Source organism: Adiantum capillus-veneris, chromosome 7 (assembly GCF_014529385.1).
Source record: "Adiantum capillus-veneris isolate H3 chromosome 7, ASM1452938v2, whole genome shotgun sequence".
NCBI lineage: Eukaryota > Viridiplantae > Streptophyta > Polypodiopsida > Polypodiales > Pteridaceae > Adiantum > Adiantum capillus-veneris.
In genome coordinates, this window is record NC_140937.1 from 152,730,732 (window position 1) to 153,019,089 (window position 288,358).

Here is a 288,358-nt window from a genome sequence, read left to right on the forward strand (position 1 = left end):
TCAGTAGTCAACCCATCCCAACCAGGGGATCTTTCTTTGCCTAAAGCAAGCAGCACAAGGGAGCATTTATCCTCGGTGAGCGTCTTCTCCAGGAGGTTGGCTTTAGAGAGGGAAATTTTTCTTTTGACGCTCCCAAGAAGAGTTTCTCTGGAGGCATCTCTCTTAGGGGAGCGAGCCTCGGGCTGACCTATGATCTGTTGCAAGTGGTCGAGCATTAATGCAGCCATTTCATCAGGATTTTCAATATCATTTCCATCCGTATTTGTGAGAGAGTGGACTAGGCCCCGATTTCTTTTAACTTTGAGGGCTCTAAAGAAGTGAGTACGATTAGCCTCCTCCGACTGGAGGAAGGTTTTTCTGGTCTTCTTCACCTCCTCCAGTTGAAGATCGATTAATTTTGCTTTAGCTTCTAGCCATCTTCTATGCTTTGTCTCTGAAGTGAAACCTTCCTATTTTTTGGTGGTTAAGATTTCAAAATTTACTACAAGCTGATTGAGTTGCTCCTCTTGTTTTTTCCTTCTTTAGGGACCTACATTTTTTATGCCTTTTTGGATACTCATGGAAAAAATATCCCAGGCCCTAGGCCTTCCTAATTCCACATCTTTCCGTAGCTTTCCCATAGCTTTGAGGGCTAGGCTTCTGAAGAGAGGGTCTTTGAGTAGGTAGGCCCCTGTTGACATTAGCTTTTTAGAACCTTGAGGGCAATGATCCGCTCCTTTGTTTTTTCTCAATTTTATGCTTAACGAAAGGTGATTTAATAAGCATTGTGACGTTATCACCTTCATTTCCAAGCATGAAGGTAACCAATTAGCTTTATGAGAGCAGTAGCACCGGTCCAATCGAGAATCCATATTGGCATATTGTAAGCTAGTGTATGTGAACCTCGGCGTCGGCGTGCTGCTCCATGGGCCTAACTCCCACATGGGCACCAATGCCCACTTCTCACAAAGGCTTAGCCATTTGGATTGTTCAAAACCAGCTAACATGTTCGATGTGTGAGTTCTGTCCCTTCGTTTCTCCACCATATTGAAATCACCTACCAAGAGCCATTCTCCTTCAACATGGATATCTTTTAGGTGCTCCCACAGTTCGGCCCTATCTTTGCTACACAGGGCCCATACACGTTGATTATAGTGACAATTTGATCAACCATTTGATCTTGATTCCCAAAGCCCTCCCTGAGGGATGATTGAAGACTACCTTAGGCTCAAGATCCCTGTCCACAATAGAAAGGACTCCACTGAATCCATCGGCTGCCTCTCCATATAAGGCCAATTTCTTACCAAATGCTTGATTTCTTTTGTAAATGGCATTTAGGTTGTGCTCCTGGATAGCCCAGAAGTTGATCCCCTTACTTCTTCTGACTTCTTCACAAAAAAGTGAGCTCTTCTTTTGGGTTTTAACCCCCTTCACGTTCTAGGAATTGTAGATCAATTCTTCCATTTATTGACATAGGGGTACGAACTCCTCAACTTCAAGGCACTCATCTTCAATGCCCTCTTTCCTGCTATTCTCTTCTCTCAGCTCAATCCCATGCCCCTCAGTGACCTTGAAGTTCTCAGGGTTATCATCCTGAAGAATCTCAAAGATGTTATCTATAGGAAGGGGGTTTGGGAGTGCCCAGTGGGGCTTCTTTCAGCTATCCAACTGCACGTGCTTGGGATTTGAAACGCTTGCAAGAAATGTTGGACACTTGGTGCCATCCTTCTTCTTGCTTTCTAAATGTGGGAGACAAAACAATCTTCTGTACCAGTGGGGATGACGGTTTTCTCTGTGCAGTGGACATGAAACAATAATTGGGGGTGGCCTTATTGTTGCTAGAGTGGGCCTTGGTGGGTATCTCTTCATTCCCTTTGGTAGCTAGGTCGGAGGTCGGCTGCTTATTTTCCTGCGTCTTCATTGCACCTTCCTGTGAAGTCTTTTCTTCAGTTTCCGTATGTCTCGCAACAGAATCGATTTTGTCACTCGTGACATGGCGTGGGATCGTTGTTGTAGCGGCGGCAGGACACGCCTTAGCAAAATGTCCAAATTTGTTACACTTGAAACATGCCCCAAAGAAGGTGCCAAAGTTCAACAAAATGACCTTAAGACCAGCCCCCACATTTACTACAAGATTCTTGGGCTGGGCCTTTCTGAGATCCCATCATATACACACCTTATTGGCTGCAGTGCCCACTGCTCTATTCAATGGTACAAAGAGAGGGGTCCCTAGGGTTGCTGCAAGCTCTTTTAAATTGCTTCTTAGCCATATTGGGAGGTTCACAAAATCTACCCATACTGGGCACATATCTTGAAACGCATCAAGAGACTCAAAAGATGGATGCCAAGGAAGCATGGATACAGGAGCTGGCTCTTGGTCAAGACCTTCGCAACAGCTGCTTCATCACGCTAAATTTCACACAGAAAAAACCTTTTACCAAGTAATGAGCATTTAGCACAGAACCTCCCTGATTTAATACATAGGGATTGTGGAGCCAATTGATAAGTTCAACTCTAACCGGCACCCTGCCCATGAATCCAAAGACCAATGTGGATTTAGCTAGTTCAGCACGCTATTTCTTAATTAGAGCAGGAGAAACGGCAATGGTGAGTCCATCCTCCAGTTCCACACTTTGTGGGAGTGCTTTTTTAAAGGCTTGATAAGCTTTGTCCCCCTTGCAGACATCCTGAAATTCGGTAGGTGTCCCTGCTTCTTCCATCAACCTTTTGTTAAGAGAAAGCGCACTCAGAATCTCGGCCAGTTCTTTTTCAATCTGGGACTTTCGCCCTTTAAGTTCCTCCTTACTTAGCCCCGAAATCCCATTCAGGCCGCCCCCCGTGATTTTTGGGCTACTATCTCCCCCACCCGGGCCACCCTCAATTTGTGTCCGAGCCTTTAGTTTTACCATCCTCTCGGCTTCCCATTACCACATCCGTAGGAAGCTTTATCCATGTTCTCTACTTGTTTTTTTTCTTCTTCTTTTTTCTCTCTCTCTCTCTTTTTTTTTAAATGATGAATCGCAATCCACGATCTTAAAAGGGAGAAGTTACAAAGTCAAGGGGACCGCTGCAGCCTAAGGCTTATGCAAGTCGATCATGATCCGAAGTGATACGGATCGTGATCAACAAACGAGCTGAGGTACTGTGAGACGTGGGGCAAGCACAGGCCAGCCTTCTATCACCCGCGTGCACGTTTGCATGCAACAGAGCATAATAAAAAAAAGTCCGCAATGGATCGCGATTGATCCCGGAAGTGGATCATGATCGGTGGAGTGTTGCAGCGATCTGTGCAAGCACCTCAAGAGGAGAGAGATTCGAGCAGTCACAACCGGCAGCTGCTCAACAGCCCACGTACCTCTTGAGGACTCTCAAAACAATGGTGTCGTACCTGGAACTGTAGCCAGTGACATCATCAGCAAAAAACTCTAGCCTAACTGCACCGACAACCCCCGCCGCTCGAATAATGCAGCTAGGACTCGCCACAGCACGGAACCCTCCTGCGCTCTCAGGACCCCATGGCTTCATTCATTCTGCGCTCAGGACTGCATCGCCACCTCTCAGTAAGACCCATCTTTGTACCATAAGATTTTTAAGGTAGATAAATGCAATATGAGCTAGTACTAGGAGCTTTGCATGAAGTTAAGACCAAGTAGGCACCCCCAATATCAAAAAAAATAAACTCTTTCAAAACATTTCAAATGTATGAGTGAAGGGTAAGTATAGGAAACAAAAAGCCTTATGAAACTGAAAAGTCGTAGGAAATGAAAAGCCCATTAAAGGAAATGAAAAACCCAGTATGTCCCTCTAATCTTGGAAAGTCCCTCTAATCTTGAAAAGTCAAAAGACATTTCATCTTCATATTTAAAAAAAAAAAAGGTCAAGTGCATTTTTTCTTCGTTATCTTTTTTTTAGCATTTTCGTCTCTCTAATATTTTCTTGCACTATGTAGGTAGAGTTTTCTTGCGCTATGTAAGGTTGTGAAATCATATAGGTAAAACTCCTCTATGTAAGTTTACTGTAATCCCACCATTACACTAAACTTACATTAAACCTAAGTTTTTTTATTTTTTAAAAATCTTTGAGTTTTTGACCTTTTAATTTTTTTGAAGCTGTTAGGAATATCATTAAGATCAAGTACATGTAAGAGGTAAAGAAGCTTAAAATGATTTTTGGGGAACGCAATATCCATATGATGTGTATCGTATGAGGTTGAATGATCAAACCATCGAGTACTAGATTTATAAGATGTCATGGGATATAGGAACTTAGATTAGTTTGTCTATGTTCCAAATAGTCCCAGAGTAGTACTGGATAAATCCCTTGGTTCTTTAGGTCTGCCATGAATTTTTGAAGGGCATAACTGTATTTGAGCTAGTACTAGGGGGTTTGCCTGACCTGAAGACCAAGAATGTAAAAGAGGTAAGAGAAATATTTTGGGAACACATTGTCCAAATGATTAGGAATCTACCAAACTACATGATTAAACTATAGAATACAAAATTCCTAAACTGCCATGGGATCCAAAAACTTGCATGCACACTTGATAAATGGTAGGTATGTCATAGTATAGCTTTGTTGTTGCTTAGGAGAGAGCCATCGATTCTTTAGTTAACCCATAGATATGAGTGTTAGAAGAACCCTTGCCACTATCCAAAACGTTCACCTTTGTCCAAGTGTTGCACCCTTTTTGACCATTATGCACTCTCCTAAAACTGATCCATTTAGGTTTTCCAAGAAACTCCAACTTTCTACTTGAATGGAAGACAAGAAGCTTTTGCTCATAAATGACCAAAGTTGGTGATCCGCCCCTACAACTTCTACTTTTGCTTGTCTTACTGGTAGTAAGGGGAGCCCTTTTTCGACTTTAGCAACCATGAGTAGTGTCACTCATAGTGCACACTGATAGCTAAAAATCCTTATCGCCTTTAAGAGTGGTCAAGTATTTGTTGAAGATAGTGATCGAGGATGGTATGACTAGTATAGTTGATGAAGAGATTTTGTTTCTCTAAGATAAGACAACTTAGATCCAATAGAAGCAAAGGCAACAAGTTCTTCAAGTTGAATTTCTCCAATAATAGGAGTCTTTGCTAAAGCAGGTGTTTGATAGCAAGATTTCCATTGGGTATGCTTTTTTCGATGGCAACGAACACGCTAGCCCCATGATTAAAAGAAAATATGTGGGTAAGAGATCCATTGAGAGAGAATTTTCTTGCAAGCATCATCTTCCATAATATAGGTGCATACATATTGCATGGTATATCTCCACGATTATCCAAGCCATTAGGTCAAACCAAATTTTGTTGTCAAAAAGTAGTTGTGATAGATTACAAGAATTTCGAGGTTTAGTCTTTTTTTTTGTGTGTTTTGCATTTTTGTGAGTGTCGGTCTTTCTTTTTAATTTAAGAAATATAGCCCCTATTTACCCTATCCATTACGAGCTCCCTATTGGTGAGAGTCATCAGTCAATACTTTCATCCAATCGCTAGATTAAATTTCTCCAAAGATAGAAAAAATTGTAGCTTTTTATCAGATGCCAAAACTAAAATTTCAACTGGTCATAGCAAATTGCTTCATTATTGCACTCAAACACGGATCTAGATTGTCAAAAAGAAATAAAGATAAAAAAATCTTGAAGTATCCAATGAAGATAAATACAAGGGTATTTTTGAAAATTTTCAAATTTGAGGGGTATTTCTAGAATTTCCACAAATTAGTGGGATATTTTGGCCTTTTTTTGTTCTCAAAGTATCTAGCATCTTGGAAGATTCTCTCTAATGGAGAGGGCACCTGGAAAGGAAAAAGAGAGACATAGAGACTTTCCTTTCCACTTTCCCCTTTTCAATTAGATGAACTTGAGCATCTCCTCTGATTCCTAGAAAAAGAAATGGAATAATCGTTTGAAGGACATAGTTGATCATCATCCAACCCATAAGGTGTTGAGGCTATGTGCTAAAGCCCCACCAAGTGCCTCTATATTGCTATTTTCACCCCTGGCTAAGAAAACATCAGCTACAATCTTTTGTTGGTTTTTTTTTCTTTTTTTTTGGTTTTTGGGGGGGGGGGGGGGGGGGGGGGGGGGGGGGCGGTGTTTCCTTGTGCAAAAATTGTGTGTTCTTGTATTAAGCTATTATACAATATGGCACAGAATAGACACTCTATTCAAAAGACTACTAGCTCCCTATAACACAAAAAACATGTAAAATATCCTCATATACATAATTCTATACGATTTATGTAGTATTGATGTCATCACATCCACCAAGAGGAATGCTTGTTGAGGGGGGCGAACCAATGATCCTGAGCAGTAGCGTGCGGTAGATGACCTTGGTTTGCCGTTTAAGAAATGGCTACTCTTGGGCCAACGCTAGGCTTTCCACTCAAAATTGGATTCATAGAGAGGCCTCAAGAGATTTTTCAGCCTTGTATAGCTTTGCTGACCATCAATCTTTCAGTGCCATTGAGGTGATACTGGATAGCCAGAAGGTCTATCTCTTCCCAGCTCTTGCTTCTTGTCCTAGAAATGGGGCAGCTTTTGGGGTCCTTTGTTATTAACCTTTTTGGGAATCTCTCTCCAAAAAGGGTTCAATAGTATGCCATTAGCTTTAGAGATCCAAGGGGACCAATGTGTTCTCGAGTTCTAGAAATATATGGTTATCTCTCCCCACTCCAATGCCGAGCTATTGCTCTATTACATTTATGTGCCAGCTCACCCATTATGCCAGCAAGTCTTTGACTGGACCACCGAGGGGCTAGAAGTTTGTTGTGAACCTCTATCCCTTTCCATTGGCCACCTTTAGAGCAAATCTTTGCCTTGTCCATCATATCCTTTGTCAAAATAGCCCATGCTTGGCCTTCTTTTGCAAATGTGACCTAAAATTTGGCACATTGGGCCTCAGATGAATAACTGCGTTGAGTATCCCAATACCGCCTTGCTCCATTGGCCTAGCGTCTGACTCCCATTTTTCCCATTGCCACAACATTGAGTCTTTGGTGTTATTTTTCCATAGGAACCTTTTCATCGGTTTCAAAAACTCTTTCTAGTTACATTTGGCTATTTTGAGGAGCATCGTGGGGCCTCGTCACTATCTTACACGGGGTCAATTAAGGGGGATCTAAGGCCCAAATTTGGGGATACGAAGCGGTTTTGCTCTCACCCAATCCGAACAAGTGGGGAACTAGGGGTGAACTAGGGGCTTAACTAAGGGTGAACTTGGGGTGATCTCGATGCCAAAATGGCACCCCGAGTTCACCCCGAGTTCGGTCTTGGGTCAAACACCTAAGAACTCTCGGTTGCCACATGAATGCCCTACCACCACGCTAGCACGTGTCGTTGCCCATGTTGGCATGGCACATCCTTCTATTATGGCGATTAGGGGATGTGAACCAATGTCGAATAGTAACAGGGAAAGCGGGCAACCCTATTTGATTGATTTTTTTACTTCAAAGACACCCACAATTCTATTATTAAACAATAGTTTTGAATGGCTCCCAGCTCCACGAGTATGAACCAACCTACAAAGCCATGGTCCAAAACCCAATGATTTCATGACTCCTTCTATGAAGGACCAATGAATTTGGTCATATGCTTTGTCAAGTTGTAGGATAATACATTCTTAATTGGTGAAGTTTGCGTACTCGATTCCGACCATAGCTACCAAAATGTTGTCATAGATTAACCTACCTTTGATGAATTCGTGTTGACGAGGTGATAGCTTTATCTAGGAGGGGAAAGAGCCTAAGGGCGATCGCTTTGGGAATTATTTTAAAATCTATCAACATCATTGTGATGGGCCGTGAGTTTTTCACTTGGGAGTAGCACACTTGCTTAGGAATAGGTTTAACATGACATGTTCTAATGTTTGTATCAAGAACTCTGTCAAGGAGGGTTTGACTGGCCATGCTAATAGGAGCCTTTAGATCCTCCCGAAACTCTATAAATAACTCAGTCGTCAAACCATTCTATCTTGAGGACTTCTCCTTGAATGGAAATGCGCATTATACGAGCCTTCATATCCTCCAAGAACTCTATGATGAACTCAGTCGTCAAACCATTCTATCTTGGGGACTCCTCCTTACCTAATGAATGTAGCGCAAGCGAGCATTCATTCTTGGAAAAGGCCTTCTCAAACAGGTTCCCTTCTGCTTGTGACAATGTTGACACGAATGAGAAGAGATGCTCTGGCTTCATCCACTTCTCTAACAGAGACTTTGATCGACCTATGATATGCCTCAAGTGATCGAGCATCAACTTAGCCATAACATCAAGGTCTTGTACAAAATTGCCCTCGTCATACATAAGTGATTGGATGGTTCTCTGACTACTATTAACTTTAAGTGCCTTGAAAAAGAACGTTTGATTTGTAGGCTCAAATTGCAAGTAGATTTCTCTAGATAATAATCTTGCCTTCCTTATCTCTTTGAGCTGCAGTTCAGCTAGGTCTACTTTTGCTTAGCACAAGTAACCATACTTAACACGAACCAATGCACTATTGTTGGCCAAAGATGAACAAGTTATAGGAATCATAATCATCACACTTGTAGACAACTATGTGCATTGTGTATGCAATCTTGCTACAAAAGATGATGATTGGTAAATTCTAGAAAAGAGCTTTAATGCTCAAGCAAAAAGGATCAAACTTGGACTAAAAATGCACATGTACAAAAAAAGAATGAAAGAAAAGATTTAACCAATCTCATCAATAGGATTGAAAGCACCATCACTCAATTGGAAGACATTCAAATGAAGTGATAGAAGAAAATGAAGCTAATGCCTCAAAAGCTTTGCTTGATAGTTGTACCCACATATCTATTGTTTTGCAAGAGAAAGATCCAACACATCCTCGCAAGATGTCAATGATGAAGAAGAAATAATGTAGAGCTCTCACAAGCTCAAGGAACAAACTTATGCAACCTCTTTATCAAATCATGCACCACGTACCAATGTACCTAGAACATCATCCAATACAAAGTAATGCTATGATTGCGGGAAGGTATGTCACATTGCAATGGATTGCTTCATTACCAATACCTATACTCATTGGTAAGAGGAGCAATCATCCACCTTCAAGCTACTACTATAAAGACAAAAAGAGCAACGCTGTCACCACCACCACCACCAACAACAACAACAACAACAACACGTAGAGATTAATTAAGTAAAGATGACAAAAGGTCAAACTAAACAATGCTTTTCTTAAGCCTCATTGTTTCATTTGACATATTTTTGCGAACGGCTAAACACTATCGAGAGGCCTCAAGTATATTGTGATTTAATCATGAAGCTTAAGAATGACCTACCACCACCCTAGCACGTGTTGCTGCCCATGTTGGCATGGCACATCCTTCCATTATGGTGATTAGGGGGAGATTAGGGATGTGAACCGATGTCAAATAGTAACGGGGAAAGCGGACAACCTTATTTGATTGATCTTTTACCTTCAAAGACACCCACAATTCTATTATTGAAAAGTAGTTTTGAATGGCTCCCAGCTCCATGGGTATGAACCAACCTACAAAGCCATGGTCCAAAACCCAATGATTTCATGACTCCTTCTATGAAGGACCAAACAATTTGGTCATCTACTTTGTCAAGGTCAAGTAGTAGGATAATACATTCTTAATTAGTGAAGTTTGCGTACTCGATGCCGACCATAGCTGCCAAAATGTTGTCATAGATTAACCTACCTTTGATAAATTTGTGTTAGCTTTATCTAGGAGGGGAGAGAGCCTAAGGGCGATTGCTTTGGAAATTATTTTATAGACTACCAACATCATTGTGATGGGCCGCCAATGTTTCAATTGGGAGCAGCACACTTACTTAGGAATATGATTAATATGACCCCTTTTAATGTTTGTCCCAAGCACTCCGTCAATGAGGGCTTGGTTGGACATGCTAATAGGAGCCTTCAGATCCTCCCCAAACTCTATAAAGAACTCAGTCGTCAAACCAAACTATCATGGGGACTTCTCCTCGGCTAGCCATGCACATAATACGAGCCTTCAGATCCTCCCAGAACTGTATGAAGAACTCAATCGTCAAACCATTCCATCTTGGGGACTTCTTCTTGCCTAATGAATGTAGTGCAAGCGAGCATTTATTCTCGGCAAAGGCCTTCTGAAACAAGTTCCATTCTGACAGTGCTCTTTTGACACTAATGAGAACAGATGCTCTGGCTTCATCCACTTCTCTAACCGCAACTTTGATTGACCTATGATATGGCTCAAGTGATCGAGCATCAATTTAGCCATAACACCAAGGTCCTGTACAACATTCCCCTCGTCACACATAACTGATTGGATGGTTCTCTAACTCCTCTTGAGTGCCTTGAAAAGCACGCTTGATTTGTAGGCTCAAATTGCAAGTAGATTTCTGTAGATAATAATCTTGCCTTCCTTATCTTTTCGAGTTGTAGTAGTTCAGCTAGGTCTGCTTTTGCTTAGCACAAGTAAACCATACTTAACACAAACTAACGCACAAGTCTTGGCCAAAGATGAACAAACTCTAGGAATCATAATCATCACACTCGTTGACAACTATATGCATTATATATGCGATCTTACTACAATAGATGATGATTGGTAAATTCTAGAAAAGAGCTTTAGTGCTCAAGAAAAAGTAATCAAACTTGGACTAAAAATGCACATATACAAAACAAGAATGAAGGCAAAGATTTAACCAATCTCATCAATAGGATTGAAAGCACCATCACTCAATTGGAAGACACTCAAATGAAGTGATAGAAGAAGATGAAGCTAACATCTCAAAAGCTTTGCTTGATAGTTGTATTGACATATCTATTGTTTTGCAAGAGAAAGAGCCAACACATCCTCGCAAGATGTCAATGATTCTCCACAAGAAAAAGAAGAAGAAGAAGAAGAAGAAAGAATTTAGAGCTCTCATAAGTTCAAGGAAACAAACTTATTCAACCTCTTTATCAAATCATGCACCAGGTACCAATGCACCTACATCATCATCCAATACAAAGTAATGTTACGATTGTGAGAAGGTGTGTCACATTGCAAAGGATTGATTCACCACCAATAGCTATACTCAATGGTAAGAGGAGCAATCATCCACCTTCAAGCTACTACTATAAAGACAAAGGGAGCAACGCCGTCACCACCACCACCACCACCACCACCACCACCAACAACAACATGTAGACATTAATTAAATAAAGATTACAAAAGGTCAAAATAAACAATGCTTGTCTTAAGCTTCATCATTCACTTGACATATTTTTGCAAACAACTAAACATTGTTGAGGGTAGGCCTCACGTATATTGTGATATAATCATGAAGCTTAACGAATGGCTACAAAGGGACCCTTGGATACTTCACCATTTGCCTAATTTGTGACACATGCAAAATGTGCTTGAAATGTCCTATCAAAATCAAGTTACCAATACACTCTATACAACCATGCACGCCTCTTAATGTGTTAGTATGCAACTAGCCCTTTGGATGAGGATGAGGATGAGAGAGAGAGAGAGAGAGAGAGAGAGAGAGAGAGAGAGCCTTAGCACATGAAGGCTTCGGCCAACCAATTTAGCACCATAGACGTTGGCTGATATTAGTTGATTGAAGCTTGTGGTTTTTAGCACATGGAGAACGCCACTCGTGAATTGCTACACATGATTTGTCTAGACATAAATGGCAAAGCACAAAGTGCACAACGCATCAACAAGCCTCGTCACTATCTTACACAGGGTCAATCAGGGGGGATCTAAGGCCCAAATTTGGGGATGCGAGGCGGCCTTGATCTCAACTATTTGATCGAGTGGTGAACTTAGAAGTGAACTAAGGGTGAACTAGGGGTGATCTCGGGGCAAAAATGGCACCCGAGTTCACTCCTAGTTCACGTGCCTCTGGGGCCTCGTCGGTATCTTACACGACGCGGTCAATTGGGGGGAATCTAAGGCCCAAATTTGAGAATGCAAACTGTCTGATTGACTGCTGAACTAGGGGTGAATTAAGGGTGAACTAGGGGTGATCTCGGGGCAAAAATGGTGCCCGGAGTTCACCCCTATTTCACCTGCATTGTGGGGTGTGGGTCGAAGCCAAGACCTCTCGGTTGCCACATGAATACCTTTCCACCACACTAGTGCGTGTCGCTGCCCAAGTTGGCATGGCACATGATCACACCTTAGTTTACCCGCCCCTAGTTCACCCATCCCTACTTCACTCCTAGTTCACTAGATGATACAATAGTTGAGATTAAAGCCGCCTCACCCCCCTTCGCCCCAAAATGTTAGCCCTAGATCCCTTCTGGACCATATGTCCGTGCTATATAGTGACGACGGTGAACTCGGGGTGCCATTTTTTCCCGGAGATCACCCTTAGTTCACCCTGAGTTCACCACTTGATCGGATTGCTGAGATCAAAGCAGCTTCACATCCCCTAATTTGGGCCTTAGATCCCCCCCTAATTGACCCCGTGTAAGATAATGAACTCGAGGTGAACTAGAAGTGAACTTGAGGTGAACTAAGGGTGAACTCAGGGTGCCATTTTTGCCCCAAGATCACCCCTAGCTCACCCCTAGTTCACCTCGAGTCCGCCCCCTAGTTCACCCGGAGTTTACCGCTTGATCGGACGGTTGAGATCAAAGCAGCTTCACATCCCCAAATTTGGGCCTTAGATTCCCCCTGATTGACCTCGGGTAAGATAGTGAAAAAGGCAAATTCACCCCTAGTTCACCTGCCTCGTGGGGTGTGCGTCGATCCTCTCGGTTGCCACACAAATGCCCTACCACCAAGCTAGCATGTTTCGCTGCCCATGTTGGCATGGCACATGATCACACCCTAGTCTACTTGCCCCTAGTTCACCCTTAGTTCACCCATCCCTCGTTGACCCTAGTTCACCCCTAGTTTGCCCCTAGTTCACTAGATGATCCGACGACTGAGATTAAAGTTGCCTCACCCCCCTCCCCCTAAATTTTTGCCCTAGATCGCCTCTGAACCATATGTCCGTGCCATATAGTGACGAGGCTCTGGTAGGGCATTCGTGTGGCAATCAAGAGGTCTTGGTTTCGAACCACACCCCTTGAGGCAAGTGAACTAGGGGTGCCATTTTTGCCCCAAGTTCACTCTTAGTTCACCCCCTAGTTCACCACTCTATCCGACGACTGAGATCAAAGCTGCTTCCCATCCCCAAATTTGGGCCTTTGATCCCCCCTGATAGACCCTCGCACTGATTGACACCTCCTTTTGGAGGTGGGATCAACGGTGGAGGATGCATGGTGAATCTACATCGTTGATGTCTACTATGAATCTAATTGGAATCCTTGGAGAATAATGCAATCCAGAATTCAATTTGTTGAGCTAAACGCATCGCCTCCAATATTGGCAGATTGCGTGAGGTGCGCAGTTCACGTAGTTGTGTGGCAGTTCACAAGGCAAGTGATCACTGCGTGTAGCCATGGCGAGAGAGAAAAGCTATAGGGGGGAGAGAGAGAGAGAGAGAGAGAGAGAGAGAGAGTGTGGATACTACAAAATAACCCTATGCTTGCTTGATTGTATATCTTTGTAAAACAAAACTTACAATATATAGCAATACTTGCCATGCAAACTAAAAAGTAATTGAAGCTTCATTTGCATGCTCTAGGCGGTGTTCCCACGGGCTTGAAAACCCAACAATCCCCCCCTCAAGCCCGAACTAGAAAGACCACTCTCATGATACTACCTCGAGTTTTCCATATACTCGACAATTGTGAGTTTTAGGTTCCTTTACAACCAAGGATTTCTGGTGTATCCATAACCCGGTGCTATGATAGTAAAACCCTCCCTTGAACTTATACGGTGTAGGTCAAAAAATTAGCTACCAATAGATGGATTTTTTGGTTCACTTCCAAACCTTGGGTTTAAGGTGTACCCAATAACCTCACAAGAAGCGGGACAAAAAATGGGCTGAGAACAAATGTGTTTGGAAGGTCTTACCACTCATGTGTGGCAGTGTCTATAGCCCATACAATTTATTTTGACTAAAAAAACCATGAAAAGAGTTGAACTTAAAAGCTTCATTGTCAGCAGAATATATTGGCGATTTGGTGTCTCCTCAATCATGTGAATTTGATTTTTACCCTTTTGAAAGCATTTATTTGAAGGATGATTTGTTTTACCACAGTGAACACAAGGATTCTTCTTGAAACAGTCTTTTGTCTGATAATTATTGCGCCCACAAATGGCACAAGATGTGTTACCAACAATAGATGGTCAAGATGAAGCTAAGGTAGAAGGACAATTAGTGACTGCATAAGCACTGGAATTATCAGAAGAACTGATGGAGGATACTGCATTGGAGACTGTATATGCACTAGGAATAATAGGAGAATTGGTATGGGGTACCCTTCGTTCTTCTTCTTGCAATAAATTGATAATACCATCCAAGGAGGGTAGCGGATCTTTCTCCTTTAAAAAAATAACAATCTGATGGAATTTATCAGGCAAACTTTTTAACGAAACGGCTATGAGATCTTCTTCTAGTATTTGGGCTTTGACATAAACAAGTTGAGTTTTAATGCTCTTCAGCCGGTTAACTAAAGATGTAATATTTTCATCAGCACACATAGCAAGAGAGTACAACTCCATCTTTAGACTCATCATTGAATACTTAGCTTTAGCACCAAAACCTTCTCTGGTTGTATCCAGGCAGCGCTAGCACATTGCATGTCATCCAAATAATGAATAAATCATCTTCGAGAGATGTCAGAATAATACCTAAATGCTTGCTTGTCCTTGCGTTGCTGCTCGACAGATAACGCTTGTAGAACAATTGGAGATGGATTCGATAAGCACGTAATTCCATGGTTATTTTGTATCTGCTTCATTATGTTAAAAATTCAAATTTGCTCTTCTACTTAGACGTTAGTTGTACTCAATAGAGACGTCCAAGTGGGAAGGACTCCAGACAATGTGAGGTATCACTCGATTCTAGTAACGAGGACTCTGTAAGATCAACACCGGTACGGGCATATGGTTGTATTATTTTGTCAAGTCTTTTGTCGTTTGAAAAATGTACAAAGTCTCTTGAACGTTCATGTATTGTAGAAGAGACTTTAAACCACTGATGATCAAGGTCCTCTGTTGCGCCAACGAAAATTCGTGGCAAAAAGGCTTTTCTTGAAGGATCTCCCATATCCTCTCCTATGAGTATGCTTCCCAAGGTAATTGCAAAATATGCCACATGCCTTGTCTCTACATGCATTGTGTGTTTTTATGGCCATTTGCCTAAGATTTCCTTGAGAATTGTTTGTGCATTTGTTTTGGTTAGTTCCGTTTTCATGTGCAACATACCTCTCCGCACTTGGTTTAGCGCTCGTTTAGCGACTCACAACAACTACCAAAATCTTCTCTTCCCCTCACATTGTTGGTGACAAATAAATATGTCCACATGGATGTCAAAACATCCACAAGTACAAGAGGAGAGCTCCAATTGAAGGAAAGGTTAGTGGTTTTATTTCAATCCCACATCAATGTACACAACGAAGAATGACATATTGCCAAACATTTAATGTGGCTTTAAAGGCTTATATTCTCATTTTAAATTTGAATCTGGAGGCAGCATTCAATTTATTTTAGAGCACAAGAATCTGATCATGGATGTAGACCTTGTGCTAGTGGACGTCATAAGCAAGGAAAATGCTTCCACTCAGACCATGACATTATTTTGCATGAAAGCATCTTGTTCTCTTTCCTTGACATTGTCTACATATGTTCTGAGTAAAACAGCTTGCAGTTTTAACTTGATAGGTGGTTGGAAAACACTCTCACAGGACGTGCTTGATATTGTGTGCTTCATTGACAGTTGTGGTTTGACTTTTGGAAATCGGAGATGTCCCAAAATGCTAAGAAGCTGCAAATCTATTTCAGTGGTGTGGATGCCAGCAACCATCTTTTTTTTGTTCTTCCCAATTGTGGACAGGTACTTGTGTCATGCAGGCATTCTTAATGCAGCTTGTGCATGTTCATCATTAATGTTATTGTCGTAGGGGTCATTGGTGCACTTTTGTATTGTACAATAACGCAATCAAGAAGATAGCAAAGCTTCCTTGGGAGAACCATGGCCTCATGTACCTTAATTCCTTGACATCAGATGAGTCAAAGAATATTTTCCTTTTGTGTATCGGTAATCCCTAATTTTGTATGGAAAGAACATCACGTACGTGTTAATTTATGGAATGATAGCCTTTAGAGTGTGTGTTTTTTTGTAGGGCATTGAAATTAATGGCTTCAAATAACACGGATTCATCTTTGAAGGAGTTCATGGTTACACCTAGAGATGAATTGGATGTTGGCGAGTGTCCTTGGGTATGACTAGTAATAAGCATCATAGTCGTGTTTCTCTGCCATACTCGTTGGATCTTTTGGAATTCTAGGTCCCTCTACAACCTAATGCAGTCGACTAATGCTTTTACGTCATGACATACATAAAGTGTCTTACTGAAGATGCTCATGGAAAACGGTCCAAGTCATTTGTGAGTTCAAAGGCCAACAATTCACAAGCATTTTAGTGTTTCTCCGTGTGCACTCAATTCATTAATCATTTTGTTTGGATGTCCAATTTTTACCTACGGTACTCTTGGTGCAGTTGACAAAGACATGGTTCAAGAAAGACTAGGTGCAAGCGTTAAAGGAAGACTTGAAGGCTTGGACTAAGAAGTGCATCAGTGGGACTATGGCATAACAAGTTCAATTGAGAAATATAGCTCTACCATTCTGTAACCTAACATTTTGCCCTCAGGCAACAATGTAATATTGTCGATTGTTGATGAGGCAAGCCGCTTCAATGACATGATGTACATTTCATTTTACATTTTTCTATTTAAATTTCAATGCATCACCTTATGTCTTTGTTGTTCACTAATAATATGTTGTTGTTGATGTCAATTTGGTTCATAGAGTATATGTGTGCCAGTGCAAACTTGCTGCGAACTGTGTGTAAACTTAGGTGTGAGATGTGTGTGAACTATGTTGGTAGCTCTATGAAACTTTCCAGAGAGAAAAATTTATGGAACCCTTTGTCTCATAAACTATAGAGATTTGTGAACTTAGTGTGAACTTGGGGTGAATTCTGTGTGAACTTAGGTGTGATATGTGTGTGAACTATGCTGGTAGCTTTGTGAAACTTTCCAAATAGCAAAATGTGTGGAACCCTTGATCTTATAAACTTTAAAAGCTTTGTGAGCTTAGTGTGAACTTGTTGTGATCTGGATGTGATCACCATTGTGAACATTGCATAAACTATAAAAGAAAGAATTAGAGAACTTGACAACAACTGAGGACCAAATTTATGTGGAGTCGGTCCCCCTCCAATAGGCTTTTGTATTATAGATTCTCCCATAAAGAGAGACTTGACACAATACATTCTTTGGTTTCCTTGAGATATAGGTGATGCAATGAAGATGGAAAACTTCATGCATCACAAGCATAACATAACCTTTGTAAAAGCATAAACCATTCCCAGCCTCAGTCCCAAGGCCTCAAACACCTTCAAAGGTGGAGAGAGCTAGCGAGAAATGAGGGTAGGGAAGAGGAAGAACAAACATTCATATGAGAAAGAAATAGTTACTCACTTATCATCACTCTTCTTGCTTAGCATAGCATAATAGCATAGTAATGAAGATGGAGAAGATGGAAAGCTTAAGCATTGAAGCATGGCTCTTGGTTGGATTTGCATTCCATAGCCAAGAGTGTTGGTGTAGGCTCTCAACTTCTTAACAAGCTTGGAGAAGGAGATGTAGTTCTTTCACTTTGCCAAGTGAGAATGATCATGTGAGTGTGTGTGAGAGAGTATACCCCCCAAGTACACCCCCAGCTTGCTTTGGTCGACCCCCCCTTCTAGCGCATGCTTGCATTTGATTGGACTCCTACAAGCCTAGCCAATCACATATATAGTGCATAACAAGCAACCATGCTAGCATTATGACAAGTGTCCTCGTTTCCTCTTTGAAAGAGAGGACTTGATAAATACATAAACAATTAATTAAATTAGCTAAAAGATTGTTGGATCCCTTTAGAGGCCAACCAGTAGGCTTTAGGCACCTTATGAAGACAACATGGAGAGGAGCTTGACATGTGTCCTTGTTGCCTCTTTAGAGTAGGCTTGCCTTGTGTGAGGGTGTGTGTGTTCTCTCTCATGCTCCTACAAGTAGCACTTGCCCCCATGTGTAGGGATCCTTGTTAACTTTTGGAACACCTTAAGCCCTTTCGAGCATGCATACTACTTACCCCATGTGTAGAGATCCTTGTTGACTTTTGGAATACCTTAAGCCCCTTCCGAGCATGCATACTACTTAAATTTGTGCACAAGAAAAAAAGAATTAGTCTTATGAGACAAAAAAATTTATCATTCAAAAGAAGCATGTACATTTGCTTACTCTAATGTAGCATTGTAAGCATTCACAAGGTTCATACTATCCTTAAGTTGTATTCCTTGCATCCATCTAGCATATTTAAAAGGATAATTTTTTAATTTAATAAGATATCATCGGATAATCTTACCATGTCGTAGCACCTTGTTTTCATGCCGAAGGATAGCTTTGGGTTGTAGCACCTCTTCTTGATCTTCGATCTATGGTGGTTCTTCAATAATTGGTTCTCTTGGTGGCTCTCCTTTGTAGGGCTTAAGTAGGCTCACATGAAAAGAATTGTGTATGAGCCAATGGTTGGAAACTTGAGTTGATAAGCCATGTCATTGGTTGGCTTCCAGATTTGAAAAGGACCATAGTATGTTTTTGCTAGTTTAGCATAAAACTTTTGATGGCCCGTAGGATTTTTGCCCATCGTTTGCCTTAATCAAGCCTTGGGAAACTTGAGTAAGACCCAATCATTTTCTTTGAATGTTAAGACCCTTCCGAGCTTATCAACAGCAGCCTTTTGCCTTTGTTGAGATATGGATATAGCCTCCTTAATCTTTTGGAAAGATTCTTGTAGGTCACAACTATACTCTTCAGCAAACGAAGATCTTCCCATGTACTTTAAGTAGCAAGCGACTTTTAGGTCTTCCCTCTATGATCTCAAAAGGTGCATTTCTTGTAGTAGTATGGAAAATATTATTGTACGCGTACTCTACCAAGAGTAAGTACTTCTCCCATTGTGAACGTTGATCTACTTATGTAACATAAGTCTTTAGTAAATCGAGAATCGTAAGATTGGCTATCTCACTTTGGCATCCATTTGTGGGTGATAGACTGAAGAGAAATTCAATCTTATACTTAGATTTTCAAAGTAACTTTTCCATAAATTACTGGTCATTCTAGGATCTCTATCTGACACGATGGATGTTGGCAATCCATGGTGTTTGAAAATCTGGGATAGGAAGAGGGTTGCCATTTGGTGTGCCTTAATAGTCTCTTTGACAGGAATAAAGTGTACTTGCTTGTTGAACATATCTACTATTGTCCATATTCTCGTATTTCCATGGATAGACTTGGATAATCCAAAGATAAAATCCATAAATATACTCTCCCATGGTGAATTAGGGATTGGCAATAGCTGAAGTAATCCAGGTTGTTTCCCTCTATTATACTTGGTCTTCTGGCATACCGCACATTTTGAAACATGCTCTTGTATGTCTACTTTCATGGTATGACAATAGAAGTGCGTCTGTGCTCCTTGAAGAGTATGTTGACTGCAAAAATCTGATATGATTGCTTCTTTGCCGCCTCTTGAAGCACCTATCAAATGTTTGCGAAGGTTGTATTTTGGGTGAGATGCAGCATTCAAAGTTTCCAAAGGATGGTTCAATTAGGGCCACATGCAGCTTGCAGCTTGTGCATATTGATATTTATGGGCCCATGCAAACTGCGTCCTTGGGCAATTATCTTTACTTCTTCGTGACTTTCATTGATGATTACTCCAGGCATGCATGGGTATTTCCGCTTAAAGCGAAGTCCGAAGTTTTTATGTGCTTCAAACAATTTCTGGCTATGGCTGAAAATGTTTTGAAATGTGTTGTGGGCACCCTCCGTTCCGATGGAGGGGGGGAGTATATGTCTCATGATTTAATGCATTTTTGGCTAGTTGAGGGATAAAACACCAATGTGCAGTGCCTTATACGCCTAAGCAAAATGGTGTTGCTGAGAGGAAAAACAGGTCACTTACGGAAATGCCATGATGTAGGGTCAAAAGTCAAGCTTTTTCGCATTCGTTTTGGCTTGAGGCCATCATCTGTGCCACTTATGTACCAAATAGGTGTCCTACGAAAGCTTTGCAGTCTATTACTCCATATGAAGCATGACATGATAGAAAGGCTTCTATTGAGGACATGCGTATTTTTGGTTGTTTGACATATGCTTTGGTGCCACAAACAGAGAGCAGAAATTGGATGATAAGGCTGTCAAATGTATTTTTGTTGGTTGTAGTGCTTAAAGCAAAGGTTACGGGTTGTACCATCCACAAACAAAGCGTATTTTGGTTTCACGTGATGTGTTTGTGGAAGATTCTGTTCAAACCTTGTTGTTATGTACTAGAGACAGTAATGTAAGCTCACAGGACATTTATGACACTCTGTTGCCTCTTTTCAGTGGTAGAAGTTCGAATGTAAATTCCAATGAGACAAATGTACAACCTATGGGGGTTTATGAAAATATTACAGAACAGCCTAATACTTATGCATATGTACATGATGTACTTGATGAGAAAAGGGCTGAAAATGAGCAAGCTACAGGTATGCCAAAATGGTTGATGCATACATTGTGTGACAATAAATTGAATGTACCTTTGTCTAGTCGTACTTGTTCAAGTTCTCGCCATGCATCTTATGCATCAGATTGTTATGCTTTGGCTGTGTCTAGTCTACATGATGTTGAGGAACCTTCGTCTTCTAATGAAGCACAAAACTCAGAAAATTGGATGGCTACCATGCAATCAGAATATCATGCACTTATAGAAAATGACGCATGGACTTTATGTGATTTTCCTCCTGGAAAAAAGGCCATTGCTACAAAGTGGGTTTACAAGTTGAAACGCAAGCCGGATGATGAGACTGATCGCTATAAGGTTCGACTTGTGGCAATGGGTTGTGCACAACAAAAAGGCATAGATTATGAAGAGACTTTTTCTTCCACGTGTCGTATGACTACTGTGCGTTTTCTATGTGCATTGGAAGCTCATTTTGGTTGGGATGTACATCAATCAGACATTGTTACTGCTTTCTCGAATGGTGACATATTTGAGGAAGTTTATGTAACGCAGCCTCACAATTTTGTCAAGAAAGGCCAAGAGGATAAGGTGTGCAAATGTAACAAAGCTTTGTATGGGTTAAAGCAATCTCCTCGTGATTGGTATGAGAAGGCTGACACTCATTTAGTCAAACGAGGCTGTCGTAACAGTCCAACACAAAGCACATTGTATATAAAGCGTGAGGGTGATGTACTTCTCACTGTGATTCTTTATGTAGAGCTTTTGCTGATAACTGGACCAAATGAGAGGGGGATGTTACATCATTACGTTGGATATCCAGTTTAAGCAGTGTGATGGTGGTATTGCCTTGTGTCAAAAAAGTTACATAGAGACATTGAGGATTGCAAACCTATTGCCACTCCCATGGAAACACGTTTGAAATTGAGTCTTCATGATGCTGGTGATTCTGCAAATGTCACTCTTTACCGATGTTGGATGTCTCATTTATGTATGCAACATGAGGCCGGATATTCAATTTGCAATCTCACAGGTCAACAGATTTATGCATAACCCAGGGTCTAAGCATTAGCAAGCTGTCAAGAGAATTTTCCGCTACTTGAGTGGTACTTTACATCTTGTCTTGTTTTATCCCAAGGGAGATCATTGCCGCCAGTCTTACATGCTTTTTTGGACTCCAATTAGGCCGGTTATTTTGACACGGAATGTCCACAAGTGGTTTTTGTTTCATGCTTGGCAATTCAGGTATATCATGGTTGAGCAAGAAGCAACCTACTGTGGCCACTTCTAGTTGTGAGACTATGCAGGGCACTCTTCACAGCTACGGTTGAGTGTGTATGGCTCAGACGCCTTATGGCTGATTTGGGTGTTGGACAGGACACTGCCAACACTATCTACATTGATAATCAGAGTGCATTGGCAGTTCCAAGGAACCCAGTTTTTCATGCTCGCACAAAGCACATTGAGGTGCATTACCACCGTCAAGGAGAGACTCTCAACAAGAGAGATCAGCTTGGCTTATGTGCCAACACATGACAACCTTGCAGATCTTTTCACAAAGGCATTGTCTCGTGAGGAATTCGAAGCTTTCTGCAAAGCTTTGAGCTTACTCCCCTTTGTGGACTGATCATGTCCTCAAGGCATGGCACTTCCCTCTCTCATTCATCGCATCACTCCAGGAGGCATTTGTTACCATATACATATAGTAGTGATGTGTGTAACCACACTGGGGACCGCCGGGGCAATTTTTTTCCGTCACTAGGAGGTTTTTTCCCCCATGCATTGTATATACACCCATCATACTAGGGCTATCTCATCTTTCCATTGCACTCAGAGTAAAACACTCTGTTGTGTGCCTTGAGCTTCCTTTGTCTTCTCCAAGCTGTGTGTGTTTTCCTACAACCCTAATTCTAACAAGTATGCTCACCAACAATGTGAACAATATGAAAAAAAATTACGAAAGAAAATTTACCCACCTCATTTGTTTGTCGGAAAGCTTGATTTGCGTCATGAAATACTTGAGACTTTGCGTCCATTCGCAAAATAAATGGAGTCCCCAATAGATAGTACTTCCATGTGTCTAGGGCAAGTAGAACAACTCAAAGCTCCTTTTTGTATATGCCCAAGACCGTTTATCGGCAATGAGTCTTCGGCTTTCATATGCTATGGCATGCTCTTCTTGAACCAAGACTGCTTCAAGGCAATCACCACAAGCATCAAATTGGACCTCAAATGGTTTTGAGAGATCCGGAAGCATAAGCACTGGCTGGTGGAAGGTAAGTATCTCTTTGAGCTTGTCAAAATCATTTTGCTCTTTAGCAATATGTAAGTACTTTATGTTTTTCTTTGTTGAGTCATGTAAAGGTCCTGCTATTTGAGAGAATTTTGCTATGAAACGTCTATAGTATGTACACATCCCAATAAAGCTTCGTAGCTTATGTAGATTCTTTGAATTAGGCCATTCCTTTATTACCATTAACTTAGATAGACCTATACGGATACCATCCTGAGAGATAATATGACCCAAGTATCCAATCTCTTGAAGGAAAAATTCACTCTTCTTGTGATTGATAAAAAGCTTGTTCTCCCTCAAGGCTTGAAAAATTACCTGGAGATATTACATATGCTCCTCCAAGAACTTGGAATAGATGGAGTAACCTAGGGTCGGAGTACCCAAGAACGCACGAGCTATTGTCCACATGTAAGCCACCACTTTATTGCAAAGCGCTGCAGTATTGTTAGCCTCATCATCCAAGATGCATAACACATCCTTAAGCCGTCAACAATTGGGTCAACAATTGCGTGCTGACTTCTAGCCATCCTTCATAATAGGTTTAGGAGCCTCTGTATACCTCACCCTCCCCTTAGCATGTGTACTTCCTTCGAGTAAATAGCAATGGCAAATGCTAATGGCATTCCAACCGGTAGGAATTGGATGATATTAAAACTATGGCCTTTCTCGAGCTAATTCTTGACATAAAGCATGTATGTATAAGCTTCACATATATAGGACATCGATGGACATGACAAAGCCCTGATAGTAGCAAGTGAAACTTCATGTGTACATAGCCACACACATGGCAGATGCATCCACTTTGCCTTCTCAAGTGTCCAAGCTACATGGCAGACACTATTTAAGTATTCTTAGGATCGTCCTCCCACGCATATTCATATACCTGCTGTTGAATACATGCTCTACTTCCAAGCATACACAATGCATAAGAAATCCACAACATATACACATGCTTTGCAGCGGTTTTATCCCTTATTCTGACTACCCATGCAAAAGATGAAATCATTTGTGTCACATTCATTTTATGCGAGTTGCAACATCACCCAAATAATATGACTATGGCAATGCTCTATTGCTTGGATCAATTCCCTTTAGGGAGTTAAGAGATATATATGATTAACATGGAGTTGAGAGAGAGAATTACAGGATTGCAACCGCTTTAGAACTGTGGGCCCATAAATATGAATGACAATTGACAATGTGGTAATGCCATCATAAGATGGACATTACAGGGGGGGCTGCCTCGGAAGGTAATCCCTCGCTACATAAATAGTACAAGCTTACATTGTCTCACAATTAATGAAAGACTCTTCTTGTACAAGCAATGTGGGGCACCATCAATGAAAATCTGAAGAGTCCCCGCCCCCACAGCAATCTGCACCTCAGAAAATGGGTAAGGTTCTGTTATTGCAATAGAGCCCAGCATCCAATTGCAACCTGTGACCGCCAAGAAGCCAAAAACAGAATGGCTGAAAAAAGAAGGCTATAAAATTATGCTAATGCCGCTGCATCTCCTTGAAAGTGGCTGCTGCTGATGGAGAAAGCCTTGTAAGAAAGCGGAACACCTGAAAAGCACACAGTATATCAGCTCCAACCCCAGAGAGACAGATAAAAATACAAACAAAACCATGATCCATCCCAGGATGTCATTGAGTACTTGTGTACAAGGTTTTCTGCTTACTGCTTCCTCTGATGATTCCCCTCATTACTGGTTCCTAAGTTTTAATCAGGTGAATTTTCCTCCTTTTTTTGGAGAGAGAGAGATAGATAGATAGATAGATAGATAGATTGAATTATCGTCCACGGAGGTCATATATGACCTATGGGACCAGAAACAAAACAGTACAAAGGATCTGTCTGATACATATCAGTTAAGGACTGAGGGTCCATCGAGTGGTGTGAAAAAAAGATAAGGTGGGATGGGAGATGGACAAAAACCTAAGATGAGATAGGTGAGGAGGGGGGAGCTGGTTTGGGAGTTCGAAACTCTTGGATGATGGCTTTACCTCCTCGGTACACTGCCCATTTCCCTGCTGTGCGTGCTTCGCGCATCTTTTGGAGTTCGGCCTTCTTCTCTTTGAGTTGGGTGGGTGTGTGATCTTCAGCAAACCAAATTTTTGTGTCCTTGAGAAGCTTCGATTGCTCAAGGAGCTTGACTCGATCCGCTTTGGTCTTGAAGGTAAGAATTGCATGGTTGGTGCGATGCTCGTGAGCGAGAGTGGTGATTGTCGATGGATCCCATTGTATCATGGGGGTTGTTGTTTGGATGCGAGCAAAAGACTCGTGGAACTTGGGGTTCTCCTTTCCTTGCCAATCGCTCGGGAGCCCGCCAATGCGAACATTGAGAGCAATGGCCTCTTGTCGTTGTTGTTCGCGTAGCGTAGACGCCACACGGTCTTCTACTTTGCGGAGGATGACATCTTGCACTTTAGTCTTGACCTTCTCGGTGAGTGTAATTTCTGCCTCCATATTGAGCTTGATTTCCTTTTGTTCCATCTTCCCCTTGTTGGAGTTCTCCGCTGTGGTGAGGCGAGACTCAATGGCTGTGAGTCTTTCCTTCAGAGCGTCGTTTTCCTTGCGAAGTTTTTTGACTTCATGTTGAAGCCGGGCTATACTATGCACTTGTGGGGGTGTTGCCATGACACCGGCGAATGTGAGCTTCCCGCGAGATGAAGCCCGAGTGGCCATGGTGGGCACTCAATCCAGGAAGCAAATTCAAAATGAAGGCTTGGGCTTCGTTTAATTAAAAGCTGCCTGTGTGTGGAGAGAGAGAGAGAGAGAGCTGCACGCAACCTCGTAGCCTCAGCTTGCAGCTCCCACTACATAGTTGCTCCTCTCCTGCTACCGGCCCGGCTTGCTGCCACTGCTGCCATCTCCCATAGGTCAGCTACTCGCACGGCGCTCTGCCCTGTTTAGCTGCGGTGTCGCAAAGAAATAACATGGCATACTGATGACAAGTGATGATGTGGCATCCTATGCGGCCTTGCAAAACGTGCCGCAATTTATGGATGCTGACGTGGCAGTTTGACCACACGTCTGGGAGTTGCGTTTGGGCGCCAACTTTATCTGATGCCTTTCAAGCTAGGGCCTTTATATATGAGCCTTGCGGGAGGCTTATGGCATTCTTGCAGTTGCAGATTGCAGAGAGCTCTTCACCCTTTGTATGTACATAATCTGAAAACTCATCTACATATATCCCAAAGAGAGTCGAAGATAGGGGACAACCCAGCTTCACCCCAATGGTGGAGTGAACCATGTCGAACATGCCCTGAGTAGTGCGTACCTGTCCTACCACTGTCCTGTATAAAGCTAAGAACCCCCAGATCAGCTCTGTGGGCACCCCCACGTCTTGCAATCTGCATATGAGTCTAGCTCGTGGCACTGTATCAAAGGCATTGCGGAAATCCACAAAGCTACAATATATCCTCCTACCATTGTGTCTACCCTCCTCAATAATTGCCCTGAGTGTCAAAATCTGGTCAAGAGTGGAGAAACCTCTCCTGAACCCTGTCTGTCCTGCTGCCCGTATGCCCTCTCTCTTTGCCCATCCACTCAACTCATGCTCAAGAATTGATGCATATAGCCTAGCCAGAGTGTGACCAACCATGATGGTTCCGTAATTCTCGGGAAGCATAGGATCTCCCGACTTGAAGATAGGCACAATAGTGGACATACTCCAAAGTCTCAAGGAAACCCTCATACATGGCTCTATTAAACATCATAGCAAGAGGATCTACAAGCATCTCTGGCATGGATAAAGTGCTCTGCTACCAGACCATCATGATCCTATGCTCTTCCTGTCTTCATCTTGTCAATGGCTTTCCTTCCCTCTCAGCAGTGAAGAAAGTACATGTTTCTGGGCATGCCTCTAGAGGGTCAAGCAAAGGTGGTTGCCCCGATGTATAGAGAGATGTAGCATATTCCCCCCATGTAGTGATGGCTGGTGGTGGAGAGTGCTCATTGAAAAGCCTCCATGCCTCACTAGAGTCATGATTCATAAACAGTTGATATAGATCGCGCTCTAATTGAGACAGGTAAGCCCTCTTCTTTCGTCGCACTAGGCAGCGGAAGATAATAAGTGACTGTTTATGTGTAGTAGTACCCATGAGTTCCTCTCTCTGTAATCTTATCCTCGTCTCTGTACACTCCCGATCATACCAACTCCTCATCATACCAGTTGTTCTGAGGCATTCTCCCAGATCGTCTGCGTGTAGGCTGGCTGTGGGGATATGACTCTGATGCTGCATCATGGAGCGTCTTTGTCAGAATCTGGGTGAGCTCATCTAGTGGTCGTCTTGGCTCCTGAGTGCATAGCTGCCTGTATATCTCATCAATGTACATGTGATCCATCTTCCTCGTGAAGGTATACGGAGTATGTGTGGAGGCCTCTCCCAATGGAGCTGTGTTGAACTGAAACGATAGAGTGAAAGACAAGATAGCATGATTGACTGATATCCCAACCAGCCTAGTTCTCACCATGAAATCCTTAGAGGAAGGAATCAATCCTCGCAGAGCCATAACATAATCCACCGTACTAGCGCAAAAAAAGGGGGAGGGGGGTCACAACATGATGATGTGGCATATTGTATGGACCCACAAAATGCGCCGCGATTTACGGGTGTTGGCATTGCGGTTTGTTGGTTGCAACTCTAGGAGTTGCGTTTGGGCGCCAGGTTTTTGTATTTGAGCTTTTCATGTCAAGGGCCTTTAAATATGATTCTTGGAGGGAGGCTTCTAGCATTCTTACAGTTGCAAATTGCAAAGAGCTCTATTCTTAGTAGTTGTACCTTTTGAAAATTAATATTAAAGAAATACCGGAAAAGAAGTTAGAGTTTTGGGACCAAAGCATGGAACTCCACCACTCTGTCTTTTGTGTGAAATGAATCTCTCTCTCTCTCTCTCTCTAAAGTTTAAACTATGAATAATCAATTACCATACTAACCTCTTCTATGTGTGATTGAAATAGGTCGGAGTATTGGAAAGTTATGGTGCAGCGGATAGGAGAGTACGGCACCGGCTATGTGCCGCCATCCTCAGAGGCTCTCCGAACCACTTTGCTCGATCAAGAGAACGTGATCGTGGAGCAAGCAACACTCAATATTCAACGGCTTTGGGCAAAACATGGTGTTTCCCTCATTGCCGACGGGTGGAGAGATACAAGGAAGAGATCTATCCATGGCCTTGTCGCATACTCGAGTGGAGAGATGTACTTTGTACACACTCTCATGATGACATTGAGAGTGGCAAGTCCGCCGATGTCCTCTTTGCAAAGTGGATGGCCGCCATAGAAACGATCGGTGAGCAACACGTGGTGGCCTTTGCCACAGATGGGAAGGCATCAAACAGGGTAGCAACAGCTATTGTAGAGAGCCACTATCCGCATGTGACAATGTGCTTTTACATGGCACACTGCTTGAACAACCTTCTAAAAGACATCGAAAAGCTAGAATGGATCGCTCCAGTCATTGCTGATGCAGTGAAGATTGTTACTTGCATCAACAAACACAACTTGGTTCGGAGCGAGTACCTCAAGAGGTCATGTGGCAAAGTGCTTCTAAAGTATTCAGCCACCCGCTTTGCATTCAACTTTCTTCTTGTGCGCAGGCTGTCTGAATGTCAAAATGCGGTCCGAGAGGTCTTCATCAGTGATTGGTTCATCACCTCCCCCTATGGAAAGACAATTGCAAGAAATTTGTGCAAGGAGAAGGCAGAGGATCTTGAGTTCTGGAAGGAGCTCAAGAGTCTAGATGCACAGGTAAAACCAGTGGCCTTGCTTCGAGTTCTGGATGGCATTGACCCTTGCATTGGCAAGGTTTATGAGGCAATGGACCGCATGATCGAGCAGCTTGCATGGCTTGAGTCGAAAGCAGAGCGATATGAGGAGATCCATGCGCTTTGCAGCTCAATGTGGAATTCAGATGCCTCTCCTTTACACGGGAGAGTGTACATGGTGGATCCAAAGTTCCAAGGTGCAGGACAAGAGACAGATAGAAAAGTCATTAACCAATTTACAGAGATCTTAAACAAGATGGTTCTAGACAGAGATGGGGGACACATTGTCAGAAATCAGTTGGGACAGTACAGAGAGATGTGGGGGTCATTTGGCAGTCCAGATGCTCAGATTGATCGCATAAAGATAGGTTCGATGCTATAGTGGGAGGACTATGGTTATGATGGCCTTGAGCTTCAGAGATTGGTGATCCGTATTCTCAGCCAGTGAGTTAGTACCTCATGCTTGGAGCAATTGTGGAATACCTTTAGCCACATTGCTTCTCAAAAGAGGAATTGGCTTGGAGTGGAAAAGGCAAATGATCTTATCTCTGTCAGCGCAAATTTGAAAATACTATGCAAGAGTGCAGGTAAACAGACAGATCTTTTTCCACAGTGGGAGATGGAGCAAGAGGCTCCTCAAGTAGGTGAAGATACAAAGGCACCAACACATGGTACTTCATCCATGGCTGAGGTCGAGCCGGGCCTAGAGCTCGATGATGAGGAATGGGAGGAAGTGCATGACGTACAGCCGGCTACTACGAATTGGGAGGCTTCTCATGCTACTGGCTCTTGAGTCTTGAGGCTCGAGAGTTGAGACTTTTAGACTTCCATAACCCATTATCCTTACCTTTTGGTATTGCCGCGTTCCCTCTTTGTTGCTTCTTTATGCCATATGGTATATGTCACCTTTGGTCTTTTTGTAGTGTGGTTTGAACTTTGCCCCCCTTATAGTCTCATTATGCCATATGGTATATATCACCTTTGGTTTTTTTGTAGCGCCTTGGCGGGCCTTGTTAGCGAAAATTAAGCGCAAAGTGTATTTTGCTCAATGTTATGGCTCAACTTTCAAGTCTTATCTCTGGCTTCTACTCTGCAATTATTTAAGAGCTCTAATCTGTAATTGCAGGTGTTATTGTGTATGGGCATTGTGTATGTACCATGACCACGGCGCCGCAGATCACATTCGAGTCATAACAAGGTTCAATTGTCTTCAAATTGTGTCTTTTGTGGGTATTAGAGTCAAAAGGACTCTAGTACTACTTGTATTCAAACACATAACGCTAAAAATTGTATTATTTGGGTGTTTTTTAAGCCACCTGTTCCGCGTCGTTTCCGTTCCCTGTTCCACAGGGAGGCCCGTCATCGTTCCCGTTCCACGTTCCGAGTAACTATGGATACGACTCTTGAGGGTCCAACTCTCTCCAAGACTCTATGTCTAGGTGCTCTGTAGAGAAGTGACCCTCTGGGCACTCATAAACTTACAAGGTGCCCAAAAGCACTTGCTACCAAAAGCTACGTTGAAACTCACCAAAAAGCTGCTAGCACAATTTACAGAAATCAGCACATGCCACGTAAGCACTACAGCGCAAATCGCGGAAGTCCATACAGCATTGCCACGTCAGTAGTCCATATGCCTATGCCACATGAGCAGTTAGCGCGTTTTATGGAAGTCATGTCCAGACGTCAAGCTTTTGATATTTTGGGTCTAGGCCCCTTGGCCGGTGCTGTACAAGTTGGGTGTCACTAGGATTTTAAACATCTCTCATTCTTTAGGCCCCTCAGCCATTCTTTCTCGATTCAGATTTTCCTCTATTCTTCGGTTTCACTTTCTCTTGTTCACTCAGCCATTTTTTTGTGCTCAGACATGCTATCAGATTCACCAGTTTGTAACAGATGGGTCTCATAGGTCATTTTGGCCTTTTGAAGACGTTAATATATCATTTCATTTCATTTCTTCTAGTTGGGCACGCACGCCATCACTTTGTGACATTCCCCTCTATTAAAAATATTGTAATCACCCTTGATTATGCATGCAAAAACAGCCAAAGGATAGAAACTTTCTTCAATAGACATTGACCCTATGTACTCATGCACCAAACTACACCAATCCAGCACTTCTACAAAGACATCGGTCACTGACCAAACACATTTCTCTCGAGGGTCTCAATCATGATCATTGTAACTTGTTTAGCAGTCACATCCACACAGCGCTTATCTTTCCTCGGATGTCTTGATCTACTAAAATTTTGTTATTATTAGATTCATATCCTTTCTTTTCATAATTCAACCAAGCAAAACCATGCCCATGACCATCCCTACAAGACGGTACATCCAGATAGGATGCAATTCATAAAATCATACATTTAGTTCTGACTCAACACCGTGCTTCGATCATTCAATCTAGCCATCTCGTTCCATCCAGAACTCTTAATGCACTTACACCAATATCTAGTCATCTCATCCAGATAGACATCTTGATGCAGTAGAATCACATTCAATTCACATTCACTTAGTCATCACATCCAGATCTCATTGATCTCTATCAGATGTCTAGATGCAATACATTCAAATCATTCATCAGACAAAATGCTGCACACATTTCATCTTTTCTCTACATGTCTCTAACAATCCACAAAATATTGTCAACCAAAATCTCAAAGAGAAATTAGTGATTTTATTTAAGTTAGGCAATCTCTGACAACGGTGTGGAGTGGCTCCCCTCTTGTGCAATCCGCACTGCACCAGATTCAACCTGCAGCTTCATCGGTAACTTTTGGCACAAACACTGCTAATAACCTAAAAGCTTCAAGGTACAATGTTCTTCTCCTCCATCCACTTTGCTTAAGGGCCAAAAAGTACCACCATTACCCAAAAAAAGACGTAGAAAAGGACATAGCACTAGGGACCAGAAGATGGGTTGGTCCCCCCGTTGAAGGATATTTTTCTTATTATTTATGAATGGTTACAAGCACATAAACCCAAAACAGCTTACACTCCTCCTATATCGGATACTATTCTCATGCATAAAAGTGCATAAATTTGTAAGCCTACTGGTTGAAATTCATCATATCTGTAGCCGTGAATGGTTGTTTCTGATTCTTACTGGATCTTTCAGCACGGGAGAAGTTTCTGCTGCTATCTACTTGCGTAGGTGGTACCCTCACAACTGTTTTGTGGCTGAAAACTATCTTTGGGCGTCGTCAAAATGCTGCAATTCGGTGTGAACACCCAACACTGTGCTTGTTTGAGTGCGTCTTCTCCCCGGAGGAACGCACACAAGCTCTGTGGTCTACCTTGCACCTTCGTCCGAGATATGTAGGCTCTGCACTGCTCTCACAAGGGCTCTAAGCAAGAGATCGCTAGAGAGAGAGAGAGAGAGAGAGAGAGAGAGAGAGAGAGAGAGAGAGAGAGAGAGAGAGAGAGAGAGGGCTGAACTAAGTACTGAGAGGGAGAGAGCTCTCTGTGTCTAGAAACTACTGCAGAGCAGCCTCTTGAGGTAGCGCTAGCCCTCCTTTATAGTCTTGCAGGGAGATTCGCCATCTGGCGCTGCATGAGAGTGGAGAGACAGAGAGATTGAAAAACTTCCCACGTTGGTCTTCTAGATTTTCCACGCTACTTGTTGAGTTTTTAATGTTTATTAACTTTGGCCGCGTTCAAACCAGTTGGCCAATTTCAATATCTTTTCCAACTCAGTCTCTTGGTTCCCGCCAGGTCGTATTTCCACTGTGTCCGGCCGGCCACTTCGTTGGCGGCCCCCACAAAAACTATTAAATATAGCTTTTCTGAGCAAACTGGTGACACCATCTTATTCATGTGCTTGTTCTGAACTATTTTGCACTGCGTCCGGAAACTGTTCTACTTATCATATTATCTGGACATGGATAAATTTCTAGATGGTGCATTGCACCGGTACATTTATCCGTTCATAAATAGGTACCAATAAATTCATCAATTCATATATCCATTCTGTGTGCACAAAAATCATTTTCATTCACTGTAGCCGTGGCTAAAAATATTGCCATGGGTACTAGGAAATTAAACAAAAGGGGCAAACTAGACACATGGCAGTAGGAGAGCAACCTCCAAGCCAACACACACACTCTAGAAGCTCTTTCCAAGAGGGGGCCCCCAAAATAGAGTGGAGGCTGATTTTACTCATTGTGAACTACAGTGTGTGTGAGATAGTGGGTGCAAGTGACCATAGTTTTAATGGAAAGCTTGCCTTCTCACTAGTGTCATGTAGCGGGACGAATTTCTCTCGTGCATATCTCTTTTCCGTTTGCACATATTGTAAGGCCCCACTAGTTGGGCTTCTCAGTTGACCATGTACAGTTTGTGGGGGTTTATGCTCGTTTGCCAAGGCAAGAGCCTTCTAAACAAGACTTTAACAAGTACCGGATTAGCTAATTGCTTATCCCCCACAAGTATGCACAATTCCATCGCAAAGGATTGCGAAAACAGAGGGTTTTCTCGCATGCAAACTCATCCGATTCAAAGGAGAGCTGTCCCCTCGCCTCCTGGAGCATCTGAGACATGCATAGGCGTGTTCGTTCCGCTCAAAACGATCCAAAACAGAAAATTACAGCCTGATGTGTTTTTCTGTAGGTTTAGGGTTTCGCATCTAAACTGCAGAAATCATCGGGGGAGCCTCGAGAAAGCCTTGGGATGCGCGTACAGGGTTTTGGACACCTAACAGTGGCAAAACAGAGAATTACAGCACGCTGAAATTGACCTGAAGATCACCGGAAAGCATCCAAAATGCAAGGGTAAGTGTCCTTGACGTGTAATTTTGACCTACAGGGGTTTTGGCGCCAGCTTGGTGAGAGTTTGATCTAAGTGTTCAGATCGTCCATTATCAATAGAATAAAGAAATACCGAAAGGAGCACCCGTCTTTGGGGCCTACAGGGTGTCAGTCTTCGCGTGCGCAGTGACAATCTAGTCACTGGATGCATCTGTGCTCTCTTTTCCTTTCACTGCTCTGTGTAAAGTTAACGGGTAATTGAATAAGTACCGCCCTCTACTATGTAGAGGCCGGTTATAGCTCTCATCTCTAGAAGATGGCCGCCCCTCTTAACTTCTAAAACTGTTGTGTTGCATTCATTTCCTATGTGTTGCTAAATGGACTATTTTCTTCTTTTTTTTAGTAATTTCTTTTTATTTGAATTAGAATATTTAAATGTATGCACTTGACTTGTAAGGTTAGGAATTGTAGATCTACGAGAATTATTAAAAGCCATCGGGAAGAGACAACTCTGATGAGTCATATGATGGCTGACATTAAGCATCGTGAAGGGGTTGTACGGTTAGTTCGGTAGGAGAGACCGGAATCCTTCTCTAGGAAGGGCCAGAGAATGAGCCCTAACCTCATATATAAAGGCACCAAGCCCCAAAAGCAGTTTACAGTAAAAAGCCTTCAAACTCAAAAGCATCTGGTCCAAAAGCAAAGCCAAAAAGGTGCGAGCGTAAATCACGGAAATCCGTACAGCCTGCCACGTCATCATGCTAGCGCAATTTTTGAAAATCTGTCACGTCATCAATTTGCGCAAGTCTCTTTATGTGTGTGTGAGAGACTCTTGCTGTATTTTAATCCTTTGTCACTTGGGGCCCCATCGGACAGGGTCCCCATAAGTTAGTAGGACTTCTTCTTCTTCTCTTACTTGTTCTTCTTAGGGTTTAGGCCCCTCGGCCGGCATCTGCAAGTTGGCTCCATTCTTTAGGGCTTTGACACGTCAATAATTTGTTACATCTCCCCTTCTTGAAAGAGAGTAATTGTCCGCAATTACAGCATATCTACAAAACAACTTAGCTTAAAAATTTCCGAGGGTCATTCCGAGGGACATTCCATAGGACAATCAGTTTGCTCTTGGCTCTTTTGATCAAGGAGTAGGCTTCTCCTTTCGTCCAGATCGGAACTCTTGATATTCCGGCGTGGTAAAATTAGCCATCACACCCAGACCGTAATGCTCTTCCACGAGTGTCTTGATGCACTAAAAGTACATACACATGCAATCTCATCCAATTAGGAATATTTAGTGGTTGGCACAACACAATGCAACACAAATGCTCACATATGCATGTTACAAGACATAGAAACATAAAGCCGACAATAAACACTCCCCCCGCAAATAACCATCCAGGTCCGGGCCATGAGTTGTTCAACGACTCCCTCATCACTCCTCCCGCAAATAACCTAAAAAGGTCCGGGCCATGAGATATAGAGGCCTTTTACAACCAAACGCCCCCCAGACCGCAACCTGCATCGTTTGGAGGTGCTGAGAGTAACCACTGCTCAGACTTCTTAATACTCGCATAACCATCCAGTCTGGGCCGGGCGTCACAACAACAATTATTTTACAAGCACACAACGAAATACTCCTCAGACATCCCGTTTGCGTCATTCGGAGGTTCAAAAAATAGCAAAACAACATTTCTCACTACTCCACCCGAGAGTAAACTCGGCAATCATTGAAACCAGTATCACAACCAACAATTCAAATCGGCACCAAGATAGGTCCAAAACAAATACCATCCATTGCAAACAAATTCCAAACAGGATCACCAAACAAGTCCTCAAACAATTTTCAAACTTATAAGCAATCTCGACACAGTCGAGCTCGAAAAGTCGATTGACTTTCCAACCTAAAACCTGCACCAAAAATTTAGGGTTAGGTCAATTCCATAGGGTCGTAGCCGAGCACAACATGGTCCATCAGCTCTTGGACAAACAGTGTTTCTTTGGCGGCGATAGTAGTCCCAAGATAGCAATCGCACTGGACCTCCCAAGGTCATCTGATCGTGAAGAAACATCTACTGGAAGATGTCGAGAAACTTCAAGTTATAATCTGCTAGGGTTTCCATGGCAAGCATTTCAGAATACCCCACTCTGCCAGAAGTTGCACTCCGAAGGAAATGTCAGAAACCATATAACTTCGGGCAAAATTTTTTCTTGAAAGCTTGCCAAGTACTTGTAGTATGCTTGGCAGAGTTGCACTCCGAAGGAAGATGTCAGAAACTATATAACTTCGGGCAAAATTTTTTCTTGAAAGCTTGCCAAGTACTTGTAGTTTTTACTTTTTACTGTTTTGGGCTAGAGCCGGTAAGCCAGCAAGGAGCTGCCTTTGCTTCGCGTGCGCGCAAACGAGTCAAAGACAAATTACCTTGCGGACTTGCCGACAAAGGGAAAAGCGCTTCCATGCCGTATCGTGGCATGTCAACGGGGAATGGAAGCAAGTTTCCCCCTCGGGGGAGTAAAAAGTCTTTTCATGCCATGTTAGTCAGTCCATGTTCCCTTGTTAGTCACGCCACCCGAGGGTAACGTCGGGAAATCACCAAACGAATTCAATGATGCATTTAAGGACCAAGGCTGAGAGAGAGGGACAAACCCTTGTAACTCACAGACCGTATTGAATCTTGCCCAGGTACTCCAGGATTTTCGCCTGGTAGAAAAAGGCCCCCGTCCAGCGGATGTCTGGTAGGACTGCCATACCCAAGGTGGGCGTCGGCTCAAAGGAGGCATCCCGATCCGGCCAACCATGGTCACCAAGGCCCGCTCGGAAAGCCCCAGGACCATGTTAGACGGGACCGCACCGTACGCAATAACTACAAGCCCTACGAGCTTTCAACACCCTCACGGGCCAGAGCATTGTAGTATCGCGGTACGGCCCCGCAGAGGAATGCTGCAACGTTATCCGCATAGGCACTCCTCAGCTGCGGTCCACGACGACCATTATGGGCCCCACGGGGGACAACCCATCCTGGCAATCGCTTTCCGCTAATCTCCCCTCCCAGGAGTAACACTTCGGTATCTTCACCGCTCGGATTGTTTAACAGCCGTCTAGCATGTTCCAAACAGGGTCGTATTGAGCTTCTGAGATTGTCCAGCTCAGGGCACTGTACCAACAAGTGCGTAAGTGACCTTGAGCCTTCTTCCATTCCGCATAACGGGCAAGTCCTCGACTGTGCCCGTTCAATCTTATCCTTAAGCCTTAAGCCATCCACTCTTGCTAGTAACAAGACTTTCTCCTCCATCCCACCGGGGTTCTTCCCAATGCTCTGCCTGTAAAGGTATCCACGCGTGTCCTCATACTTCCTCTCGGTATAAGGATCAAGGGAGACACATTGATGTGAGTGTTCCCAGAGCTTCCAGCTTTCCTGCCTTGCAGTTTCGACAGAAGCGCCGTTGATATACCTCTGCCCCCAAAACTTTGTCCTTTTACACCAGGTCCACTTCTTGAATTGGTTCCATTCTGGTATATTATTAACCAAATCTGCAATCCAAGTCTTTAGACCTGCGTACTTGGTAAAAGCTCGTACCCTCTGTCCTGCACAGTAAGCTGGTACGGGGGGGAGCCCTAACTCCCGGTGAAGAGTTGCTGCTGCCACAGAACTCGACTTCGCGGCCTTACCGACTACCCACCTCATTCCAGTTGCTATAAGCGTCTCTAATGGGTTCAACTTCCTCATGTCATGTGAGCCCATAATCTCCGCTCCATAAGTCGCCACTGGGAAGACGCACGCCTTGAGAAAGGCCAACCTTGACCACATCGGAATTTTCTTAGAGCATAGAAGGTGTTTATGAGCATATAAGGACTTACGTGCGCTCTCAATCCTATCTTTAAGGATAGTGTCGATCGAGACTTCGCTGTCTATTAAGATGCCCAAGTATCTATATTCCGAAGCTACCTGAATCTCCTCAGGTCCGATGTGGGGTTTGAAGGCAATAAGTTCCTCAAGGTCCCCGTTGAACACGGTCGCCTGGCATTTCTTTATGCCGAACTTCATCCCCCACTTCTCCGCCCAACTATGCAATCTATCTAAACTAGCCTGTAACTCCTCCTTAGACTCCGCAAATAAAACTAAATCATCTGCAAAAAGCAGGCCTTGGATCTTCAGGAGTAGGCCTGGAATAGCCACCCCAAGGTCAGTCGCACTCTCATCCAAGATGTCATTAATGAATATGTTAAAGAGAGTAGGCGACGCGGGAGACCCTTGACGCACGCCACGGGCGATTTGGACCTTGGAGGATTGGTACAAGGCTCGAAAGAAATTCAAGCAACGACCTCCTATCCCTATGGCTTCCATCTTTAAAAAGAGCGCCTCGTGTGGCACTGTATCGTACGCCTTTTCAAAGTCAATATATGCCGCAAACGTCGGTTTCTTAACAACCTTTCGTCTGAGCACAATCTCTTTCAAGGCAATCACTTGTGCCACACACTCCTCCTGAGTCCGAAATCCGGCTTGACCACGCAAGAAGAAGTTTCTTTCCTCAAGTTTCACTGAGATCCTATTGATCACAAGTGAGGTCAAGAGCTTCAGAGAGATTGGAATCAGAGAAATCCCTCTGTAGTTGTCCGGATTAGAAAGATCACCCTTCTTCGGGATATACACCACTACCGAGGTAGATGATGCCTCCGGCAACTTCCCTGAATCAAACCAAGTACATAGCAGTTTGAAGACTGCTCTTCCCATGTCTGTATTTGGTTTAAATCGATCTGATCTAGTTCCCTTGTCTTGCATAAGGATCTTGAAAAATTCAGGGGGAATGCCATCTATCCCAGCTGCTTTATGCCGCTTGATCTTGCGGCATACCTCTCTAACTTCAGTCCATTTAATAGAGTCATTGATGTCCTCTATTCTAGGCCAAAGTCGCACAGCATGATTTTGCCAGTGTTCTGGGTCCTTGCTGTGTCCGGAGGGATCGGCGAAGACACGAGAAGCATGATCCTTCCAAATGTCTCGGATCTTCTCTTCGTCCGCCTGCAGCTCGCCGTTCTGGTCTCTTAGGGGTTGAGCGGGCCCTCCTTTTCTGCTCCCCCCTAGAACAGCTTTCATATGCTTCCACCAAGCATACCATTCCTTGCGTCTTGCCAATTCGACGCTCTTGAGCATGAATCGTTTGAGAGCCTCTCTCTCGCTTCTCTTCGTTTCAGCTCGCGCCTCTTTTCGGCATTCAACAAACTTCCTCCACGCCCTATCTTCCCTAGAGGAATCACTCTCTGCATCCCGCAGAGACTTCCACGCTTCCCGTCTTCGGTTGATGGATCTCCGGGCTCTCGGGTCTAGCCTAAAGCCTCTATTAGGCCTCTTGGGGGGCCTTGCGGAGAACGCACCAACATCTCGAGAGACTCTTTCAGCTGCCTCCTCAAAGCTCTTCGACTGACGGTTCACCGCCGTACTTGTAGTATGCTGCTTGGTAGCTATCAACATTTGCATGGCACTACCTCTGAGAAAAACAGTGACTCGAAACAAATCTTGGATCCTTCTTTTGCAAGCGATCTTAATGGCTTATGCCTTGTAAGACATGGGCGGTGAAGACAGGAGCGCGGCCGATGCGAGATGAAGTAAGGGTGGGAGTGGCTAATAAGTCCGGGTTGGGGGGCGAAAATACCTCGAATAAATTTCCAATAGTCTCTGGTTTGCTCTGTCTTCTCTTTTGTGGGACCGGTATGCTTTCAGAAAAGCACACACCTGATGCTCTGATACCACTGTCACAAGACGGGCACCACGTGCCAATAGAAGAGAACAGACTGAACAGACTTTTAGCACTTCAATACAACTGAATTGAGAGAGAGAGAGAGAGAGAGAGAGAGAGAGAGAGAGAGACGACAAGGAGTGGCGGAATTCCACCCCAGAGAGTATTGGCCCCAAACCTTGGCGCCCCTTTCGGTATTTCTTTATATTGCATCAACACATTACAAGCCGGTACTCCAAACTCTGCACCTTCTTCACGAAGCATGCCAGAGAATGAGCCCTAACCTCATATTTAAAGGCCTTGGGCCCCAAAAGCAGTTTACAGTAAAAAAGCCTTCAAACTCAAAAGCATCTGGTCCAAAAGCAAAGCCAAAAAGCTGTCAACGTAAATCACGGAAATCCATACAGCATACCACGTCATCATGCCAGCGCAATTTTTGAAAATCTGCCACGTCATCCGTTTACGCAAGTCTCTTTTGTGTGTGTGAGAGAGTCCTCCTTTATTTTAATCCTCTATGTCACTTGGGGCCCCATCGGACAGGGTCCCCATAAGTTGGTAGGACTTCTTCTTCTTCTGTTACTTGTTCTTCTTAGGGTTTAGGCCCCTCGACCGGCATCTGCAAGTTGGCTCCATTCTTTAGGGCTTTGACACGTATTCAGTTTGTTTTCAAGCATCGGAAAGGGAATATTAAGTTTGTTTGGTAGGAAACCCAAACTGGAAAAAGAAATACCCGTAAGGACACAAGCACAAGAATAAAGATGGGTTCTAAGAAGCTTTTTACCAAAAGCGAAACATTCACAGGGTTGGCAGATGCTGTCCCGTGAATAATCTGTGTTTGCATAGCATATGTGCATGTGTACAGCATCTGGGGACGCCTGGAATGTGTTCATGTAGCACCAATTTTCCACTCATTGAGTATTTTTAGGTTTTGACTAGAAATGTTCATCCGTGCCTTGAGAAAGTCGTGTTTGAAGTGTCTATTGGGCCCATGTCCAGGCTGGGCGAGCAAGCCGTACAGCTACATCCTCTATCCAGGAGTCCTCATAAACATATACATAGCAGGGAGCACTCTGCATGTTGGCAATAAAATGTACCACAATGTGTCTACATCCTGTTGTATCTGGTGGTGACACAGAGAACTTGGCCAATGGCTGCATAGTCTATATCAAATATCTCACCCCCAAGTCTCACGTGTGGTGAGAGCTTGAGAGCTTGAACCTGAAGCCAGTCCATCACTGTATCTATCACACTTTTTAGAACAAGTGACCGACTACCCACTTAATAAGTTAGTTGTCACAAAGTGATGATGTGGTTGCCTGCTCTGCAGAAACCCTTACGTTAATTCTGCCCTAACTCTAACCCTAAAAATCTAAATCCTCATTTTGCCCTAACACCCTAACCCTAACTTTGTCCTAACCCTAACCTGTTGATTGGCTGCGGTGACACTGCTGAGGTGGCAGCCCGCGTTTTGTGGCGCAGATTGCGCTGGCAGCTTTTGACAGCTTTTGGCATTGCTTTTTTCTATGCTTTGTGGAGAGAGAGAGAGAGAGAGAGAGAGAGAGAGAGAGAGAGAGAGAGAGAGAGAGAGAGAGAGAAGTCTCTTGCTTTATTTTTAGCGAGAGAGAGAGAAAGCCTCTTTGCTCTATTTTAGAGAGAGAGAGAGAGAGAGAGAGAGAGAGAGAGAGAGAGAGAGAGAGAGAGAGAGATTATTGCTTTTTTTTTACAAGCTTTTGAGCTTTTGATTTTCAGCTTATGGAACTCTGCTTTTGGCAACCCTTGTACTCTTCAAATAAGTGGGTAGGCCACTCACAACTCAGAGCATCTGGATGCAGAGTCTAAGTGTGAGCGCATGCCCGCACTCTTGTACTTTGAACTCAGATTAATACAAAAAGAAATACTGAAAGGGGCGCCAGTCCTTGGGGCCAATATCTCTAGGCACGGAATTCCGTCGGGCTAGTGTTGAATCAAGTGTGAATTGTGAACTGTTTTGAAGTGGTTATTTGGTGTTGTCGCGGTAGATTCTTGACTTGGAGTGTCCAAGTCTGTTACTGTGGTATCAGAGCACAGCCGATTTCTCTTCTACCGGAAATCCGATCCCACATTTTTATTATTTTTCCGCGGCACCTATGGCTTCACGCAAGGATCAGTCCACTCCCTCTGCATCCGGAGATGCGGCAAGGGATCACAACGAAGATTCCAGCAAGGAGCATGGCCTGCCTCGGCCTACTCAGGCGGAGCGTCGGGAGATGGAGCGTCGTCAATAGATCGGCGATGCAACAGAGATGATGCTCAATTTTGCAAAGGAGCAAAATTTGCAAAATATATAAGTGAGACTTCTTTTCAGGAAGTGCATGCGCAGTGGCAGAAAACCACACCACCACCCCCAAAACCCGCTCTCAAGAAACCTTCTGCTCACAAGAAATATTCAGAGAAGGAATTAGAAAAGGTGGTTGATGCACGAATTTCTCAGCTTTTCGACGCGCAAAACAAAGCCGAAAAGCACGGCAAAAAGCAAAAGAAAGGCACTGACTTCCCGGGCTATTCGGGTCGTCAGTCGACATTTGAAAAGGCAAAGAAACAAAAGAACGTGTTCGATTTGCAGAAGTACCCAGTTCTTCTTCTTCTTCTTCTTCTTCTTCTTACATGAGCGAAGAAGACCGCAAAGGCAAAAAGCAAAGCAAGGAACAACGCTTCGAAAAGGGCAAGAAAAAGGCAAAGAAGTCTAAATCTCGCCCACTGAGTGATAGTTCTACAGAGGACTCGTCTACAGACAATTCAGACTCTGACGACAACAACTTTTATGCAAAGAAGAAGAATTTTTTATAAAGCCAACCAATATGACTTTCTCGAAGATAAGAGTAAGAAGGTCTGAGAGTTTAAGGAATGTGGACAGTCAATTAAATTTGACACGTTTTCGGATATAGAGATGCTTCGAAGGCTGTCTTTTGTACAGCAGTTTGAAATAGCTTTCACGGGAGGACGCTACTCAGAGCACTCTAAGATTCGGAGAGCTGCCTCTTACTTTTAAGGGGAATGCTCGCACTTGGTGGTCCACGCTTCTTTTAAACAAGACTACGCCAGTTAAATGGTTGAAAATTAAGAAGCTTTTTATTTCTTCTTGGCTGACTCAAGAGTATGAACACGATATACGAGCTGCTTGGAACCATCTTCGGATGACCAAGAAAGATACAGTGGACGCTTATTGCGAGAGATTGAACGACAGAAAAAGGCAGTGGATCGCCATCCTCGCAATTTGAAATTGAAGGAGGATGATTGGGTACTCTTACGTTTTGAGAAGGCACGCCTGAGAAAGAAGAAGGGCAAAGAGAGGCTTTTTCCAAAGCTTAGTATGCGATACTACCGACCTTTCCAGATCTCTGAAAAGATCAATGATGTCTCCTTTTGACTGAAACTGCTTGACAATTAAAGGATTCACAATGCATTCCATGTGAGTCTCTTGAAACCTTTTAAAGGTGATGTGCTTGATGAGCAACCTGAAGTGGAAGAAAACGAGGAGATCCTTGTTTCTGAACAAATTTTGGCACAGAAGGACACAAAGAATAAAGGTAAAGTCCGAAGGCAATTCTTGGTTAAGTTCAAGAACTATCTTGCATTGGATGCGAAGTGGATGGAGGAGGAGGACTTAGCAGATACTCCTCAAATTGTGAAACTTTACCTCGAAGTTTTTGGTTTAGCATAGTCTATTTCAAATGGAACCGAGAATTCGGCTTGGCCAGACATCTGGTGCAGTGAGATGCACAACAAGGGAGTTACTCCGCTCCTTTGTCAACAGATGCCTTGATTTTAGAATACTAGAGTCACTAATGTCTTTTTGAGCTTTAGGGATACTGAGAGCTGACAGTATTCTGCTGTATGACTTTATGAAATGGAATTCCTGAATATGAAACTGATTTCTTCTTGACTTGTTTTTAAGTGCAGGAACTGATAGACGAAATGACTGCAGCATTTTGATCTGATCTCGAATAGACATGGTTGCAATAGGGGTTAGTCAATCGGACATCTATGAGGTCCCGACTGGATCTAGATGCGATTGCTAGCTACATTGCCGATAAATCATGGTCTAAGATCCAAATGAATGATGAATATCATGTGATGTCCTGTGATGTCGTGTGATGTGAATGCCGATTTGTACATGTGCTTGATGTGTGTTCCTAGTACATGGTGCTAATAGTCAGTGTCTGCTAAGACCGTTTATGACCTCTATCTGTTTTGTAGGCGTAATCGAGGGCGATTACAATGCTTTCAAGAGGGGGGTATGTCACAAAGTGATGGCATGGATGCCCGCTCTGCGAAAACCCTAACCCTAACGATTAAAATCTGAAACCCTAATTCTACCCTAATGCTAACCCTAGCCCTAGCTCTGCCCTAACCCTAACCTGTTGATTAGCTGGCGGTGACACTGTTGGCGTGGCAGCTCGCGTTTTACGGCGCAGATTGCGTTGGCAGCTTTTGACACCTTTTGGCATTGCTTTTTCCTACGCTTTGGAGAGAGAGAGAGAGAGAGAGAGAGAGAGAGAGAGAGAGAGAGAGAAAGGTCTCTTGCTTTATTTTTAGCGAGCGAGAGAGACAGAGAGAGAGAGAGAGAGAGCCTCTTTGCTCTATTTTAGCAAGAGAGAGAGAGAGAGAGAGAGAGAGAGAGAGATATTACTACTTTATTTTTACAAGCATTTAAGCTTTTGATTTTCAGCTTTTGGGGCTCTGCTTTTGGCAACCCTTGTACTCTTTAAACAAGTGGGTAGGCCACTCACAACTCAGAGTAGCTGGACGCAGAGTCTGAGTGTGAGCACCTGCACGCACTCTTGTACTTTGAACTCAGATTAATACAAAAAGAAATACCGAAAGGGGCGCCAGTCTTTGGGGCCAATATCTCTAGGCACGGAACTCCGCCGGGCGAGTGTTGAATCTATTGTGAACTGTGAACTGTTTTCAAGTGGTTATTTGGTGCTGTCGCGGTAGATTCTTGACTTGGAGTGTCCAAGTCTGTTACATGAGCCAGCCCACTTAAAATAAAGCAAGGCCTATTACAAGAAAAAAAGAAAAAAAAAGCTAACGCTGGCATGTACGGCAAATAACACTAGCAGCTCTCTATCTATCTATCTATCTATCTATCTGCCGCTAGCTTTTCTCTCTCTTGCCTTTGTGCTTGCGCCCTAAGCCTAGCTTATTCTGTGAGTAGCCCTCAATTATTCCAGCCAGCCCCTAAGGCCTATAAAAAGGCAGCCAAGTTCCCTTTTGCACACACACACAAAAGCCACTGCTGGGAACTGGGAGGAGACTACCGTCGGGAATTTGCAAGTGCTCACGTGAAGACAGCGTACGTAGGTCGTTTTCGGTGCAAGGAACGACAGGTAAAGCTTGTGAATATGCTCTACAAGTTGTTGCTTTGTGTGTTTGCTTTTTGCAAACACACGCGGAGGAGAAGAAGCGGAAAGGCCTCAACCTACGGAGGAGAAGAAGCGGAAAGGCCTCAACCTACGCTTGGGAATGCCGGGAACGGAATTTGGAACTTGCCTCCGGAGCCTCGGCTCTAAGTACACGCGGGAATAGGAATTGAGAGTTCGCCTCTCGGAAATTTCCCTCACAGGAAGGAACGACCATTGAGTCGAAGATCTAGAACGGAGGGGTTTCTCCGCTTCTTGTGCTTGTAGAAAGATTCTCCCTAATAAAGACTCTCTTTGGGACCAGCCCATCTTCTGGTCCCAAATACTATGTCGATCTTCTCCTTCAACTCTTCAAGTTGAAAGTCTATTTATTGACAGCTTGTTCATTATTCATGTACGCTCCCGTTTGTGGCAGTGGTATCAGAGCTCAGATTTCTCAATCTCTTTGCAAAGGAGGACGATTCTGAGAAGGAACGGGAAGAACCATGACGAGCCAAGGAAGAAACGCTGAAGATGAACTTCAACAAGTGCGAGCTGAATTTGCGGAATTGCAGGAGCTTATTTCGTTGCTGGTTGTCCAAAAGGTTTTGGATTGGATCAAGAAGCCGCAATGAGCAGATGCCAATGGGCGTCAAGAAAATCCTGTTGGTGGAAGCAACCCACAGGAGGATGGTGCGGAAAAAAGTACCGAAGCGCACAAGGGATCTCTGGATCACGACAAACGGCCTTCCAAGAGCAAGGGCCAAGCAAAAACACAGGACGAAGAGATATTTCCAAGGCATTGTCTTTCATCAGGCAATTTGAAATTTCTTTTTCCAGCAAGAACTTCATCGAAAAATCCAAGTTGCATCATGTTGGGATGCATCTCAAGGAGACAGCAAGCAACTTGTGGTTAGCCAAAACTCTAGAACGTACACAAGCTAGAATGTGGGCTCAATTTAAAGCTGAATTTTAACAACAATTTCTTTCGCCCAACTTTGAGAAGGACATTCGGAAGGAATGGAACTGGCTTGCTCGAAGGAACATGAGAAAGTCATGGCTTATGTTGACAAGTTTTGGTCGGTTCTTCTAAAAGTTACACCTTTCATTAAGATTTCCGACGAGGAAAAGATGCGAAAGATCAAAGCAGGCCTTCAACCACAGCTTCGGAAGAGCATGAAGGTGCCATGTACACGACACCCTTCAGCGGATGATGAAGTCGGCAATCATTGCCGAGAATCTACATTCCACTGGTACCCCAAAACGGATGGAACATAGCATGTACCGTGCAAGGCAAAGAGCGGTTTATGATGACCATGGCAAGCAAGGTAAAAAGCGTCCCCCAGAGGACCCGGATCAACCTAAGAAGCGAGAGGGTATCGGAAAACGGCTCAAGTATCTCATGCCGAACCAAGTACAGACCTCCAAAGAGCAAGAAAGTTAGGAGGGTCGTGAATAATACGACCCTCAATCGTCATACAACTTCATCTCACTTGAAACTGCAGAATGCTTGGTGAAACCAGCTCGTAGGGCGATAGACTTTGGCTTTCACCCGAAACTTTACTTTAGACTTTAGGACACACAGAAACTTACAAGTAAGACATGTGACGGGAATTAACACTTCAACATACACGGCTTGGGAGGTAGAGTGCTACCAAGCAGAGGCCGACACCTATTGGCCCCAAAGCCTGGCGCCCCTTTCGGTATTTCTTTATTATAATTCAAGAGGGAATAATACCTGTGATCTCCTACGAGCTGCCCCGCATAATCTGGGCTGAAAATGACCTGATCTGGCCCGATTTCGGCAACATAACTATACTAGGATGCTTCACAGACAATACCCCCACACAATAGGTGGCTTTCCCGACGCATACGGACACTTTGCAAAACCTGGCGAGAATCTGCAGCAAGTTGAATGCTCTGTTTTCTGCCCTGAAAATGCGCCAAAACACTTGCACAACGGTCGCGATCGCCACACTCAAACTGGGAGTCTGCTAGTATAGGACCTAAGAAGAAGCCATTCTCTCTCTCTCTCTCTCTCTCTCTCTCTCTCTCTCTCTCTCTCTCTCTCTCTCTCTCTCTCTCTCTCTCTCTCTCTCTCTCTCTCTCTCTCTCTCTCTCTCTCTCTCTCTCTCTCTCTCTCTCTCTCTCTCTCTCTTTGGCTGAAGGCGAGCAGATGGTGTAGTGGGGAGGGAGGCGAAGCATCCTGAGAAGGGGGGGAGGAGCACATGCAGGGGCTCTCCCCGCACATGCTTTTCTAGCTTCAAAGTAGAGATTTTCTTCGGTGACTACAACCCCAGCGGATTGGAGGAGGTGAGCTCGGCCGTCAGCTGCAGGGGGCAACTCCCTGAAGGGTTTGGAGCCGCCACAACGGAGATAGTTATCAGCAAGCTCGAACACTTCTTCTGCCTATGGCACCGCACGCTCCAATAGCTCCCTGGTCTGCTGCTGCAACCATTCCGCGCCAGCGCAGAATGGTTGCAGTAGCAAACCAGTGAAAGGGAAAGTTACCAAAATACCCCTTTAAGTTGCCCTCAAATTTCAAAAGTCCCCAAAGTACCCCCGATCTTTTGTCCTAAATTCCAAAAATGTACTTTAGATTTTTCAAAATTCCCAAAATACACGCGGTTATGAGATTAAATTTCTCCAAAGAGAAAAAAAATGAAGCTTTTCATAAGAAGACTGATTGTATATCAATACAAGAACTTCTGTTGTGCATCTGGGGCGCTGATCGACTGGAGAAAGACAATGGCTTTCTCGGTTGGTAGTGCTCCTATACCCGATTGGATGCCAGGTGAGGGTTTCAGGTGGATTCCCCCAAGGATTGCAGTTCGATACTTGGGCTGTCAGGTTGGTTTGGACTTGTCTCCCGAGCAACAGATTGCTCCCCTCCTCCTCTCTATCAAGAGGAAGTTGTTGCTTTGGAGCTCCACACGACTTTCTTTGGCAAGCAAAGTTGTAGTAGCCAACCAGGTGTTGTTGGCTACAATGTGGTACATCACTTCTTGTTGGATCTTCTCGAGTTCTTGTATCAGCCAGGTAGAGAGGCTGATCAGGAATTTCCTTTGGTCAGGGTGTGACACTTAGATAGCCCGGGCCAAAGTGGCTTGGCAGGTCATCACGCTTCCTTGTTCTCAGAGAGGGCTTGGGATCATAGACCCAGCACAGCATAGCAAAGCCCTTCTTGGGAAGTTCATCGTCAGAGGACTTCTTCCAGGTGAGGAGCCCTGGAAGGAGTTCTTGCTACAGCGGCTTCGTGCTAGGGTGCCTCAGGCTGGAGGCCCCTGGCGACCTTCGACCAAATGGACCTTCAAGAGATGCGCAAAGTTGGCTTGAGTAGGAGACTGGAGGACCGCTTCGCTGTGAGTTTGCTTCGATGTTGGGAGCATCTGCAGCGAGGCCTGGAGCAGCGTCAACCTACTTGCACGGAGGAGCGCCTTAGACAACCCCTTGTTTGGAACCCCATGGTTAGCACTCAGAGAGGCCACTTGGTTGGTAGTCGGTCTCATGTTTCTTGGGGTCCCATGGCAACGGGTCTAGCACGCTCTTTAGGTGACTGGTTACAGTTTTCAGGATTGTCAGAGGAGCTGCAGGGCTTTTAGCTACAGGGCATGAGAGGGGTGTAAAGCATGTGCCAGGACATCTCGGAGGCAGTACCAGCTGAGTGGCTCACACCTCTCGAGACAGCAACGCCAAGATGGATGGGAGCCTTCACGCAACTGGAGGTTCTCATCTCAATTTGGGCTTGCTCAGAGACTGGACCCTCCCTGTTTTTCGAGTTACAGGGTGAGGGACGCTTACAACGAGTTGCAATAGAGGCCCGCAGGTGGCAGAGTGCTGTTTTCGGAGGATCCGAGTGGTGGGCATCTGTGGGAGGACTTGTGTCATTGATCCTGACCCACTAGCTCTTGAGACTAGACACTGGAGACTGTGGGCTTGGGAGAGCTGTCCACTGGCACGAGTACAGTGGGATCCTAGAGAGTGGCTTTGGAGGTACCCTTTCTCTTATGTAGACCACCCAGGTGTCCCTTTCTTTCAGTACACTGTTCGACTGGACGTCACATACTGGCATCACAGAGAGAGGCTCGCCCTGTTGCAGCTCCTTATTGGCAGGAGAAGGATCTCACAGCTGAGTTCTTGGCAACTTTTTGGGAGAGGTTGTGGGACTCCACACAGCCGAGGCGAGTCACTTTGTTTTAGTGGCTGGTCGCACACAGAGCTATAGCAGTTGGGAGCTGGCTTGTACATAGCGGTCTCTCGGCCGCATGTGCAGCTTGTGACCATCTTGTGGAGAGTCAACGTCACTGTCTTTGGGAATGTTTTTTGGCACAGCAAGTGTGGCTTCATGTTCTTCGGCTGATGCCTCCTCTTTCCACGGCTCGGCAGTACACTTGGGGGCAGCTACTTGGTCCACCCTCACGAGCACAGCACTTCAGTTTGAGCTATCTTCCACCAGCAGGATGATAGTGATGCAGGGGGGGCGACCTACACTCCAGCCTGCCACAGAGCTTACTCCACACGAGTGGTGCAATGAGAGAGAGGAGTGTTGGAAGCTCATCAGTGGCCTGACACTCTGGTTCATCTGGCAGGCCCGTTGCTTCCGCATCTCTGAGGCTCGCCCTGTACCACCAGCACAGACTGTTCGCAATCTTTGGCTAGAGCCGATCCACACTCTCAGAGGACAGCTCGAGAGACTCGAGGGCAGCTCCGACCGCATGCGAGAGCGCAGAGAGGCCTTCCTTCGACTCTGGCGTCCTGGGCCTTTTTTCACCATGGTCCAGGGTGTACTAAGATGGCACTACCGTCCACCTTTGTGGCTTTTCCCTCCTCCCATTTCTTGATTTAGCCTCATTGTACATATGCTGTTTTTTCATTGGGAGAGTCTCCCCATCATGGTTGTTGTAGCCCTCTCTTGAAGAGGTGGTTGTAGCCCTATGGGCAGTTTCATTAACTAATAGAAGGATCTGTTTCTTGGAAAAAAAAAAAGATGCTAAAACTAGAATTTGAGTTGGTTATGTAGGCTCTGGAGACGAATTGCTTCATTGTTTTTTGAACATAATTGCCCTTTTTGTGAGGTAATTTGTGACAAACTCCATGCTAAGCACTCAAAAACGGATCTCAATTGTCAAAAAGGAATAAAGATTAGAAAATCTTGAAGAATCCAACCAAAATAGATACAAGGGTATTTTGGGAATTTCTAAAATATGAGGGGTATTTTGAGGATTTCCACAAATTAGAGGGATACTTTGATAATTTTCCCTTGAAAAAAATAGCAAAATCAGTTGGATTCCAAGCTTTTGTGAATGATTTATATTTTGTTGTCGTTTGTCTCACTCACACTTACAATTGCTGCGTTTTGCCCATTTGCTGCTTCCTGCCCATAGGATCACACCTACACAATCCGGCTCTTGCTAAATATCAGACTCTCAAGGATATGGAAGCCTTGAGAGCATGCCATGTAGCCGCGGGGACAACCTACTTAGTAGAATAACGAGTCAGCAGTTCGTTCCACCAAACATGTTTGAACATAGGCTACAAATGAGCACGAACTCTGTTTAACACAGCTCGGGATCCGAACTAGGGCGGGCTACGAATGAGCACGAACTCTATTCGACACAAGTCAGGATTTGAACCAACACTCTCGATTCATTCCAACATGGTATACCCCATAGCGCTAATGACATTCGATATTTATCCCAAGTCACAAACGACAATACTGTGACAGATTGGAGGGACATTGGATTGTATCCATAGACGTCGGCATGTAGAAGAAATAGTTCTATTGTACCTCTGTTTTGTTGTTGTTTACCTATTGGTGCAAAAGATCTCGCAAGCTTTGGAGGTTGTAAATCACCAAATTCTGAGCTAGGACTAAAAGATTCTTTCAATCTTGCATGGATATCCTAGGATTAGATGATTCTCTAGTTGTGCCATGGCCTTGGGTGTTTTTAACAGTGAGAGCACTCATAGTAAAGAAGCTTTTAAGGAATTGTTGCTTCATGACTTTATCTCTGCATCCAGCAGGTAAATGCAACTCAGACTTGAGCCTTTCCTGTGTAGAAGAACTTGCATTTCGCTCTGGGTCGTATCGTTTTTGTCTACTGATCTCACAATAGACTCGTTAGGCAAGATTGCTTGTGCCTCAGGTACTCAATTTTTGTATTGGTTCTAAAATCTCATTTTTTGTCGATTGAGTGTTAGATTTGTGTAGTGAAAGTAATGTGCATGACATAATTTTTTTCTTTCACCATTGTTGACATTATTTTTTTCTTTCAGCATTTCTGAGAGGAGGTATGCCACATGGATTCAAGTATGAAGAGATTGCTTGTGCCTCGGGTATTCAATTTTCATATTGGTTCTAAAATCTCATTTTTTGTCAATTGAGTGTTAGATTTGTGTAGTGAAAGTAATGTGCATGACATAAATTTTTTATTTCACCATTGTTGCTATTGTATCAATTTGCTCGAATTTGTCTTCGCTCAATTTTTTTTGCTCGGTGATTAGAAACCCCTGTTTGTCCCAGATTTGGACACACGGCCTACGGACAAGTTAAGAGAGCAATTTTATGCTCTCAGGAAAAACATAAGAAAGCTGCGGACAAGCACAAAAGGAATCTTGACTTAACAGCCGGTCAATTAGTCTTACTCAAGTTTGAGAAGGCAAGACTAAAGAAACAAGCGACTCATCAAGGGAAAGTGGTAAAACTTTCCAATCGTTATTACGGGCCATTTAAGATAATTGACCAAGTAATGATGTGAGGTTCCCATTAGATTTACCATTTAATTGGAAGATCCACAATGCTTTCCATGTTAGTTTACTCCGGCCATATGTGGGACCGCCTCCAAGTCAGCCTAATGTTGAGGAACCTCTTGAGGTTGAGGGAACGGAAGAAATACTCCAACCAGAGCTAATCATTCATCATCAGGAGCAGCCACTCAAGTCCGGGAAGATTACACAGAAGTATTTGGTAAAGTTTGAGAATTATTCTACCTTAGACGCTCAGTGGATCACCGAGCAGGAATTAGCATCTTATCCCGAGATTCTCGAAGGATATGTACAAGCACTACAGCTGATGACAACTATTTAGAAGCCAGAGGGATGTTGCTAAATGAATTGTTTTCTTATTTTTTGAGTAATTTCTTTTTATTGAAATTAGAATATTTCAATGTGGGCACTTGAATCGTTAGGTTAGAAACTGTAGATCTACGAGCATTTTTAAAATCCATCAGGAACGGACAACTCTGATGTGTCATATGATGGGTAACATTAAGCATCGCCAAGGGGTGTACATTTAGTTTGGTAGGAGAGACCGGGAAACGGATATTCTTGATGCGTCCCGTGATGGGTGACGAGGGCATCGAAACAAGGGAATATTCCGTTGGTTTGGCAGGAAACCCGAATTGGAAAAAAGGATACGCGTAAGGACGCATAAACAAGAATAAAGATGGGTTTTAAGAGGGAAAGGCAAATGCTTTCACGCAAGGAATCTGTGTCTCCATAGCATTTGTGTGTGTGTACTGCATCCGGGGACACTTGAAATGTGTTCATGTAGCACCAATTTTCAGCTCACAAAGTATCTTAAAGTTTTGACCAGGTTCACACTTTTTAAAACAAGTGACCGGCTGCCCACTTAATAAGTTGGCAGCCCACTTAAAATAAAGCCAGGCCCATTACAAAAAAGAAAGAAAAAAAAAAAAGCTCACGTTGGCTTGTACAACAAAAAACACCAGCAGCGATCTCTCTCTCTCCTCTCTCTAAATCTCCCACCAGCTTCTCTCTCTCTCTCTCTTTCTCTCTCTCTCTCTCTCTCTCTCTCTCTCTCTCTCTCTCTCTCTCTCTCTCTCTCTCTCTCTCTCTCTCTCTCGCCTTTTTCCTTGCGCCCCAAGCCTAGCTAATTCTCCGGGTAGCCCTCAGCTATTCCAGCCAATCCCCGAGGGCCTATAAAAAGACAACCACTTTTCTCTTTTCCACACACACACACACACACATAAGCCAAAGATAGGAAGTGGGAGGAGACAGCCATCGGGAACCTGCAAGTGCTCGCGTCAAGACAGCGTACGGGTTGTTTCTTGGTGCAAAGAGCGACAGGTAAAGCTTGTGAATACACTCTACGAGTTGTTGCTTTGTGTGTTTGCTTTTTGCAAGTACTCCCTCACGGAGGAGAAGAAGTGGAAAGGCCTCGACCTACGCTTGGGAATTCCGAGACGGAATTCGGAACTTGCATGCGGAGCCTCGGCTCTAAGTACAGACGGAAAAAGTAATTGAGAGTTCGCCTCTCGGAAATTTCCCTCACGGGAAGGAACGACCATTGAGTCGAAGATCTAGAACAGAGGGGTTTCTCCGGTTCTTGTGCTTGTAAAAAGATTCTCCCTAATAAAGACTCTCTTTAAGAGGGGGAACCAGCCCATCTTTTGGTCCCAAATACTGTGTCGATCTCCTCCATCTCTTCGAGTTGAAAGTCTATTTATTGACAGCTTGTTGATTATTTGTGTGCGCTCCAGTTTGTGACACTATGTACAGTCCCACACATACCTCCGTACCCTCAATAATCCCCGTTCCAAGCTCCCATGTGTCTCAATGAGTAGTACAATGAAACCTGCCCGTGGGGCGGTAGGCGTTGGCTTTCACCCGAAATTCTTTACTTTAGACACACACATAGAGCACTTTGCAAAGGAAACCTACAACAAGAATTAACACTTGAATACACACACAGCTCGGAAGCTAGAATGCCCCGAGCAGACGCCGACAACCTGCAGGCCCCAAAATTGGCGCCCCTTTCTGTATTTCTTTATACTTTGAGAGGGTAAATTTACAAAGTAGAGTCCTGGGAATCCTTTGTCTATATCCAACTAGATACCACTTGATTTGGCCAAATTTCGGCAACATAACAGCCCCAAAACTTGCGCTAAACCAAATTCCCCTGCTCGAACTCACTTCCACTGGCATAAACCCTCTGATTCCTGCCCAAAAACAGTAAATTCAGCACGCTGTATTTACTGATTTTTGCCCTGTTTTCAGCCCCAAACAGTCCCCTGACTGTCCTCTGCCAGTGGGGCACTATTCCCAATGGTTCTAGCATCCGTATGGCTGAAAAACAGTCAATTTACAGCGCATACACAGCGCTGAAAACGCATCTGTACGATGAGGTTATGACCCTCACCGGTGCTTGCTTTGGAGTAGCAATTAGCTACCTTTGTTCCTGCTCAAGGAGGCTCTTGCCTCAGCACAAAAGCATGAAACCACACAGCTGTACAGCAATCAAATGAAGAGCCCTCTTGTGGGGCATCACATAACTGCACGTAAGGGAGAGAGAGAGAGAGCAGTGTGTAGTGTGTAGGTCATCACTCCTAGCACCACACTGTACATGAGAGGGAAAGAAAGCACTCCATAGCACTTAACCTGTGAGACAGGTTCTCAATGAAGCATCCCCCCAGCATAAATCTAGCGCCCCCTCTTCTGCCCTTAACCTGTAATGCATCTGTGAATGCAAAAAGGAGAAGATTTCCATGGCTGCCAAAGCCTGCGTATCGCTGAAAACACAGCAAAACAGCCTTGTGAACACGCATCTGATGCCTTCCAATGCTGAAAAGGAGCTCCTTGGTCCTAGGTGAAGTCATGGAAAGCTCAAAAATGGAGAGAAATGGCTGAAAATCACAATTATCAGCCTCCAAAACTGCTCCAAAAAGTCAGTTACGAGTTCTGTTCTCCCAGGCTTGGTAAATTGACCAAAAAGTGCCACTTGGCACTCATACATGTAATTTCTCCACATTGGGCTTCCTGCTTAAAAATCTCTCAACCGGTGCATCAGTTGACTTTGCAGCAGAGTAATAAAATGTTCCCCTTGTCATTCCGAAGGTAATGACGCGAACACATTTCACGACCCAAAATAGCAGTTCCCTAATATTTAGGAGATGCTTCCGTTGGGCTCCCACTGGTCATCTGACCATCTATCCTCATTGGGACCACATCCAAAAGTGCAATGTGGCCCAACTGTCGGATACTTTCTGTTGGTAGTCTCACCTTGACTTTGTGCCTTTATATTGAGTTCACTTCTATATTGAGTTCACTTCCTAGTATCCACCAACTTGCGAACTGCGATGGAGGAACCTACATGATCTTGAACTGAGCCTAGACATCCTTTTACTTCACGAGTTCCAGTGCCGACCAACTTCCTGTCTGCAGGTGAAACTACCGTTCACATTGGCCATACAATGTCCGACCATTTGCAACTTCAAAAAGAGTGTCTCAAAAATAAAACAAAAATCATTGGAAAGAAACCAACAACTAAGGTTAGCAGTTGCCACGCGCTCGTGACATACAATGTCTCCATCCTCCATTATCTCCTCATATGTCCAGAGTGAACCATTGTTGTCTTATTCCAATATATGTGTCTCTGTGTAAGCTGTCTCATAGGCAACGACTCAATGGCCTTGCCATCAATGAAACAACTCCCATAGGCCAAAAGTCCCTATTCACCGTCTATAGCTCGCTTTCCCTCTTTGTGGTCCTCTAGGGAAATGGCATGCATGACTTTCAATCTCTCTGTGTCACAAGACGGCCACCACGTGCCAATAGAAAAGAACAGACTGAACAAACTTTTATCACTTCAATAAAAACAAAGCTGAGAGAGAGAGAGAGAGAGAGAGAGAGAGAGAGACGACACGCGGCACGGAGTGGCGGAATTCCACCCTAGAGAGTATTGGCCCCAAACCTTGGCGCCCCTTTCAGCATTTCTTTATATTGCATCAACACAGTACAAGCCGGTACTCGAGACTTTGCACCTTTGTATTGAAGCATGCGAGCGAATGAGCCCTAACCTCATATTTAAAGGCCCTTGGCCTAAAAAGCAGTTTACAGTAAAAAGCCTTCAAACTTAAAAGCTTATGGTTTAAAAGCAAAGCCAAAAAGCTGCGAGTGTAAATCACGAAAATCCGTACAGCCTGCCACGTCATCATCCAGCGCAAAACGCGGATTTCTGCCACGCTGCCCCTAGGGTTAGTGATTCCAAAATTATGGTTTCAAAAGTTTTAGGGTTAGCGTTTCCAGAATTAGAGTTTGCAGGTTTTAGGGTTAGGGTTTCAACAATTACGGTTTCTGGCAAAAATTAGGGTTTCCGTTCTTTAGGCTTTCACATGTCAGCAGTTTGTTACATCTCCCCTTCTTGAAAGAGAGTAATCGTCCATGATTACAGCATATCTGCAAAACAACTCAGTTAGCTAAAAAATTTCCGAGGGTCATTCCGAGGGACAATCAATTTGCTCTTTTTATTAAGGAGTTAGCTTCTCCTTTCGGCTGTTTTGATGAAGGAGTTAGCTTCTCCTTTCGGCTGTTTTGATCAAGAAGTTAGCTTCTCCGTTCATCAAGATCGGAACTCTTGATATTCCGGTGTAGTAAAATTAGCCATCACACCCATACCGTACTGATCTTCCACGGGTGTCTTGATGCACTAAAATTACATACCCAGGCAATCTCATCCAATTAGGAATATTCAGTAGTTGACACATCACAATGCAACACAAATGCTCACATATGCATGTTACAAGACACAACAAGCAGCGCCGCTAAGCACTCCTCCGAGACAAACAGTCTGCGGTATGAAGCTACTCGACTACTCCCTCCTCACTCCCCCCACAAATAAGCTAAAAAGGTCCAGGCCATGAGCTCAGAGGACTGTACAACCAAACGCTCCCCAGACCGCAATTTGCGTCGCTCGAAGGTTCAAGCATACAACCAAACGCTCCCCAGGCATCAGCCTGCGTCATTTGGAGGTTTTCTAGCATACAACGAAACGCTCCCCAGGCATCAGCCTACGTCGTTCCGAGGTATTTCTCACTTCTCCACCAGGGAGTAAAAATCACCAATCAATGCAACCATTGTTGAAACCAGAGTCAAACATTTCAAATCCGCACCAAGACGGGTTTAAAACAGATAGCATCCATTTCAAACAAAGTTCAAACAATACTTTCTCAAACAATGATAAAGTATCTAAGTAGAAAACAACTAGAGAGGTCATTCGGGGTTTTGTTCGGACAATCGAACTTTGAGGACAACCGGCTTGCCCTTCTACATCACGGTGATGGTTCGGTTCCGAACCTGGAGGTTGCATCATTCTTGTCGTGCCAGGGCATGCCCAAGAGAACGTCGCAATTGCCCAGCTTCATAATGTGGAAATCGGCTTTTCCATGATAATCTTGTATAGTCACTTGAAGTGCACCAATGAGCGGTACCACTTTCTGAGTTTGCCACGTGGCTAGCTCAGCTTCAATTTCTCCACCCTCTGCATCATAATCAAAGTGCATCTGCTTCAAGAATTCTGGATGGATGAAGTTCTCCATAGCTCCGGGGTCAAAGAAAATAAGGGCTTTCAAGCCGTTGACTTTTCCATAAGCTCTGCATAAACTCTCGAGGTGTATACCATAAATATCGACAACTAGTCCAATAGCAGGTCTAGGCTTCTTGGCCAGAGGTGGACACGGGGATCTGTCTGTTGTGGGAGCAAAAGGTTGTACTAAGGACGTCGAGGCTCGCTCAAGACATGTATTGAACGTATGCCCTGTTTGGAAACATTCGAAGCATTGGCCTTCTTGTAACAAGGCGTCTCGTTGAAGTTGTGTCAAACGAGGCCGTTAAGGTTGGTTTTCACGGGATTCTCTAGAATTTGTTCGTTGTTGCCAGGAGTTCTGGTTAGTGGCCGAAGGTTCTTCTGTGGTAAACTCCAACTTTCCTTTCATGAGCTTGTAGCCGACCGTGGCATGGTCCATAAGCTCTTGCATAGTAGAGACTTGCTTGGAGAGACAATATTCCTGCAATGGTGATGGTAGTCCAAGGGAATGAACTTAAAGGACACCGGAAGGTACACGTTGAGAAACCTTTGGTTATAGTCGTCCATGGTTTCGGTGGCAAGCATTTTCAAGTTGCCCCACTCTGCCAAAATCCGGACTTCAAACATTGAAGTCATGTAACTACGTGCAAAAACTGTCTTGAAAGCTTGCCAGGTCCTTGGAGGATGCGGTTGTATTGCGATGAACTCCACCGTTGCATAGCATTATCATTAAGAAATCCCGCTGCTCGAGAAATCTTGGATTCTTCTGTATAGTTCCCCAAAGCATAGATGTTGTCGAATTGCTGTAGGAGCTGCAATGCTTTCTTGCGATCTTTCACCCCGAAAAAAGTGAAAAATTTGACTGTCGTGCCACCATCTTTGAAATCTTTGGGTTGGTTAGGCGCATGTCCCAGGTATGGATAATAAGGGTATCCATATGGACTCCAAACATTGTAGCTTGGTGGCGGTGGTGCTGGAGGTGGGGGCAATGGTGGTGGCAAAGGCGGTTGCACTGGATCAGGGTCAGGTGGCTGCACCATATTCCTAAAGACTCCCCCGATCGGAACAGACGACTGAGAAGGTTGCCAATTGGAAGCTCTCGTACTTTCTGGCGCCGGAGGAGGAGGTACCACCTGGGGCATCGGAGGGGGTAACATGTAGTTCAAAAATTGTTGAAAACTTTGCAACATCAAGAGATTCTACTGAGGATGCCGCGAAAGAATGTCGTGAACCTCGTTGAGCAGAAACTGCAAATATTCTGTTGAATCCATGAATTCCAAGTATTGGGTTCTTAATTGGCTTATGCCCTGTAAAACACTGCCGTGAAGACGGGAGCCCGCCCGATGCGCGATGAGGTAAGGGTGGGAGTGGCTAATGTATCCAGATTGGAGGGCGGAGATACCTCCAATAAACTTCCAATAGCTCTAATTGCTCTTTTGTAGGACGGGTATGCTTTATGGGTCCGAGTTGGAGGGCGAAGATACCTCCAATAAACTTCCAATAGCTCTGTCTGCTCTTTTGTAGGACCGGTATGCTTTCAGAAAAGCACACGCCTCATGCTCTGATACCACTGTCACAAGACGGGCACCACGTGCCAATAGAAAAGAACAGACTGAACAGACTTTTAGCACTTCAATAAAAACAGAACTGAGAGAGAGAGAGACGACACACGACACGGAGTGGCGGAATTCCACCTCAGAGAGTATTGGCCCCAAACCTTGGCACCCCTTTCGGTATTTCTTTATATTGCATCAACACAGTTCAAGCCGGTACTCAAGACTCTGCACCTTCATACTGAAGCATGCCAGAGAATGAGCCCTAACCTCATATTTAAAGGCCCTTGGCCTAAAAAGCAGTTTACAGTAAAAAGCCTTCAAACTTAAAAGCTTCTCGTTTAAAAGCAAAGCCAAAAAGTTGCCAGCGTAAATCACGGAAATCCGTACAGCTTGCCACATCATCGGCTAGTGCAAAACGCGGATTTCTGCCACACTACCCTTAGGGTTAGGGTTTCCAAAATTAGGAATTCAGCAGTTAGGGTTTCTGGTAGAAATTAGGGTTTCCATTCTTTAGGCTTTGACACGTCAGCAGTTTGTTACACTTCGTATCCGTGTGAGATCACCATCAAGGGACCCTCTTCTGCATAATCTTACTCCAAAATTGTAGGATAAGAGTCCTCTTCTTGATCGTGCCTTTGCCATCTCTCCAAGATTTGCTAAAGGAGACGGGTCCTCTTCCTTACAACCAAGCTTCTTGCATACGGTGTTCCCATCCAATTGGAGAGTGGAATCAGTCCTCCCAGGGCTGCCCGTGATGCGGATGTTGAAGCGGCGGGCGTTGCCTCATCATCTCTTTCTCCAGAGTGGTGAGGACAATTTCCCCTTTTTTTAAGTTTTTTCATACATCTTTGTGAAGGTTTTTCTTCACCACCTCAAGCCATCCATCCTTCTTGGCAGTGATCCTCTCCTCTATGCTTGCGGTGATCGTTTGGTAAGCTCTTCCTTGATAATCCATACGTCAACCTCATGGATTTCTCCTCCCCCTCTTGAAGGCCGGTCCTATAGAGAAGCCACCTCTCCTCTGAGGAGGTCAATCTTTTCTCTCACCACCTCTTTCTCTCATGTCCAATCCTCCTCTTTCTGCCACGTCTTTTTTCCTTGCTTCCATTCTTCCTCCGACGCTTTCTTCAAAGCCTCAGATCTCTCCTTTAAAGAAGGAAGAAAGAAATCGGCCTATCAGACAAATCAGGTATGCATGTGTGTATGTCCTCTGTCTATCGAAAAAGACAAAATAGTTCAAACTGATACATAATAAAAAAGAGAAGGACGTCTTGTGGGTGATGAGATCTATGGGGAGTGGGTGGAGCTCTAGTACTAGGAATATGTGCATGTCTATATGTTGAGGGTAGTGCAACCATGCAAATGCATCAATCTAGCTAGCTCCACCTGTGCTAATGAGGGGGTGTAAAATGTAGTACATGGGAGGGTCGGGAGTAAGGGCTACCCTAATGAACACCTTTGAGTAAGCCATCATCCGGGCTCGTCTCTCCTCAACAGCTCGATGTGCTAGAGTCCGGATCTACTCGATCTGTCTACAATGGAGTCGTGGAGCCTGGCCTTTGGTAGCCCACGGGCGTCGTTTGCCCCGGCTTGCCTCAGCCTACTGGAGGGTCACTCCCCTTGGAGTGGAAGGGGTGTAGCTCTTTGAAAGAAATTTGTAAGATGTGACTATCCCTCCCACACTACACACACACACCACCCCCCCCCCCCCCCTCCCCCCGTTCTCTATAGGTGGCTACAAAAGTGTCCTAGTGCCTCTGTATCATAGTTACCCGGAACGGGATTTCGGAACATGGAACGGGGAACGGCAACGGGCATGAAACACCATTCCTTGTTACGAATACTCACTTTTAAAACACGGAACGGGAAGTTGGAAGGGGAGCGGGGAACGTAGACTTGAAAATGGCTATTCCATATAACTATGCTCTGTATCTATAGCAAGTAGCACCCCAGTTGTCTCTCATCTCGAGAGTGCATGATATCTCGGAGGGTAGGCTGCCCTCTAAATAGTGGCTCGTATCACCCTCTGATATCCACATAAGCTCCTTCATCTGCAAACAAAATGCCCCTCACTCTCCACTTCCTCTCTGCATACTCTACACACTCTCCCCTCCCTGGGAATGTCATGAGGGCGCCCCACCTCGATCTCTAGTCTGTGTGATGACACTTTGAGCTCACTAATCGCCACCCGTGAGCTATGATCACTATGTTCCTCTCACTACGTGAGAGATGAAGATGAGGGGAGTTGGGGTCGTATTGCAAAGGTGGCAAACTCTCTAGGTCAAAGCCATGTGCTCCAAACCATGCTCTGATCTGTTCGTACCATACTCTATCATATCCAGCTTCTGATATCTGTATAGTTGACTCAAATGCTCGTCGTGTGACTCTCTCTCTCTCTCTCTCTCTCTCTCTCTCTCTCTCTCTCTCTCTCTCTCTCTCTCTCTCTCTCTCTCTCTCTCTCTCTCTCTCTCTCTCTGTGTGTGTGTGTGTGTGTGTGTGTGTGTGTGTGTGTGTGTGTGTGTGTGTGTGTGTGTGTGTGTGTGTGTGTGTGTGTGTGTGTGTGTGTGTGTGTGTGTGTGTGTGTGTGTGTGGATGAAGCAGACCGTCTGACATAGTGCCTCCACTACCATGGGGGGGTAGCAAGCTCTATCCTAGCACTGTGTGCTTGCCTTGAAACAGGCGAGAAATCATAAAGATCTGTGGTTTCTCAATTCGTGCCCACTGGCTATCTGTCAATCCGGGTGCCCACACTGTTGCTACATACATCAGGGTTGGAGTGACTTATGTGTCGAATAGCCACCCCTTCATGCGGGGCTCTTGAAAGTGTGTCAGATGGCATCTCTGCTCTAGCATGGCCAGTGCTGCATATCCTCTGGTGAGTCTATCAATGGCGGCTTGTGCCATGGAGAAGGGTCCCTTTCTGCTGGCGCGTGCGACTCCCACGTAGATGTAGGAGGTGACCACCTCTACTCGTCCTCCTGCTGCTGTAAATGTGGCTGCTTGTTGGACTGCTCTCAAGGTGTGGAAGATCATGATCTTGGTTTTCCCAAGATTCACTGAGAGTCCTCTATCTGTACACAACTGATCCAAAGCTCTCAGATGGCTCTGTAGGCTCTCTGTTGACTGTGAAATCAGTACAATGTCCTCTACATATAGCATAATGTGGAATGTGGTACCTACTAGGTCTGCTCTTGCCCCTCATGCTCGTAGGATGTAGTCGGAGATCTCATCGATGTAGAGTCCGAAGAGGGATGGGGGGACGGGGCATCCTTGCTTAACACCAATGGTGCTAGCAATAGACTCTGACATACCACCAGGGCAGAAGACTCTTCTAGTCACTCTCTCATAGAGGGCATAGATGGCCCATATCATCTCCGAAGGTATCCCCAAACTTTGAAGTCGTCGAAGAGCCTCTCCCGTGGGACAGTGTCAAAACGCTTTGCAGAAGTCCACAAAGCAACAGTAAAGCCTCTTCTTCCACACCTTTGCCTCATCAATGAGGCAGTGCAAAACGAAGATGTGGTTGATAGTGGAGAAGGTCCTGTTGAACCCTGCTTGGCCAGAAGCCCGTAGGCCCTCAACCTCCCCTTAAGAGCTAAGCTCAGCCTCAAGAACTGCCCCATATAGTTTGGCCATTGTATGGCCAATCATGATAGTCCTCTGATTCCCTGGGTCCAAGGTGTCTCCACACTTGTGGATCGACACAATGGTGTGCCTGGTCCACTCCTCTAGGAAGCCCTCCCCTATAGCCCGGTTGAATGCATGTGCAATCAACGGGGCTATCGTGGCGGCCACATAAATGAGGTGCTCACTCTGTAAACCTATATGATCTAATGATCGGCGGTGCTATAGTCGGTGAATGGCCTTCTTAACCATTTCCGTTGTGAAGGAGGAGCTCGTGGGTCAAGGCCCGGGAGGTTGTGGAATTGGAGGCTGATTCGGCACCTCATAGAGTTTCTCTGCATAGTCATGTCATACCTGTGGATCATCAATGGGGATAGTCGATCGTGGCTTCTAGAGGGTGCGCCATGTTGTGGCATCGTCCATGCTCATGAACAGGTGGTATAGCTATAGCTCATGTGCCTCCTCGAAAGCTCACTGCTTTCGGCGTGTGAGTGTCTTCATCTGGCGTATGGCCTCTCGATCAATGCTCTCTCCAAGAGTCCGATGTGCACGCAACCGGCAGTAGACGTCTCTGCACTTATCATCGTACCAACGGTATTGCGGCATAGTCACTTGGGGAGGAGTGGGGCATGTATGGGTGGTGTGCGGGAAAGAGCTAATGGTTGATGTCTGAAGAACAAATGTGATGTGGGAGGCAAGCATAGGTAGTGGCATAGAGCAATGGAGCAGAAGGAGTCCCTTCTCGACCTCTACCGAGTATAAGGGGGCTAGCTCATGTCTGAAATGGATTGTGGGGGGTGTGGGGTGTGGCGTCGCGGTGAAGGAGAGTCCAAGAGAGGTGTGGTAGGCTTCAATCGGTATGGGTGGGATGGTGAAAGAGCTAAGTAGGTGGGTGGCCTCTTTGGATCCCATGACGTAATTCACGGTACTCCCCCCCCCCCCCCCGTTTGCAACTCCATGTGGTATGCATGTCAGTCCTCGTGAAAGAGGCCATTGTGCCATCCCCTCATAAATAACGAGGCGGTGTTGAGAGCCTAATATGAGTAAATGAGGGCCGTACTCTGTGGTGTGAGCTGTGTTTGTTGACTCTCTCATGGAATCCTCCTCCTGTATAGCAAACAGTGCCACCCGGTCCTCTGTGTCGTATGTCTCACACAGATTCCTGCATTTTAAAGTCTCCCATAAGGAAGACTTCCCTTGGTGTAACATACTCCATAATCTTATCTAGCAGGCATGTGTATGGGGATGATCTCTCCTCTCCCTCCCCTATTGTCTCTGTGATAGCAAATCTGGAGCCTGAGGGGGTGAAGTAGCAGATGGCGATGTAGATAGTCCTTGCCTGTGATAGGTCAAAGGTAACGTGCCTGTGGGTCTCTTGCAACAATCTGTATCTTGCTCCGGAGTCCCTGTTTGAAGAGTATAGCCACCCCTCCTCACCCTCGTGTGGTGTGTTGGCAGGTGCCCTTTCGATGTGAGGACTCCCATTGAAAGCCCTCGATCTTTGGTAGACTCTGCTCTGGACTCTCATGTGTCTCTATCAAACGAATGAGGTCCCGTCCTCTCAACACCTCCTCAAGCCTCTCTAGATGTGTCCATAGATCCCCATAGCAGTTCCAAACCGCAAGGTGGATCTCTTCATGTGTCCCATAGGCCGCAAGTCCCTATGCGATGGTCTTGCCATCAATGATGACCCTACCATCTCGGTATACCGCCTTCTTCCCTTCTTTACGATCTTTCTTGACTCTAGGCATGCATGCTCGGCGGTGGTCCTGTTGCATCTTTGTGAGATCGTCGTCAAGGTAGATAGGGGGCCCCTTGAGCCCTCTCAAGAAAACCCTCTTTTGGATGAAGGATGTTCGAGACTCCTCAGAGGTGAATTGGAGGATGAGGACTCTTTTTTGTGGATCTTTGCCGGCTCTCCAAGCTTTGGAGAAGGGTAGCTCCTCGTCTTCTTTGTACCCAAGCTTCATGCATAGGGCTTTCCCATCGCTCTCGGGTGTGGACCCTTCCTCTGCTTTGATGCTAGTCACTCGTACATTGGGGCGGCGGGCTTGTCACATCTTCTCTTCCTCAATGATTGTGTGTATGATGGGCGCTTCATCGATTTGGACTTTCGCTTTTGCCTCTTTTTTTATATTCTTTGTACCCAAGCTTCATGCATAGGGCTTTCCCATCGCTCTCAGGTATGGACCCCTCCTCTTCTTTGATGCTAGTCACTCGTACATTGGGCCGGCGGGCTTGTCCCATCTTCTCTTCCTCAATGATTGTGTGTATGATGGGCGCTTCATCGATTTGGACTTTCGCTTTGGCCTCTTTTTTTATATTCTTCTTGACTACTTCAACCCATCCTTCCGTGGTAGCCTCCAATTTGTCGTCGATGCTTGCCGTGAGAGCTTTGGTAATCTCCTCCTTGAGGGCTTCCTTCGCTTCCGCTTTGATCTCTCCTCCTTCGGGGCTGAGGGATGTGATAGAAGCACGGAGGAGGTCGATTTACTTCCTTTTCTTTCTTCCATTTTTCTTTCTCCTTCTCTCTCTTCTCCTCCCACTTCTCCTTCTTCCTTCTCCTTGGTCAATCCTTCAACCTCTTTCTCAAGCTTGTATAGTCGATTAGCGAAGACAATGAGGGTATCTGCGATGTAGGAAACCTCTGGCTTGGTCACCGCCTTCTTCGCGGCCTTCTTCGGTATGTCGGCCCTTTTGGGGGGGGGGGGGGGGGGGGGGGGGGGGGGAGGGATGCAGAGCAGCGCGTGAGAACGGGCGGGGGGGCAACACACAGCGCCAGTGCAGTGTGCAGGTGGGGGCTTAGGTGCAACGCGTGAGCACAGGCGGGGAGCAGGCAGCCCAGGCACGCAGGTGGTGAGAGACCGCAACAGCAGGCGCGCACACACACAGAGAGAGAGAGAGAGAGAGAGAGAGAGAGAGAGAGAGAGAGAGAGAGAGAAATGAAATGATAAATTTATCTCTTCAAAAGGCGAAAATAACCTATGAGACCAATCTGTCACATACTGGCGAATCTGATACAATGTCTGAGTACAAAAAAGAGATACTAAATTGAATTTAGAAGTGTTACTAGCTGAACCTGTGTGGGGTATGTGTGAGCACTGATACAATGGGTGCCTAATACGAGAGAGAGAGAGAGAGAGAGAGAGAGAGAGAGAGAGAGAGAGAGAGAGACCTTTAAGTAAAAAAATTTAGACTTACCCAAAGCTTGAAGCAAGCATCTATCGTGACTGGAACAATAGCAACAAATAAGTAGATTGATGCTTTATCTGCTTCAAAACCATAGTGCTCTAACACAATTTCCACAAGTGTCTCCCAGCCAGACTCAGAGTGATACCTGGAAATGCCAAAACACCATCAGCTTGGACAAAAAGAATGATGCTCATAAGTATTCAGAATCTTCTAGTCCATTTTTCATCTAAGAATGCAGAATAAGAAGCTGATTCCTAATTCATATACCTTGGATAATACCACAAAAGGGGCATATGTCAGAAATTGTGGAATATAAAAGATGAGGTTTCTATGTATACACTGGTCAATGTTGCACAGGAAAAGTATATTTTCCTACAACCTGGAATCCATAATCTGCTATGAGCACATGAAGAGGCTACCAACAGGTCCTTCGTCCTCTTCTTCTTAGTCACAACAATCTATTAAAAACTACAGTCTAGGATAGTGAAACATGGCAACCATTAACATGCACATCAAAAAAAATCAGTGAGAAAAAGTACCCTAAAAAAATATCCGACAGTAGAATAATTATGAAGGCTTTTCCAGTATCTGAAACATTTGTAAATAGTCGATTTCCTGTTAACCGCATGACTGCTACCTGTAGAAAATGTCATCATAGAGTTGCATTACCTGCGAACAGCTCTGCATGTTTCATATGTTAACACAATGGAAGCTTATATCAAAATAGAGCACAACCTTACCCTATCTGGATTAAAGACCAAGAGTAGGAAAAATGTTAAGCCTGCTAAGATATCTGCCCATACGTTTCCAAATGCCTTCCTATTCTCTAGCCGCAGCTCATCTCTTAATTCTATGCTGAAACAAAGGCCACACCCAGCTTAAGCCATGCATTACAATGCAAACTTCACAGATGGAAAAAGCTCAGCCTTTGAAATAAAAAACGAGTGAAAGAGAAAATACTAAATAGCATACGCTTTGTCTCGAATATGCTCTAGAAGCTCTTCATCGTTCAGTGGAGGAGCTTTTCCGATTGCTGCCTCAAATCGAACTCGCTGCCGTTCCATCTTCAGAGTCTCGACCAGGTTGAGCTTTTGCGATCGTCTTAAATCAAGCATTTCAGCAGCTAATGGTACAGTCTCTACCCACCTTTTCAAAAAAATTGAGTACTTCAGTAAAACCATTAGTGAACAGTCCAAGTATTTGTTGATGATATAGCTTTATAAAGAAACAACCTTCCAAAAGCTCTCTCTCTCTCTCTCTCTCTCTCTCTCTCTCTCTCTCTCTCTCTCTCTCTCTCTCTCTCTCTCTCTGCCCACCTGCGCCACCTAACCAGCTCTGCTGAACCCACGCCTCTGCTGCCCTGCCGTACAGCCTTGCCTTACACACCCCTCCCCCCCCGCCAGCCCTGCCCTCAGCCTGCATTGCTCTATGCCGTACAGCCCCACAACCCCCCTTCTCTCCCCCCCCCCCCCCCCCCCCCCCCACATTGGTATGAGAGGTTCAACACTTGGTGACCCACACGAGCGCCCCTCCTTCACCCCACCCTCCCATCATGGCACCCCTTGATAAGAGGGAGGTGGAGGAAATGATAGCTCGGGCCATCTCCCAGGTCAAGGAGGAGGCCGACAAAGCACTCAACACAGAGATGCGCAAGTTGTCGGACAAAATTAAGCAATTGGAAGAGGAGAGGAAGCAAACGGAGGAGCAGATTAAAGTTCTCACTGCAGAAACGGATGCATGGAAGATAGCACACGCTGAAATTCAGCAGGAGTTCACTAGAGAACTTCACCGCATACAAGAGGACATACATCATATGAGAGGGGTAGCACGAGAAGAAGGTGAAATCTCCCAAATAGAGGAACTCAAAGGTCTGAAAAAAGAGTGCATAGCGGAGCTCAAGGAAGACATGATACAGGAATTAGATGCAAAGCAAGGGAATTGGATCGAGGTAGTAAAGAAAAACATCAAGAAAGAAGTGCGGGAAGAGAATGCGAAAGAAGATGTGATAAGGGTTCAGGACACACTGGAAGAGGAGAAGCTACGTTATGAACGCAGGCTAAACGTGCATATTACCGGACTCCCAGAAGGGGCTTCACCCGATTCAGATGCGCAGGAGTTTTGTCGGAGCATGGGATACACGACCATGCCATTCACACGGGTCTGGAGGGCAGGGAAAGATGCAACTAGATCTAGAGCTCTTATTTTACAGATGCAGTCTCAGGAGGACAGAGTTGCTTTCTTTCGAAAGCGAGCCATACTACGTGGGCAGCCCGGTGAGACCATATATATGGATGAGGACTTGACAAGGATGCAGATTGAGCATCGGAGAGCATGCATGCCCCAGATTCTACAGGCCAGGAGGGAGGGCAGAAAGGCCTTCTACCGTGATGGTAGGGTCTTTATCGATGGTCGCCCTACTAAATAGGGCCACGTGGCCTATGAGACATCAGTACCACCGGAGATATTGATTAGAGGAGCAGTATGGAACTGCAATGGCTCTTTATGGACGCGGCCAGACATGCTAGAGGAGGTCATGGAGGGGCATGATTTCATATGTATCACAGACTCGTGAGAGCACGGAGAGGGGACTACCCCGTATTACCGGATTCCAGTGGGAGTCAGCTTTCCGGCATACTACACGCCAGAGTACAGCTAGAGGGTCGGGGGGAGCGGCTATTTTATTTAGACATACTCTACAGAGTCACATTCAGATCATGAGCAGGGATGAGGAGGCCAGATATCTATGGGTACGTCTGGAGATATCACATCAGAGATGGATTTATCTAGCCATTTGCTATTTTCCTCCACGTGGATCTAGATACGCGGGTCAGGAGGGTGCGAGACAGGTCAGAGATAGTGACTCCCCATACGCGTCTCTATCAGAGGATATCCTACATTACTCCACACTCGGAGAAGTCTTCCTCATGGGGGACTTCAACGGCCGCACCCAGACCAGACAGTGTGAGATATATGACATGGAGCAGCCCGATATTATGAGGACTCTTGACCCGGAGGAGATGGGGATCGGCAGATCTTCAGACGACACAGGCCAGGATACCACAGGATATGGTAGACACCTTCTAGAGTTGGGCAGCAGACACCATCTCGTTATTTATAACGGGATGCATCGATGGCCAGATTCTACCGGACTGACTTGCTTCCCACATGGAGGAGGGGGGAGCACTGCAGATTACGTCTTGGGACCTCTATCTACTGCACACTTATTACAGTCATTCAGTATTGGACGCTGCCCACTGGGAGCTGACCACACCTTTCTTAGCTTTGCACTCTCATTCTCCGTCTCACTTGACACTCCACCTCCTACACACACTTACACCACGATCCACTTTACTCATGAGCTCTCACATGTCTACATTGATCATCTCCACTCACGCTTGCTCTCTCTTGACCCTCATGCCCCACTCCACACACTTACCACACAATTCACACAGATTCTCCATGATTCAGCTCTCCATAGTTTTCCTCATAGCACTCACACACACCCATCTCGAGTGGGGTCTATGCCACAGAATGGCTGGTATGATGATGATTGCCGGGAGCTCCGCAGAGGTCTTCGCGCAGCAAAGGCTCGTGGTGAGATCACACACAGACAGGCACAGAGGCGCATGCAGTCCCTTATCCGCCGTAAAAGCGGGAATGGGAAGAACGTTATTATTGGGAGTTATATCACTTGCTCATGAGTAGAGATAGTGGAGAGGCCTGGCGACGCATCCGTGAGCGAGGGCGCCCTACACCTATACATGATCCTCACCTTTGGCATGATTATGCAGAGCGCCTCTACCAGATACCAGGGCAGCCACCTATACCCACACCACAGAGACCACGACCGATTACAGCATCATTCCTTACATCACATATGGTGAGCAGAGCCATCTCACACCTCCGGCATGGACGAGTAAGAGATCAGTCTGGATTACAAGCAGAGCATTTGATTTATGGGAGAGATACCCTGGCACCACTTATTGCTCACCTCTTCAACAGGGCTCTAGTAGAGGGATTCCCGGACTCGTGGACAGAGCATACCATTGTGCCTATCCACAAGTCAGGGGATGTTATGGACCCAGGCACATATCGCACTATCATGATTGGGCCCATGCTGGCCAAGTTATATGGAGCAGTATTGGAGGAGGCATTGAGCACTCTAGCCGAGACGGAAAGTCTTAGAGCTCCAAGCCAAGCAGGATTTCGGCGGTCTTTCTCTACCATAGACCATATCTTCACTCTTAGATGTTTGATTGATCAGACTCGAGTGAAGAACAAGAGATTGTGTTGCTGCTTTGTGGACTTCCACAAAGCTTTTGACACAGTACCTAGAGAGAGGTTATTCACACGACTGATGGATCTGGGTGTGGGTGAGGAGATGATTTGGGGGATATATGCATTGTATGAGCATGTTTCTGGCAGAGTCAGATGTCCAGGAGGTATATCAGACACTCTTGTTAACATCATTGGGGTGGGGTGCCCTCTTTCACCTACACTATTTGGACTCTATATTGATGAGATTGTGGACTTCATTCAGCACAAAGGAGGAGATGGAGTGGAGATAGGCGGGACTACAGTACACATATTGCTCTACGCGGATGACATAGTGCTAGTAGCGGAGTCTGCTGAGGGGCTACATCGACATCTTTCAGCGCTTGATGATTTTTGCTTACAGCGAGGGCTTTCAGTGAACCTTGGTAAAACCAAGGTTCTTATCTTTCATACTTCAGCACAGGTCAGGAGGCAGAGTGCATTTATAGTAGCAGGAGGGAGCATTGAGATTACAGGGTCATATGTTTACCTTGGCGTGACCTTCACAGCAGCATCAGGGGCATTCTCGATGGCACAGGCAGCTAGAGACAGACTCACTAGAGGGTATTCAGCCTGGCATTGATGAAGAGACAGTGCCATCTCACACACTTTCAGGAGCCCCGTACAAAGGGGTGGCTGTTTGATACACTGGTCACACCAGCACTTATGTATGGGGCTACGATATGGGGCCCAGGGCTAGCTGCTTCTGTATGGACTCTAGTGGAGCAACCATAGATACTCGTGATCTCTAGACTCATTCGCAGCAAGCCCTCAGTACCACATGACATCATTCGAGCCGAGCTTGCTGCACCACCTATGCTGGTTGAGGCTCTTTTTCAGACTGTATGCATGCTGCACAGACTTCAGAGCATGGACAGAGATCGTATTGCATACCGAGCCTTCTCGGCATCACAGGACATGGCATTGGCAGGGGATAGGACCTCATGGTATGCTCAGACATGGGATTGGTTTTCTTCTCAGGGACTGGATATTGATAGACTGCCGCCACTACAGTACGACACTCAGGCCCCCACCTATTCCCTCACACGATCTGAGAGGAATAGGGTCATTAGACAGGAGATATGGCACACCTACATTCAGAGGACATGGGTTGGCCCAGGACATGAGCTACCATCGAAAATGCTACATTACCGCGAGCATTTTCTACAGCTATCAGAGCAGGGGTTCATTGAGACCCCCCTATACATGCAGAGATATATGCCACATCACCTTCGTGTGGCCATTGGGCAGCTTAGAGTGTCCTCACACCAATTGGAGATTGAGAGGGGCAGAGCCAGAGGCATACCACGAGATGAGCGTATATGTCCCATTTGTCATACAGAGGTGGAGAGCGAGGAGCACTTCATGGTGAGATGCCCAGCTTACTCGGAGCTCAGAGTTCAGTTTGGCATAGAGGATACACTCCAATAGTGTATAGCGAGGAGTGACCAGATCAAGCTAGGCCGCTTCCTGACCACTGCTTTTAGCATGCGTGAGCAGATTCTACAGCCACGACAGCAGGCAGGTGCAAGTACACAGCGGACTATTACAGAGTTCTTCCAGCGAGAGGTGTATAGCCAGAGACCTTCGACTCACACGAGCGGGCTCATGCTTCAACAGGCCGACACCCAGAGAGCGCGTCGTAGACCACGAGTCCCTAGCTATCTGAGACAGCGACCACATCACAACGAGGCATTGAGGATACGGGCACTCCATTAGCACCACCTGGAGATGAGGTATGCATCTATGCATTGGACCACCAGGCTGTAGGAGGCTCTTCGACCACCCTCCCCTATGTATGACATTCTCCACCCACCCCCTATAGTATGCTTTTAGCTGGACATTGCCCACCATCATGTGGCCTTGTATTATACTGTGTAGTCATTTTCTGTTGTACCAGAGCTACACACGTGCCTATGCTGCTATGCTGCACACACAAGGTAGCCACTATCTGCGGAGTCGGAGCTACCACCCACTCTCATACTCATTCACAGTAGGCACAATCGGTTTATTCTTTCTTTTCTCTCATTTTTACCGACACCCAGATCACCACTTTTGTATATGATTTGGTCTCATAGGCCAACTTTGGCCTTTAGTAGACGTAAATAAATCTTTCTTTCTTTCTTTCTTTCTTTCTTTCTTTCTTTCTCGCTTGACCCTTAGCATTACATAAAAATCAACCATCGGTCCATATACAAGAAATATGGGAGAAACCCTAGCATATGTACAATGAGATCATGGGGGAAAATCTCATAACAAACTACCGGAAACATCTCGGGATAAAGATACTTTAAGCTATCTGGATAGTGATCAAGTCTACACAGATCTTCCCAAAGCTCTGTCCACCTCGGCCGCTCGCACACAGTTTTCTTTGAGCTTGATGGTGTGTACCATGTGGTCAGGGATCTGATTATGATGTAAATCTGCTTTCAGCTAATGAATTCAATGTGTTGTCTCATGATCCCGATGTACAGCTTGCAGTTTGTTGGGTTAAAATTTTGTTCTTAATTTTCCATCTCATTGTCATTCTCTTCTTTCGAAAAGTGATATTATTGTATCAAAAACTTTTGAATCTCTATCTGACCATGATATAACAGTTAAGCGTTATTTCGATTCTGTTTTGGCTAAATCCGCATACGTATTTCCGTCGGATTTACCATATGGGCTTCCACCGTCTCATGGGCTTGATCTTGATCACAAGATAGAGCATTTGCTCGGTAGCCATCCCATCTCTCGGCAACCTTATAGGTTCAGCCCGAAAGAGAAGAATGAGATAGCTAGGCAGCTTCAAGCCTATCTTGCGAAGGGTTTCATTGAACCTAGCGAGTCTCCGTGGGGCGCTCCGGATCTTCACACCAAAAAAGAGGATGGAGGAATGCGCTCTGCATAGATTACGAAGGCCTCAATAAGGTCACTATCAAGAATAAATATATGTTGCCTCGCATGGACGATCTTATAGGTCGACTCTCAAGTGCTTGTTATTTCACCAAGATCGACCAATGGTCCAGGTAACATCAGACATGGATACATTCGCGTGATGTTCCAAAAACCGCGTTTCCTACACGGTATGGACATCACCAGTTTTTGGTTTTACCCTTGGGTTAACCAACGCTCCTGCCACTTTCACCCAAATGATGAATGATCTCTTTCACCCGTATTTGGAAAAATGGGTTGTCGTGTTCCTCGACGATATCCTAATTTACAGTCAAACACTCAAGGAGCATCTCTCCTCTCGCGTTTTTTAAGACAAGAAAAGTTGTATGCGAAGAAAACTAAGTGCAAATTTTTCGCACAAAGTTGTTGTACCTGGGTCATGTCATCTCGGCCGATGGCATTCCCATCGACCCCGAAAAGGTACGTGTTGTGCTGGATTGGCCCATTCTTCACACAATTAGGCAAGTGAAATCCATTTTGGGTTTTACTGCTTCTTTCGAAAATTTATCAAGGACTATCCTCGTCTTGCAGAACCATTCACTCATCTCTTAAAGGGCGTCCAAAGCAAAAAGTGTAGTGTTAGTCCGTCCGTCCAATGGACCGATGAGCTGGATCAATGTTCCCAAGCATTGAAGCTACTTGTTACTACTGCACTGATGTTGCAGATTGTGGATCCCAACAAACCCTTTGTGGTGGAAACGGATGAAAGTGACTATGCAAATGGCATTGTCCTATACCACAATGGGCGACCTGTAGCAATTGAAAGTTGCAAGGTCACAGACGTGCAGACACGTTATTTCACACAGGAGAGGGAATTATTGGCGGTCATTCATGCTTTGAAGGTTTAGCGCCATTACCTCTTTGGTGCCCACTTCGTGGTATGAATGGATCACCATTCCTTGAAATATCTTTGTGATCAGCCCGACCTTCGTGGTAGCAAGGCAAGTTGGGCAAAACTCATGAAGGAGTTCGATTTTGAGATATGCTACTGTAAGGGTGCTATCAATTGTCAAAGGTGCAACGGAAAAGGATGAATCGGGTAATGAACTTGTCTGCGACCGCGAGCAAACCTCCTCTCCATACCGGGCAGCCAATAGATCTCGGATCTTTCGCGATGGACCTCCTCATACTCAAGCTCCTAGCGCAAACCGCCCACCTTACGAGCACAGGAACACACTCCAAGCAATGACACACCAAGAGGGCCTGTACACAGCAAGAAAAGGGGAGCGCAAGCAAGAGGAAGAAGGATCGCAAGTGAAAAACACCAAAGAGAGAGATCGATTGTGAGCAAAAACGCTAGAGAGAGAGAGAGAGAGAGAGAGAGAGATAGTGCGCCAAAACGTTCGAGCTCTGCAATGATCACAATATGCCAAAAGTACAAGGGGGTGGGTTGCATATATAGGAAATTCCCAGAATTGCCCTACGGGCCCTACCTACTGCAAAACCCTACGTTTCTAATAAATGGCTAAAAATGCTAATAAATATGTAAACTCACTGAAAGTGACCTAACACACATACTTAGTAGCATAACTGCAGATCACTCAAGACTCTGACCCCAGGAAAACCTAGGAGCATGGGCCCACCTCATGCCAGCCTATCAGGTGAGCAACACCGTGGAGTGCATCGCCGAGAAGAGGTACGTCTACCTCAAATACGGTCGGGCACAGCCACAAACCAGACCTCACGCCCTAATCTGCTCCTTGGCGATACTAGAGCCACCATTGAACAAGAATCTTAACTCTAACACCAATATGGTAGGCGATACCCTTAGTAGGGTCTCTGAGGTAAATACTCTTTTGTTTGCTGAAATTTCGACAAACTTCTCTCTCTCTCTCTCTCAAAGGGTGTTGCAAAACCAATCGTCACTTTGGTGCAATCTGGCAACGAGTCCAAGACGGAATACGTAGCCCGAAAAGTTGTGGCAGTCCAGTGTCACGTGACACATCCAACCCTATGTGTCCGTGGACAAGCTACAGCATGATCAGGGTCAGTTCAGTCAAGTCAGTCTAGAATAGAAAGTGATCTGGCACTTTGTGAGTCTGTTCGCAGACCGTGCATGTCCAGACACTTAGATTAGATGCATATCCTCTGGTTGCACACAGCATGACCATCGGATTCTAGTCAAATCCCCTCAGTAGCATTTTTACAGTGCATAGGCCTATTTTCCCTATTTTTGAGATTTTCACTTATTATTTTTAAGTGACTTTTGTCGGAAAGGAGGTAGGGCAAATTGAGTAAGTTTGTATATAAGCAAACTAGAGTTAGCACTTTCTGGCAGAAGAGGCAGCAGGAGCGGTGTGAGCGCAAGGCCGCCAAGGGGTGTGCCCGCAGAAAAGAGCAGAACTCGGGTGAAGAGAAGATCCTTCTCGAACACAGATTGCAAGCAAAAGAAGACCCTCAAGAACCTCAAGACCCTCAAGAACCCAAGAACCACAAGAACCGAAGTTTCTCGTGAACCAAGACCACAAGACCCCACAAGAACCCAAGACTTCAGTGGATGGTCATCACTCGAAGCGGAATGTATACTTCGCTTGGAGGTGATGAGCATGAGAGAGGCGAAGAAAAATTTTCCCCATCAGAAGGTTTTTCCGACCCACCCCCTTCCCCATCTACGCCAAAGATTGCACCAGATCCTATGACTCTTTTCGACAAGAGGATGATGGACAAGAAGTTAGACCGAAAAGCAAAAATAGAGCGTGAACACGAAGAAAAGATGGCAGCCATAGAGCGTCAATACACAAAAAGAGTGGCAGCCATACATCGCGAGAACAAAGCAAGACAAGCAGAATATGACCGCGAGACCAAAACACGACAAGAGAAGAGCGATCAACACATGAAAGAATTCTTGCGACTCTTTTCTCAAGTTCACGCACAGATGCAAGAGATTCGGGAAAAGGAGACTCTCTCAGTCTCTTCTTCTCCAACGCATGACACACATGATTTACATGATGATGATTTGAATGCCAATGATAAGCATTATGATTTGGATGTTAATGATGAGCATGATGATTTGCATGATCAAGATGTGATTTCTTACAAGAATGATGATTTGCATAAAGATGTGATTGTTCACAAGAAGGATGATGTGTTAGTGGATACTTTCTCTAGTGAAGCTAACCTCATTGCAAAGACGATCAATTATGAAGAACCGATCTTGGCTCTCGAGCCTAGGTCCAAAGAACCCTCACTATGTGTTCGCATGATTAGTCAACACGCATTGTTCGAGTGTTTCATTCGTGATTGTTTCCTGTATTTTAGTCAACGTCTTTATGTGATCCCTTTTCCTAGGCATGACATATTGTACCTTGAGCACGTTTCACTCATGGATGAGCACGAATGTATGCGGATTATTCATGAAAAGCTGAGAAGTATGCATTCAAGGACGTCACATTCCATGTCTCTTTCTTGGCATGACACATTCGTAGAACGAGCACATGAAAGTATGAGCACCAAGCATGGGCATCTCCGTTGTGAATTGCCACAGTTGATTGTTTTAGATTATAAGAGAAAGATTCAATCTCATTGTTTGCGTGTGTCTGGTGAACGGTTTGGCACTCCGTCTCTTTGTTCATCTACATTGCATGCACAGTTTATTAGGACGACAAGATTTTTTCCACTCACTTTACATGGAATAGGTATGTTCATGGTTTTGTGTTGGAAATGGTTTTAGGAATTTTCAACCATGGAGATTCTTGAAGAAGAAAGAAGCATGATACTCTACGAAGTTGAAGCATTGAAGGAGCCACACAAGACTTTGTGTCACTTTCGGCGCGGCCCAAAGAAGCAAGCGTTGCAGACCTTTATGAAGTTCAAATACCGCACGACCCACACACTTAACTTAGATGCATATCCTCTGGCTGCACACACCATGACCATCAGATTCCAGTCAAATCCCATTAGTAGCATTTTTACAGTGCATAGACACTTAATATTTTTAAGTGACTTTTGTTGGAAAGTAGGTAGGGCAAATTGAGTAAGTTTATATATAAGCAAACTAGAGTTAGCACTTTCTGGCAGAAGAGGCAGCAGGAGCACACACTCAACAGGCAACTTCTCAATAGAACCCCAAGCCCTAGCGTTTTTGCTCCATAGCAACAGCCTAGCGTTTTTGGACCAAATCAGCCAGCGATTTGCACTTATAGATTCCGGCGACAGCAGAACATCAGATCAGCCTAGCGTTTTGCATTTGCACCCCAGCGACAGATTTGCAGATTTTCAGCCCTAGCGTTTTTGCATCTACTTCACGCCCTAGCGTTTTGCAGATTCTCCGCGACGGAACATCAAGAGACCCCAGCGTTTTCAGTTTTCAGCCTTTAGACACAGCAAATGAGTCCAGAACCTCGCAGATCTCACCTTCCCGCAGCAGATCCTCGCCGCACAATCAGATTCTGCAAGGTTTACAGATTCAACCCGGAAAACGCAGAGTTCAGCATCTGTGTTTTCAACGCATCGTCACCGACATAGAGTCAGAATTCAGCAGAGAAATATTTGCAAATTTCAGCCCTTAACTTTTTCAGATTTCGGCCGTCTCGTCGTCGTTCTCTTCGTCGTCGACATCGTCGGCAAGTCCAAGCATTGTAGAGATTTGTGCAATCATAAGTAGACCGCTCTCACCATAGAGAGTGGGGCCTTCAGAGGAGGGTTTTACATCTCTGGTGTCGTATTCTCTTCTCTATCTCTCAGTCTCATGCATTTCCATTCACAGTGTCCATGCACTTTGTTTGTGTCCATTGCACTCTCTCACTAAAGGAACGGAAGGCTCTCCCTTCCGTAAGAAAAAGGAACCCTTGAGCACAGTTCGGAGCACTCATCTTGAGCAAAGTTCAAACATTCATTCCGTTGCACCTTATATCCAGACGCCCCTAGGCTGGCTATGGAGAGAAAGGTAGCAAAGAAGTATTCCATTCGCAGCAGATTACTTTTCAAGCAAGGCAAGTGTGTGTGCCCATTGATGAGGATATCCGCAAACAAATTTCGCTCAAGTGTCATGATGCACCAAGTGCACAACACCCTAGCATACACTCTACTAGGGTACAGTAGAGTGTTCAACATGGTTAGCCGGTATTTCTATTGACCGCACATGAAAGCTTTTGTCAAAAAGTATGTGCGGGAATGCGCACAACGTCAGCTCAACAAAGCTGAACATCAAAGCTTGTTGGGCTGTTACATCCCTTGCAAATTCCCGCTAGTAAATGGTCAGGTGCAGCGGAATTAAAATGGTGAAGATCTAGTTTTACACTCCCACAAAAATCCTTTCCTTCTTTCCTTGCGTTAGTGAATACTTTGTACTTCAATGAATGTTCCTTTTATGTTCCCGTGAAGAGAGGGGTTGAGAGAATGCAACAGAGACGTGTAGAGGGAAAGAAAAAGAGAGAGAAGAAGAGAGCGACACCCAATAGGGTCCCAACCAACCCTCTCAAGGGCCCCCCACACCGTTACCGATGTGGTATTTGCTTTAGGTTGCGTAAATGGAATGTATACACAATGCAATACCTCACTGCACTCTACCGACTCGATTAGGGAATGTCGCCACAGTAACTCCTCAAGACGAGGCACCTCCGGGGCTGATTCGATGCACCTTGGATCCTTCTCGATGTGAAAATTGCGGATGACCACCACGGGCTGATTTGCACTTCCGATGTGAGAAGGATGATGGGCTGAAAACGCAGATCTTGACGAGGCCGATGATGGACAGCAATGGAGGACTCAATTTCGGCGAGGGAATTGCCGAGAGGAGGGATCAATGGCTGCCGAAGTACTAGACCGCATCCGTCAATGGGAACCGCTACGGATCTCTTGCACACCCGGCGAGGGATGGGCTGAAAAACCAGGGCTGATCTGCTACTGTTGAAACGCTTGGGCTGGAAGCAATAAACGCTGGCTGTTTTTGCTGCTGTCCTAAAAACGCCAGGGGCTGAAACTAAAAAACGCTGGCTGTTGCTGCCTTCCCAAAACGCTAGGGCTTATTGCTTGAAAAACGCTGGTTGAATTAGCTTCTTCCTCCAAAACGCTGGCTGAAGTTGCAGTCTTGTGAATGAATTTAGCGTTAGCTCCTTGGGTCCCTTTAGGAGAAGAAAAGGCCTTAAGTATTACTTAGGCCTTAGGTAGGGCAACTGTCCACCAGTTTTCCCAACAAATAAATCATAAAATGATTTATTAAAAATTGGTCCAAACTTGGTGAGATGGTCGCACATCTGCCCACCTGGGAATCCAATCGAGGCGCGGTCTGGCACGTCGGATTCCTCTAACCTAGAACTACATGCTCGTCATGCCAGATGCCCACCGTAGTGTAATAACATCTATCAAAACGCGTACACAAACCATTTATGCAAGAGGGTTTCAAACTGGAAAACCTAATCTAATGGATTTGTCCGAACATGCAGGTCCTGCAAACAGGCTCACAAAATTGCCGATACTAATCCTCCTAGGATTCTAGACATCCCTATCTAGGAAGAAGTGGAAAACTGGCTCTGGAAGTCGATAAAGTATGTCCACGTGGCACACAGAGCCATATGCACTAGAGAAAGTCACAGATTGCCAAGCTTGAGAGAAAGTCAAAGATTGCCTAGCTCCAGATTTCTTGTATGATATGGAGGAAATGCTCAAATTGCTAAGGATAGTATGAGGATAGCTCGTGATCGAATTACTACTTATGCTAATCAAAGGAGGTCTCCAAGGACTCTAGATGTGGGACAATGGGTCTGTTTGAAGATACCCAAAGATTACAAGACCATGTGAACTGGAAGCATTGTAAGCTTTCAACTATATATTTGTGGTCCATTCTTGATTTCAAAGAAAATTGGCCAAGTTGCGTATAAGTTGGCTCTTTCTTCGGATGTTAGTGTACATCCACTATCTTGTAATGGAATTGGCCTATTAACTTAAGAGTAGCGGAAATTAATGAGGGTACTTTTGAGAAATTACTTTGTGAGCATAGCGGGTGATCATAATTGAAGATAGCAACATAAACATAGCAATTAGTTAACTTGGCATGAACAATACTTTTGCAAGAGAGAGAATTTAGAGAACATGACAACAGTTGAGGACCGGATTGATGTGGAGCCGGTCCCCCCTCCAATAGGTATTTGTATTATGATTTCTCCTATCAAAGAGACTTGTTACAATACAATCTTTGTGTTCCTTGTGACCTAGGTGATGCAATGAAGATGGAAAGCTTCATGCATCACGAGCATAACATAAACTTTGAAGAAAGCATTAACTATTCCAAGCATGAGTCCCAACACCTCAAACACCTTCGAAGGTGGAGAGAGCTAGCAAGGAATGAGGTTAGGGAAGAGGAAGAAGAAACATTTCATAGGAGAAAGAATTAGTTCCTCACTTATCATCACTCTTCTTGCTAGCATACATAATAGCTTAGTAGTGAAGATGGAGAAGATGGCAAGCTTAAGCATCGAAGCATGGCGCTTGGTTGGATTTGCACTTCGTAGCCAAGAGTGTTGGTGTAGGCTCTCAACCTCTCTACTTTCTTGGAGAAGGAGAGGGAGGGGAGCTCTTGCACTTTGCACTTCACACAATAAGAGTGTGTGTGAGTGTGTGTGGGAGAGTGTACCCCCTAAGCAAGCCCCCTACTAGCTTTGGTCGACCCCCCCTTGTAGCTCATGCTTGTAGCTCATTGGACCCCTCCAGGCCTACCCAATCATAAGCAGGAGTCATAGCAAGCATCAATGGTAGTCTTGGGACAAGTGTCCCCCTTTCCCCTTTGAGAGACAGGACTTGATAAATGCTAAAACAATTAATTAAATCTTCTAAATTATCAATGAACCCCTTGGGTGGCCAATCAATAGGCTTCAGGCACACCATGAGGGCAACATGAGGAGAAGCTTGACAAGTGTCCCTATTGCTTTCTTTGTACTAGGCATGCCTTGTGTGAGTGTGTGTGTGCTCTCTCATCTCCCATCATGTAGTGCTCGCCCCCTCCTTGTAGGTATTGGCATTGACTTTTGCACACCTCAAGCCACTCAACCTTGGGCCTCGTTCTCACCACAAGCTTGGCCCTTAAGCCCCTCAAGCTTGGGCTGGGTTCTTACTTCAAGTACAGCCCTAGCATCACAAGCATGACAAGTATTTTAATCATCAAGCATCTCAAGCATCTCAGTCATTAGGCACCTTAAGCATCTCAAGCACCTTAGTCATCAAGCACGACAAGCCTCTCAAGCACCTTAAGCTTTGGCTGGGTTCCCATCTCAAGCTCAGCCCTAGCTTACCTAAGGTCAAAGGACTTTTACACTAATTATTGGATGTCTTCAATGAAGCTAACCCTAAGGTCTTATGCTCTATTGGGTAGCCTTGCTCTTTGATAGACCATCTCTCATTTGGGCCCCTTTACCATTGGCCCCGTGTTGAGATAGATCTATAAGCACACGTTTATATCTTAATCCTTGTTCCCGTTTGGTCTCCCACAGTAAATGATCAGTTTAATATGAGAAAATCATTTGGGTTAATTAGACATTACCTCTCTTGAAATCATAGTCGTCGTCGACTATGAGGTAGACGAGATAAAGCCTTAGTCATTAGTCAATCTTTCTTAGCGGGTAAAGGATCCCTTTCTACCCTACAACATCTTTCTAAGATAGATGACTAATCCATTTGGTGCTTGGCAGACATAGCTGCCGCAAGTGTGTCTGCTCTTTAGTCCATTTCATTCTCTCAAAGTAGAGTGACAAATTCTACTTGGTGTTTGAGAGACGTCGTTATCACAAACATGATTCTAAGCATGCATACTATTTAAATTTGTGCACAATTAAAAAGAGAACTAGTCTTGTGACACAAATCAATCATGGTCACGATGCCATTGGGGTCGTCGTTGATCAACTCACGAAGATGGTGCGATTTCTCCCTATACGTTCCACCATAAAGAGCCACGAGTTAGCTCAGCTCTTTGTGGAACATTTATACAAATTATTGGTTTGCCCGAAGAAATCATGAGTGATCGTGATTTAAAATTTATAGGCAATTTCTGGCAAACAGCCTTCCACAAATTGGAGACCCGTTTGTGCTTGTTGTCACAAGACGGGCACCACGTGCCAGTAGAAAAGAACAGACTGAACAAACTTTTAACACTTCAATAACAACTGAAATGAAAGAGAGAGAGAGGACACGCGACATCGAGCAGCGGAATTCCACCCCAGAGAGTATTGGCCCCAAACCTCGACGGCCCTTTCGGTATTTCTTTATATTGCATCAACACAGTACAAGCCGGTACTCCAGGCTCTGCACCTTCTCCACGAAGCATGCCAAAGAATGAGCCCTAACCTCATATTTAAAGGCTCTAGGCCTAAAAAGCAATTACAGTAAAAAGCCTTCAAAACTCAAAAGCTTTTGGTCCAAAAAGCAATGCCAAAAGCTGCCAGCATAAATCACCGAAATCCGTATAGCCTGCCACGTCATCAGCCAACGCAAAACGCGAAAATTCGTACAGTCTGCCACGTCATCATGCCATCGCAATTTTCGGAAAAACCTGCCACGTCATCATTTCCACATAATTCCCTTTAGTCTGTGTGTGTGGGTCCTGCTTTATTTTAATCCTTTATGTCACATGGGGACCCATCAGACGGGGTCCCCACAAGTTGGTAGGACTTCTTCTTCTGTTACTTGTTCTTCTTAGGGTTTACGCCCCTCGGCCAGCATCTGCAAGCTGGCTCCATTCTTTAGGGCTTTGACATGTCAGCAGTTTGTTACATCTCCCCTTCTTGAAAGAGAGTAATCGTCCGCAATTACAGCATATCTGCAAAACAACTCGGGTTAGCTCAAAAATTTCCGTAGGACATTCCGAGGGACAATCAGTTTGCTCTTTTTGTTAAGGAGTTAGCTTCTCTTTCGGCTCTTTTGATCAAGGAGTTAGTTCTCCTTTCGACTCTTTTGATCAAGGAGGTAGCTTCTTCTTTCGTCTAGATCAGAACTCTTGATATTCCGGCGTAGTAAAAATAGCCATCACACCCAGACCGTACTGATCTTCCACAGGTATCTTGATGCACTAAAATTACATACCCAGGCAATCTCATCCAATTAGGAATTATCAGTGGTTGGCACATCACAATGCAACTGCCCATATGCATGTTACAAGACACAACAAACAGCGCCGTTGAGCACTCCGCCGAGACAAACGGTCTACGGTATGAAGCTACTCAACGACTACCTCGTCACTCCCCCCGCAAATAACCTAAAAAGGTCCGGGCCATGAGCTCAGAGGACTGTACAACCAAACGTTCGCCAAACCACAGTTTGCGTCACTCGGAGGTTCAAGCATACAACCAAACGCTCCCCAGGCATCGGCCTACGTCGTTCCGAGGTTCAAACAATATCAAGACAATATTTCTCACTTCTCCACAAATCACCAATCAATGCAACTAGTATTGAAACCAGAGTCAAACATTTCAAATCCACGCCAAGACAGGTTTAAAACAGATTGCATCCATTTCAAACAAAGATAGCATACAGATAGCATCAGAGATAGCAACAGCCTTCTTGTAACAAGGCGTCTTGTTGACGTTGTGTCAGACGAGGCCATTGAGGTTGGTTTTCACGGGATTCCCGAGAATTAGTTTGTTGTTGCAGGGAGTTCTAGTTAGTGGCCGATGGTTCTTCTGTGGTAAACTCCTTCCTTTCATGAGCTTGTAGCCGACCGCGGCATGGTCCATAACCTCTTGCATGCTAGAGACTTGCTTGGAGAGACAATATTCTTACAATCGTGATAGTAGTCCAATGGTGTAGCGCTCGCACTGGTCCTCCAAGGGAATGAACTTAGAGAAGGACACCGGAAGATACACGTCGAGAAACCTTTGGTTATAGTCGTCCATGGTTTCGGTGGTAAGCATTTTCAAGTTACCCCACTCTGCCAAAATCCGGACTTCAAACATCGAAGTCATGTAACGACGTGCAAAAATTGTCTTGAAAGCTTGCAAGGTCCTTGGAGCATGCGGTTGTGTCGCGATTGAACTCCACCATTGCATAGCATTATCTTTAAGAAATCTTGTTGCTCGAGAAATCTTCGATTCTTCTGTATAGTTCCCTAAAGCATAGATGTTGTCGAATTGCTGTAGGAACTGCAATGCTTTCTTGAGATCTTTCACCCCGGAAAAAGTGAAAAATTTGACTGTCGTGCCGCCATCTTTAAAATCTTTGGGTTGGTTAGGCGCATATCCCGGGTATGGATAATAAGGGTAAAAGTGGGCTCCAACCATTGTAGCCTGGTGGTGGTGGAGGGGGGGGGCAATGGCGGTGGCAAAGGCAGTTGCACCGGATCACGGTCAAATGGCTGCACCATATTCTTGAAAACTCCCCCGATCGGAACAGACGGCTAAGAAGGTTGCCGGTTGGAAGCTCTCGTACTTTCTGGTGCCGAAGGAGGAGGTACCACTTGTGGCATCAGAGGGGGTAACATCTGTATGGCTTGGGTGGGTGAATTGATACAATGAGCTCAAGGTGGTTTGAAGCTTGGAAAAACCATGGCTATACACAGTAGGTAGAGAGAGAGAGAGAGAGAGAGAGAGAGAGAGAGAGAGAGAGAGAGAAACTCACATTTATTAGACCATAGTGTACATACAATATATTTACAGCATATATTATTATTCATATACAAAAGGAAGTGTTTATATACAAAAGGTCTCACAACCAGTATCCGGCAGCTCATATCTCCAGGTGCCTTTTCAAAAGGCTACACACATATATGTAATATGTGTCACATCAAAAGATGAACTAGGTGTCGAAGGAGTTCCCATGCCCACCTTTCAACCCTCCCCTTGGGCAATGTCATACATAATGAAGACCCAACTATCCACACAGAATGACATTATCCACACAGGATGACAAGATCTATCCACACAGGATGAAAATACCTCCCCTTGAACTAGAGGGAGTAGAAACGGATCTTCAAAGTACATCTGTAACGAAAGAAATTTCTCCTTCATCCTCAGTTTCTTCTTCTTGGACTATATGTGCTGCTCCTCTCACTGATAGCAATGAGAGTACCTCTATCGAGGAAGATGATTTCCTCTACTCTGACTTCATCCGAACCAGCTAGAGTGCAGGAGAGCCACTCACACGCTGATATGAGCATAGGAACATCCAACCAAACGGCCAACAGCCCCTCTTTGAGAGAGAACCTCAATACAGTCACCTATTTTTTTCTCTAAATCATTTGAGATGACGAACGATGGTGCCATACTACTCGAGAGGGAGAAATCCGATAAGCTAAGCACTTTTAAACAACCAAGACACCATTCACACTTCTTCGCCTAACCTTCGAAACCCGTGACCGAGCGCCCAAGGGAGTAAGTGTGAGTGTAGGTGTGTGCGTGTAAAGGGGCTCATTTCTACTACTTAAAAATCCCCTCAGAATGCCCAAATGGTGACGTTGTTTACAAAGCAAGCTCGAAGGCAACATCTCAAAAGCTATATACAATGACTGTAAAACCAAGAGAAAAACGTCTCCTAAAAAGAGTAAAATGTGCCTTTGCAAGCTAAGGGGAGAGAGGATGGCAACAGCCATTCAAGTATGGCAAGTACCAGGTGACCCTAGCGAGGGACAAGTTCAAGCATGGCAAGTACCAAGAGACCCTAGTAAGGGGCAATTCAAGCATGGCACATACCAAACGACCCTAGTGAGGCCCAAAACCGCCATTTTCAGCCAAGGCGACCACACACACACACACACATAAGAAACTTGCCCAAAACGGCCCATTAGAGGCTCAGTTAGAAGAAGAAAGTGCAAACACTTGGCACGATGGCTTTGTATAAACACACACACACACACACAACGTGATTTTGGACTGCTTGGCTGCAAGGTCGGTCTGTACTGCCAGATACATCATCAAGTTGTCACAGATCATATAACGATGATGTTATTCTTTAATCTTGAAGGTCTTTTAGCCCTTTTGCAGATGTATATTACCATTCCTAATCATGTCCTCTCTCTCTCTCTCTCTCTCTCTCTCTCTCTCTCTCTCTCTCTCTCTCTCTCTCTCTCTCTCTCTCTCTCTCAATGGCATGCATGCACACAAAACATGCACGCACACAAAAACAAAAAAAGTTGTCATGTCCATACCTGGTCAAAAAAGGTACTATCAAAAAATCATGGGCAGTGTAAGACACTAGCCAAGGCACAGCAACCAACACTGCCACAAACTTCACCTGCAAGTGTTTGATAAGGAGATTAAATAGCAGCAACAAGAAGAAAATAAACATATTAACCATGACCTAGAATGATTCTTTCATAAGGGATCAATATAACACCAATCAACCAAGGTCCACAAACAACACTCAAAAACCAGGGTAAAAAATGACTCGGAATGAAAATAATTGTGTTTCATCAATTCTATGAAGATAAAATTGACTACAAAAAGACGATAGATTTGATTTTACAATGTGGGATGAACAAAGACCACTAAAGACTACAACGTAGAGGGCATTTTGAGGATGCTTCATAATAAATCTAAAAGAGCCAACATATTGATATCCAACATATAACCCCTAACAAAAGAATCAAAAAATTAAAATTGGGTGAAGTCAAGGAAACCAAATACGTAGGTGAAAAAATTCACATTATGTGGCATAAATATCTTGTGCATGCTTCAAAATAGCTAGCTCTCTAGTGTGAATGTGTAAAGGAAGCAGCCACAGAGAGAGAGAGAGAGAGAGAGAGAGAGAGAGAGAGAGAGAGAGAGAGAGAGAGAGAGATAACAACCCGGAGTCGATGAAAGGGAAAAAGAGGGAGGGCCGGGGGTAGATTATTACCTTAAGCCTCCGTAGGGTTGCCAATTCACCCACAAGCCACATAATAAACACCAAACTTAGATAAATGGCTAGCAAAGGATTGTTCCAACTTCTTACCCTCAAGCCCAGAATTAACAAGAATGTACAAACAATGCAGTACAAGAGACCAAATAAGAGAGACCAACCCCAAGCAACAAGAATATATAAACAATGTGGTACAAGAGACCAAATTAGACTGACCAACCCCGAGCTGACACGGCCAAGACCTAATAGACAATCTAACCCTAACCTAGGCACTACATACAAGCATATCACACCTTACAATTCCTTTAAGACCTTGGATAAGAAACAAGTACCATGGGTTTGACATGTGACCTAACAAGAATCTGAGTCAGAGCCTCTGTGAAAAGGTTCAGCACATCTTTTCTCTTTCGATACTTCAAACTAATGGTCCCGTCCAGTGCCTTTTCTTGGAGAACATATTCTCAATCTTAATATAATTGGTCAGCTCATGAAGCACCTTTTCCAAGTCATTGTTACGCAAAATAGTCATCACAATGAAGAATGGTGTTGTCACTGCCACCAGGTTCAACAAAAGAACAAGCCAATCTTATATCCCAGGTAGCCGCATTAATTGATATGGGATCCATAGATAAACCAAAACAAGTCAAGATCTGTGCAAATTTGCAATTTTTGAGAATCTTATCTTATGGTACCTCTTTTGCTTAGGCCAGCAATAGAAATCTACGATTTGGATTAGTGAAGCTCTCACTCTCATGCAACTCAAGATGAAGAAACAAGAGCTACAAAAGGTAGGAGAAGCACGGGCTGCAGCTAAATGGGCCGTCTACCGTGGTGGTAGAGCCATCATTGAGGAGTTTTGGGCACAAAAAGCCCCCTAGCGTCCTCTTGTATCCTCCCCCTCTTTTCATAGTAGCCACCTCAATCTCATAAGTGATCTCATAAGTGACATGTGTCGCAATTTTGTTGTAAATTCCTTTAACCATCTCCCCCCCCCCTCCTCCTTTTGCCACACTTGCCTTTGCCGTTTGTAAAATCTGATACCCTCTTCGTCAGAAGAGTGCTTTTATTTGCCCCATTTTCTCGATCCCATGGGTCATTACTGACCTTCGAGGACGATAATGAATCTCAATCTCTCTCTCTCTCTCTCTCTCTCTCTCTCTCTCTCTCTCTCTCTCAAAAGGTGAGGCTTTTGACCTTTGCAATATGTAAAATTCCACCCTAGGTCAATATACAAGAAATATGGGGAAAAGCCTGAAAGATAGGCAATGACATCACGGGGGAAAACACCAAAACAACCATAGATTACATCCATGATAGGATACAGTCAATCATGAGGATGGTACAGAAGCTCGAAGTGGCCTCGGGAAGCCTACACAAATCTGCCAAATCTGGTGGAGTAGCGAAACCATCTGGTTCAGCGCTAGTAACCAAATGATATAAAGTATTTCTTGTAAAACCCTCAAGTAGCAGCTCATAAAAGCCATAGGACTAGATAGTAGATAGTAGAAAGCTCATCTCTTTATGTGGTACACCAAGATAGAATGCATATCTGCTACATAGCAAAACTGTCTAAGGTTGGAGGAATCCACTTGTCCTCCAAAACGAAAGCCAACGAAAGGTACCATGATGCGATCTCATTGACCAAACCAACTTTCCCAAGGCATCACTAATTTGACTCTCATACAACTCTGAGAACTCATTAAAATCTATAAAATTGCTGGCCTCCACCAGTGTCTGCTCCCGTAAGATATCATAGACAATATCCTCTGTCCAAGAGAGCTCATAAAGCCTCTGCAATTTGAATCTAGTCATAGGAGCTCTTTCTGGACAAGGAAAGTTGGGGCCCCTCTTGAAGGAAGCTGTAAAATGAAAATATCAAAACATAATGATAATCAAACTCCTAAGATTTACTATATTGCTATCTCCCAATAGTGCCTACAGCGAGGGACACTTGTGCTCACGCTGAAAAGAATCAACGGCCTGGTGAACTGGCCTCTCTTGGGGCACCTCAAACTAATCTCGAAAGGCCTCAGATTGTGTGTATGTGGGTCCCCTTTTATTTAATCTCTTTGGGTTATTTAGGCCCATCAAATGGAGTCCCATAAGTTGGTGGGAACTCTTCTTTAAAAAATAGGCCACTCGGCAAGGCTCTGTAAGTTGGTGAAAACTCCTTTTGCTTTTGCTCCTTCCGTTGTTGCTGCTTCTTAGGGCTTAGGCCCCTTGACGGGCGATCTGCAGGTTGACTCCGTTCTTTAGAGACTTGACACATCAGCAATTTGTGACAGATTCTCTATGGAAGAGTGGTATCACGTGACACATCCAACCCTATGTGTCCGTGGACAAGCTACCACATGACCAAGGTTCAGTTCAGTCAAGTCAGTCTAGAGTAGGAAGTGATCTTGCACTTTTGTCACAAAAATACAGAAGCGAAAACTGACAATTTATAAACTCAAGAGACTTTGGAGAGAAACAGAGAAAGCTTGACACATCATTGGGGACCAGAAGATGGGCTGGTCCCCCGCCATGAAGAGAATGTTTACAAGCACAGGAACGGGACGAAAGCCCGTCCTCTATTCCTTCTTGTCCTCCTTCTTCTGACTGAGAGAGTAGAAGAACTGCTCTCCTGACTACTAAGAGGATCTTTCCTCTTCTGTGAGATTTTGGGAAGCTCTCGTAGATGAGAGTCTATCTTCCACAAAACTCATCGGAAGCTCTCAAAAACGAGAGTCTATCTTCCGCTAACTATGTCTCTTCGGACATCATCATTCCTGCAGTCAACCCACGAAGGAAACATGCAAAACACACGCACACACGCTTGCTGTAATTTTCTGCACATAACCAGAAATTGTTACTTGAGCGCGTTCCAATGCCGAAACGGAGGTCCTTTTCGCGACGGAAATGCTCCAAACTTTGTGTGTGTGTATAGTAGGTAGAGAGGAATAGTTTCCTACTAAAGCTTTGCTGAAATTCACCCTAATCCAAGTGATTAGGGGCTGAAAACAGAGAATTTGCAGCAGCTAGTAGAGAGAGAAAAAGAGTTTTCTACTACTTTACGCGATGAACCTTCTCCCACAGCTGCCTATGACCATGAGAGGCCTTGTTCTAGGTGATGGGTGCACAAAGGCTCCACATACACCACAAGGTGCTGCTCTCAAGCTTCAATGGAGAGCTTCACTGCGTAGAGGACGTTCAACTTAGGGGGGGTAGTGCACTGCCAACCCGGCAAGAGGGGGAGGGGCTGCTCTCTTATAGCCTCCCAGAAGAGGGGGCGCTAGCATGAAGAGAGAGAGAGAGAGAGAGAGAGAGAGAGAGAGAGATTGCATGGGAAAGTGTGCCAAGTGGCACACTTACTTTAAAATTTAAAAACCATTCAACTTTTGACTTTAAAAATCCTATGCTAGTTAATGAAATGTGCAATTAAGTGCACAACTGCACACATAGATGCAACCAATTAAATTGTTAGCTGCTCCCCAGCGCAATGCCGTACCGACACTGCTCTGGCATTACCTGTTAGCACTTGTCCGGCCATTTAGTCAAGCGCAAATCATTTAAGAATATTTAACTAACTTAGCCTAAGGCCGTAAAATAATCAGGCCTTAGGGTTATTATTCTAAGGACCCCATCTCATTCATGTGCTTGCACTAGCGCGCATAATTTTCTGAGCCTGAAATCTGAGGCTACTATCTACCCCTTCATTGAAGACCCGATTTCCCAATCGCTAGGGCTTCAGGGTATTTTCTGCAAGGGTCTCCCTGAGGTGCACTGGCCCAAACTTGGGCGCACCTGAGGCCCCAGAACTACTAAATCTATTTTGATGTGCACACAACTAATTAGATAATTCTTTTCTTGTAAATAAATTAATTATTTACAAAGTTTTACTTAGTTACATCCCTCTTGGTTCTAAACAGTTGACCTCAACTGTAGAGCGTCAACATTACTGTGCAAGATGTCTGGGTAGTCCTTAAGATCGGACTCAGTCATCCACTTTGCATCTAAAGGAGTGTAATTCTTGAACTTGACTAAATAAATCTTCTTGTACTGGCACCACTGGAGGAGGTCCAACATATGGTCGGAGGAGAGTGACATGAAAAGCATTATGGATGCGCCAGTGAGAAGGCAAATCCAATCTGAAAGTCACGTCATTGACTTTATCTGTAATTTTGAAAGGACCAAAAATCTATGGGAAAGTTTGACAACTTTCCCTTTGCCGACCCGCTTTTTCAATCTAGCTTTCTCAAACCGAAGCACGACATATTGTCCTTTTTCTAGATTGAGATTCCTTCTGTGCTTGTCTGCTTTTCTCTTTTGTTGCTCTTGAGTACGAAGAATCGCTTGCTTTACTTGTTGATGGGCAATATCAATATTGCGCACAAATTCATCTGCGAAGATGTTTTCTTTGGTAACCATAATAGGAAGTAAGAGTGGCTTCCCATAAATAATTTCGAAGGGAGCTTTACCAGTTGAGGAATGTATGGTATTATTATACGCAAACTCAACGATTGGTAAGTACCGTTCCCATTCGGATTGTCGTTCCGAAACATAGCACTTGAGGAGATCTAAAACAATGGCATTAGCGATTTCGTTTTGACCATCTGTTTGAGGATGATAAGCTGATGAAAAGTCAAGCTCAGTTCCCAAGTTTTCAAACAATGCCTGCCAAAATAGACTAGTCATGCGGGGATCTCTATCGCTGACAATAGTCTTTGGCAATCCATGGTGTTTAAAAATCTCAGCTAGAAATATTCTAGCCATGTGATCAGCTTTGATTGTCTTCTTTACTGGAAGAAAATGTGCTTGCTTACTGAATCTGTCTACTATAGTCCAGATTGCATCATTTCCATTCTTGGATCAAGAAAGATCCGTAATAAAATCCATGGCAATACTTTCCCATGGCGTGTTAGGCACAAGGAGCGGTTGAAGCTTGCCATAAACTTTATGTCTGTCATATTTTACATGTTTTGCAATGTCCGCACGGAGTGTTGGCCAAAAGAAATACCTTTCGAGGGCACTAGTGGTGGAAGCAATTCCCCGATCCCGGCATAAGGAGAATAATGTGCTTCATCCATCACCTTCTGTTGTAAGGGCTGAGCTATGCATATTGCTTGTTGACGATAGAGTTTATTATCCCTGATGGAATAAGGTGGCTTTGAGTGACCAGCTTGAAGATCTACCCAAATTGTGGCGAAGTCTGGATCTTGAGGATACATCTCGCTGAGAGATTCTAGTTTCTCATGATAAATTGTTGTTAGTGCATTGATCTTTGGACGCCTGGAGAGAGCATCTGCAACTGCATTCTTCGTTCGAGAAGTATGTAAAATCTGAAAATGGAACATTGAAAGAAAGTTGGCCCATCTCATCTGCTTTTCTCATAACTTTCTCTGTGTGAGAAAGTAGCGAAGACTTTGATGATTTATCTTGATAATAAAATCAGCTCCTAACAAATAGTGTTTCCAAATGGAAAGAGCATGAATTACTGCCATTAACTCTTTCTCGTATATGGAAACATGCAACTCTGCATCGTTAAGGCGCCGACGTTCATAGGCTATCACGTGACCCTCGTGGTTCAAAACTGCTCCTACACAATCTCCAGATGCATCGCAGTATACCTCGAAAGGTTTGCGAAGATCAGGGACGGTGAGAACAGGTCCGTGACTGAGTAGATACTTAAGCTTTTCGAAAGCTTGTTTTTGTCCAGACCCCCAATGGAATGGAATCCGCTTCTTTGTCAGGTCATGGAGGGGACGTGCTATCGCGGCAAAAGCTCAAATGAAACGCCGATAATAGAAACAGAGGCCAAAGAAACTTCGTACATCATGTACTGTAGTTGGCGTAGGCCATTCTACAACTGCTTGAATCTTATCAGGGTCCATTCTCACCTGATTGTGAGATACTATATGGCCCAAATAGTGGATTTCTTTTAGAAAGAACTCACTCTTCTTAGCATTCACAAATAATTTGTGTTTGCGTAATTCTTCAAACACTAAGGCGAGATGCTTATAGTGTTCGTCTTCTGTCTCTGAGAAGATTAAGACGTCATTAAAGAAAACGCCTGTGAAGCTTCTATATGAGTGGAAGATTCTATCCATCATTCTGTTGAATGACGCTGGTGCATTAGTGAGTCCAAAAGGCATCACTAAGAATTCATACAACCCGAAGGTTGTTCTAAATGAAGTCTTATGCACATCCTGAGGAGCTATGCGGATTTGATGATAACCGCTCTTCAAGTCTATACGACTAAACACACTTGCTCCTTGTAACTTGTCAAGAATGTCGTCAATCCGAGGGATTGGAAATCGATTCTTGATTGTGATCTTGTTTAGAGATCTATAATCTATGCACATGCGGAATGTGCCATCCTTTTTCTATACTAGCAAGATTGGTGAACAATATGGAGAAGTACTAGGCCTTATTAAGCCCTTCTCCAAAAGTTCGTTAACCTACTTGAGAATTTCCTCTTGCTGCATTAGACTAACTCAATAAGGGGGCTAATTTGGAGGAGAACTTCCGCGGATCAAATAAATTGTGTGATCCTCAGGTCGAGGAGGTGGGAGTTCATTTGGAAGTTCATCTGCAAAACAATCTTGATAACTTTCTAATAACTTAAGTCTTTTTTGCTCTAAAGAGGAAGAAAGTTGTGAAACAAACACATCTCTCTCTCTTGCAAAAATCAAGTACGCTGAAACACACTTTTTCATTTCTTTCTTGATGGCAATGTGATTGGTGATAGGAATACGCCAATCACCTTCATCTGCAAGTACAAGATACTCATTTCCTTTATGAGCAAAGTATAAGGTTTTCTGAACATAGTCCGGAATGGGATGCATCTTGTAGTGCCAAGGCATTCCCAAGATAACATCGCATCCTTCAAGTGAAGCTAGTAAGAAAGACTCTTGATCCTTGTAGTCGTCGACCTTTAGATTCAACTTCCCTATGATTGGAGTAGAGTTTGAGTTCTGCTCTTTGAAAGCGGATTGTGCTTGAATAGAAACTCCAAAACGGTTGGACTACAAGTTCAGGTCATCAGCTAGCTTGGTAGAGATGAAGTTGTCTGTACTGCCAGGGTCAAACAAAATGAGAGCCCGTTGGTTGTTGATGCTACCCCATGCTTTAAGAAGAGCTCTTTCTTTTCCATCCTTGGTTGTATTTCCCTGTACATCTGGGACTGCATTGGAAGAGGGTGGTTGTGGAGGTTTGGTAGGACAGTCACCCTTCATATGACCAACTTGTCCACACTTGAAGCATCTTCCTTCACTAATGTAAGTTCGCAACTCAGCAGGAGAGAGATATCTCCCTTTCTTGGGCTGATTTGGCTTTGCTTCTGCTTCGGAGGCCGTTCTTTTCTTCTTTTGAGAAGAAGAAGTAGAGGTAGGCTGCTCATGGAGAGCCTTCTGCTTGGCATGGTAAGTGCTTTGCTCCATCTTCCTCAGAGTACCCATGTCATGTATTCCATCAGCTATGCGGGCTGATTCCATAAGTATCTGCAAGTTACCTCGACGGTAAAGCTTCATAGCCTTTTGCAAGGCTTCATGCAATCCTTCTTCAAACTTGCGCATCTTTTTCGAATCGTCAATCTTCTTGAATGGAGTGACTTTCAAGAGAACGTCCCAAAACCTATCCACATAGCGTGGAACAGTTTCGTTCTCCGACTGTGAAAGTTGATCCCATTCTTTTTTTACCTCTTCCTCATAGTCTAGAGGAAGGAACTGTGCGTAGAACTCCTTCTTGAAAGCAGTCCAATCTTGGGGTTTATGATCTTCCAAGATAAGGGTTAACACTGCTCGCGGTGCCTTTCAGGTACATACTAACATGGCGAAGCTTGGATCTTTCTTTAAAATTCCCTTCAACAAATGCAACTTCGAAATGGCGGATGAAAGCCAACGCTTTGTCATTATCACGCCGCCCATTGTAGGTGTCGAATTTCACATCTTTGTCTCCCGACTTGAATGTTTTCTGCCTGTGGTGCTTCTTCTTATGATGCTCCTTCTTTCTATGCTTAGACTCCTTATGGACAGGAGTCTTTTCCCTTGAATGCACTTCTTGCTGCGAACGATCGTCAAGAAACATGTCTTCCGGAGCAACGATGTCATCCAAATCCTTCATGAAAGAGAACTGAGGGAAATCAGGGGGATCCTGCTCTTGAACCTTTGGGTTAAACCGCACATGACGTTCTGGAGGTTTCCTGTGCCTCTCGTGCATGCGAGAAGTTCCAATCAAAGGATCTTTCCTTGGTTCTGGCGCCTTTGGGTTCTGCGCGATTTCTCCCGACCCCATCGGCATTTTCTCCTTCCCTTTCTCAAGAGTATGGAGAATCTTTTGGACTTCTGGATGGGAGAGAGCTTTTTGCAACTCTTCCACCTGCTATTGAAGGAGAGAGAACTCTATCTCGCGTCCTCCCATTTCTGCAGTCTGCCAAGAGTCGTCAATCCCTTAAGGAAGAGAGAGATGACCTTGCTCCGATACCACTGTCACAAAAATACGGAAGCGAAAACTGACTGTTAAATGCAATTTATATACTCAAGAGACTTTGGAGAGAAAGAGAGAAAGCTTGACACATCATTAGGGACCAGAAGATGCGTTGGTCCCCCCCCCCATAAAGAGAATGTCTTTATTACTAAGGGAGAATTCTTTACAAGCACAAGAACGGGACGAAAGCCCGTCCTCTATTCCTTCTTGTCCTCCTCCTTCTTCTGACTGAGAGAGTAGAAGAACTGCTCTCCTGACTACTAAGAGGATCTTACCTCTTCTGTGAGATTTTGGAAAGCTCTCCTAGATGAGAGTCTATCTGCCACAAAACTCATCGGAAGCTCTCAAAAACGAGAGTCTATCTTCCGCTAACTATGTCTCTACGGACATGATCATTCCTGCAGTCAACCCACGAAGGAAACATGCAAAACACACGCACACACGCTTGCTGTAATTTTCTGCACATAACCAAAAATTGTTACCTGAGCGCGTTCCAATGCCAAAAAGAGGTCCTTTTCGCGACGGAAATGCTCCAAACTTTGTGTGTGTGTATAGTAGGTAGAGAGGAATAGTTTCCTACTAAAGCTTTGCTGAAATTCACCCTAATCCAAGTGATTAGGGGCTGAAAACAGAGAATTTGCAGCAGCTAGTAAAGAGAGAAAAAGAGTTTTCTACTACTTTACGCGATGAACCTTCTCCCACAGCTGCCTATGACCATGAGAGGCCTTGTTCTAGGTGACGGGTGCACAGAGGCTCCACATACACCACAAGGTGCTGCTCTCAAGCTTCAATGGAGAGCTTCACTGCGTAAAGGACGTTCAACTTAGGGGGGGTAGTGCACTGCCAACCCGGCAAGAGGGGGAGGGGCTGCTTTCTTATAGCCTCTCAGAAGAGGGGGCGCTAGCATGAAGAGAGAGAGAGAGAGAGAGAGAGAGAGATTGCATGGGAAAGTGTACCAAGTGGCACACTTACTTTAAAATTTAAAAACCATTCAACTTTTGACTTTAAAAATCCTATGCTAGTTAATGAAATGTGCAATTAAGTGCACAACTGCACACATAGATGCAACCAATTAAATTGTTAGCTGCTACCCAGCGCAATGCCGTACCGACACTGCTCTGGCATTACCTGTTCGCACTTGTCCGGCCATTTGGTCCAGCGCAAATCATTTAAGAATATTTAACTAACTTAGCCTAAGGCCGTAAAATAATCAGGCCTTAGGGTTATTATTCTAAGGACCCCATCTCATTCCTGTGCTTGCACTAGCGCGCGTAATTTTCTGAGCCTGAAATCTGAGGCTACTATCTACCTCTTCATTGAAGACCCGATTTCCCAATCGCTAGGGCTTCAGGGTATTTTCTGCTAGGGTCTCCCTGAGGTGCACTGGCCCAAACTTGGGCGCACCTGAGGCCCTAGAACTGCTAAATCTATTCTGATGTGCACACAACTAATTAGATAATTCTTTTCTTGTAAATAAATTAATTATTTACAAAGTTTTACTTAGTTACATCCCTCTTGGTTCTAAACAGTTGAAGGTCAACTGTAGAGCGTCAACATAACTGTGCAAGATATCTGGGTAGTCCTTAAGATCGGACTCAATCATCCACTTTGCATCTAAAGGAGTGTAATTCTTGAACTTGACTAAATACTTTCGATGTAGACTCCCCGACTTGAGTTGTCTCTCCGAGTGATGTATTATCTGTTTAGGTTGAAGGATTTCCTCAGTCTCTTCCACTTCTGGAGGATCTTCTTGTACTGGCACCACTGGAGGAGGTCCAACATATGGTCGGAGGAGACTGACATGAAAAGCATTATGGATGCGCCAGTGAGAAGGCAAATCCAATCTGAAAGTCACGTCATTGACTTTATCTGTAATTTTGAAAGGACCAAAAATCTATGGGAAAGTTTGACAACTTTCCCTTTGCCGACCCGCTTTTTCAATCTAGCTTTCTCAAACCGAAGCACGACATATTGTCCTTTTTCTAGATTGAGATTCCTTCTGTGCTTGTCTGCTTTTCTCTTTTGTTGCTCTTGAGTACGAAGAATCGCTTGCTTTACTTGTTGATGGGCAATATCAATATTGCGCACAAATTCATATGCGAAGATGTTTTCTTTGGTAACCATAATAGGAAGTAAGAGTGGCTTTCCATAAATAATTTCGAAGGGAGCTTTACCAGTTGAGGAATGTATGGTATTATTATACGCAAACTCAACGATTGGTAAGTACCGTTCCCATTCGGATTGTCATTCCGAAACATAGCACTTGAGGAGATCTAAAACAGTGGCATTAGCGATTTCGCTTTGACCATCTGTTTGAGGATGATAAGCTGATGAAAAGTCAAGCTGAGTTCCCATGTTTTCAAACAATGCTTGCCAAAATAGACTAGTCATGCGGGGATCTCTATCGCTGACAATAGTCTTTGGCAATCCATGGTGTTTAAAAATCTGAGCTAGAAATATTCTAGCCATGTGATCAGCTTTGATCGTCTTCTTTACTGGAAGAAAATGTGCTTGCTTACTGAATCTGTCTACTATAGTCCAGATTGCATCATTTCCATTCTTGGATCGAGGAAGATCCGTAATAAAATCCATGGCAATACTTTCCCATGGCGTGTTAGGCACAAGGAGCGGCTGAAGCTTGCCATAAACTTTATGTCTGTCATATTTTACTTTTTGGCAGACTAAACACTCACGTACATGTTTTTCAATGTCCGCACGGAGTGTTGGCCAAAAGAAATACCTTTCGAGGGCACTAGTGGTGGAAGCAATTCCCCAATTCCCCGATCAGAGTGCATGGTCATTCGCATACAGGTGAAACCGGCATGTACTTTCCAAAAAGGGCGGTAGACCTTAGACTTAAACCTTATTTGCTTTCACCCATTTAATTTGTCGCCCACTTTACCTGTACTTACAAGACACAACAAAGGGGAAAGGGATACAGGCTGCTAGATTGCACCTGTATGAGAAGACCGACACCAGATTGGCCCCTAAATAGGCGCCCCTTTCGGTATTTCTTTATTCTTTATAAGAAGGAATAAACGTTGTGGTTCCCTACAACCTGCCCCGCACAACCTTGGCGGAATTTCAACTGTTCTGGCCCGATTTCGGCAGCATAAATGTACTAGGACCCTTCACAGTCAGTATTCCCACGCATTGGATGACTTTCCTTACGCATACGGACACTTTGCAAAACCTGGCGAGAATCTGCAGCATGCTGAATTCTTTGTTTTCTGCCCCGAAAATACTCCAGATCACCTGTAGAGCGGTCCCCTCGCGTCCCCGAACCTTCTGGGGGTATTAGGGTCCGTTTAGGGCCAAAACCCTAAACCTGAAAAATACACAGCAGGCTGTAATTCACTATTTCGGGCTCCGTGTTGCATGTCGATCTCATCCGTAGCGAGTCCTCGAGCTCCCGCACCTGTAGGGCTACTTGCCCTTTGAATCGGACGAGATTTCGCAGATGAAACCTCTCCGAATCACCTGTACCTACGGGGGATTAGCCGCTAGCTAATCCAGTACCTGTGCAAGAGGCTCTTGCCTCGGCAATCGCGCATGAACCCACACAACTGTACATTGGTCAATTGAAAGGCCCACTAGAGGGGCATAACATACTGCCATAGGGGAGAGAGAGGGCAGTGCGTAGAGTGCAGGGCATCACTCCTGGCACCGCACTGTACATAAGAGGGGAACGAAGCACTCCATAGCTCTCAACCTGTGAGACAGAAGCTTGAAAATGAGCCTCCCTTCTCTAAAATCAGCGCCACTTCTTCCTGCATGAGGAAAGTGCACAGAAATGTGCCACTTGGCACATTTACAGGCTATTTCCCGTTTCGGGATTGCCGCCTAAAAATCTCCCGACCGGTTGCCCAGTTGACTTCATGGCAGAGTAATAAAATGTTCCCCTTGTCATTCCGGAGGTAATGACGCGAACACATTTTCAAGTCCCAAAATAGCAGTTCCCTAAATTTTAGGAGATGCTGCCATTGTATCTTTCTAGGTCATCTGACCCTCTTTGTACACTGCAACCACACCAAGAACTGAAATGTAGCCTCTGTAGCAAAGGATTCCACTTTGGCTAGTCAATGACCCCACTTTGGCTAAACATAGTCCTTGTCCAACCTTAGTGCTCTCTTGCCCTCATGCCTGGACTCCCTCTGAATAATTCCACACTAGCCAGGCAATGCAAGGCAGTTAGATTTCCCGAGGGGTGTTTCCAAAAAGAGAAATTGAATAAATAATAAGAAAGAAATCAATAAAAAGGGTAGATAGTAGTCACACGCTGGTGACATACCCATAGTTACCGGGGAACGCGTTCCGCAGGCCCTAGAAGGCCGGAACGCCGTTCCCTCCCCCTCTGCCAAGCTGGAACGCCCCGGAACGTTTTGCCGTTCCGGGTGACCACCTGATCAGAACGGCCTCGGAACGGCCCGGAACGGCCAACTCTCAAAAATGGGAAGAAATAGGCAATTTTTTGCAAATTTGCAATGAACATTAGGTGTTTTTTTAGTGTGCAAGGACTCAAAAATTAAAATGCACCCCCTCACACTCATTCCCTTCTCAAGCATTATTTGGGTGTTTTTTATGCCTCCCGTTCCGCGCCGTTCCCGTTCCGGACCCCTGGCCGTTCCCCCGTTCCGCGAGGGTTCCCGTCGCCGTTCCTGTTCCGCGTTCCGGGTAACTCTGGACATACCCTCCTCTTGAAATCTCAAACGTCCTCGTTTGCATCTATGTCGTGCATGCTCACAGTCAACACTGGTGTATTCAACATCTGTCGACACATGTACGATACATACATGCTCATTGTCAACCCTGGTGTATTCAACATGTATTGCCTGCGTGTGAACCCTAACCCAACGACGTAGTGGTAGCTTCGCACTCTGCCATTGCTTTGAGTCATTAACTTTCCAATGACAAAATGGTAGCTATGCATTTTGCCACTGTCTTTTAGTACACGTTGGATCCAGTAACACTTTCAAGCATAAACAAACCGACAGTTTAAGAATGCAGTTACACATGTACCGTTTAATGGAAGCAATTACTGTATCCTTGACAAACTGACAAGATATACTCACTTCTATAGCACTAAGCAAACTTTTGGACTTTCCATAAGAGCAATTGCCAAACTGACAATCTGTCCAGCTCTAACATTCATGTAACATGAACTTGATTTGAGCTCACTTTAAATACCATGTACATCATTTCTTTCAGAAGCCATTGTCACACTGACAATCCATGTAGCTTTGAAACTCAAGGGGTCAAGGTAGGTTGCAAATCGAAGGCTTAAAGGTAAAGTGATAACACAGTTGGTGACTCTGCAAGTTCACCTTCTTCCATCCACTTAGCATCCATTGGTGGATAGTTTCTAAACTTCACCAAGTAACGCCTAGCAACCTTGCCTTTCACTTTTCTTTCTTTATGTGCCAAAATCTGTTCCGGGACCAAGATCTCGTCAAGTTCCTCGACTTCCAGCTGATCTTCAACTGGCATATCCTCTGGCACATCACCCACATAGGGTCTGAGAAGACTCACATGAAACGCATTGTGAATCTTCCAACTCTCAAGTAATTTCAACCTATATGCAACATCATTGATTATGTCGCATACTTGAAAAGGCCCATAGTAACGCATGCTGAGCTTTGGAAATAGTCTTTCCTTGCCCTTCATCTTCTTTAACCTTGCCTTTTCAAAGCGTAGAAGCACCCAATCACCAAGTGAAAATACCACTTCACGACGGTGACGATCAGCTGCTGTCTCTTGCTTTGCCTGAGTCTTTTCTAAGGCCACTTTGACCTTCTTGTACATTTCATCCATGTCCTGAACATACTTATCTGCTTCAAATATCTTGTCCTTTGTATGCAATATGGGAGGAACTTTCTTGCCACCTTCAACTATCTCAAAAGGTGCCTTGCCAGTTGATGAATGCACTGTATTATTATATGTATACTCCACCAATGGCAAATACTGCTCCCACTTTCCTTTATGCTCTGACACATAGCACTTCAAACAGATCTAGGACAGTAGAATTTGCCTCTTCTGACTGCCCATCTGTTTGAGGATCAAATGACGAAGAGAATTTGAGCGTGGTGCCCATATTCTCAAACAAGCCTCTCCAAAACAAACTTATCATTCGTGGATCACGATCGCTAACAATTGATTGTGGCATGCCATGATACTTGAAAATATTGCTCACAGGCGTGCCATCTGATCTGGCTTTATCTTCTTTCTGACAGGAATAAAATGAGCATGCTTGCTGAATCTACATATGATGGTCCAAATACCATCAATTCCTGTCTGCGTTCTCGGAAGATCAAAGATAAAATCCATAGCAATACTTTCCCATGGTTTATCTGAAATAGGCAGTGGTTGCAATAACCCTAGTGCCTTTTGCCTGTCAAACTTGACCTTCTAGCATATTAGGCATTCTCGCACAAAGGCATCCACATCTCTTCTCAAGGTAGGCCAGTAGAAGAATGTCTCAACCGCTTTAACTGTAGCATCGATACCACGATGCCCTGCATACGGTGGGACATGACTCTCTTCCATAACTTTGCGTCGCAATGGCTTTGTGACACACAATCTTCCATGCATCATCATGAACCCATCTTTGAGAAGATAGTGTTCATGACGTTGTCTATCCATTAGCTGCTCGAAGACCCTTGCAAAATCTTCATCATTTGCATATAGTTCCCTCATATCATCAAGTTCATGATGATAAGGAATTGACACAGCTGAAATTTTTGGCTTCCTTGACAAGGCATCAGCCACAACGTTCTTCTTGCCTTCCACGTGCACAATCTGAAAATGGAACATGGACAAGATATTTGCCCATCGCATATGCTTCTCAGATAACTTTGTCTGTGTCAAGAAGTATCGCAAGGCTACTACCACAGGCGTCACACTGGACCACAAATGACTTCCTAAGATCTGGCAACCAGAGTTACCGTGGAACGCCTATATGGGGGCTTGGAACGCCGGAACGGCGTTCCGGCCGGTCAAAAATCCCTGGAACGCATCGGAACGGACTGCCGTTCCGACAGACAGGCCATCACCGGAACGGACAGGCTGGAACGGGGCGGAACGGCCGGAACGGGAGCAACGGGCAGAAACGGGCAGTTTTCCAACTTTTAAAAATGTAGCTGTTTGGGAAATTTGGGCAGCCAACGGCCATTTACAGCCCTATATAAATCCCCCATTCTTCACCAAAGCATCAAGGAAGTTTGAAGGGGGCCATCTCTCCCTTGCTCTCAACTCTCGAGTCTCAAGCCATAGGGGCCTAGCCTCTAGCTCTCAAGTTTCAACCTCTCTCTCTCTTGGGCTAACCCTCAAGGCTCAAGGGTCAAACTCTCTCTCTCGGTCTCAACTTCCAAGAGGTGAAGCCTCTCTCTCAAGCTCTCTATCTCAACTTCTCATTGCTCAAGCCTCAAGCAAGAACAGAATCAAGCCTCTCTCTCTCTCAAGCCCTCTCTCAAGCCCTCTCTCGAGCCCTCTCTCAAGCTATCTCTCTCTCTCAAATCCTCAAAGATCAAGCTCTCTCTCTTTCACGGATAATCCATGGCCTCTTCTTCTCGTTCAACCCCCTCCGTTCATGCGGGCAACACTCAAAAGGCGAAGGAATGGTCGTGGTGGGATGAAGTGACCTCGGAGGGCACCTTGTCGGCGGCGGGAGGTTCTCGTGCATGGGGATGCAAGCTATGCTCTTACACACGGAAGTCATGAACCAATTTAAAGAGATCTTAAACAAGATGGTTCTAGACAGAGATGGGCGACGCATTGTCAGAGATCAGCTGAGACAGTACAGAGAGATGCGGGGGTCATTTGGTAGTCCAAATGCTCAGATTGATCGCAGGAAAATAGGTTCAGTGCTTTGGTGGGAGGACTATGGTTATGATGGCCCTGAGCTTCAGAAATTGGCGATCCGTATTCTCAGCCAGTCAGTTAATACCTCATGCTTGGAGCAATTGTGGAGTACCTTTAGCCACATTGCTTCCAAGAAGAGGAATCAGCTTGGAGTGGAGAAGGCTAATGATCTTGTCTTCGTCAGTGCAAATTTGAAAATGCTTTGCAAGAGTACAGACAAACAGACAGATCCTTTTACACACTGGGAGATGGAGCAAGAGGCTTCTCAGGCGGGTGGAGATACACATCCACCAACACCAGGTACTTCATCTGTGGCTGAGATCGAGCAGGACCTAGACCTCGATGATGAGGAATGGGAGGATGTGCATGATTTACAGCCGGCTACTACGGATTGGGAGGCCTCTCAGGCTAGTGGCTCTTGAGTCTTGAGTCTTTTCCATTTATCCTTACCTTTTTGTATGGCTGCTTGAGCCTTGCCCTCTTTGCCATTTGTAGCTACTAGCATCTTTATGGTATTTGTCACCTTCAGTCTTTTGGTATTGTGGTCACTGAAGTCTGGTTTGAACTTTGCCACCCTTTGGTTTTTTTGTAGCACCTTGGCCGCTGGCGGCCCTTGAGGCTTATTACTATGTTAGCCATAATTAATTCCAAAGTGTTATCTCTGACTACTACTCTTGCAATTATTTGAGAAATTGTGTATGTACTATGGGCATTGTGTTTGCTCATTGTTGTTCATCTGGCTATGTACTCTGGGCGCCTCACATCCCAATCAAGTCATAATAAGGTTAAATGGTCTTCGAATCGTGTTTTTTGTGGGTATTAGAGTCAAAGGACTCTAATACTACTTGTATTCAAACACATAACGCTAAAAAAAAAAATATTTGGGTGTTTTTTTAGCCTGCTGTTCCGCGCCGTTCCCGTTCCGGGCCCATTCCCGTTCCCCCGTTCAGCAGGGAGGCCCGTCGCCGTTCCCGTTCCGCGTTCCAGGTAACTCTGCTGGCAACACAATGACTGGATCTGAAGTCATCTTTTCCTTTAAGAGATTAAAAGCTGAAATCTCTTTTTGTGTCCATCTAAAGGTGACTGCCTTCTTTTGAAGAGCATCTATAGGTGAAGCAATCTCAGCGAAATTTCGGATAAACCTTCTGTAATAGGAGCATAGTCCCAAGAAGCTTCGGACATCGTGCACCGTCTTCAAATCTGGCCATGACTTGATCGCTTCAACTTTAGCAGGATCCATTCTGACACCATCCTTTGAGACAATGTGTCCATGAAAGTGAATCTCTTCCAGAAAAAATTCACTTTTCTTTGCATTGATGAGCAACCTATGGCTGTGTAGCTCTTTGAACACAATGGTCAAGTGATGCCTATGCTCCTCTTCATTCTTTGAGTAGACTATCATGTCATCAAAGAATGTACCAACAAACTGCTAGTGTGGACGGAAAATTCTGTCCATCATCCTATTGAACGTAGTAAGAGCATTTGTGAGACCAAAGGGCATCACTAAAAATTCGTAAAGGCCAAACGTTGTTCTAAAAGCAGTCTTGTGCACATCCTCTGATCTAATGCGGATTTGATGGTACCCACTCTTTAGATCTATCCCGCTAAACATAGCTGCTCCTTCTAATTTGTCCAGAATATCATCAATTCTAGGTATAGGGAACCTATTCTTGATTGTATTGTTGTTCAGTGCACGGTAGTCGATGCACATACGCCATGAGCCATCCTTTTTCTGCACCAACAACACTTGAGAACATAATGGAGATGAACTGGGCTGAATCAGCCCCTTTTCTAACAGCTCCTGTACTTGGCTCATTATCTCTTTCTGCTGAGCCGCACTAACCCTGTACGGAGGCTTATTTGGTGGGCTACTGCCTGGCACCAAATCTATCGCATGGTCCTCGGGTCTCTCTGCGGTAATGGAGACAATAATGAATCGGAAAAACAGTCACTCTACTGTTGTAAAAACATTGACCTTTCTTTATCTAACATAGATAAATTTGATTCATCACAATCTGACACTTCATGTGCAAAAACCAAGTACGCAGAAAGATGCTTTTTCAGTATAGAAGTAATAGCAGAAGCTGATACAGTGGGAATAGACTCCCCTTTAAGCTTTACATCCAGAATGTGAGGCTTTCCCCTGCTCTGTAGAGTGATCTTTTTGTTGTAGGCATCCATGATTCCCTGTACATGAAACAACCAAGGAATACCTAGCAACACATCACATCCGTCCAGTGGCATGATATAAATTCTTCAGCATCTACATAGGACTGGATATGTAGGCGCAACTTTCTGATGATGGGTGTCACAGCCTCTGTATGGCCAGGACATGCCAAACCTGCCTCTGCTGTATACCCCATCTCTTCAGGTCTGATTCCCAACTTTGAAGCCAATTCTGGGGAAATGAAGTTGGCTTTGGCACCTGGATCAAAGAAGATAAGGATTGTTTGATCCCTGACCTTTCCCCATGCTCTGCAAAACTCACTTGCATCTGAATTTGGCTTGTCGCCCACCATATCTGGCACTAGACCAGCCATGGGCCTCTTTCCTTTCCTAACCTCTTTGTCTTCAGAATCAGCTGGCCTTTTCTTTTGAGGACAATTGTAAGCAATGTGGCCAGGCTGCTCACAGATAAAGCATTTATTCTCTGACCTCATGACCTTCTTTTGCTCTTCCGACTTGCGAGAAAAACGTCTTTTCCATTTCTTTGTTGGTCCCTTTTCTGATTCAGCCGTAGCTTTGCCTTTCCCTGCATTGGCTAGCTCCTGAGTCGCTTTAGGAACCTCATTGGGAACGTACTTCTTCGCTGAATTTGGTTGATCCTTCCTTGACGCCAGTATTAAATTCATAATCTTCTCCCTTGAGCAAACCATTGCCAGTGTTTGCTACCTCGATGAGCTACGTCAAAGTAGTGACTTTGGTCTTCATGAAATACTTTCTCAATCCTTTGGGTAGGCCACAACAGTATTTTTCAATTTGTTCTGTCAATGGCACAAACCTATAGGAAGTTACTGGAAGTAGAGCTTTCCAAAACTTTTGATTGTAGTCATCCAGATTCTTGCAAGTGGCAGCATTAAGCTAGTGCCATTCTGTCATGACATCTGCTTCAAAGTCATCAGATAACCATGCTGCTGCAAAAATCCGCTTGAAGTAAATCCATGTGGACGGAGCTTGCCCTTGAAGCAATAAATTGTCCCGCATTCCCTGTCAAGAAAGTGGCTACCTTGCGGATCTTTGAAGCCTCTGTAAAGTTTCCCCCTGCATAGGCCTTGTCAAACTGCTGGAGGAATGAGAGAGCCTTCTTCCGGTCATCAAACCCTGTAAAGGTCGTGAATGTCACACCTTTGCACGGAGTTGGCCTCTCCAGCGGCGTTAAGTTGTCATATGGAAGTGCCTGAAACATGGGAACACTGTTAGGGTTCATCTGTGTTCCTTGACCGCTATTAAGTTGACCTAGGAATGCCATATTTGGCTGTTGATTTGTAATTCCAGCCATACCAAAATTTGTATGTGGTATCCCAAATTGGCCCTGAGTGCTTTGAAACCCTCGTTGCATGCCCATGACACCGTATATGGGGTTAGGCATCATCGTTTGAGCACCCCCGAACTCTGTTCCTGGCGAGTAAAACTGATTTCTAGGTGTATGACCAGCCATGCTCTGGAATACTGATCCACCTCCAAAGTAGCCAGGGTGTACTAAAGGTGGTGGGAAGACTTGTTGCATAGCCTGGAGGTTGCTTCCCTGCCCATTAGAACCAGCTATAGGTTGTTGAAAGGTGGCTGGCTGAACTGGTACAGCTTGAATGACTGGCATTTCAGCCACCTGTTCTTGCACTGTAGGCACAAGTTTTGGAGACTGTATGGTCTCCGTTAAGTGTACCGGTGTTTCCATTGATTCTGCGGTATGAATCACTTGTGCTTGAGCCTTAACAGGCTTTTGAATATGATCCCGGAAGAGGAGGTTGCAGAAAGGCTAAAAACCTCGGGTTCTGCATTACTTGTGTGAACATAGCCACAGCAATAGCCAACTGGGTCCTAAATATATCATCATCCGTCTGTGGTGGTCTTGAAGACTCACCCACTTCATGTGTCTGTTGACCCTACGCAGAGGAAACCTCTTCCGTCACATCATCTGGCCTGTCAGCCATAATTGCAATTCCTGTGTCTGGTCTATGATCCCCTGTGTCTTCAAGCCAAAACTGACCAAGGCTCACTTCTATAGGAAAAAGTGATTTAATCCCAGTGATGGAACCATGAAACCGGCCTGTACTTTCCAAAAAGGGCGGTAGACCTTGGACTTAAACCTTATTTGCTTTCACCCATTTAATTTGTCGCCCACTTTACCTGTACTTTCATTCAAGACACAACAAAGGGGAAAGGGATACAGGCTGCTAGATTGCACCTGTATGAGAAGACCGACACCAGATTGGCCCCTAAATAGGCGCCCCTTTCGGTATTTCTTTATTCTTTAAAAGAGGGAATAAACGTTGTGGTTCCCTACAAGCTGCCCCGCACAACCTTGGCTGAATTTCAACTGTTCTAGCCCGATTTCGGCAACATAACTGTACTAGGACCCTTCACAGTCAGTATTCCCACGCATTGGATGACTTTCCTTACGCATACGGACACTTTGCAAAACCTGGCGAGAATCTGCAGCACGCTGAATTCTCTGTTTTCTGCCTCGAAAATGCGCCAGATCACCTATACAGCGGTCCCCTCGCGTCCCCGAACCTCCTGGGGGTATTAGGGTCCGTTTAGGGCCAAAACCCTAAACCTGCAAAAATACACAGCAGGCTGTAATTCACTGTTTCGGGCTCCGTTTTGTGTGCCGGTCGCATCCGTACCAAGTCCTCGAGCTCCCGCACCTGTAGGGCTACTTGCCCTTTGAATCGGACGAGATTTCGCACGTGAAACCTCTCCGAATCACCTGTACCTGCGGGGGATTAGCCGCTAGCTAATCCAGTACCTGTGCAAGAGACTCTTGCCTCGGCAATCGCGCATGAACCCATACAACTGTACATTGGTCAATTGAAAAGCCCACTAGAGGGGCATAACATACTGCCATAGGGGAGAGAGAGGGCAGTGCGTAGTGTGCAGGGCATCACTCCTGGCATCGCACTATACATAAGAGGGAAAGGAAGCACTCCATAGCTCTCAACCTGTAGAGAAGCTTGAAAATGAGCCTCCCTTCTCTAAAATCAGCACCACTTCTTCTTGCATGAGGAAAGTGCACAGAAATGTGCCACTTGGCACATTTACAGGCTATTTCCCGTTTCAGGGTTGCCGCCTAAAAATCTCCCAACCGGTTGCCCAATTGACTTCACGGCAGACTAATAAAATGTTCCCCTTGTCATTACCTCCTAATGACGCGAACACATTTTCAGGTCCCAAAATAGCAGTTTCCTAAATTTTAGGAGATGCTGCCATTGTATCTTTCTAGGTCATCTAACCCTCTTTGTACACTGCAGCCACACCAAGAACTGAAATGTAGCCTCTGTAGCAAAGGATTCCACTTTGGCTAGTCAATGACCCCACTTTGGCTAACCATAGTCCTTGTCCAACCTTGGTGCTCTCTTGCCCTCATCCTTGACTCCCTCTGAACAGTTCCACACTAGCTATGGAATGCAGGGCAGTTAGATTTCCCGAGGGGTGTTTCCAAAAAGTGAAATTGAATAAATAATAAGAAAGAAATCAATAAAAAGGATAGATAGTAGCCACACTCTAGTGTCACCAGGTGATGAGTATGAGAGAGGCGACGAAGAATTTTTCCCACCACGAGGTTTTTCCAACCCTCCCCCTCCATCTACGCCACGAATTGTACCAAATCCTATGGAGGCAATGGTCAAGTCGATGTTGGACATGATGGCACAACAACAAGAAGCGACTTGCGTTGCACTGGCACAACAAGAAGCGAATCGCGTTGTCTTGAAATACTAGCGCGAAGAACAAAACGAAAGAAATGCAATACAGCAAGAAGCGACTCGCATTGCCTTGGAACGCGAGCGCGACGAACAAAAAGAAAGAAAAGCATAAAGAAAGGAGGAAGCCGAAGCAAGACGAGCGGCATTGGAAGCCGATAGTGAGGTTCAAAGAGACCTCCGCACTCAAGAATTGGTTCAACACGTTCTTGCATCGAAGTCTGAACCGGCCAAAGATGTTGGTAGTTCCTCAAGTGGCGCAAGCCGGGATGCAGACTCCAAAAACCCAGTCACAGAGAAGTTTACTTTCAGTAAGTACGATGGTAAGATGGATGCTACGGTTATTCATTCTTGGTTGCATCATTTTAACGCTTATTTTGCAACAACTAAGAAGACAGGGAATAGCAAGGTTTTGACGGCAGCTATGTACCTTGCCGGTGATGCCATCAATTGGTACCACGCATGGCAAGAGGCACAGTTAGCCACGCACCTAGAGGAAGCCGACGAATTCACGCCCATTTCCTTCAATTGGGCTGATTTCCAAGACAAGCTCAAGGCGCGGTTTATGCCACCTCAGTACCTCGCACGATTGAAGGACAATTGGCACGCTCTCAAGCAAAATGGTATGCCAGTTATGTCTTTTTCTAATCGTGTTTTGCAGCTAGATACCCAATTACGCAAGTCGGATGATGAGCGCAAAGAGGCATTCCTTTTTGGGTTAGACAAATATATCAAGTTTGATGTAGAAGTCTTCGATCCAATCGATCTCAACAAGGCGGTAGCAATTGCTCTCGCACAGGAGATGAAGCACAACAAGGGAAAGCCTAAGGAGAACAAGACTTCCACAAGTACCTAGCAAACTTCTCAGAACCCTCAGAACGTAAAGAATGGTAAGAACGGTAACTCTTCTAACTAATCTTCCAACAGTCTCTCAGAAAAGAATTCTTCCAATGAACCTAAGAGTAAGGCTAACACAATTGCTAAACCTAAGCTCACTCCAGATGAAAAGATAGCACAAGGAATTTTAGGAGGATACATCACGTCGGAAGAGCAAAGCACTTATTCTAAGGAAGGTCGTTGTTTTCATTGTCACATTAAGAGTCACATAAAAAGAACATGTCCTAAGCTTGACTTTAATAAATGTAAAGAACCCACTTCCTCTGTCAATGCAATCAATGACAATACGAGTGTGCCCCAAGTTTCTCCTGACCCTCCCATTGATGAGTCTCTCATTAAATGTTATGGTCATATGACGGGGGAGCATTTTGTCATATTGTTTGACACAGGCAGTATGCATGATGTGATCAATCCCTCTCTTGTTGAGAAAGCCCGCCTAGAGGTTAGTCAGAAATCTACTCTCGAGGTCTCTGGCTTCGCTCCCGGTATGGACTCTCTCATCACGAAAGAGAGCTTTGATGTGTTGTTTACAGTTTAACAAGCTGCTTTCCGTAGAAAATTTCTTGTCTCTCCTCTCTCAGGATGTGATATGATTTTGGGCATTCGATGGTTTCGTGAGTATAACCCTCTCATTGATTGGGCGGAAAATACGTTCACTTTCAATGCCAAAAGTGACTCTCCCATTGTCATTTGTGGAGAGGAAGTTGTTCATTTTCCCTCTCTCATTGCAAATGTGCAGGCAAAGATTGAACGGATTCAGGAGAAGGAGACTGAGTCTCTTCTTCTCCAAAGCATGACACACAGGATTTGCATGATGATTTGAATGACAATGATAAGCATGATGATTTGGATGATAATGATTTGCATGATCAAGATGTGATTTCTCACAAGCATGATGATTTGCATGAAGATGATGTGATTGTCCACAAGGATGATGTCTTAGTTGATGCTTTTTCTACTGAAGCTAACCTCGTTGCAGATTCGATCAATCACGAAGGATCGATCTTGGCTCTTGAGCCTAGGTCCAAAGAACCCCTTCAAGAAGAACCGATCTTGGCTCTCGAGCCTAGGTCCAAAGAACCCTCACAGGAAGTATTATGTGTTCGCATGCTTCATACACACGCATTGTTCGACTGTTTCATTCGTGATCGGTTCCTGTATTCTCGTCAGTGTCTTTATGTGATCCCTTTTACTAGGCATGACATATTGTACGTTGAGCACGTTTCACTCATGAATGAGCACGAATGTATGTGGATTGCTCATGAAAAGCTGAAAAGTACATATATAAGGAAGTCACATTCCATGTCTCTTCCTTGGCATGACACATTCGTAGAACGAGCACATGAAAGTATGAGCACCAAGCATGGGCATTTCCGTTGCGAATTGCCACAGTTGATTGCTTTAGATCATAAGATTCGATCTCATTGTTTGAGTGTGTGTGGTGAACGGTTTGGCACTCCACCTCTTTGTTCATCTACATTACATGCACAGTCTTTGAGGAAGCCAAGATTTATTCCATGTATGTTCATGTTTTTTGTGTTGGAAGTGGTTTCAGGAATTTTCAGCCATGGAGATTCTTGAAGACGGACGAAGCATGACTCTAGACGACGTTGAAGCATCGAAGGAGCCACAAAAGACTTTGAGTCGCTTTCGTTGCGGCCCAAAGAAGAAGACTTTGCAGACCTTTATGAAGTTCAACTACCGCATGACCCACACATCAGAGTGGGCCGGCGAAGAGTCCCTTCCAGGATTCCGGATGCTATTGGCGATCTCCCTCGACGCCATACAGTTCGGTACTAGTATCTCACTTTGAAAAGGAGGGGATGTCATGTGACACATCCAACCCTATGTGTCCGTGGACAAGCTACCGCATGACCAGGGTTCAGTTCAATCAAGTCGGTCTAGAGTAGTAAGTGATCTGGCACTTTTGTGAGTCTGTTCGCAGACCGTGCATGTCCAGTCACTTAGATTAGATGTATATCCTCGGGTTGCACACAACATGACCATCAAATTCCAGTCAAATCCCATCAGTAACATTTTTACAGTGTGCATAGGCCTATTTTCCCTATTTTTGACATTTTTCACTTATTATTTTTAAGTGAATTTTGTTGGAAAGTAGGTAGGGCAATTTTGCTAAGTTTGTATAAACAAAAACCTAGCGCTAGCACTTTCTAGCAAAAGAGGCAGCAGGAGCACCTTGCTCAACAGGCAACTTCTCAGCAAGACCAACCCCCGCGACTACGTTGGCGTTTTCTCCACAGAAGACCTAGCGTTTTTGCATCAGATCAGCCTTGGCGATTTGTGCACAACAGATCAGCCCCGGCATCAACACAACACAGCTGATCAGCCTAGCGTTTTGCATTTGCAGAACCACCGGCGACAGCAGGACAAATTTCAGCCCTAGCGTTTTTGGTTTGCAGCCCAACCTCAACGTTTTTGCAGATCATCGCGACGAAAAATCACGAACCATCAGCGTTTTCAGTTTTCAGCCCTTAGACACCGCAGGTCAACCCCCGAACCTCGCAGATCTCACCTTCCCGCAGTAGATCCTCGCCGCACAGTCAGTTTCCGCAAGGTTTACAGTTTCAGCCCGGAAAACGCAGATTTCAGCATCTGCGTTTTCAGTGCGTCGTCGTCGCATCGTCGCCATCGACATCGTCTCCGACATAGAGTCAGAATTCAGCAGATAAAGATTTGCAGATTTCAGCCATTAGAGTTTTCAGATTTCAGCCCGTCTCGTCGTCGTCCTCATCGTCGTTGACATCGTCGGCAAGTCCAAGCATTGTAGAGATTTGTGCGATCATAAGTAGACCGCTCTCGCCATAACAGTGTCCATTCACTTTGTTTGTGTCCATTGCACTCTCTCACTAAAGGAACGGAAGGCTCTCCCTTCCATAAGAAAAAAGGAACCTTGAGCACAGTTCGGAGCACTCATCTTGAGCAAAGTTCAACATTCATTCCGTTGCACCTTACAAGTGGCCCCAAGGGTCCTTATAAACTTACAACGGATAACAAACCGGGAGAATTTCCTTATTTTGATCGGTTAGGAAAAATGTTTTTTTCTAGCCCTGGTACTAAGTACTAAGGTCAATGTCATGACTCATATGATCTATCCTGTGTAAGATGCATGATTTTTTTTTGCATCGTACGTTACGTCACCGTACGTCTTAATTTTTTTTAGTTCGATTAGTACCGCACGTCTTCGTACGTGTACCCGTCGTACGTAACCGTATGTGTCAACTATGGGTTGCTTAGAACTATAGCATTTCCAAGAATATTCATGCTGAGACTTTTGCTGCTCACACGAAGGTACTTTGTGTCTAGTTGTCTCTGAGAAACCATGCTTTGGGTGAGAAAATCTAAGTTGCGTCTGCAACTGCTCGAAACGAGTGTCAATTGATGCGAGGTTCCTGGAAAGTGCTGCCATCTGCGCTTTGAGAATTGCTATTGGGTCCTTCGGCATAATATGGTTGTTGCCATCTTGTGATTTGGTCATGCTGACTGCTTGAAGGAAATATCGTGGCGAGGCTGGAAAGGTATACCTGCCATAGTGGGAAGGGGTTCCGGCTCTGGGATTGGTTTTGGCTCCGAAATAATTATTACTTCAGGTGCAGGAGGATTTTCGAGGAGATCAGTGTCCGGAATCTCGACCATGTACGAGAAAAACAGAATTGGCACCTGGAAGGCTTCGTCAGCCATACTGATGAAGAGTTTCGCGTGCAAGATGTCCAGTGAAGGCCATTATTGCTGAGAGGAGGTGGCAAGGTTGCGTGCGCAGAAGGGACACACTGCAGGCTGATTGTCATGAGGCTCACGTAATAATTTTTGGGGGCCTTTTTAGTTGATCAAGTGTGTTCACATGAGCTTGATTTCGGTTGCTTGCTGAATTTTAGCGCTCCAACAACCAGGGGTGTGTGCGCGTGTGTCCCGTGGAGGCGAAGGGGTACATAGCCATTGCCGATTCTCTTGAAGAGGCACCACGTATCTACGATTCTCTTAGGGAAGGGGTGCCACCAAGGGGAAGGGGTACTTGCATGGCTGAATTGTTGACCGTTCGCATGAAGGGGTGCGAACCATGCACGAAAGGGTACAACCCAATGAAGTGGTACACGAAGGGCTACCAACACGGAATCTCAGCACACTCACCCGGCATGCCACACACACATCTGCGGCGTGCGCATCTATCGTTGATATGTGTAATTGAGAAAGAAGGGTTTAAGTTACCTCATAGTCGTAGGTGTGTATGTGTCATCTTTCTTCTGCTTCCATGCAACTCCGGGAAGGAGGGTAGAGTGTAGCGGCAAGGGTGCGAGGCTCGCAACCTTCCGGTCCCGAGAAAAAAATTTGCTCTGATAACACTGTAAGGATTCCAGGTACTAATCCTTAATTAAGTACTTAAACTCATGATTAAGACTTGAGAAACTTGAATTGTACTGAGAAACAAGACTTAGAAGACTCTATGTTTGATTGATTGAATGTGTGATACAAGGGCTTCTTATATAGGAGACGAAGAGACATAAATGAAAAGACATGTCTCCTGGTGAAGAGACATGACTTAAGACATAAAGACACATCCTTTCGGCGAAGAGCTGCAACCATTGGGCAAAGAGTCGCATCCGTAGAACGAAGGGGTGTGACCAGTCGTCGAAGGAGTATGGCTTTTGGCGAAGAGATGTCTTTTGGGTGAAGGGGTGTGACATTCCAAGCGTAGGGGTCCTCCTTGGCATGGCACTTCGCGTATCTGCAACTAGGAGTAGATGTAATACTGCAACATAGTCACAATCGTGACACTGAGGGCCTGCCAGGCGAGTTGCCCCCATCTCGACTTGAGGATCACACCATTGATCTGATTCCTAGAAGCACACCACCGAACCGGCCACCTCACCGTGTCAGCCGAGCCCAGAATGAAGAGATTATGAACCAAGTGAAAGACCTTTTGGAAAAGGGTCTTATCCAGCCGAGTACACCCTACTGCTCTTCGGTGTTGTTGGTTTTAAAGAAAGACGGATCTTGGAGAATGTGCATTGATTACTTAGCTCTCAATAAAATCACCATCAAGGACAGATTTCTAATCCCAAGGATCGATGATATTCTTGACCGACTTCAAGGATCCTCTTGTTTCAGCAGGAATGATTTGAAAAGCGGATATCATCAAATCCGAATTGCGCCGGAAGATGTCTACAAGACAGCCTTTCGGACGAGCTTCGGTTTGTATGATTTTTTGGTGATGCCTTTTGGCCTTACCAATGCTCCAGCAACTTTCAACCGAATGATGGATAGGATTTTCAGAGAGTATAGATCATTTGTCGACACTTTCTTTGATGACATTATAGTCTTCTCCAAGGATGAAGCAGAACATAAACACCATCTGCTAAAGGTCTTTCAAGCATTGCAAGATTACTAGTTATCAATGCCAAAAAGAGTAAATTTTTCTTGCCAGAGATACACTTATTGGGACACATCGTCTCAGTAGCAAAAGGAGTACAGATGGACCCGGCCAAGATTGAGACTATACATGATTGGCCTGATTTGAAGAATGTTCATGAAGTTAGAAGCTTCTTGGGTTTGTGTTCTTACTACCGGTTAATTCAAACATTTGCAGAGGTAGATTCCCCTTTGCACATTATGACACAAAAAGGAATCCCTTTCTCGTGGGGACCCATAGAGGTGACTGCCTTTCAGAAACTGAAAGAGAAATTGACTACTGGACCAGTATTAACTTTGCCGGATTTGCAAAAGTCATTTGAAGTATATTGTGATGCTTGTGGTCGTAGTTTGGGGACGGTCTTAATGCAAGAAGGCCATGTGATTGCCTATGAAACCCGATTGTTTTCAAGGTCAGAATTGACAGCACAGATTTATGAGAAAAAGCTTTTGGCAGTGATCCATGCTCTTACTCAATGGCGGCATTACCTACTCGGAGCCGATTTCATAGTCTTTAATGATCATCAGAGTTTACGCTACTTCTGGTCACAGAAGCAGCTTTCGGAAAAGCATATGCGGTGGGCTAACATCTTGTCACAGTTTCACTTCCAGATTGTCCATGTTCGCGGACAGAAGAACTTGGTGGCAGATGCTTTGTCTCGAAAGCCGCTAGTCTTGGCTATTTCTGCGATTCATTATAGAAGCTTCGAGGACATTCGGATTTTTCGGATGTATTCACTCGAATACAGAATGGGGAGGTAGTAGCAGGATATTCCATACGGGATGGCTACTTGATGAAGAAAACGATGTTGTGCGTTACACAGCCGTTGAGGCAAAAGATTTTGACAAAGTGCCATTGTCCACCTTTTACGGGTCACCGCAGCATTGACAGCACCTTGAAAGGTGTGGAGCGTTACTTCTTTTAACCAAGACTCAAGAAGGATGTGGGCGACTTTGTACGCAGTTGTTTGGTATGCCAGGTCAAGTTTGACAGGCATAAGGCGCAGGGATTGTTACAGCCTTTACCCATTCCCACCCGCCCCTGGGAAAATATAGCTATGGATTTTATTTTTGATCTCTCGAAGACACAGAGTGGACATGATGGCATTTGGACTGTCATTGAAAGATTTAGCAAGCAAGCTCCATTCATTCCAGTGAAGAAAACACTCAAGCCGGATCATTTAGCGAGAATGTTCATTGCACAGATTTTCAGACTACATCGCATGCCTACGACAATAGTCTCCGGTAGTGATCTCCGATTCATAAGTTTGTTTTGGAGGGCCATTTGGGAGAACATTGGCACACGGTTGCAGTTCTCGTCATCTTTCCACCCGCAAACAAATGGGCAATCTAAGATTGCAAATTCAATTGTACTGGATTTATTGAAGTCTTACATTTCTATTCAGAAGACTCAATGGGAAAAAAATTTGCCCTAGGTGGAATTTGCCTACAATAACACGATCCACTCTTCGACGGGGAAGGAGCCATTTGAGATCATTGAAGGTGTTTCGAAGATTCCACTCTTCCTTAGCACAAAAGATTAAAAAATTTAAGCCGACCAGTACAAGAGGGACTTGGACACTACATTTGCCGAGGTCCGGGGGGCTTTAGCGAAATCTCAGGAACGACACAAGAAGGCAACAGATCAACACCGTCACGATTTGAAATTAAAGGAAGACGATTGGGTGCTCTTACGTTTTGAGAAGGCACGCCTAAGAAAAGAAAAGGGAAAGGAGCGGCTTTTTCCAAAGCTTAGCATGAGGTACTATGGCCCTTTCCAAATAAAAGAAAAGATAAATGATGTCTCCTTTAGACTGAAGTTGCCCGATACTTATCTATTGAAGCCTTTTAAAGGCGATGTGCCCGAAGATGGGGAGCCAAATGAGCAACCCAAAGTGGAGGAAAGCGAGGAGATACTCGTTCCAGAACAGATATTGGCATACAAGGACAGAAAGATAAAGGTCAAGTGATAAGGTGGTTCTTGGTTAAGTTCAAGAACTATCCTGCATTGGATGCGAAGTGGATGGAGGAGGAGGACCTAGCAGATACTCCTCAGATTTTGGAACTTTACCTTGAAGCATTCGGTTTAGCATAGTCTACTCTGATAAAACCCAATTTTAGCAAGGGTGACAAGGACAGAAAGATAAAGGTAAAGTGATTAGGCGATTCTTGGTTAAGTTCAAGAACTATCCTGCATTGGATGCGAAGTGGATGGAGGAGGAGGACCTAGCAGATACTCCTCAGATTTTGGAACTTTACCTTGAAGCATTCTGTTTAGCATAGTCTACTCCGATAAAACCACGATTTCAGCAAGGGTGAATCTAGTGCAGCGGGTTTGCACAAGAGGGGAGTCAATCCGCTCCTTTGTCAACGGATTACCTTGATTTTGAATAGAGTCACTCATGTCCCCTTTGGGTTTCAAGGATACTAAGGGTTGAGTAGTATTCTGTTGTATGACTTTATAACTGGAATTCCTGAAAATGAAAATGATTGATTTGTACTTGACTTGTTTGAGTGCAGGAACTGAAAGACGAAATGACAGCAGCATTTCGGTCTCAATAATTCTCTATAGACACAATTGCAATAAGGATTAGTTAATCGGGCATCCGTGAGGTCCCGACTAGATCTAGATGCGATTACTAAATACGTTGCCGATTAATCATGGTCTGAGATTTGAAATGAATTTGTATGTGATTTGTCATGTGATGTCCAATGATGTCAAGTGATGTCCTGGTGTCCGGTGATGTGACTGTCGTCTTGTACAAGTGCTACATGTGTCATGTCCAGTGCATGGGTACTAACAATCAGTGTCTACTAAGACAGTTTATGGCCTCTATGTTTTGCAGGCATAATCGAGGGCGATTACAATTCTTTCAAGAGGGGGTTATGTCACAAACTGGTGAGTGGCAGGCCCCTAGACACACACACCCTGTTGCTGAATGCCGTGAAAGGCGCCGACACGCTGACGTGGCAAACTCTACGAACGCCCATAATTTCCGCTGCCTACTAACGTGGCAGTTTTCTGTAAAACGCGCTCGACTGCTGACGTGGCATTACGTATGGATCTCAGGAAATTACATTGCCAGCTTTTGGGCATAATGTTTTTGAGTTGAGAAGCTTTTGAGTTTGAGATTTTGGGGCTCTGTTTATGGGGCATCCCTTGTAAGAATAAATAGGTCCAAGGGCCTCATTACTCAGGGCATCTGGACGCAAGAGTCTGAGTGTGAGTTCCTACGGACTCTTGTACTTTGCACACAGATTAATATAAAAAGAAATACCGAAAGGGGCGCCAATCTTTGGGGCCAATACCTCTTGGCACGGAACTACGTCAGGCCATGTCGTCTTTTGTGAACTGTTTTAAAGTGAATCTCTCCTGTGTTACGGTAGAATCTTGTCTTGGGGTGTCCAAGTTTGTTACACAACCACTACGCTCTAGGAAGAGAGCGTGTGCTACAACTCACGACAAAACTTCTCAAGGTGGCTATGGCTGTGAGAGCCCTTGTTCTAGGCAATGGGAGCTCAAAGCTACCACATGTGTCACAAGGGGCTGCTTTCAAGCTCTAATGGAGAGCTCCATCGCGTAGAGCACGCCTCACATTAGGGGGGGCAGAAGCACTGCTAATCTCCCAAGAGGGAGGGGTATTGCTCTTAAATAGACGAGAGGAAGAAGGGGGCACTAAGAGATGATAGTGAGAGAGAGAGTTTGCATGAGTAAGTGTGCCACTTGGCACACTTACTTTAAAACTTTAAAACCCTTCAACTTTTAAGTTTTAAAAGTTTACAAGTCACTTAAATAATGTGCAACTAACTCACGAATGTTAACATTAATTCTACCCAAGAGAACATTAAAATTCTCAACACAATGCCGCACTAGCACTACTCCTGTATTACATGTTCACACTTGTCCGGCCACTTGCCCGGGCACAAATAGTTAAAGCTAATATAACTCATTTATCCTTAGACCTTATTAAAGATAATCAAGGCCTTAAGATTACTGTTCTAAGGACCCCGTCTCATTCCTGTGCTCGCGTTGAGACGCGTAAATTTTTCTAAGCCTAAATTTTTCTAAGCCTGAAATCTGAGGCTATTGTCTACCCCTTTTGAAGGCTTGATTTCCCAATCACTAAGGCTTGAGGGTATTTTCTACTAGGATCTCCCTGAGGTGTTCTAGCCCGCATTTAGGCACACCTGAGGTCTTAGAACTACTAGTTTTAATCTGATGTGCACACAACTAATTAGATAATTATTTTTGGTAAATAAAATTAATTATTTACAAAGACTAATATTGTTACATACTAAGGCTTCATAGTATTTTCTGTTAGGGTCTCCTTGAGGTGTTCTAGCTCGCATTTAGGCACACATGAGGCCCTAGAACTACTAGTTATATTCTGATGTGCACACAACTAATTAGATAATTATTTCTGACAAATAAATTAATTATTTACAAAAATTGACATTGTTACACATCTATAGAGACGAGCCATGAGATGTATTCCTCTGTGGATTGCATGTACGATTGCGGATTGGATCCATCGTAACATGACATTTATCATCAGAGCATAAGCCTACTTGTCAATGTGGGTTAGAAAGATATGTACAGTTTCTACGATATGCCCACATTGAGGATGCATGACATGAATTTATCTAGCCACGCAATGACTAAGTCATCTATGGAGATGGATCATGAGGTGTATGCCTCTGTGTATTGCATGTATTATAATGTCAAGTGGATGCATCATAACATGGACATTCTATCCTCACATTACATGCCTTGTTAGGACATGCGTCAATTGTGCTACTTTTGGATGTATGACACTGTAGCAACAGAGCCTTTTGCTTACATTTTGATAAGAGTTAATGGTTCGTTCTTTCTTGAGTATCATGGAGCTACACGTATGGACTTGGAACACTAATGGATTACAATCCTCCAAAGTGACAGGCTCTAGAAAGCTTTTGCGTAGGAAAATTTTGAAGGTGCATGTAGTTGGAGATGTGGGCATTTTTATGGTTCACGAGCATAAGATAGCCAAACCATTTGGCAACCTTATGCATGCGCGATCTCGTGTCACGTGACACATCCCAACCCTATGTGTCTGTGGACAAGCTACACCACAGCAGGGTTCGTTCAGTCCGTTCAATCAGTTTAGATTAGCAGTGATCTGGCACTTTTGTGAGTCTATTCGTAGACCATGCATGCCCAGTCACTTAGCATAGATGCATATCCTCCGGTTGCACACAGCATGATCATCGGAATTCCCATCAGAATCCATTAGCATCAGTTAGGGGAATTTTCCAGTGCATTTAGCCTATTTTCCTATTTATTGGGATTTTCACTTATTATTTTTAAGTGACTTTCCTACAAAAGTAGGTAGGGCAATTTTGCTAAGTTTCTATATAAGCAAACCAAAGTTCACACTAAATGGCAAAAGAGGCAACAGGAGCACCTTGCTCAACAGGCAACTTCTCAACAAGACCAACCCCCGCGACTACTCAAGCGTTTACTCCACACAAGACCTAGCGTTTTTGCATCAGATCAGCCTTGGCGATTTGTGCACAACAGATCAGCCCCGGCGTCATCACGACACAGCAGATCAGCCTAGCGTTTTTGCATTTGCAGAACCCCGGCGACAAAAGGACCAATTTCAGCCCCTGGCGTTTTTGGATTTCAGCAGCAAATTAAAACCGGCATTATTCACCTAAAGTGTAGCAGATTCAGCCCGTAAAGACCATCAATTTTCAGCTCTAAGAAACCTCATTTTTCAGCCAAGAAAACGCAGCCAAAACAGTCATTTTCAGCCACCGAAACAGTCCCGAAATTCAGTGATTAGAAGATCTCAGATTTCAGCCATCGTCGTCGTCGTCACCGTCGTTGTCGTTGACATAGACCAAGTTGCATAGTCCATTGCATACGCATTGTACACCTTTGTGCAATCAAAGAATAGACGACTCTCGCCGACGAGAGTGGGGCCTTCGGAGGAGGGTTTTACAAACTCTCAGGTGCCATATCTCTTCTCTCTCCTTCTCTCAGTCTCATTCACTTGCACGTACAATCCACTCACTTTGTTCGTGACCATAGCACTCTCCACCAGACGGAAAGCTCTCTCTTTCCATAAGAACTAAAAAGAACCTTGAGCAATAAAGATCACTAATCTTGAGAAAATACAACATTCATTCCGCTGCACCCAACATTGGTATCAGAGCTTTGGAAGTGTTCTGCATTACTCAAGGAAAGAACCACAAGAACCACAAGAATTTTTTTTGCTTGTTGTGATCGCACGAACCCAAGTTTACTTGGGCGTGGCGATTCCTAATCGTGTTTGTTGAAGAGTGACAGGAATCCCAAGAAAGAAGGGCTTGTCCAGCCTCCCCTTGTGTCTATTTTCACTCATTGAGAGCGGACCGTGCACTTAGCGGCCGGCCAATCAACGTGAAGTGGGAAAAAGCAACCTTGGTGTGAGCGCAAGGCCGCCAAGGGGTGCGCCCGCAGAAAAGGGTAGAACTCGGGTGAAGAGAAGATCCTTCTCCAACGCGATTTGCAAGCGAAAGAAAACCCCAAGAACCCAAGATCCCCAAGAACCCAAGATCCCCAAGAACTCAAGAACCCTAGATTCTCACGAATCAAGGACCCCAAGAACTCAAGAACCTCAAGAACCCTAGATTCTTACGAATCAAGGACCTCAAGAACCTCAAGAACCCAAGTTCCTCGTGAACTTAAGAACTCAAGACCCCCAAGAACCCAAGTTCCTCGTGGACCCAAGAACCCACAAGAACCTACGACTTCAGAATGGTCATCACTCGAAGCGGAATGGATACTTCACTTGGAGGTGATGAGTATGAGAGAGGCGAAGAAGAATTTTCCCCACCAGGAGGTTTTTCCGGCCCTTCCCCATCTACGACACCGATTGCATTAACTCCAAAGGAGGAGTTGAAGCTGTTGTTTATGGAACAGGATTTACAACGCAAAGTAATATATGCCGTAAGGATGGCAGCCATAGCGCGTGAGCGTGAGCAAGCACGCTTGGAAGCCAAAGAACGACAAGCCACATTGGATCGTGAATTCAAAGAAATGGAACGCAGACACACAGAGAGCCAAGCAAGACAAGCAGAATTAAATAGTAAGAACAAAGCCCTCAAAGAACAGAGTGATCGACAAAACAAAGAGATGTTGCGACTTTTTTCTCAAGTACAGGCGTACTTTGCACAGAATCACGAAAAGGAGACTCTCTCCGTCTCTCCTTCTCCAAAGCATGACCCACAAGATTTGCATGATTGTGTGAAGCATGATGATGATTTGGATTGACAATGACTTGCATGATGATTTGAAGCACAATGATAAGCATGATGATTTGGATGCCAATGATTGGATGACAATGACAAGCATGATGATTTGCATGATCAAGATGTGATTTCTCACAAGCATGATGATTTGCATGATCAAGATGGGATTTTTCACAAACATGATGAATTGCATGAAGAGGATGTGATTGTTCACAAGGATGATGTGTTAGTGGATGCTTTTCCTAGCGAAACTAACCTCGTTGAAGATTCGATCAATCACGAAGATCCGATCTTGGCTATCGAGTCGAGGTCCAAAAAACCCCCACAGGACGATTCGATCATTCAGGACGAACCGATCTTGGCTCTCGAGCCTTGGTCCAAAGAACCATCACAGAAGTATTATGTGTCCGCATGACTGGTACGCACGCATTGTTCGAGTGTTTCATTCGTGAAGGTTTCCTGTATTTTAGTCAGCATCGTTATGTGATCCCTTTTCCTAGGCATGACATATTGTATGTTGAGCACGTTTCTCTCATGGATGAGCACGAATGTATGCGGATTGTTCATGAAAAGTTGAAAAGTTTGTATGTCAGGAAGTCACATTCCATGTCTCTTCCTTAGTATGACACAGTTTCCGAAAGAGCACATGATAGTATGAGCACCAAGCATGGGCATTTCCATTGTGATTTGCCACAGTTGATTGATTTCGATCAAACAGAAAAGATTCGACCGCATTGTTTGCATGTATTTGATGAACGGGTTGTAACTCCGTCTCTATGTTCATCTACATTGCATACACAGTCTTTAGAAAAGACACGATTTGTTTTCTTCACTTTACATGAAATGGGTATGTTCATGGTTTTGTGTTGGAGATGGTTTCAGGAATTTTCAGCCATGGAGATTCTTGAAGACGAAAGAAGCAGGACTCTCGACGAAGTTGAAGCAAGAAAGGAGATTCAGAAGACTTTGTGTCGCTTTCGGCGCGGCCCAAAGAAGCAAGCGTTGCAGACCTTTATGAAGTTCAAGTACCGCACGATCCACACATCAGAGTGGGCCGGCGAAGAGTCCCTTCCAAGATTCCGGATGCTATTGGCGATCTCCCTCGACGCCATGCAGTTCGGTACCAGTACCTCACTTTGAAAAGGAGAGGATGTCACGTGACACATCCCAACCCTATGTGTCCGTGGACAAGGTACACCACAGAAGGGTTCGTTCAGTCCGTTCAGTCAGTTTAGATTAGCAGTGATCTGGCACTTTTGTGAGTCTATTCGTAGACCGTGCATGCCCTGTCACTTAGCATAGATGCATATCCTCCGGTTGCACACAGCATGATCATCGGAATTCCCATCAGAATCCATTAGCATCAGTTAGGGGAATTTTCCATTGCATTTAGCCTATTTTCCTATTTATTGGGATTTTCACTTATTATTTTTAAGTGACTTTCCTACAAAAGTAGGTAGGGCAATTTTGCTAAGTTTCTATATAAGCAAACCAAAGTTCACACTAAATGGCAGAAGAGGCAGCAGGAGCACCTTGCTCAACAGGCAACTTCTCAGCAAGACCAACCCCCACGACGACTACTCTGGCGTTTACTCCACAAAAGACCTAGCGTTTTTGCATCAGATCAGCCTTGGCGATTTGTGCACAGTAGATCAGCCCCGGCGTCATCACGACACAGCAGATCAGCCTAGCGTTTTGGCATTTGCAGAACCCCGACGACAGAAGGACCAATTTCAACCCCTGGCGTTTTTGGATTTCAGCAGCAAATTAAGACCGGCATTATTCACCTAAAGTGTAGCAGATTCAGCCCGTAAAGACCATCAATTTTCAGCTCTAAGAAACCTCATTTTTCAGCCAAGAAAACGCAGCCAAAACAGCCATTTTCAGCCACCGAAACAGTCCCAAAATTCAGCGATTAGAAGATCTCAGATTTCAGCCATCATCGTCGTCGTCGTCGTCGTCGCCGTCGCCGTCGACATAGACCAAGTTGCATAGTCCATTGCATACGCATTGTACACCTTTGTGCAATCAAAGAATAGACGACTCTCGCCGACGAGAGTGGGGCCTTCGGAGGAGGGTTTTACAAACTCTCAGGTGCCGTATCTCTTCTCTCTCCTTCTCTCAGTCTCATTCACTTGCACGTACAATCCACTCACTTTGTTCGTGATCATAGCACTCTCCACTAGACGGAAAGCTCTCTCTTTCCATAAGAACTAAAAGGAACCTTGAGCAATAAAGATCACTAATCTTGAGAAAATACAACATTCATTCCGCTGCACCTAACATCTCGCACTTTCTGGGAGCCCACCGTAGGAGACTTGTCTCGCACCTGTGGTGTAGGCATCCCTATGAGTCCACGATGTCACATCTATCAGACACCATGGTACTCTGGTTGTTGGCAAAGCCAGTTATGTTGTTGTTGCTAAATTGGCTTTATCTTACAGAAAAATAATTCTAAATGAATTATTGGATTTATAAGTGAGAGGGTTTTCTCGCTTGGAACACCAAGGAAAAAATAATTCTAAATGAATTATTGGAATTTTAAGTGAGAGGGTTTTTCTCACTGGAGACATCCGAGTACAGAGTATTCCTAGTGCGTCATTTAAAGTAATGACGGGAACACTGAGAACGGCAATATCTGTAAGGCCACTTGGAACGGGTACTTCTGATGCGTCACATCGGATGGGTGACCGGGAGCATCGGAAAGAAGTATCCGACCATCCGGGAACGGACATCTCTGATGCGTCATAGGATGGGTGACATAGAGCATCGTGAAGGAGATTGTACCGTAAGTTCGGTAGGAAAGGACTAGGTGATGGGTATTCCTGATGCGTCACAAGGTGGGTGACGGGTGCATCGGAAAGGGAATATCCATAGTCGGGAGGAAATTCCGAACTGTGTTAGAATTGTGCACAAGGAAAAAGTAAGCACTTGAATGAAGATGGGTTCAGAGGAAACTTTGAGGAAAAACAGATGCTTTTTGAGAAAGCGGGATTGCTTTTCGGGAAAGCAGATGCTTTCCTGCAAGGAAGTCTATAACTGCATTGCAACTGTGCATGTGATTGCATCCAGGGACGCCTGGGAAGTGCTGTGAAAGCATTGTTTTTAACTTATAAGGTTTTATTGAGTTTTTGGGCAAGTTCAGACTATTTTTAAAATGCGCCGGCCGCCCACTTCATAAGTGGGCAGCCATCTGATAAATAAGGCAACAGATCAGCCAGCGTTTTCTCTCTCTCTTTTTCTGGCAGAACAGAAAAAAAAAAAAAAGGCAGCGATCTCGACGCGAGCAGCTATTCGTGCCCGTGGCTAGGAGCTATAAAAGCATCACATGCCCTCACTCAGAGAGGAGGACCAATCTTTGCAAGGAGGAGATGCTGCTGCAGATTTCAGCCGTAAAGAAGACATTGCTGGTGATGCCCATGGCTGCCCCAAGTGTACCAGATGTCGCCAAGACCCAGTGCGCGAGTTCCCTCATGAAGAAGTGCCTACGAAGCGTGTTTCCATCGCGACAAGTTGCTGTTTTTCTCTGTTTTCAGCCCATAAACGTCGTAGACGGGGCTGATTTACGAGAAGGAACCCGAGAACACACCTCTTTTGTGTGTAGGATTGGAAGAGAGGATTTTCTATGGAGAGATCTCTTCCGGGGAATTGCTTTTTCGAGAACGGAGTTGCGTTTCGAGCGTCGAGACTTTGAAGGTAACGATTTTCATGTTCTGATCTTTGAGTATTTGATTGCAGGTGTACTTCCTCTTCGTGAGGGAGTAGGAGCAGAGGAAGGCATGAGCCTCTGCAGGAGAAAAGCGCTCTGAGGAACTAGAGCCAAATCAGCCCAAGGGTTTCGTACCCGAGTTTGGGAAGTAGATCCACGGATCGGAGAGAGGTAGTCTCTCAAGTTGTGATCCGGAAGTTGGGATTCCCAAGTAAGGACTTCGTGTCCGGGAAAGCAGAGTTGTTCTGCGGGAAGAGGACTCTGGAAAGAGAGTTGGAAAAGAGTTGCAGGGATGCCATGCCCTGAGTCTGGAAGGTGAGATCCAGAGGCGAGAACCTTGATTCTCGAGGAATTGGAATAAGGAACGGAAGTTCCTTGGAATAGGGTTTTGCCCTAGGAATCGGAAGCTGAGGCTTCCGGGAACCATCAAGTCTTATTCTAGAACGAACGTGGTAATACGTTCGGTTCAAGTGCTTGTATAGACTTCTCCTCAGTAATAAAGATACTACTATGGGGGGGGACCAGCCCATCTTCTGGTCCCAGAACTGTGTCGATCTTCTCTCTTTATCTCTCTCTCTATTTATTTCTCCCTATATCCTCTGGCTTCAGTAATAAGTGATAAATCCTATTTATCCGAATGTATTTTATATTGTTATGCGCTCCCGTTTGTGACAGTTGCTATACAAATAGGTGATACTTTGGTAGGTTTTATGTCCATCAATGCTCCTACTCACACGCAGGAACACGCTACTCTTTGGATAGAGCTGACACATGGATTGCTTACTGTGGATACTTGGGTTGTTGGAGATAACTTCAACAACATTGTGTGACCACTTTCTAGATCGCTGTGCATTACCTTCAGATTCTTGTTACCTCTCGGAGGGGATGCCGCATCCAAGATAGAGTGCTTTCTGATGAGGCTCTCACATAGGAGATTTAAAGATTTGGTCAATGGATGCTCACAGCTTCTATTCTACAGCGAGCTGCTTGCCTCATGCATCACTCAGTCTAGCAATCTTTGTAAAGTGTTTGCAGAGAGACGGCCTCGATTACTCGCAGAGAGCTTCAACGCTGAGAGCCATCGCTTCTGCACCTATGAGCTTGACACTTAGGATCATGCAAGAGCACTCTCAGAACATGTATTTTGTTGGCAGACATGCAGAGCTGTTAGAGGCACTTCACTCTATTTAATAGATGAGATCTGAGGGCTCCCATCATGCTTTAGTATCTTATTGGATATCCGAAGCAGACAGGATGAAAAAGGATGTATTTGCTATGCACAAGCAAGATCCACCATCAGAGCCATTGGAGACTCTCAGGAGACCGTGCAGACTCGGATATCCAAGCAGAGAGAGTATTGAAAAATTGACTCATGGGAGGATGGGCTCACTAGAGGTTTCTTTTTGACATACTGGAATGCAGAGTTTTTTTATACACCTTCCGTGTATGTAACCCTTTGGGTCCCTTGTGTATCTTATCAACCTCCAACAAACATTGAAATACTATGTCTCTCTTCCTGTTGAGGATTCTTAGTTCCAACTGCTGCTTTCAGCATTTAACCATGACACACTTCCCACACATTGACACTGGTGTATGCTTGCTTTTCCAACTTAAGTTTCCCTCCAGAACCTCTCCTTGACCAAAGCTTCGGCATGATTTTCTGCTAATGGAGTTGCAGGCATCACAAGACAAGATCAGCATAGAGGAGATTTTGGATGACAAATCCCTGAGACGACGAGAAAAACCAGTTGGAAAACTTAGACTAAGTTATTCTCATGTTAATGGATCCTTTTTGTGAAATGCTGATAAATGTTGAAAAGAACCTACAACACACTATGAAAACAATTAAAGGTTGTAAGCCTTTGGTAATAGTTTTGGGTTGAATAGCAAAGCTACTTGGTTAAACAGAAAGCCTGTTGACACAAGTCTGGTGCAATAGACAAGATGCATGGAAAATTTTTGAGCGTTCATTGCATAAAAAACACAAGCAGAAGAAAAGCACTTACAGTAGTCTGAGATGTGAAGCGGAAGACTCTATCCTCAAAGGCAAGGTCTGCTTTCACCTCCTCCTCATCTTCAAAAAATCGAAAGAACAACTCTTTCATATTCCTGCCCATGCCACGCTCTGGCAACTTGGGAGGTGCGCGAGGCACCCCTCCTTTTTCCCAATCTGACTCATCAAAATACCAGCCGCTATCTTTCCCACCCACATATTCACTGTAATCGCCCCAGCTGTCATCGAGCCAGTCCTCCCAGTTTTTATTATCAGGATCTCGACCAAATTCTTGAGATTCCCGCAGTTCATTCCGGGCTTTAACTCGCTGCTGCCAGGCCTTGAAACTGGCATCATCAGCAAGCATTCTGTCGATATCATCCTTGCACCAGTCATCACCAGTACCCTTTTTACGAGTACCTTTTTGTCCTTCATTATCACCCTCTGCTTCATCATCTGAATCCTCTTCGGAATTGTTCAATAGAAAGGGATACTCTTCAGGATCAAGTGGGGTAAAGAGAAAGCGTTGCAACCAGCTCTTGCCTGACTCGTCATTCTGTGCACTAACTCTAAATGTAATGACCTGTCTCACATAGGTGTACCGCGAAAATTCTGGCAGTTCAAATGCAAAGTGTGGCCTAATATCAGTAACACGTGTCCGAAAATTGGTATGGGTGTTACCTGTAAATGCGCGTGCAGCTACAACCTGTTTCTTTGCACGTTGATCCTGACACCCACAAGGGGCTGCAGCCAAGTTAACAGAAGCTGTCAAGATAGAAGAATGTTGAGTCCCCTGGCGAGAACTAGCATACTCACTAAGTCGCTGGCAGAGCAATGTGTCCCAAAGACCATAGCGTGGAGGATGAATATATTCAACTGCCGCTGCTCTTTTGTTTACAGATTGTCCTAAAAGAGGAGAGGGCAATTGAAGAAGCTGTGTTCTCATACTGACACATCATGGTAGGCTAATAATCTTTGGTATTCTTCAACATCTGTTAAAGACACATTCGGGCAGCAATTCCTTCTGGAACTGTGACGCCAAATTCAAAGAAACTGATAGACACTCACTTAACAACGCTCTGAGAGTTTCTGTCGTAGCCGAAGGATGTCCCTTTCAAGTTGATCACTTCATATGTATCTACATACAGTGATAAGAACTAGCAAAACCCTTATACCAGCAACAAGATTACTGCAAAGGGGCAGAGCTTGCTGCTTGTTTGCGTCATAAAAGTGGGCACCGGAGCCAATGAAGCTTAACTTAAGCTCAAGCTTGCTCTGTTAATGAAAATGCAGGCGTAGTTTCTTACCGGAACGCTCGAGTGTGATGACGTTGCAAGGGGTGGTTATGAAAGAAGGAAGCATAACAATTGAAGGAGAAATGGAACACACTAATACCTGCGTGGGATGACCGTCTAGATCAAAACGCTCGCTGTGAGCTGCGATGCCCGCCACTAACAGACGTGGCAGCTTTCTTCCCCATGGATAACGAGATTTTATATAACAAACCCTTGTGCTTCTTCAATTCAAAAACTTAGGGCCGGTTCAGACTAGGCGGAAGAAGAGAAATGCACACGGGCGTCAATGCTCTAAGTCGAAATTTGATTGGTTGGCACTCTTCCACCGGGCCCTTCATTTTTCTTCCGACCCCCCCCGCGGAAGAGTTGATGGCCTCTCTCAGCCCCCTTTGCTTTTTCATTGTTCCTCCTCCACACTCACAATAGGCGGCGACAGATTTGCGCAGATGTATTTCTTTCGCCGGTTCAGTCTGAACCCAGCCTTACTCTCTCTCTCTCTCTCTCTCTCTCTCTCTCTCTCTCTCTCTCTCTCTCTCTCTCTCTCTCTCTCTCACACACACACACACACACACACACACATTGATTGCACAGGTCGACCCTCGTCCACTATATGGCACGGACATATGGTCTAGAGGGGATCTAGGGCCAAAATTTGGGGGGGGGGGGGGGGGGGGGGGGGGGGGGTTTGAGGCAGCTTTAATCTCAGCCGTCGGATCATCTAGTGAACTAGGGGTGAACTAGGGGCAGGTAAACTAGCCTCGTCACTAATTGACACCTCCTTTTGGAGGTGGGAATCAACGGTGGAGGATGGGCATCGAGAGCGGTAAAAATCTAGGTCGTTCGTACTTATGTGAACTATGTGTGAATTCCCTCGAGAACTTAGTGTAAACTAGGTTTGGTGTAAACTTGGTGTGAACTGCTATTTTACTTCAAAAAGTGCGGGATTCCGGGGGCAAGCCACCACTATTAAGGCCATTGAATGAGGAAGAGCCCACCACATGCAGAGATTTTCCTCCACTTTATTTTCTTCCCTTCTTCCTCTCCCTTTCATTTCAAAAGCTCAAAATATATGCAAGTCTGTTAGTCATCACCATCTCCTTCCCTCCACCTCTTGTACTAGGTATAATATGAATGCTTATTTTATGATGTGATCTATGCCATGAACCATGTGTGAACCTATTTTGAACTAAGCGCAACGTGTGTGAATTGTGTGGGAGTGACCTAAGAGTTTACTTGGTGTGATCTAAGAGTGAACTAGATGTGAACTACATCAAGCGGACAGGTCTCATTTTAGTTTCGTTGGTGTTTATGTTCCTTCGGTTTACTTTGTTTTAGGGATCATGGACGTGCAAGAGAATGGAGCCACAATTCATATCTTTTCATATGAAAGTTTTGAGGAGTATTCTAGTTCTCATGACACATGTGAAGGGGATGATGGTTAACCAAGCTCCGAGGAATTAGTGATCATGGGGAAACAAGTACAGGCCATATGGAGGATTGCATGGGCACATTTGAGCATAGCTCTCAACATATGTTCTCGCCCCTTGATCCATACAACTATATTTCTCGTACATTCTACTCTTTCGACAACAAAACTCATGTAATGATGAGGCCTACAAAGAGATAACGCTATGACCTTGGAGGAGTTAAAGGAATGTGATCTTCGGGGTTTGCTTGATTTAAAGAGATGGAGGATGATGATAGATGCCCTTTCTTTGAAGAGGAAGGCAGATGGAAGAGACTACTTGTGCTTGAGGAATGCGTCCTCACCAAGGATAGCGTACATAGAAGAGTGGGAGCACATTGTGCAATCATGTCACTTAAGTGAGGATGTAAGGTCCCACCTGGAGGTATCCGAGACTCTTCTAAACCTCAACAAGACGTGGTCCATGGATATTAAAAGGTATGGCATACCTTTGACTTATGTGAAGGATTTACTATCATCATGTGTTTGTTCAAGTACAAGTAATGCCATGTCACAATCCCAACTTCCAACAAACAAAGGGAGTGTCTCCTCTTCTGCCATTTTGAAAGAGGCTAGACATTTCTACTCTAAACATATGCCTAAACCAGATTATGATTGAGCATAAGGTGCGTCTTGTAATGGTGAGCTCTACTATCACGGGTACCAACAATGAGAAAAGAATTGTGGTCGATTATGCATACCATAGGGGGAGAGAGCCACACATGAGAGAGAGACCACAAAGAGAGGAAGGTCAAAGAGATGTGGCTGCCCATTTCGAGTACAAGTCCATTGTGATCATGAGACCAACTCTGCTACTATGTCATTGTTTTCTCATCATGAAGGCCACAGTTTCGGCTCACGTCCAGATTTGTATTAGTTGCCGGTTCATCCTAATGTGATTGAATGTTGCACAAAAGATTAGTTTGATGTGGGAATCTCATGGCATGTTGCAAGAATGTCACTTTCAAAGGAGAAACTACAATAGGAGAGATGCTCTCCTATTGATCAAGTAATCTATACGTTCTTTACGATACCAAGAGAGGTTGCAATGTTGTTGTATCAAATCACGTCCCAAGTACACTCTATATACAAAATGGGACACCACCTGCGAGCGAACAACTTTGATAAAACCTCTATATACGACTCATATTAGGGAATATGACCCCCCCTTTCTACTCTTATACAACAATCAATGAAGAAAACCATCATAATCCTATCTTACATATAAAATTTAGGTCTCACATGATCTAACTGAGTAAAACTAGTCAAAGAGTGTGTAGCATAGTCATTGGCAACATACTAAGGAACCACCTCTGTTGATAACAAGATGTACCCTCAATGTGTCTTAGTTTGACTTTCAAACTATGTGCCTGATCAACATGCACTCTGGCTACTTGTCCAATTCTGACCCATCCAAAGCTGGTGTAAATCAACCCTTGACCTGCTCCAAATTAGCCCTTATCTATGACCAGCTTGATGCAAAATTTGATATGTGACATGATAAAAAACTTTCCCTAAATTCATCCGAGTTCTAGTGCACACCAATGACCAATTGTTATAAGTAATCAACCCGAGTCAGTTCCCCCTGTTGAAGTTTAGGCATCTCAAGTGAACTGCCCAATGTGATCCCATTATTTAGTTTGGCTTTTAGGTATTTATTTTACTTATCAGTCAAAGTCTTGGGTAGGACAATTTACCGGGATTACTATATAAGCAACCCCTTGCCTCCATTGTATACACATTCAATTATTCATTGACAAGGTTGATTGGTTCAGGAGACTTTCTCTCTCTCTCTCTCTCTCTCTCTCTCTCTCTCTCTCTCTCTCTCTCTCTCTCTCTCTCTCTCTCTCTCTCTCTCTCTCTCTCTCTCTCTCTCTCTCTCTCTCTAGTGCTCACTCCCCTTGGTCTCTACGCTTTCGCATCGTCAACTTTGACATGGTATCAGAGCTAGTCGGTGATCCTTGAAGGCCTTGGCTTAGTAGAGCATCGTTGAACCCCTTCTCTGCTGGCGTTCTAAAACGCTGGGAGACACTGCGGTGCCACCTCCTCTCCTCTGCCTCTGCGCGTTTCAAAATACCCCTGCCGACAAGCTCTAGGCGCCTCCCCTGTCCCCAACGTATTGAAACGCTACCATAAGCAAGGCCCATCCCCCCCCTCTCCTGGTGAGGCAGCGTTTCAAAACGTTGTCCCCTAGAAGTCCCATAGGGCTTTTGAGCGGCACAGATAGTTTAAACGACAGCCTCTCCTCGACGATTGGAGCGAGGAGATTGGAGTCCAGAGAGGGGTAAACCGAGCCTTTGGAGGAGTTTGGTGGAGAGTTTTATCATGCGGCTTGGAGGAGTGCAGAGTGCTAGGCTTTGAGTAGCCATTTGGTGGGACTTGCATGCGGTTTGGAGTTTCAGAGAGGGATAGAGGGGGTGGAGCGGCTTGGAAGAGGCGAGGTAATTGGAGATTTTATCAGCTTGGTTTGTGCAGCCAACTTTGTAGTGCAAAAAGTTATCGGAGTTCCAGAGCTTGCAGCTTCACCATGGCCCCGCCTTGCTCAAGCACCAACGACAAATTGAACGGGAATAACTACGCTCATTGGAATTTGATTGTGCGACTCTGGTTCTCACGGAAAGGTTTATGGGATTTTGTTGACGGCTTGGAACCTCATCCCACATGCGATTCCCACAACAGGTATACCCGCCTTCAAGATGACGAACATCTCAAATCGTGTGTCGATTGGGATGCGGCTAATGTGAAGGCAATGTCAGCCATTGCGGAATCTCTTACAAAGGACCTTTCTCTAGCTATTCACATCTTGAAGACTGCCAACGAAATGTGGTCCAAGCTCGTAGGTATGTTTGATCAAGATTCTACGATGCGAGCAGTCACCCGTCTTGGACAGTTGTTTGCCATCCACTTTCCCCAAGGAAGTTCCATGCAATCATTTCTTATGAATACTAAAGTTATTCATGATCAATTATCAGCTATGAAGAGTGCACCGACGAGTACCCAGTTAGCTGGTTTGGTCCTCACAAAGTTGCCTCAAGAGTATGAAACAGTGGCTAGGACACTACGGCTACAAGTTACAAAGGAAAAGTTGGAACTTGATGATCTCGGCTCTTTTCTCATTGAGCAGGAAACCGTGTTGGTAACTCAAGGCAAAATGCAGGTTTCTGAGATAGTGGAAGCACATGGTGAAGCACTTGCTGCTTTGGATTCCAGAAAGAGGACAAAATATCGTTGTTACAAATGTGGAAAGCGAGGCCATTTGGCCTAGGATTGCAAATCCAAAGGCAAAGAAAAATTCTACAAAGGACAAAGCTAAAAGCAATCAAACAGGAGGAAAGCAGTGATAGTGACTCAGGGAAGGACAAAAAGTAGGCTGCTGGTGTGGTGGTGACTACATTGGCACAGACTCCCACCTTCTAGTCACATGAAAATCGGTGTCACCACTAGCTTCAGCCAGAGGAGAGAGGCTTGTGAGTGGCAGAGAGGGGCAACCACATGCTCCCTATAATTAATTTGGACCCTTGTGTTGGAGTTCAAGTTATTGGTGTTTGGACCCATAGGTCGGAGTTCAATGCACCTGCATCTGGCAGGGAACCAATCAAGCGTCTAAAACACTATGGATGAGTGCACCAATCCATTGTTGTTGGTCAGATTATGGACATAATGTGTTCCAACAGTTCATTATCTTGGAGTTTTATATTTTGGACGTGATATGTTCACAATTCACGGATGGGGATTCTTGGATGTAGTATGGTCTGCAGTTCAAAGTTTCTACAAAGGCAACTGATGCTCAACATGGCATTACTTTTAGGTACAAAGTTGAGGAGAGCAACATCGAGATGTATCCATTATCCCGACCGGTGCTAGGGTGTCCATGGTAGCTTCTTCATCGACTTGGTCTCACTATTGATGTCCACTATGAGCTGCAAAGAGGGTGTTAAAGTTTAGGCATCTCAAGTGAATTGCCAAATGTGATCCCATTATTTAATTTGGCTTTTTAGGTATTTATTCTACTTATTTGTCAAAGTCTTGGGTAGGGCAATTTACTGGGATTGCTTTATAAGCAACCCCTTGCCTCCATTGTATACAAATTCAGTTATTCATTGCCAAGGTTGATTGGTTTAAGAGACTCTCTCTCTCTCTCTCTCTCTCTCTCTCTCTCTCTCTCTCTCTCTCTCTCTCTCTCTCTCTCCCCCCTTGGTCTCTACGCTTCCGCATCGTCGACTTTGACACGCCCCGCCTCCCTTATTTTTAAGCTTGGGAGATAAATTATTGGGGACATGTCCCTAACTTATATGCTTATGTAACTTGTAAAAAAAACCCCTCCCTTACACTTACGCGGTGCGGTAAGTTTTCCATGGTGAATCCCTCGGATCTGCGTATTAGTTATCGATTTACCCTAATGTGATTGAATGTTGCACAGAAGATTTGTTTGATGTGGAAATCTCACAGCATGTTGCAAGAATGTCACTTTCAAAGGAGAAACTACAATATGAGAGATGCTCTCCTATCGATTAAGTAATCTACAGGTTCTTTATGATACCAAGGGAGGTTGCAATGATGTCGTATTGAATCCGCAATCAAGGTAAACTCCCTACTTCTTGATGATATGTCTTCCCTCATATCCACAATTAATATGTAGGGAAAATCACAAAAGACGATTGGATGTTGCACTTTTACAAAAACAAAGAAAGGTTTATTGCCCGTTTTTAAGCAACTTGTTGGAACTTTTCAATGGCTTGCAAATAACTATTGTAGTTTACAGGTGTGCTATTTTCAACCATACAATCCCTCGGCAACCGAGCGTGCGGATAGGCCGTTCATTCTTGTTATTTAGGATGAGTGGATGCTTGGCATGGCCATGCGCTTTTCCATTCACAAAAAATGGGCCATTGATAGCACCTTCAAGACCAATGTCTTTGGTCTCCCTTTGTATGCTGCCATCTTACCAAACCAACACGGCATGGGTATACCCATTTGGCTTATGTTATGCACAGTTGACACTGGATCGGATTAAGAAAGTACAACAATTGAGATAACTTTACAAACATTTTTTTTGAGGATGGGCAATGTGCGGCCTACAGCAATTGATAAAGTTGCAACTAGAGCTTGACGCTTTTGATAAGGTTATCAAGGCTGTTGATGCTTGCTGGGAGTATAACAACGACGACATACATATGCAAGTCTGTTGTCATATTATCAAATGTTGGTTCCATGCAAAGAAAGACTTGGGTGGAGAATCTTCTTCCAAAGGTACATGTTTATGCATATATGTGAGTGTTATGAATACATCATTTATTGATGTTAGCATGCCCTTGTTATAGTTGGGTAATCTGCATAAAGTCTAATATCTAACCAACCCAAATGATTTTCTCATAATAAACTGATCATTTAATGTGGGAGAATAAACGAGAACAAGCATTAGAATATAGACATGTGCTTATGTATCTATCTCAACACGGGGCCAAAGTCAAAGGGTCCAAATGAGAGATGGTCTATCAAAGAGCAATGCTAGAATGGAGCTTAAAGACCTCCAATGGTTAGTGTTAAAAGTCCTTAGACCTTAGGCAAGCTAGGGTTGTGCTTGAGGTGGGAACACAACCCAAGCTTGATGTGCTTGTTGTGCTTGCTGACTGAGGTACTTGAGGTGCTTGTCGTGCTTGCTGACTAAGATGCTTGAGGTGCTTAATGACTAACGTGCTTGAGGGGCTTAAGGTGTTCCAAAAGTAAAAAAGGATCCCTACACATGGAGGGGAGAGCCCTACTTGTAGGAGCATGAGAGAGAACACACACATCCTCACACAAGGCAAGCCTAGTGTAAAGAGGCAACAAGGACGCATGTCAAGCTCCTCTCCATGTTGCCCTCATAAGGTGCCTAAAGCCTATTGGTTGGCCTCTAAAGGGATCCAATAGTCTTTTAGATAATTTAATTTATTGTGCAAAGGGGAACTTGTCCTACTGCTAGCATGGTTTCTTGATATGTACTATGCATGTGATTGGTTAGGCTTGTAGGGGTCCAATCAAATGCAAGCATGAGCTAGAAGGGGGGGTCGACCAAAGCAAGTTGGGGGTGTGCTTGGGGGGTATACTCTCTCTCTCACACACACACACACTCACATGCTCATTCTCACTTGTCAAAGTGTAAGAACTTCATCTCCTTCTGCAAGCTTGTTGTGAAGTTGAGAGCCTACACCAACACTCTTGGCTATGGAATGCAAATCCAACCAACAGCCATGCTCAATGCTTAAGCTTTCCATCTTCTCCATCTTCATTACTATGCTATTATGATATGCTAAGCAAGAAGAGTGATGATAAGTGGGGAACTATTTCTTTCTCAAATGAATGTTTCTTCTTCCTCTTTCCTACCCTCATTCCCCGCCGCTAGCTCGCTCCACCTTTGAAGGTGTTTAAGGCCTTGGGACTGAGGCCGGGGATGGTTAATGCTTTTACAAAAGTTATGTTATGCTTGTGATACATGAAGTTTTCCATCTTCATTGCATCACCTAGGTTTGAAGGAAACCACAGATTGTATTGTATCAAGTCTCTCTTTATGGGAGAATCTATAATACAAAAGCCTATTGGAGAGGGACCGGCTCCACATAAATCCGTTCCTCAACTGGTGTCAAGTTCTCTAATTCTCTCTCTTGCAAAAGTATTTTTCATGCCAAGTCAATTAAGTATAATGGTTATGTAGCTACCGCTAATTAAGTTCAGCCTCTATGTTCTCAAAGTAGTGTCGTAAAAATGCTCACTCTAGTTCTCTTATTTTTGCTATTCTCAAAGTTCATAGGCCATTTCCATTACATTAGTATCAGAGCTATTGATTTCTCTTTTCTTACTTAAGAAGAGAGGTCCTTAAGTTGTCCATGAAAGGTTGGATCTGTTCATTGCAATAGGGTAAGTGGGACAGGGATCTATTATCTTGGTTAAAAGGACTTAGTTCGAGGTACACCATTGGGAACTATAGTCTTAATAATGGAGTCTCTCGGGGCTTGCCTTTGGATTAACCATTATTGAGCTACTAGCAAGCTCAACAGACACCATAATCAACCGAGCAATGTTAGACCCTCTCCACTAGTCTTTGCAATCAGTAGTCTCTAAACCACGGGTGTGGTTGCTTAAGAACTAATTTTTAAAGGTAAAGAGGAGTAGCAACTAAGGTTTTTGAGGGTACCAAAGCACAAAGTAATTTATACATAAGTTTAATTAACATGGTTGAAAATAACCAAGAGAGTAGAATGAATATTGACAACTTTGATTTTGCACATGATGGTGCTAATGATGATGCCCCCATGTTTGTTGATTATTTTCTTACTAGGTTGCAACAAGCTATGGGCAACAAACCTGCTTTGCAAGCCAAAGTTACTCAACAACTTCATGGTTATGGGATTTCCCTTCCTCTTGAAAAGGAGAGAGAGCTTAGGAGGCCTCTTGATGAGACTCCCAGAAGAATCCAAAGAACGAGAAAGAAGCGAATCACTAAGTTTCTCTGAAGATGTGGCTCCATGAAGACGGTCGTCTAGACGGTCGCCAACTCCTCCCAAGAGGAAACTGTCAACCCATAGTCCTTCTCCTCGTCATTCTGAAAGGGAAAAGAGGAGACAAAGGAAGGTCACCCTCTTCTCCTTCTTCTTCACCTTCCTCCTCTTCCGATGAAAGCAACAGTTATTCTCTTAGAGAATAAAAGAGGAGAGGACATCGCAAATCCTACCTTGCATGGAGAAGGTCCCAAAAGCTCAAGAAATTCAAAGAGAGAGGAAAGAGTATCTCTTTTCTTACCTATGATGGCACCTTTGGTGCTACCGACAAAGTATTGGCCTTCATCTAGCAATTTGATGTGGCCTTTTGAGACGAGGGATTCATAGAGTCCTCGAAGCTACATCATGTAGCTATGCACTTCCAAAAATCTGCTCGTCAATGGTGGGCTACCCTTCATGGCAATAGCTAAGCCCCAAAGACGTGGAAAGCTCCACGAGTTTCCATCATGAAGCAATTCCTTGCAAGCGATGAAAAGGACAAAGTGCTTACCGAATGGCGGAGTTTGAAGTTGATGTTCAACGAGTCTATTCACAATTATGTGTACAAGTTAACATCTCAAGGCTAGTGTCTTTCAAAAGATAAACTTCACCGAGCAAAAGCAACAATTATGTGTAGGATTACCAATGGCCTAGTTCAATCACTGAAGTAATCCACCACACTATGGTTGCTTCATGCATCAATTTCCAACAAGGGGCTAAAAGGAATGTTAAGCCAATGGAAAACAAAGATCAAAATGAAGCAAAGGGGAAGAACAATGCCCAAAACTCTTCCCAAGGCAATTCCAGCAACAAAAATCGGTCCAAGGGGAATGGGAGTTTACAAAGGTAAAAATAAACTCTCTCTTGAAGAGCTAGAAGCTTTTCGTAAGGACCACAAAAAGGACATGGCTAACGTTCTTGCCCCAAAAGAAATGGCCGCAATGAGACTCCTAGAGCTTCCACAGTCGAAGCTCCAAAAGAGGATTCTCATTACAAGGACCACCTCTCTCCTATGCTTGGGGAAAGGTAAGGGAGCATGATGTCTTCATCCTATTTGACCTGGCTCTACTCACAACTTCATATCAACGGAGTTGGCCACTAAGTTGGGCATTCAAGCTTTCAAGATGGGGGATTCTGTAACTGCCGATGGAGCTTTCAAGGACAACAAGCCTCCATTACTCCCTTGATTGGGAAGTTAAGGCTTCATGTCCAAAGCTACATCAACAAAGAAGGCTTTTTCATCTCTCTTGTCCAACATGAGGATGTTATCCTAGGGGCACCATGGTTCAACTGCATGACTGCCAACATAAAGTTCCCTGAAAGGAGAATCTATTTCACCTACAGGGAAAAGAGCATGTATATAGATGCTAATGAGTCCAGTCGTACTATACCACTTGTAAATTTACTTGCTTTTGACAAGTCAATGAAAAGCTCAGTTTCCTCGTACATGATTTTTGTCAAAGAGTCTCTAAACGATGCTAATGCTTTAACAAAACAAAGTGGTAGGAATCAAGAAGAGTTAGACTTGTCTAATTTTCTAAATGGATTCCAAGATGTTTTTATCGATGATATCCCTATGGACTTACCTCCAAAACGAGGGGATGATGATCATCGAATTGAGCTCCTACAAGGAAGCTCACCGCCTAACAAGACTCCTTATCAAGTTTCCCAAGCTCAGCAAGAGGAGATCATGAGGCAAGTACAAGAATTGGTAGGCAAAGGGATGGTGAGTCCTAGCTCCTCTCCCTTTTGTTCTCCAGTCCTTTTAGTGCAAAAGAAACATGGTACATACCGCATGTGTGTGGACTATCAAGCACTAAACCATATCACTATCAAAAACAGATTTCCCGTACCGCGGGTCAAAGATCTGCTTGATGCTCAACCAAGCTCTATCACCATTATGGGCGACGTCATTACAAGCTATGTGGAACTACTCCCCTCGCCCTCTTCTTAACGGAGGCTCATACTCTCGAAAGCTTGTCGGGCAAAAAGAGATTTATGATTTTTACAGAAGTAATCAACAGTGAAGCAAATAAGACACATATTAGAAAGGTAGTTTTTTCTTACCTTTTCTACCTATGTAGGGTCTTTTGAAAATAGTAACATCATTGAGAGGTAAAAGGATATGGGATTGCACGATTTGTGCACATTATATTTTGTTTTACACCTTCTGCTTTACCTCTATGACCAACAAGTCTTGTTACGAGGCACCATCATAGAGGTTGCACTCATAACCAACTTACTAACTACCTCATATAACCAACACAAAGATCTCAATGTGGCACCTCATTGTCCACCATTAGAATATGAATAGACAGCACATCCATAGGCACATCTCAGCCCATTAGAATGCCACGGGCAAATTAGGAGTCAGGGACAACAATGAGGGAAGCCGGTCACGCTTGAATGACAGAGACGGTAGTGGACACGATCATTTACAGGCGGGTAGGTAAGGAGCACCTTAACACCAACCCAACATAACTACCACAGTTTAAAAAACCAAGAGCCGATTCCCATTAGATAAGCACAGTGAGAAGAAGATCCACCAAGTGCTCCAAGCCTAAGGATGCTACCTGCAAGCCTATTAACTTCCAAGATAGGATATCAACCTGAGTACCAACTAAGAGTGTAGAGGTCGGCCACAAAAAGTAGCTTAATGTGCAAAGGCCGGTCCAAATTAAAAAGGCATCCCAAAAAAAACACCCAAAGAAGTAAGCAACCCAAATACTATCGTAGTCGGTTGTTTCCTCCTGCAAAGCTCAATCCAATAGAGACAATATTTTCACAACCAATTCTAACTAGAATAGCTACAATTTTAAGTGAGGGACCAAACCGCCTTGGTAAACCATGCTAGGGATAGCATTAAGTGAAGTGCATCCTTTTAGTGAGGTGATGCCTGGCCATAAGTCAACCAGAAGTAAGTGTGTGTGTGTGTACTTTGCCTGATCGAGTTCATATCTCAATTTATGGAGCCCTCACACAACCAAGTGAGGAGGACCATGTGGTTATCTCACTAAACTTGGGAGTCAAACCCCGAGGGGCCCCATGTGCTACTTTTAGGCAAGCTCGACAGATGTTGAAAACCACATAAAATTCAGTTTACAATCCAATGGACGTCCACAAGCAAGGTTTCTAGTGTGCAGGGCAATCGAACGCCATTGAAGTCTTCAATACAACTTTGGTCTTGTTTTTGGGTATGCCCCTCGTCAATTCTGATTCCCATGGGGTTCTTCTCACAAGCAAGGGCCTCTTAAAGCCTGATCCTTTTAAGCACCGCTTCCCATGGGTGCTTTCCAAAGGGCCCTAAGCCTCTTCAATTGGCCTCAAGGAAAGTCTTTTCATTTGACTTTGAGCATCGGCTCCAAGAGACTTCAACCAAAGCTTCAAAAGAACCTCGAGCAAGGCAAGGGATAAAGGGTATTCTCGCTACTCTTTGAGGCTGATTTCACTTAACAGTGAAGAGGTACTTCATAAAAGAAGTAGTCAAAGGGAAATTCTTACTTCTCTCTCTCATAAAAGAAATAAAATTCAAAAATTATGCACCCAAGCACAAAAACATCTTAAAATGCGTGTCTATTGATATTGTGCAATTATGAGGAGTTCAAACACTGGACTTGGCATTAAAAATCCAACTGCTAAGACCGCTTGAAAGTGCAATGGAGGAGAAGAGACTGAGGAAATTTAACGGTGAAGGTCTTCACACCTATCAAACCAAGTTAAAAGAGCACTTAATGAAAAATGGGTTGTGGGGAATAGTCAAGCCTACAATTAGTGACCCCTCATCTAGTGATGGAGCACATGTGCGAACACAAGCTATGAACGTAGAGAACAAGGCTAAAGAGGAGGAGCCATTAGGAATCATAATTACTACACTACACAACAATTATGTGTACTACAATAACTCTCTAAACATCCTCGCTTGGTTAAACCTCTACACCTTGGCAAAGGAGAAACCCAAAGCTGCCTACAATAGAATCAATGGAATATCCCCACAACTCAAGAACATCTAGAATGATGATAGTAGAGAACACTTAGAATGGCTAGAACATTCTCTACACATGATGAGAAAATTCATGGGGGGCCATGGATTCAAGCTTAACCATGACACTCTGGTTAGGTAGAGAAAGAGAACCATGCTCCAAGGGTCTCCCACTTACCCTCTCTCACCACCACTACCACCCAGGGACTCCCTTATATCCGAGGAATTGTATGAAGATGAAGCATGGGCAGCCAAACAAACCTTTTAAAATGCTAGCTCTACATTCAACATGGCTAAAAAAACTATGGAGCAGTACACAAATCCTTACATACCCCACACACTCCTGGAGATCATCCTTGGTGCAGCCAACAATAAGGCATGGTCCCTAAGGAATTTGTTATTGTTGGCCCCTCTTACTAAAGGTATCCTCCTTACACTCCTCAATGATGTTGACAAAAAAGCGATGAAGATTAGATTGCTGCAAGTTCTGGATGTGAACAACTCTATGATTGCACAGCCATATGTGATGCCCTACCCTTTTAGTATGAGTTACTTTGACACTCAAAAGTGCGATGCTATGGTGGGATGCCTCCTTGGAGAAAAAGGGGTAGTCTCCACCCCATCAAATGTGGATGTGAATCCATTGGAGAGGGAGAATTATGTAAGGATGGGAACATCCTATGGTTTGACCATGCTCTATGGCTCATCATGCATAACCTAGTAATATTTTTCTAGCCACATACCTAAAGAAATCCAACCTTCTGTTCATGAGATGGCTAGCTACTGCAACTCAAGAAGCTATCAAAACCTTGTTGGTGCATTCGTTCTACAAAAAAAAATTGAAGGATGACATAAAAATCTACTCCCTCTTTGGAAAGCTTCCTCACTCATCTACTACTATGAGAGAGGTGGATATCTTCATCAAAAAGCCCATCCTACCTCTAAAAGATAACTCCTTTGAATAAAGGTTCAAAGGGGGCAGGCGCGCCCTAGGGCAAGAGGAAGAGCTACTACACCACACAAAACAACCTACTCAGCTCCTCCCCCCCACATGAAATGGCATGCCTCTTCACTTGTTGATTCCTCTAGCACTATCCATACACCTACTAATACACTGTTCTACCCCACCCACCTTGCACAATCTTCCATCCCCCCACAAAGAGCTAGGCAAGCCTTCATCCTTGCTTGTATTCAGAGTGCTACTATATCAATGATATGTAGGTTTGCAGGGATACCACAAGCATATTTACCCTACCTACTAGCAATGACAGAAGACCTTCCTTTTTTTGTTTGTGATGGGTTTCTAAACCCCTCTACAAAATTGAATAGCCCGAGGGAGTTTTGTGGTTTGTGCCTTTTTTAAATGAATGCTAAAACCACCATTGTATGGGATAATTGCATGTTTACATGGTCTTTTGCACCTCTAAAGGGTTTTCTATACAATTAAAAATATGTGTTTTCAGAACCTACCCCTCATAGTTGTGTTTGTTATGAAAAAATGATAGGGTTCAACAAAGATTTTGGCCATGTAATCTCATAACAGTTAGATGAATTTTTACCCCTAAAGCTCACACAAATGATACACGTTGGGCTTAATCATCTTCTAAACCATCAAGTAAAGTGGAAGCCACACAAGAACTCTGTAAGATTTTAGATGAATTAAGGGATCTTGAAATAATATCTATACCTACTAAATGCTCATTACAAGAATTAAGGTCATCTTTTATAGATTCCTACACACATTAGATATCCAATAAACCTAATTGGTGCAACTATCAAGAGCTAAAGGTACTATATGAGAAACTCAAGCAGGAGTTTCTATTTGGATAAGGAACCAAACAACCCTGTGTTGATCTAAAAGAAATTTATTTTGGATATGGCCTTTAAGTGACTGTAGGGAGATTTCTAGAAATGGGAAGGTAATGAGAAGAAACAACTAATAGCTACATTCAAACACTCTTAGCGCATACCTTTGTGGGAATCCTGCCCCTTTTTCCCTACTTAATATGGAACGCATACTTAATAAACAAGGCTTTAGATGGATAACATGTGGGGCCATGCTATTCACAATTTTCCCTACTTAATATGATCCATATTCAAAACATGCATCCCATTGATAAAGGTTAGTGCTAAAAACCTAAATAAGAAGGCCTTGCTATGCTACAATATACACCTACAATGCTGGCGAATTGTCATATCCATATATGGATGCATTGTTAACCTCCCTACCCATGCTCAAATTCTCCTAAATGGAGATGTCAAAAGAGGTTATGAAAACATACCGCACAATGGGGAGTTGGGCTTGATCACACACATTAATAAACTAATTGGTATTGCATTGAGGCTTGCCATGAACACATATCCTTTAAAGCCCTTCCCCAAACATGTGAGCCAAGAAAATGGACCACCAAAAAGAACAAGTCAAGGTTATCTTCAACCTTGCAAGAGGTTATAAATCTCAACATCTGGCTTATCACGATGACATGCTTGTACAATGCCAAGGACAAGTATACCAACAAACCATTGGCATACCTATGGGGCTTGCCTACTCACCCCCATGGTTTAATATTCATCTCCACTCTTGGCAAGTTGATTACCTAGAAAGCTTGCTCGCCTTTCTAGAAGGAAGAACCCAGATTGGCAATATGGGGACAACTTTTAGATATTTTGATGGAGTTTTGATGACATCCTATAGATAGATAATCAAGCATCTAAGATCTTCCTAGAAACAATAATGATGTACAGTGAACTACTTAACATTGAAGTTGAAGAATGAAAAGAAGCCACCTTTCTTAACCTCAAAGCTTATCATCTCTCAATAGTCATTTTCTATAGCACCCAGAGACCAAAAACTGCCTATAAAACCAATAAGATACATTTATAGAAGAGCAAATAGACCCTCTGGATGGGCACACAAGGTAATAATTTCCCAAGTTAATCCTATACTCTACTGCAATAGCAGTACAACCACCTTTCTTAACCTCAAAGCTTATCATCTCTCAATAGTCGTTTTCTATAGCACCCAAAGACCAAAAACTGCGTATAAACCAATAAGATACATTATAAAAGAGGCAATAGGCCCTCTGGATGGGCACACAAGGTAATACTTTCCCAAATTAATCCTATACTCTACCGAAATAGCAGTACACTCCCTAACGCTCGAGATATTAAGAGTCTTATTAAGGCCTTTTGCCTAAATGGTTTTTAAAAGGCTAGATTATGGAAGCTAGTAAGGAGCTACTTAAGCACTTGTTGTCTATCTCATCATGCTTGTAGTCCAAAACAGATACTCAAAATAGTCCAAGTTGGTGGGCACTAGGACCCTTTTGGGGGGCCTCATGCCCCCTAATTATGTGAGACCTAGTGTAGGCTAGAAGGAGGGCCACACACACACACACACACACACACACACACACACACACACACACACACACACACACACACACACACACACACACACACACACACACACACACACACACACACACACACACACACACACACACACACACACACACACAAACTTTGAGCACTCTACTCTACTATTAAGGAGCATATTGAGCCTTGAAGACTACCCCATGGGGGAGCAAGCCCTTGTAAAGAATAATTTTGAGGAACACTCTTTTTTTTATCTATAAGGGAATATGCAAAATGCTTACAAAGGCTTGAATCACCACCCTTGAAAAATGCTTGCAAAGGATTGCATCACCACCCATTCATTAGAAGATGTTGCATGCATTCATAGGCTCAGATGTGCTTAGTTGGGAATAGTTGCTACTATACACAAGATTTTGTATCAGGACACCTCCAGGTAATGATAAGGACCCACACACCTCCCACCCTCTTAACCACACATAGATGCTTCTCAACAATTAGCTCAAGATAGCAAAAATAAATCCATAGACCATAAAGCACTCCCACTTGAGACTTCCTCCAGTACGAGGAATATTATTAAAAGGTAGAGTCCAAGAAATATGCTACACAAAAGCTGGCAAACAAGTTGCTTGGTCCATACATCTAGCACAAAGTTTTCTACTCCCCAATTGAGCCTAGTACATTGGTTGTAGACTCTATCTTGCTACCTTAACACTAGCTTGGTATGCGGATATTGTAAGGTTTTAATAGGCTCATGTGAAAAGCATTGTACATGAGCCAATGGTTGGGCAACTTGAGTTGATAAGTCATCTCATTGATTGGCCTAAGAATATGAAAGGGACCATAGTACCTTTTTGCTAACTTAGCATAGTACTTTTGGTGTCCTGTAAGATTCTTGCCTGTTGTGTGCCTTAATCGACCCTTGGGAAACTTGAGCAAGACCCAATCATTTTGTTTAAAGGATAGGGCTCTTCTGTGCTTATCAGCAGCAGCCTTTTGTCTTTGCTGTGAGATGGATATAGCATCCTTAATCTTTTGAAAAGATTCTTGCAGGTCTCGGCTATATTCATCTGCAGCAAAGATCTTCCCATGCACCTTTAGTAGCAGGGGATTTTTTGATCTTCCCTCTATCACCTCAAAATATGCTTTTTCCGTGGAAGTATGTACAACGTTATTGTAAGCATACTCCACGAAGGGTACATACTTCTCCCATTGCGACTTTTGATCTACTTCTCTAACATAAGCTTTTAGTAGATCGAGAATTGCTAGGTTAGCTATTTCACTTTGGCCATCCATTTGGGGATGATAGGCCAAAGAGAAGTTTGGCCTCGTACTCAAATTCTCAAAGAGACCCGTCCAAAAATAACTGGTCATTCTAGGATCTGTATCTGACACTATAGACATTGGCAAGCCATGATATTTGAAGATTTGTGATATAAAGAGGGTTGCCATTTGATGGGCTTTAATAGTCTTTTTGACAGGTATGAAATGTGCTCGTTTGCTAAACTTGTCTACTATCATCCATATTCCTGTATTCCCATGGATAGACTTGGGCCATCCAAAGATAAAATCCATGGATATGCTCTCCCATGGTGAATTAGGGATTGTCAAAGGTTGAAGCAATCCAGGTTGCTTCCTTCTATCAAACTTCGTCTTTTGGAATACCACACATTTTGAAACATACTCTTGTATGTTTGTTTTCATGGCAGGCCAATAGAAATATGTTTCTATCCCTTTTAGGATAGACTGATACCCTCTATACCCCGCATAAGGAGGAGCATGAGATTCATACATTACTTTCTCACGTAGTGAGTTAGTAACGCATAGTCTATTGCCATAGAGAAGATAACCATCTTGTAGGGTAAATGGTTCTTCCTTCTTCCCTAGTGCAAGGGCTAAAATCACATCTCTAAAATCGGAATTGATAGCGTACTCATCTATCATAGAAGATAGATCATCGTGAGTTGCTATGGATACCGCATTCACTCTCAGCCGTCTTGAGAGTGCATCGGCTACGTGATTATGCTTGCTAGCAATGTGAGCAATATGAAAATGAAATTGTGAAAGGAAATTTGCCCACCTCATTTGTTTGTCGGAGAGCTTGGTCTGTGTCATGAAGTACTTAAGGCTTTGGTGATCCGTTTGCAAAATGAAAGGAGTCCCCAGTAGATAGTGCTTCCACCAATCTAGAGCATGTAAAACTTCTAAGAGTTCCTTCTCACATATGCGTAGAGCTTGCTCAACAGGGTCGAGCCTTCGACTTTCATAGGCTATGGCGTGCCCTTCTTGGAGAAAAACAGCTCCAAGGCAATCACCACAAGCATCACATTGGACCTCAAATGGCTTTGAGAGATCCGGTAGTGTAAGCACAAGCTGAGAGATAAGCTTCTCTTTAAGCTTTTCAAAAGCATTGTTCTCCTTGGTAGACCATATATACCTAACATTTTTCTTTGTTAGGTCATGGTCCTTAGGTCATGGTCCTGCGATTTGTGAGAACTTTTCTGTGAAGCATCTATACTATGTACACATACCTATAAAGCTTCTTAGTTCATGCAAATTCCTTCGATTAGACCTTTTATTACCTCTAGCTTTGATGGATCCATTTGGATGCCATCTTGAGAGATGATTTGACCTAAATACTGAATCTCTTGGAAGAAAAATTCACTTTTCTTTCGATTAATATCAAGTTTATTCTCTCATAAACTTGAAATATTACCAGGAGGTGTTGCTTGTGTTCGTCTAATGAATTAGAGTAGATGATTATATAATCAAAGAATGCTCTTCTCCATCAAGCGGTTGAATGTGGCTGTGCATTGGTCAAACCAAAAGAGATGACAATGTACTCGTAAAGACCAAACGTAGTGCGAAATGCGGTCTTTACAATGTCTTGATCAACTATCCTTATTTGATGGTAGCCACTTTTTAGGTCAATTCTACTGAAGTAGGTTGACCCCCCTTGTAGCTTATCAAATAGGTCCTCTACCCATGGAACAAAAAACCTAGTCTTGATAGTGATCCTATTTAGTGCTCTATAGTCGATACACATACAATATGTGCCGTCTTTCTTTTGCACTAATAACACTGGTGAACAAAAAGGAGGCCTAACCATGCCTTTCTCAACTAACTCATGCACTTACCGCATAATCTCCTCTTGTTGAGCTTGATTAGGTGGTGAACTTCTTGGAAGAAGTTCAATTGCATTGGGAGGTAGTTCACAAGGGATATCGTCAATAAAAACATTTTGGAACCCCTTGAGGAAATTGGATAACTCTAATTCCTTTTGATTGTTTATATTTTCTTTTGCTAAAGCATTAGGTTCATTTTGAGAATCTTTAACAAAAATCATTTACATGAAAATAGAGCTCTTTATTGACTTATTGAAAGTTTTCTTTTGTACAAGAGGTATGGTACTACCCAACTCCTTAGCATCTATGTACATATCTTTTTCCCTGAACCTAAAGTAGATTTGCCTTTCAAAGGATTTAACATTGGCAGCCATGCAATCAAAACATGGTGCCCCTAGGATTACATCCTTGTGCTTGAGAGGAGAGATAAACAAATCCTCCTTGTCCACGTAGCTTTAGACATGGAGCCTCAATTCTCCAATGAAGGGAGTGACTGAGGCTTCTTGCCCCTTGAAAGCACTATCGGCAGGTAGGACATCTCCCATCTCATAGGCTTGGATGCCTAGCTTGGTGGCCAACTCTATGGATATGAAATTGTGAGTAGAACTAGGGTCAAAGAGAATAAAAGCATCATGTTCTCTTACCTTTCCCCAAGCATGGCATAGAGGAGATCCTTTGTGATGAGCATCCTCTTCTTGAATTTCGACCAAGGTAGCTCTAGGAGGCTCATTATGTGTATTCTTGTGGGGGCAAGCACGATAGGCATGCCCTTGCTCCCCGCACTTGAAACAATGATTATCTTTTCAACGATAACGCTCTATCTCTTCACGAGAGAGTTTATTTTTGCCTTTATAAACCCCCTTCTACTTAGATTTGTTGTTGTTGGCGTTGCCTTTGGGAGACTTTTGGACATTTTCCTCTCCCTTAGGCTTGTTACGATCCTTGTTTTTCATGGGCTTAAGATTTCTCTTAGCCCCTTGTTGAAATTTTATTCATGAAGCCACCATGGTATGGTGTATGACTGCAGATATGGTGCGTGGCCTTTGGGAGTTAACATACTCCGCCATATCCTCAGTTAAACCCGCACAATTTTTTTTGTTTTTCTCTTCAAAATCCATCTTTTTGAAGACAGTGGCTTTGAGATGTAAATCCCAAAAATTGTCTACATATTTGTGAATAGATTTGTAGGGAGAGAGCTTCAAGCTTCGCCATTCGGTGAGTACTTTGTCTTTGGCATCAGTAGCCAAAAACTGCTTCATAATGGAAGCTCTTAAAGCTTTCCATGTTCCTGGAGCTTCACCATTTGCTCGTAGGCTAGACCACCATTGCCTGGTGGACTTTTGAAAATGCATACCTACATAGCGTAGCTTAGACGACTCCGTGAAGCCCTCATCTCCAAATGCCGCATTGAATTGTTGGATAAAGGCCAAGACTTTGTCCGTAGCACCAAAAGTGCCATTGTAGGTAAGGAAAGAGATGTTCTTTCCTCCCTCTTTGAACTTTTTGAGCTTGGACGACCTCTTCCAGGCGGCTTAGGTTTTCCTATGGCCTCTTCTTTTAGGTGGTTCAAGAGCTGCACCATCACTTTCTTCAGAAGAGGAAGAATATGAGGGGGATGGAGAAGAGGGTGATCTCTTCTCACCTTTTTCTTCTCTTGTTCCTCCTTGTTTGCACCATCACTTTCTTTGGAAGAGGAAGAGGATGAAGAAGATGGAGAAGAGGGTGAACTCTTTCTCGCTTTTTCTTCTCTTGTTTTCTCTTGTCCGTCTTTGAATTATGGTGTAGAGAAGTATGCGATGGTCTTCTCTGTTTAGGGGGTGTTGAAGAGCGTTTGCCCGCCGTCTTTGTGGAGCCATCTCTACCGCGGTGACTGGAGACTCACCATTTATTATGACACAAGTTCTTGAGTTCAAATCATTTGTTAAAGGATACATGTGTGATGGACAAGATGCTCTAGCTGGACACTCTAAACCACTTCGATTTTGTTACTATATGTAAGGTGAAATCCCAATAATGCAGTTACACAAAATTTACCCCAAATCACTTGACTGGATGCTAAGGGATTCACGAATTGAGTTCTTTCTCATTATTTTGGTGGGGGCTCTACCGTTGACACTTGGGTTCTCCTTTGGGAAGGAGATGCGTCATCGAGTAGTAGATTTTTGAGCCCTTCATGCGCATCCTCTTCTTCTTCCCTTATCGGAGAGTGTTCTCTTTTGGAAGTCTCACTAGGAGGCTTCCTAGGTACTCTCTCTTCTAGGTGGGGAGTTTGGATAATACCATGGGTGCGCAATTGCTGTAGCACTTCACCTTGGAGAGATGGGTTGCACAGGGCTTGTCGAAGCCTAGAAACAAGATAGTTTACAAGCATAGGGGCATCATTAGTTGCTCTTTCATTAGCAAAATCAAAGCTATCAACATTCATTTCAGTCTCTTTTCCTTTGTTAGCCATACTAGCAAATTTTAGGTGTAAAATTTTACTTGTACTTTGGCACTTCAAGCCCTAGTTGCTACTCCTCTTTACCTTCAAAGATAAGCACTCAAGCATCTACTTGTGGCTCGAATATTATTAATTGCAAGCAATAGAAGAGAGGGTTCAACATAGCCAAGATAACACCGGTTCCTGTCAAGCTTCTTATAGCTCAATAATGGTTAAGCCATAGGCAAGCCCCGTACGACTCCATTATTAAGACCATAGCTCTCGACGGTGTCTTCGTTAATTGTATAAAATAAGCGTGCTTCAAGGATGAAAAATCCCTATTCTACTTACTCTTTTGCAATTAATAACACCAACCATTTGTAGCAAGCTTGGGGACCTCTCTTCTTGAGCAAGAAAAGAGAAACCAATAGCTGTGATACCAATGTAACATTTAATGTACTAGTAATGTGTGTAGCGGAAATTGATAACATAGTGAACATTTCATTAAGAACAAGTTCCTAATGAGCATAGATAGAGTACTTAATTTGAGAAAGCAACATAGCAATTTACACCTAGCTAATTTGGCATTGACAATACTTGAAAAGAGAGAGAAATAGAACAATTGACAACAATTGAGGACCGGATTTACATGGAGCCGGTCCCCCCTCCATAAAAGCTTTGTATTATAGCTTCTCCCATCAAAGGAGACTTTTGCACAATACAATCTTTGTGTTCTTTGATAAAACTAGTTGGTGTAATGAAGATGGAAGCTTCATACACCAAATTATGCTTGAAAAACACACCTAGTGTCCCAAGACATAACACACCTTCAAAAATGGTGAGAGCTAGTAGGGAATGAGGATAGATTGAGAGGAAGAAGAGGTATCTTACAAGAAATAAGTATTATCCTCACATAATCATTCTAATAGCATAGCTTAGCTTAGTAATTAGCATGGTAGAGGAGATGAGCGTGCCATTGAAGCGTGGCTCTTGGTTGGATTTGCATTCCATAGCCAAGAGTAGTTGGTGTAGATCTCTACTTCTCAATGCTTGGAGAAGGAGATGGACTTCTTGTTGCACACATGAGTTGTGTGTGTGTGTAGCAATGAGTTAGAGTAAAATGCAGCTTCCCCTCTCATCTTGGTCGACCCCTCTTGCTATTTGCTCATGCTGGCATCCCATTGGCCCCTGTAAAGCTTAGCCAATCACAAATTAAAGGCATAGTTGCTAGCCTTGTGATATGTGTCCCCCTTTCCCCTTTTGTGAGAGCTTTAGGTAATTAAATAATTCAATTAAACTCTCATTGGACCTCTTAGTCTTCCGGCCAATAGGAATCAGGCAAGCCATTTGGCTGCTGAATGCTCATTGGACCCCTTGGTAGACTGTCCAATAGTCTTTTAGGGAGCTTAATTTCTATTGGTTCTTTTATCAAGCATTTTTAAATGGATTAGACTAAATTTACTCTAGCCTAGTTCTCATTGGTCCACCTCTATGGCCATCCAATAGTATTTGAGGGAAGCTTGGGGGCAACTGGCCTATGAGCCTGACATGTGTCCAATACTCCCTTTGTGTAAAGGGGGAGCTTTGAAGTGTGTGTGTGTGTTTCTCTCTCATCCCCTACTCTCATGGCTCGCCCCCTCCTTGACAGGGATGTGGGAAGACTTTTTAGTCTTCCCATGACCATCCAATTTCCCCTTACATTAGCCTTTGGACAATTGAATAAAAAATTAGGAACCTTAGTCTATGGAAGTCTTAATGGAGTTGAACCTTAGTTCTTTTAAGCCCCATTGAAGCACATTGCTCTTTGCAGACTGTCCCCCTTTGAATCCCTATTTTCCCTCCTTTGGATCCCTATAGAGATTGGTTTGGCAGCCTTAACAATATTCTAGCTTTTATTCCCCTGGTACTTCCCCATATTAAATGATCAATTTAACATGAGAAAATCATTTGGGAGAATTAGATATTAGTTTTTATGACACAATACACAATGACCAGATGATGGAGTGGGTATCCCCTGGCCCCATAAATAGGTGCCCAAGGGGAGGGTAGGGCAATGCCAGATAAAATACCCCACGACCCAACAAGAAAAGAAATATATATATGAGGGTGCCCAGACAAGGTGGACGGCCGGCCTAGAAGTGGTGGGCGGTCGAACAGTGCAGTCTAAATGCATCACTAATAGGCTGATCCGTAGCATTATTTGAAACCCATAGGATGTACATTTTTCTCATTGAAATTTAAGTTCAAGTTTCCACCACTAAAAAGAGGCAGCAAACTGTCATAAATGTTCTGTGAGCTTTTATTATTGTCTCTAGTACATGAAAATAAGGGCTGAACATACTCTTTCATAACCACGACATCTCATGAAACAAAGATACGTTTTGTTTGCAGATGGTAAAACCTCTAACATTTTCTTTCAGTACTCTAACCAACAAAAATATATTTAACAACCTTATCATCCAATTTTCCGCACTGCATTTGTGGCACCAAAGCATAAGCTAAACAATCACAAACGCGCATGTGATCAATAGACGGTTTTCTATCATGCCATGTTTCATATGGACTCATAGACTGCAAAGCTTTCATAGGACACCTGTTGAGTGCATAAGTAGCACACATGATGGCCTCAAGTGAAAACAAATGTGGCAAAGCTTGACTCTTGACCATACATTGTGCCATCTCTGTAAGCGACCTGTTCTTCCTTTCAACAACACCATTTTGCCGAGGTGTATACGGCATTGTACATTGGTGTTTTATCCCACAACTAGCTAGAAATGCATTAAACTCATGAGACATATACTCCCCCCCTTGATCTGAATGGAGGGTGCCCATAGTACATTTAGAGATACTTTCAGCCATAATCAGAAATTTCTTGAAGGACATAAATACTTTAGACTTATTTTAAGTGGATACACCCATGCATGATTGGAGTAATCATCAATCAAAAGTCACAAAGTAAAGGTAATTGACCAAGGATGGAGTTTGCATACATGCACAAACATCACTATGCACAAGTTGCAATCTGCATGTAGCCCTAATTGAACCATCCTTTGGAAACTTTGAGCGATGCATCTTACCCAAAATACAACCTTCATAAACATGCTTCACAGGTGCTTCAAGAGGTGGAAAAGAAGCAACCATATCAAATTTTTGCAAAGGTAGTAAACTTGCAAAATTCAGATGCCCAAAACATGCATGCCAAAGTTTTGCATGTGAAACTACCTTTAACCCAAGGCATAAAATACCAGATGCAATAATTTCATCACCAAAACTGAGGTCATGAACCGTACATCTGTCATCCACAAATTTCACAACAAGACCAAGTCTAGCAAGTGCATATATAGACAAAAGGTTCTTTTTGATCCGAGATACATAAAGTGCATCAGCAAGTGTGAAAGAACTGCCATTCGCAGCAGTCAATGCAATCTTTCCAAATCCTTGAGCTGGATAAGAGGCATTGTTGGCACAAGTGACTGTATTCCCATGAGGGATTAATGCATGAACTTGCGTACGAGCATGTTCAACCATAGGCAAAAAACTCTATCAGTAGCAATTTTGTCACCAAAACTTGCAACATCCTCAACAGTGCCTACATTACACAGAATCAGGACATAGATCAATGCCCTTCACAACATTCTAAACGACCTTTGACACAAGAACATGTTGCATCATGTAAGCCCACATTGGGTAATTATCCCCATCCAATTTATCCTTAGCAGCAAACATCTTAACACATCTATGTTGTTGCCAGCAATGGCGAGTGCCTGTACTTAATGTGAAAACTGCCCAAAAAGAGGAGAAACAAAGCGGGACTAACACATGCTATAAAGAAAAACCTGAAGAAAAATGTAAGGGACTTCTTATGCAGAAAATAACAATGACAAAAAATTTGCAATGTTAAAGGGGGAGAGAATGGTCGAGAGAGAAGTGGTGGCGATTAGAGATGGGGCATGAGGGAGAAGCCACGAGAGAGAGAGAGAGAGAGAGAGAGAGAGAGAGAGAGAGAGAGAGAGAGAGAGAGAGAGAGAGAGAGAGAGAGAGACAAATAGGCATAATGATTTACTCGTTCCATTTCATTCTTGAGATTACAATACGAGAGTTTTATTTAATAACCTTCACATGCCCCTTGGTGCCTCCTCATGGGCACCCCTTGAATACTCCCCTAAACCTTAGTGTTTGTTTAGGAATTAGTACACATTAGTATGCTTAACACTTGGCACACCCGGTGGGAGAATTCAAACTCTAATCCCACAAAATCCCTTGTTCCCAAAACTCAGTGCTCATAAAATACCATGATGCAAAGTGCATTGTCTAGAGTCTACTCCAAGGTACACATATACAACATGATAGACCTTGAGACACCACTCTTTTTCCTCCCAAGCATTTAGAAAATGCAAAGTATAGTGCCTAGAACTTAATCCAAGATGCACAAATACACTTCCTAAAGCTATACAGTGCATTAGAATCACCAAACCGGATATAGTGTGCCTTCTCACCAAAAGTGTGAATACAAGTGCACCATTTATTAGCAACATGCCAGGGTTGGGAATCCATCAAGTAAATTATCATACATGAGAGCTCATATAAAACAAACTTGTAGAACCATATAGTAATGAAAAAAATCCCAACTCCATTGAGTGGACTCCATCTTTGAGCCAATTACTTCAAAAGCAGCTCTATTTTCTGGCAAACAAGTATCAACATTCTTCAACAAAAAATCCTTTGCTTTGACAAACACTTCTTCGAAAAGATTGTGAGCATTGGCTTCAATTTGTAAATGATATTCTTTCAACAAGAACATCAACATCTAAAAACATTAGTCCCATGTTATTTGTGCAAAGAGAAACTTCATTATTCCTTGATGCAATTGGGACTTCAAACCACCAAACATGATCTCCTTCTAGGCTTACAATGAGAAAAAGCCATAAGATCTTTGCATCATCATACACAAAAATAAGCATTAGTTTTCTCAAAATCACAACATCATCACCTTTCCTAGCATGGATAAGCATACATGCCCCATCATGCTTTACATAAGCATTAATTGTGTGGATAAATACACATATCCCATCACATAACATTGCCTCAAGCAAACATTCATTGAGTAGCATCAGTTTGTGAAATAAATTGCTTCACACACACCATCCTATTCCTACCATTCCCATGTTCATCATGGTCGTCATCACTTGAGTATTTATCTACTCCCTCTTTGGCTACAATATACCATGCTCTCAACACTTTTTAAAGAAATCTTCTCTCCTTAAGGCACTCACACAAATGCTTTGCATTTACTTGCAACTCTTTTATCAAGTTCAAATGCCCGTGAGTGTGATTTGTGTTGTCACCATACTTGTAAAAGAATATGCATGCTCTTTCCAATGCATCAACAAAATTGTCTACCCATGCCAAAATATGCAAAATTGTTTATGCAAAATTTTGCTTACAATGTCACGCTCAAGAATATAATACTTCGCAAAAAGTGCTTATGAGCAATGTTAGGCTTTGTGGTCGTCATGGTCACAATGACATGTCAGCTTGGCTTTTGATGGATCTTAGCAGACTCTTATGATACTTATTGATCTAGCTGACATTCCTGACTTGCTCCGACTGGTGCAAATGGGATAAAAAGGAATTTTGATTAGGTGAAGTAAGGAAATCTGTTTGAAGGGTTCTTTTTGGGTGGTTTGTTCAAAAAAATACACACGGACAATTATATGTTTGCAACTTACTTTTATACATGGTCTACTGAAAAATGGGGTTGGGTTCATATAAAGTGGTCTTTGAATTCAAAAATTGGCTTGATCTTTCTCTAAAAATGATGATTGCATTATTTAGGTCTTGTACTTTTTGGTACTTGACTTTGGGTCTATTGTTAACACTAGAATGGTAACAGGACACTTTTATGTCCTTGGACACTTTTGTGTCCTGTTAAGTGACCATTTTGCTTGAATTATTTGAAGAGTATGAAAATGAATTTCTAGGTGCTATATATCCACAAATTTGCCTTATGAGCTGAAAAAAACTTAGCATTTTATTTTGAATATCGATCTCACCATTAACCTTACTCTTGCACAACATTTTTGAACCTAAACTGTGTGAAAAAACGGGTCCTGTTTTGGGCTTTTTTTTTCAATTTTTGGCAACTATACCACTCTAAACTTCATGTTTGTGAGGTTTAGATGGCTAGAGGTTAGGCCTTCATAGTTCTCAACATGTTTTGATGCTTGTAGAGAGAGCTAAGTGTTAAAATTGAAAGTTATGACCAATTTACAAGAATTGCATAATCTTGTTTTTGGCCAAAATTAGCACTTTTATGATTTTTTTGGTGGCTTTCTTGATATCCAAATTCAATTTTGATTGTGTAAGTGTAATGTATAACATAAAGCTAATCTTCCTTGAGTTTTGGGGGACCTAATATGCTATATAGCATAGTATATGATGGATGATGGTTGAGTTTTTTGATTGCTGAAGAATACGATACATTTTAGAGTAGCAAGTATAACTTTCTCAATATTGCTAGTTTCTTAGGCCAATTGTGTGTATTTTGTAGGTAGTAACCATATCTAATCATAGACTACAAACTTGGCTAGATATTGAGTAGTTTCTATGGGTTTCTAGAGGTCATAATGCTAAACCGAGTTTTTTCATGTTTGTTGTATTTAGAACTTTATCATTGTCCCCAAGGTTCCAATTGTAAGAGATCCATTATCCTTTTGACATGCTCCATGGCTCCTTTTGAATCCAGAGGCCCAAAGGGAACTAAGAAAACATGTATATAGTATCTATACTGAGCGTGACTATAGAAACTTTGATGATAGGTCCGCAAAATGGCAAAAATGCAACTTTTTTGTACCTATTTTTTTTGTCCAAAAAAAAATTAGTGAGGTAAAAGCAACCATATGTTTTGGTCACCAACCCATTGAAGTTAACGGGGCATTTTATCTCATGTCTTACAAAAATCTCCACTCTTATTTATATGCAATTAACCGTAAGAAATTGCTGTTTTGGGCAAAATGCACTGGTCCATCAACTTTGGAGGCTTGTAGTGACCAAGGGATGAGAAAAATTACAAGTTTCTCATTTTTTCCATATGTAGTAGTTATTGAACTATAAGCTCATGAAAGGATTTTTCAAAAATGAGTGGATCTACTATGGTTTTGGAAAATTTTCCCAAAACCCTGAAAGGACACTTTTATGTCCTGTTAGGTTACCATTCTAGTGTTAATGGCATACTGAGGCTTTTTTGATAAACACTGGTTGATGGTGTTTTAGAGTTGGGTGGGTATATGACTTGAGCTAACGAGGCTTGACTATTTGGTTATGTGTTTCAAGAGACTAGGAGTAGTCTAGGATGTCTGCATTTCTTGGGAGTCTCGATTGGCTCTTTGGCATAAAGACCAGGTCTTTGAGTTTAAGGTTTTTTGCTTTAATGGGTTTGGCATTATGATTTTTTCTATTCTATATTGAATACTAAAAATATTATTCTAATTGTCCTCCCTTTATGTTTTCTTGGCTAGCAAAACTAGACATATTATCTGGCTTTGTTTGTCTGATGCTTTGGCTTTCTACTTTGCTGTGATAAGAGACTTGCCCCAATGTCACATCCACATAATGAGGTTTGTGCTCTGCTTACTTAAACATAATTAATACAGATTGCCCCTCTATTAAACCGCAATGAAGCATGTTTTCCAAATTCATGTTTTTTTGGGAGAGTTGTCCTTACGTGACTGACTGGCTAGTTTTATTTATGGATGATATTTTCATATGGATCTTATGCTTTGCTGATCCGGGTTACCTTCTTGATAAGGGGATGTCGTATAGTGATCCAATTTCTGGTCTATTTGCTGGTGTTTTACTTTTTTACAGATTTAAACCAAATATAATGATCAATAACACATTAACAGATAGTTTGTTCATATAGGGGATTACATCTATTAAATTGTCTAAAAACTTTTGGGATACTTGATAAGGTCCTACTGTTTATTTTGAGTAGAAATGTACACAAAACATGGAATAACTTGTCCGATGGTTATAAATTGATGGATATATGCCTTTGGTTGTCTGAAATTAACCTTTTGAAAAAAACCTCCACTAGCAATGATACTTTTGGAAGTATCTTAAGTCAAACTTACTTAAAGTTTTTTTAGCATATAAGGAAGCTTTAAACTGGGGAGTATTTTTGGTACTTACATTATGGAAAGTTGGCGACTCTAAATCTATTTTAAGTGCGACATGGATAACAACTGATAGCTTCGTTGACACCTGCCATTTGTGGCTAAGTCTAACATGTGTTGTCTTTTCTACATGGATGTAGGTGAGAATGCTATCCTCGCTTAAAGTGGCTTAGGGTAGTTGCTGTCCAACTTTGATGATTATGGGAAACTCTAATCATTTATTACACTGATACCCCTTGTATTATTTCATTGGGATGATCTCTGCATCCTTACTATATTGTACAAAGATGAATCTAATATTGAGTCATTTTTTGTGCAAATTACCTTTTCAATTAGGCCCATTTTCAATAATTCCTTGAGGGGTTGACAGGTGTTAGGAGGTCTATCTATGACTATCGATTGGGTTCTTGCATACGGCTATTATGGTCTTGTGGCTTAGATCGGTTCTAGGTTGCAAGTTAATCCTTATCTATTTTCCCTTACTATACATACTTTGCTAAAGATGTGTTTTGCTTACAGGATCGTGCTACTTTTAAACGAACTGCTCGAATGAGGGTTATACACGACCCTGAGAAACATGCTAGAATTATGGAAAACATTCGTTAATATTTAAAAGATCACCCCTTACAACATTCCTCTCCCCGTAGGACAAGGCCCTTCCTTGATAGGAAAGCCAAAAATAAAAAGATTGTGTACTGTTACTAGTTACCTTTTTGTAACTAATCTATCACTTTTTTTACAACAGACTTTAGCTCTTTCCCAAGGTCTTGAGCTAGCCTCGGAACCCCTTTTAGTGGGGCTAGTTCATTGGTTCTGCAATGTATTAACAATTTGGAAGTGTCTCAGCTTATATACGACTCTTCTCTTACAACGGATAAAAATTTCTTTCAATGTTGGGTCAAAATTCTTGCTACCATTGACAAAGATCCTGAGGATGGTTGTACAATGATCTCTGAGTTTATCTCTCAACTACTGGTTTTGGCCCTACAATATAATCAAGAATTAGCCCATTTTTCTTCTTTGGGTGCCGAGCTTGCTAATTTTTTGAAGAAACTTTGCGGTCTAAACCCAGTCTTTGTCTCTACCCTTGCTACCCCCATTGTCCCGCAGACTAGTGGCCTATTTTGTCGTGATGAAGCTACTTTGGAAGCTATCAAGGGATTCCAAAACAATCTATTTACCCATAGTGAATCCACACTTTTAGAAATGGTCCCTAAAGTTTTTAAGGTGTTTCCCTTCCTCCCTGTGAGACAAGTGGAAGTAGAGTCCTTTGGAGTGGATCACCAATTGTCGATCTTACCCAATAAAGCTTTTTGTACACCTATCCTCAGTGAAACATGGGTCTACCTTGCTAACCTTCCGGCTGCTACTATTGAAGACTGTAGCCTCAAAATCTTAAAAGGAGGACATTTCTTGGATAATGGTGAACTCATCAAGGCGCCCTTTAACCTCAATTTTGTTGATCACGATAAATACTCTTCTAATGTTGGGCTCTATAATCATACAAAAGGAGTCATGGAGTTTAACAAAAGTAACCCAGATTACTACACTGAATCCATTTGGAATATTTACAGACCTTACTTAAACTATGCTTGTAAATTTTTGGATCCAAAGGCAACATGTGAGTCTAGTATCATGTGGTTTGACTAGGCTATCTAGTTTATTCTGAACCATCTTGAACTCTTGTTTCCTGACAAACCTTTGGATTTTCATCTATCCATAATCTGCTCTTGGCTTGGTAGGCAAGCCCGATCGCTTGTTATTGCTCAAATTGCCTTCATTGCTTTTAGAAGCATGATGCTTGACATTCTTCAAGAATTAAAATTTGAAGAACCTGGCTCATATCTCATTACCTATGCCAATTATAAAGGGGCTAAACTTGCAACTGGTTTGCTTAAACCTTGCATTGAAGATGATAACACCCCCTCTTTGAAAAGGCAGAACTCTCTCACTACACCTAATAGTTCGTTCACTTCATTCCTTACCCCTAGTTCTACTTCTCGCAATTATAGAGGAAAATCAAGAAGTTTTACCAGAGGGAGAGGGAGGATTACCCCTATCTCCTTGATATATAATGTTAATATGGTTGCAGGTGCTTTTTGGACCTTGTGGAAGGAAAGCTATATCCAAGGTTACATTTGACAGTGATTTGATCTACATTCATTGTGTTTACCACAATGAACTTTTGGAATGGTTCTCTCCTAAATCTATCTTCTGTGAGTGTTTTAATACCTTGTTTGGTCACCATAATATGTTTCACAACGTTTTAATTGGTTGGACCTTTCACCAACCTATTAAATATTTAATTTACAACACATATTTTTTGAGGAATGAATCTTGCCCAGATTGTTGTTGCTCTCAATATGATAAATACTGTAGGACCTTTGATGATTTGGGAAAACATGTTTGCACCTGTGATTTGAAGATTATTGGAAATATCAAGGTTCAAAAGATTTTAGCCAAAGGACTGAATCACATTCCTGTTTTTTCAAAAAACCCTTATTTAGCTGTATCATCTTTACTTAGCTATTTGACTGATTTGGTCAATACACTCCGACCGGAGTTAACAATCCAATTGAACTTAGAAAATCTGGTAAAAAATTTCTTCTTATGCAGAGTTACTACCACAAAACTGGCTTTCTTCTTTAAATTCATGGATAACCCCTAAAATTGGAAGCTGTTTACAGACTCTGTCACAAAAATGGTTTATTGTTGGTCTCGATAAATCCAACAATAGCCCTACTATTATGTGTAAAAAATTAGGTTGGGCGGTTGCTCATAATGGCCTAACAGCATCTGAATTTGTTACTTGTTCTTTTCCACCTAATGATATCTTTAATATAGTCCTAGATCATTTACCACACTATTGGCTACCCAAATGAATTGAGAAAACTCCCTGTTCTTTTTCCTACATACAAAATTCACAAGCACAAGTTTAGATGGATTTCGAATGCCTCCAATAGTATTTATGCAAATATTACTAAAGACATTACAGCTTGTCTTAACACTATCCTATTTGAGTCTGAGCTTATTTGTGCAAGAAAACAAAAAGTTTGCTTAAACTTCCTTAAAACTCGGTACAACCCCTTTTGGCTTATAAAAAACTTCATTGAAGTTACTCTAAATCTACCTGAACATATCTTTTTTGTGTTCTCTACCGATATCACTCAGTATTATGAAAATATTCCTCTCCTTGGAGAGTTTGGACTTACTAATGTTTTACATGAGGTGATTAAGATGGCATTTGATAATACTTTAGAACGATCTCACTTTCTCATAAACCTAAATGGGTTAAAAAATCAAATAAAAAACACACGTTCATTTTGACAGACATGAACTTTGTAAGTATATCTCTTATGTGCTTATGAATTGTTTTGTACAATTTGGTGGACATTGCTTCAGACAATGTCAAGGTATCCGAATGGGATTCTCTGTTCTCCTATTATGTGTAATCTTTACCTTGCTTTTTTTAAAAAATATAGACGGTTTCAAAAAACTGTAGCAAACAAAGATTATCTATGCAAACTAAAATATTTTTCACAAACCTATAGATATATGGATGATCTCCTTAGTATTAACAAAAGATTCTTTCTGATGGAAATTTCATCGATCTACCTTACTGTCCAAAGATTGAACCTACACTAGGCTCATGTTTTGAAACTGCCTCTACCTTTTTTCTACCACTATACAATTTCTCAACATAGGTATCTCCTTACATAGTCCCTTTACTGGTAATTTTGATTATGGATTTGTCCCGAAAAGAGACAAATTGATGATTACCTTGTTGAGTTTATAAAAAAGAAAAGTAATAGGCTTGCTAAGGTGGCTATAAACTCATGTTTAAGCATATTATATTTGATTCTTTACTATTTATCTAATATCTTTGTTGCTTTTGAAGATATCAATCATCTTATCAACAAATTTTGCCTTAACGGCTTTAACAGAAAAGAACTTATGAGTACTATCTGCCAAGCCATTTTGCACAAAGGTTGGCATGGACTTAAGATAAATCATACTATGCTCATCAAACTAATGAGGCAGTAGGCCCATACTCAATGGGCGGGCCTACGACCTTAACATTGAGTATGGTGCCTGGGTTTGGGTGGACACACACACACACACACACACACACACACACACACACACACACACACACACACACACACACACACACACACACACACACACACACACACACACACACACACACACACACACACACACACACACACACACATATGCTTACTCCTGGTTGACTTATGGCCATACATCACCTTACTAAAATGATGCACTTCACTTAATGCTATCCCTAGCATGGTTTACCAAGGCGGTTTGGTCCCTCACGTTAGAATTTGTTGTGAAAATATTGTCTCTATTGGATTGAGCTTTGCAGGAGGAAACAACTGACTTTTGTGTGTTTTTTTGGGATGCATTTTTAATTTGGACTAGCCTTTGCACATTAAGCTACTTTTTGTGGCCGACCTCTACACTCTTAGTTGGTACTCAGGTTGATATCCTATCTTGGAAGTTAATAGGATTGCAGGTAGCATCCTTAGGCTTGCAACACTTGGTGGATCTTCTTCTCATTGTGCTTATCTAATGGGAATCGGCTCTTGGTTTTTTAAAGTGTGGTAATTATCTTGGGTTGGTATTAAGGTGCTCCTTACCTACCCGAATGTAAAGAATCGTGTCCACTACCACCTCTATTATTTGAGCATGACCGGCTTCCCTCATCGCTGTCTCTGACTCTTGCTCATCCCGCGACATTCTAATGGGCTGAGATGTGGCTATGGATGCGCTATCTAGCTTTACAAACAGTCGCGTGGTCTCATTTGGGAGGTGAGTGGATGTTATGGTGATTTTATCTGAGCCGTAGGAGATTTGCTTTCTCATTTAAGATCTGTACTCTATGCTTCTATTGGGATGCACAACTGGTCTGCAGGGGGTACATCGGATTTTGATGCTGTGGAAGTTTTGGGTAGTGATAAAACCCTGATGACTGAGGCTTTATGCATTTCTGAAATATACTATTGACCTATATTTTGGCTTGCTTAAATGCTACTTGTTCCGAATTGGTTTTTTTAGACTATGGCTTTTGATGAATCTTAGCAGACTCTTATGATACTTATTGATCTGGCTGACATTCTTGACTTGCTCGGACTGGTGCAAATGGGATAAAAAGGAATTTTTATTAGGTGAAGTAAGGCAATCTGTCTGGATGGTTCTTTTTGGGTGGTTTGTTCAAAAAATACACATGGACACTTATATGTTTGCAACTTGAGAACTTTTATACGGGATCTACTGAAAAATGGGGTTGGGTTCGTATAAAGTGGTCTTTGAATTCAGAAATTGCCTTGATCTTTCTCAAAAAATGATGATTGCATTATTTAGGTCTTGTACTTCTTGGTACTTGACTTTGGGTCTTTTGTTGATGGCATACTGAGGCTTTATTTAAAGAACCTTGGCTGATGGTGTTTTAGAGCTGGCTGGGTATATGATTTGAGCTCACGAGGTTTGACTGTTGGTTATGGGTTTCAAGAGACTGAAAGTTGTAACATTATATGGTCTAGTAACTTGTGTGTAGCGGAAAATAACATAGATATAGTGAGCATTTCATTAGAATAGATTCCTAATGAGCATAGCAAGAGTGCTTGGATGGGGAGAGCAACAAAAGCATAACACCTACTTAGATAGGCATGAACAATACTTCAAAAAGAGAGAGAAATTAAGCTATCGACAAAAGTTGAGGACCGGATTTACATGGAGCCGGTCCCCCCTCCAAAAGGCTTTGTATTATAGGTTTCCCCCATCAAGGGAAACATTTTACAGTACAATACTTTGTGTTCCTTCAATAACTTGCCGGTGCAATGAAGATGGAAGCTTCAAGCACCAAGCTCACACTTGTAAAACACAATATCAATTCCCTCACGGTCTCAGACCCAAGACCTCACACACCTTCGAAGATGGTGAGAGCTAGCGGGATATGAGAGTAGATCAAGAGGAAGAAGAAGTATTCTTACGAGGAAGAAGTATGTCTCCTCACATAATCACTCATAATAGCTTAGTAATTAGCATGGTAGAGGAGATGAGCATGCATTGGAGCTTGGCTCTTGGTTGGATTTTCATCAAAAAGCCAAGAGTTGTTGGTGTAGGCCTCCCTTCTCACAAGCTTGGAGTAGATGATGAGCTTTCTATTAAATCTTGAGAAGGAGATAGTCTTCTTTACTCCACACATGAGATTGTGTGAGTGTGTGTGTGACGATGCCTTGCCAAAATCAGCCCCATGTTGCTTTTTATTCATGTTGGCATCTTATTGGACCCTGCAAAGCTTAGCCAATGATAATTAAGAAGCATAAGTGATAGCCTCGTGACATGTGTCCCACTTTTCCGTTTTGTGAGGCTTTAGGTATTCAAATAATGCAATTAAGCTCTCATTGGACCCCTTAGTCTTCTTGCCAATAGGAATCATGCAAGCCATTGGGTTGTTGAATGCTCATTGGACCCCTTGGGAGACTATCCAATAGTCTTCTAGAGAGCTTAATTTCCATTGGTTCTCTTGTCAAGTGTTTTTTAACAAATTAAACTAAATTTACTCTAGCCTTATTCTCATTGGTCCACCTCAATGGCCATCCAATAGGATTTGAATGCGCCTTGGGGGAAACTGGGCTAGGGAGCTGACATGTGTCCACTATGCCCTTTGTGTGAAGGGAGCTTGCAAGAGTGTGTGTGTGTTTCTCTCTCATCCCCTACTAAAAGGGCTTGCCCCCTCGAGGATAGGGATGTGGGAATACTTTTGGGTCTTCCCACAAGCATCCAATTTACCCTAAGCTTGACCATTGGACATAACCTTTGAATTTTGGAACCTCTCTCTCTCTCTCTCTCTCTCTCTCTCTCTCTCTCCCCACACGTGCCATTTGCACCCCTTTTTCCTCTCAAAGCCATCGCAAGATCTACACAAGTTCCACTTAATGAGTCCCCAAAATATAATTAAACAGACTTTTCAACATCTCATCAAGGTGAATGTTCACATATTCTTGAAGATTACCTTTCTAGGCACAAAGTGCACTAAAGTAGCCCATGCTAGTTGAGGTCTGCTCATGGCGCTCAAAGAAATATCTTTTGGCTAAGCCCATCAAGTTACAAGAGGTCACGGTCATTGCTGTGAGCCATGCCATAAAAAAACACAATCTCCTAAACTCTCTTTTCTATGTGCCACATGCTTGCTCCATCGTTTGCCACCTCCACCTTCCAATTGTCCCACTCTCCATTTTTGCCCAGCCTCGCACAACTCTAGCTCTTTACTTTTCATTTCATCTCTCTACTCAAGTTAGCTTCAAAGAGATTATGTAGGAAAAAAAGGAAGTAATCATAGGTATGGGAAAAAGCAAGCACTCTAAGTCTACAACTAAAGTAATCAAGATCTTAGTTACAACTAGCTCATGAAATGTAACTCCTGAAGCAGCTTGTGTCAGTTAGGGGATTTGTAGCTCCGTATTGTATCTTGTGGCCCCTCAAGGCACAGGGCCATGCTTAAGGGTTATTGTAGATTCCTTTTTGGGTGATATAACACATCCACTCACAGTCGTGACTGTGGAAAAATAAAGAAGATTCTAGTGAATTAACCGTCTCAAAAACGTTTTTGCACCCTACTTGAAAGTTTTTTTGGCGTGGTAAAATATGCTCTTGAGGAGAAGGGAGAAATAGTTTTTTTGTGCTTTTATTTAGTTAGTAATCCAATTTCTTTTTTTTTGGTTCCATACTCACAATTGTGAGTGGATGTGTTATATAAAATCAAGAAGGAATGTACAATCACCTCAAGCACAACGTTTCAGATCTCTCATTGTGTGGATTGGTTCCCATACCCATAATGGCTTTGATTGCTTGAGTCCATTCTTCAGATTTCTTGTGGTTTCTTTTAGACCCACAAGAAGTATGCCCAATAGGATTTCTTTGTTAAATGGATGCATTGACTTCCTTTACATTTTGTGTTAAAATGCCTACGTGAGGCTTTACCTTTTTTTTATGATAATTATATGCAATTTCTTATATAATTCTTATTGTTTTAGTCCTTTATTTAGAATATTATTGTCATTCAACTATGTCACTTGCTTGAGAGAGATTACTAAATTTTTAGCTTATTCTAAATTGTTTTAAGGTAGCAACTCTTCAAACATAGACTTGCATTGGCATCTTTTTTCTTTTTTTGCCAAACTCACAATGGTGAGTGGGTAAATGTATTAAAATCAAGAGCTATAAAAAGTAACCTCAAGCTTGTATCGAGCCTTGAAGTGTCTCTCAATCACTCCAAGTATTACAAAGGGCCAACCCAAAACTAGCCAACATCCATGACTACTTAATCCTAGCTGCGGAGGAAGTGGCCAGATTCCACTCATCCAAGTTCTTTCTTTTTCCAAGGGCAAGAATCTTTTCTCTGATATTTTGAATAATCTCCATAAAGCTAGCTATTGATGGTCATTTTCAAACACTCAACGATTCTTGGCCCTTTAGGATAAAGGGGCCAACTTTAGGCCACCTAAGGGACACATCAAATTGCAAAAGCCCTACTACACAGAAATGTGTGTTAAGGGGCCCATTGGAAGCTCATGGAAGCGGGCATCTACATGAAAAATTTAGACGCGAACAGAGCTCGGCTCGCGATGAAGAAGAGCATTCAATATTTTCAGTGTAACAAAAAAGGCCTTGAAAAAGGAGCCACTAAGGGGTGGAATTTAAACCATTACGCCACATCAGTCCAAACTCATGATTCAAGGGTCATGATGCAATCTTGGCCTGCGCTAACCAGCCCAACGTTGGCTTCAACATGTCCCACTACTGGAGATAAATTACATTACTAAAAGGGGCCGACCGTCTAAGTACAGGGGACCAGTTTTTAACTAGCCCCTTTACCCTATACATGCTGAAAGTAACAAAACCTGACAATTTGCACACAAATTAACATCACTTGACTTTTCATCACCATCCCTCCAAGAAACAAACCTTTCTTGTAGAATGCTATTTCCCATGTTCTTTAAACACATTTGGATAGCTTCCCTGCTAGGCCACTAATTGTCAGGCACTCTTAGAACAAGTGAGGTATGTCCTCACTTGTCTGTTTTCACCGCACCCAAACACTTATTTGAGCCAATACCTCTGGCCACAATCTTCAAGCTTGTCAGCAGACCCCCCCACAACACTTTCCACAAGAAACCTTCATCTATAATGGCCACTATGGATTCAAGATGTTTTTTGCTACCATTACCCATCTTGCTTCCAATCATTGCAAACCCCATTGTTTCTTCAAGGGGGAAAAACCAATTAGCTTGGGACATAGAGTGCCATAAACACTCTTGGTTTGCGGCTTACAAAACTGTCTGTGCTTAGGCCATTGCCAGGATTTCCACTCGAGGTTTGACTCACAATAGGCATCATGCACTTTTCCAGCCCTTTAGTATTCCTACTCACCAATAGTCTTTCAATGCCACTCAAATTGAACCAGGTTGTTAGTTGGTCTACTTATTTTTAGCTCTTACTATTGTCGTCTCAAAATTGGGCCAACCATCGGAGACCTTTGTTATTCGCCAATCTGGCAATTTCTCTCATGAAGGGGTTTAGGAGTACTCCTACTTTCAATAGCCACGGGGACTAGTGTGTAATGGAGTTCTAAAAATACCTGGTTAACTCCCCCACTCCATAACCTTTGTTGTTTTGGTACATGTTAGTAGCAAGCTAACACGGATACCACAAATACCATTTTTCGGAGCTTCCATGTAAAAACACTTATTATTTTTGATAAATCGCGAATATTGTAACTCTTATTTTTCGGATAAACATTGTAATTGATGAACCAGGGCTACAAGCTTCCAGATTGTATCAACCTGTCATTACCTATCTTTAGTTAGAGCTCCCAGATTATTCGTTTTAACCACCAAAAATATTGGCTAAGGTGTAAAAGCCAATTTTTGTAAGTTATTTGTAAGTTTTGGATTATGAAATCTACAGCGTGAGCTAACGACGCTCACTTCTCTCCTTCTCGCGCTTCCTACTCCCTCCCCGGTTGTCACATTGCAGTCGCGTTTGTGGCATGCAACCGTAGGTAAGAGCTCTACAAATTGACGTAAGCACTTCATAGTATTTTGTAGCTTTTGGCGTCGCGACCCGCGGTCTAATTTCATTATAAGTAGGAATTTACACTTCAAAATAAAAAACTAAGCATACGCGGGGTACTGGGGCATCATTGCTAAGCATTTAAGTGCATTCTGGGTCGAAAACAACTAGGTCAAAAATCCACTGCTGTTAATAATTGCAATTTTGGAACTTGATCTAAAGTGGGGTTTGAGACCATAAGCATGTGTGCTTAGGTCTCGTAAACTTGTCCTAGAAGTTTCATTACGTTTGGATGTCATTTGATGCTGTAACGGATGTGATTTGTTTGCCGATGAGCGATTGGCTTTTGGTGATTTCAATCACTTGAGTGTAGATTGAGTTAGATGCGAGTTGTTAGTTGTTTTCCGAGAGATTGACAACCTCTTGTACCCTCTATGCACTAGTCGAGTCAGCTTTGTCCCATGGATTGACAATTTAATCGTGGTTCTCACTACTACTGCAATAAGATAGGACAATGAGGTTAGACACGCGTCCACATTTGGCACAGCTTCCGGGGGATCAAAGAGACCTAAACTAGGGAAAACGAGACAAGTCTTAAGATCAATGCTCAGAAAACCATAAAAAACAAAAAAATGAGTGTTTGTGGACACTTTCCACAACCCATTTGCATGAAAACCTAGGAGCAGGGCAAGTAGGATCCGAGGTGGATTTCAGGACATTGCTCTCTCCAAAAGAATCATTGTGAGTTGTTATTTGAAGTGCAGAATTTCAGGTCTACGGCTAGAAATAGCACAAAAAAACTCCAAACCACTCAATCCGACTGGAGAGTATGCTTAAAAGTTGTATGCACCAGTGGGTAAGTTCAATGACACTTTGAGATAAAAATTTCAAGAGTTGGCCAAAACTCAAATTATTTACTTTTTCTTGACATTTTAGGCCAAATTAAGTTCTGACTTGATTCATAGGCTTAAAATAACTCATAAAAGGACCGTCCTTGGAAAAAGTGAGCTAATAATCGCAATTATTAACTTTCAGCCCAGATTTGACCAAGGTTCATACCATTGATTCATTGCATGTGTACAAACAACTTTTGTAAAGGCACAAAAGATTTGGATCACCAAACTGGCAAAAAAAAGGGTAAAAACTAAAGTTTGTACTGACTTTCTGAAACTTGAGTGTAAATTAGGAAAAAAATTGTCCAAACTCAATGAAATTTGATTCATAGGCTTATATTGATGCGATAAACATGTGTATATACTCAGTTGACCAAAAAGATGCAAAAAGTTGCCAGTTGTAAATAATCACGATTATTTACATCTGCCCCATTTCTCAAAGTATATCTATTGTGCTCTCTATAACATTTTCTTAGAAGCTTAATGACTAGTCCCTTTAGATGTAAAACTAAAATTTTAAACCAAAAATAAAGCGTGTAATTAAGCACTTTAGATAATAATTTAAGCACTTATCCTGTGGAGTTTCTGTCGAGCTTGAAGCCACTGTCACCAAAGCCAATGTGGTGATTGGAATGTTTGATGCCATTGTCGTAATCTTTGTTGGACAACATTAGATTTCAATGATTTTAGTTCTACGTACTATAGTATTGCATGCATGCACATGCGTGTGCACTTGAAAGAGAGAGAAAACTATTGAGATTTAGTAGGACTATTCAATCTTTGTCTCTATGACTAGCTATTTGCTCAATCTCTAAGATTAATGCTACTCTAGTCTCTGATGGATAGAAACATGCATACACAGTTTCAAAATTTAAAGTATAAGCTTTTAAATAAAACACATAGTCCCAAAATTGAAGCATAAGCGTTTGCTCATATTAAACATAAGCTACAGAAAGTCCCAAAAATTGAAACATAAGTTTTTGCTAACTTAAAACATAAGCTGCTATATTAGTGAGATGTGAAGTAGCTAAAATTAGTGAGTTGTGAAGCAGTAAGCAGTAAGAGTAGACAAGGAGACATATGTATGAAGAGAGTCACACGCTTGTGTGTGTATGAGAGAGAGAGAGAGAGAGAGAGAGAGAGAGAGAGAGAGGTGGCAGGGAGAGAGGTGGCTCCATAGAGGGAGCTTGATAAAGAGAAAGAGAGAGATGGATATGTCTAAGAGAGAGAGAGAGAGAGAGAGAGAGAGAGAGAGAGAGAGAGAGAGAGAGAGAGAGAGAGAGAGAGAGAGAGAGCATTGTTATGGATGACAAAGCTTCAATATGACGCACCATTCAAAACCAAATGGGAAGCTTTCAAGAAAGTTATTTGTTCTTGTGACGAAGAATGCTTTGCCATCAAGCATGTCCATGGTATCAACAAAGATAGATCACGAAAAAGGTGGTTTGATAAAGAATATCAAGATGCTCAAAACTCCTTGATAAATCTTGATGCAACCATGGACAAAGACAACTATCAAAGCCATTTGCATACATACAAGGCATTGATTCAAAAGAAGAGAAGAAGATAAGAAGTAAAGCATCAATTTTTTCAAATCCAAGAAAAAGCACGTGCATGTGGAAGACTTTGGAGAAACTTGAGAGGCAAGTGGGTTGAGATTTTTGGTAACTTGAGTCTTGTTGGATATGTACACGCATTGTAGGCAACTATATGAGAAACCAAATGCTGTAAAAGTGCCATTTCATGGTTCACTCCCATGTATGCCCTCTTTTATTACTATTGAGGATGTGTGCGGTGGGCTCAAAAAGTTGGCCAATCACAAAGCAAGAGATCTTCAAGGTATCAAGTCGGAAATGATTAAATGGATGGGATTTACACATGAGTGCATGTGTGATATGTTCAACCTTGCACTTCAACATGGTATGCCTTGTAATTGGAGCACTAATTGGGTCAAGCCTTTGCATAAATGAGGGGATGTAAAGTATGTAAATAACTATCGGACTATAATGTTTGGGTCTCTTATGCAAAAGTTGTTTGGGTACATAATGGAGATAAAATAAAATTGAGTGATTTGTTTGAAGAGTGTGGCAAGGGTACAAAAGGACAATCTAGTTTTCATTGATTCCATAGCACTATTGATCATCTTGTCACTCTTCATGTTCTCATGGAGGAAAGTCGATTGAAAGGCAAGCGATTGTATTGTTGCTTTGTGGACTTTATGAAAGTCTTTGATATAATTCCATCTAACTATTTGTGGAGAAGTATGGAAGAACTCCAAGTGCCAAGTGAGTTTAAGCTTGCGGTTTCTCGAATCTATGAGAAGGTGATGTATCAATTGCACATGGGAAAAGGAATTTCAAATTTTTTTGCAAGCACTATTGGGATTAAACAAGGATGTCCGTTGTCTCCAACTCTCTTTAGTCTATGCATCGATCAATTGGAACAAATGGTAATTGAATTTATGCAAGAAGAAGACATTGAAGGGGTCACTATTTGCAATGCGATAGTCATGCTTTTGTTGTATACACATGATATAGTGCTTCTAACACACACTTTAGAGGATGCACAAAAGCCTACGATTGTCCTTAAGAACTTTTGTTTGCATAGTGGGATGATTGTGGATGAATCCAAGACAAAGGTTATGCTTGTGAAAACCAACAATAAGGAGAAGCCATGCATTGTGAAAAAAGAGCTTTTAAGTACCTTGGCCTTGAGATTCCAACCAATCATGTGGCATGAATGTGCTATGCATCATTTGGAAGCTGGAAAGAGAGTATACTATGCATTTGAGAACATGTGTAATGTGGGAAACATCTAGTGTTGGGTTCTTAAGAAGTACCTTTTTGACACATTGGTGACAACGGTTCTCCTTTATGGAATTGAAGTGTGGGCAGGAGCATCTCAAAGTCTACTTGGAAATAGTTTGAGAATGTCCAAAAGAATTTTCTTACAAACTTTCTCCAAGTTAAGACACAAAAACCTTTTATGATCCTACTTCTTGAGTCAAGATCTTTTCCATTGAGGTTATGGGCATGGAAAGGGTTGTGGAGTACATCATAAAGATGCGTCAAAACTCTTAACCTTGACTTCCTACAATTTCATGGGAAGCAAGCCAAAAAGTTCAAAAGACGCATAAAAGCAAGAGCTTGAGCACGGGATGGATGCAAGACATAAAGAAGTAGTGTGGGAGATGGGATGCATTACACTTGCTACATGATGCCTCAATAGACTCCCAAGTGCATGAATCTTTTCTACAATGCCAATGTATTACGGTTTTGGAGGAATCCAATGGGTCACGCTTCATACATTACACTACCCATATTGCCCTCAGCTACAAAACCATATTCTTCATTGAAAGAGGAAACGGCACTAACCCTTACATGCTTGAGACTATCCCCTTATCAATGATACGCACTATCATAGCCCTTCGACTTAGCTCCCACTCCCTTTGACGCAAGACAGGGCATTGGGGCAGTGGAGAAGAATCAAATTGATTGTGCACATTATGCTCAGTGCAAGTTCAACAGTTTGAGTACCACACACTACTAGAGTGCTAAGCTTTTGCTCACATCCGAACTTGCTTCCCTCACACTTTTAGCCATGACTTAGACCTCCACACTTTCCTCTCCCAGCCATAGTGTGTGCTCTCTATTGTGACTCTCATCACCACAATTTTGGAGCATCAAGAATCACTCATCAACCACACATGGTAGTATTGTTCATGAAGAAGGCAGCAATAGGGAAGAGAGTAATTGCCTGGTGGGTGCTCCAGGGGAGGGCACGTTCTAGAAAGAAATAAATAGAGAGAGCAGATGCCGTTGCAACAAGTCAAGAGTGTGAAACCCAATTTGGTATGCTAGTAGATTGTGATACAAGGTACTTCATGTCGTTTGTAGCTAGGGTTGGAGAGAGTTGCATGATTTCTCAGTAGGAGTGCTTGTTGCATGTGGGCATGAGGCAAAGCATTGGAACTCTAGAACCCAATTGTCCAGTAGAGGTAGGAGATGAGTTGCAAGGATTTTGTGTTTGAGTAGCTTCTAAGAAGCTTTTGGTATCTTTTGCATGATTTGAAAGAAGATGCAGGCAAGATGCAGGCCTTATTTTGAGAGCTTCCAATGTCCACTCGATCGAGGATTGGGAGTCTATTTGCAATGGGGGTTGTGGTATTGAGAGGAGAGGTCCTTGCTCTACTAAATTTGTAACATTGTCTCAGAGCCCCGTCTTGCCTGAGACTTGCAAGGGTTGTAACCACGCAACTCTATATTCCACACAGATTATTTGCACTAGCTATGGTGACCGACTGTACTGACTGTCCAACATGTTGATGATCCTTTTAATCGATTCTACTTGGGAGATTCACTAATAAAAGGTGCATCAACAACCTGTTGCTCTCATGCTGCTTTGAATGGATTATTTTTAGGAGTGTAGCAAAATATCTTATGCAATTTATGTGCCTATGGTGGGACTGGTTTACCTCACTCTAGTGCATGGCGTTGCAACCCCCTCTAGCCACCAAGTGGAATACAACTCTTAGAGCCAAGTTGCACCCCTCAGCAATAAGGGTAGTGAGGTATTTGAAGCAAACACGTCACACTACACACAGGAAATGGGGAGGGAATAAGTGATGATTTGATTTTGCCGTAGACTCGAGTCGTTTTTTCCAGTACTTTGTCTTTGAGGCTTGGACACGTAAAGCAAGAAATTAATAGCAACACATGAACAAAAAGACAAAGTTCACTACTTAAATAGCAAGAGAGAAGGAGAGTTGACACGGCATGGCGGAGTTCTGATGCATTGGCCTCAAAGACCGGCGCTTATAAATGTAACACACCCAAAAATCTTTTTTTCCTAAAGCACTACACCCAAAAGTATCTACTCCAAATGCTCCATGCAAAACTACTAAAATCTGCCAACACATACACAGACTGACACATCAACATTGTCAATGCAAATCAAGGAATGTTGTACAAGCATTCCACATCAGCAGTCAACACAATTTACAATAGCCTCAGTTAGAGTTCAAACTTGTAGCATTTGGGTCTAAGGCCCCTCGTCCGCGGTGCTCCATAAGTCCATCAAGTCCACAAGGCATGCCACGTCAGCACTTGTGGCATTCCCCATCTTGAAAGGATTGTAATAGTCCTCAATTATGCCTGCAAAACAACCAACAATACTTCTACAAAGACATGACTCACTGGTCAATCACATTTTTGTTGAGGGTCTCAAATCATGATCATTGTAACCATTTATCAATCACATCCAGACTGCGCTGGTCTCTTCACAACTATCTTGATCTACTAAATATTTTTATTATCAGGTTCATATCCCTCCTTTTCACATATCAATCAAGAAAATCAAGCCCATGACCAACCCCATGAAGAGAGTTAGCGATGTCAAAAAGTACCCTTGACTAAATGATCCGGTTGACCTAGCTTACCTTTTTGTTCCTTTCTTGTGCCTTGTGACTTGTTGGTAGCCCACTGGCCTCCTAATTCCATAAGCACCTCAATTGTTAGAATTCTCTGATGAACCACCAATAGATTCCCTTGCTATGTTAGATTCCTCTCTTGAACTTACATTTGGCTTCCTTGGTTCTTTCTCTTCATTGGAAGACTCTTGGCATGTTGAGGCGGACATAGGCCTATTTGTAGGTTAGGTCATTGAGCCTGCATGCATACTGAGACCTTCCCTAAGTTTTAAGTGCATGCCTCCAAGTTCCAAACCCTGTAGGGTAAAACCTAAATATCAAACAAATGGAATCATTGGTACGCTTTTGGTCACCATCCAAGGGTACCATGGCAAGGCCAACTTTTACATCATGAAGTCAAGCAATTTTGATAGTCTTTTGGGCATGCCTTGTCCCGATAAGGATGATCCTACCATCTAGTCCTTCAATCACCATTCTCATGGCTATGCGTCTAAGATAACCAGGACATCTGCATTCCATATATCCTTTACAAAACAATCGAACCAAGCATTAATATTTGTTAATGCCACAGAGATGGATTAAGGCCTTCCTTACAAGCTATTAGCCTTTAACTATAAGGAATATTTTTTAGATAATTAAGAGAATACTACATGTATGGATCTAGTTATGAAGTAAGGAGAGTTAGGAGTTTACATCCGAATAAGTGGGATTTCCAAATGTACTATATATGATTGCAAGAATGTAGAAAATTATAGAGTCCCCAATAAATCTATAATAGTTTTAGTATGAAGAGTCATAGTTCATGACGATTCTAAGATGATATTAAGCAGGAGAGGAAGCTCAGGTGGGTGGTGATGACGGGGGTGGTAGTGGCTGGGGAAGGGAGTGTACTGAGAGAATACTAGCAGCATGCAAGCTACCATCAAAGGAGGCTAGTCTCTAGTAGGTTTCAGTGATGTGTGGTTTCTTGTGGGTGTAGACAACTCAATAAAAGCATGAATAGGTGGTACACTAGCAAGGTCGATAGGTATTACCAATATATTTCACTTAAAATAGGAAAAAGAGAATCAAGAAGCCATCAAAATGATAACCTTTAACACTTGGTAGAACAAATAACAATTGCGTTGTAGTGTGGTAGCAAGACACCCATAAAAAGGTCCTATAATTAAATAGTGCTAGGTTTGTAGTAATGTGGTAGCTACATGTCGGAGACACTAGTAGTTTATCACCTATTCATGCATAGGCCCAACTCTGTACACCATGGGGATTAGCAATAAACCTTGCATGTGGATCAAGAGTTTGTTTGTTCTTAATAAGGAAAGGAATCTTTTCTCATTTACCTGACAAACAAAATTAGAGGATAAGGCCTTGAGTTGTACTCTAGCCAAGGAAAAATGACCCTAACCCTTGAGATTGTGCATTATACATAACCACACAAAACCATTCTCCTTTGTCTTACAACCAGGTGCCTCTAGGTATCTATTTTTCAAGCCCAACCCTCAATCCTAGGCCTTGAAGCCTATAATGCTACCCTAATACCCTTACCACTAAGTGCTTGCCTCCAAACACCAAACCCTAAACCCTAAATATTAAACCTTATACCCTCTACCCTAAATCCTAGTATCCCCATAAGACCTAAATTTTAAATTGAAATCCCTACATTATAAACCCTCAACTCTAGGTTCCAAACTTGGGATTTAAAGTTAGGCTGATAGCACATGGTAATGTTTTTGTGCGAGATATGGATGACTGGCCAAATCTCATAGGAATTGATCGATAGCTAGCTTGCAAAGGTCCAAGATGCTACCATGCAGTTTCAAATCACGTCACAAATATGTGTACTAGAACTGATGGGAACCCATGTGTTGAAGACATCAATATGATTATAGAATCTATGGTTAATTCAAGCTAAGTTTACGTAGCATCCTGCCAAGGCTGGGTAGTCGCGATGTAATAGCTTCCAACAAGGGGTCATGATTGACAACACGAAGTGATAACTATGCATGAGATTTGGATAGTTGGCCAAATCTCATGGATCTTGATAATTGGTCGATCTTGCTTGCAAAGACTAGAGTTTACTTACAAAGATTGGGTATGCTAGTGGCAATCTTCCATTACACTTGAGGTCATGTCTCGCAGGGGTCACTTGATAATTATGTGACTATCACATGAGTGCAATGAAAGGGATTATTAATTTTTATTTTTTTGTTACATTTTCACATACAGAAGGGTACCATAAAATGGAATTGGGAAAAAAATTACAGATTGAATAGGAAAAGGGTGTATATTATTTGTAAAAAAATTACAGATAAAGAGTTTGAAAAATAGTCCTTGAACGCATATGCTATACACATTTAATGCATAGTAAACTCCCCAAGGGTCATGTTGAATTTCGTGCATTACCTCATTAAGCAACTTGCTTCTATCAAAAAATAGTTCTTTGAGAATTGGACGGCTAGCGAAATCTCAATTGTCTTGATGCTCAAAGAAAGCTCATTATCCTAAGCACAATTATGCATGTTGGTCACAAAACTTGACACCCCTCATAAAACGATGAAGTTTAATGACACTTGATAATGACTATGCAAGATCTGGATGACTGGACAAATCTTATGGAGATTGAGTGATAGCTAGGTTGGCTTGCAAAGATTCAAGATGTTATCATGTGGCTTTCCAACATATTAGAAGTGTGTGCACTAGAATCTATGTGAATTCATCTTTTAGGATATGAGAATTGGATGGTTGGCCAAATCTCATTGGACTCAAATAAATACAAATTCTTATTAAAATCTATTATACATAGTGTGATTCTTCTATAAAAAATTGATTACACAAGATTTGACTAGCCAACCAAATTTCAACAATCTTAGTGTTCAAGGGAGTTATTATAGATTTAGCTTATTACACTCAATGAGCGTGTCGCTATTTAACATTTTAGGTGCCTCGACACACTCAAACCAATATGAGGGTTATCATTAGGGATTAAAGTATATGTACAAAGTTTGGATGACTTGCCAAATCTCTTGTGACTGGTTCCGCTTTAATGTATATTGTTGAAATTGCTATTTTATCTCGTTTTGACATACCCTCTCTTGTATTGCATGGTCCAAAAATGGCCCTTTCTAAAGGTGAAACTCATTGTTTCTGAGAAAGTGGTTGGATGTGGGTTTGTGGTTACAATTGACCCCAATGGATTGTGCAATGGAGTTACCATTGGTCATGGAAATGTCAGCATTGCTATAGAGGATTGTGTTTGTCATCAAATTCCATTGCCCTTTCCAACCATGGATGCATCTACCATAGGTGGTGCAATTGCTAGTGTAGTGAAGTGGATTTGAGAGTCAGTACATGCCATTGACACGGAGATTGAGCCAATTAGCAACCCATGAATCCCATGGTTGATGTTGAACACAAAAGTGAACTAGATCAACTAGCATCTATGCAAGCTAACATGTCTATCAAAGACTCATGGAAAGATAAGAGGGTTCAACTATGGGATGAAGGTAGGACCAAGTGTATGGGTGAAGGATTGTCCTTTATGTCATGCCATTTGATGCAGTTAACTTTCAATTGCTTAGGAACAACAATGTTGGTGTGGTGGTACAAAGGATGTGTGATTCTGCAACAAGTATCTTAGTTAATGTAGCCAATATTAATCTTATTGCATGGCCAATTACACAAGTCACTTTTTTGGATGGCACACCATTGTGTAACAATGATGCTATGTAGCATGAGTGGGATGGGGACAATTGAGGTGCTATGGATGATGACCCAAAACTTGTGACACCTTTATCCAACAAGCAAAAATATAGTATGAGCAATAGGAAACCAAAAAATATGATTAGAGAACCAAAAATATCAAGAAATATGTCTATTGATTCAGTGAAACAAGTGCCAACTATTGGAAAGAAATGTTTTCAGTTAGTAGACCTTGGGATGTTAATGTCTCTAAGAAGGGAATTTTGGGGCCAATGTCAACAAGCTCACACTAACTATGTGTTACGTGTATGATATTCTTGGTTGTAGGGTTTTTAGAGCGGATAATCAAAGGAGCCATTCATAATTAAAAGATGATAATAACTAAAAATACCTCGAGAAGGATAATCAAACATGGATGCAAATAGACACTTGATTTGTTATTGAAATTTGTACAAAGATGCTCTTATATAGAGCTACAAAGGATGCACAATATTGACACACAGGTTGACACATGGTTGACACACACACTAGCTATCACATGGTTGACATGTAGACTGACACATGGTAGGCCACACAATACACAAAAGTAGTTTGACACATGGAGAGCGGTTACACATGGGGATTGTTACAAAACCCACAATCTTACAATCCTCCCCTTTGTGGGTTTTGGATGCACAAAATAGCACTCACATATTTCACATTGCCTCCCCTCAAACACAAATGAAGAAACATAGACTTGCCTCCCCTTGACACATAGGGTGTAGGCACACAAGTTTCTCCTCACACATCAGGGTGTAGGTATACACAATCCTTTCCTGGAACTCATGTAGAGTATGGGACATTAGATCCCCCAAACACAAGGTGAAATCACACAAATCCTTCCCGCACAAATCAATAGAGGGTAGCATAGACACACAAACGAGTGCTTCACAAAATAAGGAACAAAATTTTAAAACTTTATTGACCAAGCTATGTGCATAAGCTTTATTCGCTTGGTTGAGGTCATTTTTGCCAACTTCTTCAAAAGGTGTGGATATTGGCGTTGATAGAGCAATGGGAGGCTGAGGATTCCGCAATCGAATCTGACCTTGAATTGATTGTAGCCGTGGGATGAATTTTCTTCTCAAGTTCTTGGGCTTGTGTCCGTTTGATTTAGGAGAATATTCTGGCTTCGATTTTGAAGTATTGTTGATGCTAGACATTCAAATATTGATGTGAAGCACCTCTTCACCTATAGTGAAGCTACTCTTCACAAAAATTTGTTTTGAATTGTCTTCGACTCGCTTTGGCCCTTCGAGCTGTTTCCTTATGTGGAAATGCTCTGTAGTTTTTGTGTGAGCCCTTGAACTTGTGTAGAAATTGAGGAACTATGTGACTCAATGATGAGCCACAAAGCTTGAGGCCTCTATTGGATATCGTCAAATGAAAAGTGAGTGAAATACTCGTAGTTGCAGTTACTTACCCAAAGTGGACGTTTGCAACTATTGCTTGGTAGCTAGTGGAATGCCTGTAGTAAAGACCCAAGCAGGATGTAGATTTTGGGGTGGTCGTTTCACGCATTCAAATCCCTCCACAATTTGCATGTGAGCAGTACAAGATGTGTGTGGTGGGAATAGGTCTTTAAAAGATAAATCTTAATGCAAAAAGAAAAAATCGAACAGATTCTGGCTTGCAGACACTGTGCTTGTATATGCTGATGAGGTGATGACGTTGATGAGGTAGGGATCTGGGGCATCGTGTTGAGGTTTGGTAGGGTTGTGGGATCCACGAGGCAGTAGGGCACAAGCTGCAAGTGATGATGTGACACAACAGCTTAATGGTGAGTGATGACTTAGGTGTGCAAGGCAAGTGAAGCACCGGAGCAGCTTGTGTGCATGCAGGCAGGCGCAGCGAAAGTAGCAGCACTTGCAGGCAGGGTAATTTTGGCGAGGGCTCAGCTTGTAGGGGACGCACGTTATAGAAAAATCAGCCCGCAAGGCCTGTGGATATCGTCTCTGTGTGTGTGTGTGTGTGGGTGAAATGACAAGGTAGCAAGGTCTACGATGGGTTGATTGGGTGTCAAGTGCAAGATGAGTGCAAATAGGGGTTGCTGGCAAGCTGCAGCGGGGCAGCTTATTCGGACTCAATGGCAAGAGTGGTTGCAATAGAGCAATGGAGGATGAGAGCAGCGCATGCCAAGTGGTGGCACAAAAGGGAAGCTGGCGAGTAACTTAGTGCGGGAAGATGAGGCTATGGTACAATTTATGCACTGAGGAGTAGAATTGAGACAAAGATTGGAAACGTGGGTAGCCAGCTTATATTAAGGAAATAAAAGTGATAATATCCCCCAGTTGGAAAATTCAAAAATTTCTCTCATTAAATGAAAAAGACAGAGAACCTCTTAACTCTTGGCTCATCCTCTCATGCTTTCCATGCCACTTATCAGAACCTGAATGAGACACCTAGACTATGAAGATGCTTACACCTAGCATGCATGTAAATAGAGAGACACTTAAAAATAAAAGAAAAATAAAAGATAAAAATATTTACAATCAGTAATAATGCTAATATAAAGAAATTGAATCGATCTCCTAGTTAGAAGAAGAACTAGATAATCTAGCAGGGAGATTATGCCTAAGTAGCCTAGGACCTACCACGCTCTGATACCAGTTGTAGGGTTTTTAGGGTGGATAATTAAAGGACCCGTTCATAATTAAAAAATGATAATTAACTAAAAATAACTCGAGAAGGATAATCAAACACGGATGCAAATAGACACTTGATTCGTTATTGAAATTTGTACAAAGGTGCTCTTATATAGAGCTACAAAGGACACACAATATTGACACACAGGCTGACACATGGTTGACACACACACTAGTAACACATGATTGACATGTAGATTGACACATGATAGGCAACACAATAAACAAAAGTATTTTGACACATGGAGAGCGGTTACACATGGGGATTGTTACAAAACCCGCAATCCTTATACTTGGGATAGCCCAACGTATTGATCCACATGGGAAGATACAATACACTTTCTCATTGGATGGAAATGAAATCTATTGTAAGGGATGGTATGTAAGGGATGATATGAGATGCATGGGATTCCAAAGACATCATTTTATAGGTACAAGAAACATTTTGAAGCAAGAGCACGAGTATTCTTGCATGGAAGCACTGGCCATGTGGGAAGGTCAAGGGATCATGTTGGAATGGGAAAAGCTATTATGCAAGATTTTGTCAAAAACAATTCAGAACAGATGCTTCACAAGAGTAGAACAATAACAGATGGTACCAGGGAGAACTTACTTGTAATACTAGAGATGTGCAGACATGTATACATCCTTATCATCATCTACATTCAACAAGATATGGAATAATGAGTTCAAGCATGTGTCATTCCCAAAGACAAGTGAATTCTCCAAGTGTAGCTTGTGTAGTGGAATTAAATCATAGTTGGGTGCTACAAAGTCTCAAGAAGAGCGCGACAAGATCATCGAGGAGTAGAAGAAACACATGAAACAATAGTAGAGTTGCAAAAACTTGTACTGTGAGTTGCACAAGTACTTAGAGATGTCTCCCAATCAGTATGTATGCATCATCCATGACAAAATGGATTTTTGAAAAAAACAAAAATTCTTCAATTGAAGACTAAGACAAAGGACGTGGACAACTCATGGCAACTACATAACTCATGGGCATGGTCATGGAAGATATGGTCACTTTGCATTGATAGGTTTGTGGCCCTCAATTGAAGACTAAGACAAATGACGTCAACAACTCATGGCAGCTACATAACTCATGGGCATGGTCATGGTAGATATGGTCACTTTGCATTGACAGGTTTGTGGCCCTCTGATCCAAATGCAACAATTGGATCTCTTTGTCTTTGCTTGCACAAACTATAAAGAAGAGGTAAACATGACTTGGGTGATTTGGTTTTTGGCCCTCTGATCCAAATGCAACAATTGGATCTCTTTGTCTTTGCTTGCACAACCTAGAAAGGAGATGTAAACATGACAGGTGATTTGGGAGAAAACAACTTTGAACAAGTTGGTGGAATTAGCTTGTTTGATGCTTTGCTTCAAAGGAATGGTCTTAGTTCTTGGAGAGATTTAATCAATGAGAATACCCAGACAATACCCCATGCAGAGATTTCAAACAACCCTAATCAAAGTATACAACCAACCCATTGTGAAGAGCTTTGTGGATGGATATCTATGTGATGGTCTAGATGCTCTAGAGGGGCACTCAAAACCATTTCAATTTAGATTTTTAATGCAAGATGATTTACCATTCATGCAATACCAGGTGCACCCAAAGATGCTTGATTGGAAGCCGACAGAGGGAGGGATAGAGCTATGGACAAGGGATGATACAGGAAAGGTCATGCTTCCTCAAGTGTTATCAATGGTCTTGCAATTAGCAGCTTTTGTCAAGGAAAATATCCAAGTGGTTCGAGGGATAAACAACCATATAAGATAGATATTGTGAGAAACTGGTGGGCATCTAGGGTTTTGGGTCAAGTACTAAAAACATAATAGTCCTATAGTGTTGGAAGAAAATGGTCATTGAATTAAAAAACCCTCTTTGCCAAATGTATTGTATGAAAGATTATGGCCGCTATCAAAAGGAACTCATTATGTGGTGCCTTTGGGGATGGAAGAGGATTCTAAATTTGAGGGCTATGAGGAGTACAATGACCATTATTGTGGTCCACAAAACCAAAGGCCCAAGGACTCATCTGCACCATTGATTGATGTAAAAAAAGGGGACTTCATATTGGTACAAACTTTTTATGTACTATACCCAATATGGCTAGGTGTTTCTCAATTAGACATTGATGATGATCCCAATTCAACTAACTTAAGGAAGGTCCCCATTCAATATTGGGTACCAATGTGTAAGAAGAAGGGTGTGAGTGATGACGAAGTTTATGAAAATTGTGGGGATAAGCAATGGGGACCTAATGTAAGAGATCCACAAGGATGGGAGGATGTCGATGCAATTTTCTTCTTGTGGGTGAGAAAGGAGCAACCAAAGAATCCAAACAGGGTGAATATCCCAAAGCACATTTCTAAAAAGGCTCAACATGGCATGAACATTCTCAAATAAGGATAAGATTGTTATCATGGATTTGTCTTAGCCATTGAGGAGTGCACACCAATTAAACATTCCTTTAAATTTATGCCACCTTATGTAATGGTCTAATCCATTTTTGATTTATTTTTAACAAAGTTTGTGAACCATATGAGATTAAGACTCTTGTTATAATGTTTGTGGTAATTAATGGTGTTTATCAACACCACATACCTTATGAGATGTGGTTTTTTCTCTAAATTAAAAAGCATTCTACAAGTGATTGAAATGCATATTGAACACTCACTGTCCCAAAATAAGTGGGATTTTTCACATTTTAAGTGGGTGGGTCAAAGCTTAAGATTCCCAATTTATTAAGAAATTCCCATTTCATCTAATACGGTGTTCTTAGAGGAAATCATTCCCTCTTTATCATAAAGAATTGTATAAAAAAGATGAGACAAATCTGTATCCAATAACCAACATATATATATATTTTTTCTCAAGGCCAATATCTAGAATTGAGGACAATTAATCTAATCATTAGGTAAGGAGAAAAGTTTCACTCACAAACAAAATCCAAGGACGGATACCTTGCTGGCCATTTTTTTTTTCTTATAATCAGTATGTATTCCTCAGTATGAACCAAAAATAAAGCCAGCGGTGTTTACTGATATAAGTGTAAGCTCACAAAAGAACCAGTATAAGTTTTAGAGACAACCAAGAGAGAAGTGATGCGCGCCATCAAATCCTACAAAAAACAGAGCTATATTATCTTGTTATATGTTATATCAATCAGGTAGTATAATGCTCCTAGTACACTATAAACAATCATCAGAAAGGGGAGTTAGATGAGCACATCTAAGTAATGATTAGCCTTATAAGAAGAGTCAATATGTATTGACAACCAGTGACCAAAGAGATTATAAGAAAAAATTTAATGAGCATCAAGGTAGAGATATGTGAAACATAATATCAAGAGAGTAATTCCTTTTCACTAGGAGCTAGAAACAAAAAACCAGCAACCAGCAATAACAATAAGATAATCTCAATAATAACATGCCACTAGAACCAATTTCAAACTTTTGATCTATGCTTGAAAACCAAAATCAAACTAGTCAACTAGGAGCCAGAATCCCTTAGTGAATCCATAGTATTCCAAGCCATCAAGATATCAAAAGCTTGGCACTTCCAAAATATCAGTAGAGTAATCAAGTCAAATCAGCATAACAACTAGAGAGCCTGTGATTCCAAGACATGTTAGCTCAACAAGTATTGCATTCTCTAAATATTCTCTGAAAATGTCTAAAGCATACTCTAATTTAAAGCAATTTGATGTAAAAAAGTCTACCACTTTAATTTGTAAGCCAATCAAGCTACCTAAACAAGTACCAGCTCTCAAAACAACACGAGCTATTTCCCCTCTATCATAAAAATTGCTAGGGAGATCACATAATCTTAATGAAGCCAAATTAATGTGTGAAAGATAGAAACTATGAAAGAAATCCTTCCATAATATGCATGTTGTCAAGAGAAGGGTAAATCCATAGAGGACATAGCAAACCAGTAGAGCCTCCATAAACTTTTCCATCTTCCTTCCCTCCCTCATACTTATCAAGAAATTTTCTCACCCTTTAAACCTTTCTTTCAAGGCAAAAAAAACCTTTGAAGTAGTCCAAGACTAAGTGAGGGATACAAAAAATCCCTCACCATTTATAGAGCCTAGGAGGAGGAGATTGTTGGAAGCCAAAGTCCTATTATGTGGAGTCCAACAGGTCTATAACCTATGCTTTGATAGGAACAATAGGCAAAATTTATCCCAGTCGACAAGTACATGAAAATAGGAATGTTCAAATGGACATACTGCCATCAAGGCCTCAGATTCATAAGATGCCTTGCTAAAATAAGATTTTTGAAAAATGGGCAAAATACCCTAAACTAGTGTGAGCACATATTAGCAAATCCAAGGCATGCATTGTGTCATGCATCTTATAGAAACAAATGAGATCGTCAAAAGCATGCAATACACCATGTGGATACCATACTACATAGGCAATCGAGAATGCTAGAAATAAAAGATGTTTGCTAAGCCAAGGCATGCAAAAGTAGTGAGAGCTTCTTTTACAAAAATAAAATAAACCTGAGCGTATTCAAGAGTTAAAATAGTAGTTGACACCTCCAAACAAAGAAAGGGCATACTAAAACTACTTGTGTAAACCAGTGTGTGTGTTTGTGTCTATTGTTATGATATTACTAAAATAAGTGTGCATCTTGTTGTATAGCTTTGATAGCTAGACAATACAACAAGACCCACAAAGCATAAATGAGATCTAGTAGAAGTGAATTCTAATATTACTAAAAGAAAAGTGTGTATATTTTTGTATAGCTTTGATAGCTAGACAATACAAGAAGACCCACAAAGCATAAATGAGATCTAGTAGAACTTACAATTGGAATATGAGCCCATCGGTGAGATAGATGGTGAGAGTATGATACAACTCACACTCGCCAACGAGACAAGGGGAGGAAAAATAGTGTGATTGTGCAATGGAGACCCAATAGACAAGGCATGTAATCTTGCAAAGACCATTCTAGCATTGAGGGATGAAAAGAGGTTGAGGACAGAGAAAGAGTCAAAGAGAGCAATTAATGTCATATCACTTCCCAAGGAGTCCAAACGTTCAGGATCATCCCATCCATTTAATCCTTGTTTTCTTGTGGGAGATTTCCCACAAAGAGAAGTCACTATTTTATAAAGTCAGACTAAAGCCCCAAAGATAGCCAAGCCAGCATTAGCAAGGCAATGCTTGATAAGAAGGTATCTAAAAGTAAACAAGCTGACACAACTTCTTAGCACAAGTCAAATACCAAAAGAGGGAGAATTCCTTTAAAAAATTACATGTAATTGCAACAAGCATTGTAGCCAAATGAGGCAATCACAACCAAGTGAAGTGACCAAGTGTGTGTGTGTGTGTGTGTGTTGCTGTATTAAGATAAATACATACACACAAAAGAACTATAAGTTCAAGGACAATTGACCCTAGACATCTGGAAGGTGATTTGCACAAAAAATGACTCAATATTAGATTCATCTTTGTACGATATAGTAAGGATGCAGACATCATCCCAATGAAATAATACACGGGTATCAGTGTAATAAAAGATTAGAGTCCCCCATAATCATCAAAGCTAGACAACAGCTACACTAAGCCACTTTAAGCGAGGATAGCATTCTCACCTGCATCCATGTAGAAAAGACAACACATGTTAGACTTCAAATGGCAGGTGTCAACGAAGGTATCAATTATTATCCATGTCACACTTAAAATAGATTTAGAGTAGCCAACTTTCCATAATGTAAATACGAAAAATACTCCCCAGTTTAAAGTTTCCTTATATGCTAAAAAAACTTTAAGTAAGTTTGACTTAAGATACTTCCAAAAAGTTCATTGCTAGTGGAGGTTTTTTTAAGACAGCCAAAGGCATCTATCCATCAGTTTATAACCATCGGACAAGTTATTCCATGTTTTGTATACATTTCTACTCAAATTAAACAGCAGGACCTTATCAAGAATCCCCAAGGTTTTTAGACAATTTATTAGATGTAATCCCCTATATGAACAAACTATCTACTAATGTGTTACTGATCATTATATTTGGTTAAAATCTACAAAATAGGAAAACACCAGCAAATAGACCAGAAATTGGATCACCATATGCCATCCCCTTATCAAGAAAGTAACCCGGATCAGCAAAGCATAAGAGTCATATGAAAATATCATCCATAAATAAAACTAGCCAGTCAGCCACGTAAGGACAACTCTCCCAAAAAAAAACATAAATTTGGAAAACATGCTTCATTGCAGTTTAATAGAGGGGCAATCTATATTAATTATGTTTAAGTAAGCAGAGCACAAATCATCAAAACCTCATTATGTGGATGTAACCTTGGGGCAAGTCTCTTATTACAACAAAGTACAAAGCCAAAGCATTAGACAAACAAAGCCAGATAATATGTCTAGCTTTGCTAGCCAAGAAAACATAAAGGGGGGACAATTAGCATAATATTTTTAGTATTTGATATAGAACAGAAATAATCATAATGCCAAACCCATCAAAGCAAAAAACCTAAACTCAAAGACCTAGTCTTTATGCCAAAGAGCATGTTACCATATACATGTGGTAGTGATGTGTGTGAACACACTAGGACCGCCGGGGCATTTTTTCCCTCTTTAGGAGGTTTTTTCCCCCGTGCATTGTAAATACGCCCATCCCTCTAGGGCTATCTATCTTTCCATTGCACACTAAGTAACACACTCTCTATTGTGTGCCTTGAGCTTCCTTCGTCTTCTCCAACCTGTGTGTGTTTCTCTGCAACCCTAATTCCAACAATTGGTATCAGAGCAGGTCACGTCCTCCCGGGCTTAGTCGCTAGCTGCTCCAGCACACGCCTGCTCACTTTCTCCGATTTCAGTGAGCTTTGGCGAGCATTCGCAAGTCGAAAAATATTTTGGGTGAGCTCGAGGAGCTCGGTCTACTCAGAATTTTGATTTGGGCTCATTTCGGCCTCCGTTTCCACTACAGGCAATACTGCACATGCTATTTCGTCATTTTGTGCAGAATTTTTGTCAGTGCCATTTTCTATATAACAAGTGTCTTATAGTATTCTACGGTTTGTGCTATATAGCATAGGTTGTTCCCGCTCCGTTTCTCCTATTTTCGGGCAGTTTTCACATCAGGTGCAGCATTTACCATGGCTGACAACAACAACACAGATGTGTTCAAGATGTTTGCTGCTGAGGACAGGTTGGATGGGGACAACTACCCTATGTGGGCCTATATGATGCAACATGTTCTTGTGTCAAAGGGGGTCTGGAACATTGTGCAGGGCATTGATGTACGTCCTAGTTCTGCGGATGTAGGCAATGTTGAGGATGTTGCAGGTCTTGCTGCAACGATTGCATCTGTTAGAGTTGTTAGACAGAACAAGCTCGTTGGGATGTTAAGGATGCACAGGCACATGCATTGATTGCGTTGTCTGTGAAGCGCACCATTGTTCCTCACATCCGTTCAACAAAATCTACAAAACAAGCTTGGGATATTCTAGCAGGTCTTTATGCAAGCCGCAATGAGGCTAAAATTGCTTTGCTGCGCAAAGAGCTGGAGTCGAAGATTATGCATGAGGAAGATGATATGGACACTTTCCTTGCTAGTGTCAAGGATATCAATGAGCAACTTATTCTTCAGGTGAAGTTATTCTTCAGCCAGTTCCCTTGTGCAGACTGGTCTTGATGCCTTACTAGATTCTTACCAGACTTTTGCTAGTACTTGGAGACTTATGACCCAAGGAAATCCAAAAGTTGTCAAGTTTGATGCATTATGCACATTTCTGTTGCAAGAGTCACTTTCCAAAAAAAATAGGACTAGACAACGTGCAGTTGAACAGGCCTTTATTGCTTCTCAAAGAAAGGGCGGTAACAGCAATGCAGCCACTTCTTATGGTTCTGCTGCGAGTGGCAAAAATTATGTCCTAATGCTTTTGCTGGCAGCAATTTGTCTGGAAATTTTGGTGATAAGGGCAAAAAGAAGATGCGTTGCCATTGTTGTAAAGCCAATGATCACTTGATCAAGTCGTGTCCTAAGTTGAAGGCCAAAGAGGCTAAGAAGAAAGAGGGTGGTTCCACTGCAAATGCTGGTTCCACTACAAATGCAGCCATTCTTGAGTCTTCTGTGAAACGAGACTGTGTTGTTGATGTTGATGCACAATGGGCTTTTAGCACAGAGTGCACTTACAATCCTGCTGTCCATGATGCATGCTTGTCAGTTGCTGCAGATTCACATGTGTGGTATTTCGACAGTGGTGGTACAAAGCACATTACCTTACATCGTGAATTGTTTACCTCTCTCGAGTCTGTCCCTCATGGGAATTCAGTCACTTGTGCCAACAACGCCTCTTATCCAGTTCAAGGAGTTGGAAAGATTGTGCTCACTGCTGCTAATGGCAGTTCCTTCACACTTGTTGATGCACTTTATGTACCTGGGATCAAGAAGAATCTCTTGTCTGTATCCGCACTTGCTAGACTTGGACTTGTAGTCAAATTTGTGAATGACAGATGTACAGTTCATGATCTCAGTTTTGGTGATGAAATTATTGCATCTGGGCTTTTGTGCCGTGGGCTGTATAAGCTCACTTTGTATGACAAGTGTGGACAAAATTTTGCAAATGCTGTTGCAGATTCAAGGGCTATTTCAGATGCAAAACTTTGGCATGCACGTTTTGGTCATCTGAATTTTGTCAGTTTGCTGCGTTTGCAAAAATCTGATATGGTTGCTTCTTTGCCGCCTCTTGAAGCACCTGTCAAACATGTTTATGAAGGCTGTATTTTGGGTAAGATGCAGCGTTCTAAATTTCCAAAGGATGGTTCAGTTTGGGCCACATGCAGGTTGCAGCTTGTGCATAGTGATGTTTGTGGGCCCATGCAAACTTCGTCCTTGGGCAATTACCTGTACTTCGTGACTTTCATTGATGATTACTCCAGGCATGCATGGGTATTTCCGCTTAAAGCAAAGTCCGAAGTTTTTATGTGCTTCAAACAATTTCTGGCTATGGCTGAAAATGTCTCGAAATGTACTATGGGCACCCTCCGTTCCGATCGAGGGGGGGAGTATATGTCTCATGAATTTAATGCATTTCTGGCTAGTCGTGGGATAAAACACCAATGTACAATGCTTTATACACCTCAGCAAAATGGTGTTGCTGAGAGGAAAAACAGGTCACTGACAGAAATGGCACGATGTATGGTCAAAAGTCAAGCTTTGCCGCATTCTTTTTGGCTTGAGGCCATCATGTGTGCCACTTATGTACTTAACAGGTGTCCTACGAAATCTTTATAGTCTATTACTCATATGAAGCATGGCATGATAGAAAGCCTTCTATTGAGCACATGCGTGTTTTTGGCTGTTTGGCATATGCTTTGGTGCCACAAGTGCAGCGCAGAAAATTGGATGATAAGGCTGTCAAATGTATTATTGTTGGTTATAGTGCTGAAAGCAAAGGTTACAGGTTGTATCATCCGCAAACAAAACGTATTCTGGTTTCTCGGGATGTAGTGTTTGTGGAAGATTCTGTTCAGCCCTTGCTGTCATGTACTAGAGACAGTAATGTAAGCTCACAGGACATTTATCACACTTTGTTGCCTTTTTTCAGTGGTGGAAATACGAATGTAAGTTCCAATGAGGCAAATGTACAGCCTATGGGGGTTTCTGAAAATGTTTTAGATCAACCTATTACTGATGCAGATGTACATGATGTACTTGATGAGGAAAGGGCTGAAAATGAGCAGGCTAGAGGTATGCCAAAATGGCTGGTGCACACTTTGCGTGACAGTAAATTGGATGCACCTTTGTCTAGTCGTACTTGTTCAGGCTCTCGCCATGCATCTTATGCATCAGATTGTTATGCTTTGGCTGTGTCTAGCTTACATGATGTTGAGGAGCCTCTGTCTTTTAATGAAGCAGAGAATTTAGAAAATTGGATGGCTGCCATGCAATCAGAATATGATGCACTTGTTAAGTATGGAGCTTGATTTGCCCTTGTAATTTTCTGTGGTAAAAGCGCACATTTGTAAGGCCCCCATTATGAGGAGAAGCCATCGTGCGTGAAGGAAAATCACTCGCCGGAAACCAAAATTTTCACGGCCAAAAATCATGGGCAACGTTAGGGGCCTCGGGGGCGGAAGATGGTAAAATCTTCATTGGCTATGGCGAAGGTGACTTTGGGTATCACCTATGGAATCCTGAAGATGGTAAAATCTTAAGGAGTAGGGATGTAATTTTTAATGAACAAAATATGTACAAAGATTACTTGGAAAGAAAACAAACAAAAGAAACAGGTGATGAGGACATGGAGCTTGAGGACGGTGAAGACTCAAGGACTGCAAACGGTGACAATGTGCAACAATGTCAACCAAATGAGGAGCCTCAACCTATTCCCCGAAGATCTACAAGAGCAAGCAGACCTCCAGAAAGGTTTGTTCCTTCCTTCAACCATCTCTTGATCTCAGATTCTGGAGAGCCAGAATCATACGAAGAAGCTATGCAACATGAATCCAAAGAAGAAAGGACGAAGAGCATGCAAGTGGAGATGGACTCACTACATCGCAACCAAACATGGGAGTTGGTTGAGTTGCCTAAAGGTAAGCGGGCACTTCAAAACAAATGGGTGTACAAGGTGAAGGAAGAAGAAGGTAGGAAGAAAAGGTACAAGTCTAGGCTTGTGGTAAAAGGTTTTTCTCAAAAGAAAGGTATTGACTTCAATGAAATATTTTCTCCTATTGTAAAAATGAACTCAATTAGGCTTGTCTTAAGCCTTGTGGCTGCTCATGATCTAAATCTCGAGCAAATGGATGTAAATACGGCATTCCCTCACGGTGACTTAGAGGAGGAAATCTACATGCTTCAACCAAAGGGGTATGAAGTAAAAGGTAAGGAGAAAATGGTTTGCAGATTAAAGAAAAGCTTGTATGGTTTAAAGCAAGCATCAAGACAATGGTACTTGAAGTTTGATCGATGGATGTTGGATCATGGATTCACAAGATGCAACTTGTATCACTGCGTCTACACAAAGAATTTGGGAGATGGGAAATTCATCATCCTAATGTTGTATGTTGATGACATGTTGATTGCAAGTGCTAACATGCAGGACATCAAAAACCTAAAAGAGGAGCTGTCTAAATCTTTTTCAATGAAAGATTTAGGTGCTGCAAAGAGGATACTTGGTATGAAAATATCAAGGGACAGGACGAAGAAGACAATAAAGCTATCTCAAGAAGATTACATCAAGAAGGTACTAGAAAGGTTTGAAATGCAAAATGCAAAACCAGTTTCTACACCTTTGGCTGGTCATTTTAAACTAACAAAGGATATGTGTCCAAAGACACAAGAGGAGATAGCCTATATGTCTAAAGTTCCATATGCTGCAGTGGTAGGTTCTCTAATGTATGCTATGGTCTAGACAAGGCCAGACATTGCACATGTAGTGGGAGTTGTGAGTAGGTTCATGGAAAACCCAGGTAAAGAGCATTGGCAAGCTGTGAAGTGGATACTTAGGTATCTAAAAGGGACAACAACAAATGCTTTGTATTTTGGAGGAACAGATATTTTTCTAGAAGGGTATGCTGATGCAGATATGGCAGGTGACAAAGATACTCGAAGGAGCACTACTGGCTATGTGTTCACGGTTGGAGGCACAGCAGTAAGCTGGGCTTCAAAGCTGCAGAAAGTAATTTCACTTTCTACCATGGAAGCAGAGTATGTAGCAATGACGGAGGCAAGCAAAGAAATTCTGTGGCTTCACAGGATTCTTAGAAGAGCTTGGATTCAAACAAGACAATTGTGTCGCGTACAGTGATAGCCAAAGCGCTATCCATCTTGCGAAGAACTCAGCCTTTCATTCAAGGACAAAGCACATTGAGGTGAGATATCACTTCATACGCACTCTTTTGGAAGAGGGACAGCTAAAGCTAGGAAAGGTGCATACAAGTGAAAATCCTACAGACATGTTTACAAAGGTGGTCAACAAGGAGAAGTTGAGCTCCTTGTAATTTTCTGTGGTAAAAGCGCACATTTGTAAGGCCCCCATTATGAGGAGAAGCCATCGTGCGTGAAGGAAAATCACTTGCCGGAAACCAAAATTTTCACGGCCAAAAATCAAGGGCAACTTTAGGGGCCTCGAGGGCGGAAGCCCCCGAGACTTTTTTTTCCCTCGCCAGAATATTATGGCCAGACGGCGGCCGGAAAGTGGTCGGAAAACAACCGTCGGTTGGTCGGTGGCCGGTAGTCAATGCCCGGTGGCTGAATTCAAAAGCAGACTTGTCTTCTCAAGGGCGGCCACACATGGGCGGATTGGAGGGTCCAATTTGGACTTATCTACATAAGGGCGGCTACACATGGCTGCCTCTCATGAGAGAGGGCAGCCCTTTTGGCCTATAAAAGGAGGCCATTTCTACACACATTTCATATAGTGTGAAGTTAATGCAACAAGGTGAGTGTGAGGTGGTGAGAGTGAAGCAAGGCGGGAGCTCCATTAAGGGTATAATCCCTTTGTAAACTACTTCTTGTTTTGAAGTACTAAAGCCATTGAGTGGCTGCTTTCCCGTGGACGTAGCCCACATTGGGTGAACCACGTATATCGTGTGTACTCTCTCTCTCTCTCTCTCTCTCTACTCTACAATCTTGTGTATGTAAATCTGTCTCTCTCCATTAAGTAATCTACTCAATTATCTATTTAGCTACATCTTATTTCCTAACAACACTCATAGAAAATGACACATGGATTTTTTGTGATTTGCCTCCTGGCAAAAAGGCCATTGGTACGAAGTGGGTTTACAAGTTGAAACGCAAGCCGGATGGTGAGATTGATCGCCATAAGGCTCGACTTGTTGCAAAGGGTTATGCACAACAAAAAGGCATAGATTATGAAGAGACTTTTGCTCCCAGTTGTCGTATGACTACTGGTGTTTTCTATGTGCAATGGCAGCTCATTTTGGTTGGGATGTACATCAATCAGAAATTGTTACTGCTTTCTTGAATGGTGACATATTTGAGGAAGTTTATGTAACGCAGCCTCGCGGTTTTGTCATAAAAGGACAAGAGGACAAAGTGTGCAAATGTAACAAGGCTTTGTATGGGTTGAAGCAATCTCCTCGTGCTTGGTATGAGAAAGCTGACACTCATTTGGTAAAAAAAGGCTTTCGTAACAGTCCAATAGAAAGCACATTGTATGTAAAGCGTGAGGGTGATGTACTTCTCATTGTGGTTCTTTATGTTGATGATTTGCTTGTCAAGACACGGGTCCTGTACCCTAAGAACTAGGCTAGGCAAGGACTACGGCCAAGGGCCGGGCTCGGCAGTGTGGACAGGGGATCCGTCTAGGGCAAGGGGCTAGGAGCCCACCTATAAAGGGAGGTTGGGAGGAGGATCCAAGAGAGCCTAGTTGCCTAGTTTCTTACACTGGTATCAGAGCCAGCCGTTTTTGGCTTTGCATGTGCATGCAACCTCAAATTGGAGGAGACAGAAGAAGCCGAGACCGAGCGCGTACAGGAGCTCCTAGTCGGGGACGAAGGCATTTTTCGACCTGCTTCAAATCCCTTGAGATCGGGCTCAGTTGGAGCGCAAGGAGAAGCAGCAGATTTCTCGTCTCTTGCCCGGCCTCAGTAGGGCTCGCCATCGCGAGCTATCCCTCTTTTGAATCCTGCGCAGGTGGCCACGCTATCTGCAAAGCAGAGCTCGTCAATTAAAAAAAAAAAAACCCTTAAGGGTTAACCATTCACACCCGGCCAACCCTCGTGGGTCTTCCACAAGGGCCGTGCCCTGCGCACTTGAGTTCCTTTCCATCTACCGCTCTCCTTTTCGACTAGGGGATCTCATCAATCATAATTTAGGTTGATTACTGCAAATTTTGACGTTCGAACTTGCTGCACACAGTTTTTTAAAGTTACGACAAGCCATCAATTGGCCAATTTTCTACCGATTTGGCAGTTTGCATACAATGCAAACCGCCTTCAAGTTAGGCATCTTGCATTGAGACTCCCACGTTTTGCATATGCTATGAGCATACAAACTTGGAAGGAATTTGGTAATCTGCTTGCAGGTTCTTTCATTACATGCCAGATGGATGTATATGATACAAGAGACGTATATATATACATGCGACAACTCTCTCTCGTGTAGCAGACTAGGCTATGAGCCGTTATGAAACGAGTTCTTCTCCATCAAAATTTTAGGATGACTGGTTACAACGGGATAACCAGGTGAGCCTGATTTTAAATTTGTTTGTTTTTCATGTTTTCATTGGAAACCGTTGTCTGTTATGTAAAGCAAAGTGCTTTCACAAATTCACATGAAGCAAGGCTTCTCACGCGTGCCATGATACTGCCCATTCACTTGACATCAAGGGCATTGGCATGCCAGTTTGGGAAAATGTTACCATTACAATTTTCTCCCATTTTATGTGTGGCAACAACACGTTATGATGCATCGCTCCCAAGGCAGACTCTGCAAGGCACTTATGGTTTTGGCTCTCTTGCTTGAGGCCGTTATAGTAGCCAAGGGCTCACAACTCTGCATGCATGGCATGCTAACCGGGTGGCATGAATTCCACCAATTCATGGATTACGCTTCCGCTATCACAGTCGCAACTTTGTCAAGGACAGACTAAGTGATGGATTCTTTAAAGTGTTTTTTTTGGTTGCTGTTAACACAACCGCACTAAACAGAACCAAAAATTTGGACTTGATTCCCAGGCAAAGTGCCAATGCCAAGTCATTCTCATACAATCACGACCCCTACGAGGTAGGAGGGTCGGAATGAGTTTTATGTTTTTCTATTACCTCTCTCGATGAGAGAGTCATACTAGAAAATTGTGGACTGCTTATACGATAAGCTGCAAGTCAGGCATAAGATGCGTCAGGGCACAGAGCTTGGGTACACACTCTACAACCTTAAGGAAAGTTCATCAGCCCTGCATGCTCTCTCTCTCTCTCTCTCTCTCTCTCTCTCTTTAAGGGAATAATATACCAAGCTTTTGATACATATTTTGCTCGTGAGTCAGCTTGAGCCAAGGTGCTCTAACTCACAGCTAGCACATGCTTAAGATGCTACTCAAATTAGTCTTCATCGGTTCGTCGATTGAACACTATTTTGCATAAGGGCTACGAGCCAAACAGGCTAAGCGCCAATGTCCAGACAAGGGTAAGACCCAACTACTGGCATTCTTTGGGTGATTGTTTCCAAGATATACCCACGGACGTACACATCGACGTTAATGGACAAGGAAGAGTCTTGTCATTACGGATGTTTAGGGTGTCATTTTTGCACTACTTGTTTTCAGCGCGACACTCAAGTTGAGTTTTTGATAATCTTCAACTCACAGCAGCTGATCTCTACAAGAAAGTCTAGATGTAGCAATCAGTTGCGACAGCATGGCTGTCCATAAGAGCTCGGCAGCTCACTTGTGTGATCTCCTACTCTCTCTATAGCACTACAGAGTGTCTATGGACATACTTTTTTGGGGTAAGACCCGGCGGGTGATTGCTACATCATCCCATAGGCATTAAGGATCATAGTTTGATCTGCATTGAGGATCACCGTTGATCTCTCCCAGTTATACTTCAAGGAAAGTATTCCGCAATCTACCACGCGGTAGCAGACGAACACACTTTTCAAGTTGATTCCAATCAACCTGTACACGGTTGAGTATGTTGGTTACCGTTATCTGCTAGTTGAGCAGTTTCTACAAAGAGTCTTATCAAGGGGCTTGACTACGTAGATTCTCATCCAAGAGCTTGGATTGCGAGGGCAACACCCATGGTTCCCATTGCAATGCTGTTTGTTTTTTCAGGTAGGAGACGTGCTCCTCTCCGTTTGAATACGGGTAAGGGAACATTACGTTCAAATCTCCAGGTACGCATTTATTGATTTGGTGTTATTCCATTTTTAGTATACTTTGATTGGTTTTTCAAGACGTATAAGTACGCTTGAATGTTACAGAGCCATGCCTAGGGCATGTCGGCACAAAGTATTTTGGGCCAAGTGTCCAATCTATTTTTTTGCCTTATGATGTTACGAACCTACTTGTAGGGTTCAATTTGGCACATGTTGTCACATGGGATACAACATGGTCTAGGAACTCCAGGAGTTCGGTTTAGCTAGTGTGGATCAAGATAATGAGGGTCCCTCTCTCTCTTGTCATGGAGTGTTTTGCAGTTCCTCCACACCCAAGTACATCTTGTAGTTAAAGGATGTTCTTTTTTACACATCCTTACATGAGACATATTCCGCATGTGGAGAATATGAGTCTCTGGACTGACACTGGTGCCATTATTTTAATTACGTGTCAAGACAAAGTCCCTAGCTACTGGTCACATCTGTTTTCTAGACCATTTTTTAGCACGACGTATCAGGAGCAATTTCGTGGCCAGAAATTGTCGGATACTTAGAATGACTTGTTAAGGTACAAGTACTGCTAAACAACATTACAGATGGTTGTTTATACATATAGCAAGGCTATAAGCTGTTAATGAAAAAGTTTCATTGTCTGTATCTAGAAGTGAGCAATGTTTCACCATTTATTGGGATTCGGACGTTTCAGCAAGGCTTGCAAATGATTGCAAACTAAAAGTATTTAGTTTCTTTTCAGAACTATTTACATTCCTTTTCTTGTGTGCTAGGCGCATCACATTTGCCATAAGTATTGGCAAAGATCATTGTGGATATACAGGTTCGGGTTAGTTTTTGCTAAATGCATGCACACTAGGTGTTCTGGGCCCTAGTGTTTCGCAAAGGCTGATTTGAAACGGCATGCATATTCCACAGGTTGTTGCTTATGAAGCATTTTGCACTCTATGTGCACTATCTCTATGAGATTACTTTTAAATCCACTAATCACCAATAGAGGTCATGGCTCGGTTTGGGCGTTTCTGGATTTTTTCAAGTTAACCACGATGGTTATTTCGGACATTGTTGATTCTTCACCAATGTTAAACACTACTGTGATTTCCCGTTTACCAATCATCTGGGACAACTGTCTATAAACCGTAAGGAAAACACACCTCAGTACTGTGAGTTATCCAAGGGGATAGGCAGATTACAAAGATTGCAAAGAGTAATCTTATGCTAAAGGATCTGCTAAGAGCATACGTTAGCACAACGCATTTCTAGATAGATGATTTTCTCCCTATTCTAGAATTTGCTTAAGTACGATTTTCGACTTTGAACACCTCTTGTGGTGGGGTTGGAGATTGTGTCAATACTTTCATACGTCAAGGACTTACCAGGTGTTCTGACAGAGTACGTTGGCACGTAACCTTCATTTTGGACAACTCTTAGTTGTGGTTACTCCTTTACAGTACTCACGTGAGTTATAAATGGAGTTACCATTTAAACCCAAGTGACTCTTAGTTGTGGTTACTCCTTTACAACACTCAAGTGAGTTATATATGGAGTTACCATTTAGACACAAGTGGTTGCAAACGGACAACAATGTTGAAAATCAAGATATTCCTCTTGGTTTCATTGAACCTCCTCACTGCACTAATTATCGGTCATACAGACAACTGGCTCACTTATGGGACGTCAATAACGAGAACATCTGTATTCTTAAGAAGAAGTTTCCCCCTTTTGTTTTCGAGGACGAAAACTCTTCTTTAGGGGGGGAGTAATGTTAGGACACGGGTCTTGTACCCTAAGAACTAGGCTAGGCATGGACTACAGCCAAGGGCCGGGCTAGGCAGTGTGGATAGGGGATTCGTCTAGGGCAAGGGGCTAGGAGCCCACCTATAAAGGGAGGTTGGGAGGAGGATCCAAGAGAGCCTAGTTGCCTAGTTTCTTACATTGCTGATCACTGGACCAAATGAGAGACACTTTGCTAAATTTAAGGCTGATTTGAATGCTACTTTCAAGATGAAATATTTGGGGCTGTTGCATCATTACTTGGGTATACAGTTTAAGCAGTGTGATGGTGGTATTGCCTTGTGTCAGAAAAGTTACATAGAGACATTGCTATGTAAGTTTGGACTTGAGGATTGCAAACCTATTGCCACTCCCATGGAAACAGGTTTGAAGTTGAGTCTACATGATGCTGGCAATCCTGCTGATGTCACTCTTTACCAAACTGCTATTGGCTGCCTCATTTATGTATGCAACACGAGGCCGGATATTCACTTTGCAGTCTCACAGGTCAGCAGATTTATGCATAGCCCAGGGTCTAAGCATTGGCAGGTTGTCAAGAGGATTTTCTGCTACCTTAGTGGCACTTTACATCTTGGCTTGTTTTATCCCAAGGGGGGATCATTGCCGCCAGACTTACATGCTTTTTCGGACTCAAATTGGGCTGGTTGTTTTGACATGCGAGTGTCCACAAGTGGTTTTTGTTTCATGCTTGGCAGTTCATGTATATCATGGTTGAGCAAGAAGAAACCTACTGTGGCTACTTCGAGTTGTGAGGCTGAGTACAGGGTAGTCTTCACAGCTACGGTTGAGTGTGTATGGCTCAGACGCCTTATGGCTGATTTGGGTGTTGGACAGGACACTGCCAACACTATCTACACTGACAGTCGGAGCGCATTGGCAGTTGCGAGGATCCAATTTTTTATGCTCGCACAAAGCACATTGAGGTGCATTACCACTATGTCAGGGAGAGGCTCTCAGCAGGAGAGATCAGCTTGGCTTATGTGCCAACACAGGACAACCTTGCAGATCTTTTCACAAAGGCATTGTCTCGTGAGAAGCTTGAAGCTTTCCGCAAAGCTTTGGGCTTACTCCCCTTTGTGGACTGATCATGTCGTCAGGGCATGGCACTTCCCTTTACTCATGTGCCAGCTCTCGTTCACCGCATCACTCCAGGGGGGATTTGTTACCATATACATGTGGTAGTGATGTGTGTGAACACACTAGGACCACCGGGCCATTTTTTCCCTCTTTAGGAGGTTTTTTCCCCCGTGCATTGTATATATGCCCATCACTCTAGGGCTATCTATCTTTCCATTGCACACTAAGTAACACACTCTCTATTGTGTGCCTTGAGCTTCCTTCGTCTTCTCCAAGCTGTGTGTGTTTCTCTGCAACCCTAATTCCAACAGAGCCAGTCAAGACTCCCAGGAAATGCAGACATCCTTACTCCCTGTCATAATAACTAATATCTAATTCTCATAAATAATTTTCTCATGTTAAACTGATCATTTAATATGGGAAAGTACCAGGGGAGAAAAAGCTAGAATATTGGTTAGGCTGGCAGATGGTCACAGTAGGGATCCAAAGGGGGGGGCCATCTGCAAAAGAGCAATGTGCATCAATGGGCTTCAAAGACCCTAAGGTTCAACCCATTAAGACTTCCAAAATGCTAAGGTTCCAAAATTCAAAGGTTATGTCCAATGGTCAAGCTTAGGGTGAATTGGATGCTTGTGGGAAGACCCAAAAGTCTTCCCACATCCCTATCCTTGAGGAGGCAAGCCCTTTTAGTAGGGGATGAGAGAGAAATAGACAAACACTTTTGCAAGCTCCCTTTACACAAAGGGCATAGTGGACACATGTCAGCTCCCTAGCCCAATTTTCCCCAAGGTACATTCAAATCCTATTGGATGGCCATAGAGGTGGACCAATGAGAATAAGGCTAGAGTAAATTTAGTTTAATTTGTTAAAAAACACTTGATAAAAGAACTAATGGAAATTAAGCTCTCTAGAAGACTATTGGATAGTCTCCCAAGGGGTCCAATGAGCATTCAACAACCCAATGGCTTGCCTGATTCCTATTGGCAAGAAGACTAAGGGGTCCAATGAGAGTTTAATTGCATTATTTGAATACCTAAAGCTCTCAAAAAAGGGGAAAATGGGACACATGTCACAAGGCTATCACTTATGCTTCTTAATTATCATTGGCTAAGCTTTGCAGGGTCCAATAGGATGCCAACATGAGTAAAAATCAAGAGGGGGCTGATTTTGGCAAGGCATCATCACACACACACTCACACAATCTCATGTGTGGAGTAAAGAAGACTATCTCCTTCTCAAGATTTAATGGAAATCTCATCATCTACTCCAAGATTGTGAGAAGGGAGGCCTACACCAACAACTCTTGGCTTTGTGATGCAAATCCAACCAAGAGCCAAGCTCCAATGCATGCTCATCTCCTCTACCATGCTAATTACTAAGCTATTCTGAGCTATTATGAGTGAATATGTGAGGAGACATACTTCTCTCTGGTAAGAATACTCCTTCTTCCTCTCGATCTACTCACATACCTCGCTAGCTCTAACCATCCTCGAAGGCGTGTGAGGTCTTAGGTTTGAGATCGTGAGGGAATTGATGTTGTGTTTTACAAATGTGAGCTCGGTGCTTGAAGATTCCATCTTAATTGTACCAACAAGTTATTGAAGGAACACAAGGTATTATATTGTAAAATGTCTCTCTTGATGGGGGAAACCTATAATACAAAGCCTTTTGGAGGGGGGACCGGCTCCGTAAATCCGGTCCTCAACCATTGTCAATAGCACACTAGAATGGTAACAGGACACTTTTAAGTCCTTGGACACTTTTGTGTCCTGTTAAGTGACCATTTTTCTTGAATTATTTGAAGAGTATGAAAATGAATTTCTAGGTGCTATATATCCACAAAATTGCCTTATGAGCTGAAAAAAACTTAGCATTTTTTTTTGAGTATCGATCTCACCATTAACCTTACTCTTGCACAACATTTTTGAACCTCAACTGTGTGAAAAAACGGGTCCTGTTTTTGGTTTTTTTTCAATTTTTGGCAACTATACCACTCTAAACTTCATGTTTGTGAGGTTTAGATGGCTAGAGGTTAGGCCTTCATAGTTCTTAACATGTTTTGATGCTTGTAGGGAGAGCTAAGTGTTAAAATTAAAAGTTATGACCAATTTACAAGAATTGCATAATCCTGTTTTTTGCCAAAATTAGCACTTTTATGATTTTTTTGGTGGCTTTCTTGATATCCAAATTCAATTTTGATTGTGTAAGTGTAATGTATAACATAAAGCTAATCTTCCTTGAGTTTTGGGGGACCTAATATGCTATATAGCATAGTATATGATGATGGTTGAGTTTTTTGATTGCTGAAGAATACGATACATTTTAGAGTAGCAAGTATAACTTTCTCAATATTGCTAGTTTCTTAGGCCAATTGTGTGTATTTTGTAGTTAGTAACCATATCTAATCATAGACTACAAACTTGGCTAGATATTGAGTAGTTTCTATGGGTTTCTAGAGGTCATAATGCTAAACCCAATTTTTTCATGTTTGCTGTATTTAGCACTTTATCATTGCTCCCAAGGTTCCAATTGTAAGAGATCCATTATCCTTTTGACATGCTCCATGGCTCCTTTTGAATCCAGAGGCCAAAAGGGCACTAAGAAAACATGTATATAGTATCTGTATTGAGCGTGACTATAGAAACTTTGATGATAGGTCTGCAGAATGGCAAAAATGCAAATTTTTTGTACCTATTTTTTTTGCCCAGAAAAAAATTAGTGAGGTAATAGCAACCATATGTTTTGGTCACCAACCCATTGAAGTTAACTGGGCATTTTATCTCATGTCCTACAAAAATTTCCACTCTTATTTATATGCAATTAACCGTAAGAAATTGATGTTTTAGGCAAAATGCATTGGTCCATCAACTTTGGAGGCTTGTAGCGACCAAGGGATGAAAAAAATTACAAGTTTCTCATTTTTCCATATGTAGTAGTTATTGAACTATAAGCTCATGAAAGGATTTTTCAAAATGAGTGGATCTACTATGGTTTTGGAATTTTTAGGTTACCATTCTAGTGTTAATTTCTCTCTCTTTTTGAAGTATTGTTCATGCCTATCTAAATAGGTGTTATGCTTTTGTTGCTCTTTCCATCCAAGCACTCTTGCTATGCTCATTAGGAATCTATTCTAATGAAATGCTCACCATGTCTATGTTACTTTCCGCTACACACAAGTTACTAGACCATCAAATGTTACATTGGTATCAGAGCACAAGGTTTCTCTTTTCTTGCTCAAGAAGAGAGGTCCTCAAGCTAACTATAAATGGTTGGTATTATTAATTGCAATTGAGTAAGTAGAATAGGGATTTTTGAGCCTTGCAGTGTGCCTGCTTCGTGCAGATAACGGGGCATCACCATCGAGAACTATGGTCTTAATAGTGGAGTCCTATGGGGCTTGCCTACAGCTTAACCATTATTGAGCTATTAGAAGCTGACAAGAGCCGGTACTATTTTGGTGTTAAAAGACCCTCTCTTCTATTCTTTGCAATTAATGATATTAAAGCCATGGGTACAGGAGCTTGAGTGCTTTTCTAAAGGGGTTAAGAGGAGTAGCAACTAGGTCTTGAAGTGCCAAAGTACACCTAAAAGTTGTTAGAATTGCTGCCAATAGTAAAGAGAGTGAAATTAATGTTGATAACTTTGATTTTGCTAATGAACAGGCTACTAATGATGCCCCTATGCTTGTTAGTTACCTTGTTTCTAGGCCTCAACAAGCCATGGGTAATCCATCCCTCCAAAGTGAGGTTCAATGGCAGCTATGTGCTCATGGGATTCTCCAAACTCCCCACCAAAAAGAGAGAGTACCTAGGAAGCCTCCTTGTGAGACTTCCAAAAGAGGTCTCTCTCTGATAAGGGAAGAAGAAGAGGATCCATACAAGGGGCTCAAAAATCTACTACTTGACGACGCATCTCCTTCCCAAAGGAGAACTCAAGTTTCAATGGTAGAGCCCCCACCAAAAGGAGGAGAAAGAAGTGAGTCTCCTGCCACCTTGACGGAGATGGCTCCACGAAGATGGCAGGCAACATGCTCTCCATCACTCCCGAAACAGAGAAGACCATCGCACACTTCTCCACACCATAATTCAAAGAGGGACAAGAGAAAACAAGAGAAGAAAAAGGTGAGAAAGAGGTCACCCTCTTCTCCATCTTCTTCATCCTCTTCCTCTTATGAAGAAAGTGATGATGTGGACAAGGAGGAATAAGAGAAGAAAAAGGCGAGAAAGAGGTCACCCTCTTCTCCATCCTCCTCAAATTCTTCCTCTCCTGAAGAAAGTGATGGTGCAGCTTTCGAACCACTAAAAAGCAGAGGTCGTCCAAGCTCAAAAAGTTCAAAGAGGGAGGAAAGAACATCTCTTTCCTTACCTACGATGGCACCTTTGGTGCTACGGACAAAGTTTTGGCCTTCATCCAACAATTCAATGCGGCGTTTGGATAGGAGGGCTTCACGGATTTCTCTAAGCTATGCACTTTCAAAAGTCCATCAAGCAATGGTGGTCGGTGAAGCTCCACGAACATGGAAAGCTTTGAGAGCTTCCATCATGAAGCAGTTTTTGGCTACCGATGCCAAAGACAAAGTACTCACCGAATGGCGAAACTTGAAGCTCTCTCCCTACGAATCTATTCACAAATATGTAGGCAAGTTTTGGGACTTACATTTGACTCAAAGCCACAGTCTTCAAAAAGATGGATTTTGGAGATCAAAAACAACAATTTTGTGCGGGTCTAACTGAAGATATGGCGGAGTATGTTAACTTCCAAAGGCCACACACCATATCTGCAGTCATCACCATACCATGGTGGATTCACGATTCAATTTCCAACAAGGGGCTAAGAGAAATCTTAAGCCCACAGAGAACAAGGACCGTACCCAAGGGGAAGGACAATGTCCAAAAGTCTCCTAAAGGGAAAACCAACAACAACAAAGCTAAGGAGAAGGGGGTTTATATAGGCAAAAATAAACTCTGTCCTAAAGAGCTTGAGCGTTATCATAAAGATAATCATCATTTCAAGTGCGGGGAGCAAGGGCATGCTTATCGTGCTTGTCGCCACAAGAATACACTAAATGAGCCTCCTAGAGCTACCTTGGTTGAAATCTAAGAAGAGGATGCTCACCACAAAGGATCTCCTCTATGCCATGCTTGGGAAAGGTAAGAGAACATGATGCTTTTATTCTCTTTGACCTTGATTCTACTCACAATTTCATATCCATAGAGTTAGCCACCAAGCTAGGCATCCAAGCCTATGATATGGGAGATGTCCTACCCGCCACTGATGGTGCTTTCAAGGGGCAAGAAGCCTCAGTCACTCCCTTAATTGCAGAAAGCTTGATTGACTTGTGCAAAAGGTTTCGTCCCCTATAGCAAAGGTAATTTACAATGTATACCTTTGTCTTCAACTCATTTGCAAAAATGAATTGATGCTCGACCAAGGAGTGATTTTGAAGTGTTGGAGAATCATCAAAATTCTAACCCTTAAATCTGAAAAATAAAAGTAGTGGCTCTTGAATTGTGCAAGTTCTCTCTCAAGAGATTTGGATGGCTGTCCAATTCTCAACCATAATAGCTCTGCGATCAAGCGTGCTACTTGAGTAGAGACAAAGAGCAACCTGAGTAAATGTAGCCATCGTTTTGTGTTGTGCGCAGTGCGATAGTGTTCCCGCTTTTGTAGAGTGCTTTGAAGAAGAGCTTCTTTATTGTGCTTCTTGTGCAACATCTCTTCACAACAACTCCTTGTTCGAGGGATTATTGTGCACATTGCATGCCTGCATCCATTATGAGGTACAATACGATTGAAAGCTTTCCAACCTAATGCCGCGTCAGTGGTGGGGAGAAAGCAAGAGATAGATAGGAAGAGAGAGAGAGAGAGAGAGAGAGAGAGAGAGAGAGAGAGAGAGAGAGAGAGAGAGAGAGAGAGAGAGAGAGAGAGAAAGAGAGAAAAGGTAAGGAGAAGAGAGTAGAAAGTCATTTTTGAATTCCATCGCCACGCAAAGAAGGTCTTTTTCAAAGCACTATACAGAAGCAGAAGCATATCCGCACTGCGCACACCATAAAATAGTGGCCTCGCTTACAACCATTGCTCTTTATCTCCTTGTAAGATCACATGCACATACCTCTCTCTCTCTCTCCCTCTCTCTCTTTCTTTCTATCTCTCTCTCCCTCACTATGTCTTACCCTCTCCCTCTCTCTCTCTCTCTCTCTCTCTCTCTCTCTCTCTCTCTCTCTCTCTCTCTCTCCATTCCCTCTATCTATCTCTCCCTCACTATATCTTACCCTATCTCTCCCCCTCTCTCCCCCCCCCCCCCCCCCCCCCCTCTCTCTCTCTCTCTAACTTACACTATTTTGACACTACTCTAACATTTAACATTTCTCCTCTCTCTACATTAGGACTTATTTAACAATAACCATTAAATCATTCCTAATGTGTGTGTGTGTGTGTGTGTGTGTGTGAATCATACACCAAGCAAATAAGAAATCTCACACCAACACTTACAAACTAATCACACACCAACAACAAGCATTATTACCGTGTGTTCACAACGATTGCGAGGAGAAAAGAAGGCTCTACTTTGCAATATTTGTAAATCCCTACAAATGGAGGAGGTATGCGCAATCGATTCATTTTTTTTGTTCTTATTATTGTGTGTGTGTGTGTATGTGTGTGTGTGTGTGTGTGTGTGTGACGGTAGAACAATAGGAAAGGGGGGGGGGGGGGGATTAGATATTTACCTTGCGTTGAAGAGTTGGTTGCCAACACGGTTGAGCGTCCAATGTCGTTCGTGGATAACCCTCACTCCAAAACCGTCTCCGCAATCGATCCCAATAGAATAAATATGTGTGTGAGTGTGAGTGTGTGTGTGTGTGTGTGTGTGTGTGTGTGTGTGTGTGTGAGGGAGAAGGAGGGGAGGAATGGACAAGGGAGAGAGAGGTAGAGGGTGTGGGAGGTAGAGTCGGGAGGATTAGCAAAGCTGCAGGTGCAATGGCGGAGAAGATAAGTGTAGAGTATGCCGCAAATATGCGGCATACTCTGGCCTTCTTTCTTTTTTTTAGGCACCAATGATTACCGTGGATATTATCGCGTTCATTATCGCACATATTATTGCGTAATGTCATTTCAAACGGATACAAACGTATCCGAGGTAGGCGGGGGGGGGGGGGGGTTGGTTTACAAACCACCCCCCTCTACCCTTAGATTACCATAATTTCATACATAGCCTTTTGTTTTTTTTTAATTCTTTTCTTTTCTTGAATTGATAGTATTGAATATTTTATACTAACATGCACCTATATAATTAGCATATGTTTATTTGTAGCACTTTTAGAGGTTTTTTTTAATGAATTTTTTATTCCTTTTGTTACTATTTGCAATTAAAAATTAAGCCATTTAGTATAAGTACTGATTGCACTTTATTTAAAAAAATTATAGCACTCATTGCACTTATTCTCTTTGTATTTTTTATAATTTCTCTCTTTTTATTGAAATATATAATTGACACTATTTTCTCTAATTAATTTTTACTTTTTAGGACACATATGCTAAATATAATTTTTTTGAATTATAATCTCTCTTTCGCGAGTGTGTAGGATGACTAGGATGATCATGACCTCCGAATGGCCCTGAACGTGATTGATGGCTCAAGGACAAACTTCCTTGTCCTTGCGCCAAGTGCAAAAGGGCAATCCCTCGCTTGAGGCACATTGCTTTGGAACACGTGGAGAACAAAGAGCTTTGGCATCCTCGAAAAAGCACTCGGAGAGATGAGAGCGCCACTCACCCCTCACTTGAGGAGGTGCCCCATTGGTCTGTGTTTGGTGGTGGTACACCAGTGTGCAAGTCCGAACGACAGAGACAAGAGCTATTGGACAAATTAGGCGTGGCACATGGTGACCCTTCCACTATCTCTACTTCGACATCTCCTCCTCTTGCGTCTCAGAAGCACTTTCAGCTAGAGGATGAGCACTTGTTTGACATGTGTGATGAGTTACTGGCTCATGAACATGACGTGTGCCAAAAGGATTGTCAGCCATGCACTCGACAGGTAGCGACAACGGAGGACATATTGCTGACGAGTGCCAAACACCTCTTTACAATGGTGCACACTACTCACTACTTCGGGCATCGTTGGAAGTCCTCAACTTGCAAGAAAAAATTGGTTGGAGCACTGCAAGTGTAGATGCACTCCTTATATGGCTTTTTATAGATCTCTCTCGCTTCATGTTGCCTCCTTGCAATTGTATTAATACGCTTTTTTGTTGTAGTTTGATGGGCAAAATGTTGCCAAAAGATCACCACATGCCTTTGGATTGCCAACAAGCTATACCGTATGTCACTACATTTGGCAAGGAGTATGAGCACATCCATGCACGTGTCAATGATTGCATACTATACTACAATGAGCACGCTACCTCATGTCCCATGTGCGGGGAAGCACGCTACAAGACTAGAGTGAGCGGGGTGCACCTACCCCGCAAGGTATTGATACATTTTCCATTAATCCCGTGCATTCAACACTGCACTTGGCACGGAGTATGAGTGCATCCACGTGTGCATCAATGATTGCATACCATACCACAATGAGCACGCAGGAGCTACCTCATGTCCCATGTGCGGGGAAGCACGCTACAAGACCGGGGTGAGTGGGGTGCACCTACCCCGCAAGGTATTGAGACATTTTCTATTGATACCTTGCATTCATCAAACGAAGGTCTACCGTGGAGCTTCTTACATGGCATGCCAACCATCAGTCAAATGATGGAATGATGAGTGTCCCTACAGATTCACCTGCATGGAGGCACATTGAAACTCAATGGCCAGAGTTTGGGTTAGAGCCTTGATACTTGAGGCTTGGGTTAGCAAGTGATGGTGTCAACCCGTTTGGCACTGTCTAGTTCATGGAGCACTTGGCCTATGGTGATCGTCAACTACAATATTCCACCATGGGAGACAACCAAGAAGGGAAATATACTTCTTTCCTTGCTTGTGAAAGGGAAGTACAAAGTGGTGAATATTGATGTCTACCTCGAGCCCCTCATCGAGAAGTTGGAGGAGTTATGGAGAGGCATCCTTGTTATAGATGTCTCACTTCCAAAGGGGGGGAGAGAAGCCTTTGTGAGAGGAATCCATATACGAACTACGCACAAATTTCTTGGGCTTGGAGAGATTTTTGGTATCTCCCTTTGCCTTCTCTCTCTATTTCTCTCCCTCTAGTTTGAAGCTTCTCTCTAAGGATATGATATGTATCCAAGGTTGTCCACATCGATCCACAATGCATGTCCTACTTGCGGGCCATCATTGGTGATAGAGAGTCCGGATGCCTTGCGCAATGTTAATCGATCCAAACAACCACCGTTTCTTACCCGAAGGTCATAGTATGTATAAGGATCCAAAAAATGGGAAGATGCCTCTAAAGCTCACGATGGAAAATTGGGCAACTATTTGGGAAGAGCACTACAACAACAATCCGGCTCCAAGTACTCCACCAAAAGGTATATCAAGGTATTCCATATTTTTAAGGCTTCCATATTGGAAGGACTTAAAAATACAACACCTCTTGGATCCCATGCACATATTCAAGAATGTAGCCCACACACTGTGGGACCACATTATTGGCAAGAAGGACTCATTGGGGATGAGGGAGGATTTGAGGGTCTTGAAATGTCTCCTTGCCTCTGCTACTCCACACCATGCCCCCAATGGGAATATTGTGCTTCCTAAAGCGCCATGGATGCTAGCCACAGAAGAATTGTACCAAGTGAAGGGTACCATTGTGTCTATTCGCACATTAACAGGATACATGAGTTCACTAAAGGGAGCTTTCACAAAAGCAAATAAAGGTGCAAGCGTTCAATTATATGGGTTGAAGTCCCATGATTGGCACAAGATGCTTTAGGTAACTCCCTCTCTCTATTCTCTTTATTGTTTGTTTTTTAGGACACATATGATTTGTGTGTATGACTTTCTCTCACTTTCCCTTCCTCTAATTTACATTGTAGTTCATTCTGCCGGAGAGTATGAGCATATGCCGGGACAAGAAAGTGAGGGATGCTATTTTTAAACTTGGAGAGCTAGTAAGGTACACCACAAGACTCCACTCAACTATACTTTTTAATGTACATAGTAACCTCAACTAGCACTTAGTGTATTCTTGTGTGTTTTCTTACAGTTTGTGATCTTCAAGGAAATTAAAATAGATGCTATCCCTGTTGCTCAAACACTTGCAATGAAAAATGTGTGTGCCATTGAGGATGCATTTCCTTGATCGCTTTTTCTTAGTCAAATCCACCTCTTGGTTCGCAGGGTTGAGGAGATAGCTATATATGGAGTAGTGCACACACAATGGATGTTCTTTTTAGAGAGGTTTTTAAACACTCTCAAAGATTTTGTGCGGCTACGGTCTCAACCAGAGGCATGTATGGCCGAAGGGTGGATCATGCAAGAGGCATTTGTTTACATCTCAAAGTATTTGACACAAGTAGATCCTTCAATGCCTTGCATGTGGTCAGATGAGGAGAATGCAAGAATGACTTCACACTTGCCAAGTGGAAAGGGAAAATTATTGAACATGGATATGAATCTATCCCGAGTGGTCAATAACTTTTGTATTTTCAATGCAAAGGTTATGACCAAGTGGGTGGACTTGTAGACAATGGCAAGGGCAAGGCGTTTGCCGGAGAGAGAAGCATGGAAACAAGTACATGGAGGAAGGAGGGCACCACCAGTGCCTAGACACCTTCCATGTTTCCCATATCTCATTAGTGCGAAGTGGATTCATGAGAGAATGATCGAAGCAAAAGCAGGCAGAGAAGACATCATCGACAAAGAATGGGAGTATGCACGAGGTTGCGTACCAAAGGTAGAGTACTCATATACCTAAACCATATTGTATAGTTTTTTCTTGATTTTATCTTTGTAATTGATAAAAGATATTTTTTTATTTTGTAGTGCCTTTCCTTTAACTCTATGTGGTCAAAGGGTCGTCACTTTTGACCTCGCTACATTCACGAGCACAGAACCACCATGGACTGTGGCATCATGGGCAACTTTGACACAAATGGTGATGAAGCTAGGTACTATGAACTATTGAAAGGATACTAAAGGTTAATTTTAGAAACTTTCATACCTTCATCTTTGAGTGCAAGTGGTTTGCAAATGTGTCTAAACGGCATGAGAATGGCCTCTACATGGTGGTCATTCTAGGATTTCTAGATGACACGATAGATGTTGGCAATCCATGATGTTTGAAAATCTGAGATATGAAGAGGTTGCCATTTGGTATGCCTTAATAGTCTTTTTGACAAGAATAAATTATGCTTCTTTGCTAAACATGTCGACTATTGTCCATATTCCCGTATTCTCATGAATAGATTTGGATAATCCAAAGATAAAATCCATGGATATAGTTTTTGATGGAGAATTAGGGATGGGCAATGGCTGGAGTAATCCAGGTTGCTTCCCTCTATCATACTTGGTCTTTTGGAATACCACACATTTTGAAACATACTCTTGTATGTCCACTTTCATGGTAGGCCAATAGAAGTACGTTTCTACTCCTCGAAGAGTAAGTTGAATCCCTCAAAGCCCCACATAGGGAGGAGCATGAGATTCATACATGAATTTCTCACAAAGAAAGTGAGTAACACATAGCATGTTACCATGGAGAAGATAACCATCCTGCAAAGTGAATGGTTCCTCTTTCTTCCCTAAGGTAAGGCCTGACATTATGTCTCTAAAATCAGGGTCAATAGCATATTCATCTATAGTAGAAGATAGATCATTGTGAGTTATTATAGACACCGCATTTACCCTCGGTTGTCGGGACAGTTCATTGGCCACTTGATTATGCTTACCAGCAATATGAGCAATATTAAAATTAAATTGCGAAAGAAAATTTGCCCACCTCATTTGCTTGTTGGAAAGATTTTTTTGTGTCATGAAGTACTTGAGACTTTCGTGGTCCGTTTGCAAAATAAATGGAGTCCCCAATAGATAGTACTTCTATGTGTCTAGGACATGTAGAACAACTTAAAGCTCTTTTTCATATATGCCCAAGACCCGTTCATCGGCATTGAACCTTTGGCTCTCATATGCTATGGCATGCCCTTCTTGAAGCAATACTACTCCAAGGAAATCACCACAAGCATCACATTGGACCTCAAATGTCTTTGAGAGATCCGGAAGCATAAGCACTGGTTGGGATGTAAGCTTCTCTTTGAGCTTGTCAAAAGCATTTTGTTCTTTAGCAATCCATGAGTACTTAACGTTCTTCTTTGTTAAGTCCTGTAATGGTCCTACTATTTGAGTGAATTTTTCTATGAATCATCTATAGTATGCACACATACCAATAAAGCTTCGTAGCTCATGTAGATTACTTGGATTAGTCCATGCTTTTAATACCTCCAACTTTGATGGATCTATACGGATACCATCTTGAGAGATAATATGAACTAAGTATTGAATCTCTTGAAGGAAAAATTCCCTCTTCTTTTGATTGATAAAAAGCTTGTTCTCCCTCAAAGCTTGAAAAATTACTTGGAGATGTTGCTTGTGCTCCTCCAAGGAGTTGGAGTAGATGATGATATCATCAAAGAACATTCTAGTAAACTTGTAGTGGGGTCTAAAAATTTTCTTCATTAAATGATTGAATGTGGCTGGAGCATTCGTTAAACCAAAAGGCATGACAAGATATTCATAAAGACCAAACGTTGTATGGAACGTGGTCTTTACGATATCTTCATTCACTATCCTTATTTGATAATAGCCACTTTTAAGGTCCTACTGAAGTAGGTCAAACCTTGTAGCTTATCAAACATATCTTCTACCCACGGTACGGGAAATCTGTTTTTGATAGTGATATGATTTAGTGCTCGATGGTCCTCACACATGTGATATGTACCATCTTTCTTTTGCACTAAAAGGATTGGAGAACAAAAGGGAGAGGAGCTAGGCCTCACCATGACCTTGTCTAACAGCTCATGTACTTGCCTCATAATCTCCTCTTGTTGAGCTTGAGAAACTCTATAAGGGTTTATTAGGCGGTGAGCTCCCGAGTAGAAGCTCTATCATTTGGTCATCATCCCCTCGTTTTGGAGGTAACTCCATAGGGATGTCATTGATAAATACTTCTTGGAATCTATTTAGAAAATTAGACAAGTTTAATTCTTCTTGATTCCTACCACTTTGTTTTGTTAAAACATTAGCATCATTTAGAGACTCTCTGACAAAAATCATGTAGGAGGAAACTGAGCTTTTCATTGACTTATCAAAAGCAGGTGAATTTACAAGTGGTATGATACGACCAAACTTATTAGCATCTATAAACATGCTCTTTTCCATGTAGATGAAGTAGATTATCCTTTCAGGGAAGTTCATGTTGGCAGCCATTCGATCGAACCATGGTGCCCCTAGGATAACATCCTCATGTTGGAGAGGAGAGATGAAAAAGTCTTCTTTGTCGACGTAGCTTTGGACATGAAGCCTCAACTTCCCAATCAAGGGAGTAACTCCATCTTGTAGTCCCTTGAAAGCCCCATCAACAGTTACAATATGTCCCACCTCAAAGGCTTGAATGCCCAATTTAATGGCCAACTCCATTGATATGAAGTTGTGAGTAGAGCCAAGGTCAAAAAGGATGAAGGCATCATGCTCCCTCACCTTTCCCCAAGCATAGGAAAGGGATGACCCTTTGCAATGAGCATCCTCTTTTGGAACTTTGACCGTGGAAGCTCTCGGAGTCTCATTGCGGGCATTTCTTTTGGGGCAAGAACAATAGCCATGTCCTTGCTCCCCACACTTAAAGCATTTGCGATCTAAAATGGGACGCCACCTGCGAGCAGACAACTTTGGCAAAACCCCTATATACCACTCATATTACGGAATATGACCCCCCTTCTACGCTTATACGACAATCTATGAAGAAAAATATCATACCCCTATCTTACTATAAAATTTAGGGCTTACATGATCTAACAAAGAGTGTATAGCATAGTGACTGGCAATGTACTAAGGAACCACTTCTGTTGATAACTAGATGTACCCTCAATGTGTCTTAGTTTGACTTTCAAACTATATGCACGATCAACCTGAACTCTGGCTACTCATTCAATTTGACCCATCCAAAGCTAGTGTAAATCAACCTTTGAACTGCTCCAAATCAGCCCTTATCTATGACCTGCTTGATGCAAAATTTGATGTGTGACCCAATAAAAAACTTCCCCTAAATTCATCCGAGTTCTAGTGCACATTGGTGACCAATTGTTACAAGTAATCAACTCGGGTCAGTCCCCCCCCCAATAAATATGATACCCCCCTTCCTTATTTTTAAGCTTGGGAGATAAATTATTGGGGGTATGTCCCTAACTTATACACTTATCTAACTTGTAAAAAAACCCCCCTCCCCTGCACTTATGTGGTGCGGTAAGTTTTCCATGGTGAATCCCTCGGGCCTCTAGCTCTTCAGGAGAGAGTTTGTTTTTACCTTTGTAAACTCCTTTCTCCTTCGTCTTGCTGTTGTTGTTGTTGGAATTGCCTTAGGAAGAACTTTGAGCATTTTTCTTCCCCTTTGCATCATTTTGATCTTTGTTTTCCATGGGCTTAGCATTCTTTTTAGCCCCTTGTTGAAAATTGAATTGAGATGCAACCATAGTGTGGTGGATGATTTCAGTGATAGAACCAGGCCGTTGGGAGTTGACATACTTGGCCATTTCTTCAGGTAATCTCGCACAAAATTGTTTCTTTTGCTCAACGAAGTCTATCTTTTGAAAGATTGTAGCTTTGAGATGTAAATCCCAAAACTTGTCTACATATTTGTGGATAGACTCGGCGGGGAGTAGCTTCAAGCTTCTCCATTCAGTAAGCACTTTGTCCTTGGCATTGCTTGCAAGAAATTGCTTCATTATGGAAACTCGTAGAGTTCTCCATGTCCTCGTAGCTGCTTCATTCCCGCGGAGACTAGCCCACCATTGACGAGAAGGATTTTGAAAGTGCATAGATACACGACGTAGCTTGGAGGACTCTGCAAAGCCCTCGTCTCTGAAGGCTGCATCAAATTAATGGATGAAGGCTAGTACTTTGTCAGTAGCACCAAAGGTGCCATCATAGGTGAGAAAAAAGATACTCTTGTCTCTCTCTTTGACCTTTTAAAGCTTTAGGGACCTTTTCCAAGTAGGGTAGGATTTGCGATGTCCTCTCCTCGTGTGTTCTCTAGGAGAATAACCGATGCTTTCATCAAAAGAGGAGGAAAGTGAAGAAGAAGGAGAAGACGGTGACCTCTTTCTTGCGTTTTTCTTCCTTTGTTTCCCCTCTTCCCTTTCGGAGTAATGAGGAGAAGGACTATAGGATGATCTTTTCCTCTTGGGAGGAGTTGGGGATCATCAAGACCGCCATCTTCGTGGATCCACATGGCAGGTTATCATGTCCCCTCCTAGCACCTACCCACTTTAATTTCAAATCTGCTATCTTTAGGTCAATTTTTTACTTAATTAGGAAATATCTAAAAATACAAATTTTTACTATTTTTGGATAAGTTTTTATGGATTTCTAGAATCAAGGCTCTTTAAATGGCTTTGTACATCTTTATCTTTATTACAAAAAATTGGGAATCTTATAGTGGGGTTCAAATCACTAGCCAAGTATAGAGGTGAGCGCTTGATTGCTTGTTTGCTTTTGTAGTTAGGATTTAAAAAGATTTAAAGTCTCATGGCCTAGGTTCATGATTGAGATAAGTATTTGAGATTTGGTCAACCATCCAAATCTCAATCAACAACATATTTATTGCCTGGAATTTGAGAATTTTTTAAACGAGAGAGAATTTGGTATTCTTGATGAAGCAAACATAAGGTCTAGGTTCATGACTGATTGAGACATGAGCTTGGGTTTGAGGTTGTTTGCATTTAGCATTGAGATTTTGAAAATTTCCAAATGGTTGAGATAAGTCTTTGAGATTTGGACAACCGCAACTGTCTAATTTTCACACAAAAGCATAGTTTCTGTTTGGGACTGAGAGCTTGCAAGATAGAACACAATATCTTGGATGCAATAAACAATTGGGGAAGATGGTATTTAAAGATTGCGTTTGAAGTTTGGACGGTTATCCAAATCTGGTATGGAATTGAGATTTAGACAATTGCTCAAATATGATCATTGCATATGTTTTTGCATTTCTTAGAGATTATTAAGTAAAAATGGGAGCCTGTTTCAACGAATCTATGATAAATGTGATGGTCTTTGGAGCTTGAACCCATGGCCTAGGTTCATGACTCATATAAGTCTCTGAGATTTGGACAACCGTCCAAACTTCAATTGACACCATGTTTCATGCTTGGGGTTTAAGCTTTATCAATCTGGTTTGGGCTTCAATTTATAAATGAGAGTTAACAAATAAATAATTTGGTGGACTAGAATGCAGTGGAACGATGGCCTTTGAATGTGGGTTTTGAGATCATTAGAGACTTCTGTAATGTTAAACATATGGGATGACAAATATATGGGATTTGGGAAACCATCCAAATCTCTCACGAAAAATGGGTCCAGTGTGGGGTACAAATCACTAGCCAAGTATGGAGATGAGTGCTTGATCGCTTGTTTTCTTTTGCAATTAAAATTTAAACGGTTTAAAGTCTCATGGTCTAGGTTCATGATTGAGATTTGGAAAACAATCCAAATGTCAATTGATGACATATTTATTGCTTGGAGTTTGATAATTTTTTTCAATGAGAGAGAATTTCGTATTCTTCATGAAGCAAACATAAGGCCTATGCTCATGATTGATTGAGATAGGAGCTTGGGTTTGAGATTGTTTTCATTTAGGATCGAGATTTGAATACTTTTCCAAATGGATGAGTTAAGTCTCTGAGAGTTGGATATTGTCGAATTATCACACAAAAACATAGTTTTTGTTTGGGGTTGAGAGCTTGCAAGGACATAATAGCTTGGATGTAGTAAAAAAATGGGAAAGCTGGTATTTAAATAAATTTTCTTTTGATGTTTTGACGGTTGTCCAAATTTGGTATGAAATCGAGATCTAGACAATTGCTCAAATCTGATCATCGCATATGTTTTTGTATTCCTTAGAGATGTTAGTAAATTAAGTAAAAATGGTAGCATGCTTGCAGCAAGTCTATGATACATATGATGGTCTTTGAAGCTCGGACCACGGAGGACTTAATGAAGTCACTTGACGGCCTCTACGAGAAACCATCAGCATCCAATAAGGTATTTCTCATGAAGCGTTTGTTCAATCTAAAGATGACAGAGAATGGTTTAGTTGCAGAACACTTAAATGCCTTTAACACCACATAAGTCAACTTCAATCGGTGAAAATCAATTTTGATGATGAAGTGCGAGCTCTCCTTATACTATCGTCTCTACCGGATAGTTGGGACAACCTTGTGATGGTTGTAAGTAACTCTATCTCTAGCACAAATACTCTTAAGTTTGATGATGTTATGGGTGTGCTCCTAAGCGAGGAAATGCAAAGGAGAAGTACAGGTGAATCATCAGGTGCTACACTGTCAGTGGAAACAAGAGAAATACCTAAGGAGAGATTCAAAAACCAAAAGGGTCGTGATTGCTCAAGGCGACTCACGCACAAAGGCAGTTCTCGAATGTTGGAACTGATATGACAAGAAGGGCCACGTCAAGAAGGATTGCTGGTCCAAGAAGAAGGAGTTAGAGTCTCAAGAAAACAAGCCAACATCGGAGGCCAATGTGGTAGGTAGAGTAGAGCAAGATGCTCTAATTCTCTCATTATACATTGTGTCTAATTTCTGGATAGTAGATTCTGGGGCTCCATTCCATGCAACACTGCACAAGCAGCATTTCCAAGATTACATCAAAGGTAATTTTGGGTATGTATACTTGGGAGTTGATGAAGCTTGTGAAACTGTCGGCAAAGGTACAGTTCGTGTCAAAACTACTAATGGAAATGAATGGAAGCGTAAAGATGTTAGGCATGTTCCTTCTCTTCGCAAAAATTTCATCTCTATAGGATAATTGGACGATGAAGGCCACAACATTGCATTAAAAAACAAACGGTGAAAGATTTAAAGGGATCTTCGGTGGTTGCCAAAGGAGAAAAGGTTGGTACACTTTACTTGTGTACTGTTAGCATGCAATCTTCAACTTGTGCAATAGCTACATAAGTCGACAATGTGGTGTGGCACTACTGTCTTGGGCATATGAGTGCCCAAGGAATGCAAATCCTTCAATCAAAGAAGGTTCTACCAAGTTTGAAAGAAGTAGACTTGGAGTTTTGTGAAGATTGTGTTTATGGTAAACAAAAGCAAAAAATGAAAGAAAAAATAAAAAACTTAAATTGGTTCTATCTGATGTTTGGGGTCCTGCAAGTACACCATCACTTGGTGGCTCAATGTATTATGTAACATTCATAGACGATGCAACTAGGAAAACATGGGTTTATGTAATGAAGAATAAGTCCGATGTATTTTCCATATTTCAAAGGTGGAAAGTCTTTGTGGAGAATGAAGTAGGTACCAAGCTTAAATGCCTCAAATCCGACAATGGAGGCAAATATTGCAGCCAAGCTTTTGAAAGCTTTTGTGCTAGCAATGGCATTTGGAGGCAAAGGACAACCCCAAGAACAGCTCAACAAAATGGCATTTTTGAATAGATGAACAGAACGATCATGGAGTGAGCACAAAGAATGCAAATACATGCAAGCCTACCACTTGAGATTTGGGCGGAAGCAGTAAGTACATATGTGTACTTAATCAACCGTTCACTCTCAATGACATTGGATGGGGAAGTTCTAGAAGAGGCATGGACAGGTAAACCAATGAATTATCCATTTCTCAAAGTGTTTGGGTGTGAGGCTTTCATGCACATAGATAGAAGCCTAAGGTCAAAGCTAGATGCAAAGTCCAAAAAGTGTTTCTTCATTGGTTATGGAGAAGCTGACTTTGGGTATCATCTATGGAATCCTGAAGATGGTAAAATCTTTAGAAGCAGGGATGTAATTTTCAACGACCAAAATATGTACAAAGATTACTTGGAAAGAAAAAAAAAAAAGGTGATGAGTACCTGGAGCTTGAGGACGGTGAAGACTCAAGGAGTGCAAACGGCGACAACGTACACCAACGTCAACCAAATGAGGAGCCTCAACCTATTCCCCAAAGATCTACAAGAGCAAGTAGACCTCCAGAAAGGTTTGTTCCTTCCTTCAACCACCTTTTGATCTCAAATTCTAGAGAGTTAGAATCATACAAAGAATCCATGCATCACAAATCCAAAGAAAAATGGATGAAGAGCATGCAAGTGGAGATGGACTCATTACATCGCAACCAAACATGGGAATTCGTCGAGTTGCCTAAAGGTAAGTGGGCACTGTAGAACAAATGGGTGTTTAAGTTGAAGGAAGAAGAAGGTGGGAAGAAAAGGTACAAGTGTAGGCTTGTGGTAAAAGGGTTTTCTCAAAAGAAAGGTATTGACTTCAATGAAATATTTTCTCCTATTGTAAAAATGAACTCAATTAGGCTTGTCTTAAGCCTTGTGGCTGCTCATGACTTAAATCTTGAGCAAATGGATGTGAACACGACATTTCCTCATGGTGACTTAGAGGAGGAAATTTACATGCTTCAACCAAAGGGGTATGAAGTAAAGGGTAATGAGAAAATGGTTTGCAGATTAAAGAAAATCTTGTATGGTTTAAAAAAAGCATCAAGACAATGGTACTTGAAGTTCGATTGATGGATGTTGGATCATGGATTCAGAAGATGCAACTCGGATCATTGCATCTACACAAAGAATTTGGGAGATGGAAAGTTCGTCATCCTAATGTTGTATGTTGATGACACGTTGATTGCAAGTGCTAACATGCAGGATATCAAAGACCTAAAAGAGGAGTTGTCTAAATCGTTTTCAATGAAAGATTTAGGTGCTGCAAAATGGATACTTGGTATGAAGATATCAAGGGACAGGACAAAGAAGACAATAAAGCTATCTCAAGAGGATTACATTAAGAAGGTACTAGAAAGGTTTGCAATGCAAAATGCAAAATCGGTTTCTACACCTTGGGCTGGTTACTTCAAACTAACTAAGGATATGTGTCCAAAGCCACAAAAGGAGATAGCCTATAAGTCTAAAGTTCCATATGATGCAGCGATAGGTTCTCTAATGTATGCTATGGTCTGGACAAGGCCAAATATTGCACATGTAGTGGGAGTTGTGAGTAGGTTCATGGAAAACCCATGTAAAGAGCACTGGCAAGTTGTGAAGTGGATACTTAGGTATCTCAAAGGGACAACAAAAAATGCTTTGTATTTTGGAGGCACTGATATTTTCGTGCAAGGATATGCTGATGTAGATAAGGCAGGTGAAAAAGATACTCGAAGAAGCACTATTGGCTATGTCTTCACAGTTGGAAACACATTAGTAAGTTGGGCTTCAAAGCTGCAGAAAGTGGTCTCACTTTCTACCACAGAAGCAAAGTATGTAGCAATGACGGAGGTAAGCAAAAAATTTCTGTGGCTTCACAAATTCTTGGAGGAGCTTGGATACAAGCAAGACAACTGTGTCTTATACAGTGAGTCAAAGCGCCATTCATCTTGCGAAGAACTCAACCTTTCAGTCAAGGACAAAGCACATTGAGGTGTGATATCACTTCATACGCACTCATTTGGAAGAGGGATATCTAAAGCTAGAAAAGGCGCATACAAGTGAAAACTTGCAGGTATGTTTACAAAGGTAGTCAACAAGAAGAAGTTGAGCTTTTGCTCATCTTCAATCGGCATTCAAGGATACGAAGCAGGATGAAAAAGCAGTTAGAGGTTTGGTTTGGAGATTAGTCTCCAAGTGGGAGATTGTTAAGTATGGAGTCTGATTTAACCCTTGTAATTTTCAGTATAAAAACGCACATTTGTAAGGCCCCCGTTATGAGAAGAATCCATCGTGCATGAAGAAAAAGCACTCGCTGAAAACCATAACTTTCACGGCCTCGCCAGAATATTCCTTTTCATCGAAATATTATGGCCGAACGATGATCGAAAAGTGATCAGAAAATGGACAGTCGGTTGGCCGGTGGTCAGAAGTCAATGGCCGGTGGTCGGTGGCCAAATTCAATGATCGGTGGCCGATTTAAAAACGGACTTGTCTTCTCAAGGGCGGCCACACATGGGCGCATTGGAGAGTCCAAGTCGGACTTGTCAACACAAGGGCGGCTACACACACGGCCGCCTCTCATGAGAGAGGGCAACCCTTTTGGCCTATAAAAGGAGGCCTCTTCTACACACAAAAAGGGTTTGTGAAGCATTGTGGTGCATTGTGAAGTTGATGTGAGGTGGTGAGAGTGAAGAAAGGCGGGAGCTCCAAAAGGGTATAATCCCTTTGTAATCTACTTCTTATTTTGAAGTACTAAAGCCATTGAGTGGCTACTTTCTCGTGGACGTAGCCCACATTGGGTGAACCACGTATATCGTGTGATCTCTCTCTCTCTCTCTCCTATATAATCTCTCATGTGTGAAAATTATCTCTGTCCATTAAGTAAACTACTCAATTATCCACTTAGGTACGTCATATTTCCTAACAATGGTCAGTTTTGGGAGCGTCATATAGGAATTGAAACTTGGTGATGGTTGTTGGAGAACAACCACATCGCTCGCGAGCAATTCAACTCAGCGGTTGGATCTCTACAAGCAATAAGTTTAAACAAATAATATTCTATCAATTGTTTTGAGTTGTTGATTTGTTTAATTTGGTTGGGTTAATGTAGAGTCAGGGTGGTCAAACATGCGTACTTGTAGATGACGATGACGATGACGAGGAGAAGGATTAAATAGAAAATTATTTATCTAAACTCTCATAAAGTTCCAATGTGGCACAATGTATATACAACTATTTCCTTTTATTTGTAACTTTTTTTAATAGTTGATCTTTTGCACATTGAATTGTAAACGTAAAGTATATTCAATTTCAATTTTTTGTTTTTTCTGTATACTCTTTCAAAAAACAAGTGATGTTTCATATGTTTTATGTAGGTAAAAAATAAGGTGCTCATTTGGGCCACCCACCCAAATGAGCACCTTTATTTTTGAATATGGGTGTAGCAGTAATAGTTACGGCAATGCACACAGTAATAGTTACGGGTATATTACCGCGTATATTGCTGCTAAACCACTACAGTGTGAGTTGCCGCTGTTATTGCCGCACACACAATCTTTTCTCTTTCTATTTTCCTTTGTTAGCCCATGACAATGCTAGCGGTTTTGTAATTTTCCCCTTATAGTGAGAGAGGGTACGCTGGCTATCTAGTCTGGTGTGTACGCATAGTGAATGAGGTAGAAAAAGAGAGAAGGATGCTAGGGTGACGAGGTGATAGAGGGAGTGGTGATTGAGAAGCACCGAAGGTAAACAGAGGTTGTGGTTGGAAGGGAGGGTTGATGAGAGGTAGAAAGGGAAGAAGTGTAATTGTCTGGTAGTTGGAGACGTTGTATGACGATCAAAACTGTGAGCTAAGAATTTGTGGGATTTAAAGAAAGAGATCAATAAAGTTGTGCGGTTCTCTTGCGGCATGCGAGAACGTGACCTGAGAGAGGTAGTGGGCAGTTGAGGAGGGTGGGTGGAACTGGCCTGCCGAAGTCAAAAGCGAGCGAGGTAAACAATTAGGAGTGGGTGGTTGGGGATGGTGGGCATGCACGCGTAGCTAACGGGGAGAGAAAAAACCAGCACCTTACATGTCTGAAGTTGTATGGCGGGTTGGGCACTATAGTTTGTTGTCGTTGGCCATGCACTGAAGTAGTTGCTAGAACTATGCCCTTAGGTGTCGAGCATAAAGTGGGGTGTTGAGGGTTGCTACTATTGCATACCATCATCAAGGCTTTTGTGTTGTTCTCCTCATGTCCAACTCATGCTCATTTTTTTCCCCCAAAGGTCTCTTGGGGGTTGTTCCCATGGTGGTGGTGAAGCTCCTTTTGATGTCACCTACATGGGGGTTACAAAGAGATGTCTATCTATTGGCTTGCAAGAGAGGGACATAGTGTAGAGCAATGGAAAAAAAAAAAAAAACCGGCTCTCTTCACTTACTCTCCAATTATCTAGTACGGGCAATATAATAGCCAAATTATTTGTATTTTATATGCATCTCTCAAATCTCAACACATTTCACATTGTATACAAGTCCTCTAGAATTTTGACAGTTTCTTCTTTAGCAAGAGGGATGAAGATGATCCAGAATTAATGAGAAAGCAAATAGAGTAAAAATTTATATCCTTTTACCCATGTATATACTAAAATTCAAAACGAATCACCATGCCATGCAACTTCATATGCACTTAATTCATAGAATATCATGATTCAAACTATCCTGTTGATTTGTATTGGTGTCCCTCATCACTATTTGATAAAGCATTATCCTTAATGATATCCAAAAATTTCGAAGAATTTCTAGAAATATGCAGATCCAGAAGGAATGAAACAATAAAATTCAATGAAACTAGTTACTAGAGTTGGATAATTGCACTTATCTTTGGTACATAATGTTGCCAGAAAGCGAATCATGCACCTCACTTGGATATCGAGTTTAGAATTTTGGTGACTTCTTGTTACCAAGAGAGTAGAAACCTTGCTCTAATATCACACTGATGCCCTGCAAAATAGTGAAATGACATGCTACAAGCCATAAAACAACAAATCTGCATACCTAGCAAATCCCACACGCACATAATCAATACTATACATGATCTGAGAGCGAGAGAGTGTAGAACCCCTCCCTGCCCATGCTTTACTCCTCCTCATGTGCGACCCCCACCTATGCTCGCAGACACTCTATAACTACCGCGTCTAGCCCCGCTCCCTAGCTCCTTTCTTGTGTGTGTGTTGCACGACACATTGAGATAGAGAGAATCCACTCCATGCAAGTGCCACTACGAAAGTCATTGATCTTCGTAGCTCCAGCCTCCACATAATGGCCTTGTTGTGTAGCACTCCCTAAACCAGAGCAGCACCCATACCCTCCACCACGTCCCCTTGTTGTGAAGCTCTCCCTACTGCTGAGATCAACCACCCTTTCACTTCATTGCTATCTCCAGGAGTGCTTTCAATTGTCCAACTCACACACCGATCAACTCTCTCTCTCTCTCTCTCTCTCTCTCTCTCTCTCTCTCTCTCTCTCTCTCTCTCTCTCTCTATCTCTCTCTCGTCTGCCTACTCGACATCCTGCATGCGTTGTTTGCTGGATTAAATTGATCCTCTTCACATCCTCCCTTCGGACACGCCTACCCATATGGATGTTGCACTACTCCTCAGGTGGGATAAGGCCACTGCCGCTGCGTACCATTGATCAACTCCTCAAGTGGGATATGGTCACCGCCCTTGACTCCCTCTGACAGCATGCCCTGCCTCCTTTTCACAACAAACATGTTTCTTGCTATGACAAAATCTTCTGCCACACGTTCCCTCCCTTCTTTCACTTCCCATTTTGCTTCGCTAATTCCTCCCATTCCTAGAGTATCTATACAGATTCGCCGTAACAAAACATGCGTATAGACCTACTAGAGGGTCATAGAAACTGTTTTTCGATAAAAACAAATCGCATTTCTTATGAAATCATATGGAGCCAATGTAACATATGGCTAGTACAATATATGGACGAGCATGAAGGACACAAGTCGAAAGGCACGCAGTGCTGAGCGTGAGGGAGGCACAACGCTATAAGAGTGCCCTTCCAAAGGTATTTGGCAAAAGATAACTTGCTAGCAAACATGGCTTGATTGTAAACGTTATGGGAAAGTGTCTTAAGTTTCTCCCTGACTGGAAAATGACAAATGTGGGCTCAAGAGAAATCAAAAGTCTAAAAGGTTCATTTTGTATGTAAATTTGGTAAAAATCTTATAGCTATCTTACACAAAAGCCTAGCTAGACATAAAAGGCAAGGGAAAGTGTTTCATGTTTCTTCTTTCTCTAGCAAAAGGAATTTGTGAGGTCAAAATGTTTTGAAAGGAAGTGAAGGCTTAGGAAAAGAATAAGCTATGACAATACAAGCTAGAAAGAGATCATGGTTGGTAGCTTGTAGTTTTGTGAAAAAAAATTGTTGAAACAGCAAGGCACTTGGCAACTTTTGATTTAGGGGTGTCATATTCCTAGTATACCCTAAAAAATCATTCATGTGTGGGTTGGTGAAGATAGAGTTTTCGAATGAGTCTTTTATCGCTGGGTGAAGAATTGCATTTACGGTCGACACAATGAGATTAGGTGTCCCACAACAATCTTGAGTATCTTAATTCTACTCATAAGTTTTAGACAACCATGTATCCTTATGACAAGCACAACCAATTTTGAGTTGCCTCCTTGCACATCCCAACAACAATTGAGGGCAACTTGTAACCATCTCATTACAACTTTGTGCATCAAAGTTGACATTTTCTTTCCGAGAGCAGAATACGTGTGCTTTGTGAAAGTGGTTCCTGGGAGCTTTTTTTTCTAAAGAGCATAATATTTGTGCTTGGTGAATGTTGGTCTCAGTGAAGCTTTTTTCTTTTGACCTAAACAATTGTGTCAAATTGACACTTGCATTCTCTGTAAAGAAGACATCTTCATAGCTATGGAGACATGAGAGACCGACCGACCGAATTTGACGCTTTGTCGTTGTTGCGAGTCTCACATTAAACTTGGTGTAGTTGTAGTTTTTTTTTGAGGGAGTAGTGACCTTAATTTTGATTCCTAAAAACTTGTTAAGATTAAAATGCTTAACGTATGTGTAACGTTCATTTTAAAGCAAGCATAAAATATAACGAGGGTGTTAATGTGGCATTTTCACGACGAAGAAGGGAAGGGAGGGAGGAGCAGGTCCGCCCTACCGCGACAGCTTCGTCTTCCTCCCCACCAACGCATACACACACAGAAACACGCACACCAACTCCTTCAGGTATTCCCCGTTCTTGGTTCTTTCTTCCATGGTCCACCGCTCCCTTTGAAAAAATTAGGGTTTCTTCATAAGCTAGCATCGCGCAGACGAAGACACCAAATTGACACCCCAGGTTAACTCATTTCTTCATCAGCGCCCAGCAGAGCTCTGCTTGTGCAGCTTTTGAAATGTCCTTGCTGGTCTACGCCTTGCTCCATTTTGATCCTGTTCCAATGAAATTTCTGTTCTGAAAATGCAGAAGGGCTTTTAATTATGGAATTTTTGCTACTATAGTGTGATTCTCGTTTGTTTGAGTAGATGATGGGGTGTGTAAAATTTTGCAGAAGTCTACAGTTTGCTGCTTCTAAGTGGATGAGGGTTCATGTGTCTGACATTGTCAATGTTCTTCTTTTATAGATTGATCTCATGAAGATTGTGAAAGTGGTGTTTTAGCTCGGATATTCTGGATGTTTGTGATATTTATTGGTGTGATTGTAGGTTTGTGCACATGTATGACGCACATCTTAATCCGCATTAAACATTTGTTTATTAGATTTAAATGTATTGGTGTGATTTAATGGAGACGAATGTTTGTGTTTTATTGGGTTTACATGTATTGGAGACGAATGTTGTTGTTTATTGGATTTAGTTGCATTGGTGTGATTGTCGGTTTGCACACATGTATGAAGCTCATCTTAATCCACTTTGGAGACAAATGTTCTGTGTGTTTATTGCCTATAGATTCTTTATACATGCATGTATACTTGTCCTTATGTCATATTGGCGGATGCTTGATTGCGCTTGCACTAAGAATTCTCCTATAATGGACATCTCTTTCACAGGATGGCACAAGAGAGCTGGAAGATGGAAGCAGAAGAGACAGGTTGCCAGCCTCCAGAAGCACCGGTCTTATGTTCAAACAATTGTGGATTTTTTGGCAGTGCAACAACAATGAATTTGTGCTCTCGGTGTTATCGAGATGTTCTCGCCAAGCAAGCTAAAGCTGCAGAGGCAGCGGCTGCCATCTCAGCAGTCCACTCCCAAGCAACAGCAGCAGAGAGGCAGGAAAAGATTATGAAGGTAGAAGTGGAAACATGCACCCAGTCTTCTGTTGCCCAGATCGCGTCTTCTTCCAATGAGGTCAAAGCTTTGGGAGCATGTGATTCAACCCCACCTAAGCCCAGCAGGTGTGCATCATGCAATAAGCGGGTAGGCCTGACAGGTTTCAAATGTCGATGTGGTGGTATATTCTGCTCTCTGCATCGCTACAATGACAAGCACAACTGTTCGTTTGATTATAGAGCCGCAGCACGAGAGGCCATCTCCAAGGCAAACCCTGTCGTAAAGGCGGACAAAATTGACAAGATTTAGGCGACAAGTTTCTGCATACACTTGATAATCTACTGTCTGTATACGCTGTTAAGGTCCAGTATGCAGACACGCTCATCTCATATCCCTGTCATTTATGCTGTCCGCATTCAAAAGAACATTTGTTACCGATCTTTCTGCACCATTGTGATAGCATGCTTGCTGTGGCCACTTGGTCAATTATACATAAAGTTAACATGTGTTTTCGGCTGTATTGATGGAACCTGCATTAATTGTTTGTTGTTTGTGCGAGTGGTTTTGCTGTCCGTCTATTGTTTATTTAATGCAATTTCTCATTATGATGTTTATTCAGACTCTTCTCTTTTTGCATCCGATATGATTTATTTTTACTTTGATAAGTATTAATATTACTACCAGGTACGTAAATGGTCTATTGATGTACAACAAGGAGCTCTTGTGGAGCTGTATTTTGAGAAGAACAAAAATGGCCTTTGCCAAGTGTAGCACTTGATTTGACCTTTTTCAAGAGCAGAAATGTTTTTATCAGTAATGGCTGGGTTTAATGGATTGCATTAGTTGTATATGTGTCTAATTGGCTTTGGGAATTGAAAAATAGTTGAAAACATGCTGAGAAGCGGTATTGATGATTATGGCCGTTGTCTAATAGGTTGCAATCATTGTGCATTGCTTTTCTTCTAATACTGAGGTGTAATTGGCTAGCGTTCAAATGAACAGGCTGAAACACTGTTTGCTACTCGTCCGGTGTAGCCTTTGTGTATACAGCTAGAATCAAAATCGTATGTACTCCGGGCCACATGTGGCACTTTTTCATGGGTGCTAATGTGCTTGCAATTTGTTGTCAAGTGTGTGTTTGGCAGTGCCATATATTGACACCAGCTGTGGTATGCAGCTGGTCCTGTGGTTGCCCATTTGAGCAGAGTGGTTGCTGCTATTGTTGTTATTGCTTCATCAGTTAAGGCAGCGGCGGTCATGCGATTCATAGTGGTCACACGTGCACTGGTTATTTGTCTTATATGCAACACCTTTTGTAACTATGCCAATTTTTGCATGGTTGCCTCAGTAACATCTTACTCTTACTGTGTTACTAACTCATCTTACTGATACCTCTGCTACGCTCGAGTGAAAGTTCTAAATGATGTAGTTTGTGCCAAAGAGGCCTTAGAGCTCAGCCGTATGACATGATGAAGCTCCTCTTGTTAAAGTTAAAGACGGTGTTGGAGGCAGCCAGCAGAAGATGAGAATGGCCACCAGAATGTGGAGGTGTGGAAAGTTTGAAATCCACAACCTTAGTAGTAGGTCTGACTAGTTTTGAGAAATTTAATAATGACCAAAGTCTACGGAGTTTCTCTCCCCCCCCCCCCCCCCCCCCCCCCCTCCCTGCAAGTGCGTAATGCGAGTTCTTTGCATGGAAGCAAGAGGGCAGCCACATACACCAGATAGTGATGATTTTTTAGGGCCTTCCAAATTTAAAAATGTGAGTTATTTGCATGGAAGTAAGAGGGCAGCCACATACTCCAGAGAGTGGTGTTTTTAAAGGGCCTTCCAAATTAAAAATAGCGGTCATAGACCTTTCATAGTGCATTAAATGTGACGTATATCTAAGAAGCATCTACAATGTAGAAGGCCTTTGAACCACCCTTGTCTCTATGCTTTTCTGGTAGGAACAATACCTGACAACTTTGAGGCAATGGACTAAAGGTGATCATGCAACCACACCGGGAGGCTTTTAAAATACACCTATACCAGGCAGAAATGCGTTCTCTTCCTTTGTGCAAAACATTAGTCTTCTTAAGAAGACATTTTTCATATTTATTTTCAAGGACGAAAACATTTCTTCAAGGGGGGAGTAATGTCATGCCAAGGGCAACCCTCGGAGTGACGGACCTGGCCAAAGGCTGATTGCTAATGGGCAAGGAAGTCTACAAGGTTAAGTAAGGGCCTATAAACAAGGAGGTAGGGATGAGGATTCATCTGGGCAGTTCTCAAGGGCTTCACACAACAAAACTCGAGTGTCCACAACATAGCATAAGCAAAGAAGGAAGCTCCCCAAACCCCACCTCGTATAATTAGACCTTGGATTGCATGTTTAGAAGAGCATGTTGCTACATAAAATCCCTTACCAATTGTTGTGAAGTGTTGCACCTCGGATCTCCTACCTACCGCGACAACCGCCCAATCCCGTAAGCCTTGGGTGTCATCCGTATGCCCATAAAATATAGTACAACTGACTTTGTATAGCATCCCGCCAAGCTCGTGAGAGCAATGTTGGGGCATAAGTCGACCTGCATCACAAAATCGTCGGCGTCCTTGCTTAGGTTGAGCATATGTACACCCTGGAGTAGCTCCTCCAACAATGAGCGCTCGCTAAACGGGGTTGGCTTAAGAACCTTCTTGGGTGCTTAGCATCAAAGCAAGTGTCATTGCCACGCTTAGATGAACAACTCATTGATCCGCCTCCACAGGTCGGGACTCATTGTTTACCATCTCTCTCTCTTGAGATAAGGCTTACCCCGGACCGTTCCAAGGCCACCATGGCTATGAATCCCAAAGAGCACACCGTCCAAGGGATCACGGGCAAAGGGAGCCACCTAAGGGAGTAAGGGCTAGATAATAAGAGATCTCAACAAAAGCGAGAGGACAAAATAGTTCTAAAGTAACGTTGATAATAATCGTAGCCGAAGATAAGCGCGAAACAAGAGTTGCTAAATTTATGTCTAAGGGTACACAAGCTAGTTCCATTTCTCATGCATGGAAAAGCAATATATTTTATAACAATTCAACAACCTTTTCAGATATATTTTACTCATATAGGATGTAAGGTATTCCTAATGGCTTCATCTATGCATGTAACCTATTCCTAGTTGCACTATCTACATAGTGCAAGACACTCTAAAACGAAGAAAACGAAAGCATTAGAAAACAAGGTGAAGAGGTACGAAGGCGTGTTAAGTGAAGGGAAAATGAGGGAGAGTAAGTTTAAATACGTGCCTACAATCACAAGAAATTTTTATTGTGTTTTAATATAAAATTGTCATATCTATTATACATATATAATCACAAATGGTTTGTATATTACAAAAGGCCTCACTTAAATAATGTGAAAGATGCACATTGCACATCAATAGTTTGAAACAAAATAAAATTGACATATCTATTATTCATATATAATCACAAATGGTTTGTATATTAGGAAAGGCTTCACTTAAATAATATGAAAGATGCACATTGCACATCAATAGTTTGAAACAAAATAAAACGAGAAGGAAGTAAAATAAAAACAATAAAATAAAAAATTATAACAAAAAATATTTTAGTGCTTTTTTCATAAGAAAAGATAAATTTATTAAACCTAAAAAGAAATAAAACAAATTAGTGAAATAATTATGAAGTCCTTAAATCAAAGGACCCTTTGTCAATACTTTACATCATGGATCATGGGATCAAACTCTTATCAAACACTTTTTGTATTCATAAGAGTTTGATCCCATGATCCATGATGTAAAGTATTGATAAAGGGTCCTTTATTTAAGGACTTCATAAAGATTTATTTTACTAATTTGTTTTATTATTTTTTATGTTTAATAAATTTATCTTTTCTTATGAAAAAAGCACTAGATTCTAGCAATTCTAGCAACTCATAGTTGTGAGTATGGCAAAAAAAGAAAAAAAAAGTATGTAAAAGACCATGATTTCTTTTTGTTCACAAACTTTTTTCTTTTAAAAAAGTGCTCAGTTGAGCTTGAATTGCAAATGGAGCTCGGCCCAAACGGCAACAAAAGAACTTGCTCAGACTCCTATTGTGGCGATTTCGTCTACTCTAATAAAAAAGCAGCTTGCTATGCAAGCTAAGCTTACGCTTGTGTTTGGATTCAATGGGAGAGTCCCGAATGGATACGAGTTGATTCAAGGCATTTAGGGACCAAAAATTCTGGGGAATGGAGGGGGCCCTCAATGCCTAGGCAATGAAAATATGTTTGTTTTTTCAGCTTCTTCACCTAAGTTTACGATAGTGATAGCTTTTTTGGTTGTGCAAGTCCCAGGCCTGAAGAGGACCAAAAGGGTAAAGTCAATGGCGAGGGACTCCATGTCGCTTGAGACTACAGATGCTTTGAAAGAAAAAAGCTCTACCCCACTCCCCGCTCAATCAAAAGGGGGGACGGGTGTTATCCTACTTCATAATCCCTTTGCAGTTGTAAAAGAAAAGAAACTTCTTGATTTAGATCCCCCGGATTCTCCTCGTTCCAGGGGTATGGGGATTGGACATGGGTCAGATGCTGAAGAGTTCGTCCCTCTCTCTCAATGAACCCACACTTAATGTGAAGGGCATAAGAACGAAATACAAGAGAGGAAAGCTCTGGAAATGCATGAAGAGGAGAAATGATAGCAATTGTTGGTGTATACAGGAACACCACCTTGATGCCTCTGTGCTGAGAAAAGAAAAGCTTGGATAACTACTTTTCTTGTACGGCACCAGACCTGATGGCTCCAGTGGTGTGATTACAGGAGTTTACAAGGATCTGGAACCTAAAGTTGTCTTTCAACACCCGTCTAGAAGGGCTCTTGCACTATCTATTAAGGTACATAACAACTTCCTCACTATTATCAACATCTACGTGCCTAACGATTCCAAGGATAGGAAGTTGTTATGGTATGACCTCTCACAAATACAAATAGAAGGATAACTTTGTGTGATGGAGGATTGTTTATATGGTTTATTCCAGAAAAGATAGACAGAGTCCTTCCAATATCCTTGCTAGGGGGAAGCGTAAAAAGTGGACTTCCCTAGAAGAAAAATGGGCCCTCATGGATGAGTGGCAGGCTGGCCCTTGGAAGGATGACGCGGGGTTCACCTACCACTGTCTCCAATCCGCCCAATCAGCTTCCAGACTTGACAGACTCTATTTCTCGCACAGTGGTGATTGGGTGCATTCTTCATTACTTATGCAAATCCTCGTCAATGAAAATTTCTCTGATCATTTCCCTCCTCTTGGAACCCTCATATTTTCTTCTAGAGACTCTCTTCAACCACAGGGGGACCAAGAAATTTCTTATCACCTACCTTATTTTCTTTTAAAACGTTCACTTCAAGGTTCTGGTGTCTCGAGATGTAGAAGAGCTTAACCAGGATATTACCAAGGAAAAGACCGACTCATGGAAGAGATTTATTTAAAAAAAATCCAATCTGCAATCAAGAGTGGGTCCAATGCTAAAAAATATTGACAACCACTCAATATTAGTCTGCAAATCTAGATTTAAAGAGCTAGGCCAGAAACAAGTGCAAGGAAAAGCCTCAGACCAAGAACACATTGAATGGCTAAAGATCAAGAAGACCTTGCACAAAAAATGGAGGCGACGAATCTCCTGAGGCTTCAAGCCAAAGAAAGTCACATCGGATGTCAACAAAAATACCATACTCCGAGTGATCAAGGTAAGAAAACGCCACACTATCATCTCCTCCTTGACGGACCAACAAGGAGCCCAAATCAACAGAAAGGAAGATTACTCTTCTCCCAAAATCAGAGAAGCCAGAGCAAAGATTTTATCGGCCACTCCAACTTTAGTAGACCTTGATCGAGTGAACTTTTTGGAAAGTCCCCTTATCCTGGATGAATGTTGGAGGACTCTAAAAAAACTTGGTAAAGAGAAGTCGTGGGGGTGGGATGGGATCACGGCCTAGTTTTGTCAAGAATTCTGGGAGGAGCTGGACCCGTCTTTCTTGTGTATGGTTAATAGAGCCTTTACACAAGGCATGCTTGAATCAGGGGTGAAGAAAGGGTTGATTAAACTCATCTCCAAACAACTTGCTTGCTCTCAACTCAAACATTGGAGACCAATAACAATGATGATTGTGGTGTACAAGGTGTTGGCTAAACTCATTGAACGGATGCCCCCAATGTTGGCTGATGCTATCTCTCCTCATCAACATGGATATATTAAAGGTAGATCAATATACGACAACATTCTGGCGGCCATGATTAGTATGGAATACGCTAGTTTCAAAAAACAGGAATGTATCTTACTCCAATTGGACCTTCATAAGGCTTATGATAGGATAACTTGGTCTTTTGTGCAAGAGACGCTACAGACTTTCGGGTTTGGTCCACAAATTTGTCAAACTGTTAGTACTCTTGGTGAAGCGAGCTCGTCAAAACTACTATTCAACTCAAGAATAGTCGGCTGCTTTGGAATCAAGAGATCCATTCGTCAAGGATTCCCCTTAGCTCCTCTTTGGTTTGCCACCTGCACTCACCCTCTTATTGTGATGCTGGAAGAAGAAGCAACAAGAGGACAGATTAAAGGCTACAAATCCAGGATGCCAAACAATTGATTGTGAAAATGTTCACAGATGATTTGCTTCTCCTCCTTGAAGTGGATGATGACAATGTTAGACAAGCCTCGGAGATTGTCCAGGTATTTGCCACGGCGTCAGGGTCTCAATGCAGCATAGAAAAATCAAGGCTTATTTCTTTGACAAAAGGTGACAATTTTGATGTTGCCCGATTGGGCTAGAGAGGTTGTGAAGAGAGACAACCTCTTCTGCCACCTTGGGATGCAAGGTGGTGAAGGAATTACTCACAAGACTGCCTTTGACTAGGTTGAAGAAAAATAAAAAAGAAAATGAAGCGCTGGGAATCATACTGGCACCCTTCCACTATAGAGCTACGGTAATTAATACCTTCTTCATTCTGTATTTAACATTCACGCCGCCACTCCTACAACTATCACAAGAAAGTTGGAGTGGAACTTGAATAACAAGGGCCTTGACACCTTGGATGCTCTATGGAATGAACAAAAAGGGGATTGGCCAACCTTGGCGCATCTGAAGATTTGGTGTAACCTCTCTCTACAAGAGGAAGTCCTTGTCGGACGGCTTCTAGAAAAAGTTTCATTCCTAACCCTTTCTCAGTGCTCCACACCGCTGGTTTGGAAATCTTGGAAGTGTCCTCGTGAGAGACTGTTCAACTCGTCCAAGATTAAGAGTATCTATGAAAAGCTATGCTTTGCGGAGGAGTGGATTGATCACCTCAACAGGATTTGGTCCAAACAGTGGGCTGCAAGCAAAAAGGGGTCAAGTGCTTGAGAACATTTGGAGGGCCAAGTGTGAAGGAAGGGACATTGAAGCCTTTCTCTAGAGAGCTCTGTTTGGATTCATCCCAAGCGGCAACAAAGCCAAAGCTAGGGGTCTTGCTGAAGGATCCTACGTCAGATGCAAGCACCTGAATGAATCCCTCGTGCACCTGTTTTAGGGATGTTCGAAGATTAGCAACTTCATGGAGGCAATCTGCAGGAGGGTACACACACATCTGGAAACTCCCTTCTTCAGGCTCGACCTCGTTATGGGCTCTAGGCTCATTATTGATGTGGATCTTTTGATTGACATATGCATAGTAAGATCCACGATATTCATTCACAAACTTTTAAGCCTCTTTGGGGACACTTGTCAAGCAATGAAAATTGAATGACCTTCATCCATAGTGCACTAAGGCCTTTAAGAGGCCAACAAACAAATGTAGTAATGTGCATTAGACCAGCTCTTTATAAGGACATGAAAAGTCTTTTGACTTTTCACTTTCATGGGTCTTTTCATTTCCTAAATTCACCCTTCACTTATGCATACAAGATGTTTTGAAAGGATTTTCATTTTTCTGAGATTGGGGGGGGCTGATGAAACCATAATATTTCAAGGCCATAAACCTTGCCTCCGTGTGAGGCTACAGGTTTCATAGCCACAAGCCTTGCGTTTGCATACGGACCATGAGAGAGAGAGAGAGAGAGAGAGAGAGAGAGAGAGAGAGAGAGAGAGAGAGAGATGCTACCATATACATGTGGTAGTGATGTGTGTGAACACACTTAGGACCGTCGGGGCATTTTTTCCCTCTTTAGGAGGTTTTTCCCCCCATGCATTGTATATACCCATTCATTCTAGGGTTATCTATCTTTCCATTGCACACTAAGTAATACACTCTCTATTGTGTGCCTTGAGCTTCCTTCGTCTTCTCCAAGCTGTGTGTGTTTTCCTGCAACCCTAATTCCAACAATTGGTCTTAGAGCAGGTTGCATCCTCCCGGGCTTAGTCGCCAGCAGCTCCAGCACACGCCTGCTCACTTTCTCCAATTTTAGTGAGCTTTGGCAAGCGTTCGCAGGTCGACAAATTTTTTGGGAGAGTTCGGAGGGCAGAGTCCTCTCAAAATTTTGATTCGGGCTCATTTCGGCCTCCATTTCCACTACAGACAGTACTGCACATGCTATTTTGTCATTTTGTGTAGAATTTTTGTCAGTGCCGTTTTCTACATAACATGTCCCTTACAAACTTCTGTGGTTTGTGCTATATATCACGTGTTGTTCCCGTTTCATGTTTTCCTCTTTTCGAGCAGTTTTCACATAAGGTGCAGCATTTACCATGGCTGACAACAACACAGATGTGTTCAAGATGTTTGCTGTTGAGGACAGATTGGATGGGGACAATTATCCTATGTGGGCTTACATGGTGCAACATGTTCTTCTGTCAAAGGGTGTCTAGAATATTATGAAGGGCATCGATGTATGTCCTGGTTTTGAGGATGTTGCAGGTCTTGCTGCAAGGATTGTTGTTGTTAGAGTTGTTTTGCCTACGACAGAATAAGCTCGTTGGGATGTAAAAGATGCATAGGCTCATGCATTGATTGTGTTGTCTGTGAAGAGCACTATTACTCCTCACATTTGTTAAGCAAAATCTACAAAACAGGCTTGGGATATTCTGGCTTTGGTCTTTATGCAAGTCGCAATGAGGCTAAAATTGCATTGTTGCGTAAAGAGCTGGAGTTGAAGATTATGCATGAGGAAGATGACATGGACACTTTCCTTACTAGTGTCAAGGATATCAATGAGCAACTTATTTAAGCAGGTGAAGTCATTTCAGACAGTTCCTTGTGCAGAATGTTCTTGATGCCTTGCCAGATTCTTACCAGACTTTTGCTAGTACTTGGAGACTTATGACCCAAGGAAATCCTTGATGCATTATACACATTGATGTTGCAAGAGTCGCTTTCTAGAAAAAATAAGACTAGACAACGTGCAGTTGAACAACCTTTTATTGCTGGTCAAAGAAAAGGTGGTAACAACAATACAACCACTTCTTATGGTTCTTCTGCGAGTGGAAAATCACATGTTCCTAATACTTCTACTGGCAGCAATTCTTCTGGAAATGCTGGTGATAAGGGCAAAAAGAAGATGCGTTGCCATTATTGTAAATCTAATGATCACTTCTTGATCAAGTAGTGTCCTAAATTGAAGGCCAAAGAGGCTAAGAATAAAGAGGCTTGCTCCACTACAAATGTTGGTCCACCACAAATACAACTATTATTGAGTCATCTGTGAAAGGAGACTGTGATGCTGATGTTGATATAGAATGGGCTTTTAGTGCAGAGTGTACCTATAATCCTAATGTCCATGATGCATGCATGTCAGTTGCTGCAGATTCACATAAGTGGTATTTTGATAGTGGTGCTAGAAAGCACATAACCTCACATTGTGATTTCTTCACCTCTCTTGAGTCTGTAGCTCATGGGAATCCTGTTACTTGTGTCAACAATGCCTCTTATCCAGTTCAGGAAGTTGGAAAGATTGTTCTTACTGCTGCAAATGGAAGTTCTTTCACACTTGTTGATGCACTTTATGTACCTGTGACAAGAAGAATCTTTTGTTTGTATCTGCACTTGGTAGACTTAGTCTTGTAGTCAAGTTTGTGGATGACAGATGTACAATACACGATCTCAATTTTGGTGATAAAATTGTTGCATCTGGCATTCTATGTCGTGGGCTGTATAAGATCACTTTGTATGAAAAGTGTGGGCAGAATTTTTCAAATGCAGTTGTGGATTCTAAGGCTATTTCAGATGCAAAACTTTGGCATGCACGTTTGGACATCTATATTTTGTCAATTTGCTACGTTTGCAAAAATCTGATATGGTTTCTTCTTTGCTGCCTCTTGAAGCACCTCTCAAGCATGTTTATGAAGGCTGTATTTTGGGTAAGATGCAGCATTCGAAGTTTCCAAAGGATGCTTCAGTTAGGGCCACATGCAAGTTGCAGCTTGTGCATAGTGATGTTTGTGGGCCCATGCAAACTCCGTCCTTGGCAATTACCTTTACTTCGTGACTTTCACTAATAATTACTCTAGGCATGCATGGGTATTTCTACTTAAAGCAGAGTTCAAAGTATTTATGTGCTTCAAACAATTTTTGGCTATGACAAAATGTCTCGAAATGTACTATGGGCACCCTTCGTTCCGATCGAGGGGGTCAGTATATGTCTCAGGAATTTAATGCATTTCTGTCTAGTCATGGGATAAAACACCAATGTACAATGCCTTATACACCTCAGCAAAATGGTGTTGCTGAGAGAAAAATAGGTCACGAAAAATGCACGATGTATGGTCAAAAGTCAAGCTTTGCTGCATTTGTTTTGGCTTGAGGCCATCATGTGTGCCACTTATGTACTTAACAGGTGTCCTGTGAAAGCTTTGCAGTCTATTACTCCATATGAAGCATGATATGATAGAAATCCTTCTATTGAGCACATGCGTGTTTTTGGCTGTTTGGCATATGCTTTGGTGCCACAAACAAAGTGCATAAAATTGGATGATAAGGCTGTCAAATGTATTTTTTTTCGCTTATAGTGCTGAAAGCAAAGGTTGCAGGTTGTATCATCCGCAAACAAAGTGTATCCTGGTCTCACATGATGTTGTGTTTGTGTAGGACTCTATTCTACCCTTGGTGTCATGTACTAGAGACAATAATGTCAGCTCACAGGACATTTATGACACTTTGTTGCCTCTTTTCAATGGTGGAAGTTCAATTGTAAATTCCAATGAGGCAAATGTACAGCCTATGGTGGTTTCTGAAAATGTTGCAGATCAGCCTATTACTGATGTAGATGTACATGATGTACTTGATGAGGAAAGTGCTTAGAATAAGCAGGTTAGAAGTATTCCTAAATGGATGGTGCATACTTTGCGTGATAGTAAAGTGGATGCACCTTTGTCTAGTCGTACTCGTTCAGGTTTGCACCATGCATCGTATGCATCAGATTGTTATGCTTTGGCTATGTCTAGCTTACATGATGTTGAGGAACCTTTATCTTTTGATGAAGCACAAAATTCAAAAATTTGAATGGCTACCATGCAATCTAAATATGATGCACTTATAAAAAATGACACATGGACTTTATGTGATTTGCCTCCTGGCGAAGAGGCCATTGGTACGAAGTGGTTTTACAAGTTGAAACGCAAGCCGGATGGTGAGATTGATCGCTTTAAGGCTCGACTTGTTACAAAGGGTTATGCACAACAGAAAGGAATAGATTATGAAGAGACTTTTGCTCCCACTTTTCGGATGACTACTGTTGAGGAAGTTTATGTAACACAGCCTCGCGGTTTTGTCAAGAAAGGACAAGAGGATAAAGTGTGCAGATGTAAAAAAGATTTGTATGGGTTGAAGCAATCTCCTCGTGCTTGGTATGAGAAGGCTGACAGTCACTTGGTCAAACGAGGCTTTCGTAACAGTCCAACAGAAAGCACATTGTATGTCAAGCGTGTGGGTGATGTACTTCTCATTGTGGTTCTTTATGTGGATGATTTGCTGATCACTGGACCAAATAAGGGACATATGGATGAATTTAAGGCTGATTTGAATGCTACTTTCAAGATGAAAGATTTGGGGATGTTGCATAATTACTTGAGTGTACAGTTTAAGCAGAGTGATGGTGGTATTGCCTTGTGTCAAGAAAGTTACATAGAGACATTGCTATGTAAGTTTGGACTTGAGGATTGCAAACCTATTGCCACTCCATGGAAACAAGTTTGAAATTGAGTTTTCATGATGCTGGTGATCCTGCATATATCACTCTTTACCAAACTGTTGTTGGGTGCCTCATTTATGTATGCAGCCGGAGGTCGGATATTCACTTTGCAGTCTCACAAGTCAACAAATTTATGCATAGCCCAGGGTCTAAGCATTGGTAGGCTCTCAAGAGGATTTTCTGCTACTTGAGTGGCACTTTACATCTTGGGTTGTTTTATCCCAAGGGGGTATCACTGCCGCCAGACTTACATGCTTTTTCAGACTCAAATTGGGCTGGATGTTTTGACACGCAAGTGGTGTTTGTTTCATGTTTGGCAGTACATGTATATCATGATTGAGCAAGAAGCAACCTACTGTGGCCACTTCTAGTTTTGAGGCTGAGTACACGACAATCTTCAAAGCTACGGTTGAGTGTGTATAGCTCAGACGCCTTATGGCTGATTTGGGTGTTGGACATGACACTACCAACACTATCTACACTGACAATTAGAGCGCATTGGCAGTTGCAAGGAACCCAGTTTTTCATGCTCACACAAAGCACATTGAGGTGCATTACCACTATGTCAGAGAGAGGCTCTCAGCATGAGAGATCAATTTGGCGTATGTGCCAACACAGAACAACCTCGCAGATCTTTTCACAAAGGCATTGTCTCGTGAGAAGTTCGAAGCTTTTTGCAAAGCTTCGGGATTACACCCCTTTGTGGACTGATCATGTCCTCAGGGCATGGCACTTCCCTTTACTCTATGTGCCAGATCTTGTTCACCGGATCACTCCAGAGGGGATTTGTTACCATATACATGTGGTAGTTGTTGGGATTAAAGCCCACTGGTAGATTCTGGATCCGGAGCTTGGAAATTCACACTCGATGTTCCGGGAATATTTTCAGTAGGCGACCTGGGGTTTTACCCCCCTTTCGAAGCTGTTTATGCCCTCAGAATTTCGTTCTGAGCACTACATCAAAAGATAGGTTTCAGCCGCAAAGAAACCCGTCTTTTGTAGATTGGCAAGCAGGAGGTGGTCAGCATCAATATTAGCATCGACATACATCACTCATTAGTCTTCAAAGCATCATCTATAGACCAGGTACACATATATATCATTAGATATATATATTGCAGTTTGCATTGCTACTTCTTGTGCTTGCCAGGTTCAAGGGGAGGTGTGGCCATACGACGGCTTGACACCACTGGCATGTATTGCAGATTGATGTACTGTGATTGTGGGTCTGCTAGTTGTGAGTCACGCTAGCAGACAGATCGCCGAAGCGGTCATAGGACAGTGATTGGTCTATTGTAGGATGTATGCTAGTTATGGGCAGTTTGCTGAGCCATCTGAGAAGGTCATGTGTGAGGTTTTTTGAAGCCAAGCACTGGGGGATGGGTTACCCAGTTTGAGGTGGATTAGGTTGCTGGAGTTTCCCTCTACACGCATCCTCTTCAGGGACTTTTATCCCATATGATGTATGACTTTGTGTAGACACTGGATTGCATCTTATGCGTCAGGCCATTGAGGCATTGTTCAGGGTTCAGTCTTGAGACAGATACAGGTTCTGTGATATCGCCCAGACATGAGACAATGTATGCTTTTACAGGATAGCATATTACAGAGATTTTTAGATTTGTCACTGGTTAGCTATTTATGGTTATTTTTGAGCTATCTTTTGGTTTCCAAAGCGCTGTTTACAGGGGAGACTCTGTCAGAAATTTTCAAAATACTGACAGTTCTTGAGGAGAGTATTCAACTTGTTTATTGTGTATAGAGGCCACTTTACAGGGGAAACTCTGCAGGATTTTTCCCAGGAGTAAACAGTTTGGTAGACATGGCATCTTCTCAAAGTGGTACTCTTTACAACATAAAGAAGCTGGATGGCACAAACTTTCCATTCTGGAAGAAGCAGATTTGACAGGTTTTGGTGCAGAAAAAACAAGTGAAGCCGCTGACGCTCAAAGGGGAGAGACCAGAAGGTATGGCTGAAGATGAGTGGGAAGAGCTTGACGAGTTAGCTTGTTCCACAATCATGTTGACAGTGGAAGAAAATGTTTACTCCAACGTAGCAGAAGAGACTATAGTGTATGGCGTATGGCAAAAGCTATGTGGTATGTACGAGAAACAAAGTGCTGCTTCTCAGATTTAGTGGCTCAAGAAATTGGTGAATTTGAAGATGAAGGAAGGGACAGCCATGTCAAATCATCTCAATGAATTTCACACAATTTTTAGCCAGTTAATAGCACAGGAGATAGTCTTTCCAGATTCAGTGAAGGCTGTGTTTCTCTTAATCACTTTGCCAGACAGTTGGGATACTTTTTGCACGGCATTAAGTAATTCTGTTGCGCCGGAGGGTCTTACAAGTGCCAATGTAGAAGGCAGCTTTCTTATAGAGGAAGTGAACAGGAAGAACATTGACAAAGGTAAAGGCAATAGTGCTTTGCTTGTTCGAGGGAGACAACAGTCTAAAGAGAAGAAGGGTAAGAAGGCACAAAACCGAAGTAAGTCTCGTGATTCGAAGTCAAAGGATAACATAGAATGCTACCATTGTGGCAAGAAGGGTCACATGAAGAGAGACTGTACAAAGTGGAAACAAGAAAAAGGCAAAACAAAGAGTTCTGAGCAAGATGAAAAGAAGAGTTCAGTGAAGATTGAAGAGGTGAATGTCACAGGATCTGGTTCAGACAGTGATTCTCGTATAGCCGCTGGTGACATCTTCCTGACAAGCAATTTTGATTCTGTTTTCTTGACTGCAGAGGATGGAATGCTATGAGTGATTGGATTATCGACTCAGGGGTATCTTTATATGTTTCTCCACACAAAGAGTGGTTTACGTCATATGTGGCTTCTAAAGATTATGTCAGACTTGGCAATGAGTAGGTTTGTGACATACTTGGAGTGGGAGATGTGCAATTGAAGTTTCAGAAGTGGCCCTTCTTTATGGCTCAAGAATGTCAGACATGTTCCAGCAATCCGAAAGAGCTCGATCAGTACAGGGAAGTTGGATGATGCGGGTTATGTGACAGTTTTTGGGAACAGCGCTTGGAAGATCTCCAAAGGTTCGATGACCATAGCACATGGCAGCAAGTCAGGAACTCTGTACACTTTACATGTTTCAGAGGTCAAAAACCATGTAATTAATGTGATTCAGCAGCCAAGTGTGTAACTGTGGCATCGTAGGCTGGGACATATATCAAAAACAGGAATGGAAATACTTTCTCATTATGGTTATTTGCTTGGCTTCTCATTTCAAGATTTTGAGTTTTGTGAGCATTGTGTTTATGGTAAGAAAACACAGGAACCGCATAGATCAAAGAGGAATCATATGGACGAACAGTTAGCTCTTGTGCACAGTGATCTATGCGGACCAATGCCTAGTTTGTCACTAGGGGGAGCAGCGTACTTTTGTACATTCATAGATGACTATTCTCGCAAAGTATGGATTTATTTTATGAAGCACAAGGATGAGGTGCTCAAGGTCTTTAAGACATTCTTGCAGCTTGTGGAGAATCAGAGTGGTCAAAAGCTGAGATGCTTAAGGACAGACAATGGTGGAGAATACGTTTCCAAGGATTTCCAAGACTTTTGTGAAGCAAAAGGGATAAAGCGGGAACTTACTGCACCATACAATCCTTCTCAAAATGGAGTTACAGAATGTATGAATATAACCATACAAGAGAAGGTCAGAAGCATGTTGTCAAATGCTGAAGTTGCCTGATGGATTTTGGGCGGAAGCAGTGGCTACAACAGTCCATTTGATCAACAGGTCTCCTAGTAGGGTTCTGGATAAGAGTGAAGTGGCCAAGATGCTATGGACAGGCAAGGCACCTTCGTATAAGCATCTCAGAGTCTTTGGTTGTGAAGCTTATAGCTATATTTCTAAGGATTTGAGGAATAAGTTACAACCAAAGAGCAGGAAGTGTATATTTCTTGGCTACGGAGAATTGGGTGAGATGGGTTACCGGCTTTGGGATCCTGAGTCCAAAAAAGTTATTCATAGCAATAATGTGCATTTCAATGAATCCAAGTTTCACGTTAAGCAAGAGAAGACAGAGGAGATCAGAAGAGTTGTCTTCAGGGAAGATGGACCTAGTGCTAGCACATCAAGACAGCATGGTCAGGCTTTGGAACAACCTATAGTGGCTAGAGAGTCAGAATCAGTTGTGGTGAGACATTCTGAGTGTGTCTCCAAACCACCTGATTGTTATGTGCCACCTCTAAATTATGTCACGCTCACGGATTGCGGAGAACCATCTTGTTACAAGGAGGCATTACAAGTGGTTGACTCGAAAAAATGGCAGTTGGCCATGCAATCAGAGATGACGGCTCTCCATAAGAATCAAACGTGGGATTTGGTTCAATTGCCAGAGGGCAAGAATGCTCTACCTTGTAAGTGGGTTTATAGGTATAAGCTTACTCCTCATGATGGACATCCAAAATACAAAGCACGGTTGGTTGCTAAGGGTTTTAAGCAAGAACACGGAATAGATTTTGATGAAGTCTTTTCACCAGTTGTCAAGATGACAACATTGAGAAGTGCACTTTGTTTGGTTGCCAAACATGATCTGCATTTACATCAGATGGATGTGAAAACAACATTTCTTCATGGAGATCTGTATGAGGAGGTTTATATGCAGCAGCCAGAAGAGTATGTTGAGAAAGGCAAAAAGAAATTGGTATGTCGTTTGAGAAAGAGTCTCTATGGCAAGTTTCACCAATTTATGCTTTCTCAAGGATACAAGAGAAGCGAGACAGATCATTGCCTGTATACTCGACAAGCTAAGGATGGTAGCTTGATAATCCTCATCTTGTATGTGGATGACATGTTACTTGCTGGTAGACAAATGGTAGAAATTTCAGCTCTTAAGTCAAATATGGCAAAGGTTTTTGACATGAAAGACATGGGTGAGGCAAGTCATATACTGGGTATGCATATCCAGCGAGATAGGTCAAAGAAGATGCTTTACTTATCTCAGGAAGAGTATATTGAGAAGGTGTTGCAACGTTTCCATATGGACAGGGGAAAGGCATTGATGACACCATTGCCGTCATATGTGAAACTAAGCAACCAAGCTTGCCCACAGTCTGAGGTGGAAAAGGTTGAAATGGATACGGTGTCGTATGCGTCTGCATGTGGGAGTTTGATGTGTGCAATGATTGCTACACATCCGGATATTGCATTTGCAGTGGGAGTGGTTAGCAGATATATGTCAAATCCCGGCAAGAAACATTGGGAGGCAGTGAAATGTATCATGAGATACTTAAAACATACAAAGAGTATGCGCATATGCTATGGTAGTCAGGATTTGAGTGCCAGAGGATACACTGACTCAGATTATGCAAGAGACTTGTATAAGAGGAGATCTACATCAGGCTATGTCTTTACATTGGCTGGAGGTGCCATATCATGGCGATCTCGATTACAAGATTGTATTACGCAGTCTACTACAGAAGATGAGTATGTTGCAGCAAATGAGGCATGCAAAGAAGCTATTTGGCTTGGTAGATTGGTAGCAGACTTGGGAATCAAAGTAGATATGCCATAGTTATATTGTGATAGTCAAAGTGCTATACAATTGGCAAAGAATCCAGTGTTCCATTCGAAAACTAAGCATATCGATGTGAAATATCACTTCATTAGGGAAGTACTTGAAGACAAGCAGATACAACTGCTGAAGATCCACACCAAGGACAATCTTGTTGATCTACTCACAAAGGGACTTCCAGGAGAGGGCTTTGTGCATTGTCTTGAGTTATTGGGCATTGGATAGATGGCAGCCATGTAAATCTTTGTACATTTATGTTCATAGATTTACAATTACTTAAAGTGCCACATTGGACTTTAAGTGGGAGGTTGTTGGGATTAAAGCTCAAGTGGCCTCTTATACGGATATGGCCGCCCGCCCGCTTAACTCACTTATCACTAACTCTTTGTATATACTCACTTATACTTGTGTGAATAATAAGATTTGGGATTTAATCCTTCAACGAATTCTCTGCGTACTGTGTAAGCTCTCTGTACGTGTATCTATGTGTAAGCTCTCTGTCTGTGTATCTGTGTGTGTGTGTGTGTGTGTGTGTGTGTGTGAGAGAGAGAGAGAGAGAGTGAGTGAGTCGATCTAAGCTCCGCTCCGCGACTTCAGTAGTGATGTGTGTGAACACACTTAGGACCTCCGGGGCATTTTTTCCATCACTAGGAGGTTTTTTTCCCCCGTGCATTATATATACGCCCATCACTCTAGGGCGATTTATCTTTCCATTGTACACTAAGTAATACACTCTCTGTTGTGTGCCTTGAGCTTCCTTTGTCTTCTTCAAGCTGTGTGTGTTTTCCTGCAACCCTAATTCCAACAAGAGAGAGAGAGAGAGAGAGAGAGAGAGAGAGAGCAAGGGCATGGTCTCCACCTTGCCATTTCCCATATTCCTTCACATTCTCAGCCTCCCACTAATGCTCTTCCCTTTTTCTTCTAAAATTAATGAACGTATTTTATTCTCAGCCTCCCACTAATGCTCTTCCCTTTTCCTTCTAAAATTAATGAACGTAATTTTAAAAAAAAAAAACTCAACTGGGTACCCCCTATTTGGATGGATTAAAAATATTCACTTTAACACAAAATCTCATAAATAGATGTAATTGACCCCAAAACAATGGAAGTTGGACGCCTCATTGACACGAGAACAAATGCTATATTGAAATCGTGTTTTGTTTTTCTAAACTTTGGACGATGATCCAGTCTTAGTGACAGGCACAATGCACTTACGCATAAAGCCGTAGAATAAAAGATCAACACATAGTATCCCATCCCTCAAAGGTGTAGCACTAAATCTCAATGGACCATGAGCATGGCATTGGATTGGCAATCACATGGATAATGGAACATGTGAAGCACAAGAGCACACAACACACCAACGCAGATCTTGCATGCGAAGAGAGAGAGAGAGAGAGAGCGAGGGACGCCCCGCGATTCTACTCAGCGTATGATGAATACCGCCACAGCTACAACTACCCTCTCTTTCATCCGCTCCTGCCTTGCCATTGAGAGATGAGCGATTCCTGCGTCTTCCTCTCTCTGATCCATCTGTCATTGCAAACAAATATCAATCTCTTTAGAATGAAAACCCTTCAATTCAAAGAAAGCTTTGAGGATCATGTTACAGTCCCTATAAAACAAACGAAAGAATGATTGTAGGGACACATGAAGCAAAGTCTTTCGTGAAACATAAAAGCATTGCAAGTCTAACGAAAAAGACATAAAAGCCTAATTACAAGGAAGAACAAGAAGAAGACAAAGTTGCATTGTTACTAGGAGCAACATGTGACAGATTCAAGGTCGGATATAATCCGTGGGGAAATATTGTGGAGGTGGGCCATCACAATTGAGAAGGGTGAGGGAGGTAGGCCGTTACAATTGAGAAGGGTGAGTTGAAGGTGTGAAAAATTAAAAGCCAAAGTTCGTATGAGAAATAAAACACCAAGAGTCAATTGGAACTTAGGGTGGGTTCACACGAGGTGAGGATAGAAATACCGGAAGGGGCATAGCTATTACGTGGCGTTCAAGGATTGGACTAAAATGTGTGCTGAAGTTTCGGGCCTACCAACCATTGGCAAAAAAATCAACGAGGGTTGTCGGCGCCCTCATCTAAACCCAACCTTACAGACTCAAAACCCTTTGCATCCCTATATAATTGAGCTACTTGTACTAGAAATGCTATCTCACGATCTCCTTTTTGGTTTTCTTTGTTAGCTTACATAAGGCCCTAGTAGACTCTTGAACTCTAGGCGTCTTTTTCGTAATGGATAAGAAGTCAATATCGGTGTCTCACTATACTAGATATTGTCGTCTTGATGGCCTCTTGATCAATGTTTGCAAGAAGTTCCAAGGAATAAGCCTCTAGTCATTAAGGTATATCGGGAAGAAAGATTGATTACGATCTTTTTTTTACTAGCAATTCTCACATTATGTGAGATGTTATAGTAAAAAGAAATCTTACAGATACAAGTAACCTAGGCAGACACACTGCCAGGGGGTCCAATACCAACAAAGCATCAAATGTAAGGCTTTACACGGAGCCACCCAAACATACATAAACATAGCAAAAAGTCAAAAGAAATCTAGGCAGAGTTGCCACTGGAGACGACCCCGATTGCCACTCGAAACCGCACCACCTCTAGCCAAGAGCATCCAACCGTCGTGAAACCCAAAGCAAGCCAAACAAGACATCATGCAGATCCAGATCCAAGAGAATGAAACACGGACACGGACCCTAGGCTTTTAAGGGGGAGCCAAGCACCCTTGAATAAAGAGGCACCTTCAACCCAAGAGACAAGCTTTTGAGGTGAACTTGGCACCTTCCAAGCATGGAGCAGAAGCACCCGAGGAAGCCATAGACCGAGCAATGATGTCACCACCAACTCCATCCTCCCTTCCAATGGCATCCTCCTCTGCTAGAGGCTATGAAGCTTGCTTTGTTCCAATGGCATCCTCCTCTGCATGAGCCTATGAGGCTTGCCTTGCAATTTTCCTCCCATGAGGTGAAGGATTTTGAAGGAACTTTGTGGCTATAATACTATCACTCAATCTCTCCACCTCTTCCTACACTGCATCTTCTCATGCAAATTTTTCTTGATCATTTACCTCCTGTACCTCTTGCCTTGCAATTGCTTGCATTTGGATAGTTCCTCCACCTGAGTGCTCAATTGCTCAAAGCAACATAGTGCATCATTGTGGTCTCAAAACTCAATTTAAACACCACTCTTCTTATTGCCATACATACTCCTCGTGTTGCATTTAGAATTTCTCTACTTTTTCAACCCCTTCTTTTGCTCTTCTCATGCTCAATCAATGATACCACAAACTATGCACTATGTCAAATTTCACGGATTTCAAAATGACGTGATCACACTATAATTTCAGGTTAATAACAATAGAAATGCAAAATAACAAATATTATGTTAATTGACATTCATCTTTTTTGACCTGCAAGGAGACTTGGAGACCGGCTAAAGGCCCGTCGGGCTAAGTAGTTAACCCGCCGGGCCCGCCGGGTAAAGCCACTTCCCCGCCGGGCACGTCGTGGCTATATAAAGACGACGCCGGTACTTGTCTTTTTCACAAGAGAGGTACATTGAAAAGTCTTCTTCACCAAACGTTTTGGCAGCTTTCCACATTCTCAAAGCAGTGTAGCAGTAATTTTTTAATCCCTTCCTTATTTTATTGATGTTTTTTTGAGTTTTTTGCGTTAAAACTTAAAGGTATAAAATTTCTTTTATCAAATCATCGTACGTGGATGCACTGGCACATGGTTGCAATTGCGACTAGGTGTGTCATTGCAAAAGCGTAGGATGACTATGTTTTATGTTGCTCCCAGTCATTCATGCTTCGGCACATGGTTGCAATTGCGACTAGGTTTGTTGCTGCTAGATTGACGGTAGCATCTGTTTGAAAGAAGTCACCATGCATGGATGCACTCGCACATGGTTGCAATTGCGGCTAGGTGTGTCATTGCAAAAGCGTAGGGTGACGATGTTGTATGTTTCTCCCAGTCATTCATGCTTCGGCACATGGTTGCAAATGCGACTAGGTGTGTTGCTGCTAGAATGACAGGAGCATCTGTTAGAAAGAACTCACCGTGCGTGGATGCACTGGCACATGGTTGCAATTGCGGCTAGGTGTGTCATTGCAAAAACGCAAGATGACTATGTTTTATGTTGCTTCCCGTCATTCATGCTTCGGCACATGGTTGCAATTGCGACTAGGTGTGTTGCTGCTAGAATGACGGTAGCATCTAATGCATGAATGTGTGCTCAAATAATTTCATAATGTTTCATATGCTTGAATCTTGAAAGAAGACATCGTGCGTGGATGCGTTGGCACATGGTTGCAATTGCGACTAGGTGTGTCATTGTAAAAGCGTAGGATGACTATGTTTTATGTTGCTCCCAGTCATTCATGCTTCGGCACATGGTTGCAATTGCGACTAGGTGTGTTGCTGCTAGATTGACGGTAGCTTCTGTTTGAAAGAAGTCACCGTGCGTGGATGCACTGGCACATGGTTGCAATTGCGGCTAGGTGTGTCATTGCAAAAGCGTAGGGTGACTATGTTTTATGTTGCTCCCAGTCATTCATGCTTCGGCACATGGTTGCAATTGTGACTAGGTGTGTTGCTGCTAGAATGACAGGAGCATCTGTTTGAAAGAACTCACCGTGTGTGGATGCACTAGCACATGGTTGCAATTGCGGATAGGTGTGTCATTGCAAAAGCGTAGGGTGACTATGTTTTATGTTGCTCCCAGTCATTCATGCTTCGGCACATGGTTGCAATTGCGACTAGGTGTGTTGCTGCTAGAATGACAGGAGCATCTGTTTGTAAGTTGTTGTACGGTGAGGCATAGTGCACTTTTTCTATACTGCACTTTTTCTTTCATGTAGAAAAGATCCAAATGGAGTGGCACATAGTTATATTTCACAATGTGTTGTTTGCAATAATACCATTGCAGGCAAAATGGATCCTTCTGCTACTTCAGTGATAGAGTTCAAAAAGAAAATTAGACAATTGTTGATTACAATCGTCAGTGCACTAGATCCCGACGATATAGCGCAGATTGTTGCAGATGAGTCTAGATTGCAATCATTATACAGTGAGATTGCCCGCAAAATTTTGTTGTTATATCCAGACAAAACAACCAAATCAATAATCTCATTACTGAGCAGTTGGGTGGGCAATTTGCCCAAGGTGGCCTCTGATTTGAAAGAGGAATGCCCTCAAGAAGTAGACAAGGGTAAGCTAGAGCATTGGAACGCGAGATGGAGAGCTGAAAAGGAGAGGTCAAGGCGAGCATCCCACATAGACACACAGTTTGGCCTAAGCAAGAAAATGCGAATGGCTATCACGAGAGTTATGGGGAGCAGCCAAGTTGGAGAACCGTTTATTGAGGAGGCTGCCATTGAGGGAACATCGGGTGCTACTGCTTCTTCCAGTCACCTGGAGAGCAATATATACAATTCTGAATGTAGTATGACTTTGGGCATTCCAAATAAGTCCATTAAGAAGATCAAGAAACTTGGGTCAGGGGCTTATGGCACAGGGTGGAAAGTTCAAATCAAAGGGATCAGTTTCCTTCCTGCAACGAATACTTATTGTGCCAAGGAGTTCAAAGGACAGGCCAAGCATCAGTGGAAAAGCTTTGCATCAGAAAGTGGAGTAGATCTCAACCATAGAGGGATTGTGAGGATTATTGCCCACTCTGTAACGTTGCCATGGATTTTGATATTCCCCTACTTCAATGGGGGAACTTTAGGTGATCTTATGGAGACAGTGCCCCTTCCACATGGCTCTTTCACGACGCTTGTAGCGCATCAAGAGGGGAAAGGAAAGATCCCTGAAGACTTCAAATGGGAGCAGCCCTCTGAAGACAAGAAAACACATATCAAGAGCCTGTGCAATCATGCTTCCTCGTTGATCCATGCCTTGGTGAAGGCATTGCGATTCGCACATGACGAGGGAGTGATCCACAATGATCTCCATCCAGGGAACATCATGTTGGACTTTACCAAGGATCTCACTCCCCATATTGGAATAATTGATTGGCGTTTGGCTCTGCGTGTTGGCTTAGAGACACAAAAGACCAACAATACCGATGAAAACTGGCAAAAGCTTCATCCTTGGCTAGCTCCTGAGTTACTAGATGACAAGAATTTATGCCCATGGACCAAGGCCACAGATGTGTACGCCATAGGATGGGTGATATGGCAATTTTGTAAGTTTTGTGGAGAGTTCTTTGACTACTACAGCACAGATTGGTTCAAACATAAGGTTTCAGTGGAGGTACAAGCCATATCTAGGATTGTTGTGGAAGGTTGGGTGAGGAAGAAATCCACAGACAGAAAGACCTTGGCACATTTGGACGACGAATTAGAAAGATTTGAAGCCCAGCTAGAACGATGCTTACCACCATTCATCATCCACCACTTCCACGCTGGTTGCTCCGTGGCAAGTTTCTGCACAAATTCTGTACCAAACTTACCCTCTTTGAGTTTAAACTTCGTAAGATCAGTAAAAGTCTTCCAGCACCTCCTCATCAAGTTTGTCTATTTCCATTGCCCAATACTCTGGATCCAATAAGAAAGCTACGCTGTGTAGTGGACTATGTGCTCCAACCCATCGACCATGCACATACTTTCTCAAAATTTCTCTCCTCTTTTGAGTGAATGGTGTCTTCCAAGGATTCACAATTGGCTCCTGGGGCTCCTTTGGATTTGCAAGGCTTTCTTGAACAGTCCACCAAGCCATCCACACCTTACCTATGTTAGGCAAGGCAGAATCCAGCTGGCGTAATGCGAGCATAATGGGCATCATGACATTGTGTACATCCACCACATCATCCCAGAAGTGGCAATCAGCTAGTAGATCTGTGATCACCCCTATTTTGCTTTTTATCTTCTCCCTTTGACCAGCCTCCCATTCTAAAAAGGTGGCACAAACAAATGTCTCCATCACAGCATTCTTATTTTTTATTAGTGATTCTACCGTATAGTAGTTGGTGCAAAATCTAGTTTCGCACGACAGTTTTAACATAGTAGACATCCTCTTGATGGTACATGTCAAGAACCCTCTGACGCTTCAAAACAAACTTGACTATTAAGCGAGCATTGTCTACTATCCATTTGAACCACTCTGTGTCCTCCCTCTTGTACCAATCTTGCAATACCAAGTTCAAGCTGTGTGTACTGCAACCAGCACTATATAGGTGAGAGAAGCGACTTTCAAGTATTCTACTTGCAGCCCTACAATTTTTGGCATTGTCCATGATTACTTGGACAACATTTTCTTTTCCAAGTTCCTCAACTGCGTCGCCAATGATGTCAGCTATAAAACTGCCAGACTTTATTTGACCCGAGCTATCCACAGCTTTGATAAAACATTCACCACGAGGACATACAAGCATGATGTTGATCAATGGCCGCCTTTCAACGTTGGACCAACCATCACTAACTATGGTGTATCCAGATTGTTCTGTTGCATTTAATATTACCCTTTGAATATCCTGTTGTGTGCTTGTGTAACATTTATCCAACAGTTGGTTTCTCATATGGTGATATGTTGGAGGGGTAAATCCAGCACCATACTCCCCAAAGCGTTTCCAAGCTAACTTCCATGCATCATGGGTGACAATGGCCAATGATCCCCCATTGAAATAGATGGCTTTAGCTAGTGCAAGTTGTGCTTCTTCTAAGGCAAGTGTTTTGAAGCTCGTTTGTAAGCTAACCTGTCTACTTTTTGACAATCCTACCTGAAAGTCAGGAGATCCATGGTTTGGAGGAGTACTTCCATCGATATGAGAAGTTGGTTCCCTACTTTGAGTGCTTCCATTGGTGGGCGTTACACCCAATGATCCCTCATACTGGCTTGATCTTATCGATACGGGGGTGTGATGGTCGAAAGTAGAGAGTTTTGATCTTTTGCTCGTGGAAATTAGCTTACCAATTAAAGCTTTTAAGCACGTAGCCGCTTCTTCTGCACCTAAGCCCTTTCACTTTCCTCCTTGAATTCTGGTATTGCCACCTAGCAAATGATCCCTTATTCTTGGTGCTCCTCCAGATTTCTCTTCGCCACAAAAGTTACATTTCCAATCTTGATACTTATTTAAATTTGTAGAAAATTCCACTCGGGTCCTGCACTTTTTCCACCTGCCTTTCGCTTGCCCTGCGAAGTGGTGCCCTGCGAAGCAGGACCTGGCATCGAGGTAGGAGGTCTCCTCAAGGAAGCCAGGCTTGGGACACCAACACCACCGCTGACATTCCCGGTGGAAGAAATACTTATTGGATGCCTGCAATACCAATAAACATAGCTCAGTATGCGATCTCTTCTTTCAAGTATTATTCAAACCAAACATTAGTGTTATAATCAATATCACACACAAGCGTAGTAGTGAAGCCTGAAGGGAATAACCTCAATCTACTCAAACATGAGCAAGCAAATACAACGGTGAATCAAATATGTGATCAGTCCATCCCAAAAGTAGAGATATCGACCCAAAGATTCACCTTCCTACCCCTTTCATGAATCAGTCCAGTCCAAAAAAGAACTAATGACCCATGATTGGAGCTCTAATCGAAATAGCAAGCAAATACAACGGTGAATCAAAAATGTGATCAGTCCATCCCAAAAGTAGAGATATCGACCCAAAGATTCACCTTCCTACCTCCTTTCATGAATCAGTCCAGTCCAAAAAAGAACTAATGACCCATGATTGGAGCTCTAATCGGAATAGCAAGCAAATACAACGGTGAATCAAACATGTGATCAATCCATCCCAAAAGTAGAGATATCGACCCAAAGATTCACCTTTCTATCTCTTTTCAAGAATCAGTTCAGTCCAAAAAAGAACTAATGACCCATGATAGAAGTTCTAATCAATATAGCAATCAATTTAGCAAATATAACAGTGAACCAAACATGAGATTAGTCCATCCCAAATGTAGAGATACCGACCCAAAGATTCACCTTTCTACCTCCTTTCAAGAATCAGTTCAGTCCAAAAAAGAACTAATGATCCATGATCAGAGTTTCATTAAGTTTTAATTTTTTTAAAAGACTATTCATTCTTTTACCTGTAGTTTTTCTTCTAAATTTTAAAGGATGATCAAATTTAGAGGAAGCGGTGATGTGATGTGATTTCTACTACAGGGTTATATAGAGCCGCCAAATATGGAGGGGGTACATGATGGGGCTGGCGGGATTCTTGCTTTGCCCGCCGGGATTCATAATATGCCCGCCGGGCCTGCCGGGGTTTGTGGTTGCCCCGCCGGTTCTACGTTTTCTACCGGTTTTCGTAAGTCATGACATTAGATATGTTATTAACATGAAAAAAATAGTGATAATAACAACAATAATTAACATTTAACAAAATGCGTCATCACGTAATTAAAATCCCTGATGGCAATGCTAAGATTGCAAACCTGCTAATTATGGGAAGACAATTTTTTTGTAAAGAACTGTCCTGCACACAAAGAAAAGAAGTGCTTAGTAAAGAACCTACTATCTACAAACCAAAGAAATGTTAGAATTTTGTTACATCGATATATAAAGAATCTCATCATCAATAAAATCAAGTTTAACATCCAACATACATAAGCAATCCAAGGTAGAACTCGCACTCACTATTCATCGTAACAAAAAAATCCTTCCTGTATCAAAGCTGATCGCAATGAGCCAATTGAGGAGATCAAAAAGTGAGGTTTGTGGGTGTCGCAAGTGAGATGAGATAACTGGATATAGAGTGAAAACTTGTTGAATATCTTCCAATGAACGTGTCAGAATATACTTGAAATGGAAACATATCAACATTGCATACCATTGTAGTGTATGGTAAGTGAGTCCTTCACTTTTGGCACGACAAGCTTACACATGATGTTCTATTTTCCATTTTCCACAGAGATGGAATGTTCTTTTGGATCCTTTCCTAGATTGAGGATTTCCACAATCAAGAAGGGAAACCTGTTTGTTAATAATTGTCCATCATAAGAGGAAATTTACCTTGAAGATAATTGAGCAAAGATTCTAGTCATGCCTTTAGGCTTGACTAATGCACCGGCTATGTTCAATCGTCTAATGGAGAAAATTTTTAGACCTTACCGCAAATTCACTGGAGCGTTCTTTGATGATATCATCATCTACTCCAAGTCGTTGGTGGAAGAACATAAGCAACATCTCCAAGTGATTTTTCAAGCATTGAGGGAGAACAATATTTTTCTCAACCAAAAGAAAAGCGATTTTTTCCTTCAAGAGATTCAATACCTAGGTCATATTATCTCTCAAGGTGGTATTCGTATGGATCCATTGAAGTTAGAGGTAATAAAAGCATGGCCTAATCCAAGGAATCTACATAAGCTAAGATTTATTGGTATGTGCGCATATTATAGACACTTCATAGAAAAAATCTCTCAAATAGCAGGACCACTACATGACTTAACTAAGACGAATGTTAGGTATGTATGGATTGCTAAGGAGCAAAATGCTTTTGATAAGCTCAAAGAAAATCCTACCTCCCAATCAGTCCTCATGCTTCCGGATCTCTCAAAGCCATTTGAGGTCCAATGCGATGCTTGTGGTGATTGCCTTGGAGTAGTTTTGCTTCAAGAAGGGCATGCCATAGCATATGAGAGATGAAGGCTCAATACCGATGAACAAGTCTTAGGCATTTATGAGAAAGAGCTTTTAGCTGTTCTACATGCCCTAGACACATGGAAGCACTATTTATTCGGGCCCTCCATTTATTCTATGAACCAATCACCAAAGTCTCAAGTATTTCATGACGCAAACTAAGCTTTCCGACAAACAAATGAGGTGGGAAAATTTTCTTTGGCAATTTAATTTTCATATTGCTCACATAACTAGTAAGCACAATCGAGTGGCCGATACACTTTCACGACGACCAAAATTTAATGCAGTGTCTATAGCTACTCACAATGATCTATCCTCTATGATAGATGAGTATGCTACTAACCCTGACTTTAGAGACATAATGTCAGCCCTTGCTTTGGGGAAGAAAGAGGAACCATTCACCTTGCAGGATGGTTATCTTCTCCACGGCAATAGGCTATGTGTTACCCATTCCCTTCATGAGAAAGTTATGTATTAATCCCATGCTCCTCCCTATGCGGGGCATAGAGGTATTCAACCTACTCTTCGAGGATTAGAGACATATTTCTATTGGCCTACCATGAAAGTGGACATACAAGAGTATGTTTCAAAATGTGAAGTATGCCAAAAGACCAATTATGATAGAGGGGAGCACCTGGATTACTCCAGCCATTGGCTATCCCAAATTCACCATGGGAGAGTATATCCATGGATTTCATCTTTGGATTGCCCAAGTCTATCCATGGGAATACGGGAATATGGACAATAGTCGATAGGTTTAGCAAGCAATCACACTTTATTCCTGTCAAAGAGACTATTAAGGCACACCAAATGGCAACTCTCTTCATAGCTTAGATTTTCAAACACCATGGATTACCAACATCCATCGTGTCAGATGGATATCCTAGAATGGACAGTAACTTCTGGAAAGGTCTCTTTGAAAATCTAGGAACAAGATTGAATTTCTCTTCGGCCTCACCCACAAATGGATGGCCAAAGACAGATAGGCAATCTTATGATATTAGATCTACTAAAGACTTATGTTATAGAAGTAGATCGATGCTCACAATGGGAAAAGTACTTACTTCTTATAGAGTATGCCTACAATAATACTATACATACTTCTACGGAAAAATACCTTTTGAGATCATTGAGGGAAGACCTAAAAGTCCCTTGCTACTCAAAGTACATGGGAAGATCTTCGATGCCGATGAGTATAGCTGTGACCTACAAGAATCTTTTCAATGTCCATCTCTCAACAAAGGCAAAAAGTTGTTGCTGCTGACAAGCACAGAAGGGCCTTAACGTTTAAAGAAAATGATTGGGTCTTACTTAAGTTTCCTAAGGCTTGATTAAGGAAAACGACAGACAAAAATCCTATGGGCCATCAAAAGTATTATGCTAAGCTAGCAAAAAGATACTATGGTCCTTTCCAGATCTTGAAGCCTTGAGATGGACTACCAACTCAAGTTGCCCAACCATTGGCTCATACACAATGCTTTTCATGTGAGCCTACTCAAGCCCTACAAAGGAGAGCCACCAAGTGAACCAATTATTGAAGACCCTCCCAGCATTAAAGACCAAGAAGAGGTGCTACAACCCGAAGCTATCCTTCGGCATGAAGACAAGGTACTACGACATGGTATGATTATCGACGGTATCTTGTTAAGTTCAAAAATTATCCTTTTTAAGATGCTAGATGGATGCAAGGAATACAGCTAGTATGAACCTTGTCAATGTTTACAATGCTACATTAGAGTAAGAAAATGCACAATTTTTTTTAAATGACCCATGTTTTTGTCTTATAAGACTAGTTCTTTTTAATTGTGCACAAATTTAAATAGTATGCATGCTTAGAATCATGTTTGTGATGACGACATCTCTCAAACACCAAGTAGAATTTGTCACTCTACTTTGGGAGAATGAAATAGACTAAAGAGCAGACATGCTTGCGGAAGCTATGTCTCCCAAGCACCAAATGGATTGGTCATCCATCTTGGAAAGATGTCATAAGGTAAAAAGGGATCATCTACCTGCTAAGTAAGATTGACTAATGACTAAGGCTTTATCTCTTCTACCTCATAGTTGAGGACGACTATGATTTCAAGAGAGAGGTAATGTCATAAAACCTAATATCTAACCAACCCAAATGATTTTCTCTTATTAAAACTGATCATTTAATGTGGGAGAATAAATGGGAACAAGGGTTAGGATATAGACATGTGCTTATAGATCTATCTCAACAAGGGGCCAATGGTGGTAAAGGGGCCCAAATGAGAGATGGTGTATCAAAGAGCAAGGCTAACCATTGGAGCATAGAGGCCTTTGGGCTAGCTTCATTGAAGACCTCCAATAGTTATTGTTAAAATTCCTTTGACCTTAGGTAAGCTAGGGTTGTGCTTGAGGTGGGAACCTGCGGCCCAAGCTTAAGGTGCTTGATATTCCTGATGACTGAGATGCTTGAGGTGCTTGAGGTGCTTGATGATTGAGATGCTTGAGATGCTACGGATGTAGTTGAGGCGAGAACCCAACCCAAGCTTGAGGGGCTTAAGGGCCAAGTTTGTGGTGAGAACTAGGCCCAAGGTTGAGGGGCTTGAGGTGGCACAAAAGTCAAAGTGAATCCCTACAAGGAGGGGGCGAGCCATGCAAGAAGGGTGGGTGGCTGCTTGACCACTCTCTCTCTCTCTCTCAAAGGGCATCCCTTGCCCAAGGGGCAAGTAGGACACATGTCAAGCCCCTAGCTAGGTTATCCTCGTGGTGTGCCTAAAGCCTATTGGTTGGCCTTCCAAGGGGTCCAATGATAATTTAGTGGATTTAATTAATTGTTTGAGCATTTATCAAGCCCTCTCTCTCAAAGGGGAAAGGGGGACACTTGTCCCAAGGCTACCCTTGCTGCTTGGTATGACTCTTGCTTGTGATTGGCTAGGCCTGGAGGGGTCCAATGAGCTTCAAGCATGAGCTACAAGGGGAAGGGGGGGGGGGGGGGGTGTTGACCAAAGCAATTAGGGGGCCTTCTTAGGGGGTATAGTCGCCCACACATACTCACACATATTCTCATTGTGTGAAGTGAAAAGTGCAAGAGCTCCCTCTCCTTCTCCAAGCAAGTAGAGAGGTTGAGAGCCTAGGTCCAACACTCTTGGCTATGGAATGCAAATCCAACCAAGATCCATGCTTAAGCTTGCCATCTTCTCCATCTTCATTACTATTCTATTATGTATGCTACCAAGAAGAGTGATGATAAGTGAGGAACTCATTCTTTCTCCTATGAAATGTTTCTTCTTCCTCTTCCCTACCCTCATTCCCTGCTAGCTCTTTCCACCTTCGAAGGTGTTTGAGGTCTTGGGACTGAGGCTTGGGATAGTTAATGCTTTCCTCAAAGTTTATGTCATGCTCGTGATACATGAAGCTTTCCATCTTCATTGCATCACCTAGGTCACAAGGAACACAAAGATTGTATTGTAACAAGTCTCTCTTGATGGGAGAAATCATAATACAAATGCCTATTGGAGGGGGGACCGCCGGCTCCACATAAATCCAGTCCTCAACTGTTTTCATGCTCTCTAAATTCTCTCTCTTGCAAAGTATTGTTCATGCCAAGTTAACTAAATGCTATGTTTATGTTGATACCATCAATTATGTTCACCCGCTATGCTCACAAAGTAATTTCACAAAAGTACGCTTTTTAGTTTCCGCTACTCTCAACCAATTCCATTACATTGGTATCATAGCATTTGGTTTCTCTTTTCTTGCTTAATAAGAGAGGTCCTTAAGTAGCCTATAAATGGTTGATTTTATTAATTATATTAGGTTAAGTGGAACTGGGATCTATTATCGGTTTTGTTGAGCCCACTATGTGGCATATAGTGCACACCTCGGGAGCTTTGGACTTAATAATGGAGTCTTTTTAGACTTTCCTACGGCTTTACCATTATTGACCCATAAGAAGTCCAAAAGGAGCTAGCCCTTGGTAACTCTGCTATGTTAGACCTACTCCACTACTCTCTATAATTAACAACTTTGAGCCATGGGTGTAGATACTTAAGAGCTAATTTTCAAAGGGAGTGGCAACTAAGGTTTTGAATTTCCAAAGCATACACTAAGTACATACACAAGTTTTGTTAACATGGCTGACAATAACCAAGAGACTAGAATGAACATTGATAGCTTTGATTTTGCACATGAAGGAGCTAATGATGATGCCCCCATGTTTGTCAATTATCTCATTACTAAGTTGCAGCAAGCTATGGGCAAAACCTTGCTTTGCAGGCCAAAGTTACTCAACAACTTTGCGCTTATGGAATTTCCCTTCCTCTCCAAGAGGAGAGAGAGCTTAGGAGGCCTCTTGAAGAGACCCCCAAAAGAAGACTCTCTCCCATACGAGAGGAGGAATCCAAAGAGCAAGAAAGCAATGAAACTTTAAGTTCCTCTGAAGATGTGGCTCCACGAAGACTGTGGTCTAGACGATCCCCCACTCCTCCCAAGAGGAAAAGATCAATACACGGTCCTTCTCCTTATCATTCCAAAAGGGAAGAGAGGAAACAAAGGAAGAAAAGGGCTAGAAAGAGGTCACCCTCTTCTCCTTCTTCTTCGCCTTCCTCCTCTTCCGACAAAAGCTACGGCTATTCTCCTAGAGAATACAAGAGGGGAGGACATTGTAAATCATCCCCTCCATGGTGAAGGTCACAAAAGCTAAAGTAGTTCAAGGAGGAAGGAAAGAGTATATCTTTCCTCACCTATGATGGCACCTTTGGTGCTACCAACAAAGGGTTGGCCTTCATCCAGTAATTTGACGCGGCCTTTGGAGAGAAGGGGTTCACACAGTCCTCCAAGCTACGCACGTAGTTATGCGCTTCCAAAAATCATCTCGTCAATGGTGGGCTAGCCTTCGTGGCAACGGTGAAGCCCCAAAGACATGGAAAACTCTACGAGTTTCCATCATGAAGCAATTCCTTGCAAGCGATGCAAAGGACAAAGTGCTCACCAAATGGTGCAGCTTGAAGCTTCTCTCTCATGAGTCTATCCACAAGTATGTAGACAAGTTTTAGGATTTAAATCTCACGGCTATTGTCTTTTAAAAGATAGACTTTGCCGAGCAAAAGCAACAATTCTATGCGGGATTACCTGAAGAGATGGCCGAATACATCAACTCTCAACGGCATAGTTCTATCACCGAAGTAAAGACAAAAATGATGCAAGGGGGAAAACCAATGCTCAAAATTCTTCCCAAGGCACTTCCAACAACAACAACAAAAATCGGTCCAAGGAGAAGTGAGTTTACAAAGGCAAAAACAAACTCACTTCTCTCTCCTGAAAAGCTTGAAGCTTTTTGCAAGGACCATAAGTGTTTCAAGTGTGTGGGGAGCAAGGACATGGCTATCGTTCTTTCCCCAAGAAGAATGAGTGCAATGAGACTCCTAGGGCTTCCACCATTGAATCTCCAAAAGAGGACGCTCATTGCAAAGGATCATCACTTTCCTATGCTTGGGGAAAGGTAAGAGAGCATGATGCCTTCATCTTGTTTGACCGTGGCTCTTCTCACAACTTCATATCAACGGAGGTGGCCACCAAGTGGGGCATTCAAGCTTTTGAGATGGGAGATGTTGTAACGGCCGACACAGCTTTCAAGGGATAGCAAGCCTCCGTTACTCCCTTGATTGGGAAGTTGAGGCTTCATGTCCAAAGCTATATCAACAAAGAAGACTTTTCATCTCTCCTCTCCAACATGAGGATGCTAGCCTTGCAATAAGGGGGGGGTGGTTTCTTGACCACTCTCTCTCCCAAAGGACACCCCTTGCCCAAGAGGCAAGTAGGACACATGTGAAGCCCCTAGCTAGGTTACCCTCTTGATGTGCCTAAAGCCTATTGGTTGGCCTTCCAAGGGGTCCAATAATAATTTAGTGGATTTAATTAATTGTTTTAGCATTTATCAAGCCCTCTCTCGCAAAGGGGAAAGGGGGACACTTGTCCCAAGGCTACCCTTGTTGCTTGGTATGACTCTTGCTTATGATTGGCTAGGCCTGGAGGGATCCAATGAGCTTCAAGCATGAGCTACAAGGGGGGGTCGACCAAAGCAAGTAGGGGACGTGCTTAGGGGGTATTCTCTCCCACACACACTCACACACATTCTCATTGTGTGAAGTGCAAAGTGCAAGAGCTCCCTCTCCTTCTCCAAGCAAGTAGAGAGGTTGAGAGCCTACTCCAACACTCTTGGCTATGGAATGCAAATCCAACCAAGAGCGATGCTTCAATGCTTAAGCTTTCCATATTCTCCATCTTCATTACTATGCTATTACATATGCTACCAAGAAGAGTGATGATAAGTGAGGAACTAATTCTTTCTCCTATGAAATGTTTCTTCTTCCTCTTCCCTAACCTCATTCCCTGCTAGCTCTCTCCACCTTCAAAGGTGTTTGAGATCATGGGATTGAGGCTTGGGATAGTTAATTTTTTCCTCAAAGTTTATGCTATTCTCGTGTGATGCATGAAGCTTTCCATCTTCATTGCATCACCTAGGTCACAAGGAACACAAAGATTGTATTGTAACAAGTCTCTCTTGATGGGAGAAATCATAATACAAATGCATATTGGAGGGGGGGGCGGCTCTACATAAATCCGGTCCTCAAATGTTGTCATGTTCTCTAAATTCTCTCTCTTGCAAAAGTATTGTTCATGCCAAGTTAACTAAATGCTATGTTTATGTTGCTACCATCAATTATGTTCACCGCTATGCTCACAAAGTAATTTCACAAAAGTAGTCTCTCTAATTTCTGCTACTCTCAAGTTAATAGGCCAATTCCATTACACAAGCTTTATGGGAATGGAAGCTCACATGCCAAATCCATAATTAAGCGTCTCTCCTATGTCTCCTCTACTTTCCACTCAAACCACACAGATAACCATTAATTTGCATTCTCTTGCTTCTCTAATGTGCACACCTCTCTCTATAAGCATAAAAACACACATGGAGCAAAGTAGTCATGGCCGTAAAATGTGCATGCCTTCGCATTCACACACACACACACACACACACACACACACATGTCATCAGCTCAATCTGAACTTTTTACATAGACATTGTACAATTGACCTACTTTGTAAAGAAACACAATATATGGAGGCTTCCTCACTATAATATAAGCACCTAACAGATATGCTAATAATTTTCCTTGCCATTGTAGCACTGATTCCATATAATACATACTCAAAATCACATTCTACAACAATCCAGTACAAAGATACAAGCTTTCAAAGGGGACAAACGTCAGACATATCGATAAAAGAGCACGTGTTCTCGAGTCGTCTCCCTGCGAGAATACTCAAAACAAGCACTCTCATGGCAAAAAATTTGACGCTCAATGAAGCCAATGCTTCCTCCTCCTTCTCCTAGGTCGATACTATCTTCAATATTGCTTATTTGTGGCCTATTGGATACAATAGCCATCATAAAGATATGCTAGTTATCCAGCCTATGCTAGCTTAGCCAAAATTTTAAGAAATCAATTGAATAATTTGTTTTTCAAATGTCTTCTTTAAACAGCTTTAAAGAAAGAGCATTGATAATGTAGGTGTTCTTCTTATCTCAAGCTACTAGGCATAAATACTAGTCATTAGGATTTAAGCTCGTACATTCAGTTTAATCTCACATAACCTAAATTAGAAACATTGAGCTTTATCTTGGTATTTTTGTTGCCTAGAAGAATAAAGATGAATACATTAGAGAGTTTTTGTCGAATGGCACACACTAAAAATTGAAATACATGTAAGGTTAACTATGAAAAATAAATTTTCTAACACTTATTAAGTGTCTTTAACCTCGCATTCAGACATTGGACACATTTTGAAATTTGTCACTACCCACAAATAGCTTATACTTTTAGACTATTTCTAATATCTTACAAGGAACCCATAAACTTATAGTAATCTCCTACCTTGGAAATACGTTAACAGGCTTGCCATGAGCTCATTAGTACAAGACATTTTCTTAACGGAGTAAACAAGAATGCATGGATATTAGAGTGCATGAAATTTAAAAAACATCTCAACAAATGGTTTTGAAAACTTATAAAATGTTATCCAAAGTGTTTATAAAAATTATGATTTATCACTTTTGTACACAATCTCAATAATAACTACATTCATAAAAAGCAACTACGCAAAACAGCAATCAATGTTTCACTAAAACTTTTACTCTAGCCTAGTAAAAAAAGGGGGGAGGCATGCATGCAATAATCCATGGTAACTACTTATTTATGCGTTTGACATTTTTGCAATTGTCATGTGAGAAGAAAAATCTTTGGGACTAGAATCAAATATAGAAATTCATGTGGGTCAAACATGCAGCATTTACAAAATCTATGAATGACCACATAAAACATTTAGTTCATCTAAATTTGCAATGTTTTATGATGCATATATTTTAGATCTATGACTCCATTACTTAAGGTGATACTATTTGATGGTTATGCAAGCCACATTTGGTGATTTATGTTATATCACAAAAAACTACATATGTTGTAATTCCTATTTTTTTATTGATCAAAGATTAGCCTTAAAATAAAGTCCACTTGTGGATTTTTTTCATTCATCTCACTTATTTGTATACAAATACCTCATATGGACACAATTGGGGAATGTACATACACACTTTCATTAGTTTTTTATAGCAACAGTTTTTTTTTCAAGAAATTATGCACTATAGATTTTTAAAAATGAGCTTAAATTACAAGATGTGTGTGAGTTTGAAACCTTGAAAAAATCTTAGTTGATGGGTATTGGGCTATAGCTACATTATAGACTTTAAGTTTTGACCCATAACCTTCTCATGTTAATGAAACAGGCCTTGAAAGACCAATTTTTTTCTCTTTGTCAGTGTTTTTAAGATTTGGGGTTTTCCATTTTTTAAATAATCTAGTCTCATAATTAACTCATGAACCTCAATTTCTTTCTATAATAAGATTTTTCCTATTTGTACACCTTGAAATCTATGCAAAATCTTATTTTGATCAGAAGTTATATTCAATTTATGGAAATTTTGTTAAAAGTGCACTAAAATTTTATCATTTTTCCATCTTAAAACTTATCACCATAATATTAATTTGATATTAATTTTGAAAAGATTAAAATTTGGCTATGTTTTTCAACTCATAAGTGACCTAATGTATGAACGTGACCTATATCTATTTTTTTAGCTTCACCAAATAATTATAACAAGTTGCTAGAAAAACATGATACTTTAGTGTCTCATGACACTTTAGTGTCTCAAGACACTTTAGTGTCTAGCTACAAAACTAGTGTTAAACAAGAAAACTAATGATTTTTTTGTTTGCATGATGGTTGCAAGTAAGTATTTTGACTTCTGTTATCTTTGGATTTGAAGACTGTTCATTTTATCAATGCAAAAGCCACTTGTTGTAGCTACAGTACCTTATATGTAGCTAAAACATCAAAATTCATTTTCATATGTACATATATTTATATAAAAATATGTGTAACCATTTGTACTTGCCTTTGTTGATTCTCTTTTTGAATTACTTGGTTCGAGTTATGAATAACGTATATAAATTAATACTCAAACACACACACATATGCACAAGGTTCTAAATTGACTTGTCAACATAGAGCTGAGAAGTTGACAGAGGCACTTCATTAATAGAAATTTGGGTTGTCTAACCTAGATTTCTAATAGTGTACCAACTCACAATCATAAAATCCTTGGATTGAGTCGTTTAAAGGAAGTAGGTATTACCATCTTACTCGTTCTCTTGTTTTTCAAGTACCTTGCAATGGCAAGTACATTGCTCGAATTTGGACCCTTAATGACCCAAAAAAAATGGACACCATTAATGAAAGACTTAGGTTGGCTCTTTCCAACTCTCACAAACAAAACCTTAAAAGATTAATTCCTTACCCTATAAATAAAAAAAGACCCTTTCTTGCAAGGGCTGCTAAGAAAAAATGAGATGATATTTGTAACCTTTGTACTGTAATGTAAGTTGATCTTTTGATTTTTAGAATGACTCCTTAGCCCTTGGGATGGAATTCACCATAGAACTTACTTCCTCTAAAGCAAGAGTTTATGTCTTGCATTGCATTGAAGATGAAAGTGCTTCTAACCTTATTATTGGGATTGATGTTCCAAGAGTTGTCGCTTACAACTAAAAAACACCATTACTGCTCTTTGAGTCTGGTTGGTTCCCCTCCCTATTGCCATCGACTATCCCTGCTATTCGTCGTACTCCCCATGATCCTTGCCACATGCGACAACACCTGCTAGCCCATGTCTCTTGTCAATGGCTCTCTACCTACCTTTGTTACCATATACATGTGGTAGTGATGTGTGTGAACACACTAGGACCACCGGGGCATTTTTTCCCTCTTTAGGAGGTTTTTCCCCCCGAGCATTGTATATACGCCCATCACTCTAGGGCTATCTATTTTCCATTGCACACTAAGAAACACACTCTCCATTGTGTGCCTTGAGCTTCCTTCATCTTCTCCAAGCTATGTGCATTTCTCTGCAACCCTAATTCCAACAATTGGTATCAGAGCAGGTTACATCCTCTCGAGCTTAGTCGCCAGCTGCTCCAGCACACGCCTGCTCACTTTCTTCGATTATAGTGAGGTTTGGCGAGGTCGATAAATATTTCGGGATAGCTTGTAGAGCTTGGTCTGCTCAGATTTCTGATTCGAGGTCATTTCGGCCTCCGTTTCCACTACAGGCAGGTCTGCATAGGCAATTTTGTCATTTTGTGCAGAATTTTTGTCATTGCCGTTTTCTGCATAACAGGTGCCTTATAGTCTTCTACTGTTTGTGCTATATAGCACGTGTTGTTCCCACTCCGTTTCTCCTATTTTCGGGCAGTTTTCACATCAGGTGCAACATTTACCATGGCTGACAACAACACAGATGTGTTCAAGATGTTTGTTGTTGAGGACAGGTTGGATGGGGACAATTACCCTATGTGGGCTTATATGATGCAACATGTTCTTGTGTCAAAGGGCGTCTAGAATATTGTGCAGGGCATTGATGTACGTCCTGGTTCTGAGGATGCAGGGCATTGATGTATGTCCTGGTTCTGAGGATGCAAGCGATGTTGAGGATGTTGCAGGTCTTGCTACAAGGATTGATGCTATTAGAGTTGTTTTGCCTATGGAAAAACAAGCTCGTTGGGATGTAAAGGATGCGCAGGCTCATGCATTGATTGTGTTTTTTGTGCAGCGCACCATTGTTCCTCACATCCGTTCAGCAAAATCTGCAAAACAGGCTTGGGATATTTTGGCTTGTCTTTATGCAAGTCGCAATGAGGCTAAAATTGCTTTGCTGCGTAAAGAGCTGGAGTCAAAGATTATGCATGAGGAAGATGATATGGACACTTTCCTTGCTGGTGTCAAGGATATCAATGAGCAACTTATTTCTGCAGGTGAAGTCATTTCAAACAGTTCCCTTGTGCAGACTGTTCTTGATGCCTTACCAGATTCTTACCAGACTTTTGCTAGTACTTGGAGACTTATGACCCAAGGAAATCCAGAAGTTGTCAAGTTTCCTTTATTATGCACATTGTTGTTGCAAGAGTCACTTTCCAGAAAAAATAGGACTAGACAGCGTGCAGTTGAACAGGCTTTTATTGCTTCTCAAAGAAAGGGTGGTAACAGCAATGCAGCCACTTCTTATGGTTCTGCTCCGAGTGGCAAAACTTCTGTTCCCAATGCTTTTGTTGGCATCAATTTTTCTGAAAATTTTGGTGATAAGGGCAAAAAAGAAAATGCGTTCCCATTATTGTAAAGCTAATGATCACTTGATCTTGTCATGTCCTAAGTTGAAGGCCAAAGAGGCTAAGAAGAAAGAGTGTGGTTCCACTACAAATGCAGCCATTGTTGAGTCTTCTGTGAAAGGTGACTGTGTTACTGATGTTGATGCAGAATGGGCTTTTAGCGCAGAGTGCACTTACAATCCTGCTGTCCATGATGCATGCTTGTTAGTTGTTGCAGATTCACATGTGTGGTATTTCGATAGTGGTGCTACAAAGCACATTACCTCACATCGTGAATTGTTCACCTCTCTTGAGTCTGTCCCTCATGAGAATTCAGTCACTTGTGCCAACAATGCCTCTTATCCGGTTCAGGGAGTTGAAAAGATTGTGCGTACTGCTATAAATGGAAATTCCTTCACACTTGTTGATGCACTTTATGTACCTGGGATCAAGAAGAATCTCTTCTCTGTATCCACACTTGGTAGACTTGGACTTGTAGTCAAATTTGTGGATGACAGATGTACAGTTCATGATCTCAATTTTGGTGATGAAATTGTTGCATCTGGCCTTTTGTGCCGTGGGCTGTATAAGCTCACTTTGTATGACAAGTGTGGATGAAATTTTGGAAATGTTGTTGCAGATTCAAGGGCTATTTCAAATGAAAAGTTTTGGCATGCATGTTTTGGTCATCTGAATTTTGTTAGTTTGCTGCGTTTGTAGAAATCTGGTATGGTTGCTTCTTTGCCGCCTCTTGAAGCACCTGTCAAACATGTTTGTGAAGGCTGTATTCTGGGTAAAATGCAGCATTCTAAATTTCCAAAGGATGGTTCAGTTAGGGCCACATGCAGGTTGCAGCTTGTGCATAGTGATGTTTGTGGGCCCATGCAAACTCCATCCTTGGGCAATTACCTGTACTTTGTGACTTTCATTGATGATTACTCCAGGCATGCATGGGTATTTCTGCTTAAAGCACAGTCCAAAGTTCTTATGTGCTTCAAACAATTTCTGGCTATGGCTGAAAATGTCTCGAAATGTACTATGGGCACCCTCCGTTCCGATCGAGGGGGGGAGTATATGTCTCATGAATTCAATGCATTTTTGGCTAGTCGTGGGATAAAACACCAATGTACAATGCCTTATACACCTCGACAAAATGGTGTTGCTGAGAGGAAAAACAGGTCACTTATGATGTATGGTTAAAAGTCAAGCTTTGCCACATTCTTTTTGGCTTGAGGCCATCATGTGTGCCACTTATGTACTAAATAGGTGTCCTACGAAAGCTTTGCAATCTATCACTCCACATGAAGCATGGCATGATAGAAAGCCTTCTATTGAGCACATGTGTGTTTTTGGTTGTTTGGCATATGCTTTGGTGCTACAAACACAGTGCAGAAAATTGGATGATAAGGTTGTCAAATGTATTTTTGTTGGTTATAGTGCTGAAATCAAAGGTTACAGGTTGTATCATCCGCAAATAAAATGTATTCTAGTTTCATGGGATGTAGTGTTTGTGGAAGATTTTGTTCAGCCCTTGTTGTCATGTACTAGAGACAGTAATGTAAGCTCATGGAACATTTATGACACTTTGTTGCCTCTTTTCGGTGATGAAATAGAATGTAAGTTCCAATGAGGCAAATGTACAGCCTATGGGGGTTTCTGAAAATGTTACAGATCAGCCTATTACTAATCCAGATGTACATGATGTACTTGATGAGGAAAGGGCTGAAAATGAGCAAGCTAGAGGTATGCCAAAATGGCTGGTGCACACTTTGCATGACAGTAAATTATATGCACCTTTGTCTAGCCGTACTCGTTCAGGCTCTCACCATGCATCTTATGCATCAGATTGTTATGCTTTGGCTGTATCTAGCTTACATGATGTTGAGGAGCCTCTGTCTTTTGATGAAGCAGAGAATTCAGAAAATTGGATGGTTGCTATGCAATCAGAATATGATGCACTTATAGAAAATGACACATGGAATTTATGTGATTTGCCTCCTAGAAAAAAGGCCATTGGTACGAAGTGGGTTTACAAGTTGAAACGCAAGCCGGATGGCGAGATGGATTGCCATAAGGCTTGACTTGTTGCAAAGGGTTATGCATAGCAAAAAGGCATAGATTATGCAGAGACTTTTGCTCCCACTTGTCGTATGACTACTGTGCATTTTCTATGTGCATTGGCAGCTCATTTTGGTTGGGATGTACATCAATAAGACATTGTTACTGCTTTCTTGAAGGGTGACATACTTGAGGAAGTTTATGTAATGCAGCCTCGCGGTTTTGTCATAAAAGGACAAGAGGACAAAGTGTGCAGATGTAAGAAGGCTTTGTATAAGTTGAAGCAATCTCCTCGTGCTTGGTATGAGAAAGCTGACACTCATTTGGTCAAACGAGGCTTTCGTAACAGTCCAACACAAAGCACATTGTATGTAAAGCGTGAGGGTGATGTACTTCTCATTGTGGTTCTTTATGTTGATGATTTGCTGATCACTGGATCAAATGAGAGACATATTTTTGAATTTAAGGCTGATTTGAATGCTACTTTCAACATGAAATATTTGAGGTTGTTGCATCATTACTTGGGTATATAGTTTAAGCGGTGTGATGGTGGTATTGTCTTGAGTCAGAAAAGTTACATAGAGACATTGCTATATAAGTTTGGACTTGAGGATTGCAAACCTATTGCCATTCCCATGGAAACAGGTTTGAAGTTGTGTCTACATGATGCTGGCAATCCTGCTAATGTCACTCTATATCAAATTGTTGTTGGCTGCCTCATTTATGTATGCAACACGAGGCCGGATATTCAGTTTGCAGTCTCAAGGTTAGTAGATTTATGCATAGCCTAGGGTCTAAGCATTGGCAGGCTATCAAGAGGATTTTCTGCTACCTTAGTGGGCTGGTTGTTTTGACACGCGAGTGTCCACAAGTAGTTTTTGTTTCCTGCTTGGTAGTTCATGTATATCATGGTTGAGCAAGAAGAAACCTACTGTGGCCACTTCGAGTTGTGATACTGAGTACAGGGCAGTCTTCACAGCTATGGTTGAGTGTGTATGGCTCAGATGCCTTATGGTTGATTTGGGTGTTGGACAGGACACTGACAGTGAGAGCACATTGGCAGTTGCAAGGAACCCAATTTTTCATGCTCGCATGAAGCACATTGAGGTGCATTACCACTATGTCAGGGAGAGGCTCTCAGCAGGAGAGATCAACTTGGCTTATGTGCCAACACAGGATAACCTTGCAGATCTTTTCACAAAGGCATTGTCTCGTGAGAAGCTTGAAGCTTTCCGCAAAGCTTTGGGCTTACTCCCCTTTGTGGACTGATCATGTCCTCAAGGCATGGCACTTCCCTTTACTCATGTGCCAGCTCTCGTTCACCGCATCACTCCAGGGGGGATTTGTTACCATATACATGTGGTAGTGATGTGTGTGAACATACTAGGACCGCCAGGGCATTTGTTCCCTCTTTAGGAGGTTTTTTCCCCCGAGCATTGTATATACGCCAACTCACTCTAGGGATATCTATCTTTCCATTGCACACTAAGAACACACTCTCCATTGTGTGCCTTGAGCTTCCTTCGTCTTCTCCAAGCTGTGTGCGTTTCTCTGCAACCCTAATTCCAACAACCTTATTCTTTTCTTCTTCAATCAAAAATTGAATCTCATACAGATTTGGTCTAATACAGTATTTTCCAAAATTGTAGGCACATACTAATGTAGAATTTTATCCTCAAGGTTCGCTACTCCAGCTTCTTTCATTCAAGGATTGGATTAAGATCTCAGCTGCTCTTGTAAAGAATAAGAAAGAAGGACACAAACTTTTGCATGATGAATTGAAGCAACTTCCGCTTTTCCAAAAAATTCATACCCAACCACTGGCCACTTTCTCTTCTTCAAGTGCAAAGCTAACTAATTTTCTAAAGTTATGTGGGATTAACGTTGCCTTAATTACAACTCCATTTGTTTATGATTTAGGAAGTATTTTTAGCCACAATCCTGCAGTACTAAAAGCTGTTAAGAACTTTCAATGGGATTTATGTTCTCCTAAGGTTTCCAAATGTTTTCCTTTCTTCCTTCAAAACAAGTCAAGGTCGAAGGAGCCAGTGTCGATAATCAACTTTGGATCCTCCCCAATAAAGGATTTGTGACACCCATTTCACTAGAATTCTAGATTTTTCTAGCCAACTTACATGTTGCCTGCATGGATGAATGTCAAGTCAATATTCTTAAAGGTGCTAAATTCGTGGATAAGGAAGAGTTAATCAATACTCCCTTTTCCATAAACTTTTTAGATCCCTCCAAATGCTCTACCAGTATTAGAATATGGACGCACAAAAGGTATTATGGCCTTCTCTAAGTCAAATGCAGATTACTACTTTGATTGTATATGGAATTTTTACAGGCCATATATTAAATGTACATGTAAATTCCTCGATAACAAAGCAGCATGTGAATTGATTATCATTTGGTTTGATCATGCAATTTGGTATATATTAAATCACTTGGAATTTTTATTTCCTAAAAAAATTGTAGATTTTCACATATCTTTAATCGGCTCATGGCTTGGGAGCATAGATTTCTATCATCCACTTCCGCAACATGATGCTCTAGGTCCTCAAGGAACTTAAGGAAGATGAACCAGGAACATTTTTTATGTCCTATGGCGATTACAAAGGAGACAAAACTTTACTTGGCGTGCTTAAACCCAACATGGAGAAAGAAACAACCTCTTTCCTCAAACAACCTATGTCTTTGACTAACACTCGTAGATCTCTTACATCATTTTTAACCCCCTCTATTACTTCAAGCTCTAGCTTTGATAGAGGGAAATCTAAAAGCTACACTGGTAGAGGGAGATCCAAAAATCTACCTGTAAAACATCTTCTTGATATGTGATTGTAATAATTTCAAGTAGCTACCAATCCAGCTGGAAGGAAGATCCTTTGTAGTAAGTAAGAGGATGAAAATCAAAATTTTCTTCACTGCCTTTACATTAACAAAATTTTGTAATTATACCCACCCAAATCTATTTTTCTTGAAATTTTTCATCAACATTTTGGTAATACTTCTCTACTTAATTACATCATGATTGGCTGGAAATACATAGAATCACTAAAAAGTTGGTTTTACAGTACAAACTTTTCAAAACAACACACTTCTCCTACTTGTCACTGCCATAATTTTACTAACTTTAACTCTCAATTCAAAAAAAATGGATCTCACGTTTGTATTTTGAATCTAGAAAATTTTTAATGATCATGAATATCGAGCTTTACTTGACAAAGGACTGAATCATATTCCCCTTCCTCCATTCAATCATCACTTAGCATTTTCTACCCTACTAAATTTTTCAATGGACTTGGTTAATAAACTCTCACTAGACCTAGAGGTACATTAAACCCTCTCTCCACTACTTTTTCACTCCTCTACAAAATTTTTAAACTTAAACCCACACTGGCTTAGCATTAATGCTATACGATATACTCCAAACATACTTGCTAAAATTAGAGATCTCTCAACAATATTCTTTATTGGCGGACTCAACAAGGCTTGAAATATAGCCACAATTATATATAAACAATTTACACACTTAGCTGCACTAGAAAGATTGAATGGAGAATAATTTTGCATCACTCTTTTCAAATCAAATGAAACTAAGTCTCTACTTACAACACAACTTTGGGATCTTGCTTACAATATCGATAACAGAAAACTACTTGTGCTTCTTCCTCCTTGCAAAGCACACAAACATAAATTTTGATGGATCTCAAATGTGTCAAATGAAATTTATACAAAAATTATAGATTGTATGACTAAGCGTCTTAATCAAATTCTCAAAGAACTAGAATAACATTGTGCTACCAAACAAAAATAACTTGCGAGTTTCTTAACTTCAATTTCGATTATTAAAAATAGTACATAGCTATTCTTAAACCTCCCAAAATAAAGTACGCATATTTATACGACAAACATAACACAACGCTACGAGAATATCCCTATATTTGGATCTATAGGATTGCATTCTATATTAGAAGAGCTAATAGACCTAGCCTTTAAAAATAGAGTAATAAAACACTACTTTTCCATTTCACGCTTTAAGGAATCAATCTAGGTTAAACAATACACACATGCAACCCCTCTTCACTTTGACCAAGAAGAGCCAATACTACACCTTCATTGGTTAGTCAACAATAGCATTATCCAACTTGGGGCTGAATGTTTTAAGCAACAAAAGGGAATTCCTATGGGTTTCTCTTGTTCACATGTACCATGTAATCTCTACCTAGCATACTTTGATTAAAAATGGTATTGTGTACATTAGACAATAGCTTTTGAATATAGAAAAAACTTACACAATTCATCCATACTTCATGATATGTGAGTGATATTCTCAATTTAAATAATAGATATTTCAAAGAACAACTTAAGAAAATCAATTTGCTAGATGTTTTGAAAATTGAGAGTATTGCAGACACAATTGTTTCACTAAATCGGAAACCCTAGACTTCTAGTACAACTTATCTCACCTTAAAATTTACATTACCCTACGCATGTGACTTCACTACTAGATATAGTTAGAAATGCGAGTTTAAACTTACTACGATTCAATTTGTCAAAAAAAAGTATTCGAGCCTATAAAAATTCTCTTTATACTTCTTTGGGCATTCTTTACCTAATGATGTTGATTCCGTTAAAGCTTTGAAAAATTCTCTAAATTTACAAAGAAGTTTGTACACAATGAATTTCTAAAACCTAATTTAATAAATACCATTACTCAAGATCTTATCAAGAACAAATGGCCAAGAACTAAGGCCAACAAGAATACTCTCATCGCTTTGATGAGGCAGTAGGCCCCACTCTATGGGCATGCTTCCTCATATCTAGAGTGAGTGTGCCTTGGTTTGGGCAGGAACACACACACACACACACACACACACACACACACACGCACGCACGTCTTTAGTTCAATCTAAAAATTTTACATAGACCTTGTACAATTGACCTACTTTGTCAAAAAAAATCCCCTTTTAAAAGCCTAGATGGAGTTTCACACATTAACCTAGGCCAAATTTACACTTAACCTTTCTTTGGGGATGAAAAGAACTCCCTTGCCAGGTCTTTGTTATATATGTATTTATTTAATCATTTATCAATGTTGGTACTTTAATGCCATTCCAGGCAATACCGAAAAGTTTTGGTGCTATAGACTACGCTGCCATAACAATTTTTTGGCGCTCATGCTTCTCTCTCTCTCTCTCTCTCTCTCTCTCACACACACACACACACACACACACACACACCTTTCTCTTGCAACTTAAAGCACTCCTTTGTGTGGTAAAGCAAGATGCACTTTGCTATCTATACACACATGCACTTCTCCTTAGAAGTGGCTTAAAAGTATAAGCTATTTGTGGGTGGTGACCAATTTCAAGTTATTTTGAGAAACTATGTATTTTTTTTAAGTCTAAATTTATGTAAATTGTAATGTGTCCATCATCTAAATAGATGTTAAAGACACTCAATAGGTGTTAGAAAATTAATTCTTGACAGTTAATGAGCTATATATTTCAATTTTCAGTGTTAGCCATCATAAAAAGTCTCTAATGTATTCATCTTTATTCTTCCCGGCAGCCAAAATACCAAGATGAAGTTATTATCAATTTGAATGAAATCAATGTTGTTAATTTAGGTCATTTGAGATTATATTAAATGCATGAGCTCAAGCCTAATGACTAGTATTTATGTCTAGTACCATGAGATAAGAAGAACGCCTACATAATTATTGCTCTTTCTTTGAAGCTGTTAAAAGATGATACTTGCAAACAAAATTATTCAATTGATTATTTTAAAATTTCAACTAAGCTAGCATAGACAAGATAACTAGCATTGCTTTAGGATGGAAATTGTATCCAAAAGACCACAAATAAGCAACATTGAAGATATAATCCACCTGAGAGGAGGAGGAAGAATTGGCTTCATTGGGCATCAATTTTTCTGGCATGAGAGTGGTCATTTTGAGTATGCTTGTAGAAAGATGGCTTGAGAATGCAGGCTCTTTTACCAATATGTCCAACGTTTGTACCTTTTGAAAGCTTGTATCTTTGTATTGATTGTTGTAGAATGTGATTTCAAGCACGTATTATATGGAACTAGTGCTACAGTGGCAAGGCAAATTATAGGTGTATCTGCTAGGTGCTTATGATATAGTCAATAAGCCTCTGTAAATAGTGCTTCTAAATATGTGTATACCAATAAGAGAGGAAAAAACAAACTATAGTTTTATGCCGACATGATTATATTGCTCTTGTGTGTATAAATTTGTGTGTAGATGAAAAATTGCAACATGCCTTAGCACATAAGGAGGCGCGATAAGTAGCTTACAAGGGTTAAACCATAACCCATAAACTTATAATTATCTCTCACTTTGGAAGTACATTAGCAGGCTTGCCAAGATCTTATTAGTACAAGAAATTTTCTTAATGGAATAAAGAGGAATGTAGGGATAGCAAAGACATGGATGGCAACTATCGGGTCCGCTTTATACTTGAATTGCATGCTTAAATGGAAAAAATTTAAGATTTTTTTGTTTGCATGATGTTTGTAGGTAAGGATTTTGACTTCTATTATCTTTGGATTCAAAGGCTATTCATTTTATCAATGCAGAAGCCACTTGCTACATCTAAGGCAAGTTGTGGAGCTATTCGTGGAAAAGGTACACATGAGTGCTCTCTCTCTCTCTCTCTCTCTCTCTCTCTCTCTCTCTCTCTCTCTCTCTCTCTCTCACACACACACACACACACACACACACACACACACGAAGAAGGCACACACAGACATGGCCTCTAAGAAGGGAAGGAACCACCAAAGAATGGTGAGGGCTTAGGTTTGTTGCATTTGCACTACATAGGGGGCGACTTTTGGCTTTTTCATCTCCATCCCTCAAGCTCCGATACCACTATGAGACCAAAGTGTGTCACAATACCTTTTTACTTTTTATATGTAGCTAAAATACCAAAATATTTATATAAAACTATGTGTACCCATTTGTACTTGCCTCTATTAATTCTCTTTTTGAATCTTCTTGTTCTATTTGTGAATAATGTATATAAACAATGCTCAAAATACACCTCTATGATATGGCTAGGGAGAATATGTAAGCTATAGTGAACCGCATGAGGGAGATCTCCCCTCAGCCCAAAAGAATTACTAAGGAAGATGCTAGGTAATGGGTTGAGCACTCTTCTCGCTCGATACTCCAGTTCATGGAGGACCATGGAAGGAATGACCCTCTAATTTTTCAAATAAAAAGAAAAATGATGTAGGTGGCACCCTTGGTTACCCTAGCACCTCCTACTAGAGTGCCCTCCTGAAAGAATTGGAGGAAGAAGAGGCTACAATTTCCATCCAAAGTGTCTCCACTACTAGTCTTGTCTTTATCGTGCACAAAAAGCCCAACTATCAATACATTGACCCCTCTATCTCCCACCATCTCCTAGAGGTTTCCTTGCTAATGCTAATAAGGCTTGGTCTATGGGAAACTTTTCCTTCCTAGCACGCATTGTTGAAGGGTGGTTGTCCCACTCATCAATGACAAGGACGTTCAATTTTTGCATGTCCATTCAATTTTGAAATAGAGAGGTGCAATGCCATGGTGGACTGCCTCCTTGGAGTAAAGAATGTTATCTCCACCACTAGAAAGGGATCAAAATTACACAACCTAGCATTGAAACATTCACAAATCCTTCATTAAGCATGATTGTGAGCACATTTGGGAAAGGGTGTATTGCAAGAATAGCAACATCCTCTTGCTTGATCATGCACTATGGATGATGTTTCAATAGCCACAAGTGCTCTTAGTGGCCACAACCTTGAAGAAGTCAACCTACTCTTTGATTGACTTGGGTCCACAAATATGTTATTGGTTGGTTGGTTTTGATACTTAGAGGTGACACACATACTTCTCTTTTTGTTGCCTAAGATAAATAAACCCTAACATGGATGTGCAAAACACGAGGATATTCTATAGTTCACTAGTAAGGTCGGCGGGCTTCACCTGCCTCTCCCCCTCTCCCCCTCTCTCTCTCTCTCTCTCTCTCTCTCTCTCTCTGCGTTGTTGTGCTCCCGAAGTTGTAAGCCACACCCGCCGCTTGAAGGAGCTTTTGACACATGGCAGTGGGAGAGAACCGAAATTCCCTCCCCCATTATCCTTAGTATAGATTCTTTTCTTGGGCTTTACATTAGGGTTAAGCATGTATTTTCCCTCTTTCCTTTGAACATCCTTAATGGTGTTTCTATGTAACAAAAAAGATGCATTCCTTGCACAAGACACATGGCTTTTTGAATGCAACCATAATATGAATAGTTTTAATCATAAATTTACACATGGCATTATGAATGCAACCATAATATGAATGGTTTTAATCATAAATTTGGTCACATGTTGATAGTTACAAGACACAAAAAAGAACATATTAAGATACGACCATAATGAAATAATCACATCCCCTCCACAAAATCATGCTTTTAAAAAGACACGCAAGAACTTGTAGCTACACTCAATCATATCATAGACTGTGTTTTCATAACTTTACTTAAAGGGCTAGATACGATCATACGACCATAACCATAGACTGTGTTTTCTGACATGTGGCAGTGGGAGAGAACCAGAATTCCCTCCCCCATTATCCTTAGTATAGATTCTTTTTTTGGGCTTTACATTAGGGTTAAGCATGTATTTTCCCTCTTTCCTTTGAACATCCTTAATGGTGTTTCTATGTAACAAAAAAGATGCATGCCTTGCACAAGACACATGGCATTATGAATGCAACCATACTATGAATAGTTTTAATCATAAATTTACACGTGGCATTATGAATGCAACCATAATATGAATGGTTTTAATCATAAATTTGGTCACATGTTGATAGTTACAAGACACAAAAAAAAAACATATTAAGATACGACCATAATGACATAATCACATCCCCTCCACAAAATCATGCTTTTAAAAAGACACGCAAGAACTTATAGCTACACTTAATCAAATATGCCATTACGTCCATGTGCAAAGCATCATAGACTCGGTCTCTAACCATGTATTACACCTCCCTCCTCAGTCTCATGGCCTATTCTTTGCAGAAATTAAGAAATTCTATGAGAACACACGCCCTCCTTGAGGGGAACATGGCCTTGACACACGCATCAAAACACTCATATAAAAGGCCTTTGAGGTGTTATAAGATTAATATATATCTTTAAGACACTAGCCTAATGACTGCAATAGGATACTTGGTCATCTATAAGATACGAGGATGGCATCTCTTTTAATATATATCTTTAAGACTAGGCCTAATGACTGCAAAATAGGTCCAACCTATTTTGCTTATGGGTTGAATTAGAAGGTATCTTCTAAGATACCATGTTTGACATCGAAAGAAAAGTCCATGAAGACAAGGATATGAGCACGTGGGAGAGAGAGAGAGAGAGAGAGAGAGAGAGAGAGGTGATAGGTGGGAGGGTGGTGAAGGCATAGAGAGAAAAAGAGGGATAGATTTTTGTCATGAATTCCCAAAATGCTCTTCAAATTTTCCAAAATTCCCAAAATACCCTTGGTTGCGAGATTAAATTTCTGGAAAGATTAAAAATTTTGTGGCTTTTCATAAGAAGGCTGATTGTCTATCAATACAGTCATTACAAGATGCTAAAACTAGAATTTGAGTAGGCTTTGGAGATGAATTGCTTCATTAATTTGCCCTTTTTTGCTAGAACTATCCTATTTTTTGATGTTAATGAAATGTGTCGCGCTGAACTTGTCTCAATGTCGTGGAGCAGAGACAAAGTGGGAGAGAGACAGGACATGTGAAGGCGCAGAGAGAGAGAGAGAGAGAGAGAGAGAGAGAGAGAGAGAGAGAGAGAGAGAGAGATTTGCAATCTTGTATAGGCATGATGCTTGTGTTTACTGCGGCTTCCAACGGAGATAGAGGGAAGAGCAGAGGGAGATGTGAGGTGGAGGAGGAAACGGGGTTGCACAGAGCCAGACAAGAGCACGCCTTCAAGGAATATGCACGTAACCAAACGGGGCCTCGAAGCTGTGGGTTGATTGCCTTGGTGCTCTCTCTCTCTCTCTCTCCACACGTCCTGTTGTGGAGATGGTGATGATGCGCTGATTGGCCAATGTGTTAGACGAAGGGTTTCTGCAAAGGGAGAGCTACCTGGAGTGTAGAGAGAGAGAGAGAGAGAGAGAGAGAGAGAGAGAGATGCAATGCGCAGGTAGGGGTGGAGGGACATGACTGTTGCACACGAAACTGAGCATGGACAAGGGGGTGTCCTAAGCCGACCATGGCAAGAGGGGTGCACTACAAAGCTGCTGATGACGACCATGGCGAGGGGGGCACTTTTGGTATGTTTTGGGGTGAGCAATCACGGAATCTATCAAACTAATTAATGAGTTCTATGAAAGTGGAGCAAATAGTATAGTATCCTATTTGGTCATATATAAGATACAAGTATGGCATCTCTTTTAGATACTATTTGGTCATCTAGAAGATACAAGTATGGCATCTCTTTTAGATTGAAACAGGATACAATGTCAAAATCTAGCTTATAAATGCCTTATCCAATGCCAAAGGAAAGTCTATTATGACACCAGTGACATCTCCATGGGACCCTCATGGACTCCTTGATTGTGCAATCTATACTTGCATGCTTCATAGTTTGGTTATCTATTCAAACTTTGGCATCACTTGATATGTATATGATACAAAAATTGGTTACAATTTTAGGCATTTTGATGATATACTGACTAAGAAGAAAGGACAGGTGACCTTTTTGAGTGTCTCTATGAAGGAAGGACAAGCTATCTATGAAGGTATGGGATGTAATATCTCGTTTTTTGAGCCCACAACTAACGGAGCTCGCAACTAACCATTTTCATAGCCTCACACTTATACAAATAAACCATGCAATAATATACCTTCCTCCCAGGTTTTCTCCCAAATCAAGCCCATACTCTATTCGCAATAGCCTCCACAACCATGCAACCTAATATATTCAAATCGATTTGAGAGGGAAATTATGGGGCATAGTTAGAGGGTATCCCTAATAAAATATATGTGTCGCTAAGGCTTGTTGTCCTTTTGAATTTTGGAACTAGTTAAAATTAGTGGGCTCTATGACCCCTATGGTGGGCCTAGTGCTCCCAAAGGTATGGTTCTTCGTGTGATTTGGATGGTGAGCCACACACCTAGGATCTTAAGGTAGACCCTTGCAAACTTGGTATGGTTAAGGTAATACCCTCACACATACCATGTCCATCATAAAGTGAGACCTGCCTAAAACCCACAATTAGGGAGGCCCTTCACCATAAAAAAGATTGTGTGCACTAGGAGGGGGAAATCCACAATTAGGGAGGCCCTTCACCATAAAAAAGATTGTGTGCACTAGGAGGGGGAAATCCCTTGAAGTACAAGAGAACCATATTTCATATGGATACCCTCACATAAAAATCATTTGAAAAACTAGAGGATCTTGTAGTCAATGATGAGAATCAAGACTACAATCTAATTAACCACCCACAAACTTAACCAATAAATGCTACCTCAAAGATCTTGCACACCATGAATTCTAATATGTAAAGTGTGTAAAAGAGACGAAGGAATTGGCAGAGTTATTGGTAAACTTCATGGACCATCCATTACAACAACTAGTACCCTTGAATGGAACTCCCTTCTCAAGTGGTAGATCCCTAGCTCTACTTCTTTGTTTACCTTAGGAAAATTGGTGGATTCAAAGGACATGGAAAATTAAGTTCTTCGAGAATGATATGTTCTTTGGTAGTAACAGGCTGGGAAGTCCTGCTCTTCTCGTCTGCACTCAAATAATCAGGTACTACTTCTTGCACCATATTTGGCAAGCAAGGAACTGCTGCGTGTTTGAGGGGGATCTAGCTGTGGCAAGATTTTGTGAAATCATGCAAGAGAGCAGAGTGATGATCCACATGATCGGAGGCAAACAAGCCTCAGAGGACTGGTCTAGAACAATACATAACATCTTGTATAAGGAAAACCGAGGAGTAGGAGTGGTTTCTCTGCCAAGCAGATAACTTGTAATCCTTTGATCCTCAAGGCTCGGTCTGAGCTCGAGGATTGGTGTATATTTCTGATGTTCTTAATACTATCCACTCACAATTGTGAGTTTTGCACAAAAGAAAAAAAACATGTAGCCCTTCCTTTTTACACTTTCCTTCTACCATGAAATTATTCTTATTGTTTTGGTGGTTGGTAATGGTGGTAGGCAGCTTGTTACCAAACAAGACTACATATTTTTCATCTGCATAAATTCCTTTGCACAATTATTTTCAACACATGTTGAGGTATGGGTTCTCTCTTACATTTTACCTTAGACTACTAGTATGCTAGTTTCACCACTAGTGATTTTGTTGAAAATGAAAAGGTTGGGGCCTCTCGATGCTCTCTTCCTCTTGTGCAAAGAGGAGTACATAATGAGGTGAAGAATATCTCATTATGTACTTGTAGAATTCTGGTAGGGTCTATTTTTTTTCTTTTACAAACTCAATAGTAGTGATTCAATTAAACTTGTCCTTGTAGTACATTCACATGTGTAAGGTTCTAGTAGTTTGAATTTTAAATTGAGATAGGTGACACAGGTCGTAAAAGTCTAGCGAAATCATAGTGTTTGCAATATTCTCAATCTTGAGAATGTCAAGTGGATAGATATCCTTCAAGTGTACTTTGAAACAATTATAATTTAAACGAAGGATGTCATCCATATATATTGCAATATGGATGAATTGTGTTCATCTCTTTTGTGATTCTGAGTTATTAGGTTGTTTGATGTACCATTTGTATTCGAAATATATCGACTACAAATTACAGATTATAGGTGAACAAGAGATATCCATATGGATTCTTTTTCTTAAAGCATTCTTAACCTAGTTGGATAATAGTATTGTTGAACAACCGATGAAGATGTAGTAATAGCTCAACCTAGTTAAAGTGAAAAGGATGTGTAATGTGTCTGTGTCCTATTTTTGAAAGCAAGGTCTACGAACTCTTTCAGAATAGAAAGCAGTCCTATAGGTCAAAAAATAGGAATATTCTCATAACAATGTGTGACTACTGTGTATATATACGTTATATGTTTAGGAAGGTTTAAGAATAATTATGTGCTATTCTTAATAATTTAAAAAAATATATGTAATTGAAGCAAAGAATTCACGAGTTGTTTGTTGTTTAGTAGCACAATGGTTTTCTAACTCTAAAAGAATTAAATAAAGTCAGTAATTTTTGTAAAATCTCCATTTGATTCATTTGAGACCCATGTGAATTTGTGTGTCTTCTTTGTAAGTAGAAAAAAGCACATATAGTTTTTTGTTACATGGGTTATAATGGAAATGGCCTATGAACTTTGAGAATAATGGAATTAAGAGAATTAGAGTGAGCATTTTTGTGAGAGTACTTTGAGAACATAGAGGATGAACTTAATTAGCAGTGGCAACATAACCATAGTACTTAATTAACTTGGCATGAACAATACTTTTGCAAGAGAGAGAGTTTAGAGAACTTGACAACAATTGAGGACAAGATTTATGTTACTCCGGTCCCCCCTCCGATAGGCTTTTGTATTATAGATTCTCCCATCAAGAGAGACTTGGTACAATACAATCTTTGTGTTCCTTGTGACTTAAGTGATGCAATGAAAATGGAAAGCTTCATGCATCACGAGCATAACATAGATTTTGTAGAAAGCATTAACCATCCCCAGCCTCAGTCACAAGGCCTCAAACACCTTCAAAGGTGGAGAGAGCTAGCGGGGAATGAGGGTAGGGAAGAGGAAGAAGAAACATTCATAGGAGAAAGAATTAGTTCTTCACTTAACGTCAATCTTCTTGTTTAGCATACATAATAGCATAGTAATGAAGATGGAGAAGATGGAAAGCTTAAGCATTGGAGCATGGCTCTTGGTTGGATTTGCATTCCATAGCCAAGAGTGTTGGTGTAGGCTCTCATCTTCTCTACAAGCTTGGAGAAGGAGATGGAGCTCTTGCACTTGCACCTCACACAATGAGAGTGTGTGTGTTCCAATAACAATATAACATATACACCAAAGAATCCTTTCAAATTACAAAAGACACTAAAAACTATGTCAATGAAAAGGTGGTATGATTCCCATTCATAGTACATAACAATTTTTATACACAAGTACAAGAGAATCAAGTGCCTGAAGATATATAAGTATGTCATCTTCAAGCCAAGGAACTTTGAAAACCATAGTTGAGAAGGTAACTCTCACATGCACCCATGGAAACAACACAACATATAGCTAGCATTGGCACCGTATGCATGCAGGTGATGCATGGGTATCCCACATGTTATAGATGTCACCCAACTAGATTGCTTTCAAAAGACAAATAGTAAGAAAGGTAATAGGTAACCATAACATATATTCATAGATGGTTTCATTTACAAGGGGTTGCAGGGAAACCAAGTGGAGCCCCTTTTGCTTTGCAAGTTCTCATGAGATAAGGCCGGAGACGAGTTTTATGAGGCTTTTTAGCCCCAAAGTGGGCCACATATACATGTTTCTTAACTTTAGAGAGTTTGGCATTAATTGCCGCTAATTTTTTTGAGTCAGTAATAGTGCTTATACGTGCAGTCAATCTATACTTTGGAGTTGCCTGTAACACAAAGAGATGTAGTAAGTGTGTACAACACCTATCTAGATGGAGTAAAAAAAAACCACATAAAAGATAGTAAGTATGAATGCTCAATTTCCCCTAATCATAAACACGTAAAGGTGGGACATTTCAGAATCCCTTAGTTGTTCCAGAAGCCAAGGGTGTGTGCCGACAATGCCCAATAAATAACATGAAATCGATGCAATAAGCAATCATATTTGGTCACATGAGCAGCCATAAGGTACCATGCACAACCATACTCAGCCACATTTCACAACCCTTCACAACCATATTCGTCCACAACCATTCTTAACCATAATCACAACCAATCGGTCACATGAGCAGCCATATTCAGTTGTAGCGACCATATTCGGCCACATGAGCAGCCATAAGGTACCATGCACAACCATACTCGGCCACATTTCACAACCCTTCACAACCATATTCGGCCACAACCATCCTATATTCACAACCAATCATTCACAACCGTATTCGGCCACATGAGCAGCTTTGCCAAAGATCTGTCACACAACGATTAACATGCATAGATCGTATCTGAGCAAGAAAGGCAAGCTTATTAACAAACCCTAGGGCACCTCATCAGAGAAATATAACCGCAGCAGATGTCCCAAAAAAATAGACCAGGCCACTTGTCTTAAACTGCTACAGCCGGAGGCGTGGAGTTCCCTGCAAAATACCCGAAATAGCATACTACAAACCATAACACAGACTAATTGACATACCTGGCAACCACATAAATGCATAATCGCGAGATACACGAACAAAAGGAGATAGAGTGCGAGAGAGAGTAATAAGGCGCGTGCAGACGCACCTCCTACAAGGGAGTGCTACGCCAGCACGCGAGAGAGAAGAGAGGAGAGGTGAGAAGAAGAACGCAAACACTGGGTGCAATCTCCCCCCGTGCAAGAGTGACCATTTCCCTCTTGCACGTATTTCATTTATAGATTTCTTGAATGGTCAAATTGAGTACAAACTGGTCGGCCGGTCATAAATGGCCAAAGCTCATAAAGAGCACTTGAATAATAAAATGTACATAAAATATGATATCCTTTGCAATAGCCTAGCTCTGTCAAGCCTTTTCCACCTGTCAGCTGCAATAAATAATAACATATCAATTCCATAACATAAACCCCCAAAGTAAGCCAATACCTACCATACAATATAGGGTTATCTACCAAGTTGTAAGAGAAAACATCAATCATTACTTTCTTAGCTAAAAAAACCACAAGGGAACCATCATCATCCATTGAATAAACCTTTCAATGTATTTCACTGCTCATATACACCCCTACGACAAGTTAGTAGACATATATTGAAAGATTTCATTGAAGTCGAAAGAGATTAAAAAAACCCAGTGGCGTAGATACCTAAGGGTCAGTAGAAGTTGCCAACCATTAGCATAACATAATAGTCATACATCGACTTAGTATAGCCAAGAACATGCATGAGTTCTATTACCATGTTAAAGGTGAATCACAACACAACCAAGCAATTCGGACAGTAGTTCATATCAGTGTCTAAGTCACCTGAGATTGAGTCGGAGTAGCCAGGTCCACAATAGCTTGCTTGTCTTTTCCTTTTGCCATAGAGCCAACAATACACACCCTTGTGGGCAAAACCTTCACAATCTCAAGGTACATACAACCTTTCACTAGTACACACACACACCATAGAAGCACATAGGTACCAATGCTAAGTGAGCATGGAAACTCACCTTTTATAGGATTCGGTGCCAATAGCCACATTCCTTCCATAGCAGCAAGGCGGGAGAAGAACCATCAGGGCCGCCTCGTGCGCGCGCACGCAGAGTGCACTGTAGAGCAGATGCTGCCAAGAGGGATCCACTACATCATAAGGCACATGAGGACAACGTATACAGAGTTAGGCCACTCCCCCAAAAACCACATTATCCCACTTAACTCCTAAGGTGTTATGTACAATATATCAAGAATCCACCCACTAAATTTTCATTTAGAATTTCACATAGTGAATTCAAACCATTTTTCACAAGAGATTTCCCAGGCCAATACAAGTTACTGAAACTAGTCCCCAATTAATTATACTTAGGAAGTGGCAACAAGCCACTCCTATATACCAGAAGGAGTTAAACCGCGTATTAACAACAGCATGTGTGTGTGTGTGTGTGTGTGTGTGTGTGTGTGTGTGTGTGTGTGTGTGTGTGTGTGTGTGTGTGTTTTCCAAATAACAATATAACATATACACCAAAGAATCTTTCGAATTACAAAAGACACTAGAAACTATGTCAATGAAAAGGTGGTATAATTCCCATTCATAATACAGAATAGTCTTTATAAGTGTTGAAATCAAGGGCCAGAAGATATGATAGTCCGTCATCTTCAAGCCAAGGAACTTTGAAAACCATAGTTGAGAAGGTAACCCTCACCTGCACCCACCATGGAAACAACACAACTTTCAGTTTGCATAGGTACTGTATGCAGGTGATGCATGGGTATCCCACAAGTTATAGATGTCACCCAACTAAATTGTTTCAAAGATAATAATAAGAAATGTGAAGCTACTCATATATTCAAAGATGTTTTCATATACAAGCCCCTTTAGCTTTGCAAGCTCTCATGAGATAAGGCCAGACCATACAGGCCATTGTTTTAAGCCTCACAAGTGTGTCAACCCCACTATACAGCATCATACATCATATATTTAGGCAAAACCTCTATCAATACACCCCTTCTTCTTTTTTTTAAACCGCCTTTCAAGGTCACATTTAAGAAGAGACAACCTATCAATGCTTCTTTACATGCTTATAACAAACCGTAGAAATGCATTGACAAATATCCCTAAACTCAAAAGTGAATTTTAAACCAAAGTCATAGACACCGAAAGGTGTTGATATACATGCATATGATAAGAAAAAGCAATTCCTAACTCACAAGGTGAGTGAAAAACCAGTGTTGTAAATACAAAAACATCTTAGCAGAAGTTGCCATTAAAGTACCTCTACCGTCATATGCATGAGAGTTTTCCCATACCAACACGTGAATCACAACCATCAATTAGTACGGACAGCAGTCCATTTCAATGCCAAAATGTCACATGAGATTGAGTCGGAGCAGCCAGCTTCACTATAACTTGCTTATCCATGCCCTTTGCCATAGATCCGACACTTAACATTACCTCTTGCAGGTAAAACCTTCACAGTTCTAATGTACAGACAACAACTCCCAAGAACACACACAACCAATGTTAAGTGAGCATGTAAAGCTCACCTTTTTATAGGGTTTGGAGTAGATAGCTACCGTCCTTCACAGTCGTATGGCGGGCACAGTTTTAAGAGGGGATGGTGCAGTGCTGCCTTGTACAGAGAGATAGGTGGAAAGGAGAGAGAGAGAGAGAGAGAGCTAAGACGATAGTATTGCAGACCTGCCAAGAGGGAGCCACCTCGCTATTAAGAAGAAGACGAAATCATTTACAGAGCCGGATAGCCCGCCCATAAACCCTTTAATAACTATGAGCTAGGTACCATTAAGGTACCACCTAAAAAATTATTTTCTAGTGAATACAAGCCAATTATTCACCAAAGGTATCCCATGCCAATAGTTCCAATGAATTATACCAAGGAAATGGCATCACATAAAAACCAGCTATATGAGTGTGTGTGTGTGTGTGTGTGTGTGTGTGTGTGTGTGTGTGTGTGTGTGTGTGTGTGTGTGTGTGTGTGTGTGTGTGTGTGTGTGTGTGTGTGTGTGTGTGTGTGTGTGTGTGCGTGTGTGCGCGCGCCAGTGCCAGTACTAGTACCAGTATAGTCCAGTAGTACTAGTAAGTACCAGTACCAATACAACCAATACTACCAATACAAGTATAACAGTATTAGTATCATTAGTGTATAGTGTCATTACCAATACCGGTATAGTCCAGTAGTACCAGTCAGTACACCAAAGGTACCCCTGGCCAACAATTCCAGCGAGACTTTATACAAGGGAAATGGAAACATGCAATAACCGCCATGTGTATGTGTACCAGATCCAATATATACAGTACTAGCACAACTAGTCAGTATCAGTACTAGTATAGCAATATAGCAGTATCAGTATCAGTAGTGTATAGT

At 42.3% G+C, this 288,358-nt stretch overlaps 4 protein-coding genes and 2 pseudogenes across 5 annotated transcripts; 5 read left to right on the forward strand and 1 right to left on the reverse strand.

Annotated features, from left to right (window-relative positions):
• Positions 1-23,985: 23,985 nt before the first annotated feature.
• Positions 23,986-129,249, reverse strand: LOC147454833 (protein DAY-LENGTH-DEPENDENT DELAYED-GREENING 1, chloroplastic-like). Its single transcript, XM_086516658.1, has 7 exons — positions 127,787-129,249; positions 85,540-85,625; positions 66,201-66,374; positions 65,969-66,083; positions 65,768-65,865; positions 65,238-65,373; positions 23,986-24,474 (listed from the first exon to the last, which is right to left on the reverse strand). Exons 1-7 carry the CDS (start codon positions 128,717-128,719, stop codon positions 24,406-24,408), a joined length of 1,611 nt encoding a protein of 536 aa, XP_086372784.1. The 5' UTR covers positions 128,720-129,249; the 3' UTR covers positions 23,986-24,405.
• On the forward strand, positions 66,781-67,653 carry LOC147454834 (uncharacterized). Its single transcript, XM_086517436.1, has one exon. It carries the CDS (start codon positions 66,781-66,783, stop codon positions 67,651-67,653), a length of 873 nt encoding a protein of 290 aa, XP_086373562.1.
• LOC147454835 (uncharacterized) lies at positions 67,708-70,125 on the forward strand (annotated as a pseudogene).
• On the forward strand, positions 70,209-73,324 carry LOC147454836 (uncharacterized; annotated as a pseudogene).
• A 3,811-nt stretch (positions 129,250-133,060) lies between the features above and the next one.
• Positions 133,061-133,798, forward strand: LOC147454837 (uncharacterized). Its single transcript, XM_086517080.1, has 2 exons — positions 133,061-133,373; positions 133,506-133,798. The coding sequence occupies exons 1-2, from the start codon at positions 133,061-133,063 to the stop codon at positions 133,796-133,798; spliced, it is 606 nt and encodes a 201-aa protein (XP_086373206.1).
• Positions 133,799-226,289: 92,491 nt separating this feature from the next.
• LOC147454838 (zinc finger A20 and AN1 domain-containing stress-associated protein 2-like) lies at positions 226,290-228,105 on the forward strand. Of its 2 annotated transcripts, none has more exons than XM_086516659.1 (2): positions 226,290-226,506; positions 227,328-228,105. In XM_086516659.1, the coding sequence occupies exon 2, from the start codon at positions 227,329-227,331 to the stop codon at positions 227,854-227,856; it is 528 nt and encodes a 175-aa protein (XP_086372785.1). In that variant the 5' UTR covers positions 226,290-226,506; position 227,328; the 3' UTR covers positions 227,857-228,105. The 2 variants fall into 2 exon arrangements, with proteins under 2 accessions (XP_086372785.1, XP_086372786.1); XM_086516660.1 differs by lacking the exon at positions 226,290-226,506 and adding an exon at positions 226,550-226,685.
• Positions 228,106-288,358: the final 60,253 nt, after the last annotated feature.

What these genes read in the sequence shown, in the direction of transcription:
- LOC147454838 (XM_086516659.1), top strand. Translation starts at nt 227,329, where the DNA reads ATGGCACAAGAGAGCTGGAAGATGGAAGCAGAAGAGACAGGTTGCCAG.
- LOC147454833 (XM_086516658.1), bottom strand. Translation starts at nt 128,719, where the DNA reads ATGAGAACACAGCTTCTTCAATTGCCCTCTCCTCTTTTAGGACAATCT. An exon ending in GAGCATATTCGAGACAAAGC is followed by an intron (nt 66,084 to 66,200) that starts GTATGCTATTTA and finishes CCTTTGTTTCAG; the next exon opens with CATAGAATTAAGAGATGAGC. An exon ending in TGGTCTTTAATCCAGATAGG is followed by an intron (nt 65,866 to 65,968) that starts GTAAGGTTGTGC and finishes CATTTTCTACAG; the next exon opens with GTAGCAGTCATGCGGTTAAC.
- LOC147454837 (XM_086517080.1), top strand. Translation starts at nt 133,061, where the DNA reads ATGGCCCCGCCTTGCTCAAGCACCAACGACAAATTGAACGGGAATAAC. An exon ending in AATGTGGTCCAAGCTCGTAG is followed by an intron (nt 133,374 to 133,505) that starts GTATGTTTGATC and finishes ATCAATTATCAG; the next exon opens with CTATGAAGAGTGCACCGACG.
- LOC147454834 (XM_086517436.1), top strand. Translation starts at nt 66,781, where the DNA reads ATGGCACCCCTTGATAAGAGGGAGGTGGAGGAAATGATAGCTCGGGCC.